We start from the raw sequence: 288358 nt of genomic DNA, 5'->3' as shown, positions 1-288358 counted from the left end.
AATTCCACACGTTTTTGCAACATCTAAAGGGATCATGGCAAAGTAGTTAGAAGTTGTGCAAATGGGGGTTGATGCAGATTACAAAAGATTAAAAGGGGATGGCAGCACCCCCAGCATGTGTGGCATCTATTTTCCTGGAAGGCAGTTGTCTTCTTTTTAGGAGCTTGCAAGCGCCATTTTCTGTGCATGCCAATAGAAGCTTGGCAGTGGGGTTTCAAAATGGCCGCCCCCAGAGGCAGAAAAATACAAAATGGCTGCCCGCAGAAGAAAGCATGAGGCTAGTTTGCATCCCACGGAACACTGTGCGTGTCACAGTGGTTTCCCTTGGAAACTGGGTTCATGACATCATAAAGGGCCCTGTTCTGCTGGCAGCTGTGGCTGTCTCACTGCTCATTCCAGCTCTGCAGCTCTTCAAGGAGGCAGCGGGAGATGCTGTGCACTGGGGCAGTCATCTCTGGGTTCATGGAAACCCCAGGAGGGGTAATGGCCCGTGCCAAGCAAGTTGGGCTTAGGGAAGATTTAAAGCGCATAGCAGACCATAATGCTAAAAGCACAAAAATCATGCATCATGTTCTTTTGCATGGGATTAGATGGCTGTCTTCTTTAGTCCTGCATACAGATATGTTTTTGGAGCATAATAGCGGCAGGGCAAGTCTTAATCTAGACGTCCCCACCCCCAGCTTTATCAAAGCAAAGTAGAATCAGCCTGGGCCGCTTGCCTCTGTCTGCTAAACACCAGTCTTTATTAATCCAGTTAAAAGTCAAACTTTTGCTTTGGAATGAAAGGTCTACATCTAGGGGAAGTGTCTGCCTGGGTGTACGACTTGCTTCATGGAGAACATTTAAGTTCCCTACATCCAACCTATTGTGCCAGTGCCCCCCTCCACTAGCCTTCTAAGTGGAACCTGTCAAAGTAGGTTATGCCAGCTTGATTTTTACAGCATTTTGCTCCAATTCCACACGTTTTTGCAACATCTAAAGGGATCATGGCAAAGTAGTTAGAAGTTGTGCAAATGGGGGTTGATGCAGATTACAAAAGATTAAAAGGGGATGGCAGCACCCCCAGCATGTGTGGCATCTATTTTCCTGGAAGGCAGTTGTCTTCTTTTTAGGAGCTTGCAAGCGCCATTTTCTGTGCATGCCAATAGAAGCTTGGCAGTGGGGTTTCAAAATGGCCGCCCCCAGAGGCAGAAAAATACAAAATGGCTGCCCGCAGAAGAAAGCATGAGGCTAGTTTGCATCCCACGGAACACTGTGCTTGTCACAGTGGTTTCCCTTGGAAACTGGGACCATGACATCATAAAGGGCCCTGTTCTGCTGGCAGCTGTGGCTGTCTCACTGCTCATTCCAGCTCTGCAGCTCTTCAAGGAGGCAGCGGGAGATGCTGTGCACTGGGGCAGTCATCTCTGGGTTCATGGAAACCCCAGGAGGGGTAATGGCCCGTGCCAAGCAAGTTGGGCTTAGGGAAGATTTAAAGCGCATAGCAGACCATAATGCTAAAAGCACAAAAATCATGCATCATGTTCTTTTGCATGGGATTAGATGGCTGTCTTCTTTAGTCCTGCATACAGATATGTTTTTGGAGCAAAATAGCGGCAGGGCAAGTCTTAATTTAGACGTCCCCACCCCCAGCTTTATCAAAGCAAAGTAGAATCAGCCTGGGCCGCTTGCCTCTGTCTGCTAAACACCAGTCTTTATTAATCCAGTTAAAAGTCAAACTTTTGCTTTGGAATGAAAGGTCTACATCTAGGGGAAGTGTCTGCCTGGGTGTACGACTTGCTTCATGAAGAACATTTAAGTTCCCTACATCCAACCTATTGTGCCAGTGCCCCCCTCCACTAGCCTTCTAAGTGGAACCTGTCAAAGTAGGTTATGCCAGCTTGATTTTTACAGCATTTTGCTCCAATTCCACACGTTTTTGCAACATCTAAAGGGATCATGGCAAAGTAGTTAGAAGTTGTGCAAATGGGGGTTGATGCAGATTACAAAAGATTAAAAGGGGATGGCAGCACCCCCAGCATGTGTGGCATCTATTTTCCTGGAAGGCAGTTGTCTTCTTTTTAGGAGCTTGCAAGCGCCATTTTCTGTGCATGGCAATAGAAGCTTGACAGTGGGGTTTCAAAATGGCCGCCCCCAGAGGCAGAAAAATACAAAATGGCTGCCCGCAGAAGAAAGCATGAGGCTAGTTTGCATCCCACGGAACACTGTGCGTGTCACAGTGGTTTCCCTTGGAAACTGGGACCATGACATCATAAAGGGCCCTGTTCTGCTGGCAGCTGTGGCTGTCTCACTGCTCATTCCAGCTCTGCAGCTCTTCAAGGAGGCAGCAGGAGATGCTGTGCACTGGGGCAGTCATCTCTGGGTTCATGGAAACCCCAGGAGGGGTAATGGCCCGTGCCAAGCAAGTTGGGCTTAGGGAAGATTTAAAGCGCATAGCAGACCATAATGCTAAAAGCACAAAAATCATGCATCATGTTCTTTTGCATGGGATTAGATGGCTGTCTTCTTTAGTCCTGCATACAGATATGTTTTTGGAGCATAATAGCGGCAGGGCAAGTCTTAATCTAGACGTCCCCACCCCCAGCTTTATCAAAGCAAAGTAGAATCAGCCTGGGCCGCTTGCCTCTGTCTGCTAAACACCAGTCTTTATTAATCCAGTTAAAAGTCAAACTTTTGCTTTGGAATGAAAGGTCTACATCTAGGGGAAGTGTCTGCCTGGGTGTACGACTTGCTTCATGGAGAACATTTAAGTTCCCTACATCCAACCTATTGTGCCAGTGCCCCCCTCCACTAGCCTTCTAAGTGGAACCTGTCAAAGTAGGTTATGCCAGCTTGATTTTTACAGCATTTTGCTCCAATTCCACACGTTTTTGCAACATCTAAAGGGATCATGGCAAAGTAGTTAGAAGTTGTGCAAATGGGGGTTGATGCAGATTACAAAAGATTAAAAGGGGATGGCAGCACCCCCAGCATGTGTGGCATCTATTTTCCTGGAAGGCAGTTGTCTTCTTTTTCGGAGCTTGCAAGCGCCATTTTCTGTGCATGGCAATAGAAGCTTGGCAGTGGGGTTTCAAAATGGCCGCCCCCAGAGGCAGAAAAATACAAAATGGCTGCCCGCAGAAGAAAGCATGAGGCTAGTTTGCATCCCACGGAACACTGTGCGTGTCACAGTGGTTTCCCTTGGAAACTGGGACCATGACATCATAAAGGGCCCTGTTCTGCTGGCAGCTGTGGCTGTCTCACTGCTCATTCCAGCTCTGCAGCTCTTCAAGGAGGCAGCAGGAGATGCTGTGCACTGGGGCAGTCATCTCTGGGTTCATGGAAACCCCAGGAGGGGTAATGGCCCGTGCCAAGCAAGTTGGGCTTAGGGAAGATTTAAAGCGCATAGCAGACCATAATGCTAAAAGCACAAAAATCATGCATCATGTTCTTTTGCATGGGATTAGATGGCTGTCTTCTTTAGTCCTGCATACAGATATGTTTTTGGAGCATAATAGCGGCAGGGCAAGTCTTAATCTAGACGTCCCCACCCCCAGCTTTATCAAAGCAAAGTAGAATCAGCCTGGGCCGCTTGCCTCTGTCTGCTAAACACCAGTCTTTATTAATCCAGTTAAAAGTCAAACTTTTGCTTTGGAATGAAAGGTCTACATCTAGGGGAAGTGTCTGCCTGGGTGTACGACTTGCTTCATGGAGAACATTTAAGTTCCCTACATCCAACCTATTGTGCCAGTGCCCCCCTCCACTAGCCTTCTAAGTGGAACCTGTCAAAGTAGGTTATGCCAGCTTGATTTTTACAGCATTTTGCTCCAATTCCACACGTTTTTGCAACATCTAAAGGGATCATGGCAAAGTAGTTAGAAGTTGTGCAAATGGGGGTTGATGCAGATTACAAAAGATTAAAAGGGGATGGCAGCACCCCCAGCATGTGTGGCATCTATTTTCCTGGAAGGCAGTTGTCTTCTTTTTAGGAGCTTGCAAGCGCCATTTTCTGTGCATGCCAATAGAAGCTTGGCAGTGGGGTTTCAAAATGGCCGCCCCCAGAGGCAGAAAAATACAAAATGGCTGCCCGCAGAAGAAAGCATGAGGCTAGTTTGCATCCCACGGAACACTGTGCTTGTCACAGTGGTTTCCCTTGGAAACTGGGACCATGACATCATAAAGGGCCCTGTTCTGCTGGCAGCTGTGGCTGTCTCACTGCTCATTCCAGCTCTGCAGCTCTTCAAGGAGGCAGCGGGAGATGCTGTGCACTGGGGCAGTCATCTCTGGGTTCATGGAAACCCCAGGAGGGGTAATGGCCCGTGCCAAGCAAGTTGGGCTTAGGGAAGATTTAAAGCGCATAGCAGACCATAATGCTAAAAGCACAAAAATCATGCATCATGTTCTTTTGCATGGGATTAGATGGCTGTCTTCTTTAGTCCTGCATACAGATATGTTTTTGGAGCATAATAGCGGCAGGGCAAGTCTTAATCTAGACGTCCCCACCCCCAGCTTTATCAAAGCAAAGTAGAATCAGCCTGGGCCGCTTGCCTCTGTCTGCTAAACACCAGTCTTTATTAATCCAGTTAAAAGTCAAACTTTTGCTTTGGAATGAAAGGTCTACATCTAGGGGAAGTGTCTGCCTGGGTGTACGACTTGCTTCATGGAGAACATTTAAGTTCCCTACATCCAACCTATTGTGCCAGTGCCCCCCTCCACTAGCCTTCTAAGTGGAACCTGTCAAAGTAGGTTATGCCAGCTTGATTTTTACAGCATTTTGCTCCAATTCCACACGTTTTTGCAACATCTAAAGGGATCATGGCAAAGTAGTTAGAAGTTGTGCAAATGGGGGTTGATGCAGATTACAAAAGATTAAAAGGGGATGGCAGCACCCCCAGCATGTGTGGCATCTATTTTCCTGGAAGGCAGTTGTCTTCTTTTTAGGAGCTTGCAAGCGCCATTTTCTGTGCATGGCAATAGAAGCTTGGCAGTGGGGTTTCAAAATGGCCGCCCCCAGAGGCAGAAAAATACAAAATGGCTGCCCGCAGAAGAAAGCATGAGGCTAGTTTGCATCCCACGGAACACTGTGCTTGTCACAGTGGTTTCCCTTGGAAACTGGGACCATGACATCATAAAGGGTCCTGTTCTGCTGGCAGCTGTGGCTGTCTCACTGCTCATTCCAGCTCTGCAGCTCTTCAAGGAGGCAGCAGGAGATGCTGTGCACTGGGGCAGTCATCTCTGGGTTCATGGAAACCCCAGGAGGGGTAATGGCCCGTGCCAAGCAAGTTGGGCTTAGGGAAGATTTAAAGCGCATAGCAGACCATAATGCTAAAAGCACAAAAATCATGCATCATGTTCTTTTGCATGGGATTAGATGGCTGTCTTCTTTAGTCCTGCATACAGATATGTTTTTGGAGCAAAATAGCGGCAGGGCAAGTCTTAATTTAGACGTCCCCACCCCCAGCTTTATCAAAGCAAAGTAGAATCAGCCTGGGCCGCTTGCCTCTGTCTGCTAAACACCAGTATTTATTAATCCAGTTAAAAGTCAAACTTTTGCTTTGGAATGAAAGGTCTACATCTAGGGGAAGTGTCTGCCTGGGTGTACGACTTGCTTCATGAAGAACATTTAAGTTCCCTACATCCAACCTATTGTGCCAGTGCCCCCCTCCACTAGCCTTCTAAGTGGAACCTGTCAAAGTAGGTTATGCCAGCTTGATTTTTACAGCATTTTGCTCCAATTCCACACGTTTTTGCAACATCTAAAGGGATCATGTCAAAGTAGTTAGAAGTTGTGCAAATGGGGGTTGATGCAGATTACAAAAGATTAAAAGGGGATGGCAGCACCCCCAGCATGTGTGGCATCTATTTTCCTGGAAGGCAGTTGTCTTCTTTTTAGGAGCTTGCAAGCGCCATTTTCTGTGCATGGCAATAGAAGCTTGGCAGTGGGGTTTCAAAATGGCCGCCCCCAGAGGCAGAAAAATACAAAATGGCTGCCCGCAGAAGAAAGCATGAGGCTAGTTTGCATCCCACGGAACACTGTGCGTGTCACAGTGGTTTCCCTTGGAAACTGGGACCATGACATCATAAAGGGCCCTGTTCTGCTGGCAGCTGTGGCTGTCTCACTGCTCATTCCAGCTCTGCAGCTCTTCAAGGAGGCAGCAGGAGATGCTGTGCACTGGGGCAGTCATCTCTGGGTTCATGGAAACCCCAGGAGGGGTAATGGCCCGTGCCAAGCAAGTTGGGCTTAGGGAAGATTTAAAGCGCATAGCAGACCATAATGCTAAAAGCACAAAAATCATGCATCATGTTCTTTTGCATGGGATTAGATGGCTGTCTTCTTTAGTCCTGCATACAGATATGTTTTTGGAGCATAATAGCGGCAGGGCAAGTCTTAATCTAGACGTCCCCACCCCCAGCTTTATCAAAGCAAAGTAGAATCAGCCTGGGCCGCTTGCCTCTGTCTGCTAAACACCAGTCTTTATTAATCCAGTTAAAAGTCAAACTTTTGCTTTGGAATGAAAGGTCTACATCTAGGGGAAGTGTCTGCCTGGGTGTACGACTTGCTTCATGGAGAACATTTAAGTTCCCTACATCCAACCTATTGTGCCAGTGCCCCCCTCCACTAGCCTTCTAAGTGGAACCTGTCAAAGTAGGTTATGCCAGCTTGATTTTTACAGCATTTTGCTCCAATTCCACACGTTTTTGCAACATCTAAAGGGATCATGGCAAAGTAGTTAGAAGTTGTGCAAATGGGGGTTGATGCAGATTACAAAAGATTAAAAGGGGATGGCAGCACCCCCAGCATGTGTGGCATCTATTTTCCTGGAAGGCAGTTGTCTTCTTTTTAGGAGCTTGCAAGCGCCATTTTCTGTGCATGTCAATAGAAGCTTGGCAGTGGGGTTTCAAAATGGCCGCCCCCAGAGGCAGAAAAATACAAAATGGCTGCCCGCAGAAGAAAGCATGAGGCTAGTTTGCATCCCAAGGAACACTGTGCTTGTCACAGTGGTTTCCCTTGGAAACTGGGACCATGACATCATAAAGGGCCCTGTTCTGCTGGCAGCTGTGGCTGTCTCACTGCTCATTCCAGCTCTGCAGCTCTTCAAGGAGGCAGCGGGAGATGCTGTGCACTGGGGCAGTCATCTCTGGGTTCATGGAAACCCCAGGAGGGGTAATGGCCCGTGCCAAGCAAGTTGGGCTTAGGGAAGATTTAAAGCGCATAGCAGACCATAATGCTAAAAGCACAAAAATCATGCATCATGTTCTTTTGCATGGGATTAGATGGCTGTCTTCTTTAGTCCTGCATACAGATATGTTTTTAGAGCATAATAGCGGCAGGGCAAGTCTTAATCTAGACGTCCCCACCCCCAGCTTTATCAAAGCAAAGTAGAATCAGCCTGGGCCGCTTGCCTCTGTCTGCTAAACACCAGTCTTTATTAATCCAGTTAAAAGTCAAACTTTTGCTTTGGAATGAAAGGTCTACATCTAGGGGAAGTGTCTGCCTGGGTGTACGACTTGCTTCATGGAGAACATTTAAGTTCCCTACATCCAACCTATTGTGCCAGTGCCCCCCTCCACTAGCCTTCTAAGTGGAACCTGTCAAAGTAGGTTATGCCAGCTTGATTTTTACAGCATTTTGCTCCAATTCCACACGTTTTTGCAACATCTAAAGGGATCATGGCAAAGTAGTTAGAAGTTGTGCAAATGGGGGTTGATGCAGATTACAAAAGATTAAAAGGGGATGGCAGCACCCCCAGCATGTGTGGCATCTATTTTCCTGGAAGGCAGTTGTCTTCTTTTTAGGAGCTTGCAAGCGCCATTTTCTGTGCATGGCAATAGAAGCTTGGCAGTGGGGTTTCAAAATGGCCGCCCCCAGAGGCAGAAAAATACAAAATGGCTGCCCGCAGAAGAAAGCATGAGGCTAGTTTGCATCCCACGGAACACTGTGCGTGTCACTGTGGTTTCCCTTGGAAACTGGGACCATGACATCATAAAGGGCCCTGTTCTGCTGGTAGCTGTGGCTGTCTCACTGCTCATTCCAGCTCTGCAGCTCTTCAAGGAGGCAGCGGGAGATGCTGTGCACTGGGGCATTCATCTCTGGGTTCATGGAAACCCCAGGAGGGGTAATGGCCCGTGCCAAGCAAGTTGGGCTTAGGGAAGATTTAAAGCGCATAGCAGACCATAATGCTAAAAGCACAAAAATCATTCATCATGTTCTTTTGCATGGGATTAGATGGCTGTCTGCTTTAGTCCTGCATACAGATATGTTTTTGGAGCATAATAGCGGCAGGGCAAGTCTTAATCTAGACGTCCCCACCCCCAGCTTTATCAAAGCAAAGTAGAATCAGCCTGGGCCGCTTGCCTCTGTCTGCTAAACACCAGTCTTTATTAATCCAGTTAAAAGTCAAACTTTTGCTTTGGAATGAAAGGTCTACATCTAGGGGAAGTGTCTGCCTGGGTGTACGACTTGCTTCATGGAGAACATTTAAGTTCCCTACATCCAACCTATTGTGCCAGTGCCCCCCTCCACTAGCCTTCTAAGTGGAACCTGTCAAAGTAGGTTATGCCAGCTTGATTTTTACAGCATTTTGCTCCAATTCCACACGTTTTTGCAACATCTAAAGGGATCATGGCAAAGTAGTTAGAAGTTGTGCAAATGGGGATTGATGCTGATTACAAAAAATTAAAAGGGGATGGCAGCACCCCCAGCATGTGTGGCATCTATTTTCCTGGAAGGCAGTTGTCTTCTTTTTCGGAGCTTGCAAGCGCCATTTTCTGTGCATGGCAATAGAAGCTTGGCAGTGGGGTTTCAAAATGGCCGCCCCCAGAGGCAGAAAAATACAAAATGGCTGCCCGCAGAAGAAAGCATGAGGCTAGTTTGCATCCCACGGAACACTGTGCGTGTCACAGTGGTTTCCCTTGGAAACTGGGACCATGACATCATAAAGGGCCCTGTTCTGCTGGCAGCTGTGGCTGTCTCACTGCTCATTCCAGCTCTGCAGCTCTTCAAGGAGGCAGCAGGAGATGCTGTGCACTGGGGCAGTCATCTCTGGGTTCATGGAAACCCCAGGAGGGGTAATGGCCCGTGCCAAGCAAGTTGGGCTTAGGGAAGATTTAAAGCGCATAGCAGACCATAATGCTAAAAGCACAAAAATCATGCATCATGTTCTTTTGCATGGGATTAGATGGCTGTCTGCTTTAGTCCTGCATACAGATATGTTTTTGGAGCAAAATAGCGGCAGGGCAAGTCTTAATTTAGACGTCCCCACCCCTAGCTTTATCAAAGCAAAGTAGAATCAGCCTGGGCCGCTTGCCTCTGTCTGCTAAACACCAGTCTTTATTAATCCAGTTAAAAGTCAAACTTTTGCTTTGGAATAAAAGGTCTACATCTAGGGGAAGTGTCTGCCTGGGTGTACGACTTGCTTCATGGAGAACATTTAAGTTCCCTACATCCAACCTATTGTGCCAGTGCCCCCCTCCACTAGCCTTCTAAGTGGAACCTGTCAAAGTAGGTTATGCCAGCTTGATTTTTACAGCATTTTGCTCCAATTCCACACGTTTTTGCAACATCTAAAGGGATCATGGCAAAGTAGTTAGAAGTTGTGCAAATGGGGGTTGATGCAGATTACAAAAGATTAAAAGGGGATGGCAGCACCCCCAGCATGTGTGGCATCTATTTTCCTGGAAGGCAGTTGTCTTCTTTTTAGGAGCTTGCAAGCGCCATTTTCTGTGCATGGCAATAGAAGCTTGGCAGTGGGGTTTCAAAATGGCCGCCCCCAGAGGCAGAAAAATACAAAATGGCTGCCCGCAGAAGAAAGCATGAGGCTAGTTTGCATCCCACGGAACACTGTGCGTGTCACAGTGGTTTCCCTTGGAAACTGGGACCATGACATCATAAAGGGTCCTGTTCTGCTGGCAGCTGTGGCTGTCTCACTGCTCATTCCAGCTCTGCAGCTCTTCAAGGAGGCAGCGGGAGATGCTGTGCACTGGGGCAGTCATCTCTGGGTTCATGGAAACCCCAGGAGGGGTAATGGCCCGTGCCAAGCAAGTTGGGCTTAGGGAAGATTTAAAGCGCATAGCAGACCATAATGCTAAAAGCACAAAAATCATGCATCATGTTCTTTTGCATGGGATTAGATGGCTGTCTTCTTTAGTCCTGCATACAGATATGTTTTTGGAGCATAATAGCGGCAGGGCAAGTCTTAATCTAGACGTCCCCACCCCCAGCTTTATCAAAGCAAAGTAGAATCAGCCTGGGCCGCTTGCCTCTGTCTGCTAAACACCAGTCTTTATTAATCCAGTTAAAAGTCAAACTTTTGCTTTGGAATGAAAGGTCTACATCTAGGGGAAGTGTCTACCTGGGTGTACGACTTGCTTCATGGAGAACATTTAAGTTCCCTACATCCAACCTATTGTGCCAGTGCCCCCCTCCACTAGCCTTCTAAGTGGAACCTGTCAAAGTAGGTTATGCCAGCTTGATTTTTACAGCATTTTGCTCCAATTCCACACGTTTTTGCAACATCTAAAGGGATCATGGCAAAGTAGTTAGAAGTTGTGCAAATGGGGGTTGATGCAGATTACAAAAGATTAAAAGGGGATGGCAGCACCCCCAGCATGTGTGGCATCTATTTTCCTGGAAGGCAGTTGTCTTCTTTTTAGGAGCTTGCAAGCGCCATTTTCTGTGCATGGCAATAGAAGCTTGGCAGTGGGGTTTCAAAATGGCCGCCCCCAGAGGCAGAAAAATACAAAATGGCTGCCCGCAGAAGAAAGCATGAGGCTAGTTTGCATCCCACGGAACACTGTGCGTGTCACAGTGGTTTCCCTTGGAAACTGGGACCATGACATCATAAAGGGTCCTGTTCTGCTGGCAGCTGTGGCTGTCTCACTGCTCATTCCAGCTCTGCAGCTCTTCAAGGAGGCAGCGGGAGATGCTGTGCACTGGGGCAGTCATCTCTGGGTTCATGGAAACCCCAGGAGGGGTAATGGCCCGTGCCAAGCAAGTTGGGCTTAGGGAAGATTTAAAGCGCATAGCAGACCATAATGCTAAAAGCACAAAAATCATGCATCATGTTCTTTTGCATGGGATTAGATGGCTGTCTTCTTTAGTCCTGCATACAGATATGTTTTTGGAGCATAATAGCGGCAGGGCAAGTCTTAATCTAGACGTCCCCACCCCCAGCTTTATCAAAGCAAAGTAGAATCAGCCTGGGCCGCTTGCCTCTGTCTGCTAAACACCAGTCTTTATTAATCCAGTTAAAAGTCAAACTTTTGCTTTGGAATGAAAGGTCTACATCTAGGGGAAGTGTCTGCCTGGGTGTACGACTTGCTTCATGGAGAACATTTAAGTTCCCTACATCCAACCTATTGTGCCAGTGCCCCCCTCCACTAGCCTTCTAAGTGGAACCTGTCAAAGTAGGTTATGCCAGCTTGATTTTTACAGCATTTTGCTCCAATTCCACACGTTTTTGCAACATCTAAAGGGATCATGGCAAAGTAGTTAGAAGTTGTGCAAATGGGGGTTGATGCAGATTACAAAAGATTAAAAGGGGATGGCAGCACCCCCAGCATGTGTGGCATCTATTTTCCTGGAAGGCAGTTGTCTTCTTTTTAGGAGCTTGCAAGCGCCATTTTCTGTGCATGTCAATAGAAGCTTGGCAGTGGGGTTTCAAAATGGCCGCACCCAGAGGCAGAAAAATACAAAATGGCTGCCCGCAGAAGAAAGCATGAGGCTAGTTTGCATCCCAAGGAACACTGTGCTTGTCACAGTGGTTTCCCTTGGAAACTGGGACCATGACATCATAAAGGGCCCTGTTCTGCTGGCAGCTGTGGCTGTCTCACTGCTCATTCCAGCTCTGCAGCTCTTCAAGGAGGCAGCGGGAGATGCTGTGCACTGGGGCAGTCATCTCTGGGTTCATGGAAACCCCAGGAGGGGTAATGGCCCGTGCCAAGCAAGTTGGGCTTAGGGAAGATTTAAAGCGCATAGCAGACCATAATGCTAAAAGCACAAAAATCATGCATCATGTTCTTTTGCATGGGATTAGATGGCTGTCTTCTTTAGTCCTGCATACAGATATGTTTTTGGAGCATAATAGCGGCAGGGCAAGTCTTAATCTAGACGTCCCCACCCCCAGCTTTATCAAAGCAAAGTAGAATCAGCCTGGGCCGCTTGCCTCTGTCTGCTAAACACCAGTCTTTATTAATCCAGTTAAAAGTCAAACTTTTGCTTTGGAATGAAAGGTCTACATCTAGGGGAAGTGTCTGCCTGGGTGTACGACTTGCTTCATGGAGAACATTTAAGTTCCCTACATCCAACCTATTGTGCCAGTGCCCCCCTCCACTAGCCTTCTAAGTGGAACCTGTCAAAGTAGGTTATGCCAGCTTGATTTTTACAGCATTTTGCTCCAATTCCACACGTTTTTGCAACATCTAAAGGGATCATGGCAAAGTAGTTAGAAGTTGTGCAAATGGGGGTTGATGCAGATTACAAAAGATTAAAAGGGGATGGCAGCACCCCCAGCATGTGTGGCATCTATTTTCCTGGAAGGCAGTTGTCTTCTTTTTAGGAGCTTGCAAGCGCCATTTTCTGTGCATGGCAATAGAAGCTTGGCAGTGGGGTTTCAAAATGGCCGCCCCCAGAGGCAGAAAAATACAAAATGGCTGCCCGCAGAAGAAAGCATGAGGCTAGTTTGCATCCCACGGAACACTGTGCTTGTCACAGTGGTTTCCCTTGGAAACTGGGACCATGACATCATAAAGGGTCCTGTTCTGCTGGCAGCTGTGGCTGTCTCACTGCTCATTCCAGCTCTGCAGCTCTTCAAGGAGGCAGCAGGAGATGCTGTGCACTGGGGCAGTCATCTCTGGGTTCATGGAAACCCCAGGAGGGGTAATGGCCCGTGCCAAGCAAGTTGGGCTTAGGGAAGATTTAAAGCGCATAGCAGACCATAATGCTAAAAGCACAAAAATCATGCATCATGTTCTTTTGCATGGGATTAGATGGCTGTCTTCTTTAGTCCTGCATACAGATATGTTTTTGGAGCAAAATAGCGGCAGGGCAAGTCTTAATTTAGACGTCCCCACCCCCAGCTTTATCAAAGCAAAGTAGAATCAGCCTGGGCCGCTTGCCTCTGTCTGCTAAACACCAGTATTTATTAATCCAGTTAAAAGTCAAACTTTTGCTTTGGAATGAAAGGTCTACATCTAGGGGAAGTGTCTGCCTGGGTGTACGACTTGCTTCATGAAGAACATTTAAGTTCCCTACATCCAACCTATTGTGCCAGTGCCCCCCTCCACTAGCCTTCTAAGTGGAACCTGTCAAAGTAGGTTATGCCAGCTTGATTTTTACAGCATTTTGCTCCAATTCCACATGTTTTTGCAACATCTAAAGGGATCATGGCAAAGTAGTTAGAAGTTGTGCAAATGGGGGTTGATGCAGATTACAAAAGATTAAAAGGGGATGGCAGCACCCCCAGCATGTGTGGCATCTATTTTCCTGGAAGGCAGTTGTCTTCTTTTTCTAAGCTTGCAAGCGCCATTTTCTGTGCATGGCAATAGAAGCTTGGCAGTGGGGTTTCAAAATGGCCGCCCCCAGAGGCAGAAAAATACAAAATGGCTGCCCGCAGAAGAAAGCATGAGGCTAGTTTGCATCCCACGGAACACTGTGCGTGTCACTGTGGTTTCCCTTGGAAACTGGGACCATGACATCATAAAGGGCCCTGTTCTGCTGGTAGCTGTGGCTGTCTCACTGCTCATTCCAGCTCTGCAGCTCTTCAAGGAGGCAGCGGGAGATGCTGTGCACTGGGGCATTCATCTCTGGGTTCATGGAAACCCCAGGAGGGGTAATGGCCCGTGCCAAGCAAGTTGGGCTTAGGGAAGATTTAAAGCGCATAGCAGACCATAATGCTAAAAGCACAAAAATCATTCATCATGTTCTTTTGCATGGGATTAGATGGCTGTCTGCTTTAGTCCTGCATACAGATATGTTTTTGGAGCATAATAGCGGCAGGGCAAGTCTTAATCTAGACGTCCCCACCCCCAGCTTTATCAAAGCAAAGTAGAATCAGCCTGGGCCGCTTGCCTCTGTCTGCTAAACACCAGTCTTTATTAATCCAGTTAAAAGTCAAACTTTTGCTTTGGAATGAAAGGTCTACATCTAGGGGAAGTGTCTGCCTGGGTGTACGACTTGCTTCATGGAGAACATTTAAGTTCCCTACATCCAACCTATTGTGCCAGTGCCCCCCTCCACTAGCCTTCTAAGTGGAACCTGTCAAAGTAGGTTATGCCAGCTTGATTTTTACAGCATTTTGCTCCAATTCCACATGTTTTTGCAACATCTAAAGGGATCATGGCAAAGTAGTTAGAAGTTGTGCAAATGGGGGTTGATGCAGATTACAAAAGATTAAAAGGGGATGGCAGCACCCCCAGCATGTGTGGCATCTATTTTCCTGGAAGGCAGTTGTCTTCTTTTTCTAAGCTTGCAAGCGCCATTTTCTGTGCATGGCAATAGAAGCTTGGCAGTGGGGTTTCAAAATGGCCGCCCCCAGAGGCAGAAAAATACAAAATGGCTGCCCGCAGAAGAAAGCATGAGGCTAGTTTGCATCCCACGGAACACTGTGCGTGTCACTGTGGTTTCCCTTGGAAACTGGGACCATGACATCATAAAGGGCCCTGTTCTGCTGGTAGCTGTGGCTGTCTCACTGCTCATTCCAGCTCTGCAGCTCTTCAAGGAGGCAGCGGGAGATGCTGTGCACTGGGGCATTCATCTCTGGGTTCATGGAAACCCCAGGAGGGGTAATGGCCCGTGCCAAGCAAGTTGGGCTTAGGGAAGATTTAAAGCGCATAGCAGACCATAATGCTAAAAGCACAAAAATCATTCATCATGTTCTTTTGCATGGGATTAGATGGCTGTCTGCTTTAGTCCTGCATACAGATATGTTTTTGGAGCATAATAGCGGCAGGGCAAGTCTTAATCTAGACGTCCCCACCCCCAGCTTTATCAAAGCAAAGTAGAATCAGCCTGGGCCGCTTGCCTCTGTCTGCTAAACACCAGTCTTTATTAATCCAGTTAAAAGTCAAACTTTTGCTTTGGAATGAAAGGTCTACATCTAGGGGAAGTGTCTGCCTGGGTGTACGACTTGCTTCATGGAGAACATTTAAGTTCCCTACATCCAACCTATTGTGCCAGTGCCCCCCTCCACTAGCCTTCTAAGTGGAACCTGTCAAAGTAGGTTATGCCAGCTTGATTTTTACAGCATTTTGCTCCAATTCCACACGTTTTTGCAACATCTAAAGGGATCATGGCAAAGTAGTTAGAAGTTGTGCAAATGGGGATTGATGCTGATTACAAAAAATTAAAAGGGGATGGCAGCACCCCCAGCATGTGTGGCATCTATTTTCCTGGAAGGCAGTTGTCTTCTTTTTCGGAGCTTGCAAGCGCCATTTTCTGTGCATGGCAATAGAAGCTTGGCAGTGGGGTTTCAAAATGGCCGCCCCCAGAGGCAGAAAAATACAAAATGGCTGCCCGCAGAAGAAAGCATGAGGCTAGTTTGCATCCCACGGAACACTGTGCGTGTCACAGTGGTTTCCCTTGGAAACTGGGACCATGACATCATAAAGGGCCCTGTTCTGCTGGCAGCTGTGGCTGTCTCACTGCTCATTCCAGCTCTGCAGCTCTTCAAGGAGGCAGCAGGAGATGCTGTGCACTGGGGCAGTCATCTCTGGGTTCATGGAAACCCCAGGAGGGGTAATGGCCCGTGCCAAGCAAGTTGGGCTTAGGGAAGATTTAAAGCGCATAGCAGACCATAATGCTAAAAGCACAAAAATCATGCATCATGTTCTTTTGCATGGGATTAGATGGCTGTCTGCTTTAGTCCTGCATACAGATATGTTTTTGGAGCAAAATAGCGGCAGGGCAAGTCTTAATCTAGACGTCCCCACCCCCAGCTTTATCAAAGCAAAGTAGAATCAGCCTGGGCCGCTTGCCTCTGTCTGCTAAACACCAGTCTTTATTAATCCAGTTAAAAGTCAAACTTTTGCTTTGGAATGAAAGGTCTACATCTAGGGGAAGTGTCTACCTGGGTGTACGACTTGCTTCATGGAGAACATTTAAGTTCCCTACATCCAACCTATTGTGCCAGTGCCCCCCTCCACTAGCCTTCTAAGTGGAACCTGTCAAAGTAGGTTATGCCAGCTTGATTTTTACAGCATTTTGCTCCAATTCCACACGTTTTTGCAACATCTAAAGGGATCATGGCAAAGTAGTTAGAAGTTGTGCAAATGGGGGTTGATGCAGATTACAAAAGATTAAAAGGGGATGGCAGCACCCCCAGCATGTGTGGCATCTATTTTCCTGGAAGGCAGTTGTCTTCTTTTTAGGAGCTTGCAAGCGCCATTTTCTGTGCATGGCAATAGAAGCTTGGCAGTGGGGTTTCAAAATGGCCGCCCCCAGAGGCAGAAAAATACAAAATGGCTGCCCGCAGAAGAAAGCATGAGGCTAGTTTGCATCCCACGGAACACTGTGCGTGTCACAGTGGTTTCCCTTGGAAACTGGGACCATGACATCATAAAGGGTCCTGTTCTGCTGGCAGCTGTGGCTGTCTCACTGCTCATTCCAGCTCTGCAGCTCTTCAAGGAGGCAGCGGGAGATGCTGTGCACTGGGGCAGTCATCTCTGGGTTCATGGAAACCCCAGGAGGGGTAATGGCCCGTGCCAAGCAAGTTGGGCTTAGGGAAGATTTAAAGCGCATAGCAGACCATAATGCTAAAAGCACAAAAATCATGCATCATGTTCTTTTGCATGGGATTAGATGGCTGTCTTCTTTAGTCCTGCATACAGATATGTTTTTGGAGCATAATAGCGGCAGGGCAAGTCTTAATCTAGACGTCCCCACCCCCAGCTTTATCAAAGCAAAGTAGAATCAGCCTGGGCCGCTTGCCTCTGTCTGCTAAACACCAGTCTTTATTAATCCAGTTAAAAGTCAAACTTTTGCTTTGGAATGAAAGGTCTACATCTAGGGGAAGTGTCTGCCTGGGTGTACGACTTGCTTCATGGAGAACATTTAAGTTCCCTACATCCAACCTATTGTGCCAGTGCCCCCCTCCACTAGCCTTCTAAGTGGAACCTGTCAAAGTAGGTTATGCCAGCTTGATTTTTACAGCATTTTGCTCCAATTCCACACGTTTTTGCAACATCTAAAGGGATCATGGCAAAGTAGTTAGAAGTTGTGCAAATGGGGGTTGATGCAGATTACAAAAGATTAAAAGGGGATGGCAGCACCCCCAGCATGTGTGGCATCTATTTTCCTGGAAGGCAGTTGTCTTCTTTTTCGGAGCTTGCAAGCGCCATTTTCTGTGCATGGCAATAGAAGCTTGGCAGTGGGGTTTCAAAATGGCCGCCCCCAGAGGCAGAAAAATACAAAATGGCTGCCCGCAGAAGAAAGCATGAGGCTAGTTTGCATCCCACGGAACACTGTGCGTGTCACAGTGGTTTCCCTTGGAAACTGGGACCATGACATCATAAAGGGCCCTGTTCTGCTGGCAGCTGTGGCTGTCTCACTGCTCATTCCAGCTCTGCAGCTCTTCCAGGAGGCAGCAGGAGATGCTGTGCACTGGGGCAGTCATCTCTGGGTTCATGGAAACCCCAGGAGGGGTAATGGCCCGTGCCAAGCAAGTTGGGCTTAGGGAAGATTTAAAGCGCATAGCAGACCATAATGCTAAAAGCACAAAAATCATGCATCATGTTCTTTTGCATGGGATTAGATGGCTGTCTTCTTTAGTCCTGCATACAGATATGTTTTTGGAGCAAAATAGCGGCAGGGCAAGTCTTAATTTAGACGTCCCCACCCCCAGCTTTATCAAAGCAAAGTAGAATCAGCCTGGGCCGCTTTGCCTCTGTCTGCTAAACACCAGTCTTTATTAATCCAGTTAAAAGTCAAACTTTTGCTTTGGAATGAAAGGTCTACATCTAGGGGAAGTGTCTGCCTGGGTGTACGACTTGCTTCATGGAGAACATTTAAGTTCCCTACATCCAACCTATTGTGCCAGTGCCCCCCTCCACTAGCCTTCTAAGTGGAACCTGTCAAAGTAGGTTATGCCAGCTTGATTTTTACAGCATTTTGCTCCAATTCCACACGTTTTTGCAACATCTAAAGGGATCATGGCAAAGTAGTTAGAAGTTGTGCAAATGGGGGTTGATGCAGATTACAAAAGATTAAAAGGGGATGGCAGCACCCCCAGCATGTGTGGCATCTATTTTCCTGGAAGGCAGTTGTCTTCTTTTTCGGAGCTTGCAAGCGCCATTTTCTGTGCATGGCAATAGAAGCTTGGCAGTGGGGTTTCAAAATGGCCGCCCCCAGAGGCAGAAAAATACAAAATGGCTGCCCGCAGAAGAAAGCATGAGGCTAGTTTGCATCCCACGGAACACTGTGCTTGTCACAGTGGTTTCCCTTGGAAACTGGGACCATGACATCATAAAGGGCCCTGTTCTGCTGGCAGCTGTGGCTGTCTCACTGCTCATTCCAGCTCTGCAGCTCTTCAAGGAGGCAGCGGGAGATGCTGTGCACTGGGGCAGTCATCTCTGGGTTCATGGAAACCCCAGGAGGGGTAATGGCCCGTGCCAAGCAAGTTGGGCTTAGGGAAGATTTAAAGCGCATAGCAGACCTTAATGCTAAAAGCACAAAAATCATTCATCATGTTCTTTTGCATGGGATTAGATGGCTGTCTTCTTTAGTCCTGCATACAGATATGTTTTTGGAGCATAATAGCGGCAGGGCAAGTCTTAATCTAGACGTCCCCACCCCCAGCTTTATCAAAGCAAAGTAGAATCAGCCTGGGCCGCTTGCCTCTGTCTGCTAAACACCAGTCTTTATTAATCCAGTTAAAAGTCAAACTTTTGCTTTGGAATGAAAGGTCTACATCTAGGGGAAGTGTCTGCCTGGATGTACGACTTGCTTCATGGAGAACATTTAAGTTCCCTACATCCAACCTATTGTGCCAGTGCCCCCCTCCACTAGCCTTCTAAGTGGAACCTGTCAAAGTAGGTTATGCCAGCTTGATTTTTACAGCATTTTGCTCCAATTCCACACGTTTTTGCAACATCTAAAGGGATCATGGCAAAGTAGTTAGAAGTTGTGCAAATGGGGGTTGATGCAGATTACAAAAGATTAAAAGGGGATGGCAGCACCCCCAGCATGTGTGGCATCTATTTTCCTGGAAGGCAGTTGTCTTCTTTTTAGGAGCTTGCAAGCGCCATTTTCTGTGCATGGCAATAGAAGCTTGGCAGTGGGGTTTCAAAATGGCCGCCCCCAGAGGCAGAAAAATACAAAATGGCTGCCCGCAGAAGAAAGCATGAGGCTAGTTTGCATCCCACTGAACACTGTGCTTGTCACAGTGGTTTCCCTTGGAAACTGGGACCATGACATCATAAAGGGCCCTGTTCTGCTGGCAGCTGTGGCTGTCTCACTGCTCATTCCAGCTCTGCAGCTCTTCAAGGAGGCAGCGGGAGATGCTGTGCACTGGGGCAGTCATCTCTGGGTTCATGGAAACCCCAGGAGGGGTAATGGCCCGTGCCAAGCAAGTTGGGCTTAGGGAAGATTTAAAGCGCATAGCAGACCATAATGCTAAAAGCACAAAAATCATGCATCATGTTCTTTTGCATGGGATTAGATGGCTGTCTTCTTTAGTCCTGCATACAGATATGTTTTTGGAGCATAATAGCGGCAGGGCAAGTCTTAATCTAGACGTCCCCACCCCCAGCTTTATCAAAGCAAAGTAGAATCAGCCTGGGCCGCTTGCCTCTGTCTGCTAAACACCAGTCTTTATTAATCCAGTTAAAAGTCAAACTTTTGCTTTGGAATGAAAGGTCTACATCTAGGGGAAGTGTCTGCCTGGGTGTACGACTTGCTTCATGGAGAACATTTAAGTTCCCTACATCCAACCTATTGTGCCAGTGCCCCCCTCCACTAGCCTTCTAAGTGGAACCTGTCAAAGTAGGTTATGCCAGCTTGATTTTTACAGCATTTTGCTCCAATTCCACACGTTTTTGCAACATCTAAAGGGATCATGGCAAAGTAGTTAGAAGTTGTGCAAATGGGGGTTGATGCAGATTACAAAAGATTAAAAGGGGATGGCAGCACCCCCAGCATGTGTGGCATCTATTTTCCTGGAAGGCAGTTGTCTTCTTTTTAGGAGCTTGCAAGCGCCATTTTCTGTGCATGGCAATAGAAGCTTGGCAGTGGGGTTTCAAAATGGCCGCCCCCAGAGGCAGAAAAATACAAAATGGCTGCCCGCAGAAGAAAGCATGAGGCTAGTTTGCATCCCACGGAACACTGTGCGTGTCACTGTGGTTTCCCTTGGAAACTGGGACCATGACATCATAAAGGGCCCTGTTCTGCTGGTAGCTGTGGCTGTCTCACTGCTCATTCCAGCTCTGCAGCTCTTCAAGGAGGCAGCGGGAGATGCTGTGCACTGGGGCAGTCATCTCTGGGTTCATGGAAACCCCAGGAGGGGTAATGGCCCGTGCCAAGCAAGTTGGGCTTAGGGAAGATTTAAAGCGCATAGCAGACCATAATGCTAAAAGCACAAAAATCATTCATCATGTTCTTTTGCATGGGATTAGATGGCTGTCTTCTTTAGTCCTGCATACAGATATGTTTTTGGAGCATAATAGCGGCAGGGCAAGTCTTAATCTAGACGTCCCCACCCCCAGCTTTATCAAAGCAAAGTAGAATCAGCCTGGGCCGCTTGCCTCTGTCTGCTAAACACCAGTCTTTATTAATCCAGTTAAAAGTCAAACTTTTGCTTTGGAATGAAAGGTCTACATCTAGGGGAAGTGTCTGCCTGGGTGTACGACTTGCTTCATGGAGAACATTTAAGTTCCCTACATCCAACCTATTGTGCCAGTGCCCCCCTCCACTAGCCTTCTATGTGGAACCTGTCAAAGTAGGTTATGCCAGCTTGATTTTTACAGCATTTTGCTCCAATTCCACACGTTTTTGCAACATCTAAAGGGATCATGTCAAAGTAGTTAGAAGTTGTGCAAATGGGGGTTGATGCAGATTACAAAAGATTAAAAGGGGATGGCAGCACCCCCAGCATGTGTGGCATCTATTTTCCTGGAAGGCAGTTGTCTTCTTTTTAGGAGCTTGCAAGCGCCATTTTCTGTGCATGGCAATAGAAGCTTGGCAGTGGGGTTTCAAAATGGCCGCCCCCAGAGGCAGAAAAATACAAAATGGCTGCCCGCAGAAGAAAGCATGAGGCTAGTTTGCATCCCACGGAACACTGTGCGTGTCACTGTGGTTTCCCTTGGAAACTGGGACCATGACATCATAAAGGGCCCTGTTCTGCTGGTAGCTGTGGCTGTCTCACTGCTCATTCCAGCTCTGCAGCTCTTCAAGGAGGCAGCGGGAGATGCTGTGCACTGGGGCAGTCATCTCTGGGTTCATGGAAACCCCAGGAGGGGTAATGGCCCGTGCCAAGCAAGTTGGGCTTAGGGAAGATTTAAAGCGCATAGCAGACCATAATGCTAAAAGCACAAAAATCATGCATCATGTTCTTTTGCATGGGATTAGATGGCTGTCTTCTTTAGTCCTGCATACAGATATGTTTTTGGAGCATAATAGCGGCAGGGCAAGTCTTAATCTAGACGTCCCCACCCCCAGCTTTATCAAAGCAAAGTAGAATCAGCCTGGGCCGCTTGCCTCTGTCTGCTAAACACCAGTCTTTATTAATCCAGTTAAAAGTCAAACTTTTGCTTTGGAATGAAAGGTCTACATCTAGGGGAAGTGTCTGCCTGGGTGTACGACTTGCTTCATGGAGAACATTTAAGTTCCCTACATCCAACCTATTGTGCCAGTGCCCCCCTCCACTAGCCTTCTAAGTGGAACCTGTCAAAGTAGGTTATGCCAGCTTGATTTTTACAGCATTTTGCTCCAATTCCACACGTTTTTGCAACATCTAAAGGGATCATGTCAAAGTAGTTAGAAGTTGTGCAAATGGGGGTTGATGCAGATTACAAAAGATTAAAAGGGGATGGCAGCACCCCCAGCATGTGTGGCATCTATTTTCCTGGAAGGCAGTTGTCTTCTTTTTAGGAGCTTGCAAGCGCCATTTTCTGTGCATGGCAATAGAAGCTTGGCAGTGGGGTTTCAAAATGGCCGCCCCCAGAGGCAGAAAAATACAAAATGGCTGCCCGCAGAAGAAAGCATGAGGCTAGTTTGCATCCCACGGAACACTGTGCTTGTCACAGTGGTTTCCCTTGGAAACTGGGACCATGACATCATAAAGGGCCCTGTTCTGCTGGCAGCTGTGGCTGTCTCACTGCTCATTCCAGCTCTGCAGCTCTTCAAGGAGGCAGCGGGAGATACTGTGCACTGGGGCAGTCATCTCTGGGTTCATGGAAACCCCAGGAGGGGTAATGGCCCGTGCCAAGCAAGTTGGGCTTAGGGAAGATTTAAAGCGCATAGCAGACCATAATGCTAAAAGCACAAAAATCATGCATCATGTTCTTTTGCATGGGATTAGATGGCTGTCTTCTTTAGTCCTGCATACAGATATGTTTTTGGAGCATAATAGCGGCAGGGCAAGTCTTAATCTAGACGTCCCCACCCCCAGCTTTATCAAAGCAAAGTAGAATCAGCCTGGGCCGCTTGCCTCTGTCTGCTAAACACCAGTCTTTATTAATCCAGTTAAAAGTCAAACTTTTGCTTTGGAATGAAAGGTCTACATCTAGGGGAAGTGTCTGCCTGGGTGTACGACTTGCTTCATGGAGAACATTTAAGTTCCCTACATCCAACCTATTGTGCCAGTGCCCCCCTCCACTAGCCTTCTAAGTGGAACCTGTCAAAGTAGGTTATGCCAGCTTGATTTTTACAGCATTTTGCTCCAATTCCACACGTTTTTGCAACCTCTAAAGGGATCATGTCAAAGTAGTTAGAAGTTGTGCAAATGGGGGTTGATGCAGATTACAAAAGATTAAAAGGGGATGGCAGCACCCCCAGCATGTGTGGCATCTATTTTCCTGGAAGGCAGTTGTCTTCTTTTTAGGAGCTTGCAAGCGCCATTTTCTGTGCATGGCAATAGAAGCTTGGCAGTGGGGTTTCCAAATGGCCGCCCCCAGAGGCAGAAAAATACAAAATGGCTGCCCGCAGAAGAAAGCATGAGGCTAGTTTGCATCCCACGGAACACTGTGCTTGTCACAGTGGTTTCCCTTGGAAACTGGGACCATGACATCATAAAGGGCCCTGTTCTGCTGGCAGCTGTGGCTGTCTCACTGCTCATTCCAGCTCTGCAGCTCTTCAAGGAGGAAGCGGGAGATGCTGTGCACTGGGGCAGTCATCTCTGGGTTCATGGAAACCCCAGGAGGGGTAATGGCCCGTGCCAAGCAAGTTGGGCTTAGGGAAGATTTAAAGCGCATAGCAGACCATAATGCTAAAAGCACAAAAATCATTCATCATGTTCTTTTGCATGGGATTAGATGGCTGTCTTCTTTAGTCCTGCATACAGATATGTTTTTGGAGCATAATAGCGGCAGGGCAAGTCTTAATCTAGACGTCCCCACCCCCAGCTTTATCAAAGCAAAGTAGAATCAGCCTAGGCCGCTTGCCTCTGTCTGCTAAACACCAGTCTTTATTAATCCAGTTAAAAGTCAAACTTTTGCTTTGGAATGAAAGGTCTACATCTAGGGGAAGTGTCTGCCTGGGTGTACGACTTGCTTCATGGAGAACATTTAAGTTCCCTACATCCAACCTATTGTGCCAGTGCCCCCCTCCACTAGTCTTCTAAGTGGAACCTGTCAAAGTAGGTTATGCCAGCTTGATTTTTACAGCATTTTGCTCCAATTCCACATGTTTTTGCAACATCTAAAGGGATCATGGCAAAGTAGTTAGAAGTTGTGCAAATGGGGGTTGATGCAGATTACAAAAGATTAAAAGGGGATGGCAGCACCCCCAGCATGTGTGGCATCTATTTTCCTGGAAGGCAGTTGTCTTCTTTTTAGGAGCTTGCAAGCGCCATTTTCTGTGCATGGCAATAGAAGCTTGGCAGTGGGGTTTCAAAATGGCCGCCCCCAGAGGCAGAAAAATACAAAATGGCTGCCCGCAGAAGAAAGCATGAGGCTAGTTTGCATCCCACGGAACACTGTGCTTGTCACAGTGGTTTCCCTTGGAAACTGGGACCATGACATCATAAAGGGCCCTGTTCTGCTGGCAGCTGTGGCTGTCTCACTGCTCATTCCAGCTCTGCAGCTCTTCAAGGAGGCAGCGGGAGATGCTGTGCACTGGGGCAGTCATCTCTGGGTTCATGGAAACCCCAGGAGGGGTAATGGCCCGTGCCAAGCAAGTTGGGCTTAGGGAAGATTTAAAGCGCATAGCAGACCAAAATGCTAAAAGCACAAAAATCATTCATCATGTTCTTTTGCATGGGATTAGATGGCTGTCTTCTTTAGTCCTGCATACAGATATGTTTTTGGAGCATAATAGCGGCAGGGCAAGTCTTAATCTAGACGTCCCCACCCCCAGCTTTATCAAAGCAAAGTAGAATCAGCCTGGGCCGCTTGCCTCTGTCTGCTAAACACCAGTCTTTATTAATCCAGTTAAAAGTCAAACTTTTGCTTTGGAATGAAAGGTCTACATCTAGGGGAAGTGTCTGCCTGGGTGTACGACTTGCTTCATGGAGAACATTTAAGTTCCCTACATCCAACCTATTGTGCCAGTGCCCCCCTCCACTAGCCTTCTAAGTGGAACCTTTCAAAGTAGGTTATGCCAGCTTGATTTTTACAGCATTTTGCTCCAATTCCACACGTTTTTGCAACATCTAAAGGGATCATGGCAAAGTAGTTAGAAGTTGTGCAAATGGGGGTTGATGCAGATTACAAAAGATTAAAAGGGGATGGCAGCACCCCCAGCATGTGTGGCATCTATTTTCCTGGAAGGCAGTTGTCTTCTTTTTAGGAGCTTGCAAGAACCATTTTCTGTGCATGGCAATAGAAGCTTGGCAGTGGGGTTTCAAAATGGCCGCCCCCAGAGGCAGAAAAATACAAAATGGCTGCCCGCAGAAGAAAGCATGAGGCTAGTTTGCATCCCACGGAACACTGTGCTTGTCACAGTGGTTTCCCTTGGAAACTGGGACCATGACATCATAAAGGGCCCTGTTCTGCTGGCAGCTGTGGCTGTCTCACTGCTCATTCCAGCTCTGCAGCTCTTCAAGGAGGCAGCGGGAGATGCTGTGCACTGGGGCAGTCATCTCTGGGTTCATGGAAACCCCAGGAGGGGTAATGGCCCGTACCAAGCAAGTTGGGCTTAGGGAAGATTTAAAGCGCATAGCAGACCATAATGCTAAAAGCACAAAAATCATGCATCATGTTCTTTTGCATGGGATTAGATGGCTGTCTTCTTTAGTCCTGCATACAGATATGTTTTTGGAGCAAAATAGCGGCAGGGCAAGTCTTAATTTAGACGTCCCCACCCCTAGCTTTATCAAAGCAAAGTAGAATCAGCCTGGGCCGCTTTGCCTCTGTCTGCTAAACACCAGTCTTTATTAATCCAGTTAAAAGTCAAACTTTTGCTTTGGAATGAAAGGTCTACATCTAGGGGAAGTGTCTGCCTGGGTGTACGACTTGCTTCATGAAGAACATTTAAGTTCCCTACATCCAACCTATTGTGCCAGTGCCCCCCTCCACTAGCCTTCTAAGTGGAACCTGTCAAAGTAGGTTATGCCAGCTTGATTTTTACAGCATTTTGCTCCAATTCCACATGTTTTTGCAAATCTAAAGGGATCATGGCAAAGTAGTTAGAAGTTGTGCAAATGGGGGTTGATGCAGATTACAAAAGATTAAAAGGGGATGGCAGCACCCCCAGCATGTGTGGCATCTATTTTCCTGGAAGGCAGTTGTCTTCTTTTTAGGAGCTTGCAAGCGCCATTTTCTGTGCATGGCAATAGAAGCTTGGCAGTGGGGTTTCAAAATGGCCACCCCCAGAGGCAGAAAAATACAAAATGGCTGCCCGCAGAAGAAAGCATGAGGCTAGTTTGCATCCCACGGAACACTGTGCGTGTCACAGTGGTTTCCCTTGGAAACTGGGACCATGACATCATAAAGGTCCCTGTTCTGCTGGTAGCTGTGGCTGTCTTACTGCTCATTCCAGCTCTGCAGCTCTTCAATGAGGCAGCGGGAGATGCTGTGCACTGGGGCAGTCATCTCTGGGTTCATGGAAACCCCAGGAGGGGCAATGGCCCGTGCCAAGCAAGTTGGGCTTAGGGAAGATTTAAAGCGCATAGCAGACCATAATGCTAAAAGCACAAAAATCATGCATCATGTTCTTTTGCATGGGATTAGATGGCTGTCTTCTTTAGTCCTGCATACAGATATGTTTTTGGAGCATAATAGCGGCAGGGCAAGTCTTAATCTAGACATCCCCACCCCCAGCTTTATCAAAGCAAAGTAGAATCAGCCTGGGCCGCTTGCCTCTGTCTGCTAAACACCAGTCTTTATTAATCCAGTTAAAAGTCAAACTTTTGCTTTGGAATAAAAGGTCTACATCTAGGGGAAGTGTCTGCCTGGGTGTACGACTTGCTTCATGGAGAACATTTAAGTTCCCTACATCCAACCTATTGTGCCAGTGCCCCCCTCCACTAGCCTTCTAAGTGGAACCTGTCAAAGTAGGTTATGCCAGCTTGATTTTTACAGCATTTTGCTCCAATTCCACATGTTTTTGCAACATCTAAAGGGATCATGGCAAAGTAGTTAGAAGTTGTGCAAATGGGGGTTGATGCAGATTACAAAAGATTAAAAGGGGATGGCAGCACCCCCAGCATGTGTGGCATCTATTTTCCTGGAAGGCAGTTGTCTTCTTTTTAGGAGCTTGCAAGCGCCATTTTCTGTGCATGGCAATAGAAGCTTGGCAGTGGGGTTTCAAAATGGCCGCCCCCAGAGGCAGAAAAATACAAAATGGCTGCCCGCAGAAGAAAGCATGAGGCTAGTTTGCATCCCACGGAACACTCTGCTTGTCACAGTGGTTTCCCTTGGAAACTGGGACCATGACATCATAAAGGGCCCTGTTCTGCTGGCAGCTGTGGCTGTCTCACTGCTCATTCCAGCTCTGCAGCTCTTCAAGGAGGCAGCGGGAGATGCTGTGCACTGGGGCAGTCATCTCTGGGTTCATGGAAACCCCAGGAGGGGTAATGGCCCGTGCCAAGCAAGTTGGGCTTAGGGAAGATTTAAAGCGCATAGCAGACCTTAATGCTAAAAGCACAAAAATCATTCATCATGTTCTTTTGCATGGGATTAGATGGCTGTCTTCTTTAGTCCTGCATACAGATATGTTTTTGGAGCATAATAGCGGCAGGGCAAGTCTTAATCTAGACGTCCCCACCCCCAGCTTTATCAAAGCAAAGTAGAATCAGCCTGGGCCGCTTGCCTCTGTCTGCTAAACACCAGTCTTTATTAATCCAGTTAAAAGTCAAACTTTTGCTTTGGAATGAAAGGTCTACATCTAGGGGAAGTGTCTGCCTGGGTGTACGACTTGCTTCATGGAGAACATTTAAGTTCCCTACATCCAACCTATTGTGCCAGTGCCCCCCTCCACTAGCCTTCTAAGTGGAACCTGTCAAAGTAGGTTATGCCAGCTTGATTTTTACAGCATTTTGCTCCAATTCCACACGTTTTTGCAACATCTAAAGGGATCATGGCAAAGTAGTTAGAAGTTGTGCAAATGGGGGTTGATGCAGATTACAAAAGATTAAAAGGGGATGGCAGCACCCCCAGCATGTGTGGCATCTATTTTCCTGGAAGGCAGTTGTCTTCTTTTTAGGAGCTTGCAAGCGCCATTTTCTGTGCATGGCAATAGAAGCTTGGCAGTGGGGTTTCAAAATGGCCGCCCCCAGAGGCAGAAAAATACAAAATGGCTGCCCGCAGAAGAAAGCATGAGGCTAGTTTGCATCCCACTGAACACTGTGCTTGTCACAGTGGTTTCCCTTGGAAACTGGGACCATGACATCATAAAGGGCCCTGTTCTGCTGGCAGCTGTGGCTGTCTCACTGCTCATTCCAGCTCTGCAGCTCTTCAAGGAGGCAGCGGGAGATGCTGTGCACTGGGGCAGTCATCTCTGGGTTCATGGAAACCCCAGGAGGGGTAATGGCCCGTGCCAAGCAAGTTGGGCTTAGGGAAGATTTAAAGCGCATAGCAGACCATAATGCTAAAAGCACAAAAATCATGCATCATGTTCTTTTGCATGGGATTAGATGGCTGTCTTCTTTAGTCCTGCATACAGATATGTTTTTGGAGCATAATAGCGGCAGGGCAAGTCTTAATCTAGACGTCCCCACCCCCAGCTTTATCAAAGCAAAGTAGAATCAGCCTGGGCCGCTTGCCTCTGTCTGCTAAACACCAGTCTTTATTAATCCAGTTAAAAGTCAAACTTTTGCTTTGGAATGAAAGGTCTACATCTAGGGGAAGTGTCTGCCTGGGTGTACAACTTGCTTCATGGAGAACATTTAAGTTCCCTACATCCAACCTATTGTGCCAGTGCCCCCCCTCCACTAGCCTTCTAAGTGGAACCTGTCAAAGTAGGTTATGCCAGCTTGATTTTTACAGCATTTTGCTCCAATTCCACACGTTTTTGCAACATCTAAAGGGATCATGGCAAAGTAGTTAGAAGTTGTGCAAATGGGGGTTGATGCAGATTACAAAAGATTAAAAGGGGATGGCAGCACCCCCAGCATGTGTGGCATCTATTTTCCTGGAAGGCAGTTGTCTTCTTTTTAGGAGCTTGCAAGCGCCATTTTCTGTGCATGGCAATAGAAGCTTGGCAGTGGGGTTTCAAAATGGCCGCCCCCAGAGGCAGAAAAATACAAAATGGCTGCCCGCAGAAGAAAGCATGAGGCTAGTTTGCATCCCACGGAACACTGTGCGTGTCACAGTGGTTTCCCTTGGAAACTGGGACCATGACATCATAAAGGGTCCTGTTTTGCTGGCAGCTGTGGCTGTCTCACTGCTCATTCCAGCTCTGCAGCTCTTCAAGGAGGCAGCGGGAAATGCTGTGCACTGGGGCAGTCATCTCTGGGTTCATGGAAACCCCAGGAGGGGTAATGGCCCGTGCCAAGCAAGTTGGGCTTAGGGAAGATTTAAAGCGCATAGCAGACCATAATGCTAAAAGCACAAAAATCATGCATCATGTTCTTTTGCATGGGATTAGATGGCTGTCTTCTTTAGTCCTGCATACAGATATGTTTTTGGAGCATAATAGCGGCAGGGCAAGTCTTAATCTAGACGTCCCCACCCCCAGCTTTATCAAAGCAAAGTAGAATCAGCCTGGGCCGCTTGCCTCTGTCTGCTAAACACCAGTCTTTATTAATCCAGTTAAAAGTCAAACTTTTGCTTTGGAATGAAAGGTCTACATCTAGGGGAAGTGTCTGCCTGGGTGTACGACTTGCTTCATGGAGAACATTTAAGTTCCCTACATCCAACCTATTGTGCCAGTGCCCCCCTCCACTAGCCTTCTAAGTGGAACCTGTCAAAGTAGGTTATGCCAGCTTGATTTTTACAGCATTTTGCTCCAATTCCACACGTTTTTGCAACATCTAAAGGGATCATGGCAAAGTAGTTAGAAGTTGTGCAAATGGGGGTTGATGCAGATTACAAAAGATTAAAAGGGGATGGCAGCACCCCCAGCATGTGTGGCATCTATTTTCCTGGAAGGCAGTTGTCTTCTTTTTAGGAGCTTGCAAGCGCCATTTTCTGTGCATGCCAATAGAAGCTTGGCAGTGGGGTTTCAAAATGGCCGCCCCCAGAGGCAGAAAAATACAAAATGGCTGCCCGCAGAAGAAAGCATGAGGCTAGTTTGCATCCCACGGAACACTGTGCTTGTCACAGTGGTTTCCCTTGGAAACTGGGACCATGACATCATAAAGGGCCCTGTTCTGCTGGCAGCTGTGGCTGTCTCACTGCTCATTCCAGCTCTGCAGCTCTTCAAGGAGGCAGCGGGAGATGCTGTGCACTGGGGCAGTCATCTCTGGGTTCATGGAAACCCCAGGAGGGGTAATGGCCCGTGCCAAGCAAGTTGGGCTTAGGGAAGATTTAAAGCGCATAGCAGACCATAATGCTAAAAGCACAAAAATCATGCATCATGTTCTTTTGCATGGGATTAGATGGCTGTCTTCTTTAGTCCTGCATACAGATATGTTTTTGGAGCATAATAGCGGCAGGGCAAGTCTTAATCTAGACGTCCCCACCCCCAGCTTTATCAAAGCAAAGTAGAATCAGCCTGGGCTGCTTGCCTCTGTCTGCTAAACACCAGTCTTTATTAATCCAGTTAAAAGTCAAACTTTTGCTTTGGAATGAAAGGTCTACATCTAGGGGAAGTGTCTGCCTGGGTGTACGACTTGCTTCATGGAGAACATTTAAGTTCCCTACATCCAACCTATTGTGCCAATGCCCCCCTCCACTAGCCTTCTAAGTGGAACCTGTCAAAGTAGGTTATGCCAGCTTGATTTTTACAGCATTTTGCTCCAATTCCACACGTTTTTGCAACATCTAAAGGGATCATGGCAAAGTAGTTAGAAGTTGTGCAAATGGGGGTTGATGCAGATTACAAAAGATTAAAAGGGGATGGCAGCACCCCCAGCATGTGTGGCATCTATTTTCCTGGAAGGCAGTTGTCTTCTTTTTAGGAGCTTGCAAGCGCCATTTTCTGTGCATGGCAATAGAAGCTTGGCAGTGGGGTTTCAAAATGGCCGCCCCCAGAGGCAGAAAAATACAAAATGGCTGCCCGCAGAAGAAAGCATGAGGCTAGTTTGCATCCCACGGAACACTCTGCTTGTCACAGTGGTTTCCCTTGGAAACTGGGACCATGACATCATAAAGGGCCCTGTTCTGCTGGCAGCTGTGGCTGTCTCACTGCTCATTCCTGCTCTGCAGCTCTTCAAGGAGGCAGCGGGAGATGCTGTGCACTGGGGCAGTCATCTCTGGGTTCATGGAAACCCCAGGAGGGGTAATGGCCCGTGCCAAGCAAGTTGGGCTTAGGGAAGATTTAAAGCGCATAGCAGACCATAATGCTAAAAGCACAAAAATCATTCATCATGTTCTTTTGCATGGGATTAGATGGCTGTCTTCTTTAGTCCTGCATACAGATATGTTTTTGGAGCATAATAGCGGCAGGGCAAGTCTTAATCTAGACGTCCCCACCCCCAGCTTTATCAAAGCAAAGTAGAATCAGCCTGGGCTGCTTGCCTCTGTCTGCTAAACACCAGTCTTTATTAATCCAGTTAAAAGTCAAACTTTTGCTTTGGAATGAAAGGTCTACATCTAGGGGAAGTGTCTGCCTGGGTGTACGACTTGCTTCATGGAGAACATTTAAGTTCCCTACATCCAACCTATTGTGCCAATGCCCCCCTCCACTAGCCTTCTAAGTGGAACCTGTCAAAGTAGGTTATGCCAGCTTGATTTTTACAGCATTTTGCTCCAATTCCACACGTTTTTGCAACATCTAAAGGGATCATGGCAAAGTAGTTAGAAGTTGTGCAAATGGGGGTTGATGCAGATTACAAAAGATTAAAAGGGGATTGCAGCACCCCCAGCATGTGTGGCATCTATTTTCCTGGAAGGCAGTTGTCTTCTTTTTAGGAGCTTGCAAGCGCCATTTTCTGTGCATGGCAATAGAAGCTTGGCAGTGGGGTTTCAAAATGGCCGCCCCCAGAGGCAGAAAAATACAAAATGGCTGCCCGCAGAAGAAAGCATGAGGCTAGTTTGCATCCCACGGAACACTCTGCTTGTCACAGTGGTTTCCCTTGGAAACTGGGACCATGACATCATAAAGGGCCCTGTTCTGCTGGCAGCTGTGGCTGTCTCACTGCTCATTCCAGCTCTGCAGCTCTTCAAGGAGGCAGCGGGAGATGCTGTGCACTGGGGCAGTCATCTCTGGGTTCATGGAAACCCCAGGAGGGGTAATGGCCCGTGCCAAGCAAGTTGGGCTTAGGGAAGATTTAAAGCGCATAGCAGACCATAATGCTAAAAGCACAAAAACACCATTTCTTTGTCATGGTTTTCTGCTGTTGTAAAACTTCTCAATAAAAATCGTTTAATGGTAAAAAATCATGCATCATGTTCTTTTGCATGGGATTAGATGGCTGTCTTCTTTAGTCCTGCATACAGATATGTTTTTGGAGCATAATAGCGGCAGGGCAAGTCTTAATCTAGACGTCCCCACCCCCAGCTTTATCAAAGCAAAGTAGAATCAGCCTGGGCCGCTTGCCTCTGTCTGCTAAACACCAGTCTTTATTAATCCAGTTAAAAGTCAAACTTTTGCTTTGGAATGAAAGGTCTACATCTAGGGGAAGTGTCTGCCTGGGTGTACGACTTGCTTCATGAAGAACATTTAAGTTCCCTACATCCAACCTATTGTGCCAGTGCCCCCCTCCACTAGCCTTCTAAGTGGAACCTGTCAAAGTAGGTTATGCCAGCTTGATTTTTACAGCATTTTGCTCCAATTCCACACGTTTTTGCAACATCTAAAGGGATCATGGCAAAGTAGTTAGAAGTTGTGCAAATGGGGGTTGATGCAGATTACAAAAGATTAAAAGGGGATGGCAGCACCCCCAGCATGTGTGGCATCTATTTTCCTGGAAGGCAGTTGTCTTCTTTTTAGGAGCTTGCAAGCGCCATTTTCTGTGCATGCCAATAGAAGCTTGACAGTGGGGTTTCAAAATGGCCGCCCCCAGAGGCAGAAAAATACAAAATGGCTGCCCGCAGAAGAAAGCATGAGGCTAGTTTGCATCCCACGGAACACTGTGCTTGTCACAGTGGTTTCCCTTGGAAACTGGGACCATGACATCATAAAAGAGTCCTGTTCTGCTGGCAGCTGTGGCTGTCTCACTGCTCATTCCAGCTCTGCAGCTCTTCAAGGAGGCAGCGGGAGATGCTGTGCACTGGGGCAGTCATCTCTGGGTTCATGGAAACCCCAGGAGGGGTAATGGCCCATACCAAGCAAGTTGGGCTTAGGGAAGATTTAAAGCGCATAGCAGACCATAATGCTAAAAGCACAAAAATCATGCATCATGTTCTTTTGCATGGGATTAGATGGCTGTCTTCTTTAGTCCTGCATACAGATATGTTTTTGGAGCAAAATAGCGGCAGGGCAAGTCTTAATTTAGACGTCCCCACCCCGAGCTTTATCAAAGCAAAGTAGAATCAGCCTGGGCCGCTTTGCCTCTGTCTGCTAAACACCAGTCTTTATTAATCCAGTTAAAAGTCAAACTTTTGCTTTGGAATGAAAGGTCTACATCTAGGGGAAGTGTCTGCCTGGGTGTACGACTTGCTTCATGAAGAACATTTAAGTTCCCTACATCCAACCTATTGTGCCAGTGCCCCCCTCCACTAGCCTTCTAAGTGGAACATGTCAAAGTAGGTTATGCCAGCTAGATTTTTACAGCATTTTGCTCCAATTCCACATGTTTTTGCAACATCTAAAGGGATCATGGCAAAGTAGTTAGAAGTTGTGCAAATGGGGGTTGATGCAGATTACAAAAGATTAAAAGGGGATGGCAGCACCCCCAGCATGTGTGGCATCTATTTTCCTGGAAGGCTTTTGTCTTCTTTTTAGGAGCTTGCAAGCGCCATTTTCTGTGCATGGCAATAGAAGCTTGGCAGTGGGGTTTCAAAATGGCCGCCCCCAGAGGCAGAAAAATACAAAATGGCTGCCCGCAGAAGAAAGCATGAGGCTAGTTTGCATCCCACGGAACACTGTGCGTGTCACAGTGGTTTCCCTTGGAAACTGGGACCATGACATCATAAAGGTCCCTGTTCTGCTGGTAGCTGTGGCTGTCTCACTGCTCATTCCAGCTCTACAGCTCTTCAATGAGGCAGCGGGAGATGCTGTGCACTGGGGCAGTCATCTCTGGGTTCATGGAAACCCCAGGAGGGGTAATGGCCCGTGCCAAGCAAGTTGGGCTTAGGGAAGATTTAAAGCGCATAGCAGACCATAATGCTAAAAGCACAAAAATCATGCATCATGTTCTTTTGCATGGGATTAGATGGCTGTCTTCTTTAGTCCTGCATACAGATATGTTTTTGGAGCATAATAGCGGCAGGGCAAGTCTTAATCTAGACGTCCCCACCCCCAGCTTTATCAAAGCAAAGTAGAATCAGCCTGGGCCGCTTGCCTCTGTCTGCTAAACACCAGTCTTTATTAATCCATTTAAAAGTCAAACTTTTGCTTTGGAATGAAAGGTCTACATCTAGGGGAAGTGTCTGCCTGGGTGTACGACTTGCTTCATGGAGAACATTTAAGTTCCCTACATCCAACCTATTGTGCCAGTGCCCCCGTCCACTAGCCTTCTAAGTGGAACCTGTCAAAGTAGGTTATGCCAGCTTGATTTTTACAGCATTTTGCTCCAATTCCACACGTTTTTGCAACATCTAAAGGGATCATGGCAAAGTAGTTAGAAGTTGTGCAAATGGGGGTTGATGCAGATTACAAAAGATTAAAAGGGGATGGCAGCACCCCCAGCATGTGTGGCATCTATTTTCCTGGAAGGCAGTTGTCTTCTTTTTCGGAGCTTGCAAGCGCCATTTTCTGTGCATGGCAATAGAAGCTTGGCAGTGGGGTTTCAAAATGGCCGCCCCCAGAGGCAGAAAAATACAAAATGGCTGCCCGCAGAAGAAAGCATGAGGCTAGTTTGCATCCCACGGAACACTGTGCGTGTCACAGTGGTTTCCCTTGGAAACTGGGACCATGACATCATAAAGGTCCCTGTTCTGCTGGTAGCTGTGGCTGTCTCACTGCTCATTCCAGCTCTGCAGCTCTTCAAGGAGGCAGCAGGAGATGCTGTGCACTGGGGCAGTCATCTCTGGGTTCATGGAAACCCCAGGAGGGGTAATGGCCCGTGCCAAGCAAGTTGGGCTTAGGGAAGATTTAAAGCGCATAGCAGACCATAATGCTAAAAGCACAAAAATCATGCATCATGTTCTTTTGCATGGGATTAGATGGCTGTCTTCTTTAGTCCTGCATACAGATATGTTTTTGGAGCATAATAGCGGCAGGGCAAGTCTTAATCTAGACGTCCCCACCCCCAGCTTTATCAAAGCAAAGTAGAATCAGCCTGGGCCGCTTGCCTCTGTCTGCTAAACACCAGTCTTTATTAATCCAGTTAAAAGTCAAACTTTTGCTTTGGAATGAAAGGTCTACATCTAGGGGAAGTGTCTGCCTGGGTGTACGACTTGCTTCATGGAGAACATTTAAGTTCCCTACATCCAACCTATTGTGCCAGTGCCCCCCTCCACTAGCCTTCTAAGTGGAACCTGTCAAAGTAGGTTATGCCAGCTTGATTTTTACAGCATTTTGCTCCAATTCCACACGTTTTTGCAACATCTAAAGGGATCATGGCAAAGTAGTTAGAAGTTGTGCAAATGGGGGTTGATGCAGATTACAAAAGATTAAAAGGGGATGGCAGCACCCCCAGCATGTGTGGCATCTATTTTCCTGGAAGGCAGTTGTCTTCTTTTTAGGAGCTTGCAAGCGCCATTTTCTGTGCATGGCAATAGAAGCTTGGCAGTGGGGTTTCAAAATGGCCGCCCCCAGAGGCAGAAAAATACAAAATGGCTGCCCGCAGAAGAAAGCATGAGGCTAGTTTGCATCCCACGGAACACTGTGCGTGTCACAGTGGTTTCCCTTGGAAACTGGGACCATGACATCATAAAGGGCCCTGTTCTGCTGGTAGCTGTGGCTGTCTCACTGCTCATTCCAGCTCTGCAGCTCTTCAAGGAGGCAGCGGGAGATGCTGTGCACTGGGGCAGTCATCTCTGGGTTCATGGAAACCCCAGGAGGGGTAATGGCCCGTGCCAAGCAAGTTGGGCTTAGGGAAGATTTAAAGCGCATAGCAGACCATAATGCTAAAAGCACAAAAATCATTCATCATGTTCTTTTGCATGGGATTAGATGGCTGTCTTCTTTAGTCCTGCATACAGATATGTTTTTGGAGCATAATAGCGGCAGGGCAAGTCTTAATCTAGACGTCCCCACCCCCAGCTTTATCAAAGCAAAGTAGAATCAGCCTGGGCCGCTTTGCCTCTGTCTGCTAAACACCAGTCTTTATTAATCCAGTTAAAAGTCAAACTTTTGCTTTGGAATGAAAGGTCTACATCTAGGGGAAGTGTCTGCCTGGGTGTACGACTTGCTTCATGGAGAACATTTAAGTTCCCTACATCCAACCTATTGTGCCAGTGCCCCCCTCCACTAGCCTTCTAAGTGGAACCTGTCAAAGTAGGTTATGCCAGCTTGATTTTTACAGCATTTTGCTCCAATTCCACACGTTTTTGCAACATCTAAAGGGATCATGGCAAAGTAGTTAGAAGTTGTGCAAATGGGGGTTGATGCAGATTACAAAAGATTAAAAGGGGATGGCAGCACCCCCAGCATGTGTGGCATCTATTTTCCTGGAAGGCAGTTGTCTTCTCTTTCTAAGCTTGCAAGCGCCATTTTCTGTGCATGGCAATAGAAGCTTGGCAGTGGGGTTTCAAAATGGCCGCCCCCAGAGGCAGAAAAATACAAAATGGCTGCCCGCAGAAGAAAGCATGAGGCTAGTTTGCATCCCACGGAACACTGTGCGTGTCACAGTGGTTTCCCTTGGAAACTGGGACCATGACATCATAAAGGGCCCTGTTCTGCTGGTAGCTGTGGCTGTCTCACTGCTCATTCCAGCTCTGCAGCTCTTCAAGGAGGCAGCGGGAGATGCTGTGCACTGGGGCAGTCATCTCTGGGTTCATGGAAACCCCAGGAGGGGTAATGGCCCGTGCCAAGCAAGTTGGGCTTAGGGAAGATTTAAAGCGCATAGCAGACCATAATGCTAAAAGCACAAAAATCATTCATCATGTTCTTTTGCATGGGATTAGATGGCTGTCTTCTTTAGTCCTGCATACAGATATGTTTTTGGAGCATAATAGCGGCAGGGCAAGTCTTAATCTAGACGTCCCACCCCCAGCTTTATCAAAGCAAAGTAGAATCAGCCTGGGCCGCTTGCCTCTGTCTGCTAAACACCAGTCTTTATTAATCCAGTTAAAAGTCAAACTTTTGCTTTGGAATGAAAGGTCTACATCTAGGGGAAGTGTCTGCCTGGGTGTACGACTTGCTTCATGAAGAACATTTAAGTTCCCTACATCCAACCTATTGTGCCAGTGCCCCCCTCCACTAGCCTTCTAAGTGGAACCTGTCAAAGTAGGTTATGCCAGCTTGATTTTTACAGCATTTTGCTCCAATTCCACACGTTTTTGCAACATCTAAAGGGATCATGGCAAAGTAGTTAGAAGTTGTGCAAATGGGGGTTGATGCAGATTACAAAAGATTAAAAGGGGATGGCAGCACCCCCAGCATGTGTGGCATCTATTTTCCTGGAAGGCAGTTGTCTTCTTTTTAGGAGCTTGCAAGCGCCATTTTCTGTGCATGCCAATAGAAGCTTGGCAGTGGGGTTTCAAAATGGCCGCCCCCAGAGGCAGAAAAATACAAAATGGCTGCCCGCAGAAGAAAGCATGAGGCTAGTTTGCATCCCACAGAACACTGTGCTTGTTACAGTGGTTTCCCTTGGAAACTGGGACCATGACATCATAAAGGGCCCTGTTCTGCTGGCAGCTGTGGCTGTCTCACTGCTCATTCCAGCTCTGCAGCTCTTCAAGGAGGCAGCGGGAGATGCTGTGCACTGGGGCAGTCATCTCTGGGTTCATGGAAACCCCAGGAGGGGTAATGGCCCGTGCCAAGCAAGTTGGGCTTAGGGAAGATTTAAAGCGCATAGCAGACCATAATGCTAAAAGCACAAAAATCATGCATCATGTTCTTTTGCATGGGATTAGATGGCTGTCTTCTTTAGTCCTGCATACAGATATGTTTTTGGAGCATAATAGCGGCAGGGCAAGTCTTAATCTAGACGTCCCCACCCCCAGCTTTATCAAAGCAAAGTAGAATCAGCCTGGGCCGCTTGCCTCTGTCTGCTAAACACCAGTCTTTATTAATCCAGTTAAAAGTCAAACTTTTGCTTTGGAATGAAAGGTCTACATCTAGGGGAAGTGTCTGCCTGGGTGTACGACTTGCTTCATGGAGAACATTTAAGTTCCCTACATCCAACCTATTGTGCCAGTGCCCCCCTCCACTAGCCTTCTAAGTGGAACCTGTCAAAGTAGGTTATGCCAGCTTGATTTTTACAGCATTTTGCTCCAATTCCACACGTTTTTGCAACATCTAAAGGGATCATGGCAAAGTAGTTAGAAGTTGTGCAAATGGGGGTTGATGCAGATTACAAAAGATTAAAAGGGGATGGCAGCACCCCCAGCATGTGTGGCATCTATTTTCCTGGAAGGCAGTTGTCTTCTTTTTCGGAGCTTGCAAGCGCCATTTTCTGTGCATGGCAATAGAAGCTTGGCAGTGGGGTTTCAAAATGGCCGCCCCCAGAGGCAGAAAAATACAAAATGGCTGCCCGCAGAAGAAAGCATGAGGCTAGTTTGCATCCCACGGAACACTGTGCGTGTCACAGTGGTTTCCCTTGGAAACTGGGACCATGACATCATAAAGGGCCCTGTTCTGCTGGCAGCTTTGGCTGTCTCACTGCTCATTCCAGCTCTGCAGCTCTTCAAGGAGGCAGCAGGAGATGCTGTGCACTGGGGCAGTCATCTCTGGGTTCATGGAAACCCCAGGAGGGGTAATGGCCCGTGCCAAGCAAGTTGGGCTTAGGGAAGATTTAAAGCGCATAGCAGACCATAATGCTAAAAGCACAAAAATCATGCATCATGTTCTTTTGCATGGGATTAGATGGCTGTCTTCTTTAGTCCTGCATACAGATATGTTTTTGGAGCAAAATAGCGGCAGGGCAAGTCTTAATTTAGACGTCCCCACCCCCAGCTTTATCAAAGCAAAGTAGAATCAGCGTGGGCCGCTTTGCCTCTGTCTGCTAAACACCAGTCTTTATTAATCCAGTTAAAAGTCAAACTTTTGCTTTGGAATGAAAGGTCTACATCTAGGGGAAGTGTCTGCCTGGGTGTACGACTTGCTTCATGAAGAACATTTAAGTTCCCTACATCCAACCTATTGTGCCAGTGCCCCCCTCCACTAGCCTTCTAAGTGGAACCTGTCAAAGTAGGTTATGCCAGCTTGATTTTTACAGCATTTTGCTCCAATTCCACATGTTTTTGCAACATCTAAAGGGATCATGGCAAAGTAGTTAGAAGTTGTGCAAATGGGGGTTGATGCAGATTACAAAAGATTAAAAGGGGATGGCAGCACCCCCAGCATGTGTGGCATCTATTTTCCTGGAAGGCAGTTGTCTTCTTTTTCTAAGCTTGCAAGCGCCATTTTCTGTGCATGGCAATAGAAGCTTGGCAGTGGGGTTTCAAAATGGCCGCCCCCAGAGGCAGAAAAATACAAAATGGCTGCCCGCAGAAGAAAGCATGAGGCTAGTTTGCATCCCACGGAACACTGTGCGTGTCACTGTGGTTTCCCTTGGAAACTGGGACCATGACATCATAAAGAGCCCTGTTCTGCTGGCAGCTGTGGCTGTCTCACTGCTCATTCCAGCTCTGCAGCTCTTCAAGGAGGCAGCGGGAGATGCTGTGCACTGGGGCAGTCATCTCTGGGTCCATGGAAACCCCAGGAGGGGTAATGGCCCGTGCCAAGCAAGTTGGGCATAGGGAAGATTTAAAGCGCATAGCAGACCATAATGCTAAAAGCACAAAAATCATGCATCATGTTCTTTTGCATGGGATTAGATGGCTGTCTTCTTTAGTCCTGCATACAGATATGTTTTTGGAGCAATAAAGCGGCAGGGCAAGTCTTAATTTAGACGTCCCCACCCCCAGCTTTATCAAAGCAAAGTAGAATCAGCCTGGGCCGCTTGCCTCTGTCTGCTAAACACCAGTCTTTATTAATCCAGTTAAAAGTCAAACTTTTGCTTTGGAATGAAAGGTCTACATCTAGGGGAAGTGTCTGCCTGGGTGTACGACTTGCTTCATGGAGAACATTTAAGTTCCCTACATCCAACCTATTGTGCCAGTGCCCCCCTCCACTAGCCTTCTAAGTGGAACCTGTCAAAGTAGGTTATGCCAGCTTGATTTTTACAGCATTTTGCTCCAATTCCACACGTTTTTGCAACATCTAAAGGGATCATGGCAAAGTAGTTAGAAGTTGTGCAAATGGGGGTTGATGCAGATTACAAAAGATTAAAAGGGGATGGCAGCACCCCCAGCATGTGTGGCATCTATTTTCCTGGAAGGCAGTTGTCTTCTTTTTAGGAGCTTGCAAGCGCCATTTTCTGTGCATGGCAATAGAAGCTTGGCAGTGGGGTTTCAAAATGGCCGCCCCCAGAGGCAGAAAAATACAAAATGGCTGCCCGCAGAAGAAAGCATGAGGCTAGTTTGCATCCCACGGAACACTCTGCTTGTCACAGTGGTTTCCCTTGGAAACTGGGACCATGACATCATAAAGGGCCCTGTTCTGCTGGCAGCTGTGGCTGTCTCACTGCTCATTCCAGCTCTGCAGCTCTTCAAGGAGGCAGCGGGAGATGCTGTGCACTGGGGCAGTCATCTCTGGGTTCATGGAAACCCCAGGAGGGGTAATGGCCCGTGCCAAGCAAGTTGGGCTTAGGGAAGATTTAAAGCGCATAGCAGACCATAATGCTAAAAGCACAAAAATCATTCATCATGTTCTTTTGCATGGGATTAGATGGCTGTCTTCTTTAGTCCTGCATACAGATATGTTTTTGGAGCATAATAGCGGCAGGGCAAGTCTTAATCTAGACGTCCCCACCCCCAGCTTTATCAAAGCAAAGTAGAATCAGCCTGGGCCGCTTGCCTCTGTCTGCTAAACACCAGTCTTTATTAATCCAGTTAAAAGTCAAACTTTTGCTTTGGAATGAAAGGTCTACATCTAGGGGAAGTGTCTGCCTGGGTGTACGACTTGCTTCATGGAGAACATTTAAGTTCCCTACATCCAACCTATTGTGCCAGTGCCCCCCTCCACTAGCCTTCTAAGTGGAACCTGTCAAAGTAGGTTATGCCAGCTTGATTTTTACAGCATTTTGCTCCAATTCCACACGTTTTTGCAACATCTAAAGGGATCATGGCAAAGTAGTTAGAAGTTGTGCAAATGGGGGTTGATGCAGATTACAAAAGATTAAAAGGGGATGGCAGCACCCCCAGCATGTGTGGCATCTATTTTCCTGGAAGGCAGTTGTCTTCTTTTTAGGAGCTTGCAAGCACCATTTTCTGTGCATGGCAATAGAAGCTTGGCAGTGGGGTTTCAAAATGGCCGCCCCCAGAGGCAGAAAAATACAAAATGGCTGCCCGCAGAAGAAAGCATGAGGCTAGTTTGCATCCCACGGAACACTGTGCTTGTCACAGTGGTATCCCTTGGAAACTGGGACCATGACATCATAAAGGGCCCTGTTCTGCTGGCAGCTGTGGCTGTCTCACTGCTCATTCCAGCTCTGCAGCTCTTCAAGGAGGCAGCGGGAGATGCTGTGCACTGGGGCAGTCATCTCTGGGTTCATGGAAACCCCAGGAGGGGTAATGGCCCGTGCCAAGCAAGTTGGGCTTAGGGAAGATTTAAAGCGCATAGCAGACCATAATGCTAAAAGCACAAAAATCATGCATCATGTTCTTTTGCATGGGATTAGATGGCTGTCTTCTTTAGTCCTGCATACAGATATGTTTTTGGAGCAAAATAGCGGCAGGGCAAGTCTTAATTTAGATGTCCCCACCCCCAGCTTTATGAAAGCAAAGTAGAATCAGCCTGGGCCGCTTTGCCTCTGTCTGCTAAACACCAGTCTTTATTAATCCAGTTAAAAGTCAAACTTTTGCTTTGGAATGAAAGGTCTACATCTAGGGGAAGTGTCTGCCTGGGTGTACGACTTGCTTCATGAAGAACATTTAAGTTCCCTACATCCAACCTATTGTGCCCGTGCCCCCCTCCACTAGCCTTCTAAGTGGAACCTGTCAAAGTAGGTTATGCCAGCTTGATTTTTACAGCATTTTGCTCCAATTCCACATGTTTTTGCAACATCTAAAGGGATCATGGCAAAGTAGTTAGAAGTTGTGCAAATGGGGGTTGATGCAGATTACAAAAGATTAAAAGGTGATGGCAGCACCCCCAGCATGTGTGGCATCTATTTTACTGGAAGGCAGTTGTCTTCTTTTTCTAAGCTTGCAAGCGCCATTTTCTGTGCATGGCAATAGAAGCTTGGCAGTGGGGTTTCAAAATGGCCGCCCCCAGAGGCAGAAAAATACAAAATGGCTGCCCGCAGAAGAAAGCATGAGGCTAGTTTGCATCCCACGGAACACTGTGCGTGTCACAGTGGTTTCCCTTGGAAACTGGGACCATGACATCATAAAGGGCCCTGTTCTGCTGGTAGCTGTGGCTGTCTCACTGCTCATTCCAGCTCTGCAGCTCTTCAAGGAGGCAGCGGGAGATGCTGTGCACTGGGGCAGTCATCTCTGGGTTCATGGAAACCCCAGGAGGGGTAATGGCCCGTGCCAAGCAAGTTGGGCTTAGGGAAGATTTAAAGCGCATAGCAGACCATAATGCTAAAAGCACAAAAATCATGCATCATGTTCTTTTGCATGGGATTAGATGGCTGTCTTCTTTAGTCCTGCATACAGATATGTTTTTGGAGCATAATAGCGGCAGGGCAAGTCTTAATCTAGACGTCCCCACCCCCAGCTTTATCAAAGCAAAGTAGAATCAGCCCGGGCCGCTTGCCTCTGTCTGCTAAACAACAGTCTTTATTAATCCAGTTAAAAGTCAAACTTTTGCTTTGGAATGAAAGGTCTACATCTAGGGGAAGTGTCTGCCTGGGTGTACGACTTGCTTCATGGAGAACATTTAAGTTCCCTACATCCAACCTATTGTGCCAGTGCCCCCCTCCACTAGCCTTCTAAGTGGAACCTGTCAAAGTAGGTTATGCCAGCTTGATTTTTACAGCATTTTGCTCCAATTCCACACGTTTTTGCAACATCTAAAGGGATCATGGCAAAGTAGTTAGAAGTTGTGCAAATGGGGGTTGATGCAGATTACAAAAGATTAAAAGGGGATGGCAGCACCCCCAGCATGTGTGGCATCTATTTTCCTGGAAGGCAGTTGTCTTCTTTTTAGGAGCTTGCAAGCGCCATTTTCTGTGCATGGCAATAGAAGCTTGGCAGTGGGGTTTCAAAATGGCCGCCCCCAGAGGCAGAAAAATACAAAATGGCTGCCCGCAGAAGAAAGCATGAGGCTAGTTTGCATCCCACGGAACACTCTGCTTGTCACAGTGGTTTCCCTTGGAAACTGGGACCATGACATCATAAAGGGCCCTGTTCTGCTGGCAGCTGTGGCTGTCTCACTGCTCATTCCAGCTCTGCAGCTCTTCAAGGAGGCAGCGGGAGATGCTGTGCACTGGGGCAGTCATCTCTGGGTTCATGGAAACCCCAGGAGGGGTAATGGCCCGTGCCAAGCAAGTTGGGCTTAGGGAAGATTTAAAGCGCATAGCAGACCATAATGCTAAAAGCACAAAAATCATGCATCATGTTCTTTTGCATGGGATTAGATGGCTGTCTTCTTTAGTCCTGCATACAGATATGTTTTTGGAGCATAATAGCGGCAGGGCAAGTCTTAATCTAGACGTCCCCACCCCCAGCTTTATCAAAGCAAAGTAGAATCAGCCTGGGCCGCTTGCCTCTGTCTGCTAAACACCAGTCTTTATTAATCCAGTTAAAAGTCAAACTTTTGCTTTGGAATGAAAGGTCTACATCTAGGGGAAGTGTCTGCCTGGGTGTACGACTTGCTTCATGAAGAACATTTAAGTTCCCTACATCCAACCTATTGTGCCAGTGCCCCCCTCCACTAGCCTTCTAAGTGGAACCTGTCAAAGTAGGTTATGCCAGCTTGATTTTTACAGCATTTTGCTCCAATTCCACATGTTTTTGCAACATCTAAAGGGATCATGGCAAAGTAGTTAGAAGTTGTGCAAATGGGGGTTGATGCAGATTACAAAAGATTAAAAGGGGATGGCAGCACCCCCAGCATGTTTGGCATCTATTTTACTGGAAGGCAGTTGTCTTCTTTTTCTAAGCTTGCAAGCGCCATTTTCTGTGCATGGCAATAGAAGCTTGGCAGTGGGGTTTCAAAATGGCCGCCCCCAGAGGCAGAAAAATACAAAATGGCTGCCCGCAGAAGAAAGCATGAGGCTAGTTTGCATCCCACGGAACACTGTGCTTGTCACAGTGGTTTCCCTTGGAAACTGGGACCATGACATCATAAAGGGCCCTGTTCTGCTGGCAGCTGTGGCTGTCTCACTGCTCATTCCAGCTCTGCAGCTCTTCCTGGAGGCAGCGGGAGATGCTGTGCACTGGGGCAGTCATCTCTGGGTTCATGGAAACCCCAGGAGGGGTAATGGCCCGTGCCAAGCAAGTTGGGCTTAGGGAAGATTTAAAGCGCATAGCAGACCATAATGCTAAAAGCACAAAAATCATTCATCATGTTCTTTTGCATGGGATTAGATGGCTGTCTTCTTTAGTCCTGCATACAGATATGTTTTTGGAGCATAATAGCGGCAGGGCAAGTCTTAATCTAGACGTCCCCACCCCCAGCTTTGTCAAAGCAAAGTAGAATCAGCCTGGGCCTCTTGCCTCTGTCTGCTAAACACCAGTCTTTATTAATCCAGTTAAAAGTCAAACTTTTGTTTTGGAATGAAAGGTCTACATCTAGGGGAAGTGTCTGCCTGGGTGTACGACTTGCTTCATGGAGAACATTTAAGTTCCCTACATCCAACCTATTGTGCCAGTGCCCCCCTCCACTAGCCTTCTAAGTGGAACCTGTCAAAGTAGGTTATGCCAGCTTGATTTTTACAGCATTTTGCTCCAATTCCACATGTTTTTGCAACATCTAAAGGGATCATGGCAAAGTAGTTAGAAGTTGTGCAAATGGGGGTTGATGCAGATTACAAAAGATTAAAAGGGGATGGCAGCACCCCCAGCATGTGTGGCATCTATTTTCCTGGAAGGCAGTTGTCTTCTTTTTAGGAGCTTGCAAGCGCCATTTTCTGTGCATGGCAATAGAAGCTTGGCAGTGGGGTTTCAAAATGGCCGCCCCCAGAGGCAGAAAAATACAAAATGGCTGCCCGCAGAAGAAAGCATGAGGCTAGTTTGCATCCCACGGAACACTGTGCTTGTCACAGTGGTTTCCCTTGGAAACTGGGACCATGACATAATAAAGGGTCCTGTTCTGCTGGCAGCTGTGGCTGTCTCACTGCTCATTCCAGCTCTGCAGCTCTTCAAGGAGGCAGCAGGAGATGCTGTGCACTGGGGCAGTCATCTCTGGGTTCATGGAAACCCCAGGAGGGGTAATGGCCCGTGCCAAGCAAGTTGGGCATAGGGAAGATTTAAAGCGCATAGCAGACCATAATGCTAAAAGCACAAAAATCATGCATCATGTTCTTTTGCATGGGATTAGATGGCTGTCTTCTTTAGTCCTGCATACAGATATGTTTTTGGAGCAAAAAAGCGGCAGGGCAAGTCTTAATTTAGACGTCCCCACCCCCAGCTTTATCAAAGCAAAGTAGAATCAGCCTGGGCCGCTTGCCTCTGTCTGCTAAACACCAGTCTTTATTAATCCAGTTAAAAGTCAAACTTTTGCTTTGGAATGAAAGGTCTACATCTAGGGGAAGTGTCTGCCTGGGTGTACGACTTGCTTCATGGAGAACATTTAAGTTCCCTACATCCAACCTATTGTGCCAGTGCCCCCCTCCACTAGCCTTCTAAGTGGAACCTGTCAAAGTAGGTTATGCCAGCTTGATTTTTACAGCATTTTGCTCCAATTCCACACATTTTTGCAACATCTAAAGGGATCATGTCAAAGTAGTTAGAAGTTGTGCAAATGGGGGTTGATGCAGATTACAAAAGATTAAAAGGGGATGGCAGCACCCCCAGCATGTGTGGCATCTATTTTCCTGGAAGGCAGTTGTCTTCTTTTTAGGAGCTTGCAAGCGCCATTTTCTGTGCATGGCAATAGAAGCTTGGCAGTGGGGTTTCAAAATGGCCGCCCCCAGAGGCAGAAAAATACAAAATGGCTGCCCGCAGAAGAAAGCATGAGGCTAGTTTGCATCCCACGGAACACTGTGCTTGTCACAGTGGTTTCCCTTGGAAACTGGGACCATGACATCATAAAGGGCCCTGTTCTGCTGGCAGCTGTGGCTGTCTCACTGCTCATTCCAGCTCTGCAGCTCTTCAAGGAGGCAGCGGGAGATGCTGTGCACTGGGGCAGTCATCTCTGGGTTCATGGAAACCCCAGGAGGGGTAATGGCCCGTGCCAAGCAAGTTGGGCTTAGGGAAGATTTAAAGCGCATAGCAGACCATAATGCTAAAAGCACAAAAATCATGCATCATGTTCTTTTGCATGGGATTAGATGGCTGTCTTCTTTAGTCCTGCATACAGATATGTTTTTGGAGCATAATAGCGGCAGGGCAAGTCTTAATCTAGACGTCCCCACCCCCAGCTTTATCAAAGCAAAGTAGAATCAGCCTGGGCCGCTTGCCTCTGTCTGCTAAACACCAGTCTTTATTAATCCAGTTAAAAGTCAAACTTTTGCTTTAGAATGAAAGGTCTACATCTAGGGGAAGTGTCTGCCTGGGTGTAAGACTTGCTTCATGGAGAACATTTAAGTTCCCTACATCCAACCTATTGTGCCAGTGCCCCCCTCCACTAGCCTTCTAAGTGGAACCTGTCAAAGTAGGTTATGCCAGCTTGATTTTTACAGCATTTTGCTCCAATTCCACACGTTTTTGCAACATCTAAAGGGATCATGGCAAAGTAGTTAGAAGTTGTGCAAATGGGGGTTGATGCAGATTACAAAAGATTAAAAGGGGATGGCAGCACCCCCAGCATGTGTGGCATCTATTTTCCTGGAAGGCAGTTGTCTTCTTTTTAGGAGCTTGCAAGCGCCATTTTCTGTGCATGGCAATAGAAGCTTGGCAGTGGGGTTTCAAAATGGCCGCCCCCAGAGGCAGAAAAATACAAAATGGCTGCCCGCAGAAGAAAGCATGAGGCTAGTTTGCATCCCACGGAACACTGTGCTTGTCACAGTGGTTTCCCTTGGAAACTGGGACCATGACATCATAAAGGGCCCTGTTCTGCTGGCAGCTGTGGCTGTCTCACTGCTCATTCCAGCTCTGCAGCTCTTCAAGGAGGCAGCGGGAGATGCTGTGCACTGGGGCAGTCATCTCTGGGTTCATGGAAACCCCAGGAGGGGTAATGGCCCGTGCCAAGCAAGTTGGGCTTAGGGAAGATTTAAAGCGCATAGCAGACCATAATGCTAAAAGCACAAAAATCATTCATCATGTTCTTTTGCATGGGATTAGATGGCTGCCTTCTTTAGTCCTGCATACAGATATGTTTTTGGAGCATAATAGCGGCAGGGCAAGTCTTAATCTAGACGTCCCCACCCCCAGCTTTATCAAAGCAAAGTAGAATCAGCCTGGGCCGCTTGCCTCTGTCTGCTAAACACCAGTCTTTATTAATCCAGTTAAAAGTCAAACTTTTGCTTTGGAATGAAAGGTCTACATCTAGGGGAAGTGTCTGCCTGGGTGTACGACTTGCTTCATGGAGAACATTTAAGTTCCCTACATCCAACCTATTGTGCCAGTGCCCCCCTCCACTAGCCTTCTAAGTGGAACCTGTCAAAGTAGGTTATGCCAGCTTGATTTTTACAGCATTTTGCTCCAATTCCACACGTTTTTGCAACATCTAAAGGGATCATGGCAAAGTAGTTAGAAGTTGTGCAAATGGGGGTTGATGCAGATTACAAAAGATTAAAAGGGGATGGCAGCACCCCCAGCATGTGTGGCATCTATTTTCCTGGAAGGCAGTTGTCTTCTTTTTAGGAGCTTGCAAGCACCATTTTCTGTGCATGGCAATAGAAGCTTGGCAGTGGGGTTTCAAAATGGCCGCCCCAAGAGGCAGAAAAATACAAAATGGCTGCCCGCAGAAGAAAGCATGAGGCTAGTTTGCATCCCACGGAACACTGTGCTTGTCACAGTGGTTTCCCTTGGAAACTGGGACCATGACATCATAAAGGGCCCTGTTCTGCTGGCAGCTGTGGCTGTCTCACTGCTCATTCCAGCTCTGCAGCTCTTCAAGGAGGCAGCGGGAGATGCTGTGCACTGGGGCAGTCATCTCTGGGTTCATGGAAACCCCAGGAGGGGTAATGGCCCGTGCCAAGCAAGTTGGGCTTAGGGAAGATTTAAAGCGCATAGCAGACCATAATGCTAAAAGCACAAAAATCATGCATCATGTTCTTTTGCATGGGATTAGATGGCTGTCTTCTTTAGTCCTGCATACAGATATGTTTTTGGAGCATAATAGCGGCAGGGCAAGTCTTAATCTAGACGTCCCCACCCCCAGCTTTATCAAAGCAAAGTAGAATCAGCCTGGGCCGCTTGCCTCTGTCTGCTAAACACCAGTCTTTATTAATCCAGTTAAAAGTCAAACTTTTGCTTTGGAATGAAAGGTCTACATCTAGGGGAAGTGTCTGCCTGGGTGTACGACTTGCTTCATGAAGAACATTTAAGTTCCCTACATCCAACCTATTGTGCCAGTGCCCCCCTCCACTAGCCTTCTAAGTGGAACCTGTCAAAGTAGGTTATGCCAGCTTGATTTTTACAGCATTTTGCTCCAATTCCACATGTTTTTGCAACATCTAAAGGGATCATGGCAAAGTAGTTAGAAGTTGTGCAAATGGGGGTTGATGCAGATTACAAAAGATTAAAAGGGGATGGCAGCACCCCCAGCATGTTTGGCATCTATTTTACTGGAAGGCAGTTGTCTTCTTTTTCTAAGCTTGCAAGCGCCATTTTCTGTGCATGGCAATAGAAGCTTGGCAGTGGGGTTTCAAAATGGCCGCCCCCAGAGGCAGAAAAATACAAAATGGCTGCCCGCAGAAGAAAGCATGAGGCTAGTTTGCATCCCACGGAACACTGTGCTTGTCACAGTGGTTTCCCTTGGAAACTGGGACCATGACATCATAAAGGGCCCTGTTCTGCTGGCAGCTGTGGCTGTCTCACTGCTCATTCCAGCTCTGCAGCTCTTCCAGGAGGCAGCGGGAGATGCTGTGCACTGGGGCAGTCATCTCTGGGTTCATGGAAACCCCAGGAGGGGTAATGGCCCGTGCCAAGCAAGTTGGGCTTAGGGAAGATTTAAAGCGCATAGCAGACCATAATGCTAAAAGCACAAAAATCATGCATCATGTTCTTTTGCATGGGATTAGATGGCTGTCTTCTTTAGTCCTGCATACAGATATGTTTTTGGAGCATAATAGCGGCAGGGCAAGTCTTAATCTAGACGTCCCCACCCCCAGCTTTATCAAAGCAAAGTAGAATCAGCCTGGGCCGCTTGCCTCTGTCTGCTAAACACCAGTCTTTATTAATCCAGTTAAAAGTCAAACTTTTGCTTTGGAATGAAAGGTCTACATCTAGGGGAAGTGTCTGCCTGGGTGTACGACTTGCTTCATGGAGAACATTTAAGTTCCCTACATCCAACCTATTGTGCCAGTGCCCCCCTCCACTAGCCTTCTAAGTGGAACCTGTCAAAGTAGGTTATGCCAGCTTGATTTTTACAGCATTTTGCTCCAATTCCACATGTTTTTGCAACATCTAATGGGATCATGGCAAAGTAGTTAGAAGTTGTGCAAATGGGGGTTGATGCAGATTACAAAAGATTAAAAGGGGATGGCAGCACCCCCAGCATGTGTGGCATCTATTTTCCTGGAAGGCAGTTGTCTTCTTTTTCTAAGCTTGCAAGCGCCATTTTCTGTGCATGGCAATAGAAGCTTGGCAGTGGGGTTTCAAAATGGCCGCCCCCAGAGGCAGAAAAATACAAAATGGCTGCCCGCAGAAGAAAGCATGAGGCTAGTTTGCATCCCACGGAACACTGTGCGTGTCACAGTGGTTTTCCTTGGAAACTGGGACCATGACATCATAAAGGGCCCTGTTCTGCTGGTAGCTGTGGCTGTCTCACTGCTCATTCCAGCTCTGCAGCTCTTCAAGGAGGCAGCGGGAGATGCTGTGCACTGGGGCAGTCATCTCTGGGTTCATGGAAACCCCAGGAGGGGTAATGGCCCGTGCCAAGCAAGTTGGGCTTAGGGAAGATTTAAAGCGCATAGCAGACCATAATGCTAAAAGCACAAAAATCATTCATCATGTTCTTTTGCATGGGATTAGATGGCTGTCTTCTTTAGTCCTGCATACAGATATGTTTTTGGAGCATAATAGCGGCAGGGCAAGTCTTAATCTAGACGTCCCCACCCCCAGCTTTGTCAAAGCAAAGTAGAATCAGCCTGGGCCTCTTGCCTCTGTCTGCTAAACACCAGTCTTTATTAATCCAGTTAAAAGTCAAACTTTTGTTTTGGAATGAAAGGTCTACATCTAGGGGAAGTGTCTGCCTGGGTGTACGACTTGCTTCATGGAGAACATTTAAGTTCCCTACATCCAACCTATTGTGCCAGTGCCCCCCTCCACTAGCCTTCTAAGTGGAACCTGTCAAAGTAGGTTATGCCAGCTTGATTTTTACAGCATTTTGCTCCAATTCCACATGTTTTTGCAACATCTAAAGGGATCATGGCAAAGTAGTTAGAAGTTGTGCAAATGGGGGTTGATGCAGATTACAAAAGATTAAAAGGGGATGGCAGCACCCCCAGCATGTGTGGCATCTATTTTCCTGGAAGGCAGTTGTCTTCTTTCTAGGAGCTTGCAAGCGCCATTTTCTGTGCATGGCAATAGAAGCTTGGCAGTGGGGTTTCAAAATGGCCGCCCCCAGAGGCAGAAAAATACAAAATGGCTGCCCGCAGAAGAAAGCATGAGGCTAGTTTGCATCCCACGGAACACTGTGCTTGTCACAGTGGTTTCCCTTGGAAACTGGGACCATGACATAATAAAGGGTCCTGTTCTGCTGGCAGCTGTGGCTGTCTCACTGCTCATTCCAGCTCTGCAGCTCTTCAAGGAGGCAGCAGGAGATGCTGTGCACTGGGGCAGTCATCTCTGGGTTCATGGAAACCCCAGGAGGGGTAATGGCCCGTGCCAAGCAAGTTGGGCATAGGGAAGATTTAAAGCGCATAGCAGACCATAATGCTAAAAGCACAAAAATCATGCATCATGTTCTTTTGCATGGGATTAGATGGCTGTCTTCTTTAGTCCTGCATACAGATATGTTTTTGGAGCAAAAAAGCGGCAGGGCAAGTCTTAATTTAGACGTCCCCACCCCCAGCTTTATCAAAGCAAAGTAGAATCAGCCTGGGCCGCTTGCCTCTGTCTGCTAAACACCAGTCTTTATTAATCCAGTTAAAAGTCAAACTTTTGCTTTGGAATGAAAGGTCTACATCTAGGGGAAGTGTCTGCCTGGGTGTACGACTTGCTTCATGGAGAACATTTAAGTTCCCTACATCCAACCTATTGTGCCAGTGCCCCCCTCCACTAGCCTTCTAAGTGGAACCTGTCAAAGTAGGTTATGCCAGCTTGATTTTTACAGCATTTTGCTCCAATTCCACACATTTTTGCAACATCTAAAGGGATCATGTCAAAGTAGTTAGAAGTTGTGCAAATGGGGGTTGATGCAGATTACAAAAGATTAAAAGGGGATGGCAGCACCCCCAGCATGTGTGGCATCTATTTTCCTGGAAGGCAGTTGTCTTCTTTTTAGGAGCTTGCAAGCGCCATTTTCTGTGCATGGCAATAGAAGCTTGGCAGTGGGGTTTCAAAATGGCCACCCCCAGAGGCAGAAAAATACAAAATGGCTGCCTGCAGAAGAAAGCATGAGGCTAGTTTGCATCCCACGGAACACTGTGCTTGTCACAGTGGTTTCCCTTGGAAACTGGGACCATGACATCATAAAGGGCCCTGTTCTGCTGGCAGCTGTGGCTGTCTCACTGCTCATTCCAGCTCTGCAGCTCTTCAAGGAGGCAGCGGGAGATGCTGTGCACTGGGGCAGTCATCTCTGGGTTCATGGAAACCCCAGGAGGGGTAATGGCCCGTGCCAAGCAAGTTGGGCTTAGGGAAGATTTAAAGCGCATAGCAGACCATAATGCTAAAAGCACAAAAATCATGCATCATGTTCTTTTGCATGGGATTAGATGGCTGTCTTCTTTAGTCCTGCATACAGATATGTTTTTGGAGCATAATAGCGGCAGGGCAAGTCTTAATCTAGACGTCCCCACCCCCAGCTTTATCAAAGCAAAGTAGAATCAGCCTGGGCCGCTTGCCTCTGTCTGCTAAACACCAGTCTTTATTAATCCAGTTAAAAGTCAAACTTTTGCTTTAGAATGAAAGGTCTACATCTAGGGGAAGTGTCTGCCTGGGTGTAAGACTTGCTTCATGGAGAACATTTAAGTTCCCTACATCCAACCTATTGTGCCAGTGCCCCCCTCCACTAGCCTTCTAAGTGGAACCTGTCAAAGTAGGTTATGCCAGCTTGATTTTTACAGCATTTTGCTCCAATTCCACACGTTTTTGCAACATCTAAAGGGATCATGGCAAAGTAGTTAGAAGTTGTGCAAATGGGGGTTGATGCAGATTACAAAAGATTAAAAGGGGATGGCAGCACCCCCAGCATGTGTGGCATCTATTTTCCTGGAAGGCAGTTGTCTTCTTTTTAGGAGCTTGCAAGCGCCATTTTCTGTGCATGGCAATAGAAGCTTGGCAGTGGGGTTTCAAAATGGCCGCCCCCAGAGGCAGAAAAATACAAAATGGCTGCCCGCAGAAGAAAGCATGAGGCTAGTTTGCATCCCACGGAACACTGTGCTTGTCACAGTGGTTTCCCTTGGAAACTGGGACCATGACATCATAAAGGGCCCTGTTCTGCTGGCAGCTGTGGCTGTCTCACTGCTCATTCCAGCTCTGCAGCTCTTCAAGGAGGCAGCGGGAGATGCTGTGCACTGGGGCAGTCATCTCTGGGTTCATGGAAACCCCAGGAGGGGTAATGGCCCGTGCCAAGCAAGTTGGGCTTAGGGAAGATTTAAAGCGCATAGCAGACCATAATGCTAAAAGCACAAAAATCATTCATCATGTTCTTTTGCATGGGATTAGATGGCTGTCTTCTTTAGTCCTGCATACAGATATGTTTTTGGAGCATAATAGCGGCAGGGCAAGTCTTAATCTAGACGTCCCCACCCCCAGCTTTATCAAAGCAAAGTAGAATCAGCCTGGGCCGCTTGCCTCTGTCTGCTAAACACCAGTCTTTATTAATCCAGTTAAAAGTCAAACTTTTGCTTTGGAATGAAAGGTCTACATCTAGGGGAAGTGTCTGCCTGGGTGTACGACTTGCTTCATGGAGAACATTTAAGTTCCCTACATCCAACCTATTGTGCCAGTGCCCCCCTCCACTAGCCTTCTAAGTGGAACCTGTCAAAGTAGGTTATGCCAGCTTGATTTTTACAGCATTTTGCTCCAATTCCACACGTTTTTGCAACATCTAAAGGGATCATGGCAAAGTAGTTAGAAGTTGTGCAAATGGGGGTTGATGCAGATTACAAAAGATTAAAAGGGGATGGCAGCACCCCCAGCATGTGTGGCATCTATTTTCCTGGAAGGCAGTTGTCTTCTTTTTAGGAGCTTGCAAGCACCATTTTCTGTGCATGGCAATAGAAGCTTGGCAGTGGGGTTTCAAAATGGCCGCCCCCAGAGGCAGAAAAATACAAAATGGCTGCCCGCAGAAGAAAGCATGAGGCTAGTTTGCATCCCACGGAACACTGTGCTTGTCACAGTGGTTTCCCTTGGAAACTGGGACCATGACATCATAAAGGGCCCTGTTCTGCTGGCAGCTGTGGCTGTCTCACTGCTCATTCCAGCTCTGCAGCTCTTCAAGGAGGCAGCGGGAGATGCTGTGCACTGGGGCAGTCATCTCTGGGTTCATGGAAACCCCAGGAGGGGTAATGGCCCGTGCCAAGCAAGTTGGGCTTAGGGAAGATTTAAAGCGCATAGCAGACCATAATGCTAAAAGCACAAAAATCATGCATCATGTTCTTTTGCATGGGATTAGATGGCTGTCTTCTTTAGTCCTGCATACAGATATGTTTTTGGAGCAAAATAGCGGCAGGGCAAGTCTTAATTTAGATGTCCCCACCCCCAGCTTTATGAAAGCAAAGTAGAATCAGCCTGGGCCGCTTTGCCTCTGTCTGCTAAACACCAGTCTTTATTAATCCAGTTAAAAGTCAAACTTTTGCTTTGGAATGAAAGGTCTACATCTAGGGGAAGTGTCTGCCTGGGTGTACGACTTGCTTCATGAAGAACATTTAAGTTCCCTACATCCAACCTATTGTGCCCGTGCCCCCCTCCACTAGCCTTCTAAGTGGAACCTGTCAAAGTAGGTTATGCCAGCTTGATTTTTACAGCATTTTGCTCCAATTCCACATGTTTTTGCAACATCTAAAGGGATCATGGCAAAGTAGTTAGAAGTTGTGCAAATGGGGGTTGATGCAGATTACAAAAGATTAAAAGGTGATGGCAGCACCCCCAGCATGTGTGGCATCTATTTTACTGGAAGGCAGTTGTCTTCTTTTTCTAAGCTTGCAAGCGCCATTTTCTGTGCATGGCAATAGAAGCTTGGCAGTGGGGTTTCAAAATGGCCGCCCCCAGAGGCAGAAAAATACAAAATGGCTGCCCGCAGAAGAAAGCATGAGGCTAGTTTGCATCCCACGGAACACTGTGCGTGTCACAGTGGTTTCCCTTGGAAACTGGGACCATGACATCATAAAGGGCCCTGTTCTGCTGGTAGCTGTGGCTGTCTCACTGCTCATTCCAGCTCTGCAGCTCTTCAAGGAGGCAGCGGGAGATGCTGTGCACTGGGGCAGTCATCTCTGGGTTCATGGAAACCCCAGGAGGGGTAATGGCCCGTGCCAAGCAAGTTGGGCTTAGGGAAGATTTAAAGCGCATAGCAGACCATAATGCTAAAAGCACAAAAATCATGCATCATGTTCTTTTGCATGGGATTAGATGGCTGTCTTCTTTAGTCCTGCATACAGATATGTTTTTGGAGCATAATAGCGGCAGGGCAAGTCTTAATCTAGACGTCCCCACCCCCAGCTTTATCAAAGCAAAGTAGAATCAGCCCGGGCCGCTTGCCTCTGTCTGCTAAACAACAGTCTTTATTAATCCAGTTAAAAGTCAAACTTTTGCTTTGGAATGAAAGGTCTACATCTAGGGGAAGTGTCTGCCTGGGTGTACGACTTGCTTCATGGAGAACATTTAAGTTCCCTACATCCAACCTATTGTGCCAGTGCCCCCCTCCACTAGCCTTCTAAGTGGAACCTGTCAAAGTAGGTTATGCCAGCTTGATTTTTACAGCATTTTGCTCCAATTCCACACGTTTTTGCAACATCTAAAGGGATCATGGCAAAGTAGTTAGAAGTTGTGCAAATGGGGGTTGATGCAGATTACAAAAGATTAAAAGGGGATGGCAGCACCCCCAGCATGTGTGGCATCTATTTTCCTGGAAGGCAGTTGTCTTCTTTTTAGGAGCTTGCAAGCGCCATTTTCTGTGCATGGCAATAGAAGCTTGGCAGTGGGGTTTCAAAATGGCCGCCCCCAGAGGCAGAAAAATACAAAATGGCTGCCCGCAGAAGAAAGCATGAGGCTAGTTTGCATCCCACGGAACACTCTGCTTGTCACAGTGGTTTCCCTTGGAAACTGGGACCATGACATCATAAAGGGCCCTGTTCTGCTGGCAGCTGTGGCTGTCTCACTGCTCATTCCAGCTCTGCAGCTCTTCAAGGAGGCAGCGGGAGATGCTGTGCACTGGGGCAGTCATCTCTGGGTTCATGGAAACCCCAGGAGGGGTAATGGCCCGTGCCAAGCAAGTTGGGCTTAGGGAAGATTTAAAGCGCATAGCAGACCATAATGCTAAAAGCACAAAAATCATGCATCATGTTCTTTTGCATGGGATTAGATGGCTGTCTTCTTTAGTCCTGCATACAGATATGTTTTTGGAGCATAATAGCGGCAGGGCAAGTCTTAATCTAGACGTCCCCACCCCCAGCTTTATCAAAGCAAAGTAGAATCAGCCTGGGCGGCTTGCCTCTGTCTGCTAAACACCAGTCTTTATTAATCCAGTTAAAAGTCAAACTTTTGCTTTGGAATGAAAGGTCTACATCTAGGGGAAGTGTCTGCCTGGGTGTACGACTTGCTTCATGAAGAACATTTAAGTTCCCTACATCCAACCTATTGTGCCAGTGCCCCCCTCCACTAGCCTTCTAAGTGGAACCTGTCAAAGTAGGTTATGCCAGCTTGATTTTTACAGCATTTTGCTCCAATTCCACATGTTTTTGCAACATCTAAAGGGATCATGGCAAAGTAGTTAGAAGTTGTGCAAATGGGGGTTGATGCAGATTACAAAAGATTAAAAGGGGATGGCAGCACCCCCAGCATGTTTGGCATCTATTTTACTGGAAGGCAGTTGTCTTCTTTTTCTAAGCTTGCAAGCGCCATTTTCTGTGCATGGCAATAGAAGCTTGGCAGTGGGGTTTCAAAATGGCCGCCCCCAGAGGCAGAAAAATACAAAATGGCTGCCCGCAGAAGAAAGCATGAGGCTAGTTTGCATCCCACGGAACACTGTGCGTGTCACTGTGGTTTCCCTTGGAAACTGGGACCATGACATCATAAAGGGCCCTGTTCTGCTGGTAGCTGTGGCTGTCTCACTGCTCATTCCAGCTCTGCAGCTCTTCAAGGAGGCAGCGGGAGATGCTGTGCACTGGGGCAGTCATCTCTGAGTTCATGGAAACCCCAGGAGGGGTAATGGCCCGTGCCAAGCAAGTTGGGCTTAGGGAAGATTTAAAGCGCATAGCAGACCATAATGCTAAAAGCACAAAAATCATGCATCATGTTCTTTTGCATGGGATTAGATGGCTGTCTTCTTTAGTCCTGCATACAGATATGTTTTTGGAGCATAATAGCGGCAGGGCAAGTCTTAATCTAGACGTCCCCACCCCCAGCTTTATCAAAGCAAAGTAGAATCAGCCTGGGCCGCTTGCCTCTGTCTGCTAAACACCAGTCTTTATTAACCTCTTAACGCATCAATACATCAGTATTGCAGAATATTATCATGAAGAAGCAATCAGATGATTGCTTCTTCATGTCCCATGGTGGAAAAAGTGAAAAAGTAAAAAAAAAAGTTATTCAATAAAAAAATAAAGTCATAAATCACTAAAAATGCCCCAAACCCCCAAAACATATAAAGAGACATATAACTCAAAAAAAAAGTCTAAATCATAAGACAAACCCCACATATATAGTATCACCGCGTCCGTAACAACCCGTAGAATAAAAGTAAATCATTATTGAACCCGCACGATAAACGCCGTAAAAAAAAACTGTTATAAACCCTCCAAAAATTATGATTTTTACCTTTTCAATCCCACAAAAAATGCTATAAAATGTGATCAAAAAACCATATGTACTGCGACATGATACTGGTGCAAAGTACAACATGTCCCGCAAAAAACAAGCCATCAACCAGCTCCGTAGCCAAAAAAGTAACAATGTTATGCCACTTGGAAGACGGCAATACAAAAATGATAGATTTTTTCCCACATTAGGGTTTTGTTTGACAAATTTAGTAAAACGTAAGAAAATATATTCATGTCTGGTATCCCCGTAATCGTATCAACCCATAGAATAAAGATAACAGGATTATTAGTCTACACGGTGAACACCAAAAAAAAAAGAAGTAAAAAATCCAGTACAGAATTGATGCTTTTCTACTCCTGTCCTCAAAAAAAGTTCCTAAATTTTCAACAATAGGTGATACAAACCCCAAAATGGTAACATTGGAAAAAGCATCTCATCCCGCAAAAAAAATGGCATCACATGGCCCCAATAACGAAAAAGCGAAAATTTTATAGCCTTCAAAAGGGGCCAATGAGGAAACTAAAATCCTGGCAGCTGCAGCGCCCTCCTTCCCTTCTGCACCTCGCTGTGCCCCCATAACACAAGTCACAGCCACATGTGGGGGGTCTTTGTACTCAGGAGAAATTGCAGAACAAATTGTATGGTGGGTTTTCTCTTTTTATCTTTTGGAAATGTGTAAATTTTAGGGCTAAATGAACGTATAAGGGAACAATATGACCATTCTAAATTTCACCTCCATTTTGATTCAATTACTATGAAGATCTCAAGGGGTTAACAATCTTCGTAAAAGCTGTTTCTGATAGCTTGAGGGGTGCAGATTTGAAAATGGGTTGGTTATATAGGGGGTTTTGATGCTAAATATGTAAAATTTCATTCAAAACTGTATTTATCCCCAAAATAGTCAATTCTGAAAATCCGGAAAAGCGATATTCTATTTGCAAGCCGCGTGACATCAAAATAAATTATCCAAACATTTCAGAAATTATGAAAATGTAAAGTAGACAAATGGGAAATGTTATTCAGCAAGTTATTTAGGTGGTAAATCGATCTGCCTGAAAACGCAATGATTTTGAATTTCGAAAATGGCAAATTTTTCCAAAAATTTATCATATTTTCTTTTTTTTGTAAATAAACGCAAAACTTATCTGCCAAAATTTACCACTAAAATGAAGTACAACATGTGGGGAAAAAACAGTCTCAGAATCGCTTTGATAAGTAACAGTGTTCAAAAGTTATAACCGTATAAAGAGACGCAGGTCAGAATCCAAAAAATCGGGCTGAGCCTTAAGCTACAAAATGGCTGCGTCCTTAAGGGGTTAATCCAGTTAAAAGTCAAACTTTTGCTTTGGAATGAAAGGTCTACATCTAGGGGAAGTGTCTGCCTGGGTGTACGACTTGCTTCATGAAGAACATTTAAGTTCCCTACATCCAACCTATTGTGCCAGTGCCCCCCTCCACTAGCCTTCTAAGTGGAACCTGTCAAAGTAGGTTATGCCAGCTTGATTTTTACAGCATTTTGCTCCAATTCCACATGTTTTTGCAACATCTAAAGGGATCATGGCAAAGTAGTTAGAAGTTGTGCAAATGGGGGTTGATGCAGATTACAAAAGATTAAAAGGGGATGGCAGCACCCCCAGCATGTGTGGCATCTATTTTCCTGGAAGGCAGTTGTCTTCTTTTTAGGAGCTTGCAAGCGCCATTTTCTGTGCATGGCAATAGAAGCTTGGCAGTGGGGTTTCAAAATGGCCGCCCCCAGAGGCAGAAAAATACAAAATGGCTGCCCGCAGAAGAAAGCATGAGGCTAGTTTGCATCCCACGGAACACTGTGCGTGTCACTGTGGTTTCCCTTGGAAACTGGGACCATGACATCATAAAGGGCCCTGTTCTGCTGGTAGCTGTGGCTGTCTCACTGCTCATTCCAGCTCTGCAGCTCTTCAAGGAGGCAGCGGGAGATGCTGTGCACTGGGGCAGTCATCTCTGGGTTCATGGAAACCCCAGGAGGGGTAATGGCCTGTGCCAAGCAAGTTGGGCTTAGGGAAGATTTAAAGCGCATAGCAGACCATAATGCTAAAAGCACAAAAATCATGCATCATGTTCTTTTGCATGGGATTAGATGGCTGTCTTCTTTAGTCCTGCATACAGATATGTTTTTGGAGCATAATAGCGGCAGGGCAAGTCTTAATCTAGACGTTCCCACCCCCAGCTTTATCAAAGCAAAGTAGAATCAGCCCGGGCCGCTTGCCTCTGTCTGCTAAACACCAGTCTTTTTTAATCCAGTTAAAAGTCAAACTTTTGCTTTGGAATGAAAGGTCTACATCTAGGGGAAGTGTCTGCCTGGGTGTACGACTTGCTTCATGGAGAACATTTAAGTTCCCTACATCCAACCTATTGTGCCAGTGCCCCCCTCCACTAGCCTTCTAAGTGGAACCTGTCAAAGTAGGTTATGCCAGCTTGATTTTTACAGCATTTTGCTCCAATTCCACATGTTTTTGCAACATCTAAAGGGATCATGGCAAAGTAGTTAGAAGTTGTGCAAATGGGGGTTGATGCAGATTACAAAAGATTAAAAGGGGATGGCAGCACCCCCAGCATGTGTGGCATCTATTTTCCTGGAAGGCAGTTGTCTTCTTTTTAGGAGCTTGCAAGCGCCATTTTCTGTGCATGGCAATAGAAGCTTGGCAGTGGGGTTTCAAAATGGCCGCCCCCAGAGGCAGAAAAATACAAAATGGCTGCCCGCAGAAGAAAGCATGAGGCTAGTTTGCATCCCACGGAACACTGTGCTTGTCACAGTGGTTTCCCTTGGAAACTGGGACCATGACATCATAAAGGGCCCTGTTCTGCTGGCAGCTGTGGCTGTCTCACTGCTCATTCCAGCTCTGCAGCTCTTCCAGGAGGCAGCGGGAGATGCTGTGCACTGGGGCAGTCATCTCTGGGTTCATGGAAACCCCAGGAGGGGTAATGGCCCGTGCCAAGCAAGTTGGGCTTAGGGAAGATTTAAAGCGCATAGCAGACCATAATGCTAAAAGCACAAAAATCATGCATCATGTTCTTTTGCATGGGATTAGATGGCTGTCTTCTTTAGTCCTGCATACAGATATGTTTTTGGAGCATAATAGCGGCAGGGCAAGTCTTAATCTAGACGTCCCCACCCCCAGCTTTATCAAAGCAAAGTAGAATCAGCCTGGGCCGCTTGCCTCTGTCTGCTAAACACCAGTCTTTATTAATCCAGTTAAAAGTCAAACTTTTGCTTTGGAATGAAAGGTCTACATCTAGGGGAAGTGTCTGCCTGGGTGTACGACTTGCTTCATGAAGAACATTTAAGTTCCCTACATCCAACCTATTGTGCCAGTGCCCCCCTCCACTAGCCTTCTAAGTGGAACCTGTCAAAGTAGGTTATGCCAGCTTGATTTTTACAGCATTTTGCTCCAATTCCACATGTTTTTGCAACATCTAATGGGATCATGGCAAAGTAGTTAGAAGTTGTGCAAATGGGGGTTGATGCAGATTACAAAAGATTAAAAGGGGATGGCAGCACCCCCAGCATGTGTGGCATCTATTTTCCTGGAAGGCAGTTGTCTTCTTTTTCTAAGCTTGCAAGCGCCATTTTCTGTGCATGGCAATAGAAGCTTGGCAGTGGGGTTTCAAAATGGCCGCCCCCAGAGGCAGAAAAATACAAAATGGCTGCCCGCAGAAGAAAGCATGAGGCTAGTTTGCATCCCACGGAACACTGTGCGTGTCACAGTGGTTTCCCTTGGAAACTGGGACCATGACATCATAAAGGGCCCTGTTCTGCTGGTAGCTGTGGCTGTCTCACTGCTCATTCCAGCTCTGCAGCTCTTCAAGGAGGCAGCGGGAGATGCTGTGCACTGGGGCAGTCATCTCTGGGTTCATGGAAACCCCAGGAGGGGTAATGGCCCGTGCCAAGCAAGTTGGGCTTAGGGAAGATTTAAAGCGCATAGCAGACCATAATGCTAAAAGCACAAAAATCATTCATCATGTTCTTTTGCATGGGATTAGATGGCTGTCTTCTTTAGTCCTGCATACAGATATGTTTTTGGAGCATAATAGCGGCAGGGCAAGTCTTAATCTAGACGTCCCCACCCCCAGCTTTGTCAAAGCAAAGTAGAATCAGCCTGGGCCTCTTGCCTCTGTCTGCTAAACACCAGTCTTTATTAATCCAGTTAAAAGTCAAACTTTTGCTTTGGAATGAAAGGTCTACATCTAGGGGAAGTGTCTGCCTGGGTGTACGACTTGCTTCATGGAGAACATTTAAGTTCCCTACATCCAACCTATTGTGCCAGTGCCCCCCTCCACTAGCCTTCTAAGTGGAACCTGTCAAAGTAGGTTATGCCAGCTTGATTTTTACAGCATTTTGCTCCAATTCCACACGTTTTTGCAACATCTAAAGGGATCATGGCAAAGTAGTTAGAAGTTGTGCAAATGGGGGTTGATGCAGATTACAAAAGATTAAAAGGGGATGGCAGCACCCCCAGCATGTGTGGCATCTATTTTCCTGGAAGGCAGTTGTCTTCTTTTTAGGAGCTTGCAAGCGCCATTTTCTGTGCATGGCAATAGAAGCTTGGCAGTGGGGTTTCAAAATGGCCGCCCCCAGAGGCAGAAAAATACAAAATGGCTGCCCGCAGAAGAAAGCATGAGGCTAGTTTGCATCCCACGGAACACTGTGCTTGTCACAGTGGTTTCCCTTGGAAACTGGGACCATGACATCATAAAGGGCCCTGTTCTGCTGGTAGCTGTGGCTGTCTCACTGCTCATTCCAGCTCTGCAGCTCTTCAAGGAGGCAGCGGGAGATGCTGTGCACTGGGGCAGTCATCTCTGGGTTCATGGAAACCCCAGGAGGGGTAATGGCCCGTACCAAGCAAGTTGGGCTTAGGGAAGATTTAAAGCGCATAGCAGACCATAATGCTAAAAGCACAAAAATCATGCATCATGTTCTTTTGCATGGGATTAGATGGCTGTCTTCTTTAGTCCTGCATACAGATATGTTTTTGGAGCAAAATAGCGGCAGGGCAAGTCTTAATTTAGACGTCCCCACCCCGAGCTTTATCAAAGCAAAGTAGAATCAGCCTGGGCCGCTTTGCCTCTGTCTGCTAAACACCAGTCTTTATTAACCTCTTAACGCTCAGCGTCCGATATATCGGACGCTGAGCGCAGTGACTTAGCGCTCAGCGTCCGATATATCGGACGCTGAGCTGATGCCGGTTCAGCTCAAGATCTGAGCCGAACCGGCATCGGGAAAGACGGGGTGCCGGCTGTGACTGATAGCCGGCACCCCAGTGTAACACCCGCGATCGGAGTTGTCTCCGATCGCGGGTGCTTAACCCGTTAAATGCCGCGGTCAGCGCGACCGCGGCATCTAACATGTATCTGGGGGGTCTTTCCCCCACGATCGGCCCCCCCGAACCGTTTTCGGGGTGCGCCGATCGTTGCTATAGTAACTCTGGGGTCCGATCTGGACCCCAGAGTTACCTGCAAGAATTGCCAGTAAGATGGCGTCTGTGACGTCATCTTACTGGCACAGTGCCAGCCTATGCAAGTGTATAGGCTGACACTGATAATACTCTGCAATACATCAGTATTGCAGAATATTATCATGAAGAAGCAATCAGATGATTGCTTCTTCATGTCCCATGGTGGAAAAAGTGAAAAAGTAAAAAAAAAAGTTATTCAATAAAAAAATAAAGTCATAAATCACTAAAAATGCCCCAAACCCCCAAAACATATAAAGAGACATATAACTCAAAAAAAAAGTCTAAATCATAAGACAAACCCCACATATATAGTATCACCGCGTCCGTAACAACCCGTAGAATAAAAGTAAATCATTATTGAACCCGCACGATAAACGCCGTAAAAAAAAACTGTTATAAACCCTCCAAAAATTATGATTTTTACCTTTTCAATCCCACAAAAAATGCTATAAAATGTGATCAAAAAACCATATGTACTGCGACATGATACTGGTGCAAAGTACAACATGTCCCGCAAAAAACAAGCCATCAACCAGCTCCGTAGCCAAAAAAGTAACAATGTTATGCCACTTGGAAGACGGCAATACAAAAATGATAGATTTTTTCCCACATTAGGGTTTTGTTTGACAAATTTAGTAAAACGTAAGAAAATATATTCATGTCTGGTATCCCCGTAATCGTATCAACCCATAGAATAAAGATAACAGGATTATTAGTCTACACGGTGAACACCAAAAAAAAAAGAAGTAAAAAATCCAGTACAGAATTGATGCTTTTCTACTCCTGTCCTCAAAAAAAGTTCCTAAATTTTCAACAATAGGTGATACAAACCCCAAAATGGTAACATTGGAAAAAGCATCTCATCCCGCAAAAAAAATGGCATCACATGGCCCCAATAACGAAAAAGCGAAAATTTTATAGCCTTCAAAAGGGGCCAATGAGGAAACTAAAATCCTGGCAGCTGCAGCGCCCTCCTTCCCTTCTGCACCTCGCTGTGCCCCCATAACACAAGTCACAGCCACATGTGGGGGGTCTTTGTACTCAGGAGAAATTGCAGAACAAATTGTATGGTGGGTTTTCTCTTTTTATCTTTTGGAAATGTGTAAATTTTAGGGCTAAATGAACGTATAAGGGAACAATATGACCATTCTAAATTTCACCTCCATTTTGATTCAATTACTATGAAGATCTCAAGGGGTTAACAATCTTCGTAAAAGCTGTTTCTGATAGCTTGAGGGGTGCAGATTTGAAAATGGGTTGGTTATATAGGGGGTTTTGATGCTAAATATGTAAAATTTCATTCAAAACTGTATTTATCCCCAAAATAGTCAATTCTGAAAATCCGGAAAAGCGATATTCTATTTGCAAGCCGCGTGACATCAAAATAAATTATCCAAACATTTCAGAAATTATGAAAATGTAAAGTAGACAAATGGGAAATGTTATTCAGCAAGTTATTTAGGTGGTAAATCGATCTGCCTGAAAACGCAATGATTTTGAATTTCGAAAATAGCAAATTTTTCCAAAAATTTATCATATTTTCTTTTTTTTGTAAATAAACGCAAAACTTATCTGCCAAAATTTACCACTAAAATGAAGTACAACATGTGGGGAAAAAACAGTCTCAGAATCGCTTTGATAAGTAACAGTGTTCAAAAGTTATAACCGTATAAAGAGACGCAGGTCAGAATCCAAAAAATCGGGCTGAGCCTTAAGCTACAAAATGGCTGCGTCCTTAAGGGGTTAATCCAGTTAAAAGTCAAACTTTTGCTTTGGAATGAAAGGTCTACATCTAGGGGAAGTGTCTGCCTGGGTGTACGACTTGCTTCATGGAGAACATTTAAGTTCCCTACATCCAACCTATTGTGCCAGTGCCCCCCTCCACTAGCCTTCTAAGTGGAACCTGTCAAAGTAGGTTATGCCAGCTTGATTTTTACAGCATTTTGCTCCAATTCCACATGTTTTTGCAACATCTAAAGGGATCATGGCAAAGTAGTTAGAAGTTGTGCAAATGGGGGTTGATGCAGATTACAAAAGATTAAAAGGGGATGGCAGCACCCCCAGCATGTGTGGCATCTATTTTCCTGGAAGGCAGTTGTCTTCTTTTTAGGAGCTTGCAAGCGCCATTTTCTGTGCATGGCAATAGAAGCTTGGCAGTGGGGTTTCAAAATGGCCGCCCCCAGAGGCAGAAAAATACAAAATGGCTGCCCGCAGAAGAAAGCATGAGGCTAGTTTGCATCCCACGGAACACTGTGCGTGTCACAGTGGTTTCCCTTGGAAACTGGGACCATGACATCATAAAGGGCCCTGTTCTGCTGGCAGCTGTGGCTGTCTCACTGCTCATTCCAGCTCTGCAGCTCTTCAAGGAGGCAGCGGGAGATGCTGTGCACTGGGGCAGTCATCTCTGGGTTCATGGAAACCCCAGGAGGGGTAATGGCCCGTACCAAGCAAGTTGGGCTTAGGGAAGATTTAAAGCGCATAGCAGACCATAATGCTAAAAGCACAAAAATCATGCATCATGTTCTTTTGCATGGGATTAGATGGCTGTCTTCTTTAGTCCTGCATACAGATATGTTTTTGGAGCAAAATAGCGGCAGGGCAAGTCTTAATTTAGACGTCCCCACCCCGAGCTTTATCAAAGCAAAGTAGAATCAGCCTGGGCCGCTTTGCCTCTGTCTGCTAAACACCAGTCTTTATTAATCCAGTTAAAAGTCAAACTTTTGCTTTGGAATGAAAGGTCTACATCTAGGGGAAGTGTCTGCCTGGGTGTACGACTTGCTTCATGAAGAACATTTAAGTTCCCTACATCCAACCTATTGTGCCAGTGCCCCCCTCCACTAGCCTTCTAAGTGGAACCTGTCAAAGTAGGTTATGCCAGCTTGATTTTTACAGCATTTTGCTCCAATTCCACATGTTTTTGCAACATCTAAAGGGATCATGGCAAAGTAGTTAGAAGTTGTGCAAATGGGGGTTGATGCAGATTACAAAAGATTAAAAGGGGATGGCAGCACCCCCAGCATGTGTGGCATCTATTTTCCTGGAAGGCAGTTGTCTTCTTTTTAGGAGCTTGCAAGCGCCATTTTCTGTGCATGGCAATAGAAGCTTGGCAGTGGGGTTTCAAAATGGCCGCCCCCAGAGGCAGAAAAATACAAAATGGCTGCCCGCAGAAGAAAGCATGAGGCTAGTTTGCATCCCACGGAACACTGTGCGTGTCACAGTGGTTTCCCTTGGAAACTGTGACCATGACATCATAAAGGGCCCTGTTCTGCTGGCAGCTGTGGCTGTCTCACTGCTCATTCCAGCTCTGCAGCTCTTCAAGGAGGCAGCGGGAGATGCTGTGCACTGGGGCAGTCATCTCTGGGTTCATGGAAACCCCAGGAGGGGTAATGGCCCGTACCAAGCAAGTTGGGCTTAGGGAAGATTTAAAGCGCATAGCAGACCATAATGCTAAAAGCACAAAAATCATGCATCATGTTCTTTTGCATGGGATTAGATGGCTGTCTTCTTTAGTCCTGCATACAGATATGTTTTTGGAGCAAAATAGCGGCAGGGCAAGTCTTAATTTAGACGTCCCCACCCCGAGCTTTATCAAAGCAAAGTAGAATCAGCCTGGGCCGCTTTGCCTCTGTCTGCTAAACACCAGTCTTTATTAATCCAGTTAAAAGTCAAACTTTTGCTTTGGAATGAAAGGTCTACATCTAGGGGAAGTGTCTGCCTGGGTGTACGACTTGCTTCATGAAGAACATTTAAGTTCCCTACATCCAACCTATTGTGCCAGTGCCCCCCTCCACTAGCCTTCTAAGTGGAACCTGTCAAAGTAGGTTATGCCAGCTTGATTTTTACAGCATTTTGCTCCAATTCCACATGTTTTTGCAACATCTAAAGGGATCATGGCAAAGTAGTTAGAAGTTGTGCAAATGGGGGTTGATGCAGATTACAAAAGATTAAAAGGGGATGGCAGCACCCCCAGCATGTGTGGCATCTATTTTCCTGGAAGGCAGTTGTCTTCTTTTTAGGAGCTTGCAAGTGCCATTTTCTGTGCATGGCAATAGAAGCTTGGCAGTGGGGTTTCAAAATGGCCGCCCCCAAAGGCAGAAAAATACAAAATGGCTGCCCGCAGAAGAAAGCATGAGGCTAGTTTGCATCCCACGGAACACTCTGCTTGTCACAGTGGTTTCCCTTGGAAACTGGGACCATGACATCATAAAGGGCCCTGTTCTGCTGGCAGCTGTGGCTGTCTCACTGCTCATTCCAGCTCTGCAGCTCTTCAAGGAGGCAGCGGGAGATGCTGTGCACTGGGGCAGTCATCTCTGGGTTCATGGAAACCCCAGGAGGGGTAATGGCCCGTGCCAAGCAAGTTGGGCTTAGGGAAGATTTAAAGCGCATAGCAGACCATAATGCTAAAAGCACAAAAATCATGCATCATGTTCTTTTGCATGGGATTAGATGGCTGTCTTCTTTAGTCCTGCATACAGATATGTTTTTGGAGCATAATAGCGGCAGGGCAAGTCTTAATCTAGACGTCCCCACCCCCAGCTTTGTCAAAGCAAAGTAGAATCAGCCTGGGCCTCTTGCCTCTGTCTGCTAAACACCAGTCTTTATTAATCCAGTTAAAAGTCAAACTTTTGCTTTGGAATGAAAGGTCTACATCTAGGGGAAGTGTCTGCCTGGGTGTACGACTTGCTTCATGGAGAACATTTAAGTTCCCTACATCCAACCTATTGTGCCAGTGCCCCCCTCCACTAGCCTTCTAAGTGGAACCTGTCAAAGTAGGTTATGCCAGCTTGATTTTTACAGCATTTTGCTCCAATTCCACATGTTTTTGCAACATCTAAAGGGATCATGGCAAAGTAGTTAGAAGTTGTGCAAATGGGGGTTGATGCAGATTACAAAAGATTAAAAGGGGATGGCAGCACCCCCAGCATGTGTGGCATCTATTTTCCTGGAAGGCAGTTGTCTTCTTTTTAGGAGCTTGCAAGCGCCATTTTCTGTGCATGGCAATAGAAGCTTGGCAGTGGGGTTTCAAAATGGCCGCCCCCAGAGGCAGAAAAATACAAAATGGCTGCCCGCAGAAGAAAGCATGAGGCTAGTTTGCATCCCACGGAACACTGTGCGTGTCACAGTGGTTTCCCTTGGAAACTGGGACCATGACATCATAAAGGGCCCTGTTCTGCTGGCAGCTGTGGCTGTCTCACTGCTCATTCCAGCTCTGCAGCTCTTCAAGGAGGCAGCGGGAGATGCTGTGCACTGGGGCAGTCATCTCTGGGTTCATGGAAACCCCAGGAGGGGTAATGGCCCGTACCAAGCAAGTTGGGCTTAGGGAAGATTTAAAGCGCATAGCAGACCATAATGCTAAAAGCACAAAAATCATGCATCATGTTCTTTTGCATGGGATTAGATGGCTGTCTTCTTTAGTCCTGCATACAGATATGTTTTTGGAGCAAAATAGCGGCAGGGCAAGTCTTAATTTAGACGTCCCCACCCCGAGCTTTATTAAAGCAAAGTAGAATCAGCCTGGGCCGCTTTGCCTCTGTCTGCTAAACACCAGTCTTAATTAATCCAGTTAAAAGTCAAACTTTTGCTTTGGAATGAAAGGTCTACATCTAGGGGAAGTGTCTGCCTGGGTGTACGACTTGCTTCATGAAGAACATTTAAGTTCCCTACATCCAACCTATTGTGCCAGTGCCCCCCTCCACTAGCCTTCTAAGTGGAACCTGTCAAAGTAGGTTATGCCAGCTTGATTTTTACAGCATTTTGCTCCAATTCCACATGTTTTTGCAACATCTAAAGGGATCATGGCAAAGTAGTTAGAAGTTGTGCAAATGGGGGTTGATGCAGATTACAAAAGATTAAAAGGGGATGGCAGCACCCCCAGCATGTGTGGCATCTATTTTCCTGGAAGGCAGTTGTCTTCTTTTTAGGAGCTTGCAAGCGCCATTTTCTGTGCATGGCAATAGAAGCTTGGCAGTGGGGTTTCAAAATGGCCGCCCCCAGAGGCAGAAAAATACAAAATGGCTGCCCGCAGAAGAAAGCATGAGGCTAGTTTGCATCCCACGGAACACTGTGCGTGTCACAGTGGTTTCCCTTGGAAACTGGGACCATGACATCATAAAGGGCCCTGTTCTGCTGGCAGCTGTGGCTGTCTCACTGCTCATTCCAGCTCTGCAGCTCTTCAAGGAGGCAGCGGGAGATGCTGTGCACTGGGGCAGTCATCTCTGGGTTCATGGAAACCCCAGGAGGGGTAATGGCCCGTACCAAGCAAGTTGGGCTTAGGGAAGATTTAAAGCGCATAGCAGACCATAATGCTAAAAGCACAAAAATCATGCATCATGTTCTTTTGCATGGGATTAGATGGCTGTCTTCTTTAGTCCTGCATACAGATATGTTTTTGGAGCAAAATAGCGGCAGGGCAAGTCTTAATTTAGACGTCCCCACCCCGAGCTTTATCAAAGCAAAGTAGAATCAGCCTGGGCCGCTTTGCCTCTGTCTGCTAAACACCAGTCTTTATTAATCCAGTTAAAAATCAAACTTTTGCTTTGGAATGAAAGGTCTACATCTAGGGGAAGTGTCTGCCTGGGTGTACGACTTGCTTCATGAAGAACATTTAAGTTCCCTACATCCAACCTATTGTGCCAGTGCCCCCCTCCACTAGCCTTCTAAGTGGAACCTGTCAAAGTAGGTTATGCCAGCTTGATTTTTACAGCATTTTGCTCCAATTCCACATGTTTTTGCAACATCTAAAGGGATCATCGCAAAGTAGTTAGAAGTTGTGCAAATGGGGGTTGATGCAGATTACAAAAGATTAAAAGGGGATGGCAGCACCCCCAGCATGTGTGGCATCTATTTTCCTGGAAGGCAGTTGTCTTCTTTTTAGGAGCTTGCAAGCGCCATTTTCTGTGCATGGCAATAGAAGCTTGGCAGTGGGGTTTCAAAATGGCCGCCCCCAGAGGCAGAAAAATACAAAATGGCTGCCCGCAGAAGAAAGCATGAGGCTAGTTTGCATCCCACGGAACACTCTGCTTGTCACAGTGGTTTCCCTTGGAAACTGGGACCATGACATCATAAAGGGCCCTGTTCTGCTGGCAGCTGTGGCTGTCTCACTGCTCATTCCAGCTCTGCAGCTCTTCAAGGAGGCAGCGGGAGATGCTGTGCACTGGGGCAGTCATCTCTGGGTTCATGGAAACCCCAGGAGGGGTAATGGCCCGTGCCAAGCAAGTTGGGCTTAGGGAAGATTTAAAGCGCATAGCAGACCATAATGCTAAAAGCACAAAAATCATGCATCATGTTCTTTTGCATGGGATTAGATGGCTGTCTTCTTTAGTCCTGCATACAGATATGTTTTTGGAGCATAATAGCGGCAGGGCAAGTCTTAATCTAGACGTCCCCACCCCCAGCTTTATCAAAGCAAAGTAGAATCAGCCTGGGCCGCTTGCCTCTGTCTGCTAAACACCAGTCTTTATTAATCCAGTTAAAAGTCAAACTTTTGCTTTGGAATGAAAGGTCTACATCTAGGGGAAGTGTCTGCCTGGGTGTACGACTTGCTTCATGGAGAACATTTAAGTTCCCTACATCCAACCTATTGTGCCAGTGCCCCCCTCCACTAGCCTTCTAAGTGGAACCTGTCAAAGTAGGTTATGCCAGCTTGATTTTTACAGCATTTTGCTCCAATTCCACACGTTTTTGCAACATCTAAAGGGATCATGGCAAAGTAGTTAGAAGTTGTGCAAATGGGGGTTGATGCAGATTACAAAAGATTAAAAGGGGATGGCAGCACCCCCAGCATGTGTGGCATCTATTTTCCTGGAAGGCAGTTGTCTTCTTTTTAGGAGCTTGCAAGCGCCATTTTCTGTGCATGCCAATAGAAGCTTGGCAGTGGGGTTTCAAAATGGCCGCCCCCAGAGGCAGAAAAATACAAAATGGCTGCCCGCAGAAGAAAGCATGAGGCTAGTTTGCATCCCACGGAACACTGTGCGTGTCACAGTGGTTTCCCTTGGAAACTGGGACCATGACATCATAAAGGGCCCTGTTCTGCTGGCAGCTGTGGCTGTCTCACTGCTCATTCCAGCTCTGCAGCTCTTCAAGGAGGCAGCGGGAGATGCTGTGCACTGGGGCAGTCATCTCTGGGTTCATGGAAACCCCAGGAGGGGTAATGGCCCGTGCCAAGCAAGTTGGGCTTAGGGAAGATTTAAAGCGCATAGCAGACCATAATGCTAAAAGCACAAAAATCATGCATCATGTTCTTTTGCATGGGATTAGATGGCTGTCTTCTTTAGTCCTGCATACAGATATGTTTTTGGAGCATAATAGCGGCAGGGCAAGTCTTAATCTAGACGTCCCCACCCCCAGCTTTGTCAAAGCAAAGTAGAATCAGCCTGGGCCTCTTGCCTCTGTCTGCTAAACACCAGTCTTTATTAATCCAGTTAAAAGTCAAACTTTTGCTTTGGAATGAAAGGTCTACATCTAGGGGAAGTGTCTGCCTGGGTGTACGACTTGCTTCATGGAGAACATTTAAGTTCCCTACATCCAACCTATTGTGCCAGTGCCCCCCTCCACTAGCCTTCTAAGTGGAACCTGTCAAAGTAGGTTATGCCAGCTTGATTTTTACAGCATTTTGCTCCAATTCCACACGTTTTTGCAACATCTAAAGGGATCATGGCAAAGTAGTTAGAAGTTGTGCAAATGGGGGTTGATGCAGATTACAAAAGATTAAAAGGGGATGGCAGCACCCCCAGCATGTGTGGCATCTATTTTCCTGGAAGGCAGTTGTCTTCTTTTTAGGAGCTTGCAAGCGCCATTTTCTGTGCATGCCAATAGAAGCTTGGCAGTGGGGGTTTCAAAATGGCGCCCCCAGAGGCAGAAAAATACAAAATGGCTGCCCGCAGAAGAAAGCATGAGGCTAGTTTGCATCCCATGGAACACTGTGCGTGTCACAGTGGTTTCCCTTGGAAACTGGGACCATGACATCATAAAGGGCCCTGTTCTGCTGGCAGCTGTGGCTGTCTCACTGCTCATTCCAGCTCTGCAGCTCTTCCAGGAGGCAGCGGGAGATGTTGTGCACTGGGGCAGTCATCTCTGGGTTCATGGAAACCCCGGGAGGGGTAATGGCCCGTGCCAAGCAAGTTGGGCTTAGGGAACATTTAAAGCGCATAGCAGACCATAATGCTAAAAGCACAAAAATCATGCATCATGTTCTTTTGCATGGGTTTAGATGGCGGTCTTCTTTAGTCCTGCATACCGATATGTTTTTGGAGCATAATAGCGGCAGGGCAAGTCTTAATCTAGACGTCCCCACCCCCAGCTTTATCAATGCAAAGTAGTATCAGCCTGGGCCGCTTGCCCCTGTCTGCTAAACACCAGTCTTTATTAATCCTGTTAAAAGTCAAACTTTTGCTTTGGAATGAAAGGTCTACATCTAGGGGAAGTGTCTACCTGGGTGTAAGACTTGCTTCATGGAGAACATTTAAGTTCCCTACATCCAACCTATTGTGCCAGTGCCCCCCTCCACTAGCCTTCTAAGTGGAACCTGTCAAAGTAGGTTATGCCAGCTTGATTTTTACAGCATTTTGCTCCAATTCCACACGTTTTTGCAACATCTAAAGGGATCATGGCAAAGTAGTTAGAAGTTGTGCAAATGGGGGTTGATGCAGATTACAAAAGATTAAAAGGTGATGGCAGCACCCCCAGCATGTGTGGCATCTATTTTCCTGGAAGGCAGGTGTCTTGATTTTAGGAGCTTGCAAGCGCCATTTTCTGTGCATGGCAATAGAAGCTTGGCAGTGGGGTTTCAAAATGGCCGCCCCCAGAGGCAGAAAAATACAAAATGGCTGCCCGCAGAAGAAAGCATGAGGCTAGTTTGCATCCCACGGAACACTGTGCATGTCACAGTGGGATCCCTTGGAAACTGGCACCATGACATCATAAAGGGCCCTGTTCTGCTGGCAGCTGTGGCTGTCTCACTGCTCATTCCAGCTCTGCAGCTCTTCCAGGAGGCAGCGGGAGATGTTGTGCACTGGGGCAGTCATCTCTGGGTTCATGGAAACCCCGGGAGGGGTAATGGCCCGTGCCAAGCAAGTTGGGCTTAGGGAACATTTAAAGCGCATAGCAGACCATAATGCTAAAAGCACAAAAATCATGCATCATGTTCTTTTGCATGGGATTAGATGGCTGTCTTCTTTAGTCCTGCATACAGATATGTTTTTGGAGCATAATAGCGGCAGGGCAAGTCTTAATCTAGACGTCCCCACCCCCAGCTTTATCAATGCAAAGTAGTGTCAGCCTGGGCCGCTTGCCCCTGTCTGCTAAACACCAGTCTTTATTAATCCTGTTAAAAGTCAAACTTTTGCTTTGGAATGAAAGGTCTACATCTAGGGGAAGTGTCTACCTGGGTGTAAGACTTGCTTCATGGAGAACATTTAAGTTCCCTACATCCAACCTATTGTGCCAGTGCCCCCCTCCACTAGCCTTCTAAGTGGAACCTGTCAAAGTAGGTTATGCCAGCTTGATTTTTACAGCATTTTGCTCCAATTCCACACGTTTTTGCAACATCTAAAGGGATCATGGCAAAGTAGTTAGAAGTTGTGCAAATGGGGGTTGATGCAGATTACAAAAGATTAAAAGGTGATGGCAGCACCCCCAGCATGTGTGGCATCTATTTTCCTGGAAGGCAGGTGTCTTGATTTTAGGAGCTTGCAAGCGCCATTTTCTGTGCATGGCAATAGAAGCTTGGCAGTGGGGTTTCAAAATGGCCGCCCCCAGAGGCAGGAAAATACAAAATGGCTGCCCGCAGAAGAAAGCATGAGGCTAGTTTGCATCCCACGGAACACTGTGCATGTCACAGTGGGATCCCTTGGAAACTGGCACCATGACATCATAAAGGGCCCTGTTCTGCTGGCAGCTGTGGCTGTCTCACTGCTCATTCCAGCTCTGCAGCTCTTCCAGGAGGCAGCGGGAGATGTTGTGCACTGGGGCAGTCATCTCTGGGTTCATGGAAACCCCGGGAGGGGTAATGGCCCGTGCCAAGCAAGTTGGGCTTAGGGAACATTTAAAGCGCATAGCAGACCATAATGCTAAAAGCACAAAAATCATGCATCATGTTCTTTTGCATGGGATTAGATGGCTGTCTTCTTTAGTCCTGCATACAGATATGTTTTTGGAGCATAATAGCGGCAGGGCAAGTCTTAATCTAGACGTCCCCACCCCCAGCTTTATCAATGCAAAGTAGTGTCAGCCTGGGCCGCTTGCCCCTGTCTGCTAAACACCAGTCTTTATTAATCCTGTTAAAAGTCAAACTTTTGCTTTGGAATGAAAGGTCTACATCTAGGGGAAGTGTCTACCTGGGTGTAAGACTTGCTTCATGGAGAACATTTAAGTTCCCTACATCCAACCTATTGTGCCAGTGCCCCCCTCCACTAGCCTTCTAAGTGGAACCTGTCAAAGTAGGTTATGCCAGCTTGATTTTTACAGCATTTTGCTCCAATTCCACACGTTTTTGCAACATCTAAAGGGATCATGGCAAAGTAGTTAGAAGTTGTGCAAATGGGGGTTGATGCAGATTACAAAAGATTAAAAGGTGATGGCAGCACCCCCAGCATGTGTGGCATCTATTTTCCTGGAAGGCAGGTGTCTTGATTTTAGGAGCTTGCAAGCGCCATTTTCTGTGCATGGCAATAGAAGCTTGGCAGTGGGGTTTCAAAATGGCCGCCCCCAGAGGCAGGAAAATACAAAATGGCTGCCCGCAGAAGAAAGCATGAGGCTAGTTTGCATCCCACGGAACACTGTGCATGTCACAGTGGGATCCCTTGGAAACTGGCACCATGACATCATAAAGGGCCCTGTTCTGCTGGCAGCTGTGGCTGTCTCACTGCTCATTCCAGCTCTGCAGCTCTTCCAGGAGGCAGCGGGAGATGTTGTGCACTGGGGCAGTCATCTCTGGGTTCATGGAAACCCCGGGAGGGGTAATGGCCCGTGCCAAGCAAGTTGGGCTTAGGGAACATTTAAAGCGCATAGCAGACCATAATGCTAAAAGCACAAAAATCATGCATCATGTTCTTTTGCATGGGATTAGATGGCTGTCTTCTTTAGTCCTGCATACAGATATGTTTTTGGAGCATAATAGCGGCAGGGCAAGTCTTAATCTAGACGTCCCCACCCCCAGCTTTATCAATGCAAAGTAGTGTCAGCCTGGGCCGCTTGCCTCTGTCTGCTAAACACCAGTCTTTATTAATCCTGTTAAAAGTCAAACTTTTGCTTTGGAATGAAAGGTCTACATCTAGGGGAAGTGTCTACCTGGGTGTAAGACTTGCTTCATGGAGAACATTTAAGTTCCCTACATCCAACCTATTGTGCCAGTGCCCCCCTCCACTAGCCTTCTAAGTGGAACCTGTCAATGTAGGTTATGCCAGCTTGATTTTTACAGCATTTTGCTCCAATTCCACACGTTTTTGCAACATCTAAAGGGATCATGGCAAAGTAGTTAGAAGTTGTGCAAATGGGGGTTGATGCAGATTACAAAAGATTAAAAGGTGATGGCAGCACCCCCAGCATGTGTGGCATCTATTTTCCTGGAAGGCAGGTGTCTTGATTTTAGGAGCTTGCAAGCGCCATTTTCTGTGCATGGCAATAGAAGCTTGGCAGTGGGGTTTCAAAATGGCCGCCCCCAGAGGCAGAAAAATACAAAATGGCTGCCCGCAGAAGAAAGCATGAGGCTAGTTTGCATCCCACGGAACACTGTGCATGTCACAGTGGGATCCCTTGGAAACTGGCACCATGACATCATAAAGGGCCCTGTTCTGCTGGCAGCTGTGGCTGTCTCACTGCTCATTCCAGCTCTGCAGCTCTTCCAGGAGGCAGCGGGAGATGTTGTGCACTGGGGCAGTCATCTCTGGGTTCATGGAAACCCCGGGAGGGGTAATGGCCCGTGCCAAGCAAGTTGGGCTTAGGGAACATTTAAAGCGCATAGCAGACCATAATGCTAAAAGCACAAAAATCATGCATCATGTTCTTTTGCATGGGATTAGATGGCTGTCTTCTTTAGTCCTGCATACAGATATGTTTTTGGAGCATAATAGCGGCAGGGCAAGTCTTAATCTAGACGTCCCCACCCCCAGCTTTATCAATGCAAAGTAGTGTCAGCCTGGGCCGCTTGCCTCTGTCTGCTAAACACCAGTCTTTATTAATCCTGTTAAAAGTCAAACTTTTGCTTTGGAATGAAAGGTCTACATCTAGGGGAAGTGTCTACCTGGGTGTAAGACTTGCTTCATGGAGAACATTTAAGTTCCCTACATCCAACCTATTGTGCCAGTGCCCCCCTCCACTAGCCTTCTAAGTGGAACCTGTCAATGTAGGTTATGCCAGCTTGATTTTTACAGCATTTTGCTCCAATTCCACACGTTTTTGCAACATCTAAAGGGATCATGGCAAAGTAGTTAGAAGTTGTGCAAATGGGGGTTGATGCAGATTACAAAAGATTAAAAGGTGATGGCAGCACCCCCAGCATGTGTGGCATCTATTTTCCTGGAAGGCAGGTGTCTTGATTTTAGGAGCTTGCAAGCGCCATTTTCTGTGCATGGCAATAGAAGCTTGGCAGTGGGGTTTCAAAATGGCCGCCCCCAGAGGCAGAAAAATACAAAATGGCTGCCCGCAGAAGAAAGCATGAGGCTAGTTTGCATCCCACGGAACACTGTGCATGTCACAGTGGGATCCCTTGGAAACTGGCACCATGACATCATAAAGGGCCCTGTTCTGCTGGCAGCTGTGGCTGTCTCACTGCTCATTCCAGCTCTGCAGCTCTTCCAGGAGGCAGCGGGAGATGTTGTGCACTGGGGCAGTCATCTCTGGGTTCATGGAAACCCCGGGAGGGGTAATGGCCCGTGCCAAGCAAGTTGGGCTTAGGGAACATTTAAAGCGCATAGCAGACCATAATGCTAAAAGCACAAAAATCATGCATCATGTTCTTTTGCATGGGTTTAGATGGCGGTCTTCTTTAGTCCTGCATACAGATATGTTTTTGGAGCATAATAGCGGCAGGGCAAGTCTTAATCTAGACGTCCCCACCCCCAGCTTTATCAATGCAAAGTAGTGTCAGCCTGGGCCGCTTGCCCCTGTCTGCTAAACACCAGTCTTTATTAATCCTGTTAAAAGTCAAACTTTTGCTTTGGAATGAAAGGTCTACATCTAGGGGAAGTGTCTGCCTGGGTGTAAGACTTGCTTCATGGAGAACATTTAAGTTCCCTACATCCAACCTATTGTGCCAGTGCCCCCCTCCACTAGCCTTCTAAGTGGAACCTGTCAAAGTAGGTTATGCCAGCTTGATTTTTACAGCATTTTGCTCCAATTCCACACGTTTTTGCAACATCTAAAGGGATCATGGCAAAGTAGTTAGAAGTTGTGCAAATGGGGGTTGATGCAGATTACAAAAGATTAAAAGGTGATGGCAGCACCCCCAGCATGTGTGGCATCTATTTTCCTGGAAGGCAGGTGTCTTGATTTTAGGAGCTTGCAAGCGCCATTTTCTGTGCATGGCAATAGAAGCTTGGCAGTGGGGTTTCAAAATGGCCGCCCCCAGAGGCAGAAAAATACAAAATGGCTGCCCGCAGAAGAAAGCATGAGGCTAGTTTGCATCCCACGGAACACTGTGCATGTCACAGTGGGATCCCTTGGAAACTGGCACCATTACATCATAAAGGGCCCTGTTCTGCTGGCAGCTGTGGCTGTCTCACTGCTCATTCCAGCTCTGCAGCTCTTCCAGGAGGCAGCGGGAGATGTTGTGCATTGGGGCAGTCATCTCTGGGTTCATGGAAACCCCGGGAGGGGTAATGGCCCGTGCCAAGCAAGTTGGGCTTAGGGAACATTTAAAGCGCATAGCAGACCATAATGCTAAAAGCACAAAAATCATTCATCATGTTCTTTTGCATGGGATTAGATGACTGTCTTCTTTAGTCCTGCATACAGATATGTTTTTGGAGCATAATAGCGGCAGGGCAAGTCTTAATCTAGACGTCCCCACCCCCAGCTTTATCAATGCAAAGTAGTGTCAGCCTGGGCCGCTTGCCCCTGTCTGCTAAACACCAGTCTTTATTAATCCTGTTAAAAGTCAAACTTTTGCTTTGGAATGAAAGGTCTACATCTAGGGGAAGTGTCTACCTGGGTGTAAGACTTGCTTCATGGAGAACATTTAAGTTCCCTACATCCAACCTATTGTGCCAGTGCCCCCCTCCACTAGCCTTCTAAGTGGAACCTGTCAAAGTAGGTTATGCCAGCTTGATTTTTACAGCATTTTGCTCCAATTCCACCCGTTTTTGCAACATCTAAAGGGATCATGGCAAAGTAGTTAGAAGTTGTGCAAATGGGGGTTGATGCAGATTACAAAAGATTAAAAGGTGATGGCAGCACCCCCAGCATGTGTGGCATCTATTTTCCTGGAAGGCAGGTGTCTTGATTTTAGGAGCTTGCAAGCGCCATTTTCTGTGCATGGCAATAGAAGCTTGGCAGTGGGGTTTCAAAATGGCCGCCCCCAGAGGCAGAAAAATACAAAATGGCTGCCCGCAGAAGAAAGCATGAGGCTAGTTTGCATCCCACGGAACACTGTGCATGTCACAGTGGGATCCCTTGGAAACTGGCACCATGACATCATAAAGGGCCCTGTTCTGCTGGCAGCTGTGGCTGTCTCACTGCTCATTCCAGCTCTGCAGCTCTTCCAGGAGGCAGCGGGAGATGCTGTGCACTGGGGCAGTCATCTCTGGGTTCATGGAAACCCCGGGAGGGGTAATGGCCCGTGCCAAGCAAGTTGGGCTTAGGGAACATTTAAAGCGCATAGCAGACCATAATGCTAAAAGCACAAAAATCATGCATCATGTTCTTTTGCATGGGTTTAGATGGCGGTCTTCTTTAGTCCTGCATACAGATATGTTTTTGGAGCATAATAGCGGCAGGGCAAGTCTTAATCTAGACGTCCCCACCCCCAGCTTTATCAATGCAAAGTAGTATCAGCCTGGGCCGCTTGCCCCTGTCTGCTAAACACCAGTCTTTATTAATCCTGTTAAAAGTCAAACTTTTGCTTTGGAATGAAAGGTCTACATCTAGGGGAAGTGTCTACCTGGGTGTAAGACTTGCTTCATGGAGAACATTTAAGTTCCCTACATCCAACCTATTGTGCCAGTGCCCCCCTCCACTAGCCTTCTAAGTGGAACCTGTCAAAGTAGGTTATGCCAGCTTGATTTTTACAGCATTTTGCTCCAATTCCACACGTTTTTGCAACATCTAAAGGGATCATGGCAAAGTAGTTAGAAGTTGTGCAAATGGGGGTTGATGCAGATTACAAAAGATTAAAAGGTGATGGCAGCACCCCCAGCATGTGTGGCATCTATTTTCCTGGAAGGCAGGTGTCTTGATTTTAGGAGCTTGCAAGCGCCATTTTCTGTGCATGGCAATAGAAGCTTGGCAGTGGGGTTTCAAAATGGCCGCCCCCAGAGGCAGAAAAATACAAAATGGCTGCCCGCAGAAGAAAGCATGAGGCTAGTTTGCATCCCACGGAACACTGTGCATGTCACAGTGGGATCCCTTGGAAACTGGCACCATGACATCATAAAGGGCCCTGTTCTGCTGGCAGCTGTGGCTGTCTCACTGCTCATTCCAGCTCTGCAGCTCTTCCAGGAGGCAGCGGGAGATGCTGTGCACTGGGGCAGTCATCTCTGGGTTCATGGAAACCCCGGGAGGGGTAATGGCCCGTGCCAAGCAAGTTGGGCTTAGGGAACATTTAAAGCGCATAGCAGACCATAATGCTAAAAGCACAAAAATCATGCATCATGTTCTTTTGCATGGGTTTAGATGGCGGTCTTCTTTAGTCCTGCATACAGATATGTTTTTGGAGCATAATAGCGGCAGGGCAAGTCTTAATCTAGACGTCCCCACCCCCAGCTTTATCAATGCAAAGTAGTATCAGCCTGGGCCGCTTGCCCCTGTCTGCTAAACACCAGTCTTTATTAATCCTGTTAAAAGTCAAACTTTTGCTTTGGAATGAAAGTGTAAGACTTGCTTCATGGAGAACATTTAAGTTCCCTACATCCAACCTATTGTGCCAGTGCCCCCCTCCACTAGCCTTCTAAGTGGAACCTGTCAAAGTAGGTTATGCCAGCTTGATTTTTACAGCATTTTGCTCCAATGCCACACGTTTTTGCAACATCTAAAGGGATCATGGCAAAGTAGTTAGAAGTTGTGCAAATGGGGGTTGATGCAGATTACAAAAGATTAAAAGGTGATGGCAGCACCCCCAGCATGTGTGGCATCTATTTTCCTGGAAGGCAGTTGTCTTCTTTTTAGGAGCTTGCAAGCGCCATTTTCTGTGCATGGCAATAGAAGCTTGGCAGTGGGGTTTCAAAATGGCCGCCCCCAGAGGCAGAAAAATACAAAATGGCTGCCCGCAGAAGAAAGCATGAGGCTAGTTTGCATCCCACGGAACACTGTGCATGTCACAGTGGGATCCCTTGGAAACTGGCACCATGACATCATAAAGGGCCCTGTTCTGCTGGCAGCTGTGGCTGTCTCACTGCTCATTCCAGCTCTGCAGCTCTTCCAGGAGGCAGCGGGAGATGTTGTGCACTGGGGCAGTCATCTCTGGGTTCATGGAAACCCCGGGAGGGGTAGTGGCCCGTGCCAAGCAAGTTGGGCTTAGGGAACATTTAAAGCGCATAGCAGACCATAATGCTAAAAGCACAAAAATCATGCATCATGTTCTTTTGCATGGGATTAGATGACTGTCTTCTTTAGTCCTGCATACAGATATGTTTTTGGAGCATAATAGCGGTAGGGCAAGTCTTAATCTAGAAGTCCCCACCCCCAGCTTTATCAATGCAAATTAGTGTCAGCCTGGGCCGCTTGCCCCTGTCTGCTAAACACCAGTCTTTATTAATCCTGTTAAAAGTCAAACTTTTGCTTTGGAATGAAAGGTCTACATCTAGGGGAAGTGTCTACCTGGGTGTAAGACTTGCTTCATGGAGAACATTTAAGTTCCCTACATCCAACCTATTGTGCCAGTGCCCCCCTCCACTAGCCTTCTAAGTGGAACCTGTCAAAGTAGGTTATGCCAGCTTGATTTTTACAGCATTTTGCTCCAATTCCACACGTTTTTGCAACATCTAAAGGGATCATGGCAAAGTAGTTAGAAGTTGTGCAAATGGGGGTTGATGCAGATTACAAAAGATTAAAAGGTGATGGCAGCACCCCCAGCATGTGTGGCATCTATTTTCCTGGAAGGCAGGTGTCTTGATTTTAGGAGCTTGCAAGCGCCATTTTCTGTGCATGGCAATAGAAGCTTGGCAGTGGGGTTTCAAAATGGCCGCCCCCAGAGGCAGAAAAATACAAAATGGCTGCCCGCAGAAGAAAGCATGAGGCTAGTTTGCATCCCACGGAACACTGTGCATGTCACAATGGGATCCCTTGGAAACTGGCACCATGACATCATAAAGGGCCCTGTTCTGCTGGCAGCTGTGGCTGTCTCACTGCTCATTCCAGCTCTGCAGCTCTTCCAGGAGGCAGCGGGAGATGTTGTGCACTGGGGCAGTCATCTCTGGGTTCATGGAAACCCCGGGAGGGGTAATGGCCCGTGCCAAGCAAGTTGGGCTTAGGGAACATTTAAAGCGCATAGCAGACCATAATGCTAAAAGCACAAAAATCATGCATCATGTTCTTTTGCATGGGATTAGATGGCTGTCTTATTTAGTGCTGCATACAGATATGTTTTTGGAGCATAATAGCGGCAGGGCAAGTCTTAATCTAGACGTCCCCACCCCCAGCTTTATCAATGCAAAGTAGTGTCAGCCTGGGCCGCTTGCCCCTGTCTGCTAAACACCAGTCTTTATTAATCCTGTTAAAAGTCAAACTTTTGCTTTGGAATGAAAGGTCTACATCTAGGGGAAGTGTCTACCTGGGTGTAAGACTTGCTTCATGGAGAACATTTAAGGCCGGCGCCACACAGGGCGCTTTGTCGGCGCTTGCAAACGCAAACGCAGACAAAGTCGCGCCCACCGGGGCGGGCCTCGGCCCGATCGCATCGGCGTTTCTATGGAAACGCCTTCGATCGGGAACGAGCCGCCGGTGTTTTGCGTTAATTTAACGCGAAACACCGGCGGCTCGTTCCCGATCGCAGGCGTTTCCATAGAAACGCCGATGCGATCGGGCCGAGGCCCGCCCCGGTGGGCGCGACTTTGTCTGCGTTTGCGTTTGCAAGCGCAGACAAAGCGCCCTGTGTGGCGCCGGCCTTAGTTCCCTACATCCAACCTATTGTGCCAGTGCCCCCCTCCACTAGCCTTCTAAGTGGAACCTGTCAAAGTAGGTTATGCCAGCTTGATTTTTACAGCATTTTGCTCCAATTCCACACGTTTTTGCAACATCTAAAGGGATCATGGCAAAGTAGTTAGAAGTTGTGCAAATGGGGGTTGATGCAGATTACAAAAGATTAAAAGGGGATGGCAGCACCCCCAGCATGTGTGGCATCTATTTTCCTGGAAGGCAGTTGTCTTCTTTTTAGGAGCTTGCAAGCGCCATTTTCTGTGCATGGCAATAGAAGCTTGGCAGTGGGGTTTCAAAATGGCCGCCCCCAGAGGCAGAAAAATACAAAATGGCTGCCCTCAGAAGAAAGCATGAGGCTAGTTTGCATCCCACGGAACACTGTGCGTGTCACAGTGGTTTCCCTTGGAAACTGGGACCATGACATCATAAAGGTCCCTGTTCTGCTGGTAGCTGTGGCTGTCTCACTGCTCATTCCAGCTCTGCAGCTCTTCAAGGAGGCAGCGGGAGATGCTGTGCACTGGGGCAGTCATCTCTGGGTTCATGGAAACCCCAGGAGGGGTAATGGCCCGTGCCAAGCAAGTTGGGCTTAGGGAAGATTTAAAGCGCATAGCAGACCATAATGCTAAAAGCACAAAAATCATGCATCATGTTCTTTTGCATGGGATTAGATGGCTGTCTTCTTTAGTCCTGCATACAGATATGTTTTTGGAGCATAATAGCGGCAGGGCAAGTCTTAATCTAGACGTCCCCACCCCCAGCTTTATCAAAGCAAAGTAGAATCAGCCTGGGCCGCTTGCCTCTGTCTGCTAAACACCAGTCTTTATTAATCCAGTTAAAAGTCAAACTTTTGCTTTGGAATAAAAGGTCTACATCTAGGGGAAGTGTCTGCCTGGGTGTACGACTTGCTTCATGGAGAACATTTAAGTTCCCTACATCCAACCTATTGTGCCAGTGCCCCCCTCCACTAGCCTTCTAAGTGGAACCTGTCAAAGTAGGTTATGCCAGCTTGATTTTTACAGCATTTTGCTCCAATTCCACATGTTTTTGCAACATCTAAAGGGATCATGGCAAAGTAGTTAGAAGTTGTGCAAATGGGGGTTGATGCAGATTACAAAAGATTAAAAGAGGATGGCAGCACCCCCAGCATGTGTGGCATCTATTTTCCTGGAAGGCAGTTGTCTTCTTTTTAGGAGCTTGCAAGCGCCATTTTCTGTGCATGCCAATAGAAGCTTGGCAGTGGGGGTTTCAAAATGGCGCCCCCAGAGGCAGAAAAATACAAAATGGCTGCCCGCAGAAGAAAGCATGAGGCTAGTTTGCATCCCATGGAACACTGTGCGTGTCACAGTGGTTTCCCTTGGAAACTGGGGCCATGACATCATAAAGGGCCCTGTTCTGCTGGCAGCTGTGGCTGTCTCACTGCTCATTCCAGCTCTGCAGCTCTTCAAGGAGGCAGCGGGAGATGCTGTGCACTGGGGCAGTCATCTCTGGGTTCATGGAAACCCCAGGAGGGCTAATGGCCCGTGCCAAGCAAGTTGGGCTTAGGGAAGATTTAAAGCGCATAGCAGACCATAATGCTAAAAGCACAAAAATCATGCATCATGTTCTTTTGCATGGGATTAGATGGCTGTCTTCTTTAGTCCTGCATACAGATATGTTTTTGGAGCAAAATAGCGGCAGGGCAAGTCTTAATTTAGACGTCCACAACCCCAGCTTTATCAAAGCAAAGTAGAATCAGCCTGGGCCGCTTTGCCTCTGTCTGCTAAACACCAGTCTTTATTAATCCAGTTAAAAGTCAAACTTTTGCTTTGGAATGAAAGGTCTACATCTAGGGGAAGTGTCTGCCTGGGTGTACGACTTGCTTCATGGAGAACATTTAAGTTCCCTACATCCAACCTATTGTGCCAGTGCCCCCCTCCACTAGCCTTCTAAGTGGAACCTGTCAAAGTAGGTTATGCCAGCTTGATTTTTACAGCATTTTGCTCCAATTCCACACGTTTTTGCAACATCTAAAGGGATCATGGCAAAGTAGTTAGAAGTTGTGCAAATGGGGGTTGATGCAGATTACAAAAGATTAAAAGGGGATGGCAGCACCCCCAGCATGTGTGGCATCTATTTTCCTGGAAGGCAGTTGTCTTCTTTTTAGGAGCTTGCAAGCGCCATTTTCTGTGCATGGCAATAGAAGCTTGGCAGTGGGGTTTCAAAATGGCCGCCCCCAGAGGCAGAAAAATACAAAATGGCTGCCCGCAGAAGAAAGCATGAGGCTAGTTTGCATCCCACGGAACACTGTGCGTGTCACAGTGGTTTCCCTTGGAAACTGGGACCATGACATCATAAAGGTCCCTGTTCTGCTGGTAGCTGTGGCTGTCTCACTGCTCATTCCAGCTCTGCAGCTCTTCAAGGAGGCAGCGGGAGATGCTGTGCACTGGGGCAGTCATCTCTGGGTTCATGGAAACCCCAGGAGGGGTAATGGCCCGTGCCAAGCAAGTTGGGCTTAGGGAAGATTTAAAGCGCATAGCAGACCATAATGCTAAAAGCACAAAAATCATGCATCATGTTCTTTTGCATGGGATTAGATGGCTGTCTTCTTTAGTCCTGCATACAGATATGTTTTTGGAGCATAATAGCGACAGGGCAAGTCTTAATCTAGACGTCCCCACCCCCAGCTTTATCAATGCAAAGTAGTGTCAGCCTGGGCCGCTTGCCCCTGTCTGCTAAACACCAGTCTTTATTAATCCTGTTAAAAGTCAAACTTTTGCTTTGGAATGAAAGGTCTACATCTAGGGGAAGTGTCTACCTGGGTGTAAGACTTGCTTCATGGAGAACATTTAAGTTCCCTACATCCAACCTATTGTGCCAGTGCCCCCCTCCACTAGCCTTCTAAGTGGAACCTGTCAAAGTAGGTTATGCCAGCTTGATTTTTACAGCATTTTGCTCCAATTCCACACGTTTTTGCAACATCTAAAGGGATCATGGCAAAGTAGTTAGAAGTTGTGCAAATGGGGGTTGATGCAGATTACAAAAGATTAAAAGGTGATGGCAGCACCCCCAGCATGTGTGGCATCTATTTTCCTGGAAGGCAGGTGTCTTGATTTTAGGAGCTTGCAAGCGCCATTTTCTGTGCATGGCAATAGAAGCTTGGCAGTGGGGTTTCAAAATGGCCGCCCCCAGAGGCAGAAAAATACAAAATGGCTGCCCGCAGAAGAAAGCATGAGGCTAGTTTGCATCCCACGGAACACTGTGCCAACACAGTGGTTTCCCTTGGAAACTGGGACCATGACATCATAAAGGGCCCTGTTCTGCTGGCAGCTGTGGCTGTCTCACTGCTCATTCCAGCTCTGCAGCTCTTCAAGGAGGCAGCGGGAGATGCTGTGCACTGGGGCAGTCATCTCTGGGTTCATGGAAACCCCAGGAGGGGTAATGGCCCGTGCCAAGCAAGTTGGGCTTAGGGAAGATTTAAAGCGCATAGCAGACCATAATGCTAAAAGCACAAAAATCATGCATCATGTTCTTTTGCATGGGATTAGATGGCTGTCTTCTTTAGTCCTGCATACAGATATGTTTTTGGAGCATAATAGCGGCAGGGCAAGTCTTAATCTAGACGTCCCCACCCCCAGCTTTATCAAAGCAAAGTAGAATCAGCCTGGGCCGCTTGCCTCTGTCTGCTAAACACCAGTCTTTATTAATCCAGTTAAAAGTCAAACTTTTGCTTTGGAATGAAAGGTCTACATCTAGGGGAAGTGTCTGCCTGGGTGTACGAATTGCTTCATGGAGAACATTTAAGTTCCCTACATCCAACCTATTGTGCCAGTGCCCCCCTCCACTAGCCTTCTAAGTGGAACCTGTCAAAGTAGGTTATGCCAGCTTGATTTTTACAGCATTTTGCTCCAATTCCACACGTTTTTGCAACATCTAAAGGGATCATGGCAAAGTAGTTAGAAGTTGTGCAAATGGGGGTTGATGCAGATTACAAAAGATTAAAAGGGGATGGCAGCACCCCCAGCATGTGTGGCATCTATTTTCCTGGAAGGCAGTTGTCTTCTTTTTAGGAGCTTGCAAGCGCCATTTTCTGTGCATGGCAATAGAAGCTTGGCAGTGGGGTTTCAAAATGGCCGCCCCCAGAGGCAGAAAAATACAAAATGGCTGCCCGCAGAAGAAAGCATGAGGCTAGTTTGCATCCCACGGAACACTGTGCCAACACAGTGGTTTCCCTTGGAAACTGGGACCATGACATCATAAAGGGCCCTGTTCTGCTGGCAGCTGTGGCTGTCTCACTGCTCATTCCAGCTCTGCAGCTCTTCAAGGAGGCAGCGGGAGATGCTGTGCACTGGGGCAGTCATCTCTGGGTTCATGGAAACCCCAGGAGGGGTAATGGCCCGTGCCAAGCAAGTTGGGCTTAGGGAAGATTTAAAGCGCATAGCAGACCATAATGCTAAAAGCACAAAAATCATGCATCATGTTCTTTTGCATGGGATTAGATGGCTGTCTTCTTTAGTCCTGCATACAGATATGTTTTTGGAGCATAATAGCGGCAGGGCAAGTCTTAATCTAGACGTCCCCACCCCCAGCTTTATCAAAGCAAAGTAGAATCAGCCTGGGCCGCTTGCCTCTGTCTGCTAAACACCAGTCTTTATTAATCCAGTTAAAAGTCAAACTTTTGCTTTGGAATGAAAGGTCTACATCTAGGGGAAGTGTCTGCCTGGGTGTACGAATTGCTTCATGGAGAACATTTAAGTTCCCTACATCCAACCTATTGTGCCAGTGCCCCCCTCCACTAGCCTTCTAAGTGGAACCTGTCAAAGTAGGTTATGCCAGCTTGATTTTTACAGCATTTTGCTCCAATTCCACACGTTTTTGCAACATCTAAAGGGATCATGGCAAAGTAGTTAGAAGTTGTGCAAATGGGGGTTGATGCAGATTACAAAAGATTAAAAGGGGATGGCAGCACCCCCAGCATGTGTGGCATCTATTTTCCTGGAAGGCAGTTGTCTTCTTTTTAGGAGCTTGCAAGCGCCATTTTCTGTGCATGGCAATAGAAGCTTGGCAGTGGGGTTTCAAAATGGCCGCCCCCAGAGGCAGAAAAATACAAAATGGCTGCCCGCAGAAGAAAGCATGAGGCTAGTTTGCATCCCACGGAACACTGTGCGTGTCACAGTGGTTTCCCTTGGAAACTGGGACCATGACATCATAAAGGTCCCTGTTCTGCTGGTAGCTGTGGCTGTCTCACTGCTCATTCCAGCTCTGCAGCTCTTCAATGAGGCAGCGGGAGATGCTGTGCACTGGGGCAGTCATCTCTGGGTTCATGGAAACCCCAGGAGGGGCAATGGCCCGTGCCAAGCAAGTTGGGCTTAGGGAAGATTTAAAGCGCATAGCAGACCATAATGCTAAAAGCACAAAAATCATGCATCATGTTCTTTTGCATGGGATTAGATGGCTGTCTTCTTTAGTCCTGCATACAGATATGTTTTTGGAGCATAATAGCGGCAGGGCAAGTCTTAATCTAGACGTCCCCACCCCCAGCTTTATCAAAGCAAAGTAGAATCAGCCTGGGCCGCTTGCCTCTGTCTGCTAAACACCAGTCTTTATTAATCCAGTTAAAAGTCAAACTTTTGCTTTGGAATGAAAGGTCTACATCTAGGGGAAGTGTCTGCCTGGGTGTACGACTTGCTTCATGGAGAACATTTAAGTTCCCTACATCCAACCTATTGTGCCAGTGCCCCCCTCCACTAGCCTTCTAAGTGGAACCTGTCAAAGTAGGTTATGCCAGCTTGATTTTTACAGCATTTTGCTCCAATTCCACACGTTTTTGCAACATCTAAAGGGATCATGGCAAAGTAGTTAGAAGTTGTGCAAATGGGGGTTGATGCAGATTACAAAAGATTAAAAGGGGATGGCAGCACCCCCAGCATGTGTGGCATCTATTTTCCTGGAAGGCAGTTGTCTTCTTTTTAGGAGCTTGCAAGCGCCATTTTCTGTGCATGGCAATAGAAGCTTGGCAGTGGGGTTTCAAAATGGCCGCCCCCAGAGGCAGAAAAATACAAAATGGCTGCCCGCAGAAGAAAGCATGAGGCTAGTTTGCATCCCACGGAACACTCTGCTTGTCACAGTGGTTTCCCTTGGAAACTGGGACCATGACATCATAAAGGGCCCTGTTCTGCTGGCAGCTGTGGCTGTCTCACTGCTCATTCCAGCTCTGCAGCTCTTCAAGGAGGCAGCGGGAGATGCTGTGCACTGGGGCAGTCATCTCTGGGTTCATGGAAACCCCAGGAGGGGTAATGGCCCGTGCCAAGCAAGTTGGGCTTAGGGAAGATTTAAAGCGCATAGCAGACCATAATGCTAAAAGCACAAAAATCCTGCATCATGTTCTTTTGCATGGGATTAGATGGCTGTCTTCTTTAGTCCTGCATACAGATATGTTTTTGGAGCATAATAGCGGCAGGGCAAGTCTTAATCTAGACGTCCCCACCCCCAGCTTTATCAAAGCAAAGTAGAATCAGCCTGGGCCGCTTGCCTCTGTCTGCTAAACACCAGTCTTTATTAATCCAGTTAAAAGTCAAACTTTTGCTTTGGAATGAAAGGTCTACATCTAGGGGAAGTGTCTGCCTGGGTGTACGACTTGCTTCATGGAGAACATTTAAGTTCCCTACATCCAACCTATTATGCCAGTGCCCACCTCCACTAGCCTTCTAAGTGGAACCTGTCAAAGTAGGTTATGCCAGCTTGATTTTTACAGCATTTTGCTCCAATTCCACACGTTTTTGCAACATCTAAAGGGATCATGGCAAAGTAGTTAAAAGTTGTGCAAATGGGGGTTGATGCAGATTACAAAAGATTAAAAGGGGATGGCAGCACCCCCAGCATGTGTGGCATCTATTTTCCTGGAAGGCAGTTGTCTTCTTTTTAGGAGCTTGCAAGCGCCATTTTCTGTGCATGGCAATAGAAGCTTGGCAGTGGGGTTTCAAAATGGCCGCCCCCAGAGGCAGAAAAATACAAAATGGCTGCCCGCAGAAGAAAGCATGAGGCTAGTTTGCATCCCACGGAACACTCTGCTTGTCACAGTGGTTTCCCTTGGAAACTGGGACCATGACATCATAAAGGGCCCTGTTCTGCTGGCAGCTGTGGCTGTCTCACTGCTCATTCCAGCTCTGCAGCTCTTCAAGGAGGCAGCGGGAGATGCTGTGCACTGGGGCAGTCATCTCTGGGTTCATGGAAACCCCAGGAGGGGTAATGGCCCGTGCCAAGCAAGTTGGGCTTAGGGAAGATTTAAAGCGCATAGCAGACCATAATGCTAAAAGCACAAAAATCATGCATCATGTTCTTTTGCATGGGATTAGATGGCTGTCTTCTTTAGTCCTGCATACAGATATGTTTTTGGAGCATAATAGCGGCAGGGCAAGTCTTAATCTAGACGTCCCCACCCCCAGCTTTATCAAAGCAAAGTAGAATCAGCCTGGGCCGCTTGCCTCTGTCTGCTAAACACCAGTCTTTATTAATCCAGTTAAAAGTCAAACTTTTGCTTTGGAATGAAAGGTCTACATCTAGGGGAAGTGTCTGCCTGGGTGTATGACTTGCTTCATGGAGAACATTTAAGTTCCCTACATCCAACCTATTGTGCCAGTGCCCCCCTCCACTAGCCTTCTAAGTGGAACCTGTCAAAGTAGGTTATGCCAGCTTGATTTTTACAGCATTTTGCTCCAATTCCACACGTTTTTGCAACATCTAAAGGGATCATGGCAAAGTAGTTAGAAGTTGTGCAAATGGGGGTTGATGCAGATTACAAAAAATTAAAAGGGGATGGCAGCACCCCCAGCATGTGTGGCATCTATTTTCCTGGAAGGCAGTTGTCTTCTTTTTAGGAGCTTGCAAGCGCCATTTTCTGTGCATGGCAATAGAAGCTTGGCAGTGGGGTTTCAAAATGGCCGCCCCCAGAGGCAGAAAAATACAAAATGGCTGCCCGCAGAAGAAAGCATGAGGCTAGTTTGCATCCCACGGAACACTGTGCTTGTCACAGTGGTTTCCCTTGGAAACTGGGACCATGACATCATAAAGGGCCCTGTTCTGCTGGCAGCTGTGGCTGTCTCACTGCTCATTCCAGCTCTGCAGCTCTTCAAGGAGGCAGCGGGAGATGCTGTGCACTGGGGCAGTCATCTCTGGGTTCATGGAAACCCCAGGAGGGGTAATGGCCCGTGCCAAGCAAGTTGGGCTTAGGGAAGATTTAAAGCGCATAGCAGACCATAATGCTAAAAGCACAAAAATCATGCATCATGTTCTTTTGCATGGGATTAGATGGCTGTCTTCTTTAGTCCTGCATACAGATATGTTTTTGGAGCATAATAGCGGCAGGGCAAGTCTTAATCTAGACGTCCCCACCCCCAGCTTTATCAAAGCAAAGTAGAATCAGCCTGGGCCGCTTGCCTCTGTCTGCTAAACACCAGTCTTTATTAATCCAGTTAAAAGTCAAACTTTTGCTTTGGAATGAAAGGTCTACATCTAGGGGAAGTGTCTGCCTGGGTGTACGACTTGCTTCATGGAGAACATTTAAGTTCCCTACATCCAACCTATTGTGCCAGTGCCCCCCTCCACTAGCCTTCTAAGTGGAACCTGTCAAAGTAGGTTATGCCAGCTTGATTTTTACAGCATTTTGCTCCAATTCCACACGTTTTTGCAACATCTAAAGGGATCATGGCAAAGTAGTTAGAAGTTGTGCAAATGGGGGTTGATGCAGATTACAAAAGATTAAAAGGGGATGGCAGCACCCCCAGCATGTGTGGCATCTATTTTCCTGGAAGGCAGTTGTCTTCTTTTTAGGAGCTTGCAAGCGCCATTTTCTGTGCATGCCAATAGAAGCTTGGCAGTGGGGTTTCAAAATGGCCGCCCCCAGAGGCAGAAAAATACAAAATGGCTGCCCGCAGAAGAAAGCATGAGGCTAGTTTGCATCCCACGGAACACTGTGCTTGTCACAGTGGTTTCCCTTGGAAACTGGGACCATGACATCATAAAGGGCCCTGTTCTGCTGGCAGCTGTGGCTGTCTCACTGCTCATTCCAGCTCTGCAGCTCTTCAAGGAGGCAGCGGGAGATGCTGTGCACTGGGGCAGTCATCTCTGGGTTCATGGAAACCCCAGGAGGGGTAATGGCCCGTGCCAAGCAAGTTGGGCTTAGGGAAGATTTAAAGCGCATAGCAGACCATAATGCTAAAAGCACAAAAATCATGCATCATGTTCTTTTGCATGGGATTAGATGGCTGTCTTCTTTAGTCCTGCATACAGATATGTTTTTGGAGCATAATAGCGGCAGGGCAAGTCTTAATCTAGACGTCCCCACCCCCAGCTTTATCAAAGCAAAGTAGAATCAGCCTGGGCCGCTTGCCTCTGTCTGCTAAACACCAGTCTTTATTAATCCAGTTAAAAGTCAAACTTTTGCTTTGGAATGAAAGGTCTACATCTAGGGGAAGTGTCTGCCTGGGTTTACGACTTGCTTCATGGAGAACATTTAAGTTCCCTACATCCAACCTATTGTGCCAGTGCCCCCCTCCACTAGCCTTCTAAGTGGAACCTGTCAAAGTAGGTTATGCCAGCTTGATTTTTACAGCATTTTGCTCCAATTCCACACGTTTTTGCAACATCTAAAGGGATCATGGCAAAGTAGTTAGAAGTTGTGCAAATGGGGGTTGATGCAGATTACAAAAGATTAAAAGGGGATGGCAGCACCCCCAGCATGTGTGGCATCTATTTTCCTGGAAGGCAGTTGTCTTCTTTTTAGGAGCTTGCAAGCGCCATTTTCTGTGCATGGCAATAGAAGCTTGGCAGTGGGGTTTCAAAATGGCCGCCCCCAGAGGCAGAAAAATACAAAATGGCTGCCCGCAGAAGAAAGCATGAGGCTAGTTTGCATCCCACGGAACACTCTGCTTGTCACAGTGGTTTCCCTTGGAAACTGGGACCATGACATCATAAAGGGCCCTGTTCTGCTGGCAGCTGTGGCTGTCTCACTGCTCATTCCAGCTCTGCAGCTCTTCAAGGAGGCAGCGGGAGATGCTGTGCACTGGGGCAGTCATCTCTGGGTTCATGGAAACCCCAGGAGGGGTAATGGCCCGTGCCAAGCAAGTTGGGCTTAGGGAAGATTTAAAGCGCATAGCAGACCATAATGCTAAAAGCACAAAAATCATGCATCATGTTCTTTTGCATGGGATTAGATGGCTGTCTTCTTTAGTCCTGCATACAGATATGTTTTTGGAGCATAATAGCGGCAGGGCAAGTCTTAATCTAGACGTCCCCACCCCCAGCTTTATCAAAGCAAAGTAGAATCAGCCTGGGCCGCTTGCCTCTGTCTGCTAAACACCAGTCTTTATTAATCCAGTTAAAAGTCAAACTTTTGCTTTGGAATGAAAGGTCTACATCTAGGGGAAGTGTCTGCCTGGGTGTACGACTTGCTTCATGGAGAACATTTAAGTTCCCTACATCCAACCTATTGTGCCAGTGCCCCCCTCCACTAGCCTTCTAAGTGGAACCTGTCAAAGTAGGTTATGCCAGCTTGATTTTTACAGCATTTTGCTCCAATTCCACATGTTTTTGCAGCATCTAAAGGGATCATGGCAAAGTAGTTAGAAGTTGTGCAAATGGGGGTTGATGCAGATTACAAAAGATTAAAAGGGGATGGCAGCACCCCCAGCATGTGTGGCATCTATTTTCCTGGAAGGCAGTTGTCTTCTTTTTAGGAGCTTGCAAGCGCCATTTTCTGTGCATGGCAATAGAAGCTTGGCAGTGGGGTTTCAAAATGGCCGCCCCCAGAGGCAGAAAAATACAAAATGGCTGCCCGCAGAAGAAAGCATGAGGCTAGTTTGCATCCCACGGAACACTGTGCTTGTCACAGTGGTTTCCCTTGGAAACTGGGACCATGACATCATAAAGGGCCCTGTTCTGCTGGTAGCTGTGGCTGTCTCACTGCTCATTCCAGCTCTGCAGCTCTTCAATGAGGCAGCGGGAGATGCTGTGCACTGGGGCAGTCATCTCTGGGTTCATGGAAACCCCAGGAGGGGCAATGGCCCGTGCCAAGCAAGTTGGGCTTAGGGAAGATTTAAAGCGCATAGCAGACCATAATGCTAAAAGCACAAAAATCATGCATCATGTTCTTTTGCATGGGATTAGATGGCTGTCTTCTTTAGTCCTGCATACAGATATGTTTTTGGAGCATAATAGCGGCAGGGCAAGTCTTAATCTAGACGTCCCCACCCCCAGCTTTATCAAAGCAAAGTAGAATCAGCCTGGGCCGCTTGCCTCTGTCTGCTAAACACCAGTCTTTATTAATCCAGTTAAAAGTCAAACTTTTGCTTTGGAATGAAAGGTCTACATCTAGGGGAAGTGTCTGCCTGGGTGTACGACTTGCTTCATGGAGAACATTTAAGTTCCCTACATCCAACCTATTGTGCCAGTGCCCCCCTCCACTAGCCTTCTAAGTGGAACCTGTCAAAGTAGGTTATGCCAGCTTGATTTTTACAGCATTTTGCTCCAATTCCACACGTTTTTGCAACATCTAAAGGGATCATGGCAAAGTAGTTAGAAGTTGTGCAAATGGGGGTTGATGCAGATTACAAAAGATTAAAAGGGGATGGCAGCACCCCCAGCATGTGTGGCATCTATTTTCCTGGAAGGCAGTTGTCTTCTTTTTAGGAGCTTGCAAGCGCCATTTTCTGTGCATGGCAATAGAAGCTTGGCAGTGGGGTTTCAAAATGGCCGCCCCCAGAGGCAGAAAAATACAAAATGGCTGCCCGCAGAAGAAAGCATGAGGCTAGTTTGCATCCCACGGAACACTGTGCCAACACAGTGGTTTCCCTTGGAAACTGGGACCATGACATCATAAAGGGCCCTGTTCTGCTGGCAGCTGTGGCTGTCTCACTGCTCATTCCAGCTCTGCAGCTCTTCAAGGAGGCAGCGGGAGATGCTGTGCACTGGGGCAGTCATCTCTGGGTTCATGGAAACCCCAGGAGGGGTAATGGCCCGTGCCAAGCAAGTTGGGCTTAGGGAAGATTTAAAGCGCATAGCAGACCATAATGCTAAAAGCACAAAAATCATGCATCATGTTCTTTTGCATGGGATTAGATGGCTGTCTTCTTTAGTCCTGCATACAGATATGTTTTTGGAGCATAATAGCGGCAGGGCAAGTCTTAATTTAGACGTCCCCACCCCCAGCTTTATCAAAGCAAAGTAGAATCAGCCTGGGCCGCTTGCCTCTGTCTGCTAAACACCAGTCTTTATTAATCCAGTTAAAAGTCAAACTTTTGCTTTGGAATGAAAGGTCTACATCTAGGGGAAGTGTCTGCCTGGGTGTACGAATTGCTTCATGGAGAACATTTAAGTTCCCTACATCCAACCTATTGTGCCAGTGCCCCCCTCCACTAGCCTTCTAAGTGGAACCTGTCAAAGTAGGTTATGCCAGCTTGATTTTTACAGCATTTTGCTCCAATTCCACACGTTTTTGCAACATCTAAAGGGATCATGGCAAAGTAGTTAGAAGTTGTGCAAATGGGGGTTGATGCAGATTACAAAAGATTAAAAGGGGATGGCAGCACCCCCAGCATGTGTGGCATCTATTTTCCTGGAAGGCAGTTGTCTTCTTTTTAGGAGCTTGCAAGCGCCATTTTCTGTGCATGGCAATAGAAGCTTGGCAGTGGGGTTTCAAAATGGCCGCCCCCAGAGGCAGAAAAATACAAAATGGCTGCCCGCAGAAGAAAGCATGAGGCTAGTTTGCATCCCACGGAACACTGTGCGTGTCACAGTGGTTTCCCTTGGAAACTGGGACCATGACATCATAAAGGTCCCTGTTCTGCTGGTAGCTGTGGCTGTCTCACTGCTCATTCCAGCTCTGCAGCTCTTCAAGGAGGCAGCGGGAGATGCTGTGCACTGGGGCAGTCATCTCTGGGTTCATGGAAACCCCAGGAGGGGTAATGGCCCGTGCCAAGCAAGTTGGGCTTAGGGAAGATTTAAAGCGCATAGCAGACCATAATGCTAAAAGCACAAAAATCATTCATCATGTTCTTTTGCATGGGATTAGATGGCTGTCTTCTTTAGTCCTGCATACAGATATGTTTTTGGAGCATAATAGCGGCAGGGCAAGTCTTAATCTAGACGTCCCCACCCCCAGCTTTATCAAAGCAAAGTAGAATCAGCCTGGGCCGCTTGCCTCTGTCTGATAAACACCAGTCTTTATTAATCCAGTTAAAAGTCAAACTTTTGCTTTGGAATGAAAGGTCTACATCTAGGGGAAGTGTCTGCCTGGGTGTACGACTTGCTTCATGGAGAACATTTAAGTTCCCTACATCCAACCTATTGTGCCAGTGCCCCCCTCCACTAGCCTTCTAAGTGGAACCTGTCAAAGTAGGTTATGCCAGCTTGATTTTTACAGCATTTTGCTCCAATTCCACACATTTTTGCAACATCTAAAGGGATCATGGCAAAGTAGTTAGAAGTTGTGCAAATGGGGGTTGATGCAGATTACAAAAGATTAAAAGGGGATGGCAGCACCCCCAGCATGTGTGGCATCTATTTTCCTGGAAGGCAGTTGTCTTATTTTTAGGAGCTTGCAAGCGCCATTTTCTGTGCATGGCAATAGAAGCTTGGCAGTGGGGTTTCAAAATGGCCGCCCCCAGAGGCAGAAAAATACAAAATGGCTGCCCGCAGAAGAAAGCATGAGGCTAGTTTGCATCCCACGGAACACTGTGCGTGTCACAGTGGTTTCCCTTGGAAACTGGGACCATGACATCATAAAGGTCCCTGTTCTGCTGGTAGCTGTGGCTGTCTCACTGCTCATTCCAGCTCTGCAGCTCTTCAATGAGGCAGCGGGAGATGCTGTGCACTGGGGCAGTCATCTCTGGGTTCATGGAAACCCCAGGAGGGGTAATGGCCCGTGCCAAGCAAGTTGGGCTTAGGGAAGATTTAAAGCGCATAGCAGACCATAATGCTAAAAGCACAAAAATCCTGCATCATGTTCTTTTGCATGGGATTAGATGGCTGTCTTCTTTAGTCCTGCATACAGATATGTTTTTGGAGCATAATAGCGGCAGGGCAAGTCTTAATCTAGACGTCCCCACCCCCAGCTTTATCAAAGCAAAGTAGAATCAGCCTGGGCCGCTTGCCTCTGTCTGCTAAACACCAGTCTTTATTAATCCAGTTAAAAGTCAAACTTTTGCTTTGGAATGAAAGGTCTACATCTAGGGGAAGTGTCTGCCTGGGTGTACGACTTGCTTCATGGAGAACATTTAAGTTCCCTACATCCAACCTATTATGCCAGTGCCCACCTCCACTAGCCTTCTAAGTGGAACCTGTCAAAGTAGGTTATGCCAGCTTGATTTTTACAGCATTTTGCTCCAATTCCACACGTTTTTGCAACATCTAAAGGGATCATGGCAAAGTAGTTAAAAGTTGTGCAAATGGGGGTTGATGCAGATTACAAAAGATTAAAAGGGGATGGCAGCACCCCCAGCATGTGTGGCATCTATTTTCCTGGAAGGCAGTTGTCTTCTTTTTAGGAGCTTGCAAGCGCCATTTTCTGTGCATGGCAATAGAAGCTTGGCAGTGGGGTTTCAAAATGGCCGCCCCCAGAGGCAGAAAAATACAAAATGGCTGCCCGCAGAAGAAAGCATGAGGCTAGTTTGCATCCCACGGAACACTCTGCTTGTCACAGTGGTTTCCCTTGGAAACTGGGACCATGACATCATAAAGGGCCCTGTTCTGCTGGCAGCTGTGGCTGTCTCACTGCTCATTCCAGCTCTGCAGCTCTTCAAGGAGGCAGCGGGAGATGCTGTGCACTGGGGCAGTCATCTCTGGGTTCATGGAAACCCCAGGAGGGGTAATGGCCCGTGCCAAGCAAGTTGGGCTTAGGGAAGATTTAAAGCGCATAGCAGACCATAATGCTAAAAGCACAAAAATCATTCATCATGTTCTTTTGCATGGGATTAGATGGCTGTCTTCTTTAGTCCTGCATACAGATATGTTTTTGGAGCATAATAGCGGCAGGGCAAGTCTTAATCTAGACGTCCCCACCCCCAGCTTTATCAAAGCAAAGTAGAATCAGCCTGGGCCGCTTGCCTCTGTCTGCTAAACACCAGTCTTTATTAATCCAGTTAAAAGTCAAACTTTTGCTTTGGAATGAAAGGTCTACATCTAGGGGAAGTGTCTGCCTGGGTGTACGACTTGCTTCATGGAGAACATTTAAGTTCCCTACATCCAACCTATTGTGCCAGTGCCCCCCTCCACTAGCCTTCTAAGTGGAACCTGTCAAAGTAGGTTATGCCAGCTTGATTTTTAAAGCATTTTGCTCCAATTCCACACGTTTTTGCAACGTCTAAAGGGATCATGGCAAAGTAGTTAGAAGTTGTGCAAATGGGGGTTGATGCAGATTACAAAAGATTAAAAGGGGATGGCAGCACCCCCAGCATGTGTGGCATCTATTTTCCTGGAAGGCAGTTGCCTTCTTTTTAGGAGCTTGCAAGCGTCATTTTCTGTGCATGGCAATAGAAGCTTGGCAGTGGGGTTTCAAAATGGCCGCCCCCAGAGGCAGAAAAATACAAAATGGCTGCCCGCAGAAGAAAGCATGAGGCTAGTTTGCATCCCACGGAACACTGTGCTTGTCACAGTGGTTTCCCTTGGAAACTGGGACCATGACATCATAAAGGGCCCTGTTCTGCTGGCAGCTGTGGCTGTCTCACTGCTCATTCCAGCTCTGCAGCTCTTCAAGGAGGCAGTGGGAGATGCTGTGCACTGGGGCATTCATCTCTGGGTTCATGGAAACCCCAGGAGGGGTAATGGCCCGTGCCAAGCAAGTTGGGCTTAGGGAAGATTTAAAGCGCATAGCAGACCATAATGCTAAAAGCACAAAAATCATGCATCATGTTCTTTTGCATGGGATTAGATGGCTGTCTTCTTTAGTCCTGCATACAGATATGTTTTTGGAGCATAATAGCGGCAGGGCAAGTCTTAATCTAGACGTCCCCACCCCCAGCTTTATCAAAGCAAAGTAGAATCAGCCTGGGCCGCTTGCCTCTGTCTGCTAAACACCAGTCTTTATTAATCCAGTTAAAAGTCAAACTTTTGCTTTGGAATGAAAGGTCTACATCTAGGGGAAGTGTCTGCCTGGGTGTATGACTTGCTTCATGGAGAACATTTAAGTTCCCTACATCCAACCTATTGTGCCAGTGCCCCCCTCCACTAGCCTTCTAAGTGGAACCTGTCAAAGTAGGTTATGCCAGCTTGATTTTTACAGCATTTTGCTCCAATTCCACACGTTTTTGCAACATCTAAAGGGATCATGGCAAAGTAGTTAGAAGTTGTGCAAATGGGGGTTGATGCAGATTACAAAAAATTAAAAGGGGATGGCAGCACCCCCAGCATGTGTGGCATCTATTTTCCTGGAAGGCAGTTGTCTTCTTTTTAGGAGCTTGCAAGCGCCATTTTCTGTGCATGGCAATAGAAGCTTGGCAGTGGGGTTTCAAAATGGCCGCCCCCAGAGGCAGAAAAATACAAAATGGCTGCCCGCAGAAGAAAGCATGAGGCTAGTTTGCATCCCACGGAACACTGTGCTTGTCACAGTGGTTTCCCTTGGAAACTGGGACCATGACATCATAAAGGGCCCTGTTCTGCTGGCAGCTGTGGCTGTCTCACTGCTCATTCCAGCTCTGCAGCTCTTCAAGGAGGCAGCGGGAGATGCTGTGCACTGGGGCAGTCATCTCTGGGTTCATGGAAACCCCAGGAGGGGTAATGGCCCGTGCCAAGCAAGTTGGGCTTAGGGAAGATTTAAAGCGCATAGCAGACCATAATGCTAAAAGCACAAAAATCATGCATCATGTTCTTTTGCATGGGATTAGATGGCTGTCTTCTTTAGTCCTGCATACAGATATGTTTTTGGAGCATAATAGCGGCAGGGCAAGTCTTAATCTAGACGTCCCCACCCCCAGCTTTATCAAAGCAAAGTAGAATCAGCCTGGGCCGCTTGCCTCTGTCTGCTAAACACCAGTCTTTATTAATCCAGTTAAAAGTCAAACTTTTGCTTTGGAATGAAAGGTCTACATCTAGGGGAAGTGTCTGCCTGGGTGTACGACTTGCTTCATGGAGAACATTTAAGTTCCCTACATCCAACCTATTGTGCCAGTGCCCCCCTCCACTAGCCTTCTAAGTGGAACCTGTCAAAGTAGGTTATGCCAGCTTGATTTTTACAGCATTTTGCTCCAATTCCACACGTTTTTGCAACATCTAAAGGGATCATGGCAAAGTAGTTAGAAGTTGTGCAAATGGGGGTTGATGCAGATTACAAAAGATTAAAAGGGGATGGCAGCACCCCCAGCATGTGTGGCATCTATTTTCCTGGAAGGCAGTTGTCTTCTTTTTAGGAGCTTGCAAGCGCCATTTTCTGTGCATGCCAATAGAAGCTTGGCAGTGGGGTTTCAAAATGGCCGCCCCCAGAGGCAGAAAAATACAAAATGGCTGCCCGCAGAAGAAAGCATGAGGCTAGTTTGCATCCCACGGAACACTGTGCTTGTCACAGTGGTTTCCCTTGGAAACTGGGACCATGACATCATAAAGGGCCCTGTTCTGCTGGCAGCTGTGGCTGTCTCACTGCTCATTCCAGCTCTGCAGCTCTTCAAGGAGGCAGCGGGAGATGCTGTGCACTGGGGCAGTCATCTCTGGGTTCATGGAAACCCCAGGAGGGGTAATGGCCCGTGCCAAGCAAGTTGGGCTTAGGGAAGATTTAAAGCGCATAGCAGACCATAATGCTAAAAGCACAAAAATCATGCATCATGTTCTTTTGCATGGGATTAGATGGCTGTCTTCTTTAGTCCTGCATACAGATATGTTTTTGGAGCATAATAGCGGCAGGGCAAGTCTTAATCTAGACGTCCCCACCCCCAGCTTTATCAAAGCAAAGTAGAATCAGCCTGGGCCGCTTGCCTCTGTCTGCTAAACACCAGTCTTTATTAATCCAGTTAAAAGTCAAACTTTTGCTTTGGAATGAAAGGTCTACATCTAGGGGAAGTGTCTGCCTGGGTTTACGACTTGCTTCATGGAGAACATTTAAGTTCCCTACATCCAACCTATTGTGCCAGTGCCCCCCTCCACTAGCCTTCTAAGTGGAACCTGTCAAAGTAGGTTATGCCAGCTTGATTTTTACAGCATTTTGCTCCAATTCCACACGTTTTTGCAACATCTAAAGGGATCATGGCAAAGTAGTTAGAAGTTGTGCAAATGGGGGTTGATGCAGATTACAAAAGATTAAAAGGGGATGGCAGCACCCCCAGCATGTGTGGCATCTATTTTCCTGGAAGGCAGTTGTCTTCTTTTTAGGAGCTTGCAAGCGCCATTTTCTGTGCATGGCAATAGAAGCTTGGCAGTGGGGTTTCAAAATGGCCGCCCCCAGAGGCAGAAAAATACAAAATGGCTGCCCGCAGAAGAAAGCATGAGGCTAGTTTGCATCCCACGGAACACTCTGCTTGTCACAGTGGTTTCCCTTGGAAACTGGGACCATGACATCATAAAGGGCCCTGTTCTGCTGGCAGCTGTGGCTGTCTCACTGCTCATTCCAGCTCTGCAGCTCTTCAAGGAGGCAGCGGGAGATGCTGTGCACTGGGGCAGTCATCTCTGGGTTCATGGAAACCCCAGGAGGGGTAATGGCCCGTGCCAAGCAAGTTGGGCTTAGGGAAGATTTAAAGCGCATAGCAGACCATAATGCTAAAAGCACAAAAATCATGCATCATGTTCTTTTGCATGGGATTAGATGGCTGTCTTCTTTAGTCCTGCATACAGATATGTTTTTGGAGCATAATAGCGGCAGGGCAAGTCTTAATCTAGACGTCCCCACCCCCAGCTTTATCAAAGCAAAGTAGAATCAGCCTGGGCCGCTTGCCTCTGTCTGCTAAACACCAGTCTTTATTAATCCAGTTAAAAGTCAAACTTTTGCTTTGGAATGAAAGGTCTACATCTAGGGGAAGTGTCTGCCTGGGTGTACGACTTGCTTCATGGAGAACATTTAAGTTCCCTACATCCAACCTATTGTGCCAGTGCCCCCCTCCACTAGCCTTCTAAGTGGAACCTGTCAAAGTAGGTTATGCCAGCTTGATTTTTACAGCATTTTGCTCCAATTCCACACGTTTTTGCAACATCTAAAGGGATCATGGCAAAGTAGTTAGAAGTTGTGCAAATGGGGGTTGATGCAGATTACAAAAGATTAAAAGGGGATGGCAGCACCCCCAGCATGTGTGGCATCTATTTTCCTGGAAGGCAGTTGACTTCTTTTTCGGAGCTTGCAAGCGCCATTTTCTGTGCATGGCAATAGAAGCTTGGCAGTGGGGTTTCAAAATGGCCGCCCCCAGAGGCAGAAAAATACAAAATGGCTGCCCGCAGAAGAAAGCATGAGGCTAGTTTGCATCCCACGGAACACTGTGCGTGTCACAGTGGTTTCCCTTGGAAACTGGGACCATGACATCATAAAGGGCCCTGTTCTGCTGGCAGCTGTGGCTGTCTCACTGCTCATTCCAGCTCTGCAGCTCTTCAAGGAGGCAGCAGGAGATGCTGTGCACTGGGGCAGTCATCTCTGGGTTCATGGAAACCCCAGGAGGGGTAATGGCCCGTGCCAAGCAAGTTGGGCTTAGGGAAGATTTAAAGCGCATAGCAGACCATAATGCTAAAAGCACAAAAATCATGCATCATGTTCTTTTGCATGGGATTAGATGGCTGTCTTCTTTAGTCCTGCATACAGATATGTTTTTGGAGCATAATAGCGGCAGGGCAAGTCTTAATCTAGACGTCCCCACCCCCAGCTTTATCAAAGCAAAGTAGAATCAGCCTGGGCCGCTTGCCTCTGTCTGCTAAACACCAGTCTTTATTAATCCAGTTAAAAGTCAAACTTTTGCTTTGGAATGAAAGGTCTACATCTAGGGGAAGTGTCTGCCTGGGTGTACGACTTGCTTCATGGAGAACATTTAAGTTCCCTACATCCAACCTATTGTGCCAGTGCCCCCCTCCACTAGCCTTCTAAGTGGAACCTGTCAAAGTAGGTTATGCCAGCTTGATTTTTACAGCATTTTGCTCCAATTCCACACGTTTTTGCAACATCTAAAGGGATCATGGCAAAGTAGTTAGAAGTTGTGCAAATGGGGGTTGATGCAGATTACAAAAGATTAAAAGGGGATGGCAGCACCCCCAGCATGTGTGGCATCTATTTTCCTGGAAGGCAGTTGTCTTCTTTTTCGGAGCTTGCAAGCGCCATTTTCTGTGCATGGCAATAGAAGCTTGGCAGTGGGGTTTCAAAATGGCCGCCCCCAGAGGCAGAAAAATACAAAATGGCTTCCCGCAGAAGAAAGCATGAGGCTAGTTTGCATCCCACGGAACACTGTGCGTGTCACAGTGGTTTCCCTTGGAAACTGGGACCATGACATCATAAAGGGCCCTGTTCTGCTGGCAGCTGTGGCTGTCTCACTGCTCATTCCAGCTCTGCAGCTCTTCAAGGAGGCAGCAGGAGATGCTGTGCACTGGGGCAGTCATCTCTGGGTTCATGGAAACCCCAGGAGGGGTAATGGCCCGTGCCAAGCAAGTTGGGCTTAGGGAAGATTTAAAGCGCATAGCAGACCATAATGCTAAAAGCACAAAAATCATGCATCATGTTCTTTTGCATGGGATTAGATGGCTGTCTGCTTTAGTCCTGCATACAGATATGTTTTTGGAGCAAAATAGCGGCAGGGCAAGTCTTAATTTAGACGTCCCCACCCCCAGCTTTATCAAAGCAAAGTAGAATCAGCCTGGGCCGCTTGCCTCTGTCTGCGAAACACCAGTCTTTATTAATCCAGTTAAAAGTCAAACTTTTGCTTTGGAATGAAAGGTCTACATCTAGGGGAAGTGTCTGCCTGGGTGTACGACTTGCTTCATGGAGAACATTTAAGTTCCCTACATCCAACCTATTGTGCCAGTGCCCCCCTCCACTAGCCTTCTAAGTGGAACCTGTCAAAGTAGGATATGCCAGCTTGATTTTTACAGCATTTTGCTCCAATTCCACACGTTTTTGCAACATCTAAAGGGATCATGGCAAAGTAGTTAGAAGTTGTGCAAATGGGGGTTGATGCAGATTACAAAAGATTAAAAGGGGATGGCAGCACCCCCAGCATGTGTGGCATCTATTTTCCTGGAAGGCAGTTGTCTTCTTTTTAGGAGCTTGCAAGCGCCATTTTCTGTGCATGGCAATAGAAGCTTGGCAGTGGGGTTTCAAAATGGCCGCCCCCAGAGGCAGAAAAATACAAAATGGCTGCCCGCAGAAGAAAGCATGAGGCTAGTTTGCATCCCACGGAACACTGTGCCAACACAGTGGTTTCCCTTGGAAACTGGGACCATGACATCATAAAGGGCCCTGTTCTGCTGGCAGCTGTGGCTGTCTCACTGCTCATTCCAGCTCTGCAGCTCTTCAAGGAGGCAGCGGGAGATGCTGTGCACTGGGGCAGTCATCTCTGGGTTCATGGAAACCCCAGGAGGGGTAATGGCCCGTGCCAAGCAAGTTGGGCTTAGGGAAGATTTAAAGCGCATAGCAGACCATAATGCTAAAAGCACAAAAATCATGCATCATGTTCTTTTGCATGGGATTAGATGGCTGTCTTCTTTAGTCCTGCATACAGATATGTTTTTGGAGCATAATAGCGGCAGGGCAAGTCTTAATCTAGACGTCCCCACCCCCAGCTTTATCAAAGCAAAGTAGAATCAGCCTGGGCCGCTTGCCTCTGTCTGCTAAACACCAGTCTTTATTAATCCAGTTAAAAGTCAAACTTTTGCTTTGGAATGAAAGGTCTACATCTAGGGGAAGTGTCTGCCTGGGTGTACGACTTGCTTCATGGAGAACATTTAAGTTCCCTACATCCAACCTATTGTGCCAGTGCCCCCCTCCACTAGCCTTCTAAGTGGAACCTGTCAAAGTAGGTTATGCCAGCTTGATTTTTACAGCATTTTGCTCCAATTCCACACGTTTTTGCAACATCTAAAGGGATCATGGCAAAGTAGTTAGAAGTTGTGCAAATGGGGGTTGATGCAGATTACAAAAAATTAAAAGGGGATGGCAGCACCCCCAGCATGTGTGGCATCTATTTTCCTGGAAGGCAGTTGTCTTCTTTTTAGGAGCTTGCAAGCGCCATTTTCTGTGCATGGCAATAGAAGCTTGGCAGTGGGGTTTCAAAATGGCCGCCCCCAGAGGCAGAAAAATACAAAATGGCTGCCCGCAGAAGAAAGCATGAGGCTAGTTTGCATCCCACGGAACACTGTGCTTGTCACAGTGGTTTCCCTTGGAAACTGGGACCATGACATCATAAAGGGCCCTGTTCTGCTGGCAGCTGTGGCTGTCTCACTGCTCATTCCAGCTCTGCAGCTCTTCAAGGAGGCAGCGGGAGATGCTGTGCACTGGGGCAGTCATCTCTGGGTTCATGGAAACCCCAGGAGGGGTAATGGCCCGTGCCAAGCAAGTTGGGCTTAGGGAAGATTTAAAGCGCATAGCAGACCATAATGCTAAAAGCACAAAAATCATGCATCATGTTCTTTTGCATGGGATTAGATGGCTGTCTTCTTTAGTCCTGCATACAGATATGTTTTTGGAGCATAATAGCGGCAGGGCAAGTCTTAATCTAGACGTCCCCACCCCCAGCTTTATCAAAGCAAAGTAGAATCAGCCTGGGCCGCTTGCCTCTGTCTGCTAAACACCAGTCTTTATTAATCCAGTTAAAAGTCAAACTTTTGCTTTGGAATGAAAGGTCTACATCTAGGGGAAGTGTCTGCCTGGGTTTACGACTTGCTTCATGGAGAACATTTAAGTTCCCTACATCCAACCTATTGTGCCAGTGCCCCCCTCCACTAGCCTTCTAAGTGGAACCTGTCAAAGTAGGTTATGCCAGCTTGATTTTTACAGCATTTTGCTCCAATTCCACACGTTTTTGCAACATCTAAAGGGATCATGGCAAAGTAGTTAGAAGTTGTGCAAATGGGGGTTGATGCAGATTACAAAAGATTAAAAGGGGATGGCAGCACCCCCAGCATGTGTGGCATCTATTTTCCTGGAAGGCAGTTGTCTTCTTTTTAGGAGCTTGCAAGCGCCATTTTCTGTGCATGGCAATAGAAGCTTGGCAGTGGGGTTTCAAAATGGCCGCCCCCAGAGGCAGAAAAATACAAAATGGCTGCCCGCAGAAGAAAGCATGAGGCTAGTTTGCATCCCACGGAACACTCTGCTTGTCACAGTGGTTTCCCTTGGAAACTGGGACCATGACATCATAAAGGGCCCTGTTCTGCTGGCAGCTGTGGCTGTCTCACTGCTCATTCCAGCTCTGCAGCTCTTCCAGGAGGCAGCGGGAGATGCTGTGCACTGGGGCAGTCATCTCTGGGTTCATGGAAACCCCAGGAGGGGTAATGGCCCGTGCCAAGCAAGTTGGGCTTAGGGAAGATTTAAAGCGCATAGCAGACCATAATGCTAAAAGCACAAAAATCATTCATCATGTTCTTTTGCATGGGATTAGATGGCTGTCTTCTTTAGTCCTGCATACAGATATGTTTTTGGAGCATAATAGCGGCAGGGCAAGTCTTAATCTAGACGTCCCCACCCCCAGCTTTATCAAAGCAAAGTAGAATCAGCCTGGGCCGCTTGCCTCTGTCTGCTAAACACCAGTCTTTATTAATCCAGTTAAAAGTCAAACTTTTGCTTTGGAATGAAAGGTCTACATCTAGGGGAAGTGTCTGCCTGGGTGTACGACTTGCTTCATGGAGAACATTTAAGTTCCCTACATCCAACCTATTGTGCCAGTGCCCCCCTCCACTAGCCTTCTAAGTGGAACCTGTCAAAGTAGGTTATGCCAGCTTGATTTTTACAGCATTTTGCTCCAATTCCACACGTTTTTGCAACATCTAAAGGGATCATGGCAAAGTAGTTAGAAGTTGTGCAAATGGGGGTTGATGCAGATTACAAAAGATTAAAAGGGGATGGCAGCACCCCCAGCATGTGTGGCATCTATTTTCCTGGAAGGCAGTTGTCTTCTTTTTAGGAGCTTGCAAGCGCCATTTTCTGTGCATGGCAATAGAAGCTTGGCAGTGGGGTTTCAAAATGGCCGCCCCCAGAGGCAGAAAAATACAAAATGGCTGCCCGCAGAAGAAAGCATGAGGCTAGTTTGCATCCCACGGAACACTCTGCTTGTCACAGTGGTTTCCCTTGGAAACTGGGACCATGACATCATAAAGGGCCCTGTCCTGCTGGCAGCTGTGGCTGTCTCACTGCTCATTCCAGCTCTGCAGCTCTTCAAGGAGGCAGCGGGAGATGCTGTGCACTGGGGCAGTCATCTCTGGGTTCATGGAAACCCCAGGAGGGGTAATGGCCCGTGCCAAGCAAGTTGGGCTTAGGGAAGATTTAAAGCGCATAGCAGACCATAATGCTAAAAGCACAAAAATCATTCATCATGTTCTTTTGCATGGGATAAGATGGCTGTCTTCTTTAGTCCTGCATACAGATATGTTTTTGGAGCATAATAGCGGCAGGGCAAGTCTTAATCTAGACGTCCCCACCCCCAGCTTTATCAAAGCAAAGTAGAATCAGCCCGGGCCGCTTGCCTCTGTCTGCTAAACACCAGTCTTTATTAATCCAGTTAAAAGTCAAACTTTTGCTTTGGAATGAAAGGTCTACATCTAGGGGAAGTGTCTGCCTGGGTGTACGACTTGCTTCATGGAGAACATTTAAGTTCCCTACATCCAACCTATTGTGCCAGTGCCCCCCTCCACTAGCCTTCTAAGTGGAACCTGTCAAAGTAGGTTATGCCAGCTTGATTTTTACAGCATTTTGCTCCAATTCCACACGTTTTTGCAACATCTAAAGGGATCATGGCAAAGTAGTTAGAAGTTGTGCAAATGGGGGTTGATGCAGATTACAAAAGATTAAAAGGGGATGGCAGCACCCCCAGCATGTGTGGCATCTATTTTCCTGGAAGGCAGTTGTCTTCTTTTTAGGAGCTTGCAAGCGCCATTTTCTGTGCATGGCAATAGAAGCTTGGCAGTGGGGTTTCAAAATGGCCGCCCCCAGAGGCAGAAAAATACAAAATGGCTGCCCGCAGAAGAAAGCATGAGGCTAGTTTGCATCCCACGGAACACTGTGCTTGTCACAGTGGTTTCCCTTGGAAACTGGGACCATAACATCATAAAGGGCCCTGTTCTGCTGGCAGCTGTGGCTGTCTCACTGCTCATTCCAGCTCTGCAGCTCTTCAAGGAGGCAGCGGGAGATGCTGTGCACTGGGGCAGTCATCTCTGGGTTCATGGAAACCCCAGGAGGGGTAATGGCCCGTACCAAGCAAGTTGGGCTTAGGGAAGATTTAAAGCGCATAGCAGACCATAATGCTAAAAGCACAAAAATCATGCATCATGTTCTTTTGCATGGGATTAGATGGCTGTCTTCTTTAGTCCTGCATACAGATATGTTTTTGGAGCATAATAGCGGAAGTGTCTGCCTGGGTGTACGACTTGCTTCATGGAGAACATTTAAGTTCCCTACATCCAACCTATTGTGCCAGTGCCCCCCTCCACTAGCCTTCTAAGTGGAACCTGTCAAAGTAGGTTATGCCAGCTTGATTTTTACAGCATTTTGCTCCAATTCCACACGTTTTTGCAACATCTAAAGGGATCATGGCAAAGTAGTTAGAAGTTGTGCAAATGGGGGTTGATGCAGATTACAAAAGATTAAAAGGGGATGGCAGCACCCCCAGCATGTGTGGCATCTATTTTCCTGGAAGGCAGTTGTCTTCTTTTTAGGAGCTTGCAAGCGCCATTTTCTGTGCATGGCAATAGAAGCTTGGCAGTGGGGTTTCAAAATGGCCGCCCCCAGAGGCAGAAAAATACAAAATGGCTGCCCGCAGAAGAAAGCATGAGGCTAGTTTGCATCCCACGGAACACTCTGCTTGTCACAGTGGTTTCCCTTGGAAACTGGGACCATGACATCATAAAGGGCCCTGTTCTGCTGGCAGCTGTGGCTGTCTCACTGCTCATTCCAGCTCTGCAGCTCTTCCAGGAGGCAGCGGGAGATGCTGTGCACTGGGGCAGTCATCTCTGGGTTCATGGAAACCCCAGGAGGGGTAATGGCCCGTGCCAAGCAAGTTGGGCTTAGGGAAGATTTAAAGCGCATAGCAGACCATAATGCTAAAAGCACAAAAATCATTCATCATGTTCTTTTGCATGGGATTAGATGGCTGTCTTCTTTAGTCCTGCATACAGATATGTTTTTGGAGCATAATAGCGGCAGGGCAAGTCTTAATCTAGACGTCCCCACCCCCAGCTTTATCAAAGCAAAGTAGAATCAGCCTGGGCCGCTTGCCTCTGTCTGCTAAACACCAGTCTTTATTAATCCAGTTAAAAGTCAAACTTTTGCTTTGGAATGAAAGGTCTACATCTAGGGGAAGTGTCTGCCTGGGTGTACGACTTGCTTCATGGAGAACATTTAAGTTCCCTACATCCAACCTATTGTGCCAGTGCCCCCCTCCACTAGCCTTCTAAGTGGAACCTGTCAAAGTAGGTTATGCCAGCTTGATTTTTACAGCATTTTGCTCCAATTCCACACGTTTTTGCAACATCTAAAGGGATCATGGCAAAGTAGTTAGAAGTTGTGCAAATGGGGGTTGATGCAGATTACAAAAGATTAAAAGGGGATGGCAGCACCCCCAGCATGTGTGGCATCTATTTTCCTGGAAGGCAGTTGTCTTCTTTTTAGGAGCTTGCAAGCGCCATTTTCTGTCCATGGCAATAGAAGCTTGGCAGTGGGGTTTCAAAATGGCCGCCCCCAGAGGCAGAAAAATACAAAATGGCTGCCCGCAGAAGAAAGCATGAGGCTAGTTTGCATCCCACGGAACACTCTGCTTGTCACAGTGGTTTCCCTTGGAAACTGGGACCATGACATCATAAAGGGCCCTGTCCTGCTGGCAGCTGTGGCTGTCTCACTGCTCATTCCAGCTCTGCAGCTCTTCAAGGAGGCAGCGGGAGATGCTGTGCACTGGGGCAGTCATCTCTGGGTTCATGGAAACCCCAGGAGGGGTAATGGCCCGTACCAAGCAAGTTGGGCTTAGGGAAGATTTAAAGCGCATAGCAGACCATAATGCTAAAAGCACAAAAATCATGCATCATGTTCTTTTGCATGGGATTAGATGGCTGTCTTCTTTAGTCCTGCATACAGATATGTTTTTGGAGCATAATAGCGGCAGGGCAAGTCTTAATCTAGACGTCCCCACCCCCAGCTTTATCAATGCAAAGTAGAATCAGCCTGGGCCGCTTGCCTCTGTCTGCTAAACACCAGTCTTTATTAATCCAGTTAAAAGTCAAACTTTTGCTTTGGAATGAAAGGTCTACATCTAGGGGAAGTGTCTGCCTGGGTGTACGACTTGCTGCATGGAGAACATTTAAGTTCCCTACATCCAACCTATTGTGCCAGTGCCCCCCTCCACTAGCCTTCTAAGTGGAACCTGTCAAAGTAGGTTATGCCAGCTTGATTTTTACAGCATTTTGCTCCAATTCCACACGTTTTTGCAACATCTAAAGGGATCATGGCAAAGTAGTTAGAAGTTGTGCAAATGGGGGTTGATGCAGATTACAAAAGATTAAAAGGGGATGGCAGCACCCCCAGCATGTGTGGCATCTATTTTCCTGGAAGGCAGTTGTCTTCTTTTTAGGAGCTTGCAAGCGCCATTTTCTGTGCATGGCAATAGAAGCTTGGCAGTGGGGTTTCAAAATGGCCGCCCCCAGAGGCAGAAAAATACAAAATGGCTGCCCGCAGAAGAAAGCATGAGGCTAGTTTGCATCCCACGGAACACTCTGCTTGTCACAGTGGTTTCCCTTGGAAACTGGGACCATGACATCATAAAGGGCCCTGTTCTGCTGGCAGCTGTGGCTGTCTCACTGCTCATTCCAGCTCTGCAGCTCTTCAAGGAGGCAGCGGGAGATGCTGTGCACTGGGGCAGTCATCTCTGGGTTCATGGAAACCCCAGGAGGGGTAATGGCCCGTGCCAAGCAAGTTGGGCTTAGGGAAGATTTAAAGCGCATAGCAGACCATAATGCTAAAAGCACAAAAATCATTCATCATGTTCTTTTGCATGGGATTAGATGGCTGTCTTCTTTAGTCCTGCATACAGATATGTTTTTGGAGCATAATAGCGGCAGGGCAAGTCTTAATCTAGACGTCCCCACCCCCAGCTTTATCAAAGCAAAGTAGAATCAGCCTGGGCCGCTTGCCTCTGTCTGCTAAACACCAGTCTTTATTAATCCAGTTAAAAGTCAAACTTTTGCTTTGGAATGAAAGGTCTACATCTAGGGGAAGTGTCTGCCTGGGTGTACGACTTGCTTCATGGAGAACATTTAAGTTCCCTACATCCAACCTATTGTGCCAGTGCCCCCCTCCACTAGCCTTCTAAGTGGAACCTGTCAAAGTAGGTTATGCCAGCTTGATTTTTACAGCATTTTGCTCCAATTCCACACGTTTTTGCAACATCTAAAGGAATCATGGCAAAGTAGTTAGAAGTTGTGCAAATGGGGGTTGATGCAGATTACAAAAGATTAAAAGGGGATGGCAGCACCCCCAGCATGTTTGGCATCTATTTTCCTGGAAGGCAGTTGTCTTCTTTTTCTAAGCTTGCAAGCGCCATTTTCTGTGCATGGCAATAGAAGCTTGGCAGTGGGGTTTCAAAATGGCCGCCCCCAGAGGCAGAAAAATACAAAATGGCTGCCCGCAGAAGAAAGCATGAGGCTAGTTTGCATCCCACGGAACACTGTGCGTGTCACTGTGGTTTCCCTTGGAAACTGGGACCATGACATCATAAAGGGCCCTGTTCTGCTGGTAGCTGTGGCTGTCTCACTGCTCATTCCAGCTCTGCAGCTCTTCAAGGAGGCAGTGGGAGATGCTGTGCACTGGGGCAGTCATCTCTGGGTTCATGGAAACCCCAGGAGGGGTAATGGCCCGTGCCAAGCAAGTTGGGCTTAGGGAAGATTTAAAGCGCATAGCAGACCATAATGCTAAAAGCACAAAAATCATGCATCATGTTCTTTTGCATGGGATTAGATGGCTGTCTTCTTTAGTCCTGCATACAGATATGTTTTTGGAGCATAATAGCGGCAGGGAAAGTCTTAATCTAGACGTCCCCACCCCCAGCTTTATCAAAGCAAAGTAGAATCAGCCTGGGCCGCTTTGCCTCTGTCTGCTAAACACCAGTCTTTATTAATCCAGTTAAAAGTCAAACTTTTGCTTTGGAATGAAAGGTCTACATCTAAGGGAAGTGTCTGCCTGGGTGTACGACTTGCTTCATGGAGAACATTTAAGTTCCCTACATCCAACCTATTGTGCCAGTGCCCCCCTCCACTAGCCTTCTAAGTGGAACCTGTCAAAGTAGGTTATGCCAGCTTGATTTTTACAGCATTTTGCTCCAATTCCACACGTTTTTGCAACATCTAAAGGGATCATGGCAAAGTAGTTAGAAGCTGTGCAAATGGGGGTTGATGCAGATTACAAAAGATTAAAAGGGGATGGCAGCACCCCCAGCATGTGTGGCATCTATTTTCCTGGAAGGCAGTTGTCTTCTTTTTAGGAGCTTGCAAGCGCCATTTTCTGTGCATGGCAATAGAAGCTTGGCAGTGGGGTTTCAAAATGGCCGCCCCCAGAGGCAGAAAAATACAAAATGGCTGCCCGCAGAAGAAAGCATGAGGCTAGTTTGCATCCCACGGAACACTGTGCGTGTCACAGTGGTTTCCCTTGGAAACTGGGACCATGACATCATAAAGGGCCCTGTTCTGCTGGCAGCTGTGGCTGTCTCACTGCTCATTCCAGCTCTGCAGCTCTTCAAGGAGGCAGCGGGAGATGCTGTGCACTGGGGCAGTCATCTCTTGGTTCATGGAAACCCCAGGAGGGGTAATGGCCCGTGCCAAGCAAGTTGGGCTTAGGGAAGATTTAAAGCGCATAGCAGACCATAATGCTAAAAGCACAAAAATCATGCATCATGTTCTTTTGCATGGGATTAGATGGCTGTCTTCTTTAGTCCTGCATACAGATATGTTTTTGGAGCATAATAGCGGCAGGGCAAGTCTTAATCTAGACGTCCCCACCCCCAGCTTTATCAAAGCAAAGTAGAATCAGCCTGGGCCGCTTGCCTCTGTCTGCTAAACACCAGTCTTTATTAATCCAGTTAAAAGTCAAACTTTTGCTTTGGAATGAAAGGTCTACATCTAGGGGAAGTGTCTGCCTGGGTGTACGACTTGCTTCATGGAGAACATTTAAGTTCCCTACATCCAACCTATTGTGCCAGTGCCCCCCTCCACTAGCCTTCTAAGTGGAACCTGTCAAAGTAGGTTATGCCAGCTTGATTTTTACAGCATTTTGCTCCAATTCCACACGTTTTTGCAACATCTAAAGGGATCATGGCAAAGTAGTTAGAAGTTGTGCAAATGGGGGTTGATGCAGATTACAAAAGATTAAAAGGTGATGGCAGCACCCCCAGCATGTGTGGCATCTATTTTCCTGGAAGGCAGGTGTCTTGATTTTAGGAGCTTGCAAGCGCCATGACGTGTGGATATGGGATGGACCCCCACTTTATTTTAAACAGTGTATGGAACACGGTGTATGGAAAAAATACACAACCACATAACGTAATGGGTGAAATGGCCACAGCTTTATTTGAATCACAGGAATAAAACAATCAGAGGAGGAGTCAGGTGACATGCTAGGGGTGGGATTCCCCAATACCCCAATCTAAAGTTGCCTGACATACAGCCCCCGGCCAGACATCAACAAAGGGGGGCGGCACGCTCTGGCTTGCCATTCTAGCAGAGCCAGTACACTTTAAGGGCACCAATGACCCTGGTGAAGATTATCCATTGTGTGCTTCAACACCGTGCCCGCCCCTGGCTGCTTTTACCATTACCAGAGCCTTGAGGCTGGCCACTTCCAAAGCTCAGGCTGTTGACCACCATGAGCTTTTACATCCTCTATAAGTTAAATTAGTCCACCAATAACTTGCCTGCACCTTCCACCTGACTCCTCCACCGCCACAAAGAGGCCATTTGACACCTTAAATGGACTCGACCGCCACCAAACAACAAAAATCCCATCAATGGGAATGCAATAGGTTAACGAATAAAGTGTTGAGAAAATTACAAATACAATCCACATGCACAAAGTGGTAAAAACATTGCTAAACTCTAAACTTCTACAGATATACCAAACCGTGTCCAACAATATAGTGAAGCAGGATACCGTACAACAATGATGTGGAATAACTGCCCTCGGAACTAAATATATTCTGAAAAGACTAAGTACTAGACACCAAAAGCGTAGATTTATCTCCCCACCGAGTGGGAATATTGCTTACTGTATCTCCAGTATCTAGAGAACCACTAGTCATACTTCAATATATGTATCATGCACCAATACTATTGACAGAACAGACATGAAGAGGATAGGTAAAGAAGAAGAACGTTTACTTCTGTGCTCAGCTAATGCATAGGTGGGGGGGGGGGGCAACCCCACTATGTGTCATAGCGTATGCACTGCCACGGCATAGCCCCTGACAAAATGTTCAAAATGCTGTGCGATGTCTTCGCTCTCTTTTTTTTTTTTTTTTTATATATATATAGTATTACAATAACATAGTGAGCTGAGCCGAGATATACTCATCTCAAGCTTTATAGCAAACCAATTTAAAATTTATTTTGTAGTTGGCCTAGCACCAGCTCCATCTTGCTCCAATACAGAATACAGCGCAATAGCGGGCAAGTACTTGACAACAGAACAGCAAAGGCTTGTCCATTTTGACAACTAACTTCGCCCGGTATAATACTAAATAAATGTAACTTTGCTCAAAAAACACGCTCAGCGTGCACAGAAACCACAACTACCATATCCACAAGCCGCAACCTCCTGGCAAGTGGCGAGAGCAGAATGTGGCCATATCAAGCCAAATCCATAAATATAATTTTTTGCTCAAAAAACACGCTCAGCGTGTAGAGAAACCACACCTGCCATATCCACAAGCCGCAACCTCCTGGCAAGTGGCGAGAGCAGAATGTGGCCATATCAAGCCAAATCCATAAATATAATTTTTTGCTCAAAAAACACGCTCAGCGTGTAGAGAAACCACACCTGCCATATCCACAAGCCGCAACCTCCTGGCAAGTGGCGAGAACAGAATGTGGCCATATCAAGCCAAATCCATAAATATAATTTTTTGCTCAAAAACACGCTCAGCGTGTAGAGAAACCATAACTACCATATCCACAAGCCGCAACCTCCTGGCAAGTGGCGAGAGCAGAATGTGGCCATATCAAACCAAATTCATAAATATAATTTTTTTTTTTTTGCTCAAAAAACACGCTCAGCATGTAGAGAAACCACACCTGCCATATCCACAAGCCGCAACCTCCTGGCAAGTGGCGAGAGCAGAATGTGGCCATATCAAGCCAAATCCATAAATATAATTATTTGCTCAAAAAACATGCTCAGCGTGTAGCGAAACCATAACTACCATATCCACAAGCCGCAACCTCCTGGCAAGTGGTGATATCCAATGCACGCACAGCGTACAAAACCAACACTCTAGTGATCCACCAGCCGCTATCCTCTTAGCTAGTGGCGTAACTAGGTGTGGATAACCGAACCAGAACCATCTTCTCAGGGACCGCCCCTTAGAGAAGTGCATATATGTCTCCACATATAATCCACTAGCCACCAACCTCCAAGCTAGTGGTGTAACCAGGTGTGGAGAACTTGTCTCCCATAATCCATAATTACGCGCACAGCGCGCGAGAGCCACATCCCCAGCTCCACATAGCCGCCAACCTCCTACCTAAGTGGCGAAAGAAGATGTGGCCCTAGACCAACCATTTGAGACAGTAACATCAACCACATATAAGACATTATATAAATGTACCAAGGGCCTGGATATATAGGATCCATTTATTTTACAGAATTAGGTGCAGCAGTAACACTGACCATGTGTCTGGCTAATTCTCCAGCCATTTCATGGGGCTAAATGTAATGTAACATTACAATGCTAATTCACCATTATAGTCTGAGGTGGCATGTAACCCCCTCAGTATTGTACCATGTACCACTCATGTAATCTAGAATGTATATATATATATATATATATATGAGTGCACATAAGGTATACATGGACAGTCCATAATATAGAAGCCACAACTAAAGGCTAGTTATATATATATGTAAGATACAGCCTGATCCATAACTACAATAAAGCAGTGAGATGGAAGCCATGTACACTGCACCAGGCACATAAGCATCTGAATGCAGCATGTGGTGACTATATAGCAATGACCTGGGATGGGCTACTATAGAATCCGTATGTATATCAGTGACATGGAGGTTTTATTCAGATAGCTAAGCTCCCCATATCCAGAAACTACAAATACTCAGGTCAATGCTGGGCCATATAGACCAGGAATGTGGGGGACCTGCACCTATCATGGTCAGTAAATCACAGTAAGGTGTAGGCCACCAAGACTATAGAGAACCAAGATTATAAAAGACTAGTAATAATGCAGCCTCCATCTGTGATCCTGTACATGTGCTCTCTCTGGGCAGCTCCTCTCTCCCTAGTGTCTAATACATGTAACCTCCCCATAACAAGCAGAGTAATGGTGGACATCTGCCCTCAGTCTCTATCCAAAAGGACTGGACTCCTGAAGAAGCTCCAGTATGGAGCTCGCGATTGCTTTGCCATATCTGTGCCACAAGGATTCATACTAAAATAGCCATGTGTACCTGTGTCATGAAGGTATAAATGTAACCTTAAACCGTATACAAGAGGTCATTACCCTCATGTAAATTAGTGATATATGCAGTGAGTGAGGTAAGTACACACTCATCACTCAACCTCATATAAATCAGTGATATGTACAGTGTGTGACGTAAGTACACCTTCATATAAATTAGCGATATGTACAGTGTGCGAGGTAAGTACACCCTCATATAAATCAGCGATATGTACAGTATGTGAGGTAAGTACACCCTCATATATATCAGTGATATGTACAGTATGTGAGGTAAGTACACCCTCAAGTAATTCAGTGACCTCATATAAATCAGAGATAAGTACTGAGTGTGAGGTAGGTACATTCTCATATAAATCAGTGATATGTACAGTATGTGCGGTAAGTACACCCTCATATAGATCAGTGATATGTACAGTGTATGAGGTAACTACATCCTCATATATATCAGTGATATGTACAGTGTATGAGGTAACTACATCCTCATATATATCAGTGATATGTATAGTGTATGAGGTAACTACACCCTCATATATATCAGTGATATGTACAGTGTATGAGGTAACTACATCCTCATATATACCAGTGATATGTACAGTGTATGAGGTAACTACACCCTCATATATATCAGTGATATGTACAGTGTATGAGGTAACTACATCCTCATATATATCAGTGATATGTACAGTGTATGAGGTAAGTACACCCTCATATATAATCAGTGATATGTACAGTGTATGAGGTAACTACATCCTCATATATATCAGTGATATGTACAGTGTATGAGGTAAGTACACCCTCATATAAATCAGTGATATGTACAGTGTGTGAGGTAACTACCCCTCATATACATTAGGGCATTATGCAGTATGTTAAGCAATAAGATGACATATCAGCCATGTATGTAGTATGTGAGGTGACCTGGGGCAGATACATGGTTAGTTATCTCCCCATATACAGCGCTGTATACACTGAGGTCACCTGCTCCCCTATACATAAGTGTCTGTACTCCATCACATGTGAGGAGCAGGACCATGAGACTGCCCAAATAAAATAAAACCACGAACCACCGGGAGCTCAGGCCCCTTTAACCTTAACCCCTTATCACCGACACTAGTTTTCAGCTCAATGACCAGACTCGATTTTTCAAATCTGACATGTCTCACGATAATTGGTTATAACTTTGGAACGCTTTAACATATCCTGGTGATTTTGAGAATGTTTTCTCGTGACACATTGTACTTCATGTTAGTTATAAAATTTAAGTGATACGTTTTGCGTTTCGTTCTGAAAAAAAGTGAAAATTTGGTAAAAGTTTGTAAAAATTCTTCATTTTCCAAGTTTGAAATGTTCTGGTTTCCAGACAGGAAGTAAAACTACCCAAAAAGTTTGATAATTAACATTTACAGAATGTCTGCTTTATGTTGGGATGATATTTTATGCTTCCGGTCATTTTTCTAGGATGTTATGAGGTGCAGAACTTTAGGTGCGATTTTTCTTATTTTCATGAAAATTGCCATAACTCACATTTTGAGGGACAACTCGGCTTCCAAGTGACTTTGAAAGGCCTAAATAATAGTAAAACCTCATAAATTACCCCACTATAGAAACTTCACCCCTCAACGTATGTAAAACAACTTCTATTAAGTCCATTAACCCTTTAAGTGTTTCACATGGGTTAAAAAATATGGACCTGCGATTTAGAAACTATGGAATTTTTTTGGAAATACATTCATTTAGGCCAAAACTGACATTTTCAGAATAAATTAAATGATGAAACGCACTGCAACGCTTGATGCCCAATTCCTCCCGAGTGTACTGATACCACATATGTGGTGGTAAACTGCTGTACGGGCGCACGGCCGAGCATAGAATGAATGGAGGCGCCATTCACTGCAGATTTGTATTGTCACATTGTACGACCTATAAATTTTTATTTTTTTTGGTAATGCGATCATATGAGGGCTTATTTTTTATGGGATGAGATACAATGTATAAATAATTTATTTTGGGAGTCTAAAGCTTATTCATGAGATTTTATTAACTATTTCAAGGGGGACACAAACAAAATCATCAATTTTTATTTTGGATTGTGAGCATTTCCCCCCCCCCCCCCCCGCTCACCGTAACGTAAAAGTAATATTTTATCTTTATTCTCTGGTTCACTACGATTGCGGTGATACCTCATTTATATAGTTTTTCTTATTTTGCTCAATTTTCCTGAGCAAAACCAATATTGGAGAAAATCGCATTGTTTTTACTATTGACAACTTTTCAAGGCCATAACTTCTGTATTTTTCTGTTGTCAGATCTGGTTGAGGGCTTATTTTTTGCAAAAACAGTTGTTCTTTTCAGTCGTATCATATTAGGTACCGTAACTTTTTTTGATCACTTTTTAGAACATTTTTTGTGATGGTGTTTGATGAAAAATTGTATATTATGGGAAGTTTTTCGAGTTTTTGTTTTACGTAGTTCACCGAGCGGGTTCAATATTGATTTAGATTTATTGTACAGATTAATACGGACGCGGTGATACCAAATATGTACGTGTTTTGTGTTTTATATACTTTATTTGCATTTTATGTGTTACTGGGGAGATTATGGGACTTTTATTTTATTTATTTATTTAATTATATTATAAAAAGATTTAATTTTTTTTTTTTTACTTTTTTACATTTTCTACTTCTTGGCTTGAATAAGCGATCATCCGATCGCTTATTCAAGCCTTTACACTGCAATACACTTGTATTGCAGTGTATAGTGAAAGTAACTGAGCATGCTGCGCATGCTCAGTTACTTACAGCCGGGTCCTGCCCGGTGAGAAGAGGAGCCGACAGCCCCGGGTCACTCGTCGGAACCCGGGGCAGCGGCAGGAGGGATCGGATCCCCCGGTAAGCACACCGGGGGGGTCCGATCCACGGGGGACACACTTGCACGCCGCGGTCATGCTTGACCGCGGCGTGCAAGGGGTTAAACACCCGGGATCGGAGTTTTTCCGATCCCGGGTCTTAGTGCCGGGTCTGGGCTGTGATATCACAGCCCGACACCGGCACCAGCGAGACCCGGTGTCCCGAAAACTTCTTCTGATGCGCCGCCGTAGAAAGGCGTCGCATCAGAAGAAGTACCCTTAATGACCGCCGTAAAAACCCGATAGGGCGGTCATTAAGGGGTTAAACCAATATTCGCCGATAAATAAACACACAGAGACTTGTATTAACGTTAAACATATGTGGGTTGACATGAGGGTCGGCCACAGCTTTATATATTATTATTATAATAAACATCTTGTATTTTTTTTATATTATTTTTTTTGTATTATTTAAAACATAACTTGACAGGTAACAAATGTAAACAAACCAAGAGCAACCAAACCCCTCCCACCTGTATGCCTGCCAGCCAATGGGCATGTAGGCCAAATAACCCAACTAACCGCCAGCTGTGACAAAAGCAAAGCCGAAAATACCGTAAACAAAGGGAGGGTGGGTGGGAAACGCAATCCAGAAAGAGGGTGAGTGACGTCTGCAGCCCCTATTTAAGCTATGCTCACTTCCTGTACCACCCACGACACAAGCCCGCCCCTAGTCACGTAGCCCCCACCTCCCTGGAATACGCAGGGAGACAGAAAGGAAAGGGAAAAACCACCTTAGTTAAAGAAGGGCCTATTCCTGTACATAGAACCCCACTAACTAAGAGCCCTTTGTGCAGTCATTAGCCCAACGGCTATACGCCTCCGGGCTTGCAAGGACACATGGACTCCCATCCTGCCACAGCTGCCATGTGTAAGACAGCTGGGAACAGATACACGAGGAGACCTGAACTATCATGTCCACATTACACTAGTAAATAAATAAAGCTCCCATGTAGCATAAAGCAGCCATATCTATAGTGTGAGGTATAATCTGACAGATATCACAGCCATAGCTGCAGGGTATAAGATGGCAGGGAGCAGACTCCTGAGGAGACATGGCAGCTTCTTACACCCATGTGCACATTACATGAGGTAATGCTGCTCCCCTGTAACATTACCAGTCATATCTACAGTGTGTGAGTATAATCATACACATATCACAGACATCACTGCAGGGTATACTATAGCTAGGAGCAGACTCCAGAGGACACATGGCTGAGGAAACATGGCGGCTTCTTACATACCTTCAGCCATGTGCACATTACATGAGGTAATGCTGCTCCCCTTTAACATTAACCAGTCATATCCCAGTGTGGGGTTATAAGCTCACATATATATCATAGCCAAAGCTGCCATGCGTGAGATAGCTGGGAGCAAGTACATGAGGAGACATGGAGACATGATCTCCTGTGGTAATTATTAATTCCTGAGGTAAAAATCCTCTCATATATGATGTGTAAGCTGAGTCTACCCTGGTACATGATGTGTGAGGTGTATGTGGTGACAGCAGAGTGATATAAAGTGGTAACCCCAGTGTTATACCTTCTGAGTCTGTCAGACATGTTTCTTTCTGTGCTTCTAGAGAGAGAAAGAGAAAGAGAGATACAGGACAGGGAGTGACATCTACTCCTGAGCCCCTCCCCTCTTACATCACTACACTATCCCACCCACTCTGTACTTTTAACAAGGACCAACATCTTACATCAATACTATCATCTAAATTCAGTCGTTATAGGTCCCCCCTTACCACCATCATGTTCCTGCTTCGCCTATGGCTCCGCTGTTGTCATTTTCTGTGCATGGCAATAGAAGCTTGGCAGTGGGGTTTCAAAATGGCCGCCCCCAGAGGCAGAAAAATACAAAATGGCTGCCCGCAGAAGAAAGCATGAGGCTAGTTTGCATCCCACGGAACACTGTGCATGTCACAGTGGGATCCCTTGGAAACTGGCACCATGACATCATAAAGGGCCCTGTTCTGCTGGCAGCTGTGGCTGTCTCACTGCTCATTCCAGCTCTGCAGCTCTTCCAGGAGGCAGCGGGAGATGTTGTGCACTGGGGCAGTCATCTCTGGGTTCATGGAAACCCCGGGAGGGGTAATGGCCCGTGCCAAGCAAGTTGGGCTTAGGGAACATTTAAAGCGCATAGCAGACCATAATGCTAAAAGCACAAAAATCATACATCATGTTCTTTTGCATGGGATTAGATGGCGGTCTTCTTTAGTCCTGCATACAGATATGTTTTTGGAGCATAATAGCGGCAGGGCAAGTCTTAATCTAGACGTCCCCACCCCCAGCTTTATCAATGCAAAGTAGTGTCAGCCTAGGCCGCTTGCCCCTGTCTGCTAAACACCAGTCTTTATTAATCCTGTTAAAAGTCAAACCTTTGCTTTGGAATGAAAGGTCTACATCTAGGGGAAGTGTCTACCTGGGTGTAAGACTTGCTTCATGGAGAACATTTAAGTTCCCTACATCCAACCTATTGTGCCAGTGCCCCCCTCCACTAGCCTTCTAAGTGGAACCTGTCAAAGTAGGTTATGCCAGCTTGATTTTTACAGCATTTTGCTCCAATTCCACACGTTTTTGCAACATCTAAAGGGATCATGGCAAAGTAGTTAGAAGTTGTGCAAATGGGGGTTGATGCAGATTACAAAAGATTAAAAGGTGATGGCAGCACCCCCAGCATGTGTGGCATCTATTTTCCTGGAAGGCAGGTGTCTTGATTTTAGGAGCTTGCAAGCGCCATTTTCTGTGCATGGCAATAGAAGCTTGGCAGTGGGGTTTCAAAATGGCCGCCCCCAGAGGCAGAAAAATACAAAATGGCTGCCCGCAGAAGAAAGCATGAGGCTAGTTTGCATCCCACGGAACACTGTGCATGTCACAGTGGGATCCCTTGGAAACTGGCACCATGACATCATAAAGGGCCCTGTTCTGCTGGCAGCTGTGGCTGTCTCACTGCTCATTCCAGCTCTGCAGCTCTTCCAGGAGGCAGCGGGAGATGTTGTGCACTGGGGCAGTCATCTCTGGGTTCATGGAAACCCCGGGAGGGGTAATGGCCCGTGCCAAGCAAGTTGGGCTTAGGGAACATTTAAAGCGCATAGCAGACCATAATGCTAAAAGCACAAAAATCATGCATCATGTTCTTTTGCATGGGATTAGATGGCTGTCTTCTTTAGTCCTGCATACAGATATGTTTTTGGAGCATAATAGCGGCAGGGCAAGTCTTAATCTAGACGTCCCCACCCCCAGCTTTATCAATGCAAAGTAGTGTCAGCCTGGGCCGCTTGCCCCTGTCTGCTAAACACCAGTCTTTATTAATCCTGTTAAAAGTCAAACTTTTGCTTTGGAATGAAAGGTCTACATCTAGGGGAAGTGTCTACCTGGGTGTAAGACTTGCTTCATGGAGAACATTTAAGTTCCCTACATCCAACCTATTGTGCCAGTGCCCCCCTCCACTAGCCTTCTAAGTGGAACCTGTCAAAGTAGGTTATGCCAGCTTGATTTTTACAGCATTTTGCTCCAATTCCACACGTTTTTGCAACATCTAAAGGGATCATGGCAAAGTAGTTAGAAGTTGTGCAAATGGGGGTTGATGTAGATTACAAAAGATTAAAAGGTGATGGCAGCACCCCCAGCATGTGTGGCATCTATTTTCCTGGAAGGCAGGTGTCTTGATTTTAGGAGCTTGCAAGCGCCATTTTCTGTGCATGGCAATAGAAGCTTGGCAGTGGGGTTTCAAAATGGCCGCCCCCAGAGGCAGAAAAATACAAAATGGCTGCCCGCAGAAGAAAGCATGAGGCTAGTTTGCATCCCACGGAACACTGTGCATTTCACAGTGGGATCCCTTGGAAACTGGCACCATGACATCATAAAGGGCCCTGTTCTGCTGGCAGCTGTGGCTGTCTCACTGCTCATTCCAGCTCTGCAGCTCTTCCAGGAGGCAGCGGGAGATGTTGTGCACTGGGGCAGTCATCTCTGGGTTCATGGAAACCCCGGGAGGGGTAATGGCCCGTGCCAAGCAAGTTGGGCTTAGGGAACATTTAAAGCGCATAGCAGACCATAATGCTAAAAGCACAAAAATCATGCATCATGTTCTTTTGCATGGGTTTAGATGGCAGTCTTCTTTAGTCCTGCATACAGATATGTTTTTGGAGCATAATAGCGGCAGGGCAAGTCTTAATCTAGACGTCCCCACCCCCAGCTTTATCAATGCAAAGTAGTATCAGCCTGGGCCGCTTGCCCCTGTCTGCTAAACACCAGTCTTTATTAATCCTGTTAAAAGTCAAACTTTTGCTTTGGAATGAAAGGTCTACATCTAGGGGAAGTGTCTACCTGGGTGTAAGACTTGCTTCATGGAGAACATTTAAGTTCCCTACATCCAACCTATTGTGCCAGTGCCCCCCTCCACTAGCCTTCTAAGTGGAACCTGTCAAAGTAGGTTATGCCAGCTTGATTTTTACAGCATTTTGCTCCAATTCCACACGTTTTTGCAACATCTAAAGGGATCATGGCAAAGTAGTTAGAAGTTGTGCAAATGGGGGTTGATGCAGATTACAAAAGATTAAAAGGTGATGGCAGCACCCCCAGCATGTGTGGCATCTATTTTCCTGGAAGGCAGGTGTCTTGATTTTAGGAGCTTGCAAGCGCCATTTTCTGTGCATGGCAATAGAAGCTTGGCAGTGGGGTTTCAAAATGGCCGCCCCCAGAGGCAGAAAAATACAAAATGGCTGCCCGCAGAAGAAAGCATGAGGCTAGTTTGCATCCCACGGAACACTGTGCATGTCACAGTGGGATCCCTTGGAAACTGGCACCATGACATCATAAAGGGCCCTGTTCTGCTGGCAGCTGTGGCTGTCTCACTGCTCATTCCAGCTCTGCAGCTCTTCCAGGAGGCAGCGGGAGATGTTGTGCACTGGGGCAGTCATCTCTGGGTTCATGGAAACCCCGGGAGGGGTAATGGCCCGTGCCAAGCAAGTTGGGCTTAGGGAACATTTAAAGCGCATAGCAGACCATAATGCTAAAAGCACAAAAATCATGCATCATGTTCTTTTGCATGGGATTAGATGGCTGTCTTCTTTAGTCCTGCATACAGATATGTTTTTGGAGCATAATAGCGGCAGGGCAAGTCTTAATCTAGACGTCCCCACCCCCAGCTTTATCAATGCAAAGTAGTGTCAGCCTGGGCCGCTTGCCCCTGTCTGCTAAACACCAGTCTTTATTAATCCTGTTAAAAGTCAAACTTTTGCTTTGGAATGAAAGGTCTACATCTAGGGGAAGTGTCTACCTGGGTGTAAGACTTGCTTCATGGAGAACATTTAAGTTCCCTACATCCAACCTATTGTGCCAGTGCCCCCCTCCACTAGCCTTCTAAGTGGAACCTGTCAAAGTAGGTTATGCCAGCTTGATTTTTACAGCATTTTGCTCCAATTCCACACGTTTTTGCAACATCTAAAGGGATCATGGCAAAGTAGTTAGAAGTTGTGCAAATGGGGGTTGATGCAGATTACAAAAGATTAAAAGGGGATGGCAGCACCCCCAGCATGTGTGGCATCTATTTTCCTGGAAGGCAGTTGTCTTCTTTTTAGGAGCTTGCAAGCGCCATTTTCTGTGCATGGCAATAGAAGCTTGGCCGTGGGGTTTCAAAATGGCCGCCCCCAGAGGCAGAAAAATACAAAATGGCTGCCCGCAGAAGAAAGCATGAGGCTAGTTTGCATCCCACGGAACACTGTGCTTGTCACAGTGGTTTCCCTTGGAAACTGGGACCATGACATCATAAAGGGCCCTGTTCTGCTGGCAGCTGTGGCTGTCTCACTGCTCATTCCAGCTCTGCAGCTCTTCAAGGAGGCAGCGGGAGATGCTGTGCACTGGGGCAGTCATCTCTGGGTTCATGGAAACCCCAGGAGGGGTAATGGCCCGTGCCAAGCAAGTTGGGCTTAGGGAAGATTTAAAGTGCATAGCAGACCATAATGCTAAAAGCACAAAAATCATGCATCATGTTCTTTTGCATGGGATTAGATGGCTGTCTTCTTTAGTCCTGCATACAGATATGTTTTTGGAGCATAATAGTGGCAGGGCAAGTCTTAATCTAGACGTCCCCACCCCCAGCTTTATCAAAGCAAAGTAGAATCAGCCTGGGCCGCTTGCCTCTGTCTGCCAAGCACCAGTCTTTATTAATCCAGTTAAAAGTCAAACTTTTGCTTTGGAATGAAAGGTCTACATCTAGGGGAAGTGTCTGCCTGGGTGTACGACTTGCTTCATGGAGAACATTTAAGTTCCCTACATCCAACCTATTGTGCCAGTGCCCCCCTCCACTAGCCTTCTAAGTGGAACCTGTCAAAGTAGGTTATGCCAGCTTGATTTTTACAGCATTTTGCTCCAATTCCACACGTTTTTGCAACATCTAAAGGGATCATGGCAAAGTAGTTAGAAGTTGTGCAAATGGGGGTTGATGCAGATTACAAAAGATTAAAAGGGGATGGCAGCACCCCCAGCATGTGTGGCATCTATTTTCCTGGAAGGCAGTTGTCTTCTTTTAAGGAGCTTGCAAGCGCCATTTTCTCTGCATGCCAATAGAAGCTTGGCAGTGGGGTTTCAAAATGGCCGCCCCCAGAGGCAGAAAAATACAAAATGGCTGCCCGCAGAAGAAAGCATGAGGCTAGTTTGCATCCCACGGAACACTGTGCTTGTCACAGTGGTTTCCCTTGGAAACTGGGACCATGACATCATAAAGGGCCCTGTTCTGCTGGCAGCTGTGGCTGTCTCACTGCTCATTCCAGCTCTGCAGCTCTTCAAGGAGGCAGCAGGAGATGCTGTGCACTGGGGCAGTCATCTCTGGGTTCATGGAAACCCCAGGAGGGGTAATGGCCCGTGCCAAGCAAGTTGGGCTTAGGGAAGATTTAAAGCGCATAGCAGACCATAATGCTAAAAGCACAAAAATCATGCATCATGTTCTTTTGCATGGGATTAGATGGCTGTCTTCTTTAGTCCTGCATACAGATATGTTTTTGGAGCAAAATAGCGGCAGGGCAAGTCTTAATTTAGACGTCCCCACCCCCAGCTTTATCAAAGCAAAGTAGAATCAGCCTGGGCCGCTTGCCTCTGTCTGCTAAACACCAGTCTTTATTAATCCAGTTAAAAGTCAAACTTTTGCTTTGGAATGAAAGGTCTACATCTAGGGGAAGTGTCTGCCTGGGTGTACGACTTGCTTCATGAAGAACATTTAAGTTCCCTACATCCAACCTATTGTGCCAGTGCCCCCTCCACTAGCCTTCTAAGTGGAACCTGTCAAAGTAGGTTATGCCAGCTTGATTTTTACAGCATTTTGCTCCAATTCCACATGTTTTTGCAACATCTAAAGGGATCATGGCAAAGTAGTTAGAAGTTGTGCAAATGGGGGTTGATGCAGATTACAAAAGATTAAAAGGGGATGGCAGCACCCCCAGCATGTGTGGCATCTATTTTCCTGGAAGGCAGTTGTCTTCTTTTTCTAAGCTTGTAAGCGCCATTTTCTGTGCATGGCAATAGAAGCTTGGCAGTGGGGTTTCAAAATGGCCACCCCCAGAGGCAGAAAAATACAAAATGGCTGCCCGCAGAAGAAAGCATGAGGCTAGTTTGCATCCCACGGAACACTGTGCGTGTCACTGTGGTTTCCCTTGGAAACTGGGACCATGACATCATAAAGGGCCCTGTTCTGCTGGTAGCTGTGGCTGTCTCACTGCTCATTCCAGCTCTGCAGCTCTTCAAGGAGGCAGCGGGAGATGCTGTGCACTGGGGCAGTCATCTCTGGGTTCATGGAAACCCCAGGAGGGATAATGGCCCGTGCCAAGCAAGTTGGGCTTAGGGAAGATTTAAAGCGCATAGCAGACCATAATGCTAAAAGCACAAAAATCATTCATCATGTTCTTTTGCATGGGATTAGATGGCTGTCTTCTTTAGTCCTGCATACAGATATGTTTTTGGAGCATAATAGCGGCAGGGCAAGTCTTAATCTAGACGTCCCCACCCCCAGCTTTATCAAAGCAAAGTAGAATCAGCCTGGGCCGCTTGCCTCTGTCTGCTAAACACCAGTCTTTAGTAATCCAGTTAAAAGTCAAACTTTTGCTTTGGAATGAAAGGTCTACATCTAGGGGAAATGTCTGCCTGGGTGTACAACTTGCTTCATGGAGAACATTTAAGTTCCCTACATCCAACCTATTGTGCCAGTGCCCCCCTCCACTAGCCTTCTAAGTGGAACCTGTCAAAGTAGGTTATGCCAGCTTGATTTTTACAGCATTTTGCTCCAATTCCACACGTTTTTGCAACATCTAAAGGGATCATGTCAAAGTAGTTAGAAGTTGTGCAAATGGGGGTTGATGCAGATTACAAAAGATTAAAAGGGGATGGCAGCACCCCCAGCATGTGTGGCATCTATTTTCCTGGAAGGCAGTTGTCTTCTTTTTAGGAGCTTGCAAGCGCCATTTTCTGTGCATGGCAATAGAAGCTTGGCAGTGGGGTTTCAAAATGGCCGCCCCCAGAGGCAGAAAAATATAAAATGGCTGCCTGCAGAAGAAAGCATGAGGCTAGTTTGCATGCCACGGAACACTGTGCTTGTCACAGTGGTTTCCCTTGGAAACTGGGACCATGACATCATAAAGGGCCCTGTTCTGCTGGCAGCTGTGGCTGTCTCACTGCTCATTCCAGCTCTGCAGCTCTTCAAGGAGGCAGCGGGAGATGCTGTGCACTGGGGCAGTCATCTCTGGGTTCATGGAAACCCCAGGAGGGGTAATGGCCCGTGCCAAGCAAGTTGGGCTTAGGGAAGATTTAAAGCGCATAGCAGACCATAATGCTAAAAGCACAAAAATCATGCATCATGTTCTTTTGCATGGGATTAGATGGCTGTCTTCTTTAGTCCTGCATACAGATATGTTTTTGGAGCATAATAGTGGCAGGGCAAGTCTTAATCTAGACGTCCCCACCCCCAGCTTTATCAAAGCAAAGTAGAATCAGCCTGGGCCGCTTGCCTCTGTCTGCTAAACACCAGTCTTTATTAATCCAGTTAAAAGTCAAACTTTTGCTTTGGAATGAAAGGTCTACATCTAGGGGAAGTGTCTGCCTGGGTGTACGACTTGCTTCATGAAGAACATTTAAGTTCCCTACATCCAACCTATTGTGCCAGTGCCCCCCTCCACTAGCCTTCTAAGTGGAACCTGTCAAAGTAGGTTATGCCAGCTTGATTTTTACAGCATTTTGCTCCAATTCCACATGTTTTTGCAACATCTAAAGGGATCATGGCAAAGTAGTTAGAAGTTGTGCAAATGGGGGTTGATGCAGATTACAAAAGATTAAAAGGGGATGGCAGCACCCCCAGCATGTGTGGCATCTATTTTCCTGGAAGGCAGTTGTCTTCTTTTTCTAAGCTTGCAAGCGCCATTTTCTGTGCATGGCAATAGAAGCTTGGCAGTAGGGTTTCAAAATGGCCGCCCCCAGAGGCAGAAAAATACAAAATGGCTGCCCGCAGAAGAAAGCATGAGGCTAGTTTGCATCCCACGGAACACTGTGCGTGTCACAGTGGTTTCCCTTGGAAACTGGGACCATGACATCATAAAGGGCCCTGTTCTGCTGGTAGCTGTGGCTGTTCACTGCTCATTCCAGCTCTGCAGCTCTTCAAGGAGGCAGCGGGAGATGCTGTGCACTGGGGCAGTCATCTCTGGGTTCATGGAAACCCCAGGAGGGGTAATGGCCCGTGCCAAGCAAGTTGGGCTTAGGGAAGATTTAAAGCGCATAGCAGACCATAATGCTAAAAGCACAAAAATCATGCATCATGTTCTTTTGCATGGGATTAGATGGCTGTCTTCTTTAGTCCTGCATACAGATATGTTTTTGGAGCATAATAGCGGCAGGGCAAGTCTTAATCTAGACGTCCCCACCCCCAGCTTTATCAAAGCAAAGTAGAATCAGCCTGGGCCGCTTGCCTCTGTCTGCTAAACACCAGTCTTTATTAATCCAGTTAAAAGTCAAACTTTTGCTTTGGAATGAAAGGTCTACATCTAGGGGAAGTGTCTGCCTGGGTGTACGACTTGCTTCATGGAGAACATTTAAGTTCCCTACATCCAACCTATTGTGCCAGTGCCCCCCTCCACTAGCCTTCTAAGTGGAACCTGTCAAAGTAGGTTATGCCAGCTTGATTTTTACAGCATTTTGCTCCAATTCCACACGTTTTTGCAACATCTAAAGGGATCATGGCAAAGTAGTTAGAAGTTGTGCAAATGGGGGTTGATGCAGATTACAAAAGATTAAAAGGGGATGGCAGCACCCCCAGCATGTGTGGCATCTATTTTCCTGGAAGGCAGTTGTCTTCTTTTTAGGAGCTTGCAAGCGCCATTTTCTGTGCATGGCAATAGAAGCTTGGCAGTGGGGTTTCAAAATGGCCGCCCCCAGAGGCAGAAAAATACAAAATGGCTGCCCGCAGAAGAAAGCATGAGGCTAGTTTGCATCCCACGGAACACTGTGCTTGTCACAGTGGTTTCCCTTGGAAACTGGGACCATGACATCATAAAGGGCCCTGTTCTGCTGGCAGCTGTGGCTGTCTCACTGCTCATTCCAGCTCTGCAGCTCTTCAAGGAGGCAGCGGGAGATGCTGTGCACTGGGGCAGTCATCTCTGGGTTCATGGAAACCCCAGGAGGGGTAATGGCCCGTGCCAAGCAAGTTGGGCTTAGGGAAGATTTAAAGCGCATAGCAGACCATAATGCTAAAAGCACAAAAATCATGCATCATGTTCTTTTGCATGGGATTAGATGGCTGTCTTCTTTAGTCCTGCATACAGATATGTTTTTGGAGCATAATAGCAGCAGGGCAAGTCTTAATCTAGACGTCCCCACCCCCAGCTTTATCAAAGCAAAGTAGAATCAGCCTGGGCCGCTTGCCTCTGTCTGCTAAACACCAGTCTTTATTAATCCAGTTAAAAGTCAAACTTTTGCTTTGGAATGAAAGATCTACATCTAGGGGAAGTGTCTGCCTGGGTGTACGACTAGCTTCATGAAGAACATTTAAGTTCCCTACATCCAACCTATTGTGCCAGTGCCCCCCTCCACTAGCCTTCTAAGTGGAACCTGTCAAAGTAGGTTATGCCAGCTTGATTTTTACAGCATTTTGCTCCAATTCCACATGTTTTTGCAACATCTAAAGGGATCATGGCAAAGTAGTTAGAAGTTGTGCAAATGGGGGTTGATGCAGATTACAAAAGATTAAAAGGGGATGGCAGCACCCCCAGCATGTGTGGCATCTATTTTCCTGGAAGGCAGTTGTCTTCTTTTTAGGAGCTTGCAAGCGCCATTTTCTGTGCATGGCAATAGAAGCTTGGCAGTGGGGTTTCAAAATGGCCGCCCCCAGAGGCAGAAAAATACAAAATGGCTGCCCGCAGAAGAAAGCATGAGGCTAGTTTGCATCCCACGGAACACTGTGCGTGTCACAGTGGTTTCCCTTGGAAACTGGGACCATGACATCATAAAGGTCCCTGTTCTGCTGGTAGCTGTGGCTGTCTCACTGCTCATTCCAGCTCTGCAGCTCTTCAATGAGGCAGCGGGAGATGCTGTGCACTGGGGCAGTCATCTCTGGGTTCATGGAAACCCCAGGAGGGGTAATGGCCCGTGCCAAGCAAGTTGGGCTTAGGGAAGATTTAAAGCGCATAGCAGACCATAATGCTAAAAGCACAAAAATCATGCATCATGTTCTTTTGCATAGGATTAGATGGCTGTCTTCTTTAGTCCTGCATACAGATATGTTTTTGGAGCATAATAGCGGCAGGGCAAGTCTTAATCTAGACGTCCCCACCCCCAGCTTTATCAAAGCAAAGTAGAATCAGCCTGGGCCGCTTGCCTCTGTCTGCTAAACACCAGTCTTTATTAATCCAGTTAAAAGTCAAACTTTTGCTTTGGAATGAAAGGTCTACATCTAGGGGAAGTGTCTGCCTGGGTGTACGACTTGCTTCATGGAGAACATTTAAGTTCCCTACATCCAACCTATTATGCCAGTGCCCCCCTCCACTAGCCTTCTAAGTGGAACCTGTCAAAGTAGGTTATGCCAGCTTGATTTTTACAGCATTTTGCTCCAATTCCACACGTTTTTGCAACATCTAAAGGGATCATGGCAAAGTAGTTAGAAGTTGTGCAAATGGGGGTTGATGCAGATTACAAAAGATTAAAAGGGGATGGCAGCACCCCCAGCATGTGTGGCATCTATTTTCCTGGAAGGCAGTTGTCTTCTTTTTAGGAGCTTGCAAGCGCCATTTTCTGTGCATGGCAATAGAAGCTTGGCAGTGGGGTTTCAAAATGGCCGCCCCCAGAGGCAGAAAAATACAAAATGGCTGCCCGCAGAAGAAAGCATGAGGCTAGTTTGCATCCCACGGAACACTCTGCTTGTCACAGTGGTTTCCCTTGGAAACTGGGACCATGACATCATAAAGGGCCCTGTTCTGCTGGCAGCTGTGGCTGTCTCACTGCTCATTCCAGCTCTGCAGCTCTTCAAGGAGGCAGCGGGAGATGCTGTGCACTGGGGCAGTCATCTCTGGGTTCATGGAAACCCCAGGAGGGGTAATGGCCCGTGCCAAGCAAGTTGGGCTTAGGGAAGATTTAAAGCGCATAGCAGACCATAATGCTAAAAGCACAAAAATCATTCATCATGTTCTTTTGCATGGGATTAGATGGCTGTCTTCTTTAGTCCTGCATACAGATATGTTTTTGGAGCATAATAGCGGCAGGGCAAGTCTTAATCTAGACGTCCCCACCCCCAGCTTTATCAAAGCAAAGTAGAATCAGCCTGGGCCGCTTGCCTCTGTCTGCTAAACACCAGTCTTTATTAATCCAGTTAAAAGTCAAACTTTTGCTTTGGAATGAAAGGTCTACATCTAGGGGAAGTGTCTGCCTGGGTGTACGACTTGCTTCATGGAGAACATTTAAGTTCCCTACATCCAACCTATTGTGCCAGTGCCCCCCTCCACTAGCCTTCTAAGTGGAACCTGTCAAAGTAGGTTATGCCAGCTTGATTTTTACAGCATTTTGCTCCAATTCCACACGTTTTTGCAACATCTAAAGGGATCATGGCAAAGTAGTTAGAAGTTGTGCAAATGGGGGTTGATGCAGATTACAAAAAATTAAAAGGGGATGGCAGCACCCCCAGCATGTGTGGCATCTATTTTCCTGGAAGGCAGTTGTCTTCTTTTTAGGAGCTTGCAAGCGCCATTTTCTGTGCATGGCAATAGAAGCTTGGCAGTGGGGTTTCAAAATGGCCGCCCCCAGAGGCAGAAAAATACAAAATGGCTGCCCGCAGAAGAAAGCATGAGGCTAGTTTGCATCCCACGGAACACTGTGCTTGTCACAGTGGTTTCCCTTGGAAACTGGGACCATGACATCATAAAGGGCCCTGTTCTGCTGGCAGCTGTGGCTGTCTCACTGCTCATTCCAGCTCTGCAGCTCTTCAAGGAGGCAGCGGGAGATGCTGTGCACTGGGGCAGTCATCTCTGGGTTCATGGAAACCCCAGGAGGGGTAATGGCCCGTGCCAAGCAAGTTGGGCTTAGGGAAGATTTAAAGCGCATAGCAGACCATAATGCTAAAAGCACAAAAATCATTCATCATGTTCTTTTGCATGGGATTAGATGGCTGTCTTCTTTAGTCCTGCATACAGATATGTTTTTGGAGCATAATAGCGGCAGGGCAAGTCTTAATCTAGACGTCCCCACCCCCAGCTTTATCAAAGCAAAGTAGAATCAGCCTGGGCCGCTTGCCTCTGTCTGCTAAACACCAGTCTTTATTAATCCAGTTAAAAGTCAAACTTTTGCTTTGGAATGAAAGGTCTACATCTAGGGGAAGTGTCTGCCTGGGTGTACGACTTGCTTCATGGAGAACATTTAAGTTCCCTACATCCAACCTATTGTGCCAGTGCCCCCCTCCACTAGCCTTCTAAGTGGAACCTGTCAAAGTAGGTTATGCCAGCTTGATTTTTACAGCATTTTGCTCCAATTCCACACGTTTTTGCAACATCTAAAGGGATCATGGCAAAGTAGTTAGAAGTTGTGCAAATGGGGGTTGATGCAGATTACAAAAAATTAAAAGGGGATGGCAGCACCCCCAGCATGTGTGGCATCTATTTTCCTGGAAGGCAGTTGTCTTCTTTTTAGGAGCTTGCAAGCGCCATTTTCTGTGCATGGCAATAGAAGCTTGGCAGTGGGGTTTCAAAATGGCCGCCCCCAGAGGCAGAAAAATACAAAATGGCTGCCCGCAGAAGAAAGCATGAGGCTAGTTTTTTTTTTTTTTTTTTTTGAAAAACTTTTCTTTATTCAATTCTCATAAACATGTACAATACCATTCCTCAAATAATACATATGTACCAATAAATAAATACCATATATAATATACAATATTGCACATAATACTAAAGTGCGATCTGAACTATGAAACCCGTACCACCACCCCCTACCCTCCCATCCCCACCCCCTCCCACCCTACCAGGAGGATGATGGAGAGACTCGAAGCTGACCATCCAAACCAAAACTAAGCATGAAAAAGAGAGAAAAAAGAGAGAAAGAAAAAGAAGAGAAAAAAAAAAAAAAAAAAAAGAAAAAACAAGATAAAATGTTGCCAGTAATAGAAATACTGTCTTACATACCCACGCCCCAGATCTTCCTCCACTTATCCATAGATCCACCTCTCTCTGCAGTAAGTTTCTCATAGCTCTTACATTTTTGTACCTCTGCCATAAATTCTCCGCAGGACGGGGATTCTGCACTACCCCACTTCCTGGCAATGATCAATCTAGCCAGGAACAGAAGTTTATGAACTATCAGCCTTTTCCTAGATTCATCTCTCCCTAAGTCTATAAGGCCCAGGAGCAGAACTTGGGCTGAGAAAGTAAGTCTCAAATTGTAGGTACTATTTATAAAGTCCAGTATCTCACTCCAGTAGTCCCTCAACTTCTGGCAACCGAAAGCTACATGAAAAAAGTCCGCATTCTCCAGGGGACACCTCCGACATCTAGAATCGGCCCTAAGTTTCATTTTAAATAAGCCCCTGGGGGTATAATATAACTGGTGAATAAAATTAAATTGGACCATCTTATGGTTCCAAGACCGAGAGGACAATCCGATACCTTTATAACACCATTTCCAGTGCTCTTCCGATATCTCCCCAACTTGCATATGCCATTTATTTCTCGAGGGATGAACCACCCCTTTCGCAAACCCGTGCATAATATATTTATACATCTGTGAAGTCACCTTCTTCCTAAGACTAGTGCTGATCAAAAATTCTATTCCTACATCTGTGCATAAGGTAAATCTATCTTTACCCCTCACTGCATTAAATGCGTGCTGCAACTGCATGAATCGAAAAAAACTCGAATCCAACCCTGTGAAGCGATTCCCAAACACCCTATAATCGCATAATTGAGACCCATCTAAAATCTGTGAGAAAAATCGAACCCCCTTCTTAAACCAGTGCTCACTATCTGGAATAGATTAAAATTCATCAAAGTGAAAGTTCTCCCATATTGGGGTAAACCAAAAAATACCCCTTATACCTTTTAGCTTTTTATATGTTCCCCAACATCTATCTAATAACTTCGCCATGTGAATATTCTTATAATTATTAAATCTAAATTCCCCACTTTCTAGCAGAGAAAAAATGGAATCCCTACTTCCCACACTAAACTCTATTAACCTACCATATGCGCTGCAGTTCTTTCTTATAACCAGAAAAGCAAGTTGGGAGGCCAGAAAGTAGCCAAAAAAATAGGGAACCCCCAACCCCCCATCCTCCAGAGGACAATAGAGAGAGGGCAACCCAATCCGGGCCCGCCTCTTCCCCCAAATCAAATCTCTGACCAAACCTTCAAGAGTTCTGAACAGCTTCCCGGAGAGCCAAATTGGGGACACCGCTAGAGGGTAAAGGAGCTGTGGGAGAAGGATCATTTTGACAATAGCTACCCTATCAGCTCTAGAAAAGGGCATTTTTATCCACCCCGAAATATTCCTTCTTAACTTATTAATGAGCGGGGTTATATTTAATTCCACAAACCTCCCAAAATCCCCGGAAACCCATATACCTAAGTATTTAAAGGAAGCACCCCTTTCTAACCGGGAAATAGGGAGGTCTTCCTCTCTTCCCCCCCCCGTCCAACGGTAAAAGGACTGATTTGCCCCAATTGATCTTTAATCCTGAGAAGAAACCGAATCCATCCACCAATTTTATGGCCTCCTGAACCGAATCATCTGAGGTCTGGATAGTCAACAGAATATCATCCGCGTAGAGCGAAATCTTGTCCCTCTCTCCCCCACTCCCCCAGCCCTTGATATGGTTGGAATCCCGGATCAGAATAGCCAACGGCTCAATAAATAGGGCAAAGAGGAGGGGGGAGAGCGGGCATCCCTGCCTTGTCCCCCTATACAATTGGAAAGGTTCGGAAAGCAAACCATTAACACACATCCTCGCCATGGGGGAATGATACATGATCTTAACCCACCTAGTGAAGTCCCCACCTAGCCCGAATCTATCCATCACCTTCCATAAGTAAGGCCACTCCACCCTGTCAAACGCTTTAACAGCGTCTAATGACAGGATGGAGCGGTCCCCCTTGCTTCCCAACTGCATATCTGAGAACAGCCTATGGAGATTGTGTCCCGTGCTCCTTGACGGGATAAACCCGTTTTGATCCGGGTGAACAATGACGGAGATTACCTTTTTTAATCTGGAGGAGAGGATTTTTGCTAAGATTTTTATGTCGGAATTCAATAAAGAAATTGGTCTATAAGAACTAGAGATGAGCGAGCACTAAAATGCTCGGGTACTCGTTATTCGAGATGAACTTTTCCCGATGCTCGAGTGCTCGTTTCGAGTAACGAGCCCCATTGAAGTCAATGGGAGACTCGAGCATTTTTCAAGGGGACCAAGGCTCTGCACAGGGAAGCTTGGCCAAACACCTGGGAACCTCAGAAAAGGATGGAAACACCACGGAAATGGACAGGAAACAGCAGGGGCAGCATGCATGGATGCCTCTGAGGCTGCCTAATCGCACCATTATGCCAAAATTATGGGCAACAGCATGGCCATGACAGAGTGACAGAATGAAGCTAGATAGCATCTAAAACATGCAATAATTGACCCTGACACTATAGGGGACGGCATGCAGAGGCAGCGGCAGCAGGCTAGAGAGTGGCATGGCGACATACCCTAAATGGACTCAGGCTTCAAACCAATGGGTAGCAGAGAGGAACCAAAGAAGGTGAGCAAGAAGCGCTCAAATAATATTGGTACATGATAAAAGTTTGCCAGTATATTTTGTGGATTACACAGCAGGGTGGCGACAAAGTTAACATGGAAGCCATGAAAACAATCCAAAATTCTGCCTGACACAGCTCGTTTGATAAGGGGACGATGTATGGAGGCAGTGAACTAGTAGTAGATTAAAGGTACTGCAGTTAAAACTATGTTAGTTGGTTCTTGGCATGGAGCTGGCGCTCCGCTGCCAGGCGAGCTTTCGCCAATCCAAGCCCCTGTCTCTAGGCTACTCCCCAAACAGCACTTCTAAGAACCTTTCGGATAAGATCAAGTGTAGTAGCGTTCTTATAAGTTTGGGATATGGCGGGTGAGGGGAATGTAAACATCTGCGCAAGAAGCGCTGAAATAATATCCGTAAATGAAAAAAGTTTTCCAGTATATTTTGTGGCTTACACAGCAGGGTGGCGACAAAGTTAACAAGTTTGATGTGGAATGCCCTGCAATAGCTCTTGGGCGGTGTGCCTTTTATCACCTAGGCTCAGCAGTTTGAGCACCGCCTGCTGTCGCTTAGCAACGGCACTGCTGCTGTGCCTAGAGCTACCGACTGATGGCGCCATGCCCACGGATGGTAATTCGGAGGAGGAGGAGGTGGAGGAGGGGTGGGAGGATTTGGAGGTATAGTAGGCCTTTGAGACCTGGACCGAGGTAGGCCCCGCAATCCTCTGCGTCGGCAGTATATGACCAGCCCCAGGGTCAGACTCGGTCCCAGCCTGCACCAAGTTAAGTGTAGTAGCGTTCTTATAAGTTTGGAATATGGCGGGTGAGGGGAATGTAAACAGATGCGCAAGAAGCGCATGATGCGCATGGAGCTGGCGCTCCGCTGCTAGGCGAGCTTTCGCCAATCCAAGCCCCTGTCTCTAGGCTACTCCCCAAACAGCACTTCTAAGAACCTTTTGTATAAGATCAAGTGTAGTAGCGTTCTTATAAGTTTAGGATATGGCGGGTGAGGGGAATGTAAACAGATGCGCAAGAAGCGCATGATGCGCATGGAGCTGGCGCTCCGCTGCTAGGCGAGCTTTCGCCAATCCAAGCCCCTGTCTCTAGGCTACTCCCCAAACAGCACTTCTAAGAACCTTTTGTATAAGATCAAGTGTAGTAGCGTTCTTATAAGTTTAGGATATGGCGGGTGAGGGGAATGTAAACAGATGCGCAAGAAGCGCTGAAATAATATCCGTAAATGGTAAAAGTTTGCCAGTGTATTTTGTGGATAACACAGCAGGGTGGCGACAAAGTTAACAACTTTGATGTGGAATCCATGAAAACAACCCAAATTTCGGCCTGACAAACCTCGTTTGATAAAGGGACGATGTATGGAGGCAGCTATATGGACGACTTTTGGAGGTAGCAATGGAGACAATGTGTGGAGGCTGCTATGGAGACAATTCAATTTGGATAGTGCCTGTATGTGGCAGTCCAAAAAATTTTTCAAACCAGAGGAGCAGGTAGGTGGCCCTCCAGAAAAATGGAATAGATTGAGTGCCTGTATGTGGCAGTCCAAAAAATTTTTCAAACCAGAGGAGCAGGTAGGTGGCCCTCCAGAAAAATGGAATAGATTGAGTGCCTGTATGTGGCAGTCCAAAAAAGTTTTCAAACCAGCGGAGCAGGTAGGTGGCCCTCCAGAAAAATGGAATAGATTGAGTGCCTGTATGTGGCAGTCCAAAAAAGTTTTCAAACCAGAGGAGCAGGTAGGTGGCCCTCCAGAAAAATGGAATAGATTGAGTGCCTGTATGTGGCAGTCCAAAAAATTTTTCAAACCAGAGGAGCAGGTAGGTGGCCCTCCAGAAAAATGGAATAGATTGAGTGCCTGTATGTGGCAGTCCAAAAAAGTTTTTAAACCAGAGGAGCAGGTAGGTGGCCCTCCAGAAAAATGGAATAGATTGAGTGCCTGTATGTGGCAGTCCCAAAAAATTGTTTAAAACAGAGGACCGGAAAGGTGGCCCTCCAGAAAAATTGAATAGATTGAGTGCCTGTATGTGGCACTCCCAAAAATTGTTTAAAACAGAGGACCGTGTCGGTGGCCCTCCAGAAAAATTAAATGCATAAAGTACTATACCTAGAGCCAGTGGGCCCTGTCAAAAAACAGCCAGTTTCCTCTGCTTTACTGTAGAAAGAGGAGGAGAAGGAGGAAAATGAGGAGGAGGAGGAGTGGATAAATTATTCAGGTTGAGCTTCCTTCACCTGCTGGAGATTTGAAATTAGGAGAAATCCATGCTTTATTCATCTTGATAAGCGTCAGCCTGTCAGCGCTGTCAGTCGACAGGCGTGTACGCTTATCGGTGATGATGCCACCAGCTGCACTGAAAACCCGCTCTGACAAGACGCTAGCGGCAGGGCAGGCAAGAACCTCCAAGGCGTAGAGCGCCAGTTCGTGCCACATGTCCAGCTTTGAAACCCAGTAGTTGTAGGGAGCTGTGTGATCATTTAGGACGATGGTATGGTCAGCTACGTACTCCCTCACCATCTTTCTGTAAAGATCAGCCCTACTCTGCCGAGACTGGGGACAGGTGACAGTGTCTTGCTGGGGTGACATAAAGCTGGCAAAAGCCTTGTAAAGCGTACCCTTGCCAGTGCTGGACAAGCTGCCTGCTCGCCTACTCTCCCTCGCTACTTGTCCCGCAGAACTACGCACTCTGCCGCTAGCGCTGTCAGAAGGGAAATACTGTTTCAGCTTGTGCACCAGGGCCTGCTGGTATTCATGCATTCTCACACTCCTTTCCTCTCCAGGGATGAGAGTGGAAAGATTTTGCTTGTACCGTGGGTCCAGGAGAGTGAACACCCAGTAATCGGTGCTGGAATAAATTCTTTGAACGCGAGGGTCACGGGATAGGCAGCCTAGCATGAAATCTGCCATATGCGCCAGAGTACCAACGCGTAAGAATTCACTCCCCTCACTGGCCTGACTGTCCATTTCCTCCTCCTCCAACTCCTCCAACTCCTCTTCTTCTGCCCATACACGCTCAACAGTGTAGGACTCAACAATGGTCCCCTCTTGTGTCTCGCCAACATTCTCCTCCTCTTCCTCCTCATCCTCCTCCACCTCCACCTCCTCCGATATGCGCTGAGAAACAGACCTAAGGGTGCTTTGGCTATCAACAAGGGAATCTTCTTCCCCTGTCTCTTGTGAGGAGCGCAAAGCTTCCGACTTCATGCTGACCAGAGAGTTTTTCAACAGGCCAAGCAGCGGGATGGTGAGGCTGATGATGGCGGCATCGCCACTGACCATCTGTGTTGACTCCTCAAAGTTACTCAGCACCTGACAGATATCAGACATCCACGTCCACTCCTCATTGTAGACTTGAGGAAGCTGACTGACCTGACTACCAGTTCTGGTGGAAGTTGACATCTGGCAGTCTACAATCGCTGATAACATGGTCAGTGTTGAATTCCACCTCGTGGGCACGTCGCACAACAGTCGGTGAGCGGGCAGTTGGAGGCGGCGCTGCGCTGCCCTGAGAGTGGCAGCATCTGTGCTGGACTTCCTGAAATGCGCACAGATGCGGCGCACCTTCGTGAGCAAATCAGACAGATTGGGGTATGTCTTGAGGAAACGCTGAACTATCAGATTTAACACATGGGCCAGGCATGGCACATGTGTCAGTCTGCCGAGTTGCAGAGCCGCCACCAGGTTACGGCCGTTGTCACACACAACCATGCCTGGCTTCAGGTTCAGCGGTGCCAGCCACAGATCAGTCTGCGCCGTGATGCCCTGTAATAGTTCTTGGGCGGTGTGCCTTTTATCGCCTAGGCTCAGCAGTTTGAGCACCGCCTGCTGTCGCTTAGCGACGGCACTGCTGCTGTGCCTAGAGCTACCGACTGATGGCGCCATGCCCACGGATGGTCGTTCGGAGGAGGAGGTGGAGGAGGGGTGGGAGGAGGAGGAGGCATAGTAGGCCTCAAACACCTGGACCGAGGTAGGCCCCGCAATCCTCGGCGTCGGCAGTATATGACCAGCCGCAGGGTCACACTCGGTCCCAGCCTCCACCAAGTTAACCCAATGTGCCGTCAGGGATATATAGTGGCCCTGCCCGGCAGCACTCGTCCACGTGTCCGTGGTCAGGTGGACCTTGTCAGAAACGGCGTTGGTCAGGGCACGGATTATGTTGTCTGACACGTGCTGGTGCAGGGCTGGGACGGCACATCGGGAAAAGTAGTGGCGGCTGGGGACCGAATACCGAGGGGCGGCCGCCGCCATGAGGCTGCGAAAGGCCTCGGTCTCTACTAGCCTATAGGGCAGCATCTCCAGGCTTAGCAATCTGGAAATGTGCACATTAAGGGCTTGGGCGTGCTGGTGGGTTGCACTATATTTGCGTTTCCGCTCCAGCGTCTGGGGTATGGAGAGCTGAACGCTGGTGGATGCTGTGGAGGATCGTGGAGGTGACGATGGGGTTTTTGTGGCAGGGTCCTGGGCAGGGGGCTGACTATCAGCTGACACAGGGGAAGGAGCAGTGGTGTGCACGGCCGGAGGGGAACGCGCTTGTTGCCACTGAGTGGGGTGTTTAGCATTCATATGCCTGCGCATACTGGTGGTAGTTAAGCTAGTAGTGGTGGAACCCCTGCTGATCCTGGTTTGGCAAATGTGGCACACGACAGTCCGTCGGTCATCCGGTGTTTCCTTAAAGAACCTCCAGACTTCTGAAAATCTAGCCCTCGCCGCAGGAGCCCTCGCCACGGGAGCTTCACTAGTTGACACATTTGGCGCTGATGCACCAGCTCTGGCCCTGCCTCTCCGTCTGGCCCCACCACTGCCTCTTCCAACCTGTTCTGGTCGAGGACTCTCCTCCGTCTCAGAAGCACTGTGTTCACCCGGCCTCTCAACCCAGCTTGGGTCTGTCACCTCATCATCCTCCGATCCCTCAGTCTGCTCCCCCCTCGGACTTCCTGCCCTGACAACAACTTCCCCACTGTCTGACAACCGTGTCTCCTCATCGTCGGACACCTCTTTACACACTTCTTCCACTACGTCAACAAGGTCATCATCACCCACAGACTGCGACTGGTGGAAAACCTGGGCATCAGAAAATTGCTCATCAGCAACCGGACAAGTGGTTTGTGACTGTGGGAAGGGTCCAGAAAACAGTTCCTCAGAGTATGCCGGTTCAAATGGCAAATTTTGCTGGGAGGGGGCAGACTGGGGGGGAGGAGGCTGAGGTGCAGGAGCTGGAGGAGTGCCGATTTCGGTGACATGGGTGGACTGCGTGGAAGACTGACTGGTGGACAAATTGCTCGAAGCATTGTCGGCAATCCACGACATCACCTGTTCGCACTGTTCTGGCCTCAACAGTGCTCTACCACGAGTCCCAGTAACTTCAGACATGAACCTAGGGAGTGTAGCTCTGCGGCGTTCCCCTGCTCCCTCATAAGCAGGTGGTGTCTCACCCCGCCCAGGACCACGGCCTCTGACCCCTGCAGTAGTTGGACGCCCACGTCCCCGCCCTCGTCCTCTACCCCTAGCCCTCGGGTTAAACATTTTGAAAATGAGAGTTATAACTTGTATTTTTTTTTTTAACTTTTTTTTTTTTTTTTTTTTTGTGTTTTTTAGTTTTTAAAACCAAACGATGCTATCCTATTGCTATGGCTATTTTCTAGCCAAGTATTACAGCACACTACTATGACAAATGAGATGACGCTGAGTTATGAAAAAAATAAACGTAAAATAAAAAAGGAAATGGCAGACTGTGCCTAGTTGAAATACAACCCCGGGCCCTAATAAATTTTCCCACTTCGGTCTTTGCGATGGATATGTGCGTCACTAAAACACAGTGGTCGCAAGTCTGACTCCAAATTGCTCCCAATTTGATAGTAGATGCACTGCAGCAAGTACAGCCACCAGCAGATCAACCAGAAATCAAATATATATAACGCTACTGTAGGCGTAATTAAGACGTTTGTATTCTCCTATGGCTATTTTCTAGCCAAGTATTACAGCACACTACTATGCCAGATGAGATGACGCTGAGTTATGAAAAAAATAAACGTAAAATAAAAAGAAACTGGCAGACTGTGCCTAATTGAAATACAACCCCGGGCCCTAATAAATTTTCCCACTTCGGTCTTTGCGATGGATATGTGCGTCACTAAAACACAGTGGTCGCAAGTCTGACTCCAAATTGCTCCCAATTTGATAGTAGATGCACTGCAGCAAGTACAGCCACCAGCAGATCAACCAGAAATCAAATATATATAACGCTACTGTAGGCGTAATTAAGACGTTTGTATTCTCCTATGGCTATTTTCTAGCCAAGTATAACAGCACACTACTATGCCAGATGAGATGACGCTGAGTTATGAAAAAAATAAACGTAAAATAAAAAAGGAAATGGCAGACTGTGCCTAGTTGAAATACAACCCCAGGCCCTAATAAATTTTCCCACTTCGGTCTTTGCGATGGATATGTGCGTCACTAAAACACAGTGGTCGCAAGTCTGACTCCAAATTGCTCCCAATTTGATAGTAGATGCACTGCAGCAAGTACAGCCACCAGCAGATCAACCAGAAATCAAATATATATAACGCTACTGTAGGCGTAATTAAGACGTTTGTATTCTCCTATGGCTATTTTCTAGCCAAGTATTACAGCACACTACTATGCCAGATGAGATGACGCTGAGTTATGAAAAAAATAAACGTAAAATAAAAAGAAACTGGCAGACTGTGCCTAATTGAAATACAACCCCGGGCCCTAATAAATTTTCCCACTTCGGTCTTTGCGATGGATATGTGCGTCACTAAAACACAGTGGTCGCAAGTCTGACTCCAAATTGCTCCCAATTTGATAGTAGATGCACTGCAGCAAGTACAGCCACCAGCAGATCAACCAGAAATCAAATATATATAACGCTACTGCAGGCGTAATTAAGACGTTTGTATTCTCCTATGGCTATTTTCTAGCCAAGTATTACAGCACACTACTATGCCAGATGAGATGACGCTGAGTTATGAAAAAAATAAACGTAAAATAAAAAGAAACTGGCAGACTGTGCCTAATTCTACTCAAACCCCTAATAAATTTTCCCACTTTGGTGTTTGAGGTGGATATGTGTGTCACTAACAGCTAAACACAACGGTAGCAAGTCCCCCTGCTAATTCCTCACAAAATGGTACTAGATGCAAATAAAGAAAAAAAAAGTAGAACGTTATTGTAGCCCTAAGAAGGGCTGTTGGGTTCTTTAAGAATCACTCCTGCCTAACAGTAAGCTAATAGAACACCCTAACGCTTTCCCTGAGCAGCAGCAGCTCTCTCCCTAGCGGCATCCAGACAGAGAATGATCCGAGCAGCGCGGGCAGCGGCTAGTCTATCCCAGGGTCACCTGATCTGGCCAGCCAACCACTGCTATCTACGTGTAAGGGTACCACGTCATGCTGGGTGGAGTGCAGAGTCTCCTGGCTTGTGATTGGCTCTGTTTCTGGCCGCCAAAAAGCAAAACGGCGGGAGCTGCCATTTTCTCGAGCGGGCGAAATACTCGTCCGAGCAACGAGCAGTTACGAGTACGCTAATGCTCGATCGAGCATCAAGCTCGGACGAGTATGTTCGCTCATCTCTAATAAGAACCCATCTCAGTTCCATCTTTATCCTTCTTAAGGATCAATACTATGGCGGCCTCCGTCATTGATCCCCGTATCGCCCCCTCTGCAAATGCTGCTGTAAACACCGATTCTAATATTGGAGACAAAACCTTTTGATAGTTTCTATAGAAGGCAGAGGGCAGACCATCTAATCCGGGTGCTGAGTCTGATGTAGAAGTCCTAATGGCCTCCAGAATCTCTTCCACCCCTATAGGGTCATTCAAAGGGAGCCTCTCTTCTTCTGACAGACTAGGGGTAGGAATCGATTCCAGAAAGCCATTTAACTGACCATCCATGTACCTTACTTCGGATGCATAAAGCGCCTCATAAAAGAGCCTAAAGCTCTCCAGTATTGCTCCTTGATCTTGGACCAGTTTCCCAGTGTGGTCCAAAATAGCATGAACCCCTTGGTTGCTCTCTTTTTTTTTGAGAAAATTAGCCAAAAGTTTACCCGGTTTACCCCCCTCCGCATAGTTTCTATATCCCCTAAAAAATGCTCTATGTTGGGATTTCTCTGTCATGAAGGTGGTAAAAGCCAGTTGGGACTCCAGAAACTTATCTCTATCTGCTTCTGTAGAGGTAGCAGCCCAGGTTTTCTGGTTAAGGTCTAATTCTTTTTTAAGTTTAAGCTCCCTCTGCCTGAATTCCTTTTTCTTCCAGTTAATCTCTGAAAAAAAGATACCACGCAGATAAGCTTTCAATGAGTCCCACACCCTCCATGGTTCCCCACTCCCCAAGTTACGAGACCAGAACTCTTGAATCAGTCTATTGATCTTCTCCTCATTATTCAGGATTGCGAGCCAGTGAGGGTTAAGTCTAAAAAAGCTTCCTCTTTCCAAACATGTTCCCTTCTGCAACCTCAATAAGAGGAATATCCCACCATGGCCAGAGACCGCTATAGGCTCATACTTCATTCTTGATATAAAGCCGAGGAAGGGGTCGTTAGCCAAACATAAGTCAATCCTAGAGAGAGATGAGTGGGTCCGACTAAAACAAGAGAACGCAGGTTTATCCAAATATTTAGTACGCCAGACATCCCTAAGTAACCAACTCTCGCAAAAAGTTCTTAAGCCCGAGGACCCCCTATCCCTATGCCTGGTAAAGCTACTCAGGCTACGTCTGTCCAAATCTCCATCGAAAACTGCGTTAAAATCCCCTAGGACCAGAACCGGAATGTCCTCTCTGTCTCTAGTAAACTGGGTTAATTCATTTAACACTTCCATTGAGAAGGGAGGCGGAATATATACGAAGGCCAAGACACAAAGGATTTTATATAATGCACAAAATAGGAAGATAAACCTCCCCCTTTTATCTGTCTTAACCGCTAAAATTTTAATATCCACCCTATTATGAATAAGAACGGATACTTCCCTGGAAAATGCGGACCCGCAAGAATGGAAAACAGAAGATGCCCATCTTCTATCTAACCAGGCCGTAGTGTCGGGAGTAAGGTGTGTCTCTATCAAACAAACAATACCGGGCAAATGTCGGGCCACTATATCATTTACAATACATCGCTTACGTCGGTCATTCAGGCCCCTGACATTCCACGCATATACCTGAGTAGACATAGATTAAAGAAAAAAAAAAAAAAAAAAAATTTATCTCCTCTTCTCTCTTCCCCAGCTGACTCGGTATGTCTCTCCATCCCCCCATCCCTCCCGTCCCACCCGCTCCCAACCCACCCCTCCCCCCCTACCTTCTGACCTGCCACTAAGAGCAGGACTCAAAAACCTCCTAACTTCCATTCCGACCCCCCCCCCTCCTCTCCACCCAAACCGCCCAAAATGATACATGATACAGCTTTATTACAAAATATCCACCAAGGTAAATCAACATTCTTAGAAGCCCTTTGACTCCAGCCAATTAGAGGCTTCAACAGAACTATCAAAGAAAACAGTGTGATCATTATACACCACCCTCAGCTTGGCTGGATATAGTAATGAAAACTTCATCCCTGCCTCCTTCATGCGCATTTTAACATCTTTAAACTTCACTCTCTTCTGCTGTGTTGCCAATGAAAAATCAGGAAAAATTGAAACCCTGCCCCCGTTATAAGTCAAGTCTTGTTTGGAACGTGAGAACCTTATAATCCTATCCCGGTCCTGAGAACACAAAATTTTAGCTAGAATGACCCTAGGGGGGGCACCTGGTATCGGGGGTTTGCCGAGGACCCGGTGGGCCCTCTCAATCATAAATAGAGTAGAGAGCTCATCGGGGCCCATTATTTCTTTGATCCACGCTTGAACCCATTCCGTTAGGGAATTTCCACCAACCTCCTCAGGGAGGCCAATTATGCGGATGTTGGAACGCCTAGAGCGGTCCTCTAAATCCGTCAATTTCTCCCTCAGGAGAGTCTGTATTTTCCCCAGACCCCCGACTTCCTTCTTTAGACTTTTGGTTTCCCCCTCCAGTGACCTTACTTGACTCGCTACATTAGAGACCTTGTCCCGGATCTTAACCACATCCTCCTTCACTAGACCTATTTCGGTTGATAGGGCCGAAACCTGTTTGTCCAACCCCTCCACCGTTATCCCTGTCTTCTGTACAGTTGTCAAAATTTCCACCCAGATTGGGTTAGTAGCATCTTCTATAGTCTCTATTATTCCCTCCGAGGTAGATTTAACAGGGCCTTCGCCCTGGAGGGGGGGAGAGGGGGTGTTACCACTTTTTGCATTTTGGCGGGTTTTTGTGATTGGAGAATTCCATATTTTTTCCAATTTTCCAGACGAGTCTGATTTCCCACCACTCCGATCCTTACCCTCCTTTGGGGACCCTCCACTCCCCCCCCCAGATTTTCTCCCTGTAGATTTTGGGGGCATTTTTCTTTTTCCTTTTATTCCCCTTTCCCTTTCCCCCTTTTCCCCTTAATCCCCTTTCTTACTCTCTGTTCCCGGCCCTCAAGATTAAGCCAAGTTGTATGTACACACTTATCAACACAATTAATTTACAACACTTCAGTTCAAATACAAAAAAAAAACAGAGAGAACAATTTTATAAACTACCATAGGGGGGGGACAATACCCAAAACCGCCTGAAGGAGCCCTACGGATGGAATAGACGGGGATGGAATGGGTGGAATAGGCGGGAAAGGCAGCCAGCGAGATGTTATCAGAATCCACTCCAACAAAAGAAAAAAAAAAAAAAAAAAAAAAAAACAGTCCAAAGAGGGGACAGAGTCCAACAGCACCCAGGGCTAAGCCCCTTTTCTTTGCCCCTTCCTCCCTTCTCCTTCTTCGCCACTAAGAGGGCAGAGTTAGTTAATAAGTGTAATTAGTAGGGAGAAGGCACTGACCAGGGATTTTCGGGCAGAAAACATTAATTAACCGTACAGTCAGAATAGTAGAGTTTTAGTAAACATCCAGCAAAAAGGAGAAGCAGTTATCTATCGTTAAAGAGGGCGCAAGCCAGCGACCAGGGTTTTTCGGGCAAATAGCGTTAATTAGCAGCACAGTCAGATTAGTAGAGTTTTAGTAAACAGCAAGCAAAAGAAGATCACGGTTATCTATAGTTAGAAAGGGCGCAAGCCAGCATAGGGAACCTCCACACAATAGGCCCCAAAGGGACCACAACTCCTGCGACACGAAGGTATCTCACCACCAGCTGTTCAGGCGACCCTTGAATCTCCGTTGGCCTCCGAATCCATACCGCGAGTCCGAGCGGGCGACGTCGTGTAGACCTCCAGGATAACAGCAGCGGGCCCTCCAGCCAGGCAGCCGCCTCTGGTCTGCCAAAAAGATCAATATTTCGGACCACACCAGCTCTCACCTGGTGTATCCGGCTTGGGATAAGGCCCTCAGCTCCTGCTCCACTTGGGACACCCAGCTCTCACCTGGAGTATCCGACCTGCAATAGCGCACACGGCTCCTGCCCCACCTGGAACGCCCGATCTCCACTCGCTGTCGGCCGGCTTCAGCTCCAGCTCTCACCTGGAGCTGAGTCTATTTTCTCTCTGAGCACCAGAGAAGCCGACTCGGTGCAGCGCCACCCCGAACAACCAGGGCTCATTCGGAGCCGGCACCTGGATGAAGCAGCGGTTTGGCGGTGGGAACGAGGGAAGCTACCTCCGTAACGGCATCAGCTTGGCGGCATCAGCTTGGCGGCATCAGCGGGGCGGCTCGCGGTCAGAGCCGAGGAGAGGGGGCGGATCCGGACGTGCGTGCTCGCGTCACGTCATGCCGATCCGGAAGTCGTACCAAAATGCATGAGGCTAGTTTGCATCCCACGGAACACTGTGCTTGTCACAGTGGTTTCCCTTGGAAACTGGGACCATGACATCATAAAGGGCCCTGTTCTGCTGGCAGCTGTGGCTGTCTCACTGCTCATTCCAGCTCTGCAGCTCTTCAAGGAGGCAGCGGGAGATGCTGTGCACTGGGGCAGTCATCTCTGGGTTCATGGAAACCCCAGGAGGGGTAATGGCCCGTGCCAAGCAAGTTGGGCTTAGGGAAGATTTAAAGCGCATAGCAGACCATAATGCTAAAAGCACAAAAATCATGCATCATGTTCTTTTGCATGGGATTAGATGGCTGTCTTCTTTAGTCCTGCATACAGATATGTTTTTGGAGCATAATAGCGGCAGGGCAAGTCTTAATCTAGACGTCCCCACCCCCAGCTTTATCAAAGCAAAGTAGAATCAGCCTGGGCCGCTTGCCTCTGTCTGCTAAACACCAGTCTTTATTAATCCAGTTAAAAGTCAAACTTTTGCTTTGGAATGAAAGGTCTACATCTAGGGGAAGTGTCTGCCTGGGTGTACGACTTGCTTCATGGAGAACATTTAAGTTCCCTACATCCAACCTATTGTGCCAGTGCCCCCCTCCACTAGCCTTCTAAGTGGAACCTGTCAAAGTAGGTTATGCCAGCTTGATTTTTACAGCATTTTGCTCCAATTCCACACGTTTTTGCAACATCTAAAGGGATCATGGCAAAGTAGTTAGAAGTTGTGCAAATGGGGGTTGATGCAGATTACAAAAGATTAAAAGGGGATGGCAGCACCCCCAGCATGTGTGGCATCTATTTTCCTGGAAGGCAGTTGTCTTCTTTTTAGGAGCTTGCAAGCGCCATTTTCTGTGCATGCCAATAGAAGCTTGGCAGTGGGGTTTCAAAATGGCCGCCCCCAGAGGCAGAAAAATACAAAATGGCTGCCCGCAGAAGAAAGCATGAGGCTAGTTTGCATCCCACGGAACACTGTGCTTGTCACAGTGGTTTCCCTTGGAAACTGGGACCATGACATCATAAAGGGCCCTGTTCTGCTGGCAGCTGTGGCTGTCTCACTGCTCATTCCAGCTCTGCAGCTCTTCAAGGAGGCAGCGGGAGATGCTGTGCACTGGGGCAGTCATCTCTGGGTTCATGGAAACCCCAGGAGGGGTAATGGCCCGTGCCAAGCAAGTTGGGCTTAGGGAAGATTTAAAGCGCATAGCAGACCATAATGCTAAAAGCACAAAAATCATGCATCATGTTCTTTTGCATGGGATTAGATGGCTGTCTTCTTTAGTCCTGCATACAGATATGTTTTTGGAGCATAATAGCGGCAGGGCAAGTCTTAATCTAGACGTCCCCACCCCCAGCTTTATCAAAGCAAAGTAGAATCAGCCTGGGCCGCTTGCCTCTGTCTGCTAAACACCAGTCTTTATTAATCCAGTTAAAAGTCAAACTTTTGCTTTGGAATGAAAGGTCTACATCTAGTAGAAGTGTCTGCCTGGGTTTACGACTTGCTTCATGGAGAACATTTAAGTTCCCTACATCCAACCTATTGTGCCAGTGCCCCCCTCCACTAGCCTTCTAAGTGGAACCTGTCAAAGTAGGTTATGCCAGCTTGATTTTTACAGCATTTTGCTCCAATTCCACACGTTTTTGCAACATCTAAAGGGATCATGGCAAAGTAGTTAGAAGTTGTGCAAATGGGGGTTGATGCAGATTACAAAAGATTAAAAGGGGATGGCAGCACCCCCAGCATGTGTGGCATCTATTTTCCTGGAAGGCAGTTGTCTTCTTTTTAGGAGCTTGCAAGCGCCATTTTCTGTGCATGGCAATAGAAGCTTGGCAGTGGGGTTTCAAAATGGCCGCCCCCAGAGGCAGAAAAATACAAAATGGCTGCCCGCAGAAGAAAGCATGAGGCTAGTTTGCATCCCACGGAACACTCTGCTTGTCACAGTGGTTTCCCTTGGAAACTGGGACCATGACATCATAAAGGGCCCTGTTCTGCTGGCAGCTGTGGCTGTCTCACTGCTCATTCCAGCTCTGCAGCTCTTCAAGGAGGCAGCGGGAGATGCTGTGCACTGGGGCAGTCATCTCTGGGTTCATGGAAACCCCAGGAGGGGTAATGGCCCGTGCCAAGCAAGTTGGGCTTAGGGAAGATTTAAAGCGCATAGCAGACCATAATGCTAAAAGCACAAAAATCATGCATCATGTTCTTTTGCATGGGATTAGATGGCTGTCTTCTTTAGTCCTGCATACAGATATGTTTTTGGAGCATAATAGCGGCAGGGCAAGTCTTAATCTAGACGTCCCCACCCCCAGCTTTATCAAAGCAAAGTAGAATCAGCCTGGGCCGCTTGCCTCTGTCTGCTAAACACCAGTCTTTATTAATCCAGTTAAAAGTCAAACTTTTGCTTTGGAATGAAAGGTCTACATCTAGGGGAAGTGTCTGCCTGGGTGTACGACTTGCTTCATGGAGAACATTTAAGTTCCCTACATCCAACCTATTGTGCCAGTGCCCCCCTCCACTAGCCTTCTAAGTGGAACCTGTCAAAGTAGGTTATGCCAGCTTGATTTTTACAGCATTTTGCTCCAATTCCACACGTTTTTGCAACATCTAAAGGGATCATGGCAAAGTAGTTAGAAGTTGTGCAAATGGGGGTTGATGCAGATTACAAAAGATTAAAAGGGGATGGCAGCACCCCCAGCATGTGTGGCATCTATTTTCCTGGAAGGCAGTTGACTTCTTTTTCGGAGCTTGCAAGCGCCATTTTCTGTGCATGGCAATAGAAGCTTGGCAGTGGGGTTTCAAAATGGCCGCCCCAAGAGGCAGAAAAATACAAAATGGCTGCCCGCAGAAGAAAGCATGAGGCTAGTTTGCATCCCACGGAACACTGTGCGTGTCACAGTGGTTTCCCTTGGAAACTGGGACCATGACATCATAAAGGGCCCTGTTCTGCTGGCAGCTGTGGCTGTCTCACTGCTCATTCCAGCTCTGCAGCTCTTCAAGGAGGCAGCAGGAGATGCTGTGCACTGGGGCAGTCATCTCTGGGTTCATGGAAACCCCAGGAGGGGTAATGGCCCGTGCCAAGCAAGTTGGGCTTAGGGAAGATTTAAAGCGCATAGCAGACCATAATGCTAAAAGCACAAAAATCATGCATCATGTTCTTTTGCATGGGATTAGATGGCTGTCTTCTTTAGTCCTGCATACAGATATGTTTTTGGAGCATAATAGCGGCAGGGCAAGTCTTAATCTAGACGTCCCCACCCCCAGCTTTATCAAAGCAAAGTAGAATCAGCCTGGGCCGCTTGCCTCTGTCTGCTAAACACCAGTCTTTATTAATCCAGTTAAAAGTCAAACTTTTGCTTTGGAATGAAATGTCTACATCTAGGGGAAGTGTCTGCCTGGGTATACGACTTGCTTCATGGAGAACATTTAAGTTCCCTACATCCAACCTATTGTGCCAGTGCCCCCCTCCACTAGCCTTCTAAGTGGAACCTGTCAAAGTAGGTTATGCCAGCTTGATTTTTACAGCATTTTGCTCCAATTCCACACGTTTTTGCAACATCTAAAGGGATCATGGCAAAGTAGTTAGAAGTTGTGCAAATGGGGGTTGATGCAGATTACAAAAGATTAAAAGGGGATGGCAGCACCCCCAGCATGTGTGGCATCTATTTTCCTGGAAGGCAGTTGTCTTCTTTTTAGGAGCTTGCAAGCGCCATTTTCTGTGCATGGCAATAGAAGCTTGGCAGTGGGGTTTCAAAATGGCCGCCCCCAGAGGCAGAAAAATACAAAATGGCTGCCCGCAGAAGAAAGCATGAGGCTAGTTTGCATCCCACGGAACACTGTGCCAACACAGTGGTTTCCCTTGGAAACTGGGACCATGACATCATAAAGGGCCCTGTTCTGCTGGCAGCTGTGGCTGTCTCACTGCTCATTCCAGCTCTGCAGCTCTTCAAGGAGGCAGCGGGAGATGCTGTGCACTGGGGCAGTCATCTCTGGGTTCATGGAAACCCCAGGAGGGGTAATGGCCCGTGCCAAGCAAGTTGGGCTTAGGGAAGATTTAAAGCGCATAGCAGACCATAATGCTAAAAGCACAAAAATCATGCATCATGTTCTTTTGCATGGGATTAGATGGCTGTCTTCTTTAGTCCTGCATACAGATATGTTTTTGGAGCATAATAGCGGCAGGGCAAGTCTTAATCTAGACGTCCCCACCCCCAGCTTTATCAAAGCAAAGTAGAATCAGCCTGGGCCGCTTGCCTCTGTCTGCTAAACACCAGTCTTTATTAATCCAGTTAAAAGTCAAACTTTTGCTTTGGAATGAAAGGTCTACATCTAGGGGAAGTGTCTGCCTGGGTGTACGACTTGCTTCATGGAGAACATTTAAGTTCCCTACATCCAACCTATTGTGCCAGTGCCCCCCTCCACTAGCCTTCTAAGTGGAACCTGTCAAAGTAGGTTATGCCAGCTTGATTTTTACAGCATTTTGCTCCAATTCCACACGTTTTTGCAACATCTAAAGGGATCATGGCAAAGTAGTTAGAAGTTGTGCAAATGGGGGTTGATGCAGATTACAAAAAATTAAAAGGGGATGGCAGCACCCCCAGCATGTGTGGCATCTATTTTCCTGGAAGGCAGTTGTCTTCTTTTTAGGAGCTTGCAAGCACCATTTTCTGTGCATGGCAATAGAAGCTTGGCAGTGGGGTTTCAAAATGGCCGCCCCCAGAGGCAGAAAAATACAAAATGGCTGCCCGCAGAAGAAAGCATGAGGCTAGTTTGCATCCCACGGAACACTGTGCTTGTCACAGTGGTTTCCCTTGGAAACTGGGACCATGACATCATAAAGGGCCCTGTTCTGCTGGCAGCTGTGGCTGTCTCACTGCTCATTCCAGCTCTGCAGCTCTTCAAGGAGGCAGCGGGAGATGCTGTGCACTGGGGCAGTCATCTCTGGGTTCATGGAAACCCCAGGAGGGGTAATGGCCCGTGCCAAGCAAGTTGGGCTTAGGGAAGATTTAAAGCGCATAGCAGACCATAATGCTAAAAGCACAAAAATCATGCATCATGTTCTTTTGCATGGGATTAGATGGCTGTCTTCTTTAGTCCTGCATACAGATATGTTTTTGGAGCATAATAGCGGCAGGGCAAGTCTTAATCTAGACGTCCCCACCCCCAGCTTTATCAAAGCAAAGTAGAATCAGCCTGGGCCGCTTGCCTCTGTCTGCTAAACACCAGTCTTTATTAATCCAGTTAAAAGTCAAACTTTTGCTTTGGAATGAAAGGTCTACATCTAGGGGAAGTGTCTGCCTGGGTTTACGACTTGCTTCATGGAGAACATTTAAGTTCCCTACATCCAACCTATTGTGCCAGTGCCCCCCTCCACTAGCCTTCTAAGTGGAACCTGTCAAAGTAGGTTATGCCAGCTTGATTTTTACAGCATTTTGCTCCAATTCCACACGTTTTTGCAACATCTAAAGGGATCATGGCAAAGTAGTTAGAAGTTGTGCAAATGGGGGTTGATGCAGATTACAAAAGATTAAAAGGGGATGGCAGCACCCCCAGCATGTGTGGCATCTATTTTCCTGGAAGGCAGTTGTCTTCTTTTTAGGAGCTTGCAAGCGCCATTTTCTGTGCATGGCAATAGAAGCTTGGCAGTGGGGTTTCAAAATGGCCGCCCCCAGAGGCAGAAAAATACAAAATGGCTGCCCGCAGAAGAAAGCATGAGGCTAGTTTGCATCCCACGGAACACTCTGCTTGTCACAGTGGTTTCCCTTGGAAACTGGGACCATGACATCATAAAGGGCCCTGTTCTGCTGGCAGCTGTGGCTGTCTCACTGCTCATTCCAGCTCTGCAGCTCTTCAAGGAGGCAGCGGGAGATGCTGTGCACTGGGGCAGTCATCTCTGGGTTCATGGAAACCCCAGGAGGGGTAATGGCCCGTGCCAAGCAAGTTGGGCTTAGGGAAGATTTAAAGCGCATAGCAGACCATAATGCTAAAAGCACAAAAATCATGCATCATGTTCTTTTGCATGGGATTAGATGGCTGTCTTCTTTAGTCCTGCATACAGATATGTTTTTGGAGCATAACGGCAGGGCAAGTCTTAATCTAGACGTCCCCACCCCCAGCTTTATCAAAGCAAAGTAGAATCAGCCTGGGCCGCTTGCCTCTGTCTGCTAAACACCAGTCTTTATTAATCCAGTTAAAAGTCAAACTTTTGCTTTGGAATGAAAGGTCTACATCTAGGGGAAGTGTCTGCCTGGGTGTACGACTTGCTTCATGGAGAACATTTAAGTTCCCTACATCCAACCTATTGTGCCAGTGCCCCCCTCCACTAGCCTTCTAAGTGGAACCTGTCAAAGTAGGTTATGCCAGCTTGATTTTTACAGCATTTTGCTCCAATTCCACACGTTTTTGCAACATCTAAAGGGATCATGGCAAAGTAGTTAGAAGTTGTGCAAATGGGGGTTGATGCAGATTACAAAAGATTAAAAGGGGATGGCAGCACCCCCAGCATGTGTGGCATCTATTTTCCTGGAAGGCAGTTGTCTTCTTTTTCGGAGCTTGCAAGTGCCATTTTCTGTGCATGGCAATAGAAGCTTGGCAGTGGGGTTTCAAAATGGCCGCCCCCAGAGGCAGAAAAATACAAAATGGCTTCCCGCAGAAGAAAGCATGAGGCTAGTTTGCATCCCACGGAACACTGTGCGTGTCACAGTGGTTTCCCTTGGAAACTGGGACCATGACATCATAAAGGGCCCTGTTCTGCTGGCAGCTGTGGCTGTCTCACTGCTCATTCCAGCTCTGCAGCTCTTCAAGGAGGCAGCAGGAGATGCTGTGCACTGGGGCAGTCATCTCTGGGTTCATGGAAACCCCAGGAGGGGTAATGGCCCGTGCCAAGCAAGTTGGGCTTAGGGAAGATTTAAAGCGCATAGCAGACCATAATGCTAAAAGCACAAAAATCATGCATCATGTTCTTTTGCATGGGATTAGATGGCTGTCTGCTTTAGTCCTGCATACAGATATGTTTTTGGAGCAAAATAGCGGCAGGGCAAGTCTTAATTTAGACGTCCCCACCCCCAGCTTTATCAAAGCAAAGTAGAATCAGCCTGGGCCGCTTGCCTCTGTCTGCTAAACACCAGTCTTTATTAATCCAGTTAAAAGTCAAACTTTTGCTTTGGAATGAAAGGTCTACATCTAGGGGAAGTGTCTGCCTGGGTGTACGACTTGCTTCATGGAGAACATTTAAGTTCCCTACATCCAACCTATTGTGCCAGTGCCCCCCTCCACTAGCCTTCTAAGTGGAACCTGTCAAAGTAGGTTATGCCAGCTTGATTTTTACAGCATTTTGCTCCAATTCCACACGTTTTTGCAACATCTAAAGGGATCATGGCAAAGTAGTTAGAAGTTGTGCAAATGGGGGTTGATGCAGATTACAAAAGATTAAAAGGGGATGGCAGCACCCCCAGCATGTGTGGCATCTATTTTCCTGGAAGGCAGTTGTCTTCTTTTTAGGAGCTTGCAAGCGCCATTTTCTGTGCATGGCAATAGAAGCTTGGCAGTGGGGTTTCAAAATGGCCGCCCCCAGAGGCAGAAAAATACAAAATGGCTGCCCGCAGAAGAAAGCATGAGGCTAGTTTGCATCCCACGGAACACTGTGCCAACACAGTGGTTTCCCTTGGAAACTGGGACCATGACATCATAAAGGGCCCTGTTCTGCTGGCAGCTGTGGCTGTCTCACTGCTCATTCCAGCTCTGCAGCTCTTCAAGGAGGCAGCAGGAGATGCTGTGCACTGGGGCAGTCATCTCTAGGTTCATGGAAACCCCAGGAGGGGTAATGGCCCGTGCCAAGCAAGTTGGGCTTAGGGAAGATTTAAAGCGCATAGCAGACCATAATGCTAAAAGCACAAAAATCATGCATCATGTTCTTTTGCATGGGATTAGATGGCTGTCTGCTTTAGTCCTGCATACAGATATGTTTTTGGAGCAAAATAGCGTCAGGGCAAGTCTTAATTTAGACGTCCCCACCCCCAGCTTTATCAAAGCAAAGTAGAATCAGCCTGGGCCGCTTGCCTCTGTCTGCTAAACACCAGTCTTTATTAATCCAGTTAAAAGTCAAACTTTTGCTTTGGAATGAAAGGTCTACATCTAGGGGAAGTGTCTGCCTGGGTGTACGACTTGCTTCATGGAGAACATTTAAGTTCCCTACATCCAACCTATTGTGCCAGTGCCCCCCTCCACTAGCCTTCTAAGTGGAACCTGTCAAAGTAGGTTATGCCAGCTTGATTTTTACAGCATTTTGCTCCAATTCCACACGTTTTTGCAACATCTAAAGGGATCATGGCAAAGTAGTTAGAAGTTGTGCAAATGGGGGTTGATGCAGATTACAAAAGATTAAAAGGGGATGGCAGCACCCCCAGCATGTGTGGCATCTATTTTCCTGGAAGGCAGTTGTCTTCTTTTTAGGAGCTTGCAAGCGCCATTTTCTGTGCATGGCAATAGAAGCTTGGCAGTGGGGTTTCAAAATGGCCGCCCCCAGAGGCAGAAAAATACAAAATGGCTGCCCGCAGAAGAAAGCATGAGGCTAGTTTGCATCCCACGGAACACTGTGCCAACACAGTGGTTTCCCTTGGAAACTGGGACCATGACATCATAAAGGGCCCTGTTCTGCTGGCAGCTGTGGCTGTCTCACTGCTCATTCCAGCTCTGCAGCTCTTCAAGGAGGCAGCGGGAGATGCTGTGCACTGGGGCAGTCATCTCTGGGTTCATGGAAACCCCAGGAGGGGTAATGGCCCGTGCCAAGCAAGTTGGGCTTAGGGAAGATTTAAAGCGCATAGCAGACCATAATGCTAAAAGCACAAAAATCATGCATCATGTTCTTTTGCATGGGATTAGATGGCTGTCTTCTTTAGTCCTGCATACAGATATGTTTTTGGAGCATAATAGCGGCAGGGCAAGTCTTAATCTAGACGTCCCCACCCCCAGCTTTATCAAAGCAAAGTAGAATCAGCCTGGGCCGCTTGCCTCTGTCTGCTAAACACCAGTCTTTATTAATCCAGTTAAAAGTCAAACTTTTGCTTTGGAATGAAAGGTCTACATCTAGGGGAAGTGTCTGCCTGGGTGTACGACTTGCTTCATGGAGAACATTTAAGTTCCCTACATCCAACCTATTGTGCCAGTGCCCCCCTCCACTAGCCTTCTAAGTGGAACCTGTCAAAGTAGGTTATGCCAGCTTGATTTTTACAGCATTTTGCTCCAATTCCACACGTTTTTGCAACATCTAAAGGGATCATGGCAAAGTAGTTAGAAGTTGTGCAAATGGGGGTTGATGCAGATTACAAAAGATTAAAAGGGGATGGCAGCACCCCCAGCATGTTTGGCATCTATTTTCCTGGAAGGCAGTTGTCTTCTTTTTAGGAGCTTGCAAGCACCATTTTCTGTGCATGGCAATAGAAGCTTGGCAGTGTGGTTTCAAAATGGCCGCCCCCAGAGGCAGAAAAATACAAAATGGCTGCCCGCAGAAGAAAGCATGAGGCTAGTTTGCATCCCACGGAACACTGTGCTTGTCACAGTGGTTTCCCTTGGAAACTGGGACCATGACATCATAAAGGGTCCTGTTCTGCTGGCAGCTGTGGCTGTCTCACTGCTCATTCCAGCTCTGCAGCTCTTCAAGGAGGCAGCAGGAGATGCTGTGCACTGGGGCAGTCATCTCTGGGTTCATGGAAACCCCAGGAGGGGTAATGGCCCGTGCCAAGCAAGTTGGGCTTAGGGAAGATTTAAAGCGCATAGCAGACCATAATGCTAAAAGCACAAAAATCATGCATCATGTTCTTTTGCATGGGATTAGATGGCTGTCTTCTTTAGTCCTGCATACAGATATGTTTTTGGAGCAAAATAGCGGCAGGGCAAGTCTTAATTTAGACGTTCCCACCCCCAGCTTTATCAAAGCAAAGTAGAATCAGCCTGGGCCGCTTGCCTCTGTCTGCTAAACACCAGTCTTTATTAATCCAGTTAAAAGTCAAACTTTTGCTTTGGAATGAAAGGTCTACATCTAGGGGAAGTGTCTGCCTGGGTGTACGACTTGCTTCATGAAGAACATTTAAGTTCCCTACATCCAACCTATTGTGCCAGTGCCCCCCTCCACTAGCCTTCTAAGTGGAACCTGTCAAAGTAGGTTATGCCAGCTTGATTTTTACAGCATTTTGCTCCATTTCCACATGTTTTTGCAACATCTAAAGGGATCATGTCAAAGTAGTTAGAAGTTGTGCAAATGGGGGTTGCTGCAGATTACAAAAGATTAAAAGTTGATGGCAGCACCCCCAGCATGTGTGGCATCTATTTTCCTGGAAGGCAGTTGTCTTCTTTTTAGGAGCTTGCAAGCGCCATTTTCTGTGCATGGCAATAGAAGCTTGGCAGTGGGGTTTCAAAATGGCCGCCCCCAGAGGCAGAAAAATACAAAATGGCTGCCCGCAGAAGAAAGCATGAGGCTAGTTTGCATCCCACGGAACACTCTGCTTGTCACAGTGGTTTCCCTTGGAAACTGGGACCATGACATCATAAAGGGCCCTGTTCTGCTGGCAGCTGTGGCTGTCTCACTGCTCATTCCAGCTCTGCAGCTCTTCAAGGAGGCAGCGGGAGATGCTGTGCACTGGGGCAGTCATCTCTGGGTTCATGGAAACCCCAGGAGGGGTAATGGCCCGTGCCAAGCAAGTTGGGCTTAGGGAAGATTTAAAGCGCATAGCAGACCATAATGCTAAAAGCACAAAAATCATGCATCATGTTCTTTTGCATGGGATTAGATGGCTGTCTTCTTTAGTCCTGCATACAGATATGTTTTTGGAGCATAATAGCGGCAGGGCAAGTCTTAATCTAGACGTCCCCACCCCCAGCTTTATCAAAGCAAAGTAGAATCAGCCTGGGCCGCTTGCCTCTGTCTGCTAAACACCAGTCTTTATTAATCCAGTTAAAAGTCAAACTTTTGCTTTGGAATGAAAGGTCTACATCTAGGGGAAGTGTCTGCCTGGGTGTACGACTTGCTTCATGGAGAACATTTAAGTTCCCTACATCCAACCTATTGTGCCAGTGCCCCCCTCCACTAGCCTTCTAAGTGGAACCTGTCAAAGTAGGTTATGCCAGCTTGATTTTTACAGCATTTTGCTCCAATTCCACACGTTTTTGCAACATCTAAAGGGATCATGGCAAAGTAGTTAGAAGTTGTGCAAATGGGGGTTGATGCAGATTACAAAAGATTAAAAGGGGATGGCAGCACCCCCAGCATGTGTGGCATCTATTTTCCTGGAAGGCAGTTGACTTCTTTTTCGGAGCTTGCAAGCGCCATTTTCTGTGCATGGCAATAGAAGCTTGGCAGTGGGGTTTCAAAATGGCCGCCCCCAGAGGCAGAAAAATACAAAATGGCTGCCCGCAGAAGAAAGCATGAGGCTAGTTTGCATCCCACGGAACACTGTGCGTGTCACAGTGGTTTCCCTTGGAAACTGGGACCATGACATCATAAAGGGCCCTGTTCTGCTGGCAGCTGTGGCTGTCTCACTGCTCATTCCAGCTCTGCAGCTCTTCAAGGAGGCAGCAGGAGATGCTGTGCACTGGGGCAGTCATCTCTGGGTTCATGGAAACCCCAGGAGGGGTAATGGCCCGTGCCAAGCAAGTTGGGCTTAGGGAAGATTTAAAGCGCATAGCAGACCATAATGCTAAAAGCACAAAAATCATGCATCATGTTCTTTTGCATGGGATTAGATGGCTGTCTTCTTTAGTCCTGCATACAGATATGTTTTTGGAGCATAATAGCGGCAGGGCAAGTCTTAATCTAGACGTCCCCACCCCCAGCTTTATCAAAGCAAAGTAGAATCAGCCTGGGCCGCTTGCCTCTGTCTGCTAAACACCAGTCTTTATTAATCCAGTTAAAAGTCAAACTTTTGCTTTGGAATGAAAGGTCTACATCTAGGGGAAGTGTCTGCCTGGGTATACGACTTGCTTCATGGAGAACATTTAAGTTCCCTACATCCAACCTATTGTGCCAGTGCCCCCCTCCACTAGCCTTCTAAGTGGAACCTGTCAAAGTAGGTTATGCCAGCTTGATTTTTACAGCATTTTGCTCCAATTCCACACGTTTTTGCAACATCTAAAGGGATCATGGCAAAGTAGTTAGAAGTTGTGCAAATGGGGGTTGATGCAGATTACAAAAGATTAAAAGGGGATGGCAGCACCCCCAGCATGTGTGGCATCTATTTTCCTGGAAGGCAGTTGTCTTCTTTTTCGGAGCTTGCAAGCGCCATTTTCTGTGCATGGCAATAGAAGCTTGGCAGTGGGGTTTCAAAATGGCCGCCCCCAGAGGCAGAAAAATACAAAATGGCTTCCCGCAGAAGAAACATGAGGCTAGTTTGCATCCCACGGAACACTGTGCGTGTCACAGTGGTTTCCCTTGGAAACTGGGACCATGACATCATAAAGGGCCCTGTTCTGCTGGCAGCTGTGGCTGTCTCACTGCTCATTCCAGCTCTGCAGCTCTTCAAGGAGGCAGCAGGAGATGCTGTGCACTGGGGCAGTCATCTCTGGGTTCATGGAAACCCCAGGAGGGGTAATGGCCCGTGCCAAGCAAGTTGGGCTTAGGGAAGATTTAAAGCGCATAGCAGACCATAATGCTAAAAGCACAAAAATCATGCATCATGTTCTTTTGCATGGGATTAGATGGCTGTCTGCTTTAGTCCTGCATACAGATATGTTTTTGGAGCAAAATAGCGGCAGGGCAAGTCTTAATTTAGACGTCCCCACCCCCAGCTTTATCAAAGCAAAGTAGAATCAGCCTGGGCCGCTTGCCTCTGTCTGCTAAACACCAGTCTTTATTAATCCAGTTAAAAGTCAAACTTTTGCTTTGGAATGAAAGGTCTACATCTAGGGGAAGTGTCTGCCTGGGTGTACGACTTGCTTCATGGAGAACATTTAAGTTCCCTACATCCAACCTATTGTGCCAGTGCCCCCCTCCACTAGCCTTCTAAGTGGAACCTGTCAAAGTAGGTTATGCCAGCTTGATTTTTACAGCATTTTGCTCCAATTCCACACGTTTTTGCAACATCTAAAGGGATCATGGCAAAGTAGTTAGAAGTTGTGCAAATGGGGGTTGATGCAGATTACAAAAGATTAAAAGGGGATGGCAGCACCCCCAGCATGTGTGGCATCTATTTTCCTGGAAGGCAGTTGTCTTCTTTTTAGGAGCTTGCAAGCGCCATTTTCTGTGCATGGCAATAGAAGCTTGGCAGTGGGGTTTCAAAATGGCCGCCCCCAGAGGCAGAAAAATACAAAATGGCTGCCCGCAGAAGAAAGCATGAGGCTAGTTTGCATCCCACGGAACACTGTGCCAACACAGTGGTTTCCCTTGGAAACTGGGACCATGACATCATAAAGGGCCCTGTTCTGCTGGCAGCTGTGGCTGTCTCACTGCTCATTCCAGCTCTGCAGCTCTTCAAGGAGGCAGCGGGAGATGCTGTGCACTGGGGCAGTCATCTCTGGGTTCATGGAAACCCCAGGAGGGGTAATGGCCCGTGCCAAGCAAGTTGGGCTTAGGGAAGATTTAAAGCGCATAGCAGACCATAATGCTAAAAGCACAAAAATCATGCATCATGTTCTTTTGCATGGGATTAGATGGCTGTCTTCTTTAGTCCTGCATACAGATATGTTTTTGGAGCATAATAGCGGCAGGGCAAGTCTTAATCTAGACGTCCCCACCCCCAGCTTTATCAAAGCAAAGTAGAATCAGCCTGGGCCGCTTGCCTCTGTCTGCTAAACACCAGTCTTTATTAATCCAGTTAAAAGTCAAACTTTTGCTTTGGAATGAAAGGTCTACATCTAGGGGAAGTGTCTGCCTGGGTTTACGACTTGCTTCATGGAGAACATTTAAGTTCCCTACATCCAACCTATTGTGCCAGTGCCCCCCTCCACTAGCCTTCTAAGTGGAACCTGTCAAAGTAGGTTATGCCAGCTTGATTTTTACAGCATTTTGCTCCAATTCCACACGTTTTTGCAACATCTAAAGGGATCATGGCAAAGTAGTTAGAAGTTGTGCAAATGGGGGTTGATGCAGATTACAAAAGATTAAAAGGGGATGGCAGCACCCCCAGCATGTGTGGCATCTATTTTCCTGGAAGGCAGTTGTCTTCTTTTTAGGAGCTTGCAAGCGCCATTTTCTGTGCATGGCAATAGAAGCTTGGCAGTGGGGTTTCAAAATGGCCGCCCCCAGAGGCAGAAAAATACAAAATGGCTGCCCGCAGAAGAAAGCATGAGGCTAGTTTGCATCCCACGGAACACTCTGCTTGTCACAGTGGTTTCCCTTGGAAACTGGGACCATGACATCATAAAGGGCCCTGTTCTGCTGGCAGCTGTGGCTGTCTCACTGCTCATTCCAGCTCTGCAGCTCTTCAAGGAGGCAGCGGGAGATGCTGTGCACTGGGGCAGTCATCTCTGGGTTCATGGAAACCCCAGGAGGGGTAATGGCCCGTGCCAAGCAAGTTGGGCTTAGGGAAGATTTAAAGCGCATAGCAGACCATAATGCTAAAAGCACAAAAATCATGCATCATGTTCTTTTGCATGGGATTAGATGGCTGTCTTCTTTAGTCCTGCATACAGATATGTTTTTGGAGCATAACGGCAGGGCAAGTCTTAATCTAGACGTCCCCACCCCCAGCTTTATCAAAGCAAAGTAGAATCAGCCTGGGCCGCTTGCCTCTGTCTGCTAAACACCAGTCTTTATTAATCCAGTTAAAAGTCAAACTTTTGCTTTGGAATGAAAGGTCTACATCTAGGGGAAGTGTCTGCCTGGGTGTACGACTTGCTTCATGGAGAACATTTAAGTTCCCTACATCCAACCTATTGTGCCAGTGCCCCCCTCCACTAGCCTTCTAAGTGGAACCTGTCAAAGTAGGTTATGCCAGCTTGATTTTTACAGCATTTTGCTCCAATTCCACACGTTTTTGCAACATCTAAAGGGATCATGGCAAAGTAGTTAGAAGTTGTGCAAATGGGGGTTGATGCAGATTACAAAAGATTAAAAGGGGATGGCAGCACCCCCAGCATGTGTGGCATCTATTTTCCTGGAAGGCAGTTGACTTCTTTTTCGGAGCTTGCAAGCGCCATTTTCTGTGCATGGCAATAGAAGCTTGGCAGTGGGGTTTCAAAATGGCCGCCCCCAGAGGCAGAAAAATACAAAATGGCTGCCCGCAGAAGAAAGCATGAGGCTAGTTTGCATCCCACGGAACACTGTGCGTGTCACAGTGGTTTCCCTTGGAAACTGGGACCATGACATCATAAAGGGCCCTGTTCTGCTGGCAGCTGTGGCTGTCTCACTGCTCATTCCAGCTCTGCAGCTCTTCAAGGAGGCAGCAGGAGATGCTGTGCACTGGGGCAGTCATCTCTGGGTTCATGGAAACCCCAGGAGGGGTAATGGCCCGTGCCAAGCAAGTTGGGCTTAGGGAAGATTTAAAGCGCATAGCAGACCATAATGCTAAAAGCACAAAAATCATGCATCATGTTCTTTTGCATGGGATTAGATGGCTGTCTTCTTTAGTCCTGCATACAGATATGTTTTTGGAGCATAATAGCGGCAGGGCAAGTCTTAATCTAGACGTCCCCACCCCCAGCTTTATCAAAGCAAAGTAGAATCAGCCTGGGCCGCTTGCCTCTGTCTGCTAAACACCAGTCTTTATTAATCCAGTTAAAAGTCAAACTTTTGCTTTGGAATGAAAGGTCTACATCTAGGGGAAGTGTCTGCCTGGGTGTACGACTTGCTTCATGGAGAACATTTAAGTTCCCTACATCCAACCTATTGTGCCAGTGCCCCCCTCCACTAGCCTTCTAAGTGGAACCTGTCAAAGTAGGTTATGCCAGCTTGATTTTTACAGCATTTTGCTCCAATTCCACACGTTTTTGCAACATCTAAAGGGATCATGGCAAAGTAGTTAGAAGTTGTGCAAATGGGGGTTGATGCAGATTACAAAAGATTAAAAGGGGATGGCAGCACCCCCAGCATGTGTGGCATCTATTTTCCTGGAAGGCAGTTGTCTTCTTTTTCGGAGCTTGCAAGTGCCATTTTCTGTGCATGGCAATAGAAGCTTGGCAGTGGGGTTTCAAAATGGCCGCCCCCAGAGGCAGAAAAATACAAAATGGCTTCCCGCAGAAGAAAGCATGAGGCTAGTTTGCATCCCACGGAACACTGTGCGTGTCACAGTGGTTTCCCTTGGAAACTGGGACCATGACATCATAAAGGGCCCTGTTCTGCTGGCAGCTGTGGCTGTCTCACTGCTCATTCCAGCTCTGCAGCTCTTCAAGGAGGCAGCAGGAGATGCTGTGCACTGGGGCAGTCATCTCTGGGTTCATGGAAACCCCAGGAGGGGTAATGGCCCGTGCCAAGCAAGTTGGGCTTAGGGAAGATTTAAAGCGCATAGCAGACCATAATGCTAAAAGCACAAAAATCATGCATCATGTTCTTTTGCATGGGATTAGATGGCTGTCTGCTTTAGTCCTGCATACAGATATGTTTTTGGAGCAAAATAGCGGCAGGGCAAGTCTTAATTTAGACGTCCCCACCCCCAGCTTTATCAAAGCAAAGTAGAATCAGCCTGGGCCGCTTGCCTCTGTCTGCTAAACACCAGTCTTTATTAATCCAGTTAAAAGTCAAACTTTTGCTTTGGAATGAAAGGTCTACATCTAGGGGAAGTGTCTGCCTGGGTGTACGACTTGCTTCATGGAGAACATTTAAGTTCCCTACATCCAACCTATTGTGCCAGTGCCCCCCTCCACTAGCCTTCTAAGTGGAACCTGTCAAAGTAGGTTATGCCAGCTTGATTTTTACAGCATTTTGCTCCAATTCCACACGTTTTTGCAACATCTAAAGGGATCATGGCAAAGTAGTTAGAAGTTGTGCAAATGGGGGTTGATGCAGATTACAAAAGATTAAAAGGGGATGGCAGCACCCCCAGCATGTGTGGCATCTATTTTCCTGGAAGGCAGTTGTCTTCTTTTTAGGAGCTTGCAAGCGCCATTTTCTGTGCATGGCAATAGAAGCTTGGCAGTGGGGTTTCAAAATGGCCGCCCCCAGAGGCAGAAAAATACAAAATGGCTGCCCGCAGAAGAAAGCATGAGGCTAGTTTGCATCCCACGGAACACTGTGCCAACACAGTGGTTTCCCTTGGAAACTGGGACCATGACATCATAAAGGGCCCTGTTCTGCTGGCAGCTGTGGCTGTCTCACTGCTCATTCCAGCTCTGCAGCTCTTCAAGGAGGCAGCGGGAGATGCTGTGCACTGGGGCAGTCATCTCTGGGTTCATGGAAACCCCAGGAGGGGTAATGGCCCGTGCCAAGCAAGTTGGGCTTAGGGAAGATTTAAAGCGCATAGCAGACCATAATGCTAAAAGCACAAAAATCATGCATCATGTTCTTTTGCATGGGATTAGATGGCTGTCTTCTTTAGTCCTGCATACAGATATGTTTTTGGAGCATAATAGCGGCAGGGCAAGTCTTAATCTAGACGTCCCCACCCCCAGCTTTATCAAAGCAAAGTAGAATCAGCCTGGGCCGCTTGCCTCTGTCTGCTAAACACCAGTCTTTATTAATCCAGTTAAAAGTCAAACTTTTGCTTTGGAATGAAAGGTCTACATCTAGGGGAAGTGTCTGCCTGGGTTTACGACTTGCTTCATGGAGAACATTTAAGTTCCCTACATCCAACCTATTGTGCCAGTGCCCCCCTCCACTAGCCTTCTAAGTGGAACCTGTCAAAGTAGGTTATGCCAGCTTGATTTTTACAGCATTTTGCTCCAATTCCACACGTTTTTGCAACATCTAAAGGGATCATGGCAAAGTAGTTAGAAGTTGTGCAAATGGGGGTTGATGCAGATTACAAAAGATTAAAAGGGGATGGCAGCACCCCCAGCATGTGTGGCATCTATTTTCCTGGAAGGCAGTTGTCTTCTTTTTAGGAGCTTGCAAGCGCCATTTTCTGTGCATGGCAATAGAAGCTTGGCAGTGGGGTTTCAAAATGGCCGCCCCCAGAGGCAGAAAAATACAAAATGGCTGCCCGCAGAAGAAAGCATGAGGCTAGTTTGCATCCCACGGAACACTCTGCTTGTCACAGTGGTTTCCCTTGGAAACTGGGACCATGACATCATAAAGGGCCCTGTTCTGCTGGCAGCTGTGGCTGTCTCACTGCTCATTCCAGCTCTGCAGCTCTTCAAGGAGGCAGCGGGAGATGCTGTGCACTGGGGCAGTCATCTCTGGGTTCATGGAAACCCCAGGAGGGGTAATGGCCCGTGCCAAGCAAGTTGGGCTTAGGGAAGATTTAAAGCGCATAGCAGACCATAATGCTAAAAGCACAAAAATCATGCATCATGTTCTTTTGCATGGGATTAGATGGCTGTCTTCTTTAGTCCTGCATACAGATATGTTTTTGGAGCATAACGGCAGGGCAAGTCTTAATCTAGACGTCCCCACCCCCAGCTTTATCAAAGCAAAGTAGAATCAGCCTGGGCCGCTTGCCTCTGTCTGCTAAACACCAGTCTTTATTAATCCAGTTAAAAGTCAAACTTTTGCTTTGGAATGAAAGGTCTACATCTAGGGGAAGTGTCTGCCTGGGTGTACGACTTGCTTCATGGAGAACATTTAAGTTCCCTACATCCAACCTATTGTGCCAGTGCCCCCCTCCACTAGCCTTCTAAGTGGAACCTGTCAAAGTAGGTTATGCCAGCTTGATTTTTACAGCATTTTGCTCCAATTCCACACGTTTTTGCAACATCTAAAGGGATCATGGCAAAGTAGTTAGAAGTTGTGCAAATGGGGGTTGATGCAGATTACAAAAGATTAAAAGGGGATGGCAGCACCCCCAGCATGTGTGGCATCTATTTTCCTGGAAGGCAGTTGACTTCTTTTTCGGAGCTTGCAAGCGCCATTTTCTGTGCATGGCAATAGAAGCTTGGCAGTGGGGTTTCAAAATGGCCGCCCCCAGAGGCAGAAAAATACAAAATGGCTGCCCGCAGAAGAAAGCATGAGGCTAGTTTGCATCCCACGGAACACTGTGCGTGTCACAGTGGTTTCCCTTGGAAACTGGGACCATGACATCATAAAGGGCCCTGTTCTGCTGGCAGCTGTGGCTGTCTCACTGCTCATTCCAGCTCTGCAGCTCTTCAAGGAGGCAGCAGGAGATGCTGTGCACTGGGGCAGTCATCTCTGGGTTCATGGAAACCCCAGGAGGGGTAATGGCCCGTGCCAAGCAAGTTGGGCTTAGGGAAGATTTAAAGCGCATAGCAGACCATAATGCTAAAAGCACAAAAATCATGCATCATGTTCTTTTGCATGGGATTAGATGGCTGTCTTCTTTAGTCCTGCATACAGATATGTTTTTGGAGCATAATAGCGGCAGGGCAAGTCTTAATCTAGACGTCCCCACCCCCAGCTTTATCAAAGCAAAGTAGAATCAGCCTGGGCCGCTTGCCTCTGTCTGCTAAACACCAGTCTTTATTAATCCAGTTAAAAGTCAAACTTTTGCTTTGGAATGAAAGGTCTACATCTAGGGGAAGTGTCTGCCTGGGTGTACGACTTGCTTCATGGAGAACATTTAAGTTCCCTACATCCAACCTATTGTGCCAGTGCCCCCCTCCACTAGCCTTCTAAGTGGAACCTGTCAAAGTAGGTTATGCCAGCTTGATTTTTACAGCATTTTGCTCCAATTCCACACGTTTTTGCAACATCTAAAGGGATCATGGCAAAGTAGTTAGAAGTTGTGCAAATGGGGGTTGATGCAGATTACAAAAGATTAAAAGGGGATGGCAGCACCCCCAGCATGTGTGGCATCTATTTTCCTGGAAGGCAGTTGTCTTCTTTTTCGGAGCTTGCAAGTGCCATTTTCTGTGCATGGCAATAGAAGCTTGGCAGTGGGGTTTCAAAATGGCCGCCCCCAGAGGCAGAAAAATACAAAATGGCTTCCCGCAGAAGAAAGCATGAGGCTAGTTTGCATCCCACGGAACACTGTGCGTGTCACAGTGGTTTCCCTTGGAAACTGGGACCATGACATCATAAAGGGCCCTGTTCTGCTGGCAGCTGTGGCTGTCTCACTGCTCATTCCAGCTCTGCAGCTCTTCAAGGAGGCAGCAGGAGATGCTGTGCACTGGGGCAGTCATCTCTGGGTTCATGGAAACCCCAGGAGGGGTAATGGCCCGTGCCAAGCAAGTTGGGCTTAGGGAAGATTTAAAGCGCATAGCAGACCATAATGCTAAAAGCACAAAAATCATGCATCATGTTCTTTTGCATGGGATTAGATGGCTGTCTGCTTTAGTCCTGCATACAGATATGTTTTTGGAGCAAAATAGCGGCAGGGCAAGTCTTAATTTAGACGTCCCCACCCCCAGCTTTATCAAAGCAAAGTAGAATCAGCCTGGGCCGCTTGCCTCTGTCTGCTAAACACCAGTCTTTATTAATCCAGTTAAAAGTCAAACTTTTGCTTTGGAATGAAAGGTCTACATCTAGGGGAAGTGTCTGCCTGGGTGTACGACTTGCTTCATGGAGAACATTTAAGTTCCCTACATCCAACCTATTGTGCCAGTGCCCCCCTCCACTAGCCTTCTAAGTGGAACCTGTCAAAGTAGGTTATGCCAGCTTGATTTTTACAGCATTTTGCTCCAATTCCACACGTTTTTGCAACATCTAAAGGGATCATGGCAAAGTAGTTAGAAGTTGTGCAAATGGGGGTTGATGCAGATTACAAAAGATTAAAAGGGGATGGCAGCACCCCCAGCATGTGTGGCATCTATTTTCCTGGAAGGCAGTTGTCTTCTTTTTAGGAGCTTGCAAGCGCCATTTTCTGTGCATGGCAATAGAAGCTTGGCAGTGGGGTTTCAAAATGGCCGCCCCCAGAGGCAGAAAAATACAAAATGGCTGCCCGCAGAAGAAAGCATGAGGCTAGTTTGCATCCCACGGAACACTGTGCCAACACAGTGGTTTCCCTTGGAAACTGGGACCATGACATCATAAAGGGCCCTGTTCTGCTGGCAGCTGTGGCTGTCTCACTGCTCATTCCAGCTCTGCAGCTCTTCAAGGAGGCAGCAGGAGATGCTGTGCACTGGGGCAGTCATCTCTAGGTTCATGGAAACCCCAGGAGGGGTAATGGCCCGTGCCAAGCAAGTTGGGCTTAGGGAAGATTTAAAGCGCATAGCAGACCATAATGCTAAAAGCACAAAAATCATGCATCATGTTCTTTTGCATGGGATTAGATGGCTGTCTGCTTTAGTCCTGCATACAGATATGTTTTTGGAGCAAAATAGCGGCAGGGCAAGTCTTAATTTAGACGTCCCCACCCCCAGCTTTATCAAAGCAAAGTAGAATCAGCCTGGGCCGCTTGCCTCTGTCTGCTAAACACCAGTCTTTATTAATCCAGTTAAAAGTCAAACTTTTGCTTTGGAATGAAAGATCTACATCTAGGGGAAGTGTCTGCCTGGGTGTACGACTTGCTTCATGGAGAACATTTAAGTTCCCTACATCCAACCTATTGTGCCAGTGCCCCCCTCCACTAGCCTTCTAAGTGGAACCTATCAAAGTAGGTTATGCCAGCTTGATTTTTACAGCATTTTGCTCCAATTCCACACGTTTTTGCAACATCTAAAGGGATCATGGCAAAGTAGTTAGAAGTTGTGCAAATGGGGGTTGATGCAGATTACAAAAGATTAAAAGGGGATGGCAGCACCCCCAGCATGTGTGGCATCTATTTTCCTGGAAGGCAGTTGTCTTCTTTTTAGGAGCTTGCAAGCGCCATTTTCTGTGCATGGCAATAGAAGCTTGGCAGTGGGGTTTCAAAATGGCCGCCCCCAGAGGCAGAAAAATACAAAATGGCTGCCCGCAGAAGAAAGCATGAGGCTAGTTTGCATCCCACGGAACACTGTGCCAACACAGTGGTTTCCCTTGGAAACTGGGACCATGACATCATAAAGGGCCCTGTTCTGCTGGCAGCTGTGGCTGTCTCACTGCTCATTCCAGCTCTGCAGCTCTTCAAGGAGGCAGCGGGAGATGCTGTGCACTGGGGCAGTCATCTCTGGGTTCATGGAAACCCCAGGAGGGGTAATGGCCCGTGCCAAGCAAGTTGGGCTTAGGGAAGATTTAAAGCGCATAGCAGACCATAATGCTAAAAGCACAAAAATCATGCATCATGTTCTTTTGCATGGGATTAGATGGCTGTCTTCTTTAGTCCTGCATACAGATATGTTTTTGGAGCATAATAGCGGCAGGGCAAGTCTTAATCTAGACGTCCCCACCCCCAGCTTTATCAAAGCAAAGTAGAATCAGCCTGGGCCGCTTGCCTCTGTCTGCTAAACACCAGTCTTTATTAATCCAGTTAAAAGTCAAACTTTTGCTTTGGAATGAAAGGTCTACATCTAGGGGAAGTGTCTGCCTGGGTGTACGACTTGCTTCATGGAGAACATTTAAGTTCCCTACATCCAACCTATTGTGCCAGTGCCCCCCTCCACTAGCCTTCTAAGTGGAACCTGTCAAAGTAGGTTATGCCAGCTTGATTTTTACAGCATTTTGCTCCAATTCCACACGTTTTTGCAACATCTAAAGGGATCATGGCAAAGTAGTTAGAAGTTGTGCAAATGGGGGTTGATGCAGATTACAAAAGATTAAAAGGGGATGGCAGCACCCCCAGCATGTTTGGCATCTATTTTCCTGGAAGGCAGTTGTCTTCTTTTTAGGAGCTTGCAAGCGCCATTTTCTGTGCATGGCAATAGAAGCTTGGCAGTGTGGTTTCAAAATGGCCGCCCCCAGAGGCAGAAAAATACAAAATGGCTGCCCGCAGAAGAAAGCATGAGGCTAGTTTGCATCCCACGGAACACTGTGCTTGTCACAGTGGTTTCCCTTGGAAACTGGGACCATGACATCATAAAGGGCCCTGTTCTGCTGGCAGCTGTGGCTGTCTCACTGCTCATTCCAGCTCTGCAGCTCTTCAAGGAGGCAGCAGGAGATGCTGTGCACTGGGGCAGTCATCTCTGGGTTCATGGAAACCCCAGGAGGGGTAATGGCCCGTGCCAAGCAAGTTGGGCTTAGGGAAGATTTAAAGCGCATAGCAGACCATAATGCTAAAAGCACAAAAATCATGCATCATGTTCTTTTGCATGGGATTAGATGGCTGTCTTCTTTAGTCCTGCATACAGATATGTTTTTGGAGCAAAATAGCGGCAGGGCAAGTCTTAATTTAGACGTTCCCACCCCCAGCTTTATCAAAGCAAAGTAGAATCAGCCTGGGCCGCTTGCCTCTGTCTGCTAAACACCAGTCTTTATTAATCCAGTTAAAAGTCAAACTTTTGCTTTGGAATGAAAGGTCTACATCTAGGGGAAGTGTCTGCCTGGGTGTACGACTTGCTTCATGAAGAACATTTAAGTTCCCTACATCCAACCTATTGTGCCAGTGCCCCCCTCCACTAGCCTTCTAAGTGGAACCTGTCAAAGTAGGTTATGCCAGCTTGATTTTTACAGCATTTTGCTCCATTTCCACATGTTTTTGCAACATCTAAAGGGATCATGTCAAAGTAGTTAGAAGTTGTGCAAATGGGGGTTGCTGCAGATTACAAAAGATTAAAAGTTGATGGCAGCACCCCCAGCATGTGTGGCATCTATTTTCCTGGAAGGCAGTTGTCTTCTTTTTAGGAGCTTGCAAGCGCCATTTTCTGTGCATGGCAATAGAAGCTTGGCAGTGGGGTTTCAAAATGGCCGCCCCCAGAGGCAGAAAAATACAAAATGGCTGCCCGCAGAAGAAAGCATGAGGCTAGTTTGCATCCCACGGAACACTGTGCGTGTCACTGTGGTTTCCCTTGGAAACTGGGACCATGACATCATAAAGGGCCCTGTTCTGCTGGTAGCTGTGGCTGTCTCACTGCTCATTCCAGCTCTGCAGCTCTTCAAGGAGGCAGCGGGAGATGCTGTGCACTGGGGCAGTCATCTCTGGGTTCATGGAAACCCCAGGAGGGGTAATGGCCCGTGCCAAGCAAGTTGGGCTTAGGGAAGATTTAAAGCGCATAGCAGACCATAATGCTAAAAGCACAAAAATCATGCATCATGTTCTTTTGCATGGGATTAGATGGCTGTCTTCTTTAGTCCTGCATACAGATATGTTTTTGGAGCATAATAGCGGCAGGGCAAGTCTTAATCTAGACGTCCCCACCCCCAGCTTTATCAAAGCAAAGTAGAATCAGCCTGGGCCGCTTGCCTCTGTCTGCTAAACACCAGTCTTTATTAATCCAGTTAAAAGTCAAACTTTTGCTTTGGAATGAAAGGTCTACATCTAGGGGAAGTGTCTGCCTGGGTGTACGACTTGCTTCATGGAGAACATTTAAGTTCCCTACATCCAACCTATTGTGCCAGTGCCCCCCTCCACTAGCCTTCTAAGTGGAACCTGTCAAAGTAGGTTATGCCAGCTTGATTTTTACAGCATTTTGCTCCAATTCCACACGTTTTTGCAACATCTAAAGGGATCATGGCAAAGTAGTTAGAAGTTGTGCAAATGGGGGTTGATGCAGATTACAAAAGATTAAAAGGGGATGGCAGCACCCCCAGCATGTGTGGCATCTATTTTCCTGGAAGGCAGTTGTCTTCTTTTTAGGAGCTTGCAAGCGCCATTTTCTGTGCATGGCAATAGAAGCTTGGCAGTGGGGTTTCAAAATGGCCGCCCCCAGAGGCAGAAAAATACAAAATGGCTGCCCGCAGAAGAAAGCATGAGGCTAGTTTGCATCCCACGGAACACTGTGCTTGTCACAGTGGTTTCCCTTGGAAACTGGGACCATGACATCATAAAGGGCCCTGTTCTGCTGGCAGCTGTGGCTGTCTCACTGCTCATTCCAGCTCTGCAGCTCTTCAAGGAGGCAGCGGGAGATGCTGTGCACTGGGGCAGTCATCTCTGGGTTCATGGAAACCCCAGGAGGGGTAATGGCCCGTACCAAGCAAGTTGGGCTTAGGGAAGATTTAAAGCGCATAGCAGACCATAATGCTAAAAGCACAAAAATCATGCATCATGTTCTTTTGCATGGGATTAGATGGCTGTCTTCTTTAGTCCTGCATACAGATATGTTTTTGGAGCAAAATAGCGGCAGGGCAAGTCTTAATTTAGACGTCCCCACCCCGAGCTTTATCAAAGCAAAGTAGAATCAGCCTGGGCCGCTTTGCCTCTGTCTGCTAAACACCAGTCTTTATTAATCCAGTTAAAAGTCAAACTTTTGCTTTGGAATGAAAGGTCTACATCTAGGGGAAGTGTCTGCCTGGGTGTACGACTTGCTTCATGAAGAACATTTAAGTTCCCTACATCCAACCTATTGTGCCAGTGCCCCCCTCCACTAGCCTTCTAAGTGGAACCTGTCAAAGTAGGTTATGCCAGCTTGATTTTTACAGCATTTTGCTCCAATTCCACATGTTTTTGCAACATCTAAAGGGATCATGGCAAAGTAGTTAGAAGTTGTGCAAATGGGGGTTGATGCAGATTACAAAAGATTAAAAGGGGATGGCAGCACCCCCAGCATGTGTGGCATCTATTTTCCTGGAAGGCAGTTGTCTTCTTTTTAGGAGCTTGCAAGCGCCATTTTCTGTGCATGGCAATAGAAGCTTGGCAGTGGGGTTTCAAAATGGCCGCCCCCAGAGGCAGAAAAATACAAAATGGCTGCCCGCAGAAGAAAGCATGAGGCTAGTTTGCATCCCACGGAACACTGTGCGTGTCACAGTGGTTTCCCTTGGAAACTGGGACCATGACATCATAAAGGTCCCTGTTCTGCTGGTAGCTGTGGCTGTCTCACTGCTCATTCCAGCTCTGCAGCTCTTCAATGAGGCAGCGGGAGATGCTGTGCACTGGGGCAGTCATCTCTGGGTTCATGGAAACCCCAGGAGGGGTAATGGCCCGTGCCAAGCAAGTTGGGCTTAGGGAAGATTTAAAGCGCATAGCAGACCATAATGCTAAAAGCACAAAAGTCATGCATCATGTTCTTTTGCATGGGATTAGATGGCTGTCTTCTTTAGTCCTGCATACAGATATGTTTTTGGAGCATAATAGCGGCAGGGCAAGTCTTAATCTAGACGTCCCCACCCCCAGCTTTATCAAAGCAAAGTAGAATCAGCCTGGGCCGCTTGCCTCTGTCTGCTAAACACCAGTCTTTATTAATCCAGTTAAAAGTCAAACTTTTGCTTTGGAATGAAAGGTCTACATCTAGGGGAAGTGTCTGCCTGGGTGTACGACTTGCTTCATGGAGAACATTTAAGTTCCCTACATCCAACCTATTGTGCCAGTGCCCCCCTCCACTAGCCTTCTAAGTGGAACCTGTCAAAGTAGGTTATGCCAGCTTGATTTTTACAGCATTTTGCTCCAATTCCACACGTTTTTGCAACATCTAAAGGGATCATGGCAAAGTAGTTAGAAGTTGTGCAAATGGGGGTTGATGCAGATTACAAAAGATTAAAAGGTGATGGCAGCACCCCCAGCATGTGTGGCATCTATTTTCCTGGAAGGCAGGTGTCTTGATTTTAGGAGCTTGCAAGCGCCATTTTCTGTGCATGGCAATAGAAGCTTGGCAGTGGGGTTTCAAAATGGCCGCCCCCAGAGGCAGAAAAATACAAAATGGCTGCCCGCAGAAGAAAGCATGAGGCTAGTTTGCATCCCACGGAACACTGTGCATGTCACAGTGGGATCCCTTGGAAACTGGCACCATGACATCATAAAGGGCCCTGTTCTGCTGGCAGCTGTGGCTGTCTCACTGCTCATTCCAGCTCTGCAGCTCTTCCAGGAGGCAGCGGGAGATGTTGTGCACTGGGGCAGTCATCTCTGGGTTCATGGAAACCCCGGGAGGGGTAATGGCCCGTGCCAAGCAAGTTGGGCTTAGGGAACATTTAAAGCGCATAGCAGACCATAATGCTAAAAGCACAAAAATCATGCATCATGTTCTTTTGCATGGGATTAGATGGCTGTCTTCTTTAGTCCTGCATACAGATATGTTTTTGGAGCATAATAGAGGCAGGGCAAGTCTTAATCTAGACGTCCCCACCCCCAGCTTTATCAATGCAAAGTAGTGTCAGCCTGGGCCGCTTGCCCCTGTCTGCTAAACACCAGTCTTTATTAATCCTGTTAAAAGTCAAACTTTTGCTTTGGAATGAAAGGTCTACATCTAGGGGAAGTGTCTACCTGGGTGTAAGACTTGCTTCATGGAGAACATTTAAGTTCCCTACATCCAACCTATTGTGCCAGTGCCCCCCTCCACTAGCCTTCTAAGTGGAACCTGTCAAAGTAGGTTATGCCAGCTTGATTTTTACAGCATTTTGCTCCAATTCCACACGTTTTTGCAACATCTAAAGGGATCATGGCAAAGTAGTTAGAAGTTGTGCAAATGGGGGTTGATGCAGATTACAAAAGATTAAAAGGTGATGGCAGCACCCCCAGCATGTGTGGCATCTATTTTCCTGGAAGGCAGGTGTCTTGATTTTAGGAGCTTGCAAGCGCCATTTTCTGTGCATGGCAATAGAAGCTTGGCAGTGGGGTTTCAAAATGGCCGCCCCCAGAGGCAGGAAAATACAAAATGGCTGCCCGCAGAAGAAAGCATGAGGCTAGTTTGCATCCCACGGAACACTGTGCATGTCACAGTGGGATCCCTTGGAAACTGGCACCATGACATCATAAAGGGCCCTGTTCTGCTGGCAGCTGTGGCTGTCTCACTGCTCATTCCAGCTCTGCAGCTCTTCCAGGAGGCAGCGGGAGATGTTGTGCACTGGGGCAGTCATCTCTGGGTTCATGGAAACCCCGGGAGGGGTAATGGCCCGTGCCAAGCAAGTTGGGCTTAGGGAACATTTAAAGCGCATAGCAGACCATAATGCTAAAAGCACAAAAATCATGCATCATGTTCTTTTGCATGGGATTAGATGGCTGTCTTCTTTAGTCCTGCATACAGATATGTTTTTGGAGCATAATAGCGGCAGGGCAAGTCTTAATCTAGACGTCCCCACCCCCAGCTTTATCAATGCAAAGTAGTGTCAGCCTGGGCCGCTTGCCCCTGTCTGCTAAACACCAGTCTTTATTAATCCTGTTAAAAGTCAAACTTTTGCTTTGGAATGAAAGGTCTACATCTAGGGGAAGTGTCTACCTGGGTGTAAGACTTGCTTCATGGAGAACATTTAAGTTCCCTACATCCAACCTATTGTGCCAGTGCCCCCCTCCACTAGCCTTCTAAGTGGAACCTGTCAAAGTAGGTTATGCCAGCTTGATTTTTACAGCATTTTGCTCCAATTCCACACGTTTTTGCAACATCTAAAGGGATCATGGCAAAGTAGTTAGAAGTTGTGCAAATGGGGGTTGATGCAGATTACAAAAGATTAAAAGGTGATGGCAGCACCCCCAGCATGTGTGGCATCTATTTTCCTGGAAGGCAGGTGTCTTGATTTTAGGAGCTTGCAAGCGCCATTTTCTGTGCATGGCAATAGAAGCTTGGCAGTGGGGTTTCAAAATGGCCGCCCCCAGAGGCAGAAAAATACAAAATGGCTGCCCGCAGAAGAAAGCATGAGGCTAGTTTGCATCCCACGGAACACTGTGCATGTCACAGTGGGATCCCTTGGAAACTGGCACCATGACATCATAAAGGGCCCTGTTCTGCTGTCAACTGTGGCTGTCTCACTGCTCATTCCAGCTCTGCAGCTCTTCCAGGAGGCAGCGGGAGATGTTGTGCACTGGGGCAGTCATCTCTGGGTTCATGGAAACCCCGGGAGGGGTAATGGCCCGTGCCAAGCAAGTTGGGCTTAGGGAACATTTAAAGCGCATAGCAGATCATAATGCTAAAAGCACAAAAATCATGCATCATGTTCTTTTGCATGGGTTTAGATGGCGGTCTTCTTTAGTCCTGCATACAGATATGTTTTTGGAGCATAATAGCGGCAGGGCAAGTCTTAATCTAGACGTCCCCACCCCCAGCTTTATCAATGCAAAGTAGTATCAGCCTGGGCCGCTTGCCCCTGTCTGCTAAACACCAGTCTTTATTAATCCTGTTAAAAGTCAAACTTTTGCTTTGGAATGAAAGGTCTACATCTAGGGGAAGTGTCTACCTGGGTGTAAGACTTGCTTCATGGAGAACATTTAAGTTCCCTACATCCAACCTATTGTGCCAGTGCCCCCCTCCACTAGCCTTCTAAGTGGAACCTGTCAAAGTAGGTTATGCCAGCTTGATTTTTACAGCATTTTGCTCCAATTCCACACGTTTTTGCAACATCTAAAGGGATCATGGCAAAGTAGTTAGAAGTTGTGCAAATGGGGGTTGATGCAGATTACAAAAGATTAAAAGGTGATGGCAGCACCCCCAGCATGTGTGGCATCTATTTTCCTGGAAGGCAGGTGTCTTGATTTTAGGAGCTTGCAAGCGCCATTTTCTGTGCATGGCAATAGAAGCTTGGCAGTGGGGTTTCAAAATGGCCGCCCCCAGAGGCAGGAAAATACAAAATGGCTGCCCGCAGAAGAAAGCATGAGGCTAGTTTGCATCCCACGGAACACTGTGCATGTCACAGTGGGATCCCTTGGAAACTGGCACCATGACATCATAAAGGGCCCTGTTCTGCTGGCAGCTGTGGCTGTCTCACTGCTCATTCCAGCTCTGCAGCTCTTCCAGGAGGCAGCGGGAGATGTTGTGCACTGGGGCAGTCATCTCTGGGTTCATGGAAACCCCGGGAGGGGTAATGGCCCGTGCCAAGCAAGTTGGGCTTAGGGAACATTTAAAGCGCATAGCAGACCATAATGCTAAAAGCACAAAAATCATGCATCATGTTCTTTTGCATGGGATTAGATGGCTGTCTTCTTTAGTCCTGCATACAGATATGTTTTTGGAGCATAATAGCGGCAGGGCAAGTCTTAATCTAGACGTCCCCACCCCCAGCTTTATCAATGCAAAGTAGTGTCAGCCTGGGCCGCTTGCCTCTGTCTGCTAAACACCAGTCTTTATTAATCCTGTTAAAAGTCAAACTTTTGCTTTGGAATGAAAGGTCTACATCTAGGGGAAGTGTCTACCTGGGTGTAAGACTTGCTTCATGGAGAACATTTAAGTTCCCTACATCCAACCTATTGTGCCAGTGCCCCCCTCCACTAGCCTTCTAAGTGGAACCTGTCAATGTAGGTTATGCCAGCTTGATTTTTACAGCATTTTGCTCCAATTCCACACGTTTTTGCAACATCTAAAGGGATCATGGCAAAGTAGTTAGAAGTTGTGCAAATGGGGGTTGATGCAGATTACAAAAGATTAAAAGGTGATGGCAGCACCCCCAGCATGTGTGGCATCTATTTTCCTGGAAGGCAGGTGTCTTGATTTTAGGAGCTTGCAAGCGCCATTTTCTGTGCATGGCAATAGAAGCTTGGCAGTGGGGTTTCAAAATGGCCGCCCCCAGAGGCAGAAAAATACAAAATGGCTGCCCGCAGAAGAAAGCATGAGGCTAGTTTGCATCCCACGGAACACTGTGCATGTCACAGTGGGATCCCTTGGAAACTGGCACCATGACATCATAAAGGGCCCTGTTCTGCTGGCAGCTGTGGCTGTCTCACTGCTCATTCCAGCTCTGCAGCTCTTCCAGGAGGCAGCGGGAGATGTTGTGCACTGGGGCAGTCATCTCTGGGTTCATGGAAACCCCGGGAGGGGTAATGGCCCGTGCCAAGCAAGTTGGGCTTAGGGAACATTTAAAGCGCATAGCAGACCATAATGCTAAAAGCACAAAAATCATGCATCATGTTCTTTTGCATGGGTTTAGATGGCGGTCTTCTTTAGTCCTGCATACAGATATGTTTTTGGAGCATAATAGCGGCAGGGCAAGTCTTAATCTAGACGTCCCCACCCCCAGCTTTATCAATGCAAAGTAGTGTCAGCCTGGGCCGCTTGCCCCTGTCTGCTAAACACCAGTCTTTATTAATCCTGTTAAAAGTCAAACTTTTGCTTTGGAATGAAAGGTCTACATCTAGGGGAAGTGTCTGCCTGGGTGTAAGACTTGCTTCATGGAGAACATTTAAGTTCCCTACATCCAACCTATTGTGCCAGTGCCCCCCTCCACTAGCCTTCTAAGTGGAACCTGTCAAAGTAGGTTATGCCAGCTTGATTTTTACAGCATTTTGCTCCAATTCCACACGTTTTTGCAACATCTAAAGGGATCATGGCAAAGTAGTTAGAAGTTGTGCAAATGGGGGTTGATGCAGATTACAAAAGATTAAAAGGTGATGGCAGCACCCCCAGCATGTGTGGCATCTATTTTCCTGGAAGGCAGGTGTCTTGATTTTAGGAGCTTGCAAGCGCCATTTTCTGTGCATGGCAATAGAAGCTTGGCAGTGGGGTTTCAAAATGGCCGCCCCCAGAGGCAGAAAAATACAAAATGGCTGCCCGCAGAAGAAAGCATGAGGCTAGTTTGCATCCCACGGAACACTGTGCATGTCACAGTGGGATCCCTTGGAAACTGGCACCATTACATCATAAAGGGCCCTGTTCTGCTGGCAGCTGTGGCTGTCTCACTGCTCATTCCAGCTCTGCAGCTCTTCCAGGAGGCAGCGGGAGATGTTGTGCATTGGGGCAGTCATCTCTGGGTTCATGGAAACCCCGGGAGGGGTAATGGCCCGTGCCAAGCAAGTTGGGCTTAGGGAACATTTAAAGCGCATAGCAGACCATAATGCTAAAAGCTCAAAAATCATGCATCATGTTCTTTTGCATGGGATTAGATGACTGTCTTCTTTAGTCCTGCATACAGATATGTTTTTGGAGCATAATAGCGGCAGGGCAAGTCTTAATCTAGACGTCCCCACCCCCAGCTTTATCAATGCAAAGTAGTGTCAGCCTGGGCCGCTTGCCCCTGTCTGCTAAACACCAGTCTTTATTAATCCTGTTAAAAGTCAAACTTTTGCTTTGGAATGAAAGGTCTACATCTAGGGGAAGTGTCTACCTGGGTGTAAGACTTGCTTCATGGAGAACATTTAAGTTCCCTACATCCAACCTATTGTGCCAGTGCCCCCCTCCACTAGCCTTCTAAGTGGAACCTGTCAAAGTAGGTTATGCCAGCTTGATTTTTACAGCATTTTGCTCCAATTCCACCCGTTTTTGCAACATCTAAAGGGATCATGGCAAAGTAGTTAGAAGTTGTGCAAATGGGGGTTGATGCAGATTACAAAAGATTAAAAGGTGATGGCAGCACCCCCAGCATGTGTGGCATCTATTTTCCTGGAAGGCAGGTGTCTTGATTTTAGGAGCTTGCAAGCGCCATTTTCTGTGCATGGCAATAGAAGCTTGGCAGTGGGGTTTCAAAATGGCCGCCCCCAGAGGCAGAAAAATACAAAATGGCTGCCCGCAGAAGAAAGCATGAGGCTAGTTTGCATCCCACGGAACACTGTGCATGTCACAGTGGGATCCCTTGGAAACTGGCACCATGACATCATAAAGGGCCCTGTTCTGCTGGCAGCTGTGGCTGTCTCACTGCTCATTCCAGCTCTGCAGCTCTTCCAGGAGGCAGCGGGAGATGCTGTGCACTGGGGCAGTCATCTCTGGGTTCATGGAAACCCCGGGAGGGGTAATGGCCCGTGCCAAGCAAGTTGGGCTTAGGGAACATTTAAAGCGCATAGCAGACCATAATGCTAAAAGCACAAAAATCATGCATCATGTTCTTTTGCATGGGTTTAGATGGCGGTCTTCTTTAGTCCTGCATACAGATATGTTTTTGGAGCATAATAGCGGCAGGGCAAGTCTTAATCTAGACGTCCCCACCCCCAGCTTTATCAATGCAAAGTAGTATCAGCCTGGGCCGCTTGCCCCTGTCTGCTAAACACCAGTCTTTATTAATCCTGTTAAAAGTCAAACTTTTGCTTTGGAATGAAAGGTCTACATCTAGGGGAAGTGTCTACCTGGGTGTAAGACTTGCTTCATGGAGAACATTTAAGTTCCCTACATCCAGCCTATTGTGCCAGTGCCCCCCTCCACTAGCCTTCTAAGTGGAACCTGTCAAAGTAGGTTATGCCAGCTTGATTTTTACAGCATTTTGCTCCAATTCCACACGTTTTTGCAACATCTAAAGGGATCATGGCAAAGTAGTTAGAAGTTGTGCAAATGGGGGTTGATGCAGATTACAAAAGATTAAAAGGTGATGGCAGCACCCCCAGCATGTGTGGCATCTATTTTCCTGGAAGGCAGGTGTCTTGATTTTAGGAGCTTGCAAGCGCCATGACGTGTGGATATGGGATGGACCCCCACTTTATTTTAAACAGTGTATGGAACACGGTGTATGGAAAAAATACACAACCACATAACGTAATGGGTGAAATGGCCACAGCTTTATTTGAATCACAGGAATAAAACAATCAGAGGAGGAGTCAGGTGACATGCTAGGGGTGGGATTCCCCAATACCCCAATCTAAAGTTGCCTGACATACAGCCCCCGGCCAGACATCAACAAAGGGGGGCGGCACGCTCTGGCTTGCCATTCTAGCAGAGCCAGTACACTTTAAGGGCACCAATGACCCTGGTGAAGATTATCCATTGTGTGCTTCAACACCGTGCCCGCCCCTGGCTGCTTTTACCATTACCAGAGCCTTGAGGCTGGCCACTTCCAAAGCTCAGGCTGTTGACCACCATGAGCTTTTACATCCTCTATAAGTTAAATTAGTCCACCAATAACTTGCCTGCACCTTCCACCTGACTCCTCCACCGCCACAAAGAGGCCATTTGACACCTTAAATGGACTCGACCGCCACCAAACAACAAAAATCCCATCAATGGGAATGCAATAGGTTAACGAATAAAGTGTTGAGAAAATTACAAATACAATCCACATGCACAAAGTGGTAAAAACATTGCTAAACTCTAAACTTCTACAGATATACCAAACCGTGTCCAACAATATAGTGAAGCAGGATACCGTACAACAATGATGTGGAATAACTGCCCTCGGAACTAAATATATTCTGAAAAGACTAAGTACTAGACACCAAAAGCGTAGATTTATCTCCCCACCGAGTGGGAATATTGCTTACTGTATCTCCAGTATCTAGAGAACCACTAGTCATACTTCAATATATGTATCATGCACCAATACTATTGACAGAACAGACATGAAGAGGATAGGTAAAGAAGAAGAACGTTTACTTCTGTGCTCAGCTAATGCATAGGTGTGGGGGGGGGGGCAACCCCACTATGTGTCATAGCGTATGCACTGCCACGGCATAGCCCCTGACAAAATGTTCAAAATGCTGTGCGATGTCTTCGCTCTCTTTTTTTTTTTTTTTTATATATATATAGTATTACAATAACATAGTGAGCTGAGCCGAGATATACTCATCTCAAGCTTTATAGCAAACCAATTTAAAATTTATTTTGTAGTTGGCCTAGCACCAGCTCCATCTTGCTCCAATACAGAATACAGCGCAATAGCGGGCAAGTACTTGACAACAGAACAGCAAAGGCTTGTCCATTTTGACAACTAACTTCGCCCGGTATAATACTAAATAAATGTAACTTTGCTCAAAAAACACGCTCAGCGTGCACAGAAACCACAACTACCATATTCACAAGCCGCAACCTCCTGGCAAGTGGCGAGAGCAGAATGTGGCCATATCAAGCCAAATCCATAAATATAATTTTTTGCTCAAAAAACACGCTCAGCGTGTAGAGAAACCACACCTGCCATATCCACAAGCCGCAACCTCCTGGCAAGTGGCGAGAGCAGAATGTGGCCATATCAAGCCAAATCCATAAATATAATTTTTTGCTCAAAAAACACGCTCAGCGTGTAGAGAAACCACACCTGCCATATCCACAAGCCGCAACCTCCTGGCAAGTGGCGAGAACAGAATGTGGCCATATCAAGCCAAATCCATAAATATAATTTTTTGCTCAAAAACACGCTCAGCGTGTAGAGAAACCATAACTACCATATCCACAAGCCGCAACCTCCTGGCAAGTGGCGAGAGCAGAATGTGGCCATATCAAACCAAATTCATAAATATAATTTTTTTTTTTTTTTTTGCTCAAAAAACACGCTCAGCGTGTAGAGAAACCACACCTGCCATATCCACAAGCCGCAACCTCCTGGCAAGTGGCGAGAGCAGAATGTGGCCATATCAAGCCAAATCCATAAATATAATTATTTGCTCAAAAAACACGCTCAGCGTGTAGTGAAACCATAACTACCATATCCACAAGCCGCAACCTCCTGGCAAGTGGTGATATCCAATGCACGCACAGCGTACAAAACCAACACTCTAGTGATCCACCAGCCGCTATCCTCTTAGCTAGTGGCGTAACTAGGTGTGGATAACCGAACCAGAACCATCTTCTCAAGGACCGCCCCTTAGAGAAGTGCATATATGTCTCCACATATAATCCACTAGCCACCAACCTCCAAGCTAGTGGTGTAACCAGGTGTGGAGAACTTGTCTCCCATAATCCATAATTACGCGCACAGCGCGCGAGAGCCACATCCCCAGCTCCACATAGCCGCCAACCTCCTAGCTAAGTGGCGAAAGAAGATGTGGCCCTAGACCAACCATTTGAGACAGTAACATCAACCACATATAAGACATTATATAAATGTACCAAGGGCCTGGATATATAGGATCCATTTATTTTACAGAATTAGGTGCAGCAGTAACACTGACCATGTGTCTGGCTAATTCTCCAGCCATTTCATGGGGCTAAATGTAATGTAACATTACAATGCTAATTCACCATTATAGTCTGAGGTGGCATGTAACCCCCTCAGTATTGTACCATGTACCACTCATGTAATCTAGAATGTATATATATATATATATATATATGAGTGCACATAAGGTATACATGGACAGTCCATAATATAGAAGCCACAACTAAAGGCTAGTTATATATATATGTAAGATACAGCCTGATCCATAACTACAATAAAGCAGTGAGATGGAAGCCATGTACACTGCACCAGGCACATAAGCATCTGAATGCAGCATGTGGTGACTATATAGCAATGACCTGGGATGGGCTACTATAGAATCCGTATGTATATCAGTGACATGGAGGTTTTATTCAGATAGCTAAGCTCCCCATATCCAGAAACTACAAATACTCAGGTCAATGCTGGGCCATATAGACCAGGAATGTGGGGGACCTGCACCTATCATGGTCAGTAAATCACAGTAAGGTGTAGGCCACCAAGACTATAGAGAACCAAGATTATAAAAGACTAGTAATAATGCAGCCTCCATCTGTGATCCTGTACATGTGCTCTCTCTGGGCAGTTCCTCTCTCCCTAGTGTCTAATACATGTAATCTCCCCATAACAAGCAGAGTAATGGTGGACATCTGCCCTCAGTCTCTATCCAAAAGGACTGGACTCCTGAAGAAGCTCCAGTATGGAGCTCGCGATTGCTTTGCCATATCTGTGCCACAAGGATTCATACTAAAATAGCCATGTGTACCTGTGTCATGAAGGTATAAATGTAACCTTAAACCGTATACAAGAGGTCATTACCCTCATGTAAATTAGTGATATATGCAGTGAGTGAGGTAAGTACACACTCATCACTCAACCTCATATAAATCAGTGATATGTACAGTGTGTGAGGTAAGTACACCTTCATATAAATTAGCGATATGTACAGTGTGCGAGGTAAGTACACCCTCATATAAATCAGCGATATGTACAGTATGTGAGGTAAGTACACCCTCATATATATCAGTGATATGTACAGTATGTGAGGTAAGTACACCCTCAAGTAATTCAGTGACCTCATATAAATCAGAGATAAGTACTGAGTGTGAGGTAGGTACATTCTCATATAAATCAGTGATATGTACAGTATGTGCGGTAAGTACACCCTCATATAGATCAGTGATATGTACAGTGTATGAGGTAACTACATCCTCATATATACCAGTGATATGTACAGTTTATGAGGTAACTATATCCTCATATATATCAGTGATATGTACAGTGTATGAGGTAACTACATCCTCATATATATCAGTGATATGTACAGTGTATGAGGTAACTACATCCTCATATATATCAGGGATATGTATAGTGTATGAGGTAACTACACCCTCATATATATCAGTGATATGTACAGTGTATGAGGTAAGTACACCCTCATATATATCAGTGATATGTACAGTGTATGAGGTAAGTACACCCTCATATATATCAGTGATATGTACAGTGTATGAGGTAACTACATCCTCATATAAATCAGTGATATGTAAAGTGTGTGAGGTACCTACCCCTCATATACATTAGGGCATTAAGCAGTATGTTAAGCAATAAGATGACATATCAGCCATGTATGTAGTATGTGAGGTGACCTGGGGCAGATACATGGTTAGTTATCTCCCCATATACAGCGCTGTATACACTGAGGTCACCTGCTCCCCTATACATAAGTGTCTGTACTCCATCACATGTGAGGAGCAGGACCATGAGGACACATGGACTCCCATCCTGCCACAGCTGCCATGTGTAAGACAGCTGGGAACAGATACACGAGGAGACCTGAACTATCATGTCCACATTACACTAGTAAATAAATAAAGCTCCCATGTAGCATAAAGCAGCCATATCTATAGTGTGAGGTATAATCTGACAGATATCACAGCCATAGCTGCAGGGTATAAGATGGCAGGGAGCAGACTCCTGAGGAGACATGGCAGCTTCTTACACCCATGTGCACATTACATGAGGTAATGCTGCTCCCCTGTAACATTACCAGTCATATCTACAGTGTGTGAGTATAATCATACACATATCACAGACATCACTGCAGGGTATACTATAGCTAGGAGCAGACTCCAGAGGACACATGGCTGAGGAGACATGGCAGCTTCTTACATACCTTCAGCCATGTGCACATTACATGAGGTAATGGTGCTCCCCTGTAACATTAACCAGTCATATCCCAGTGTGGGGTTATAAGCTCACACATATATCATAGCCAAAGCTGCCATGCGTGAGATAGCTGGGAGCAAGTACATGAGGAGACATGGAGACATGATCTCCTGTGGTAATTATTAATTCCTGAGGTAAAAATCCTCTCATATATGATGTGTAAGCTGAGTCTACCCTGGTACATGATGTGTGAGGTGTATGTGGTGACAGCAGAGTGATATAAAGTGGTAACCCCAGTGTTATACCTTCTGAGTCTGTCAGACATGTTTCTTTCTGTGCTTCTAGAGAGAGAAAGAGAAAGAGAGATACAGGACAGGGAGTGACATCTACTCCTGAGCCCCTCCCCTCTTACATCACTACACTATCCCACCCACTCTGTACTTTTAACAAGGACCAACATCTTACATCAATACTATCATCTAAATTCAGTCGTTATAGGTCCCCCCTTACCACCATCATGTTCCTGCTTCGCCTATGGCTCCGCTGTTCTCATTTTCTGTGCATAGCAATAGAAGCTTGGCAGTGGGGTTTCAAAATGGCCGCCCCCAGAGGCAGAAAAATACAAAATGGCTGCCCGCAGAAGAAAGCATGAGGCTAGTTTGCATCCCACGGAACACTGTGCATGTCACAGTGGGATCCCTTGGAAACTGGCACCATGACATCATAAAGGGCCCTGTTCTGCTGGCAGCTGTGGCTGTCTCACTGCTCATTCCAGCTCTGCAGCTCTTCCAGGAGGCAGCGGGAGATGTTGTGCACTGGGGCAGTCATCTCTGGGTTCATGGAAACCCCGGGAGGGGTAATGGCCCGTGCCAAGCAAGTTGGGCTTAGGGAAGATTTAAAGCGCATAGCAGACCATAATGCTAAAAGCACAAAAATCATGCATCATGTTCTTTTGCATGGGATTAGATGGCTGTCTTCTTTAGTCCTGCATACAGATATGTTTTTGGAGCATAATAGCGGCAGGGCAAGTCTTAATCTAGACGTCCCCACCCCCAGCTTTATCAATGCAAAGTAGTGTCAGCCTGGGCCGCTTGCCCCTGTCTGCTAAACACCAGTCTTTATTAATCCTGTTAAAAGTCAAACTTTTGCTTTGGAATGAAAGGTCTACATCTAGGGGAAGTGTCTACCTGGGTGTAAGACTTGCTTCATGGAGAACATTTAAGTTCCCTACATCCAACCTATTGTGCCAGTGCCCCCCTCCACTAGCCTTCTAAGTGGAACCTGTCAAAGTAGGTTATGCCAGCTTGATTTTTACAGCATTTTGCTCCAATTCCACACGTTTTTGCAACATCTAAAGGGATCATGGCAAAGTAGTTAGAAGTTGTGCAAATGGGGGTTGATGCAGATTACAAAAGATTAAAAGGTGATGGCAGCACCCCCAGCATGTGTGGCATCTATTTTCCTGGAAGGCAGGTGTCTTGATTTTAGGAGCTTGCAAGCGCCATTTTCTGTGCATGGCAATAGAAGCTTGGCAGTGGGGTTTCAAAATGGCCGCCCCCAGAGGCAGAAAAATACAAAATGGCTACCCGCAGAAGAAAGCATGAGGCTAGTTTGCATCCCACGGAACACTGTGCATGTCACAGTGGGATCCCTTGGAAACTGGCACCATGACATCATAAAGGGCCCTGTTCTGCTGGCAGCTGTGGCTGTCTCACTGCTCATTCCAGCTCTGCAGCTCTTCCAGGAGGCAGCAGGAGATGTTGTGCACTGGGGCAGTCATCTCTGGGTTCATGGAAACCCCGGGAGGGGTAATGGCCCGTGCCAAGCAAGTTGGGCTTAGGGAACATTTAAAGCGCATAGCAGACCATAATGCTAAAAGCACAATAATCATGCATCATGTTCTTTTGCATGGGATTAGATGACTGTCTTCTTTAGTCCTGCATACAGATATGTTTTTGGAGCATAATAGCGGCAGGGCAAGTCTTAATCTAGACGTCCCCACCCCCAGCTTTATCAATGCAAAGTAGTGTCAGCCTGGGCCGCTTGCCCCTGTCTGCTAAACACCAGTCTTTATTAATCCTGTTAAAAGTCAAACTTTTGCTTTGGAATGAAAGGTCTACATCTAGGGGAAGTGTCTACCTGGGTGTAAGACTTGCTTCATGGAGAACATTTAAGTTCCCTACATCCAACCTATTGTGCCAGTGCCCCCCTCCACTAGCCTTCTAAGTGGAACCTGTCAAAGTAGGTTATGCCAGCTTGATTTTTACAGCATTTTGCTCCAATTCCACACGTTTTTGCAACATCTAAAGGGATCATGGCAAAGTAGTTAGAAGTTGTGCAAATGGGGGTTGATGCAGATTACAAAAGATTAAAAGGGGATGGCAGCACCCCCAGCATGTGTGGCATCTATTTTCCTGGAAGGCAGGTGTCTTGATTTTAGGAGCTTGCAAGCGCCATTTTCTGTGCATGGCAATAGAAGCTTGGCAGTGGGGTTTCAAAATGGCCGCCCCCAGAGGCAGAAAAATACAAAATGGCTGCCCGCAGAAGAAAGCATGAGGCTAGTTTGCATCCCACGGAACACTGTGCATGTCACAGTGGGATCCCTTGGAAACTGGCACCATGACATCATAAAGGGCCCTGTTCTGCTGGCAGCTGTGGCTGTCTCACTGCTCATTCCAGCTCTGCAGCTCTTCCAGGAGGCAGCGGGAGATGTTGTGCACTGGGGCAGTCATCTCTGGGTTCATGGAAACCCCGGGAGGGGTAATGGCCCGTGCCAAGCAAGTTGGGCTTAGGGAACATTTAAAGCGCATAGCAGACCATAATGCTAAAAGCACAAAAATCATGCATCATGTTCTTTTGCATGGGATTAGATGGCGGTCTTCTTTAGTCCTGCATACAGATATGTTTTTGGAGCATAATAGCGGCAGGGCAAGTCTTAATCTAGACGTCCCCACCCCCAGCTTTATCAATGCAAAGTAGTGTCAGCCTGGGCCGCTTGCCCCTGTCTGCTAAACACCAGTCTTTATTAATCCTGTTAAAAGTCAAACTTTTGCTTTGGAATGAAAGGTCTACATCTAGGGGAAGTGTCTACCTGGGTGTAAGACTTGCTTCATGGAGAACATTTAAGTTCCCTACATCCAACCTATTGTGCCAGTGCCCCCCTCCACTAGCCTTCTAAGTGGAACCTGTCAAAGTAGGTTATGCCAGCTTGATTTTTACAGCATTTTGCTCCAATTCCACACGTTTTTGCAACATCTAAAGGGATCATGGCAAAGTAGTTAGAAGTTGTGCAAATGGGGGTTCATGCAGATTACAAAAGATTAAAAGGTGATGGCAGCACCCCCAGCATGTGTGGCATCTATTTTCCTGGAAGGCAGGTGTCTTGATTTTAGGAGCTTGCAAGCGCCATTTTCTGTGCATGGCAATAGAAGCTTGGCAGTGGGGTTTCAAAATGGCCGCCCCCAGAGGCAGAAAAATACAAAATGGCTGCCCGCAGAAGAAAGCATGAGGCTAGTTTGCATCCCACGGAACACTGTGCATGTCACAGTGGGATCCCTTGGAAACTGGCACCATGACATCATAAAGGGCCCTGTTCTGCTGGCAGCTGTGGCTGTCTCACTGCTCATTCCAGCTCTGCAGCTCTTCCAGGAGGCAGCGGGAGATGTTGTGCACTGGGGCAGTCATCTCTGGGTTCATGGAAACCCCGGGAGGGGTAATGGCCCGTGCCAAGCAAGTTGGGCTTAGGGAACATTTAAAGCGCATAGCAGACCATAATGCTAAAAGCACAAAAATCATGCATCATGTTCTTTTGCATGGGATTAGATGGCTGTCTTCTTTAGTCCTGCATACAGATATGTTTTTGGAGCATAATAGCGGCAGGGCAAGTCTTAATCTAGACGTCCCCACCCCCAGCTTTATCAATGCAAAGTAGTGTCAGCCTGGGCCGCTTGCCCCTGTCTGCTAAACACCAGTCTTTATTAATCCTGTTAAAAGTCAAACTTTTGCTTTGGAATGAAAGGTCTACATCTAGGGGAAGTGTCTGCCTGGGTGTATGACTTGCTTCATGGAGAACATTTAAGTTCCCTACATCCAGCCTATTGTGCCAGTGCCCCCCTCCACTAGCCTTCTAAGTGGAACCTGTCAAAGTAGGTTATGCCAGCTTGATTTTTACAGCATTTTGCTCCAATTCCACACGTTTTTGCAACATCTAAAGGGATCATGGCAAAGTAGTTAGAAGTTGTGCAAATGGGGGTTGATGCAGATTACAAAAGATTAAAAGGTGATGGCAGCACCCCCAGCATGTGTGGCATCTATTTTCCTGGAAGGCAGGTGTCTTGATTTTAGGAGCTTGCAAGCGCCATTTTCTGTGCATGGCAATAGAAGCTTGGCAGTGGGGTTTCAAAATGGCCGCCCCCAGAGGCAGAAAAATACAAAATGGCTGCCCGCAGAAGAAAGCATGAGGCTAGTTTGCATCCCATGGAACACTGTGCGTGTCACAGTGGTTTCCCTTGGAAACTGGGGCCATGACATCATAAAGGGCCCTGTTCTGCTGGCAGCTGTGGCTGTCTCACTGCTCATTCCAGCTCTGCAGCTCTTCAAGGAGGCAGCGGGAGATGCTGTGCACTGGGGCAGTCATCTCTGGGTTCATGGAAACCCCAGGAGGGCTAATGGCCCCAGCCAAGCAAGTTGGGCTTAGGGAAGATTTAAAGCGCATAGCAGACCATAATGCTAAAAGCACAAAAATCATGCATCATGTTCTTTTGCATGGGATTAGATGGCTGTCTTCTTTAGTCCTGCATACAGACATGTTTTTGGAGCAAAATAGCGGCAGGGCAAGTCTTAATTTAGACGTCCACAACCCCAGCTTTATCAAAGCAAAGTAGAATCAGCCTGGGCCGCTTTGCCTCTGTCTGCTAAACACCAGTCTTTATTAATCCAGTTAAAAGTCAAACTTTTGCTTTGGAATGAAAGGTCTACATCTAGGGGAAGTGTCTGCCTGGGTGTACGACTTGCTTCATGGAGAACATTTAAGTTCCCTACATCCAACCTATTGTGCCAGTGCCCCCCTCCACTAGCCTTCTAAGTGGAACCTGTCAAAGTAGGTTATGCCAGCTTGATTTTTACAGCATTTTGCTCCAATTCCACACGTTTTTGCAACATCTAAAGGGATCATGGCAAAGTAGTTAGAAGTTGTGCAAATGGGGGTTGATGCAGATTACAAAAGATTAAAAGGGGATGGCAGCACCCCCAGCATGTGTGGCATCTATTTTCCTGGAAGGCAGTTGTCTTCTTTTTAGGAGCTTGCAAGCGCCATTTTCTGTGCATGGCAATAGAAGCTTGGCAGTGGGGTTTCAAAATGGCCGCCCCCAGAGGCAGAAAAATACAAAATGGCTGCCCGCAGAAGAAAGCATGAGGCTAGTTTGCATCCCACGGAACACTGTGCGTGTCACAGTGGTTTCCCTTGGAAACTGGGACCATGACATCATAAAGGTCCCTGTTCTGCTGGTAGCTGTGGCTGTCTCACTGCTCATTCCAGCTCTGCAGCTCTTCAAGGAGGCAGCGGGAGATGCTGTGCACTGGGGCAGTCATCTCTGGGTTCATGGAAACCCCAGGAGGGGTAATGGCCCGTGCCAAGCAAGTTGGGCTTAGGGAAGATTTAAAGCGCATAGCAGACCATAATGCTAAAAGCACAAAAATCATGCATCATGTTCTTTTGCATGGGATTAGATGGCTGTCTTCTTTAGTCCTGCATACAGATATGTTTTTGGAGCATAATAGCGGCAGGGCAAGTCTTAATCTAGACGTCCCCACCCCCAGCTTTATCAAAGCAAAGTAGAATCAGCCTGGGCCGCTTGCCTCTGTCTGCTAAACACCAGTCTTTATTAATCCAGTTAAAAGTCAAACTTTTGCTTTGGAATGAAAGGTCTACATCTAGGGGAAGTGTCTGCCTGGGTGTATGACTTGCTTCATGGAGAACATTTAAGTTCCCTACATCCAACCTATTGTGCCAGTGCCCCCCTCCACTAGCCTTCTAAGTGGAACCTGTCAAAGTAGGTTATGCCAGCTTGATTTTTACAGCATTTTGCTCCAATTCCACATGTTTTTGCAACATCTAAAGGGATCATGGCAAAGTAGTTAGAAGTTGTGCAAATCGGGGTTGATGCAGATTACAAAAGATTAAAAGGGGATGGCAGCACCCCCAGCATGTTTGGCATCTATTTTCCTGGAAGGCAGTTGTCTTCTTTTTAGGAGCTTGCAAGCGCCATTTTCTGTGCATGGCAATAGAAGCTTGGCAGTGGGGTTTCAAAATGGCCGCCCCAGAGGCAGAAAAATACAAAATGGCTGCCCGCAGAAGAAAGCATGAGGCTAGTTTGCATCCCACGGAACACTGTGCGTGTCACAGTGGTTTCCCTTGGAAACTGGGACCATGACATCATAAAGGGCCCTGTTCTGCTGGTAGCTGTGGCTGTCTCACTGCTCATTCCAGCTCTGCAGCTCTTCAAGGAGGCAGCGGGAGATGCTGTGCACTGGGGCAGTCATCTCTGGGTTCATGGAAACCCCAGGAGGGGTAATGGCCCGTGCCAAGCAAGTTGGGCTTAGGGAAGATTTAAAGCGCATAGCAGACCATAATGCTAAAAGCACAAAAATCATGCATCATGTTCTTTTGCATGGGATTAGATGGCTGTCTTCTTTAGTCCTGCATACAGATATGTTTTTGGAGCATAATAGCGGCAGGGCAAGTCTTAATCTAGACGTCCCCACCCCCAGCTTTATCAATGCAAAGTAGTGTCAGCCTGGGCCGCTTGCCCCTGTCTGCTAAACACCAGTCTTTATTAATCCTGTTAAAAGTCAAACTTTTGCTTTGGAATGAAAGGTCTACATCTAGGGGAAGTGTCTACCTGGGTGTAAGACTTGCTTCATGGAGAACATTTAAGTTCCCTACATCCAACCTATTGTGCCAGTGCCCCCCTCCACTAGCCTTCTAAGTGGAACCTGTCAAAGTAGGTTATGCCAGCTTGATTTTTACAGCATTTTGCTCCAATTCCACACGTTTTTGCAACATCTAAAGGGATCATGGCAAAGTAGTTAGAAGTTGTGCAAATGGGGGTTCATGCAGATTACAAAAGATTAAAAGGTGATGGCAGCACCCCCAGCATGTGTGGCATCTATTTTCCTGGAAGGCAGGTGTCTTGATTTTAGGAGCTTGCAAGCGCCATTTTCTGTGCATGGCAATAGAAGCTTGGCAGTGGGGTTTCAAAATGGCCGCCCCCAGAGGCAGAAAAATACAAAATGGCTGCCCGCAGAAGAAAGCATGAGGCTAGTTTGCATCCCACGGAACACTGTGCTTGTCACAGTGGTTTCCCTTGGAAACTGGGACCATGACATCATAAAGGGCCCTGTTCTGCTGGCAGCTGTGGCTGTCTCACTGCTCATTCCAGCTCTGCAGCTCTTCAAGGAGGCAGCGGGAGATGCTGTGCACTGGGGCAGTCATCTCTGGGTTCATGGAAACCCCAGGAGGGGTAATGGCCCGTGCCAAGCAAGTTGGGCTTAGGGAAGATTTAAAGCGCATAGCAGACCATAATGCTAAAAGCACAAAAATCATGCATCATGTTCTTTTGCATGGGATTAGATGGCTGTCTTCTTTAGTCCTGCATACAGATATGTTTTTGGAGCATAATAGCGGCAGGGCAAGTCTTAATCTAGACGTCCCCACCCCCAGCTTTATCAAAGCAAAGTAGAATCAGCCTGGGCCGCTTGCCTCTGTCTGCTAAACACCAGTCTTTATTAATCCAGTTAAAAGTCAAACTTTTGCTTTGGAATGAAAGGTCTACATCTAGGGGAAGTGTCTGCCTGGGTGTACGACTTGCTTCATGGAGAACATTTAAGTTCCCTACATCCAACCTATTGTGCCAGTGCCCCCCTCCACTAGCCTTCTAAGTGGAACCTGTCAAAGTAGGTTATGCCAGCTTGATTTTTACAGCATTTTGCTCCAATTCCACACGTTTTTGCAACATCTAAAGGGATCATGGCAAAGTAGTTAGAAGTTGTGCAAATGGGGGTTGATGCAGATTACAAAAGATTAAAAGGGGATGGCAGCACCCCCAGCATGTGTGGCATCTATTTTCCTGGAAGGCAGTTGTCTTCTTTTTAGGAGCTTGCAAGCGCCATTTTCTGTGCATGGCAATAGAAGCTTGGCAGTGGGGTTTCAAAATGGCCGCCCCCAGAGGCAGAAAAATACAAAATGGCTGCCCGCAGAAGAAAGCATGAGGCTAGTTTGCATCCCACGGAACACTGTGCCAACACAGTGGTTTCCCTTGGAAACTGGGACCATGACATCATAAAGGGCCCTGTTCTGCTGGCAGCTGTGGCTGTCTCACTGCTCATTCCAGCTCTGCAGCTCTTCAAGGAGGCAGCGGGAGATGCTGTGCACTGGGGCAGTCATCTCTGGGTTCATGGAAACCCCAGGAGGGGTAATGGCCCGTGCCAAGCAAGTTGGGCTTAGGGAAGATTTAAAGCGCATAGCAGACCATAATGCTAAAAGCACAAAAATCATGCATCATGTTCTTTTGCATGGGATTAGATGGCTGTCTTCTTTAGTCCTGCATACAGATATGTTTTTGGAGCATAATAGCGGCAGGGCAAGTCTTAATCTAGACGTCCCCACCCCCAGCTTTATCAAAGCAAAGTAGAATCAGCCTGGGCCGCTTGCCTCTGTCTGCTAAACACCAGTCTTTATTAATCCAGTTAAAAGTCAAACTTTTGCTTTGGAATGAAAGGTCTACATCTAGGGGAAGTGTCTGCCTGGGTGTACGAATTGCTTCATGGAGAACATTAAAGTTCCCTACATCCAACCTATTGTGCCAGTGCCCCCCTCCACTAGCCTTCTAAGTGGAACCTGTCAAAGTAGGTTATGCCAGCTTGATTTTTACAGCATTTTGCTCCAATTCCACACGTTTTTGCAACATCTAAAGGGATCATGGCAAAGTAGTTAGAAGTTGTGCAAATGGGGGTTGATGCAGATTACAAAAGATTAAAAGGGGATGGCAGCACCCCCAGCATGTGTGGCATCTATTTTCCTGGAAGGCAGTTGTCTTCTTTTTAGGAGCTTGCAAGCGCCATTTTCTGTGCATGGCAATAGAAGCTTGGCAGTGGGGTTTCAAAATGGCCGCCCCCAGAGGCAGAAAAATACAAAATGGCTGCCCGCAGAAGAAAGCATGAGGCTAGTTTGCATCCCACGGAACACTGTGCGTGTCACAGTGGTTTCCCTTGGAAACTGGGACCATGACATCATAAAGGTCCCTGTTCTGCTGGTAGCTGTGGCTGTCTCACTGCTCATTCCAGCTCTGCAGCTCTTCAATGAGGCAGCGGGAGATGCTGTGCACTGGGGCAGTCATCTCTGGGTTCATGGAAACCCCAGGAGGGGCAATGGCCCGTGCCAAGCAAGTTGGGCTTAGGGAAGATTTAAAGCGCATAGCAGACCATAATGCTAAAAGCACAAAAATCATGCATCATGTTCTTTTGCATGGGATTAGATGGCTGTCTTCTTTAGTCCTGCATACAGATATGTTTTTGGAGCATAATAGCGGCAGGGCAAGTCTTAATCTAGACGTCCCCACCCCCAGCTTTATCAAAGCAAAGTAGAATCAGCCTGGGCCGCTTGCCTCTGTCTGCTAAACACCAGTCTTTATTAATCCAGTTAAAAGTCAAACTTTTGCTTTGGAATGAAAGGTCTACATCTAGGGGAAGTGTCTGCCTGGGTGTACGACTTGCTTCATGGAGAACATTTAAGTTCCCTACATCCAACCTATTGTGCCAGTGCCCCCCTCCACTAGCCTTCTAAGTGGAACCTGTCAAAGTAGGTTATGCCAGCTTGATTTTTACAGCATTTTGCTCCAATTCCACACGTTTTTGCAACATCTAAAGGGATCATGGCAAAGTAGTTAGAAGTTGTGCAAATGGGGGTTGATGCAGATTACAAAAGATTAAAAGGGGATGGCAGCACCCCCAGCATGTGTGGCATCTATTTTCCTGGAAGGCAGTTGTCTTCTTTTTAGGAGCTTGCAAGCGCCATTTTCTGTGCATGGCAATAGAAGCTTGGCAGTGGGGTTTCAAAATGGCCGCCCCCAGAGGCAGAAAAATACAAAATGGCTGCCCGCAGAAGAAAGCATGAGGCTAGTTTGCATCCCACGGAACACTCTGCTTGTCACAGTGGTTTCCCTTGGAAACTGGGACCATGACATCATAAAGGGCCCTGTTCTGCTGGCAGCTGTGGCTGTCTCACTGCTCATTCCAGCTCTGCAGCTCTTCAAGGAGGCAGCGGGAGATGCTGTGCACTGGGGCAGTCATCTCTGGGTTCATGGAAACCCCAGGAGGGGTAATGGCCCGTGCCAAGCAAGTTGGGCTTAGGGAAGATTTAAAGCGCATAGCAGACCATAATGCTAAAAGCACAAAAATCATTCATCATGTTCTTTTGCATGGGATTAGATGGCTGTCTTCTTTAGTCCTGCATACAGATATGTTTTTGGAGCATAATAGCGGCAGGGCAAGTCTTAATCTAGACGTCCCCACCCCCAGCTTTATCAAAGCAAAGTAGAATCAGCCTGGGCCGCTTGCCTCTGTCTGATAAACACCAGTCTTTATTAATCCAGTTAAAAGTCAAACTTTTGCTTTGGAATGAAAGGTCTACATCTAGGGGAAGTGTCTGCCTGGGTGTACGACTTGCTTCATGGAGAACATTTAAGTTCCCTACATCCAACCTATTGTGCCAGTGCCCCCCTCCACTAGCCTTCTAAGTGGAACCTGTCAAAGTAGGTTATGCCAGCTTGATTTTTACAGCATTTTGCTCCAATTCCACACATTTTTGCAACATCTAAAGGGATCATGGCAAAGTAGTTAGAAGTTGTGCAAATGGGGGTTGATGCAGATTACAAAAGATTAAAAGGGGATGGCAGCACCCCCAGCATGTGTGGCATCTATTTTCCTGGAAGGCAGTTGTCTTATTTTTAGGAGCTTGCAAGCGCCATTTTCTGTGCATGGCAATAGAAGCTTGGCAGTGGGGTTTCAAAATGGCCGCCCCCAGAGGCAGAAAAATACAAAATGGCTGCCCGCAGAAGAAAGCATGAGGCTAGTTTGCATCCCACGGAACACTGTGCGTGTCACAGTGGTTTCCCTTGGAAACTGGGACCATGACATCATAAAGGTCCCTGTTCTGCTGGTAGCTGTGGCTGTCTCACTGCTCATTCCAGCTCTGCAGCTCTTCAATGAGGCAGCGGGAGATGCTGTGCACTGGGGCAGTCATCTCTGGGTTCATGGAAACCCCAGGAGGGGTAATGGCCCGTGCCAAGCAAGTTGGGCTTAGGGAAGATTTAAAGCGCATAGCAGACCATAATGCTAAAAGCACAAAAATCCTGCATCATGTTCTTTTGCATAGGATTAGATGGCTGTCTTCTTTAGTCCTGCATACAGATATGTTTTTGGAGCATAATAGCGGCAGGGCAAGTCTTAATCTAGACGTCCCCACCCCCAGCTTTATCAAAGCAAAGTAGAATCAGCCTGGGCCGCTTGCCTCTGTCTGCTAAACACCAGTCTTTATTAATCCAGTTAAAAGTCAAACTTTTGCTTTGGAATGAAAGGTCTACATCTAGGGGAAGTGTCTGCCTGGGTGTACGACTTGCTTCATGGAGAACATTTAAGTTCCCTACATCCAACCTATTATGCCAGTGCCCACCTCCACTAGCCTTCTAAGTGGAACCTGTCAAAGTAGGTTATGCCAGCTTGATTTTTACAGCATTTTGCTCCAATTCCACACGTTTTTGCAACATCTAAAGGGATCATGGCAAAGTAGTTAAAAGTTGTGCAAATGGGGGTTGATGCAGATTACAAAAGATTAAAAGGGGATGGCAGCACCCCCAGCATGTGTGGCATCTATTTTCCTGGAAGGCAGTTGTCTTCTTTTTCGGAGCTTGCAAGCGCCATTTTCTGTGCATGGCAATAGAAGCTTGGCAGTGGGGTTTCAAAATGGCCGCCCCCAGAGGCAGAAAAATACAAAATGGCTGCCCGCAGAAGAAAGCATGAGGCTAGTTTGCATCCCACGGAACACTCTGCTTGTCACAGTGGTTTCCCTTGGAAACTGGGACCATGACATCATAAAGGGCCCTGTTCTGCTGGCAGCTGTGGCTGTCTCACTGCTCATTCCAGCTCTGCAGCTCTTCAAGGAGGCAGCGGGAGATGCTGTGCACTGGGGCAGTCATCTCTGGGTTCATGGAAACCCCAGGAGGGGTAATGGCCCGTGCCAAGCAAGTTGGGCTTAGGGAAGATTTAAAGCGCATAGCAGACCATAATGCTAAAAGCACAAAAATCATTCATCATGTTCTTTTGCATGGGATTAGATGGCTGTCTTCTTTAGTCCTGCATACAGATATGTTTTTGGAGCATAATAGCGGCAGGGCAAGTCTTAATCTAGACGTCCCCACCCCCAGCTTTATCAAAGCAAAGTAGAATCAGCCTGGGCCGCTTGCCTCTGTCTGCTAAACACCAGTCTTTATTAATCCAGTTAAAAGTCAAACTTTTGCTTTGGAATGAAAGGTCTACATCTAGGGGAAGTGTCTGCCTGGGTGTACGACTTGCTTCATGGAGAACATTTAAGTTCCCTACATCCAACCTATTGTGCCAGTGCCCCCCTCCACTAGCCTTCTAAGTGGAACCTGTCAAAGTAGGTTATGCCAGCTTGATTTTTACAGCATTTTGCTCCAATTCCACACGTTTTTGCAACGTCTAAAGGGATCATGGCAAAGTAGTTAGAAGTTGTGCAAATGGGGGTTGATGCAGATTACAAAAGATTAAAAGGGGATGGCAGCACCCCCAGCATGTGTGGCATCTATTTTCTTGGAAGGCAGTTGCCTTCTTTTTAGGAGCTTGCAAGCGTCATTTTCTGTGCATGGCAATAGAAGCTTGGCAGTGGGGTTTCAAAATGGCCGCCCCCAGAGGCAGAAAAATACAAAATGGCTGCCCGCAGAAGAAAGCATGAGGCTAGTTTGCATCCCACGGAACACTGTGCTTGTCACAGTGGTTTCCCTTGGAAACTGGGACCATGACATCATAAAGGGCCCTGTTCTGCTGGCAGCTGTGGCTGTCTCACTGCTCATTCCAGCTCTGCAGCTCTTCAAGGAGGCAGTGGGAGATGCTGTGCACTGGGGCATTCATCTCTGGGTTCATGGAAACCCCAGGAGGGGTAATGGCCCGTGCCAAGCAAGTTGGGCTTAGGGAAGATTTAAAGCGCATAGCAGACCATAATGCTAAAAGCACAAAAATCATGCATCATGTTCTTTTGCATGGGATTAGATGGCTGTCTTCTTTAGTCCTGCATACAGATATGTTTTTGGAGCATAATAGCGGCAGGGCAAGTCTTAATCTAGACGTCCCCACCCCCAGCTTTATCAAAGCAAAGTAGAATCAGCCTGGGCCGCTTGCCTCTGTCTGCTAAACACCAGTCTTTATTAATCCAGTTAAAAGTCAAACTTTTGCTTTGGAATGAAAGGTCTACATCTAGGGGAAGTGTCTGCCTGGGTGTATGACTTGCTTCATGGAGAACATTTAAGTTCCCTACATCCAACCTATTGTGCCAGTGCCCCCCTCCACTAGCCTTCTAAGTGGAACCTGTCAAAGTAGGTTATGCCAGCTTGATTTTTACAGCATTTTGCTCCAATTCCACACGTTTTTGCAACATCTAAAGGGATCATGGCAAAGTAGTTAGAAGTTGTGCAAATGGGGGTTGATGCAGATTACAAAAGATTAAAAGGGGATGGCAGCACCCCCAGCATGTGTGGCATCTATTTTCCTGGAAGGCAGTTGTCTTCTTTTTAGGAGCTTGCAAGCGCCATTTTCTGTGCATGGCAATAGAAGCTTGGCAGTGGGGTTTCAAAATGGCCGCCCCCAGAGGCAGAAAAATACAAAATGGCTGCCCGCAGAAGAAAGCATGAGGCTAGTTTGCATCCCACGGAACACTCTGCTTGTCACAGTGGTTTCCCTTGGAAACTGGGACCATGACATCATAAAGGGCCCTGTTCTGCTGGCAGCTGTGGCTGTCTCACTGCTCATTCCAGCTCTGCAGCTCTTCAAGGAGGCAGCGGGAGATGCTGTGCACTGGGGCAGTCATCTCTGGGTTCATGGAAACCCCAGGAGGGGTAATGGCCCGTGCCAAGCAAGTTGGGCTTAGGGAAGATTTAAAGCGCATAGCAGACCATAATGCTAAAAGCACAAAAATCATGCATCATGTTCTTTTGCATGGGATTAGATGGCTGTCTTCTTTAGTCCTGCATACAGATATGTTTTTGGAGCATAATAGCGGCAGGGCAAGTCTTAATCTAGACGTCCCCACCCCCAGCTTTATCAAAGCAAAGTAGAATCAGCCTGGGCCGCTTGCCTCTGTCTGCTAAACACCAGTCTTTATTAATCCAGTTAAAAGTCAAACTTTTGCTTTGGAATGAAAGGTCTACATCTAGGGGAAGTGTCTGCCTGGGTGTACGACTTGCTTCATGGAGAACATTTAAGTTCCCTACATCCAACCTATTGTGCCAGTGCCCCCCTCCACTAGCCTTCTAAGTGGAACCTGTCAAAGTAGGTTATGCCAGCTTGATTTTTACAGCATTTTGCTCCAATTCCACACGTTTTTGCAACATCTAAAGGGATCATGGCAAAGTAGTTAGAAGTTGTGCAAATGGGGGTTGATGCAGATTACAAAAGATTAAAAGGGGATGGCAGCACCCCCAGCATGTGTGGCATCTATTTTCCTGGAAGGCAGTTGACTTCTTTTTCGGAGCTTGCAAGCGCCATTTTCTGTGCATGGCAATAGAAGCTTGGCAGTGGGGTTTCAAAATGGCCGCCCCCAGAGGCAGAAAAATACAAAATGGCTGCCCGCAGAAGAAAGCATGAGGCTAGTTTGCATCCCACGGAACACTGTGCGTGTCACAGTGGTTTCCCTTGGAAACTGGGACCATGACATCATAAAGGGCCCTGTTCTGCTGGCAGCTGTGGCTGTCTCACTGCTCATTCCAGCTCTGCAGCTCTTCAAGGAGGCAGCAGGAGATGCTGTGCACTGGGGCAGTCATCTCTGGGTTCATGGAAACCCCAGGAGGGGTAATGGCCCGTGCCAAGCAAGTTGGGCTTAGGGAAGATTTAAAGCGCATAGCAGACCATAATGCTAAAAGCACAAAAATCATGCATCATGTTCTTTTGCATGGGATTAGATGGCTGTCTTCTTTAGTCCTGCATACAGATATGTTTTTGGAGCATAATAGCGGCAGGGCAAGTCTTAATCTAGACGTCCCCACCCCCAGCTTTATCAAAGCAAAGTAGAATCAGCCTGGGCCGCTTGCCTCTGTCTGCTAAACACCAGTCTTTATTAATCCAGTTAAAAGTCAAACTTTTGCTTTGGAATGAAAGGTCTACATCTAGGGGAAGTGTCTGCCTGGGTGTACGACTTGCTTCATGGAGAACATTTAAGTTCCCTACATCCAACCTATTGTGCCAGTGCCCCCCTCCACTAGCCTTCTAAGTGGAACCTGTCAAAGTAGGTTATGCCAGCTTGATTTTTACAGCATTTTGCTCCAATTCCACACGTTTTTGCAACATCTAAAGGGATCATGGCAAAGTAGTTAGAAGTTGTGCAAATGGGGGTTGATGCAGATTACAAAAGATTAAAAGGGGATGGCAGCACCCCCAGCATGTGTGGCATCTATTTTCCTGGAAGGCAGTTGTCTTCTTTTTCGGAGCTTGCAAGCGCCATTTTCTGTGCATGGCAATAGAAGCTTGGCAGTGGGGTTTCAAAATGGCCGCCCCCAGAGGCAGAAAAATACAAAATGGCTTCCCGCAGAAGAAAGCATGAGGCTAGTTTGCATCCCACGGAACACTGTGCGTGTCACAGTGGTTTCCCTTGGAAACTGGGACCATGACATCATAAAGGGCCCTGTTCTGCTGGCAGCTGTGGCTGTCTCACTGCTCATTCCAGCTCTGCAGCTCTTCAAGGAGGCAGCAGGAGATGCTGTGCACTGGGGCAGTCATCTCTGGGTTCATGGAAACCCCAGGAGGGGTAATGGCCCGTGCCAAGCAAGTTGGGCTTAGGGAAGATTTAAAGCGCATAGCAGACCATAATGCTAAAAGCACAAAAATCATGCATCATGTTCTTTTGCATGGGATTAGATGGCTGTCTGCTTTAGTCCTGCATACAGATATGTTTTTGGAGCAAAATAGCGGCAGGGCAAGTCTTAATTTAGACGTCCCCACCCCCAGCTTTATCAAAGCAAAGTAGAATCAGCCTGGGCCGCTTGCCTCTGTCTGCTAAACACCAGTCTTTATTAATCCAGTTAAAAGTCAAACTTTTGCTTTGGAATGAAAGGTCTACATCTAGGGGAAGTGTCTGCCTGGGTGTACGACTTGCTTCATGGAGAACATTTAAGTTCCCTACATCCAACCTATTGTGCCAGTGCCCCCCTCCACTAGCCTTCTAAGTGGAACCTGTCAAAGTAGGTTATGCCAGCTTGATTTTTACAGCATTTTGCTCCAATTCCACACGTTTTTGCAACATCTAAAGGGATCATGGCAAAGTAGTTAGAAGTTGTGCAAATGGGGGTTGATGCAGATTACAAAAGATTAAAAGGGGATGGCAGCACCCCCAGCATGTGTGGCATCTATTTTCCTGGAAGGCAGTTGTCTTCTTTTTAGGAGCTTGCAAGCGCCATTTTCTGTGCATGGCAATAGAAGCTTGGCAGTGGGGTTTCAAAATGGCCGCCCCCAGAGGCAGAAAAATACAAAATGGCTGCCCGCAGAAGAAAGCATGAGGCTAGTTTGCATCCCACGGAACACTGTGCCAACACAGTGGTTTCCCTTGGAAACTGGGACCATGACATCATAAAGGGCCCTGTTCTGCTGGCAGCTGTGGCTGTCTCACTGCTCATTCCAGCTCTGCAGCTCTTCAAGGAGGCAGCGGGAGATGCTGTGCACTGGGGCAGTCATCTCTGGGTTCATGGAAACCCCAGGAGGGGTAATGGCCCGTGCCAAGCAAGTTGGGCTTAGGGAAGATTTAAAGCGCATAGCAGACCATAATGCTAAAAGCACAAAAATCATGCATCATGTTCTTTTGCATGGGATTAGATGGCTGTCTTCTTTAGTCCTGCATACAGATATGTTTTTGGAGCATAATAGCGGCAGGGCAAGTCTTAATCTAGACGTCCCCACCCCCAGCTTTATCAAAGCAAAGTAGAATCAGCCTGGGCCGCTTGCCTCTGTCTGCTAAACACCAGTCTTTATTAATCCAGTTAAAAGTCAAACTTTTGCTTTGGAATGAAAGGTCTACATCTAGGGGAAGTGTCTGCCTGGGTTTACGACTTGCTTCATGGAGAACATTTAAGTTCCCTACATCCAACCTATTGTGCCAGTGCCCCCCTCCACTAGCCTTCTAAGTGGAACCTGTCAAAGTAGGTTATGCCAGCTTGATTTTTACAGCATTTTGCTCCAATTCCACACGTTTTTGCAACATCTAAAGGGATCATGGCAAAGTAGTTAGAAGTTGTGCAAATGGGGGTTGATGCAGATTACAAAAGATTAAAAGGGGATGGCAGCACCCCCAGCATGTGTGGCATCTATTTTCCTGGAAGGCAGTTGTCTTCTTTTTAGGAGCTTGCAAGCGCCATTTTCTGTGCATGGCAATAGAAGCTTGGCAGTGGGGTTTCAAAATGGCCGCCCCCAGAGGCAGAAAAATACAAAATGGCTGCCCGCAGAAGAAAGCATGAGGCTAGTTTGCATCCCACGGAACACTCTGCTTGTCACAGTGGTTTCCCTTGGAAACTGGGACCATGACATCATAAAGGGCCCTGTTCTGCTGGCAGCTGTGGCTGTCTCACTGCTCATTCCAGCTCTGCAGCTCTTCAAGGAGGCAGCGGGAGATGCTGTGCACTGGGGCAGTCATCTCTGGGTTCATGGAAACCCCAGGAGGGGTAATGGCCCGTGCCAAGCAAGTTGGGCTTAGGGAAGATTTAAAGCGCATAGCAGACCATAATGCTAAAAGCACAAAAATCATGCATCATGTTCTTTTGCATGGGATTAGATGGCTGTCTTCTTTAGTCCTGCATACAGATATGTTTTTGGAGCATAATAGCGGCAGGGCAAGTCTTAATCTAGACGTCCCCACCCCCAGCTTTATCAAAGCAAAGTAGAATCAGCCTGGGCCGCTTGCCTCTGTCTGCTAAACACCAGTCTTTATTAATCCAGTTAAAAGTCAAACTTTTGCTTTGGAATGAAAGGTCTACATCTAGGGGAAGTGTCTGCCTGGGTGTACGACTTGCTTCATGGAGAACATTTAAGTTCCCTACATCCAACCTATTGTGCCAGTGCCCCCCTCCACTAGCCTTCTAAGTGGAACCTGTCAAAGTAGGTTATGCCAGCTTGATTTTTACAGCATTTTGCTCCAATTCCACACGTTTTTGCAACATCTAAAGGGATCATGGCAAAGTAGTTAGAAGTTGTGCAAATGGGGGTTGATGCAGATTACAAAAGATTAAAAGGGGATGGCAGCACCCCCAGCATGTGTGGCATCTATTTTCCTGGAAGGCAGTTGACTTCTTTTTCGGAGCTTGCAAGCGCCATTTTCTGTGCATGGCAATAGAAGCTTGGCAGTGGGGTTTCAAAATGGCCGCCCCCAGAGGCAGAAAAATACAAAATGGCTGCCCGCAGAAGAAAGCATGAGGCTAGTTTGCATCCCACGGAACACTGTGCGTGTCACAGTGGTTTCCCTTGGAAACTGGGACCATGACATCATAAAGGGCCCTGTTCTGCTGGCAGCTGTGGCTGTCTCACTGCTCATTCCAGCTCTGCAGCTCTTCAAGGAGGCAGCAGGAGATGCTGTGCACTGGGGCAGTCATCTCTGGGTTCATGGAAACCCCAGGAGGGGTAATGGCCCGTGCCAAGCAAGTTGGGCTTAGGGAAGATTTAAAGCGCATAGCAGACCATAATGCTAAAAGCACAAAAATCATGCATCATGTTCTTTTGCATGGGATTAGATGGCTGTCTTCTTTAGTCCTGCATACAGATATGTTTTTGGAGCATAATAGCGGCAGGGCAAGTCTTAATCTAGACGTCCCCACCCCCAGCTTTATCAAAGCAAAGTAGAATCAGCCTGGGCCGCTTGCCTCTGTCTGCTAAACACCAGTCTTTATTAATCCAGTTAAAAGTCAAACTTTTGCTTTGGAATGAAAGGTCTACATCTAGGGGAAGTGTCTGCCTGGGTGTACGACTTGCTTCATGGAGAACATTTAAGTTCCCTACATCCAACCTATTGTGCCAGTGCCCCCCTCCACTAGCCTTCTAAGTGGAACCTGTCAAAGTAGGTTATGCCAGCTTGATTTTTACAGCATTTTGCTCCAATTCCACACGTTTTTGCAACATCTAAAGGGATCATGGCAAAGTAGTTAGAAGTTGTGCAAATGGGGGTTGATGCAGATTACAAAAGATTAAAAGGGGATGGCAGCACCCCCAGCATGTGTGGCATCTATTTTCCTGGAAGGCAGTTGTCTTCTTTTTCGGAGCTTGCAAGTGCCATTTTCTGTGCATGGCAATAGAAGCTTGGCAGTGGGGTTTCAAAATGGCCGCCCCCAGAGGCAGAAAAATACAAAATGGCTTCCCGCAGAAGAAAGCATGAGGCTAGTTTGCATCCCACGGAACACTGTGCGTGTCACAGTGGTTTCCCTTGGAAACTGGGACCATGACATCATAAAGGGCCCTGTTCTGCTGGCAGCTGTGGCTGTCTCACTGCTCATTCCAGCTCTGCAGCTCTTCAAGGAGGCAGCAGGAGATGCTGTGCACTGGGGCAGTCATCTCTGGGTTCATGGAAACCCCAGGAGGGGTAATGGCCCGTGCCAAGCAAGTTGGGCTTAGGGAAGATTTAAAGCGCATAGCAGACCATAATGCTAAAAGCACAAAAATCATGCATCATGTTCTTTTGCATGGGATTAGATGGCTGTCTGCTTTAGTCCTGCATACAGATATGTTTTTGGAGCAAAATAGCGGCAGGGCAAGTCTTAATTTAGACGTCCCCACCCCCAGCTTTATCAAAGCAAAGTAGAATCAGCCTGGGCCGCTTGCCTCTGTCTGCTAAACACCAGTCTTTATTAATCCAGTTAAAAGTCAAACTTTTGCTTTGGAATGAAAGGTCTACATCTAGGGGAAGTGTCTGCCTGGGTGTACGACTTGCTTCATGGAGAACATTTAAGTTCCCTACATCCAACCTATTGTGCCAGTGCCCCCCTCCACTAGCCTTCTAAGTGGAACCTGTCAAAGTAGGTTATGCCAGCTTGATTTTTACAGCATTTTGCTCCAATTCCACACGTTTTTGCAACATCTAAAGGGATCATGGCAAAGTAGTTAGAAGTTGTGCAAATGGGGGTTGATGCAGATTACAAAAGATTAAAAGGGGATGGCAGCACCCCCAGCATGTGTGGCATCTATTTTCCTGGAAGGCAGTTGTCTTCTTTTTAGGAGCTTGCAAGCGCCATTTTCTGTGCATGGCAATAGAAGCTTGGCAGTGGGGTTTCAAAATGGCCGCCCCCAGAGGCAGAAAAATACAAAATGGCTGCCCGCAGAAGAAAGCATGAGGCTAGTTTGCATCCCACGGAACACTGTGCCAACACAGTGGTTTCCCTTGGAAACTGGGACCATGACATCATAAAGGGCCCTGTTCTGCTGGCAGCTGTGGCTGTCTCACTGCTCATTCCAGCTCTGCAGCTCTTCAAGGAGGCAGCGGGAGATGCTGTGCACTGGGGCAGTCATCTCTGGGTTCATGGAAACCCCAGGAGGGGTAATGGCCCGTGCCAAGCAAGTTGGGCTTAGGGAAGATTTAAAGCGCATAGCAGACCATAATGCTAAAAGCACAAAAATCATGCATCATGTTCTTTTGCATGGGATTAGATGGCTGTCTTCTTTAGTCCTGCATACAGATATGTTTTTGGAGCATAATAGCGGCAGGGCAAGTCTTAATCTAGACGTCCCCACCCCCAGCTTTATCAAAGCAAAGTAGAATCAGCCTGGGCCGCTTGCCTCTGTCTGCTAAACACCAGTCTTTATTAATCCAGTTAAAAGTCAAACTTTTGCTTTGGAATGAAAGGTCTACATCTAGGGGAAGTGTCTGCCTGGGTGTACGACTTGCTTCATGGAGAACATTTAAGTTCCCTACATCCAACCTATTGTGCCAGTGCCCCCCTCCACTAGCCTTCTAAGTGGAACCTGTCAAAGTAGGTTATGCCAGCTTGATTTTTACAGCATTTTGCTCCAATTCCACACGTTTTTGCAACATCTAAAGGGATCATGGCAAAGTAGTTAGAAGTTGTGCAAATGGGGGTTGATGCAGATTACAAAAGATTAAAAGGGGATGGCAGCACCCCCAGCATGTTTGGCATCTATTTTCCTGGAAGGCAGTTGTCTTCTTTTTAGGAGCTTGCAAGCGCCATTTTCTGTGCATGGCAATAGAAGCTTGGCAGTGTGGTTTCAAAATGGCCGCCCCCAGAGGCAGAAAAATACAAAATGGCTGCCCGCAGAAGAAAGCATGAGGCTAGTTTGCATCCCACGGAACACTGTGCTTGTCACAGTGGTTTCCCTTGGAAACTGGGACCATGACATCATAAAGGGTCCTGTTCTGCTGGCAGCTGTGGCTGTCTCACTGCTCATTCCAGCTCTGCAGCTCTTCAAGGAGGCAGCAGGAGATGCTGTGCACTGGGGCAGTCATCTCTGGGTTCATGGAAACCCCAGGAGGGGTAATGGCCCGTGCCAAGCAAGTTGGGCTTAGGGAAGATTTAAAGCGCATAGCAGACCATAATGCTAAAAGCACAAAAATCATGCATCATGTTCTTTTGCATGGGATTAGATGGCTGTCTGCTTTAGTCCTGCATACAGATATGTTTTTGGAGCAAAATAGCGGCAGGGCAAGTCTTAATTTAGACGTCCCCACCCCCAGCTTTATCAAAGCAAAGTAGAATCAGCCTGGGCCGCTTGCCTCTGTCTGCTAAACACCAGTCTTTATTAATCCAGTTAAAAGTCAAACTTTTGCTTTGGAATGAAAGGTCTACATCTAGGGGAAGTGTCTGCCTGGGTGTACGACTTGCTTCATGGAGAACATTTAAGTTCCCTACATCCAACCTATTGTGCCAGTGCCCCCCTCCACTAGCCTTCTAAGTGGAACCTGTCAAAGTAGGTTATGCCAGCTTGATTTTTACAGCATTTTGCTCCAATTCCACACGTTTTTGCAACATCTAAAGGGATCATGGCAAAGTAGTTAGAAGTTGTGCAAATGGGGGTTGATGCAGATTACAAAAGATTAAAAGGGGATGGCAGCACCCCCAGCATGTGTGGCATCTATTTTCCTGGAAGGCAGTTGTCTTCTTTTTAGGAGCTTGCAAGCGCCATTTTCTGTGCATGGCAATAGAAGCTTGGCAGTGGGGTTTCAAAATGGCCGCCCCCAGAGGCAGAAAAATACAAAATGGCTGCCCGCAGAAGAAAGCATGAGGCTAGTTTGCATCCCACGGAACACTGTGCCAACACAGTGGTTTCCCTTGGAAACTGGGACCATGACATCATAAAGGGCCCTGTTCTGCTGGCAGCTGTGGCTGTCTCACTGCTCATTCCAGCTCTGCAGCTCTTCAAGGAGGCAGCGGGAGATGCTGTGCACTGGGGCAGTCATCTCTGGGTTCATGGAAACCCCAGGAGGGGTAATGGCCCGTGCCAAGCAAGTTGGGCTTAGGGAAGATTTAAAGCGCATAGCAGACCATAATGCTAAAAGCACAAAAATCATGCATCATGTTCTTTTGCATGGGATTAGATGGCTGTCTTCTTTAGTCCTGCATACAGATATGTTTTTGGAGCATAATAGCGGCAGGGCAAGTCTTAATCTAGACGTCCCCACCCCCAGCTTTATCAAAGCAAAGTAGAATCAGCCTGGGCCGCTTGCCTCTGTCTGCTAAACACCAGTCTTTATTAATCCAGTTAAAAGTCAAACTTTTGCTTTGGAATGAAAGGTCTACATCTAGGGGAAGTGTCTGCCTGGGTGTACGACTTGCTTCATGGAGAACATTTAAGTTCCCTACATCCAACCTATTGTGCCAGTGCCCCCCTCCACTAGCCTTCTAAGTGGAACCTGTCAAAGTAGGTTATGCCAGCTTGATTTTTACAGCATTTTGCTCCAATTCCACACGTTTTTGCAACATCTAAAGGGATCATGGCAAAGTAGTTAGAAGTTGTGCAAATGGGGGTTGATGCAGATTACAAAAGATTAAAAGGGGATGGCAGCACCCCCAGCATGTTTGGCATCTATTTTCCTGGAAGGCAGTTGTCTTCTTTTTAGGAGCTTGCAAGCGCCATTTTCTGTGCATGGCAATAGAAGCTTGGCAGTGTGGTTTCAAAATGGCCGCCCCCAGAGGCAGAAAAATACAAAATGGCTGCCCGCAGAAGAAAGCATGAGGCTAGTTTGCATCCCACGGAACACTGTGCTTGTCACAGTGGTTTCCCTTGGAAACTGGGACCATGACATCATAAAGGGTCCTGTTCTGCTGGCAGCTGTGGCTGTCTCACTGCTCATTCCAGCTCTGCAGCTCTTCAAGGAGGCAGCAGGAGATGCTGTGCACTGGGGCAGTCATCTCTGGGTTCATGGAAACCCCAGGAGGGGTAATGGCCCGTGCCAAGCAAGTTGGGCTTAGGGAAGATTTAAAGCGCATAGCAGACCATAATGCTAAAAGCACAAAAATCATGCATCATGTTCTTTTGCATGGGATTAGATGGCTGTCTTCTTTAGTCCTGCATACAGATATGTTTTTGGAGCAAAATAGCGGCAGGGCAAGTCTTAATTTAGACGTTCCCACCCCCAGCTTTATCAAAGCAAAGTAGAATCAGCCTGGGCCGCTTGCCTCTGTCTGCTAAACACCAGTCTTTATTAATCCAGTTAAAAGTCAAACTTTTGCTTTGGAATGAAAGGTCTACATCTAGGGGAAGTGTCTGCCTGGGTGTACGACTTGCTTCATGAAGAACATTTAAGTTCCCTACATCCAACCTATTGTGCCAGTGCCCCCCTCCACTAGCCTTCTAAGTGGAACCTGTCAAAGTAGGTTATGCCAGCTTGATTTTTACAGCATTTTGCTCCATTTCCACATGTTTTTGCAACATCTAAAGGGATCATGTCAAAGTAGTTAGAAGTTGTGCAAATGGGGGTTGCTGCAGATTACAAAAGATTAAAAGTTGATGGCAGCACCCCCAGCATGTGTGGCATCTATTTTCCTGGAAGGCAGTTGTCTTCTTTTTAGGAGCTTGCAAGCGCCATTTTCTGTGCATGGCAATAGAAGCTTGGCAGTGGGGTTTCAAAATGGCCGCCCCCAGAGGCAGAAAAATACAAAATGGCTGCCCGCAGAAGAAAGCATGAGGCTAGTTTGCATCCCACGGAACACTGTGCGTGTCACTGTGGTTTCCCTTGGAAACTGGGACCATGACATCATAAAGGGCCCTGTTCTGCTGGTAGCTGTGGCTGTCTCACTGCTCATTCCAGCTCTGCAGCTCTTCAAGGAGGCAGCGGGAGATGCTGTGCACTGGGGCAGTCATCTCTGGGTTCATGGAAACCCCAGGAGGGGTAATGGCCCGTGCCAAGCAAGTTGGGCTTAGGGAAGATTTAAAGCGCATAGCAGACCATAATGCTAAAAGCACAAAAATCATGCATCATGTTCTTTTGCATGGGATTAGATGGCTGTCTTCTTTAGTCCTGCATACAGATATGTTTTTGGAGCATAATAGCGGCAGGGCAAGTCTTAATCTAGACGTCCCCACCCCCAGCTTTATCAAAGCAAAGTAGAATCAGCCTGGGCCGCTTGCCTCTGTCTGCTAAACACCAGTCTTTATTAATCCAGTTAAAAGTCAAACTTTTGCTTTGGAATGAAAGGTCTACATCTAGGGGAAGTGTCTGCCTGGGTGTACGACTTGCTTCATGGAGAACATTTAAGTTCCCTACATCCAACCTATTGTGCCAGTGCCCCCCTCCACTAGCCTTCTAAGTGGAACCTGTCAAAGTAGGTTATGCCAGCTTGATTTTTACAGCATTTTGCTCCAATTCCACACGTTTTTGCAACATCTAAAGGGATCATGGCAAAGTAGTTAGAAGTTGTGCAAATGGGGGTTGATGCAGATTACAAAAGATTAAAAGGGGATGGCAGCACCCCCAGCATGTGTGGCATCTATTTTCCTGGAAGGCAGTTGTCTTCTTTTTAGGAGCTTGCAAGCGCCATTTTCTGTGCATGGCAATAGAAGCTTGGCAGTGGGGTTTCAAAATGGCCGCCCCCAGAGGCAGAAAAATACAAAATGGCTGCCCGCAGAAGAAAGCATGAGGCTAGTTTGCATCCCACGGAACACTGTGCTTGTCACAGTGGTTTCCCTTGGAAACTGGGACCATGACATCATAAAGGGCCCTGTTCTGCTGGCAGCTGTGGCTGTCTCACTGCTCATTCCAGCTCTGCAGCTCTTCAAGGAGGCAGCGGGAGATGCTGTGCACTGGGGCAGTCATCTCTGGGTTCATGGAAACCCCAGGAGGGGTAATGGCCCGTACCAAGCAAGTTGGGCTTAGGGAAGATTTAAAGCGCATAGCAGACCATAATGCTAAAAGCACAAAAATCATGCATCATGTTCTTTTGCATGGGATTAGATGGCTGTCTTCTTTAGTCCTGCATACAGATATGTTTTTGGAGCAAAATAGCGGCAGGGCAAGTCTTAATTTAGACGTCCCCACCCCGAGCTTTATCAAAGCAAAGTAGAATCAGCCTGGGCCGCTTTGCCTCTGTCTGCTAAACACCAGTCTTTATTAATCCAGTTAAAAGTCAAACTTTTGCTTTGGAATGAAAGGTCTACATCTAGGGGAAGTGTCTGCCTGGGTGTACGACTTGCTTCATGAAGAACATTTAAGTTCCCTACATCCAACCTATTGTGCCAGTGCCCCCCTCCACTAGCCTTCTAAGTGGAACCTGTCAAAGTAGGTTATGCCAGCTTGATTTTTACAGCATTTTGCTCCAATTCCACATGTTTTTGCAACATCTAAAGGGATCATGGCAAAGTAGTTAGAAGTTGTGCAAATGGGGGTTGATGCAGATTACAAAAGATTAAAAGGGGATGGCAGCACCCCCAGCATGTGTGGCATCTATTTTCCTGGAAGGCAGTTGTCTTCTTTTTAGGAGCTTGCAAGCGCCATTTTCTGTGCATGGCAATAGAAGCTTGGCAGTGGGGTTTCAAAATGGCCGCCCCCAGAGGCAGAAAAATACAAAATGGCTGCCCGCAGAAGAAAGCATGAGGCTAGTTTGCATCCCACGGAACACTGTGCGTGTCACAGTGGTTTCCCTTGGAAACTGGGACCATGACATCATAAAGGTCCCTGTTCTGCTGGTAGCTGTGGCTGTCTCACTGCTCATTCCAGCTCTGCAGCTCTTCAATGAGGCAGCGGGAGATGCTGTGCACTGGGGCAGTCATCTCTGGGTTCATGGAAACCCCAGGAGGGGTAATGGCCCGTGCCAAGCAAGTTGGGCTTAGGGAAGATTTAAAGCGCATAGCAGACCATAATGCTAAAAGCACAAAAGTCATGCATCATGTTCTTTTGCATGGGATTAGATGGCTGTCTTCTTTAGTCCTGCATACAGATATGTTTTTGGAGCATAAAAGCGGCAGGGCAAGTCTTAATCTAGACGTCCCCACCCCCAGCTTTATCAAAGCAAAGTAGAATCAGCCTGGGCCGCTTGCCTCTGTCTGCTAAACACCAGTCTTTATTAATCCAGTTAAAAGTCAAACTTTTGCTTTGGAATGAAAGGTCTACATCTAGGGGAAGTGTCTGCCTGGGTGTACGACTTGCTTCATGGAGAACATTTAAGTTCCCTACATCCAACCTATTGTGCCAGTGCCCCCCTCCACTAGCCTTCTAAGTGGAACCTGTCAAAGTAGGTTATGCCAGCTTGATTTTTACAGCATTTTGCTCCAATTCCACACGTTTTTGCAACATCTAAAGGGATCATGGCAAAGTAGTTAGAAGTTGTGCAAATGGGGGTTGATGCAGATTACAAAAGATTAAAAGGGGATGGCAGCACCCCCAGCATGTTTGGCATCTATTTTCCTGGAAGGCAGTTGTCTTCTTTTTAGGAGCTTGCAAGCGCCATTTTCTGTGCATGGCAATAGAAGCTTGGCAGTGTGGTTTCAAAATGGCCGCCCCCAGAGGCAGAAAAATACAAAATGGCTGCCCGCAGAAGAAAGCATGAGGCTAGTTTGCATCCCACGGAACACTGTGCTTGTCACAGTGGTTTCCCTTGGAAACTGGGACCATGACATCATAAAGGGTCCTGTTCTGCTGGCAGCTGTGGCTGTCTCACTGCTCATTCCAGCTCTGCAGCTCTTCAAGGAGGCAGCAGGAGATGCTGTGCACTGGGGCAGTCATCTCTGGGTTCATGGAAACCCCAGGAGGGGTAATGGCCCGTGCCAAGCAAGTTGGGCTTAGGGAAGATTTAAAGCGCATAGCAGACCATAATGCTAAAAGCACAAAAATCATGCATCATGTTCTTTTGCATGGGATTAGATGGCTGTCTTCTTTAGTCCTGCATACAGATATGTTTTTGGAGCAAAATAGCGGCAGGGCAAGTCTTAATTTAGACGTTCCCACCCCCAGCTTTATCAAAGCAAAGTAGAATCAGCCTGGGCCGCTTGCCTCTGTCTGCTAAACACCAGTCTTTATTAATCCAGTTAAAAGTCAAACTTTTGCTTTGGAATGAAAGGTCTACATCTAGGGGAAGTGTCTGCCTGGGTGTACGACTTGCTTCATGAAGAACATTTAAGTTCCCTACATCCAACCTATTGTGCCAGTGCCCCCCTCCACTAGCCTTCTAAGTGGAACCTGTCAAAGTAGGTTATGCCAGCTTGATTTTTACAGCATTTTGCTCCATTTCCACATGTTTTTGCAACATCTAAAGGGATCATGTCAAAGTAGTTAGAAGTTGTGCAAATGGGGGTTGCTGCAGATTACAAAAGATTAAAAGTTGATGGCAGCACCCCCAGCATGTGTGGCATCTATTTTCCTGGAAGGCAGTTGTCTTCTTTTTAGGAGCTTGCAAGCGCCATTTTCTGTGCATGGCAATAGAAGCTTGGCAGTGGGGTTTCAAAATGGCCGCCCCCAGAGGCAGAAAAATACAAAATGGCTGCCCGCAGAAGAAAGCATGAGGCTAGTTTGCATCCCACGGAACACTGTGCGTGTCACTGTGGTTTCCCTTGGAAACTGGGACCATGACATCATAAAGGGCCCTGTTCTGCTGGTAGCTGTGGCTGTCTCACTGCTCATTCCAGCTCTGCAGCTCTTCAAGGAGGCAGCGGGAGATGCTGTGCACTGGGGCAGTCATCTCTGGGTTCATGGAAACCCCAGGAGGGGTAATGGCCCGTGCCAAGCAAGTTGGGCTTAGGGAAGATTTAAAGCGCATAGCAGACCATAATGCTAAAAGCACAAAAATCATGCATCATGTTCTTTTGCATGGGATTAGATGGCTGTCTTCTTTAGTCCTGCATACAGATATGTTTTTGGAGCATAATAGCGGCAGGGCAAGTCTTAATCTAGACGTCCCCACCCCCAGCTTTATCAAAGCAAAGTAGAATCAGCCTGGGCCGCTTGCCTCTGTCTGCTAAACACCAGTCTTTATTAATCCAGTTAAAAGTCAAACTTTTGCTTTGGAATGAAAGGTCTACATCTAGGGGAAGTGTCTGCCTGGGTGTACGACTTGCTTCATGGAGAACATTTAAGTTCCCTACATCCAACCTATTGTGCCAGTGCCCCCCTCCACTAGCCTTCTAAGTGGAACCTGTCAAAGTAGGTTATGCCAGCTTGATTTTTACAGCATTTTGCTCCAATTCCACACGTTTTTGCAACATCTAAAGGGATCATGGCAAAGTAGTTAGAAGTTGTGCAAATGGGGGTTGATGCAGATTACAAAAGATTAAAAGGGGATGGCAGCACCCCCAGCATGTGTGGCATCTATTTTCCTGGAAGGCAGTTGTCTTCTTTTTAGGAGCTTGCAAGCGCCATTTTCTGTGCATGGCAATAGAAGCTTGGCAGTGGGGTTTCAAAATGGCCGCCCCCAGAGGCAGAAAAATACAAAATGGCTGCCCGCAGAAGAAAGCATGAGGCTAGTTTGCATCCCACGGAACACTGTGCTTGTCACAGTGGTTTCCCTTGGAAACTGGGACCATGACATCATAAAGGGCCCTGTTCTGCTGGCAGCTGTGGCTGTCTCACTGCTCATTCCAGCTCTGCAGCTCTTCAAGGAGGCAGCGGGAGATGCTGTGCACTGGGGCAGTCATCTCTGGGTTCATGGAAACCCCAGGAGGGGTAATGGCCCGTACCAAGCAAGTTGGGCTTAGGGAAGATTTAAAGCGCATAGCAGACCATAATGCTAAAAGCACAAAAATCATGCATCATGTTCTTTTGCATGGGATTAGATGGCTGTCTTCTTTAGTCCTGCATACAGATATGTTTTTGGAGCAAAATAGCGGCAGGGCAAGTCTTAATTTAGACGTCCCCACCCCGAGCTTTATCAAAGCAAAGTAGAATCAGCCTGGGCCGCTTTGCCTCTGTCTGCTAAACACCAGTCTTTATTAATCCAGTTAAAAGTCAAACTTTTGCTTTGGAATGAAAGGTCTACATCTAGGGGAAGTGTCTGCCTGGGTGTACGACTTGCTTCATGAAGAACATTTAAGTTCCCTACATCCAACCTATTGTGCCAGTGCCCCCCTCCACTAGCCTTCTAAGTGGAACCTGTCAAAGTAGGTTATGCCAGCTTGATTTTTACAGCATTTTGCTCCAATTCCACATGTTTTTGCAACATCTAAAGGGATCATGGCAAAGTAGTTAGAAGTTGTGCAAATGGGGGTTGATGCAGATTACAAAAGATTAAAAGGGGATGGCAGCACCCCCAGCATGTGTGGCATCTATTTTCCTGGAAGGCAGTTGTCTTCTTTTTAGGAGCTTGCAAGCGCCATTTTCTGTGCATGGCAATAGAAGCTTGGCAGTGGGGTTTCAAAATGGCCGCCCCCAGAGGCAGAAAAATACAAAATGGCTGCCCGCAGAAGAAAGCATGAGGCTAGTTTGCATCCCACGGAACACTGTGCGTGTCACAGTGGTTTCCCTTGGAAACTGGGACCATGACATCATAAAGGTCCCTGTTCTGCTGGTAGCTGTGGCTGTCTCACTGCTCATTCCAGCTCTGCAGCTCTTCAATGAGGCAGCGGGAGATGCTGTGCACTGGGGCAGTCATCTCTGGGTTCATGGAAACCCCAGGAGGGGTAATGGCCCGTGCCAAGCAAGTTGGGCTTAGGGAAGATTTAAAGCGCATAGCAGACCATAATGCTAAAAGCACAAAAGTCATGCATCATGTTCTTTTGCATGGGATTAGATGGCTGTCTTCTTTAGTCCTGCATACAGATATGTTTTTGGAGCATAATAGCGGCAGGGCAAGTCTTAATCTAGACGTCCCCACCCCCAGCTTTATCAAAGCAAAGTAGAATCAGCCTGGGCCGCTTGCCTCTGTCTGCTAAACACCAGTCTTTATTAATCCAGTTAAAAGTCAAACTTTTGCTTTGGAATGAAAGGTCTACATCTAGGGGAAGTGTCTGCCTGGGTGTACGACTTGCTTCATGGAGAACATTTAAGTTCCCTACATCCAACCTATTGTGCCAGTGCCCCCCTCCACTAGCCTTCTAAGTGGAACCTGTCAAAGTAGGTTATGCCAGCTTGATTTTTACAGCATTTTGCTCCAATTCCACACGTTTTTGCAACATCTAAAGGGATCATGGCAAAGTAGTTAGAAGTTGTGCAAATGGGGGTTGATGCAGATTACAAAAGATTAAAAGGGGATGGCAGCACCCCCAGCATGTGTGGCATCTATTTTCCTGGAAGGCAGTTGTCTTCTTTTTAGGAGCTTGCAAGCGCCATTTTCTGTGCATGGCAATAGAAGCTTGGCAGTGGGGTTTCAAAATGGCCGCCCCCAGAGGCAGAAAAATACAAAATGGCTGCCCGCAGAAGAAAGCATGAGGCTAGTTTGCATCCCACGGAACACTCTGCTTGTCACAGTGGTTTCCCTTGGAAACTGGGACCATGACATCATAAAGGGCCCTGTTCTGCTGGCAGCTGTGGCTGTCTCACTGCTCATTCCAGCTCTGCAGCTCTTCAAGGAGGCAGCGGGAGATGCTGTGCACTGGGGCAGTCATCTCTGGGTTCATGGAAACCCCAGGAGGGGTAATGGCCCGTGCCAAGCAAGTTGGGCTTAGGGAAGATTTAAAGCACATAGCAGACCATAATGCTAAAAGCACAAAAATCATTCATCATGTTCTTTTGCATGGGATTAGATGGCTGTCTTCTTTAGTCCTGCATACAGATATGTTTTTGGAGCATAATAGCGGCAGGGCAAGTCTTAATCTAGACGTCCCCACCCCCAGCTTTATCAAAGCAAAGTAGAATCAGCCTGGGCCGCTTGCCTCTGTCTGCTAAACACCAGTCTTTATTAATCCAGTTAAAAGTCAAACTTTTGCTTTGGAATGAAAGGTCTACATCTAGGGGAAGTGTCTGCCTGGGTGTACGACTTGCTTCATGGAGAACATTTAAGTTCCCTACATCCAACCTATTGTGCCAGTGCCCCCCTCCACTAGCCTTCTAAGTGGAACCTGTCAAAGTAGGTTATGCCAGCTTGATTTTTACAGCATTTTGCTCCAATTCCACACGTTTTTGCAACATCTAAAGGGATCATGGCAAAGTAGTTAGAAGTTGTGCAAATGGGGGTTGATGCAGATTACAAAAGATTAAAAGGGGATGGCAGCACCCCCAGCATGTGTGGCATCTATTTTCCTGGAAGGCAGTTGTCTTCTTTTTAGGAGCTTGCAAGCGCCATTTTCTGTGCATGGCAATAGAAGCTTGGCAGTGGGGTTTCAAAATGGCCGCCCCCAGAGGCAGAAAAATACAAAATGGCTGCCCGCAGAAGAAAGCATGAGGCTAGTTTGCATCCCACGGAACACTCTGCTTGTCACAGTGGTTTCCCTTGGAAACTGGGACCATGACATCATAAAGGGCCCTGTTCTGCTGGCAGCTGTGGCTGTCTCACTGCTCATTCCAGCTCTGCAGCTCTTCAAGGAGGCAGCGGGAGATGCTGTGCACTGGGGCAGTCATCTCTGGGTTCATGGAAACCCCAGGAGGGGTAATGGCCCGTGCCAAGCAAGTTGGGCTTAGGGAAGATTTAAAGCGCATAGCAGACCATAATGCTAAAAGCACAAAAATCATGTATCATGTTCTTTTGCATGGGATTAGATGGCTGTCTTCTTTAGTCCTGCATACAGATATGTTTTTGGAGCATAATAGCGGCAGGGCAAGTCTTAATCTAGACGTCCCCACCCCCAGCTTTATCAAAGCAAAGTAGAATCAGCCTGGGCCGCTTGCCTCTGTCTGCTAAACACCAGTCTTTATTAATCCAGTTAAAAGTCAAACTTTTGCTTTGGAATGAAAGGTCTACATCTAGGGGAAGTGTCTGCCTGGGTGTACGACTTGCTTCATGGAGAACATTTAAGTTCCCTACATCCAACCTATTGTGCCAGTGCCCCCCTCCACTAGCCTTCTAAGTGGAACCTGTCAAAGTAGGTTATGCCAGCTTGATTTTTACAGCATTTTGCTCCAATTCCACACGTTTTTGCAACATCTAAAGGGATCATGGCAAAGTAGTTAGAAGTTGTGCAAATGGGGGTTGATGCAGATTACAAAAGATTAAAAGGGGATGGCAGCACCCCCAGCATGTGTGGCATCTATTTTCCTGGAAGGCAGTTGTCTTCTTTTTAGGAGCTTGCAAGCGCCATTTTCTGTGCATGGCAATAGAAGCTTGGCAGTGGGGTTTCAAAATGGCCGCCCCCAGAGGCAGAAAAATACAAAATGGCTGCCCGCAGAAGAAAGCATGAGGCTAGTTTGCATCCCACGGAACACTCTGCTTGTCACAGTGGTTTCCCTTGGAAACTGGGACCATGACATCATAAAGGGCCCTGTCCTGCTGGCAGCTGTGGCTGTCTCACTGCTCATTCCAGCTCTGCAGCTCTTCAAGGAGGCAGCGGGAGATGCTGTGCACTGGGGCAGTCATCTCTGGGTTCATGGAAACCCCAGGAGGGGTAATGGCCCGTACCAAGCAAGTTGGGCTTAGGGAAGATTTAAAGCGCATAGCAGACCATAATGCTAAAAGCACAAAAATCATGCATCATGTTCTTTTGCATGGGATTAGATGGCTGTCTTCTTTAGTCCTGCATACAGATATGTTTTTGGAGCATAATAGCGGCAGGGCAAGTCTTAATCTAGACGTCCCCACCCCCAGCTTTATCAATGCAAAGTAGAATCAGCCTGGGCCGCTTGCCTCTGTCTGCTAAACACCAGTCTTTATTAATCCAGTTAAAAGTCAAACTTTTGCTTTGGAATGAAAGGTCTACATCTAGGGGAAGTGTCTGCCTGGGTGTACGACTTGCTTCATGGAGAACATTTAAGTTCCCTACATCCAACCTATTGTGCCAGTGCCCCCCTCCACTAGCCTTCTAAGTGGAACCTGTCAAAGTAGGTTATGCCAGCTTGATTTTTACAGCATTTTGCTCCAATTCCACACGTTTTTGCAACATCTAAAGGGATCATGGCAAAGTAGTTAGAAGTTGTGCAAATGGGGGTTGATGCAGATTACAAAAGATTAAAAGGGGATGGCAGCACCCCCAGCATGTGTGGCATCTATTTTCCTGGAAGGCAGTTGTCTTCTTTTTAGGAGCTTGCAAGCGCCATTTTCTGTGCATGGCAATAGAAGCTTGGCAGTGGGGTTTCAAAATGGCCGCCCCCAGAGGCAGAAAAATACAAAATGGCTGCCCGCAGAAGAAAGCATGAGGCTAGTTTGCATCCCACGGAACACTCTGCTTGTCACAGTGGTTTCCCTTGGAAACTGGGACCATGACATCATAAAGGGCCCTGTTCTGCTGGCAGCTGTGGCTGTCTCACTGCTCATTCCAGCTCTGCAGCTCTTCAAGGAGGCAGCGGGAGATGCTGTGCACTGGGGCAGTCATCTCTGGGTTCATGGAAACCCCAGGAGGGGTAATGGCCCGTGCCAAGCAAGTTGGGCTTAGGGAAGATTTAAAGCGCATAGCAGACCATAATGCTAAAAGCACAAAAATCATTCATCATGTTCTTTTGCATGGGATTAGATGGCTGTCTTCTTTAGTCCTGCATACAGATATGTTTTTGGAGCATAATAGCGGCAGGGCAAGTCTTAATCTAGACGTCCCCACCCCCAGCTTTATCAAAGCAAAGTAGAATCAGCCTGGGCCGCTTGCCTCTGTCTGCTAAACACCAGTCTTTATTAATCCAGTTAAAAGTCAAACTTTTGCTTTGGAATGAAAGGTCTACATCTAGGGGAAGTGTCTGCCTGGGTGTACGACTTGCTTCATGGAGAACATTTAAGTTCCCTACATCCAACCTATTGTGCCAGTGCCCCCCTCCACTAGCCTTCTAAGTGGAACCTGTCAAAGTAGGTTATGCCAGCTTGATTTTTACAGCATTTTGCTCCAATTCCACACGTTTTTGCAACATCTAAAGGAATCATGGCAAAGTAGTTAGAAGTTGTGCAAATGGGGGTTGATGCAGATTACAAAAGATTAAAAGGGGATGGCAGCACCCCCAGCATGTTTGGCATCTATTTTCCTGGAAGGCAGTTGTCTTCTTTTTCTAAGCTTGCAAGCGCCATTTTCTGTGCATGGCAATAGAAGCTTGGCAGTGGGGTTTCAAAATGGCCGCCCCCAGAGGCAGAAAAATACAAAATGGCTGCCCGCAGAAGAAAGCATGAGGCTAGTTTGCATCCCACGGAACACTGTGCGTGTCACTGTGGTTTCCCTTGGAAACTGGGACCATGACATCATAAAGGGCCCTGTTCTGCTGGTAGCTGTGGCTGTCTCACTGCTCATTCCAGCTCTGCAGCTCTTCAAGGAGGCAGTGGGAGATGCTGTGCACTGGGGCAGTCATCTCTGGGTTCATGGAAACCCCAGGAGGGGTAATGGCCCGTGCCAAGCAAGTTGGGCTTAGGGAAGATTTAAAGCGCATAGCAGACCATAATGCTAAAAGCACAAAAATCATGCATCATGTTCTTTTGCATGGGATTAGATGGCTGTCTTCTTTAGTCCTGCATACAGATATGTTTTTGGAGCATAATAGCGGCAGGGAAAGTCTTAATCTAGACGTCCCCACCCCCAGCTTTATCAAAGCAAAGTAGAATCAGCCTGGGCCGCTTTGCCTCTGTCTGCTAAACACCAGTCTTTATTAATCCAGTTAAAAGTCAAACTTTTGCTTTGGAATGAAAGGTCTACATCTAAGGGAAGTGTCTGCCTGGGTGTACGACTTGCTTCATGGAGAACATTTAAGTTCCCTACATCCAACCTATTGTGCCAGTGCCCCCCTCCACTAGCCTTCTAAGTGGAACCTGTCAAAGTAGGTTATGCCAGCTTGATTTTTACAGCATTTTGCTCCAATTCCACACGTTTTTGCAACATCTAAAGGGATCATGGCAAAGTAGTTAGAAGCTGTGCAAATGGGGGTTGATGCAGATTACAAAAGATTAAAAGGGGATGGCAGCACCCCCAGCATGTGTGGCATCTATTTTCCTGGAAGGCAGTTGTCTTCTTTTTAGGAGCTTGCAAGCGCCATTTTCTGTGCATGGCAATAGAAGCTTGGCAGTGGGGTTTCAAAATGGCCGCCCCCAGAGGCAGAAAAATACAAAATGGCTGCCCGCAGAAGAAAGCATGAGGCTAGTTTGCATCCCACGGAACACTGTGCGTGTCACAGTGGTTTCCCTTGGAAACTGGGACCATGACATCATAAAGGGCCCTGTTCTGCTGGCAGCTGTGGCTGTCTCACTGCTCATTCCAGCTCTGCAGCTCTTCAAGGAGGCAGCGGGAGATGCTGTGCACTGGGGCAGTCATCTCTGGGTTCATGGAAACCCCAGGAGGGGTAATGGCCCGTGCCAAGCAAGTTGGGCTTAGGGAAGATTTAAAGCGCATAGCAGACCATAATGCTAAAAGCACAAAAATCATGCATCATGTTCTTTTGCATGGGATTAGATGGCTGTCTTCTTTAGTCCTGCATACAGATATGTTTTTGGAGCATAATAGCGGCAGGGCAAGTCTTAATCTAGACGTCCCCACCCCCAGCTTTATCAAAGCAAAGTAGAATCAGCCTGGGCCGCTTGCCTCTGTCTGCTAAACACCAGTCTTTATTAATCCAGTTAAAAGTCAAACTTTTGCTTTGGAATGAAAGGTCTACATCTAGGGGAAGTGTCTGCCTGGGTGTACGACTTGCTTCATGGAGAACATTTAAGTTCCCTACATCCAACCTATTGTGCCAGTGCCCCCCTCCACTAGCCTTCTAAGTGGAACCTGTCAAAGTAGGTTATGCCAGCTTGATTTTTACAGCATTTTGCTCCAATTCCACACGTTTTTGCAACATCTAAAGGGATCATGGCAAAGTAGTTAGAAGTTGTGCAAATGGGGGTTGATGCAGATTACAAAAGATTAAAAGGTGATGGCAGCACCCCCAGCATGTGTGGCATCTATTTTCCTGGAAGGCAGGTGTCTTGATTTTAGGAGCTTGCAAGCGCCATGACGTGTGGATATGGGATGGACCCCCACTTTATTTTAAACAGTGTATGGAACACGGTGTATGGAAAAAATACACAACCACATAACGTAATGGGTGAAATGGCCACAGCTTTATTTGAATCACAGGAATAAAACAATCAGAGGAGGAGTCAGGTGACATGCTAGGGGTGGGATTCCCCAATACCCCAATCTAAAGTTGCCTGACATACAGCCCCCGGCCAGACATCAACAAAGGGGGGCGGCACGCTCTGGCTTGCCATTCTAGCAGAGCCAGTACACTTTAAGGGCACCAATGACCCTGGTGAAGATTATCCATTGTGTGCTTCAACACCGTGCCCGCCCCTGGCTGCTTTTACCATTACCAGAGCCTTGAGGCTGGCCACTTCCAAAGCTCAGGCTGTTGACCACCATGAGCTTTTACATCCTCTATAAGTTAAATTAGTCCACCAATAACTTGCCTGCACCTTCCACCTGACTCCTCCACCGCCACAAAGAGGCCATTTGACACCTTAAATGGACTCGACCGCCACCAAACAACAAAAATCCCATCAATGGGAATGCAATAGGTTAACGAATAAAGTGTTGAGAAAATTACAAATACAATCCACATGCACAAAGTGGTAAAAACATTGCTAAACTCTAAACTTCTACAGATATACCAAACCGTGTCCAACAATATAGTGAAGCAGGATACCGTACAACAATGATGTGGAATAACTGCCCTCGGAACTAAATATATTCTGAAAAGACTAAGTACTAGACACCAAAAGCGTAGATATATCTCCCCACCGAGTGGGAATATTGCTTACTGTATCTCCAGTATCTAGAGAACCACTAGTCATACTTCAATATATGTATCATGCACCAATACTATTGACAGAACAGACATGAAGAGGATAGGTAAAGAAGAAGAACGTTTACTTCTGTGCTCAGCTAATGCATAGGTGGGGGGGGGGGGGGGGCAACCCCACTATGTGTCATAGCGTATGCACTGCCACGGCATAGCCCCTGACAAAATGTTCAAAATGCTGTGCGATGTCTTCGCTCTCTTTTTTTTTTTTTTTTATATATATATAGTATTACAATAACATAGTGAGCTGAGCCGAGATATACTCATCTCAAGCTTTATAGCAAACCAATTTAAAATTTATTTTGTAGTTGGCCTAGCACCAGCTCCATCTTGCTCCAATACAGAATACAGCGCAATAGCGGGCAAGTACTTGACAACAGAACAGCAAAGGCTTGTCCATTTTGACAACTAACTTCGCCCGGTATAATACTAAATAAATGTAACTTTGCTCAAAAAACACGCTCAGCGTGCACAGAAACCACAACTACCATATCCACAAGCCGCAACCTCCTGGCAAGTGGCGAGAGCAGAATGTGGCCATATCAAGCCAAATCCATAAATATAATTTTTTGCTCAAAAAACACGCTCAGCGTGTAGAGAAACCATACCTGCCATATCCACAAGCCGCAACCTCCTGGCAAGTGGCGAGAGCAGAATGTGGCCATATCAAGCCAAATCCATAAATATAATTTTTTGCTCAAAAAACACGCTCAGCGTGTAGAGAAACCACACCTGCCATATCCACAAGCCGCAACCTCCTGGCAAGTGGCGAGAGCAGAATGTGGCCATATCAAGCCAAATCCATAAATATAATTTTTTGCTCAAAAAACACGCTCAGCGTGTAGAGAAACCACACCTGCCATATCCACAAGCCGCAACCTCCTGGCAAGTGGCGAGAACAGAATGTGGCCATATCAAGCCAAATCCATAAATATAATTTTTTGCTCAAAAACACGCTCAGCGTGTAGAGAAACCATAACTACCATATCCACAAGCCGCAACCTCCTGGCAAGTGGCGAGAGCAGAATGTGGCCATATCAAACCAAATTCATAAATATAATTTTTTTTTTTTTTTTTTTGCTCAAAAAACACGCTCAGCATGTAGAGAAACCACACCTGCCATATCCACAAGCCGCAACCTCCTGGCAAGTGGCGAGAGCAGAATGTGGCCATATCAAGCCAAATCCATAAATATAATTATTTGCTCAAAAAACACGCTCAGCGTGTAGCGAAACCATAACTACCATATCCACAAGCCGCAACCTCCTGGCAAGTGGTGATATCCAATGCACGCACAGCGTACAAAACCAACACTCTAGTGATCCACCAGCCGCTATCCTCTTAGCTAGTGGCGTAACTAGGTGTGGATAACCGAACCAGAACCATCTTCTCAGGGACCGCCCCTTAGAGAAGTGCATATATGTCTCCACATATAATCCACTAGCCACCAACCTCCAAGCTAGTGGTGTAACCAGGTGTGGAGAACTTGTCTCCCATAATCCATAATTACGCGCACAGCGCGCGAGAGCCACATCCCCAGCTCCACATAGCCGCCAACCTCCTACCTAAGTGGCGAAAGAAGATGTGGCCCTAGACCAACCATTTGAGACAGTAACATCAACCACATATAAGACATTATATAAATGTACCAAGGGCCTGGATATATAGGATCCATTTATTTTACAGAATTAGGTGCAGCAGTAACACTGACCATGTGTCTGGCTAATTCTCCAGCCATTTCATGGGGCTAAATGTAATGTAACATTACAATGCTAATTCACCATTATAGTCTGAGGTGGCATGTAACCCCCTCAGTATTGTACCATGTACCACTCATGTAATCTAGAATGTATATATATATATATATATATATGAGTGCACATAAGGTATACATGGACAGTCCATAATATAGAAGCCACAACTAAAGGCTAGTTATATATATATGTAAGATACAGCCTGATCCATAACTACAATAAAGCAGTGAGATGGAAGCCATGTACACTGCACCAGGCACATAAGCATCTGAATGCAGCATGTGGTGACTATATAGCAATGACCTGGGATGGGCTACTATAGAATCCGTATGTATATCAGTGACATGGAGGTTTTATTCAGATAGCTAAGCTCCCCATATCCAGAAACTACAAATACTCAGGTCAATGCTGGGCCATATAGACCAGGAATGTGGGGGACCTGCACCTATCATGGTCAGTAAATCACAGTAAGGTGTAGGCCACCAAGACTATAGAGAACCAAGATTATAAAAGACTAGTAATAATGCAGCCTCCATCTGTGATCCTGTACATGTGCTCTCTCTGGGCAGCTCCTCTCTCCCTAGTGTCTAATACATGTAACCTCCCCATAACAAGCAGAGTAATGGTGGACATCTGCCCTCAGTCTCTATCCAAAAGGACTGGACTCCTGAAGAAGCTCCAGTATGGAGCTCGCAATTGCTTTGCCATATCTGTGCCACAAGGATTCATACTAAAATAGCCATGTGTACCTGTGTCATGAAGGTATAAATGTAACCTTAAACCGTATACAAGAGGTCATTACCCTCATGTAAATTAGTGATATATGCAGTGAGTGAGGTAAGTACACACTCATCACTCAACCTCATATAAATCAGTGATATGTACAGTGTGTGAGGTAAGTACACCTTCATATAAATTAGCGATATGTACAGTGTGCGAGGTAAGTACACCCTCATATAAATCAGCGATATGTACAGTATGTGAGGTAAGTACACCCTCATATATATCAGTGATATGTACAGTATGTGAGGTAAGTACACCCTCAAGTAATTCAGTGACCTCATATAAATCAGAGATAAGTACTGAGTGTGAGGTAGGTACATTCTCATATAAATCAGTGATATGTACAGTATGTGCGGTAAGTACACCCTCATATAGATCAGTGATATGTACAGTGTATGAGGTAACTACATCCTCATATATACCAGTGATATGTACAGTTTATGAGGTAACTATATCCTCATATATATCAGTGATATGTACAGTGTATGAGGTAACTACATCCTCATATATATCAGTGATATGTACAGTGTATGAGGTAACTACATCCTCATATATATCAGTGATATGTATAGTGTATGAGGTAACTACACCCTCATATATATCAGTGATATGTACAGTGTATGAGGTAACTACATCCTCATATATACCAGTGATATGTACAGTGTATGAGGTAACTACACCCTCATATATATCAGTGATATGTACAGTGTATGAGGTAACTACATCCTCATATATATCAGTGATATGTACAGTGTATGAGGTAAGTACACCCTCATATATAATCAGTGATATGTACAGTGTATGAGGTAACTACATCCTCATATATATCAGTGATATGTACAGTGTATGAGGTAAGTACACCCTCATATAAATCAGTGATATGTACAGTGTGTGAGGTAACTACCCCTCATATACATTAGGGCATTATGCAGTATGTTAAGCAATAAGATGACATATCAGCCATGTATGTAGTATGTGAGGTGACCTGGGGCAGATACATGGTTAGTTATCTCCCCATATACAGCGCTGTATACACTGAGGTCACCTGCTCCCCTATACATAAGTGTCTGTACTCCATCACATGTGAGGAGCAGGACCATGAGACTGCCCAAATAAAATAAAACCACGAACCACCGGGAGCTCAGGCCCCTTTAACCTTAACCCCTTATCACCGACACTAGTTTTCAGCTCAATGACCAGACTCGATTTTTCAAATCTGACATGTCTCACGATAATTGGTTATAACTTTGGAACGCTTTAACATATCCTGGTGATTTTGAGAATGTTTTCTCGTGACACATTGTACTTCATGTTAGTTATAAAATTTAAGTGATACGTTTTGCGTTTCGTTCTGAAAAAAAGTGAAAATTTGGTAAAAGTTTGTAAAAATTCTTCATTTTCCAAGTTTGAAATGTTCTGGTTTCCAGACAGGAAGTAAAACTACCCAAAAAGTTTGATAATTAACATTTACAGAATGTCTGCTTTATGTTGGGATGATATTTTATGCTTCCGGTCATTTTTCTAGGATGTTATGAGGTGCAGAACTTTAGGTGCGATTTTTCTTATTTTCATGAAAATTGCCATAACTCACATTTTGAGGGACAACTCGGCTTCCAAGTGACTTTGAAAGGCCTAAATAATAGTAAAACCTCATAAATTACCCCACTATAGAAACTTCACCCCTCAACGTATGTAAAACAACTTCTATTAAGTCCATTAACCCTTTAAGTGTTACACATGGGTTAAAAAATATGGACCTGCGATTTAGAAACTATGGAATTTTTTTGGAAATACATTCATTTAGGCCAAAACTGACATTTTCAGAATAAATTAAATGATGAAACGCACTGCAACGCTTGATGCCCAATTCCTCCCGAGTGTACTGATACCACATATGTGGTGGTAAACTGCTGTACGGGCGCACGGCCGAGCATAGAATGAATGGAGGCGCCATTCACTGCAGATTTGTATTGTCACATTGTACGACCTATAAATTTTAATTTTTTTTGTAATGCGATCATATGAGGGCTTATTTTTTATGGGATGAGATACAATGTATAAATAATTTATTTTGGGAGTCTAAAGCTTATTCATGAGATTTTATTAACTATTTCAAGGGGGACACAAACAAAATCATCAATTTTTATTTTGGATTGTGAGCATTTCCCCCCCCCCCCCCCCCCGCTCACCGTAACGTAAAAGTAATATTTTATCTTTATTCTCTGGTTCACTACGATTGCGGTGATACCTCATTTATATAGTTTTTCTTATTTTGCTCAATTTTCCTGAGCAAAACCAATATTGGAGAAAATCGCATTGTTTTTACTATTGACAACTTTTCAAGGCCATAACTTCTGTATTTTTCTGTTGTCAGATCTGGTTGAGGGCTTATTTTTTGCAAAAACAGTTGTTCTTTTCAGTCGTATCATATTAGGTACCGTAACTTTTTTTGATCACTTTTTAGAACATTTTTTGTGATGGTGTTTGATGAAAAATTGTATATTATGGGAAGTTTTTCGAGTTTTTGTTTTACGTAGTTCACCGAGCGGGTTCAATATTGATTTAGATTTATTGTACAGATTAATACGGACGCGGTGATACCAAATATGTACGTGTTTTGTGTTTTATATACTTTATTTGCATTTTATGTGTTACTGGGGAGATTATGGGACTTTTATTTTATTTATTTATTTAATTATATTATAAAAAGATTTAATTTTTTTTTTTTACTTTTTTACATTTTCTACTTCTTGGCTTGAATAAGCGATCATCCGATCGCTTATTCAAGCCTTTACACTGCAATACACTTGTATTGCAGTGTATAGTGAAAGTAACTGAGCATGCTGCGCATGCTCAGTTACTTACAGCCGGGTCCTGCCCGGTGAGAAGAGGAGCCGACAGCCCCGGGTCACTCGTCGGAACCCGGGGCAGCGGCAGGAGGGATCGGATCCCCCGGTAAGCACACCGGGGGGGTCCGATCCACGGGGGACACACTTGCACGCCGCGGTCATGCTTGACCGCGGCGTGCAAGGGGTTAAACACCCGGGATCGGAGTTTTTCCGATCCCGGGTGTTAGTGCCGGGTCTGGGCTGTGATATCACAGCCCGACACCGGCACCAGCGAGACCCGGTGTCCCGAAAACTTCTTCTGATGCGCCGCCGTAGAAAGGCGTCGCATCAGAAGAAGTACCCTTAATGACCGCCGTAAAAACCCGATAGGGCGGTCATTAAGGGGTTAAACCAATATTCGCCGATAAATAAACACACAGAGACTTGTATTAACGTTAAACATATGTGGGTTGACATGAGGGTCGGCCACAGCTTTATATATTATTATTATAATAAACATCTTGTATTTTTTTTATATTATTTTTTTTGTATTATTTAAAACATAACTTGACAGGTAACAAATGTAAACAAACCAAGAGCAACCAAACCCCTCCCACCTGTATGCCTGCCAGCCAATGGGCATGTAGGCCAAATAACCCAACTAACCGCCAGCTGTGACAAAAGCAAAGCCGAAAATACCGTAAACAAAGGGAGGGTGGGTGGGAAACGCAATCCAGAAAGAGGGTGAGTGACGTCTGCAGCCCCTATTTAAGCTATGCTCACTTCCTGTACCACCCACGACACAAGCCCGCCCCTAGTCACGTAGCCCCCACCTCCCTGGAATACGCAGGGAGACAGAAAGGAAAGGGAAAAACCACCTTAGTTAAAGAAGGGCCTATTCCTGTACATAGAACCCCACTAACTAAGAGCCCTTTGTGCAGTCATTAGCCCAACGGCTATACGCCTCCGGGCTTGCAAGGACACATGGACTCCCATCCTGCCACAGCTGCCATGTGTAAGACAGCTGGGAACAGATACACGAGGAGACCTGAACTATCATGTCCACATTACACTAGTAAATAAATAAAGCTCCCATGTAGCATAAAGCAGCCATATCTATAGTGTGAGGTATAATCTGACAGATATCACAGCCATAGCTGCAGGGTATAAGATGGCAGGGAGCAGACTCCTGAGGAGACATGGCAGCTTCTTACACCCATGTGCACATTACATGAGGTAATGCTGCTCCCCTGTAACATTACCAGTCATATCTACAGTGTGTGAGTATAATCATACACATATCACAGACATCACTGCAGGGTATACTATAGCTAGGAGCAGACTCCAGAGGACACATGGCTGAGGAAACATGGCGGCTTCTTACATACCTTCAGCCATGTGCACATTACATGAGGTAATGCTGCTCCCCTTTAACATTAACCAGTCATATCCCAGTGTGGGGTTATAAGCTCACATATATATCATAGCCAAAGCTGCCATGCGTGAGATAGCTGGGAGCAAGTACATGAGGAGACATGGAGACATGATCTCCTGTGGTAATTATTAATTCCTGAGGTAAAAATCCTCTCATATATGATGTGTAAGCTGAGTCTACCCTGGTACATGATGTGTGAGGTGTATGTGGTGACAGCAGAGTGATATAAAGTGGTAACCCCAGTGTTATACCTTCTGAGTCTGTCAGACATGTTTCTTTCTGTGCTTCTAGAGAGAGAAAGAGAAAGAGAGATACAGGACAGGGAGTGACATCTACTCCTGAGCCCCTCCCCTCTTACATCACTACACTATCCCACCCACTCTGTACTTTTAACAAGGACCAACATCTTACATCAATACTATCATCTAAATTCAGTCGTTATAGGTCCCCCCTTACCACCATCATGTTCCTGCTTCGCCTATGGCTCCGCTGTTGTCATTTTCTGTGCATGGCAATAGAAGCTTGGCAGTGGGGTTTCAAAATGGCCGCCCCCAGAGGCAGAAAAATACAAAATGGCTGCCCGCAGAAGAAAGCATGAGGCTAGTTTGCATCCCACGGAACACTGTGCATGTCACAGTGGGATCCCTTGGAAACTGGCACCATGACATCATAAAGGGCCCTGTTCTGCTGGCAGCTGTGGCTGTCTCACTGCTCATTCCAGCTCTGCAGCTCTTCCAGGAGGCAGCGGGAGATGTTGTGCACTGGGGCAGTCATCTCTGGGTTCATGGAAACCCCGGGAGGGGTAATGGCCCGTGCCAAGCAAGTTGGGCTTAGGGAACATTTAAAGCGCATAGCAGACCATAATGCTAAAAGCACAAAAATCATACATCATGTTCTTTTGCATGGGATTAGATGGCGGTCTTCTTTAGTCCTGCATACAGATATGTTTTTGGAGCATAATAGCGGCAGGGCAAGTCTTAATCTAGACGTCCCCACCCCCAGCTTTATCAATGCAAAGTAGTGTCAGCCTAGGCCGCTTGCCCCTGTCTGCTAAACACCAGTCTTTATTAATCCTGTTAAAAGTCAAACTTTTGCTTTGGAATGAAAGGTCTACATCTAGGGGAAGTGTCTACCTGGGTGTAAGACTTGCTTCATGGAGAACATTTAAGTTCCCTACATCCAACCTATTGTGCCAGTGCCCCCCTCCACTAGCCTTCTAAGTGGAACCTGTCAAAGTAGGTTATGCCAGCTTGATTTTTACAGCATTTTGCTCCAATTCCACACGTTTTTGCAACATCTAAAGGGATCATGGCAAAGTAGTTAGAAGTTGTGCAAATGGGGGTTGATGCAGATTACAAAAGATTAAAAGGTGATGGCAGCACCCCCAGCATGTGTGGCATCTATTTTCCTGGAAGGCAGGTGTCTTGATTTTAGGAGCTTGCAAGCGCCATTTTCTGTGCATGGCAATAGAAGCTTGGCAGTGGGGTTTCAAAATGGCCGCCCCCAGAGGCAGAAAAATACAAAATGGCTGCCCGCAGAAGAAAGCATGAGGCTAGTTTGCATCCCACGGAACACTGTGCATGTCACAGTGGGATCCCTTGGAAACTGGCACCATGACATCATAAAGGGCCCTGTTCTGCTGGCAGCTGTGGCTGTCTCACTGCTCATTCCAGCTCTGCAGCTCTTCCAGGAGGCAGCGGGAGATGTTGTGCACTGGGGCAGTCATCTCTGGGTTCATGGAAACCCCGGGAGGGGTAATGGCCCGTGCCAAGCAAGTTGGGCTTAGGGAACATTTAAAGCGCATAGCAGACCATAATGCTAAAAGCACAAAAATCATGCATCATGTTCTTTTGCATGGGATTAGATGGCTGTCTTCTTTAGTCCTGCATACAGATATGTTTTTGGAGCATAATAGCGGCAGGGCAAGTCTTAATCTAGACGTCCCCACCCCCAGCTTTATCAATGCAAAGTAGTGTCAGCCTGGGCCGCTTGCCCCTGTCTGCTAAACACCAGTCTTTATTAATCCTGTTAAAAGTCAAACTTTTGCTTTGGAATGAAAGGTCTACATCTAGGGGAAGTGTCTACCTGGGTGTAAGACTTGCTTCATGGAGAACATTTAAGTTCCCTACATCCAACCTATTGTGCCAGTGCCCCCCTCCACTAGCCTTCTAAGTGGAACCTGTCAAAGTAGGTTATGCCAGCTTGATTTTTACAGCATTTTGCTCCAATTCCACACGTTTTTGCAACATCTAAAGGGATCATGGCAAAGTAGTTAGAAGTTGTGCAAATGGGGGTTGATGTAGATTACAAAAGATTAAAAGGTGATGGCAGCACCCCCAGCATGTGTGGCATCTATTTTCCTGGAAGGCAGGTGTCTTGATTTTAGGAGCTTGCAAGCGCCATTTTCTGTGCATGGCAATAGAAGCTTGGCAGTGGGGTTTCAAAATGGCCGCCCCCAGAGGCAGAAAAATACAAAATGGCTGCCCGCAGAAGAAAGCATGAGGCTAGTTTGCATCCCACGGAACACTGTGCATTTCACAGTGGGATCCCTTGGAAACTGGCACCATGACATCATAAAGGGCCCTGTTCTGCTGGCAGCTGTGGCTGTCTCACTGCTCATTCCAGCTCTGCAGCTCTTCCAGGAGGCAGCGGGAGATGTTGTGCACTGGGGCAGTCATCTCTGGGTTCATGGAAACCCCGGGAGGGGTAATGGCCCGTGCCAAGCAAGTTGGGCTTAGGGAACATTTAAAGCGCATAGCAGACCATAATGCTAAAAGCACAAAAATCATGCATCATGTTCTTTTGCATGGGTTTAGATGGCAGTCTTCTTTAGTCCTGCATACAGATATGTTTTTGGAGCATAATAGCGGCAGGGCAAGTCTTAATCTAGACGTCCCCACCCCCAGCTTTATCAATGCAAAGTAGTATCAGCCTGGGCCGCTTGCCCCTGTCTGCTAAACACCAGTCTTTATTAATCCTGTTAAAAGTCAAACTTTTGCTTTGGAATGAAAGGTCTACATCTAGGGGAAGTGTCTACCTGGGTGTAAGACTTGCTTCATGGAGAACATTTAAGTTCCCTACATCCAACCTATTGTGCCAGTGCCCCCCTCCACTAGCCTTCTAAGTGGAACCTGTCAAAGTAGGTTATGCCAGCTTGATTTTTACAGCATTTTGCTCCAATTCCACACGTTTTTGCAACATCTAAAGGGATCATGGCAAAGTAGTTAGAAGTTGTGCAAATGGGGGTTGATGCAGATTACAAAAGATTAAAAGGTGATGGCAGCACCCCCAGCATGTGTGGCATCTATTTTCCTGGAAGGCAGGTGTCTTGATTTTAGGAGCTTGCAAGCGCCATTTTCTGTGCATGGCAATAGAAGCTTGGCAGTGGGGTTTCAAAATGGCCGCCCCCAGAGGCAGAAAAATACAAAATGGCTGCCCGCAGAAGAAAGCATGAGGCTAGTTTGCATCCCACGGAACACTGTGCATGTCACAGTGGGATCCCTTGGAAACTGGCACCATGACATCATAAAGGGCCCTGTTCTGCTGGCAGCTGTGGCTGTCTCACTGCTCATTCCAGCTCTGCAGCTCTTCCAGGAGGCAGCGGGAGATGTTGTGCACTGGGGCAGTCATCTCTGGGTTCATGGAAACCCCGGGAGGGGTAATGGCCCGTGCCAAGCAAGTTGGGCTTAGGGAACATTTAAAGCGCATAGCAGACCATAATGCTAAAAGCACAAAAATCATGCATCATGTTCTTTTGCATGGGATTAGATGGCTGTCTTCTTTAGTCCTGCATACAGATATGTTTTTGGAGCATAATAGCGGCAGGGCAAGTCTTAATCTAGACGTCCCCACCCCCAGCTTTATCAATGCAAAGTAGTGTCAGCCTGGGCCGCTTGCCCCTGTCTGCTAAACACCAGTCTTTATTAATCCTGTTAAAAGTCAAACTTTTGCTTTGGAATGAAAGGTCTACATCTAGGGGAAGTGTCTACCTGGGTGTAAGACTTGCTTCATGGAGAACATTTAAGTTCCCTACATCCAACCTATTGTGCCAGTGCCCCCCTCCACTAGCCTTCTAAGTGGAACCTGTCAAAGTAGGTTATGCCAGCTTGATTTTTACAGCATTTTGCTCCAATTCCACACGTTTTTGCAACATCTAAAGGGATCATGGCAAAGTAGTTAGAAGTTGTGCAAATGGGGGTTGATGCAGATTACAAAAGATTAAAAGGTGATGGCAGCACCCCCAGCATGTGTGGCATCTATTTTCCTGGAAGGCAGGTGTCTTAATTTTAGGAGCTTGCAAGCGCCATTTTCTGTGCATGGCAATAGAAGCTTGGCAGTGGGGTTTCAAAATGGCCGCCCCCAGAGGCAGAAAAATACAAAATGGCTGCCCGCAGAAGAAAGCATGAGGCTAGTTTGCATCCCACGGAACACTGTGCATGTCACAGTGGGATCCCTTGGAAACTGGCACCATGACATCATAAAGGGCCCTGTTCTGCTGGCAGCTGTGGCTGTCTCACTGCTCATTCCAGCTCTGCAGCTCTTCCAGGAGGCAGCGGGAGATGTTGTGCACTGGGGCAGTCATCTCTGGGTTCATGGAAACCCCGGGAGGGGTAATGGCCCGTGCCAAGCAAGTTGGGCTTAGGGAACATTTAAAGCGCATAGCAGACCATAATGCTAAAAGCACAAAAATCATGCATCATATTCTTTTGCATGGGTTTAGATGGCGGTCTTCTTTAGTCCTGCATACAGATATGTTTTTGGAGCATAATAGCGGCAGGGCAAGTCTTAATCTAGACGTCCCCACCCCCAGCTTTATCAATGCAAAGTAGTGTCAGCCTGGGCCGCTTGCCCCTGTCTGCTAAACACCAGTCTTTATTAATCCTGTTAAAAGTCAAACTTTTGCTTTGGAATGAAAGGTCTACATCTAGGGGAAGTGTCTACCTGGGTGTAAGACTTGCTTCATGGAGAACATTTAAGTTCCCTACATCCAACCTATTGTGCCAGTGCCCCCCTCCACTAGCCTTCTAAGTGGAACCTGTCAAAGTAGGTTATGCCAGCTTGATTTTTACAGCATTTTGCTCCAATTCCACACGTTTTTGCAACATCTAAAGGGATCATGGCAAAGTAGTTAGAAGTTGTGCAAATGGGGGTTGATGCAGATTACAAAAGATTAAAAGGGGATGGCAGCACCCCCAGCATGTGTGGCATCTATTTTCCTGGAAGGCAGTTGTCTTCTTTTTAGGAGCTTGCAAGCGCCATTTTCTGTGCATGGCAATAGAAGCTTGGCCGTGGGGTTTCAAAATGGCCGCCCCCAGAGGCAGAAAAATACAAAATGGCTGCCCGCAGAAGAAAGCATGAGGCTAGTTTGCATCCCACGGAACACTGTGCTTGTCACAGTGGTTTCCCTTGGAAACTGGGACCATGACATCATAAAGGGCCCTGTTCTGCTGGCAGCTGTGGCTGTCTCACTGCTCATTCCAGCTCTGCAGCTCTTCAAGGAGGCAGCGGGAGATGCTGTGCACTGGGGCAGTCATCTCTGGGTTCATGGAAACCCCAGGAGGGGTAATGGCCCGTGCCAAGCAAGTTGGGCTTAGGGAAGATTTAAAGTGCATAGCAGACCATAATGCTAAAAGCACAAAAATCATGCATCATGTTCTTTTGCATGGGATTAGATGGCTGTCTTCTTTAGTCCTGCATACAGATATGTTTTTGGAGCATAATAGTGGCAGGGCAAGTCTTAATCTAGACGTCCCCACCCCCAGCTTTATCAAAGCAAAGTAGAATCAGCCTGGGCCGCTTGCCTCTGTCTGCCAAGCACCAGTCTTTATTAATCCAGTTAAAAGTCAAACTTTTGCTTTGGAATGAAAGGTCTACATCTAGGGGAAGTGTCTGCCTGGGTGTACGACTTGCTTCATGGAGAACATTTAAGTTCCCTACATCCAACCTATTGTGCCAGTGCCCCCCTCCACTAGCCTTCTAAGTGGAACCTGTCAAAGTAGGTTATGCCAGCTTGATTTTTACAGCATTTTGCTCCAATTCCACACGTTTTTGCAACATCTAAAGGGATCATGGCAAAGTAGTTAGAAGTTGTGCAAATGGGGGTTGATGCAGATTACAAAAGATTAAAAGGGGATGGCAGCACCCCCAGCATGTGTGGCATCTATTTTCCTGGAAGGCAGTTGTCTTCTTTTAAGGAGCTTGCAAGCGCCATTTTCTCTGCATGCCAATAGAAGCTTGGCAGTGGGGTTTCAAAATGGCCGCCCCCAGAGGCAGAAAAATACAAAATGGCTGCCCGCAGAAGAAAGCATGAGGCTAGTTTGCATCCCACGGAACACTGTGCTTGTCACAGTGGTTTCCCTTGGAAACTGGGACCATGACATCATAAAGGGCCCTGTTCTGCTGGCAGCTGTGGCTGTCTCACTGCTCATTCCAGCTCTGCAGCTCTTCAAGGAGGCAGCAGGAGATGCTGTGCACTGGGGCAGTCATCTCTGGGTTCATGGAAACCCCAGGAGGGGTAATGGCCCGTGCCAAGCAAGTTGGGCTTAGGGAAGATTTAAAGCGCATAGCAGACCATAATGCTAAAAGCACAAAAATCATGCATCATGTTCTTTTGCATGGGATTAGATGGCTGTCTTCTTTAGTCCTGCATACAGATATGTTTTTGGAGCAAAATAGCGGCAGGGCAAGTCTTAATTTAGACGTCCCCACCCCCAGCTTTATCAAAGCAAAGTAGAATCAGCCTGGGCCGCTTGCCTCTGTCTGCTAAACACCAGTCTTTATTAATCCAGTTAAAAGTCAAACTTTTGCTTTGGAATGAAAGGTCTACATCTAGGGGAAGTGTCTGCCTGGGTGTACGACTTGCTTCATGAAGAACATTTAAGTTCCCTACATCCAACCTATTGTGCCAGTGCCCCCTCCACTAGCCTTCTAAGTGGAACCTGTCAAAGTAGGTTATGCCAGCTTGATTTTTACAGCATTTTGCTCCAATTCCACATGTTTTTGCAACATCTAAAGGGATCATGGCAAAGTAGTTAGAAGTTGTGCAAATGGGGGTTGATGCAGATTACAAAAGATTAAAAGGGGATGGCAGCACCCCCAGCATGTGTGGCATCTATTTTCCTGGAAGGCAGTTGTCTTCTTTTTCTAAGCTTGTAAGCGCCATTTTCTGTGCATGGCAATAGAAGCTTGGCAGTGGGGTTTCAAAATGGCCGCCCCCAGAGGCAGAAAAATACAAAATGGCTGCCCGCAGAAGAAAGCATGAGGCTAGTTTGCATCCCACGGAACACTGTGCGTGTCACTGTGGTTTCCCTTGGAAACTGGGACCATGACATCATAAAGGGCCCTGTTCTGCTGGTAGCTGTGGCTGTCTCACTGCTCATTCCAGCTCTGCAGCTCTTCAAGGAGGCAGCGGGAGATGCTGTGCACTGGGGCAGTCATCTCTGGGTTCATGGAAACCCCAGGAGGGATAATGGCCCGTGCCAAGCAAGTTGGGCTTAGGGAAGATTTAAAGCGCATAGCAGACCATAATGCTAAAAGCACAAAAATCATTCATCATGTTCTTTTGCATGGGATTAGATGGCTGTCTTCTTTAGTCCTGCATACAGATATGTTTTTGGAGCATAATAGCGGCAGGGCAAGTCTTAATCTAGACGTCCCCACCCCCAGCTTTATCAAAGCAAAGTAGAATCAGCCTGGGCCGCTTGCCTCTGTCTGCTAAACACCAGTCTTTAGTAATCCAGTTAAAAGTCAAACTTTTGCTTTGGAATGAAAGGTCTACATCTAGGGGAAATGTCTGCCTGGGTGTACGACTTGCTTCATGGAGAACATTTAAGTTCCCTACATCCAACCTATTGTGCCAGTGCCCCCCTCCACTAGCCTTCTAAGTGGAACCTGTCAAAGTAGGTTATGCCAGCTTGATTTTTACAGCATTTTGCTCCAATTCCACACGTTTTTGCAACATCTAAAGGGATCATGTCAAAGTAGTTAGAAGTTGTGCAAATGGGGGTTGATGCAGATTACAAAAGATTAAAAGGGGATGGCAGCACCCCCAGCATGTGTGGCATCTATTTTCCTGGAAGGCAGTTGTCTTCTTTTTAGGAGCTTGCAAGCGCCATTTTCTGTGCATGGCAATAGAAGCTTGGCAGTGGGGTTTCAAAATGGCCGCCCCCAGAGGCAGAAAAATATAAAATGGCTGCCTGCAGAAGAAAGCATGAGGCTAGTTTGCATCCCACGGAACACTGTGCTTGTCACAGTGGTTTCCCTTGGAAACTGGGACCATGACATCATAAAGGGCCCTGTTCTGCTGGCAGCTGTGGCTGTCTCACTGCTCATTCCAGCTCTGCAGCTCTTCAAGGAGGCAGCGGGAGATGCTGTGCACTGGGGCAGTCATCTCTGGGTTCATGGAAACCCCAGGAGGGGTAATGGCCCGTGCCAAGCAAGTTGGGCTTAGGGAAGATTTAAAGCGCATAGCAGACCATAATGCTAAAAGCACAAAAATCATGCATCATGTTCTTTTGCATGGGATTAGATGGCTGTCTTCTTTAGTCCTGCATACAGATATGTTTTTGGAGCATAATAGTGGCAGGGCAAGTCTTAATCTAGACGTCCCCACCCCCAGCTTTATCAAAGCAAAGTAGAATCAGCCTGGGCCGCTTGCCTCTGTCTGCTAAACACCAGTCTTTATTAATCCAGTTAAAAGTCAAACTTTTGCTTTGGAATGAAAGGTCTACATCTAGGGGAAGTGTCTGCCTGGGTGTATGACTTGCTTCATGGAGAACATTTAAGTTCCCTACATCCAACCTATTGTGCCAGTGCCCCCCTCCACTAGCCTTCTAAGTGGAACCTGTCAAAGTAGGTTATGCCAGCTTGATTTTTACAGCATTTTGCTCCAATTCCACACGTTTTTGCAACATCTAAAGGGATCATGGCAAAGTAGTTAGAAGTTGTGCAAATGGGGGTTGATGCAGATTACAAAAGATTAAAAGGGGATGGCAGCACCCCCAGCATGTGTGGCATCTATTTTCCTGGAAGGCAGTTGTCTTCTTTTTAGGAGCTTGCAAGCGCCATTTTCTGTGCATGGCAATAGAAGCTTGGCAGTGGGGTTTCAAAATGGCCGCCCCCAGAGGCAGAAAAATACAAAATGGCTGCCCGCAGAAGAAAGCATGAGGCTAGTTTGCATCCCACGGAACACTGTGCTTGTCACAGTGGTTTCCCTTGGAAACTGGGACCATGACATCATAAAGGGCCCTGTTCTGCTGGCAGCTGTGGCTGTCTCACTGCTCATTCCAGCTCTGCAGCTCTTCAAGGAGGCAGCGGGAGATGCTGTGCACTGGGGCAGTCATCTCTGGGTTCATGGAAACCCCAGGAGGGGTAATGGCCCGTACCAAGCAAGTTGGGCTTAGGGAAGATTTAAAGCGCATAGCAGACCATAATGCTAAAAGCACAAAAATCATGCATCATGTTCTTTTGCATGGGATTAGATGGCTGTCTTCTTTAGTCCTGCATACAGATATGTTTTTGGAGCAAAATAGCGGCAGGGCAAGTCTTAATTTAGACGTCCCCACCCCAAGCTTTATCAAAGCAAAGTAGAATCAGCCTGGGCCGCTTGCCTCTGTCTGCTAAACACCAGTCTTTATTAATCCAGTTAAAAGTCAAACTTTTGCTTTGGAATGAAAGGTCTACATCTAGGGGAAGTGTCTGCCTGGGTGTACGACTTGCTTCATGGAGAACATTTAAGTTCCCTACATCCAACCTATTGTGCCAGTGCCCCCCTCCACTAGCCTTCTAAGTGGAACCTGTCAAAGTAGGTTATGCCAGCTTGATTTTTACAGCATTTTGCTCCAATTCCACACGTTTTTGCAACATCTAAAGGGATCATGGCAAAGTAGTTAGAAGTTGTGCAAATGGGGGTTGATGCAGATTACAAAAGATTAAAAGGGGATGGCAGCACCCCCAGCATGTGTGGCATCTATTTTCCTAGAAGGCAGTTGTCTTCTTTTTAGGAGCTTGCAAGCGCCATTTTCTGTGCATGGCAATAGAAGCTTGGCAGTGGGGTTTCAAAATGGCCGCCCCCAGAGGCAGAAAAATACAAAATGGCTGCCCGCAGAAGAAAGCATGAGGCTAGTTTGCATCCCACGGAACACTGTGCTTGTCACAGTGGTTTCCCTTGGAAACTGGGACCATGACATCATAAAGGGCCCTGTTCTGCTGGCAGCTGTGGCTGTCTCACTGCTCATTCCAGCTCTGCAGCTCTTCAAGGAGGCAGCGGGAGATGCTGTGCACTGGGGCAGTCATCTCTGGGTTCATGGAAACCCCAGGAGGGGTAATGGCCCGTGCCAAGCAAGTTGGGCTTAGGGAAGATTTAAAGCGCATAGCAGACCATAATGCTAAAAGCACAAAAATCATGCATCATGTTCTTTTGCATAGGATTAGATGGCTGTCTTCTTTAGTCCTGCATACAGATATGTTTTTGGAGCATAATAGCGGCAGGGCAAGTCTTAATCTAGACGTCCCCACCCCCAGCTTTATCAAAGCAAAGTAGAATCAGCCTGGGCCGCTTGCCTCTGTCTGCTAAACACCAGTCTTTATTAATCCAGTTAAAAGTCAAACTTTTGCTTTGGAATGAAAGGTCTACATCTAGGGGAAGTGTCTGCCTGGGTGTACGACTTGCTTCATGGAGAACATTTAAGTTCCCTACATCCAACCTATTATGCCAGTGCCCCCCTCCACTAGCCTTCTAAGTGGAACCTGTCAAAGTAGGTTATGCCAGCTTGATTTTTACAGCATTTTGCTCCAATTCCACACGTTTTTGCAACATCTAAAGGGATCATGGCAAAGTAGTTAGAAGTTGTGCAAATGGGGGTTGATGCAGATTACAAAAGATTAAAAGGGGATGGCAGCACCCCCAGCATGTGTGGCATCTATTTTCCTGGAAGGCAGTTGTCTTCTTTTTAGGAGCTTGCAAGCGCCATTTTCTGTGCATGGCAATAGAAGCTTGGCAGTGGGGTTTCAAAATGGCCGCCCCCAGAGGCAGAAAAATACAAAATGGCTGCCCGCAGAAGAAAGCATGAGGCTAGTTTGCATCCCACGGAACACTCTGTTTGTCACAGTGGTTTCCCTTGGAAACTGGGACCATGACATCATAAAGGGCCCTGTTCTGCTGGCAGCTGTGGCTGTCTCACTGCTCATTCCAGCTCTGCAGCTCTTCAAGGAGGCAGCGGGAGATGCTGTGCACTGGGGCAGTCATCTCTGGGTTCATGGAAACCCCAGGAGGGGTAATGGCCCGTGCCAAGCAAGTTGGGCTTAGGGAAGATTTAAAGCGCATAGCAGACCATAATGCTAAAAGCACAAAAATCATTCATCATGTTCTTTTGCATGGGATTAGATGGCTGTCTTCTTTAGTCCTGCATACAGATATGTTTTTGGAGCATAATAGCGGCAGGGCAAGTCTTAATCTAGACGTCCCCACCCCCAGCTTTATCAAAGCAAAGTAGAATCAGCCTGGGCCGCTTGCCTCTGTCTGCTAAACACCAGTCTTTATTAATCCAGTTAAAAGTCAAACTTTTGCTTTGGAATGAAAGGTCTACATCTAGGGGAAGTGTCTGCCTGGGTGTACGACTTGCTTCATGGAGAACATTTAAGTTCCCTACATCCAACCTATTGTGCCAGTGCCCCCCTCCACTAGCCTTCTAAGTGGAACCTGTCAAAGTAGGTTATGCCAGCTTGATTTTTACAGCATTTTGCTCCAATTCCACACGTTTTTGCAACATCTAAAGGGATCATGGCAAAGTAGTTAGAAGTTGTGCAAATGGGGGTTGATGCAGATTACAAAAGATTAAAAGGGGATGGCAGCACCCCCAGCATGTGTGGCATCTATTTTCCTGGAAGGCAGTTGTCTTCTTTTTAGGAGCTTGCAAGCGCCATTTTCTGTGCATGGCAATAGAAGCTTGGCAGTGGGGTTTCAAAATGGCCGCCCCCAGAGGCAGAAAAATACAAAATGGCTGCCCGCAGAAGAAAGCATGAGGCTAGTTTGCATCCCACGGAACACTCTGCTTGTCACAGTGGTTTCCCTTGGAAACTGGGACCATGACATCATAAAGGGCCCTGTTCTGCTGGCAGCTGTGGCTGTCTCACTGCTCATTCCAGCTCTGCAGCTCTTCAAGGAGGCAGCGGGAGATGCTGTGCACTGGGGCAGTCATCTCTGGGTTCATGGAAACCCCAGGAGGGGTAATGGCCCGTGCCAAGCAAGTTGGGCTTAGGGAAGATTTAAAGCGCATAGCAGACCATAATGCTAAAAGCACAAAAATCATTCATCATGTTCTTTTGCATGGGATTAGATGGCTGTCTTCTTTAGTCCTGCATACAGATATGTTTTTGGAGCATAATAGCGGCAGGGCAAGTCTTAATCTAGACGTCCCCACCCCCAGCTTTATCAAAGCAAAGTAGAATCAGCCTGGGCCGCTTTGCCTCTGTCTGCTAAACACCAGTCTTTATTAATCCAGTTAAAAGTCAAACTTTTGCTTTGGAATGAAAGGTCTACATCTAGGGGAAGTGTCTGCCTGGGTGTACGACTTGCTTCATGAAGAACATTTAAGTTCCCTACATCCAACCTATTGTGCCAGTGCCCCCCTCCACTAGCCTTCTAAGTGGAACCTGTCAAAGTAGGTTATGCCAGCTTGATTTTTACAGCATTTTGCTCCAATTCCACACGTTTTTGCAACATCTAAAGGGATCATGGCAAAGTAGTTAGAAGTTGTGCAAATGGGGGTTGATGCAGATTACAAAAGATTAAAAGGGGATGGCAGCACCCCCAGCATGTGTGGCATCTATTTTCCTGGAAGGCAGTTGTCTTCTTTTTAGGAGCTTGCAAGCGCCATTTTCTGTGCATGGCAATAGAAGCTTGGCAGTGGGGTTTCAAAATGGCCGCCCCCAGAGGCAGAAAAATACAAAATGGCTGCCCGCAGAAGAAAGCATGAGGCTAGTTTTTTTTTTTTTTTTTTTTTTTTTGAAAAACTTTTCTTTATTCAATTCTCATAAACATGTACAATACCATTCCTCAAATAATACATATGTACCAATAAATAAATACCATATATAATATACAATATTGCACATAATACTAAAGTGCGATCTGAACTATGAAACCCGTACCACCACCCCCTACCCTCCCATCCCCACCCCCTCCCACCCTACCAGGAGGATGATGGAGAGACTCGAAGCTGACCATCCAAACCAAAACTAAGCATGAAAAAGAGAGAAAAAAGAGAGAAAGAAAAAGAAGAGAAAAAAAAAAAAAAGAAAAAACAAGATAAAATGTTGCCAGTAATAGAAATACTGTCTTACATACCCACGCCCCAGATCTTCCTCCACTTATCCATAGATCCACCTCTCTCTGCAGTAAGTTTCTCATAGCTCTTACATTTTTGTACCTCTGCCATAAATTCTCCGCAGGACGGGGATTCTGCACTACCCCACTTCCTGGCAATGATCAATCTAGCCAGGAACAGAAGTTTATGAACTATCAGCCTTTTCCTAGATTCATCTCTCCCTAAGTCTATAAGGCCCAGGAGCAGAACTTGGGCTGAGAAAGTAAGTCTCAAATTGTAGGTACTATTTATAAAGTCCAGTATCTCACTCCAGTAGTCCCTCAACTTCTGGCAACCGAAAGCTACATGAAAAAAGTCCGCATTCTCCAGGGGACACCTCCGACATCTAGAATCGGCCCTAAGTTTCATTTTAAATAAGCCCCTGGGGGTATAATATAACTGGTGAATAAAATTAAATTGGACCATCTTATGGTTCCAAGACCGAGAGGACAATCCGATACCTTTATAACACCATTTCCAGTGCTCTTCCGATATCTCCCCAACTTGCATATGCCATTTATTTCTCGAGGGATGAACCACCCCTTTCGCAAACCCGTGCATAATATATTTATACATCTGTGAAGTCACCTTCTTCCTAAGACTAGTGCTGATCAAAAATTCTATTCCTACATCTGTGCATAAGGTAAATCTATCTTTACCCCTCACTGCATTAAATGCGTGCTGCAACTGCATGAATCGAAAAAAACTCGAATCCAACCCTGTGAAGCGATTCCCAAACACCCTATAATCGCATAATTGAGACCCATCTAAAATCTGTGAGAAAAATCGAACCCCCTTCTTAAACCAGTGCTCACTATCTGGAATAGATTAAAATTCATCAAAGTGAAAGTTCTCCCATATTGGGGTAAACCAAAAAATACCCCTTATACCTTTTAGCTTTTTATATGTTCCCCAACATCTATCTAATAACTTCGCCATGTGAATATTCTTATAATTATTAAATCTAAATTCCCCACTTTCTAGCAGAGAAAAAATGGAATCCCTACTTCCCACACTAAACTCTATTAACCTACCATATGCGCTGCAGTTCTTTCTTATAACCAGAAAAGCAAGTTGGGAGGCCAGAAAGTAGCCAAAAAAATAGGGAACCCCCAACCCCCCATCCTCCAGAGGACAATAGAGAGAGGGCAACCCAATCCGGGCCCGCCTCTTCCCCCAAATCAAATCTCTGACCAAACCTTCAAGAGTTCTGAACAGCTTCCCGGAGAGCCAAATTGGGGACACCGCTAGAGGGTAAAGGAGCTGTGGGAGAAGGATCATTTTGACAATAGCTACCCTATCAGCTCTAGAAAAGGGCATTTTTATCCACCCCGAAATATTCCTTCTTAACTTATTAATGAGCGGGGTTATATTTAATTCCACAAACCTCCCAAAATCCCCGGAAACCCATATACCTAAGTATTTAAAGGAAGCACCCCTTTCTAACCGGGAAATAGGGAGGTCTTCCTCTCTTCCCCCCCCGTCCAACGGTAAAAGGACTGATTTGCCCCAATTGATCTTTAATCCTGAGAAGAAACCGAATCCATCCACCAATTTTATGGCCTCCTGAACCGAATCATCTGAGGTCTGGATAGTCAACAGAATATCATCCGCGTAGAGCGAAATCTTGTCCCTCTCTCCCCCACTCCCCCAGCCCTTGATATGGTTGGAATCCCGGATCAGAATAGCCAACGGCTCAATAAATAGGGCAAAGAGGAGGGGGGAGAGCGGGCATCCCTGCCTTGTCCCCCTATACAATTGGAAAGGTTCGGAAAGCAAACCATTAACACACATCCTCGCCATGGGGGAATGATACATGATCTTAACCCACCTAGTGAAGTCCCCACCTAGCCCGAATCTATCCATCACCTTCCATAAGTAAGGCCACTCCACCCTGTCAAACGCTTTAACAGCGTCTAATGACAGGATGGAGCGGTCCCCCTTGCTTCCCAACTGCATATCTGAGAACAGCCTATGGAGATTGTGTCCCGTGCTCCTTGACGGGATAAACCCGTTTTGATCCGGGTGAACAATGACGGAGATTACCTTTTTTAATCTGGAGGAGAGGATTTTTGCTAAGATTTTTATGTCGGAATTCAATAAAGAAATTGGTCTATAAGAACTAGAGATGAGCGAGCACTAAAATGCTCGGGTACTCGTTATTCGAGATGAACTTTTCCCGATGCTCGAGTGCTCGTTTCGAGTAACGAGCCCCATTGAAGTCAATGGGAGACTCGAGCATTTTTCAAGGGGACCAAGGCTCTGCACAGGGAAGCTTGGCCAAACACCTGGGAACCTCAGAAAAGGATGGAAACACCACGGAAATGGACAGGAAACAGCAGGGGCAGCATGCATGGATGCCTCTGAGGCTGCCTAATCGCACCATTATGCCAAAATTATGGGCAACAGCATGGCCATGACAGAGTGACAGAATGAAGCTAGATAGCATCTAAAACATGCAATAATTGACCCTGACACTATAGGGGACGGCATGCAGAGGCAGCGGCAGCAGGCTAGAGAGTGGCATGGCGACATACCCTAAATGGACTCAGGCTTCAAACCAATGGGTAGCAGAGAGGAACCAAAGAAGGTGAGCAAGAAGCGCTCAAATAATATTGGTACATGATAAAAGTTTGCCAGTATATTTTGTGGATTACACAGCAGGGTGGCGACAAAGTTAACATGGAAGCCATGAAAACAATCCAAAATTCTGCCTGACACAGCTCGTTTGATAAGGGGACGATGTATGGAGGCAGTGAACTAGTAGTAGATTAAAGGTACTGCAGTTAAAACTATGTTAGTTGGTTCTTGGCATGGAGCTGGCGCTCCGCTGCCAGGCGAGCTTTCGCCAATCCAAGCCCCTGTCTCTAGGCTACTCCCCAAACAGCACTTCTAAGAACCTTTCGGATAAGATCAAGTGTAGTAGCGTTCTTATAAGTTTGGGATATGGCGGGTGAGGGGAATGTAAACATCTGCGCAAGAAGCGCTGAAATAATATCCGTAAATGAAAAAAGTTTTCCAGTATATTTTGTGGCTTACACAGCAGGGTGGCGACAAAGTTAACAAGTTTGATGTGGAATGCCCTGCAATAGCTCTTGGGCGGTGTGCCTTTTATCACCTAGGCTCAGCAGTTTGAGCACCGCCTGCTGTCGCTTAGCAACGGCACTGCTGCTGTGCCTAGAGCTACCGACTGATGGCGCCATGCCCACGGATGGTAATTCGGAGGAGGAGGAGGTGGAGGAGGGGTGGGAGGATTTGGAGGTATAGTAGGCCTTTGAGACCTGGACCGAGGTAGGCCCCGCAATCCTCTGCGTCGGCAGTATATGACCAGCCCCAGGGTCAGACTCGGTCCCAGCCTGCACCAAGTTAAGTGTAGTAGCGTTCTTATAAGTTTGGAATATGGCGGGTGAGGGGAATGTAAACAGATGCGCAAGAAGCGCATGATGCGCATGGAGCTGGCGCTCCGCTGCTAGGCGAGCTTTCGCCAATCCAAGCCCCTGTCTCTAGGCTACTCCCCAAACAGCACTTCTAAGAACCTTTTGTATAAGATCAAGTGTAGTAGCGTTCTTATAAGTTTAGGATATGGCGGGTGAGGGGAATGTAAACAGATGCGCAAGAAGCGCATGATGCGCATGGAGCTGGCGCTCCGCTGCTAGGCGAGCTTTCGCCAATCCAAGCCCCTGTCTCTAGGCTACTCCCCAAACAGCACTTCTAAGAACCTTTTGTATAAGATCAAGTGTAGTAGCGTTCTTATAAGTTTAGGATATGGCGGGTGAGGGGAATGTAAACAGATGCGCAAGAAGCGCTGAAATAATATCCGTAAATGGTAAAAGTTTGCCAGTGTATTTTGTGGATAACACAGCAGGGTGGCGACAAAGTTAACAACTTTGATGTGGAATCCATGAAAACAACCCAAATTTCGGCCTGACAAACCTCGTTTGATAAAGGGACGATGTATGGAGGCAGCTATATGGACGACTTTTGGAGGTAGCAATGGAGACAACGTGTGGAGGCTGCTATGGAGACAATTCAATTTGGATAGTGCCTGTATGTGGCAGTCCAAAAAATTTTTCAAACCAGAGGAGCAGGTAGGTGGCCCTCCAGAAAAATGGAATAGATTGAGTGCCTGTATGTGGCAGTCCAAAAAATTTTTCAAACCAGAGGAGCAGGTAGGTGGCCCTCCAGAAAAATGGAATAGATTGAGTGCCTGTATGTGGCAGTCCAAAAAAGTTTTCAAACCAGCGGAGCAGGTAGGTGGCCCTCCAGAAAAATGGAATAGATTGAGTGCCTGTATGTGGCAGTCCAAAAAAGTTTTCAAACCAGAGGAGCAGGTAGGTGGCCCTCCAGAAAAATGGAATAGATTGAGTGCCTGTATGTGGCAGTCCAAAAAATTTTTCAAACCAGAGGAGCAGGTAGGTGGCCCTCCAGAAAAATGGAATAGATTGAGTGCCTGTATGTGGCAGTCCAAAAAAGTTTTTAAACCAGAGGAGCAGGTAGGTGGCCCTCCAGAAAAATGGAATAGATTGAGTGCCTGTATGTGGCAGTCCCAAAAAATTGTTTAAAACAGAGGACCGGAAAGGTGGCCCTCCAGAAAAATTGAATAGATTGAGTGCCTGTATGTGGCACTCCCAAAAATTGTTTAAAACAGAGGACCGTGTCGGTGGCCCTCCAGAAAAATTAAATGCATAAAGTACTATACCTAGAGCCAGTGGGCCCTGTCAAAAAACAGCCAGTTTCCTCTGCTTTACTGTAGAAAGAGGAGGAGAAGGAGGAAAATGAGGAGGAGGAGGAGTGGATAAATTATTCAGGTTGAGCTTCCTTCACCTGCTGGAGATTTGAAATTAGGAGAAATCCATGCTTTATTCATCTTGATAAGCGTCAGCCTGTCAGCGCTGTCAGTCGACAGGCGTGTACGCTTATCGGTGATGATGCCACCAGCTGCACTGAAAACCCGCTCTGACAAGACGCTAGCGGCAGGGCAGGCAAGAACCTCCAAGGCGTAGAGCGCCAGTTCGTGCCACATGTCCAGCTTTGAAACCCAGTAGTTGTAGGGAGCTGTGTGATCATTTAGGACGATGGTATGGTCAGCTACGTACTCCCTCACCATCTTTCTGTAAAGATCAGCCCTACTCTGCCGAGACTGGGGACAGGTGACAGTGTCTTGCTGGGGTGACATAAAGCTGGCAAAAGCCTTGTAAAGCGTACCCTTGCCAGTGCTGGACAAGCTGCCTGCTCGCCTACTCTCCCTCGCTACTTGTCCCGCAGAACTACGCACTCTGCCGCTAGCGCTGTCAGAAGGGAAATACTGTTTCAGCTTGTGCACCAGGGCCTGCTGGTATTCATGCATTCTCACACTCCTTTCCTCTCCAGGGATGAGAGTGGAAAGATTTTGCTTGTACCGTGGGTCCAGGAGAGTGAACACCCAGTAATCGGTGCTGGAATAAATTCTTTGAACGCGAGGGTCACGGGATAGGCAGCCTAGCATGAAATCTGCCATATGCGCCAGAGTACCAACGCGTAAGAATTCACTCCCCTCACTGGCCTGACTGTCCATTTCCTCCTCCTCCAACTCCTCCAACTCCTCTTCTTCTGCCCATACACGCTCAACAGTGTAGGACTCAACAATGGTCCCCTCTTGTGTCTCGCCAACATTCTCCTCCTCTTCCTCCTCATCCTCCTCCACCTCCACCTCCTCCGATATGCGCTGAGAAACAGACCTAAGGGTGCTTTGGCTATCAACAAGGGAATCTTCTTCCCCTGTCTCTTGTGAGGAGCGCAAAGCTTCCGACTTCATGCTGACCAGAGAGTTTTTCAACAGGCCAAGCAGCGGGATGGTGAGGCTGATGATGGCGGCATCGCCACTGACCATCTGTGTTGACTCCTCAAAGTTACTCAGCACCTGACAGATATCAGACATCCACGTCCACTCCTCATTGTAGACTTGAGGAAGCTGACTGACCTGACTACCAGTTCTGGTGGAAGTTGACATCTGGCAGTCTACAATCGCTGATAACATGGTCAGTGTTGAATTCCACCTCGTGGGCACGTCGCACAACAGTCGGTGAGCGGGCAGTTGGAGGCGGCGCTGCGCTGCCCTGAGAGTGGCAGCATCTGTGCTGGACTTCCTGAAATGCGCACAGATGCGGCGCACCTTCGTGAGCAAATCAGACAGATTGGGGTATGTCTTGAGGAAACGCTGAACTATCAGATTTAACACATGGGCCAGGCATGGCACATGTGTCAGTCTGCCGAGTTGCAGAGCCGCCACCAGGTTACGGCCGTTGTCACACACAACCATGCCTGGCTTCAGGTTCAGCGGTGCCAGCCACAGATCAGTCTGCGCCGTGATGCCCTGTAATAGTTCTTGGGCGGTGTGCCTTTTATCGCCTAGGCTCAGCAGTTTGAGCACCGCCTGCTGTCGCTTAGCGACGGCACTGCTGCTGTGCCTAGAGCTACCGACTGATGGCGCCATGCCCACGGATGGTCGTTCGGAGGAGGAGGTGGAGGAGGGGTGGGAGGAGGAGGAGGCATAGTAGGCCTCAAACACCTGGACCGAGGTAGGCCCCGCAATCCTCGGCGTCGGCAGTATATGACCAGCCGCAGGGTCACACTCGGTCCCAGCCTCCACCAAGTTAACCCAATGTGCCGTCAGGGATATATAGTGGCCCTGCCCGGCAGCACTCGTCCACGTGTCCGTGGTCAGGTGGACCTTGTCAGAAACGGCGTTGGTCAGGGCACGGATTATGTTGTCTGACACGTGCTGGTGCAGGGCTGGGACGGCACATCGGGAAAAGTAGTGGCGGCTGGGGACCGAATACCGAGGGGCGGCCGCCGCCATGAGGCTGCGAAAGGCCTCGGTCTCTACTAGCCTATAGGGCAGCATCTCCAGGCTTAGCAATCTGGAAATGTGCACATTAAGGGCTTGGGCGTGCGGGTGGGTTGCACTATATTTGCGTTTCCGCTCCAGCGTCTGGGGTATGGAGAGCTGAACGCTGGTGGATGCTGTGGAGGATCGTGGAGGTGACGATGGGGTTTTTGTGGCAGGGTCCTGGGCAGGGGGCTGACTATCAGCTGACACAGGGGAAGGAGCAGTGGTGTGCACGGCCGGAGGTGAACGCGCTTGTTGCCACTGAGTGGGGTGTTTAGCATTCATATGCCTGCGCATACTGGTGGTAGTTAAGCTAGTAGTGGTGGAACCCCTGCTGATCCTGGTTTGGCAAATGTGGCACACCACAGTCCGTCGGTCATCCGGTGTTTCCTTAAAGAACCTCCAGACTTCTGAAAATCTAGCCCTCGCCGCAGGAGCCCTCGCCACGGGAGCTTCACTAGTTGACACATTTGGCGCTGATGCACCAGCTCTGGCCCTGCCTCTCCGTCTGGCCCCACCACTGCCTCTTCCAACCTGTTCTGGTCGAGGACTCTCCTCCGTCTCAGAAGCACTGTGTTCACCCGGCCTCTCAACCCAGCTTGGGTCTGTCACCTCATCATCCTCCGATCCCTCAGTCTGCTCCCCCCTCGGACTTCCTGCCCTGACAACAACTTCCCCACTGTCTGACAACCGTGTCTCCTCATCGTCGGACACCTCTTTACACACTTCTTCCACTACGTCAACAAGGTCATCATCACCCACAGACTGCGACTGGTGGAAAACCTGGGCATCAGAAAATTGCTCATCAGCAACCGGACAAGTGGTTTGTGACTGTGGGAAGGGTCCAGAAAACAGTTCCTCAGAGTATGCCGGTTCAAATGGCAAATTTTGCTGGGAGGGGGCAGACTGGGGGGGAGGAGGCTGAGGTGCAGGAGCTGGAGGAGTGCCGATTTCGGTGACATGGGTGGACTGCGTGGAAGACTGACTGGTGGACAAATTGCTCGAAGCATTGTCGGCAATCCACGACATCACCTGTTCGCACTGTTCTGGCCTCAACAGTGCTCTACCACGAGTCCCAGTAACTTCAGACATGAACCTAGGGAGTGTAGCTCTGCGGCGTTCCCCTGCTCCCTCATAAGCAGGTGGTGTCTCACCCCGCCCAGGACCACGGCCTCTGACCCCTGCAGTAGTTGGACGCCCACGTCCCCGCCCTCGTCCTCTACCCCTAGCCCTCGGGTTAAACATTTTGAAAATGAGAGTTATAACTTGTATTTTTTTTTTTAACTTTTTTTTTTTTTTTTTTTTTGTGTTTTTTAGTTTTTAAAACCAAACGATGCTATCCTATTGCTATGGCTATTTTCTAGCCAAGTATTACAGCACACTACTATGACAAATGAGATGACGCTGAGTTATGAAAAAAATAAACGTAAAATAAAAAAGGAAATGGCAGACTGTGCCTAGTTGAAATACAACCCCGGGCCCTAATAAATTTTCCCACTTCGGTCTTTGCGATGGATATGTGCGTCACTAAAACACAGTGGTCGCAAGTCTGACTCCAAATTGCTCCCAATTTGATAGTAGATGCACTGCAGCAAGTACAGCCACCAGCAGATCAACCAGAAATCAAATATATATAACGCTACTGTAGGCGTAATTAAGACGTTTGTATTCTCCTATGGCTATTTTCTAGCCAAGTATTACAGCACACTACTATGCCAGATGAGATGACGCTGAGTTATGAAAAAAATAAACGTAAAATAAAAAGAAACTGGCAGACTGTGCCTAATTGAAATACAACCCCGGGCCCTAATAAATTTTCCCACTTCGGTCTTTGCGATGGATATGTGCGTCACTAAAACACAGTGGTCGCAAGTCTGACTCCAAATTGCTCCCAATTTGATAGTAGATGCACTGCAGCAAGTACAGCCACCAGCAGATCAACCAGAAATCAAATATATATAACGCTACTGTAGGCGTAATTAAGACGTTTGTATTCTCCTATGGCTATTTTCTAGCCAAGTATTACAGCACACTACTATGCCAGATGAGATGACGCTGAGTTATGAAAAAAATAAACGTAAAATAAAAAGAAACTGGCAGACTGTGCCTAATTGAAATACAACCCCGGGCCCTAATAAATTTTCCCACTTCGGTCTTTGCGATGGATATGTGCGTCACTAAAACACAGTGGTCGCAAGTCTGACTCCAAATTGCTCCCAATTTGATAGTAGATGCACTGCAGCAAGTACAGCCACCAGCAGATCAACCAGAAATCAAATATATATAACGCTACTGTAGGCGTAATTAAGACGTTTGTATTCTCCTATGGCTATTTTCTAGCCAAGTATAACAGCACACTACTATGCCAGATGAGATGACGCTGAGTTATGAAAAAAATAAACGTAAAATAAAAAAGGAAATGGCAGACTGTGCCTAGTTGAAATACAACCCCGGGCCCTAATAAATTTTCCCACTTCGGTCTTTGCGATGGATATGTGCGTCACTAAAACACAGTGGTCGCAAGTCTGACTCCAAATTGCTCCCAATTTGATAGTAGATGCACTGCAGCAAGTACAGCCACCAGCAGATCAACCAGAAATCAAATATATATAACGCTACTGTAGGCGTAATTAAGACGTTTGTATTCTCCTATGGCTATTTTCTAGCCAAGTATTACAGCACACTACTATGCCAGATGAGATGACGCTGAGTTATGAAAAAAATAAACGTAAAATAAAAAGAAACTGGCAGACTGTGCCTAATTGAAATACAACCCCGGGCCCTAATAAATTTTCCCACTTCGGTCTTTGCGATGGATATGTGCGTCACTAAAACACAGTGGTCGCAAGTCTGACTCCAAATTGCTCCCAATTTGATAGTAGATGCACTGCAGCAAGTACAGCCACCAGCAGATCAACCAGAAATCAAATATATATAACGCTACTGCAGGCGTAATTAAGACGTTTGTATTCTCCTATGGCTATTTTCTAGCCAAGTATTACAGCACACTACTATGCCAGATGAGATGACGCTGAGTTATGAAAAAAATAAACGTAAAATAAAAAGAAACTGGCAGACTGTGCCTAATTCTACTCAAACCCCTAATAAATTTTCCCACTTTGGTGTTTGAGGTGGATATGTGTGTCACTAACAGCTAAACACAACGGTAGCAAGTCCCCCTGCTAATTCCTCACAAAATGGTACTAGATGCAAATAAAGAAAAAAAAAGTAGAACGTTATTGTAGCCCTAAGAAGGGCTGTTGGGTTCTTTAAGAATCACTACTGCCTAACAGTAAGCTAATAGAACACCCTAACGCTTTCCCTGAGCAGCAGCAGCTCTCTCCCTAGCGGCATCCAGACAGAGAATGATCCGAGCAGCGCGGGCAGCGGCTAGTCTATCCCAGGGTCACCTGATCTGGCCAGCCAACCACTGCTATCTACGTGTAAGGGTACCACGTCATGCTGGGTGGAGTGCAGAGTCTCCTGGCTTGTGATTGGCTCTGTTTCTGGCCGCCAAAAAGCAAAACGGCGGGAGCTGCCATTTTCTCGAGCGGGCGAAATACTCGTCCGAGCAACGAGCAGTTACGAGTACGCTAATGCTCGATCGAGCATCAAGCTCGGACGAGTATGTTCGCTCATCTCTAATAAGAACCCATCTCAGTTCCATCTTTATCCTTCTTAAGGATCAATACTATGGCGGCCTCCGTCATTGATCCCCGTATCGCCCCCTCTGCAAATGCTGCTGTAAACACCGATTCTAATATTGGAGACAAAACCTTTTGATAGTTTCTATAGAAGGCAGAGGGCAGACCATCTAATCCGGGTGCTGAGTCTGATGTAGAAGTCCTAATGGCCTCCAGAATCTCTTCCACCCCTATAGGGTCATTCAAAGGGAGCCTCTCTTCTTCTGACAGACTAGGGGTAGGAATCGATTCCAGAAAGCCATTTAACTGACCATCCATGTACCTTACTTCGGATGCATAAAGCGCCTCATAAAAGAGCCTAAAGCTCTCCAGTATTGCTCCTTGATCTTGGACCAGTTTCCCAGTGTGGTCCAAAATAGCATGAACCCCTTGGTTGCTCTCTTTTTTTTTGAGAAAATTAGCCAAAAGTTTACCCGGTTTACCCCCCTCCGCATAGTTTCTATATCCCCTAAAAAATGCTCTATGTTGGGATTTCTCTGTCATGAAGGTGGTAAAAGCCAGTTGGGACTCCAGAAACTTATCTCTATCTGCTTCTGTAGAGGTAGCAGCCCAGGTTTTCTGGTTAAGGTCTAATTCTTTTTTAAGTTTAAGCTCCCTCTGCCTGAATTCCTTTTTCTTCCAGTTAATCTCTGAAAAAAAGATACCACGCAGATAAGCTTTCAATGAGTCCCACACCCTCCATGGTTCCCCACTCCCCAAGTTACGAGACCAGAACTCTTGAATCAGTCTATTGATCTTCTCCTCATTATTCAGGATTGCGAGCCAGTGAGGGTTAAGTCTAAAAAAGCTTCCTCTTTCCAAACATGTTCCCTTCTGCAACCTCAATAAGAGGAATATCCCACCATGGCCAGAGACCGCTATAGGCTCATACTTCATTCTTGATATAAAGCCGAGGAAGGGGTCGTTAGCCAAACATAAGTCAATCCTAGAGAGAGATGAGTGGGTCCGACTAAAACAAGAGAACGCAGGTTTATCCAAATATTTAGTACGCCAGACATCCCTAAGTAACCAACTCTCGCAAAAAGTTCTTAAGCCCGAGGACCCCCTATCCCTATGCCTGGTAAAGCTACTCAGGCTACGTCTGTCCAAATCTCCATCGAAAACTGCGTTAAAATCCCCTAGGACCAGAACCGGAATGTCCTCTCTGTCTCTAGTAAACTGGGTTAATTCATTTAACACTTCCATTGAGAAGGGAGGCGGAATATATACGAAGGCCAAGACACAAAGGATTTTATATAATGCACAAAATAGGAAGATAAACCTCCCCCTTTTATCTGTCTTAACCGCTAAAATTTTAATATCCACCCTATTATGAATAAGAACGGATACTTCCCTGGAAAATGCGGACCCGCAAGAATGGAAAACAGAAGATGCCCATCTTCTATCTAACCAGGCCGTAGTGTCGGGAGTAAGGTGTGTCTCTATCAAACAAACAATACCGGGCAAATGTCGGGCCACTATATCATTTACAATACATCGCTTACGTCGGTCATTCAGGCCCCTGACATTCCACGCATATACCTGAGTAGACATAGATTAAAGAAAAAAAAAAAAAAAAAAAAATTTATCTCCTCTTCTCTCTTCCCCAGCTGACTCGGTATGTCTCTCCATCCCCCCATCCCTCCCGTCCCACCCGCTCCCAACCCACCCCTCCCCCCCTACCTTCTGACCTGCCACTAAGAGCAGGACTCAAAAACCTCCTAACTTCCATTCCGACCCCCCCCCCTCCTCTCCACCCAAACCGCCCAAAATGATACATGATACAGCTTTATTACAAAATATCCACCAAGGTAAATCAACATTCTTAGAAGCCCTTTGACTCCAGCCAATTAGAGGCTTCAACAGAACTATCAAAGAAAACAGTGTGATCATTATACACCACCCTCAGCTTGGCTGGATATAGTAATGAAAACTTCATCCCTGCCTCCTTCATGCGCATTTTAACATCTTTAAACTTCACTCTCTTCTGCTGTGTTGCCAATGAAAAATCAGGAAAAATTGAAACCCTGCCCCCGTTATAAGTCAAGTCTTGTTTGGAACGTGAGAACCTTATAATCCTATCCCGGTCCTGAGAACACAAAATTTTAGCTAGAATGACCCTAGGGGGGGCACCTGGTATCGGGGGTTTGCCGAGGACCCGGTGGGCCCTCTCAATCATAAATAGAGTAGAGAGCTCATCGGGGCCCATTATTTCTTTGATCCACGCTTGAACCCATTCCGTTAGGGAATTTCCACCAACCTCCTCAGGGAGGCCAATTATGCGGATGTTGGAACGCCTAGAGCGGTCCTCTAAATCCGTCAATTTCTCCCTCAGGAGAGTCTGTATTTTCCCCAGACCCCCGACTTCCTTCTTTAGACTTTTGGTTTCCCCCTCCAGTGACCTTACTTGACTCGCTACATTAGAGACCTTGTCCCGGATCTTAACCACATCCTCCTTCACTAGACCTATTTCGGTTGATAGGGCCGAAACCTGTTTGTCCAACCCCTCCACCGTTATCCCTGTCTTCTGTACAGTTGTCAAAATTTCCACCCAGATTGGGTTAGTAGCATCTTCTATAGTCTCTATTATTCCCTCCGAGGTAGATTTAACAGGGCCTTCGCCCTGGAGGGGGGGAGAGGGGGTGTTACCACTTTTTGCATTTTGGCGGGTTTTTGTGATTGGAGAATTCCATATTTTTTCCAATTTTCCAGACGAGTCCGATTTCCCACCACTCCGATCCTTACCCTCCTTTGGGGACCCTCCACTCCCCCCCCCAGATTTTCTCCCTGTAGATTTTGGGGGCATTTTTCTTTTTCCTTTTATTCCCCTTTCCCTTTCCCCCTTTTCCCCTTAATCCCCTTTCTTACTCTCTGTTCCCGGCCCTCAAGATTAAGCCAAGTTGTATGTACACACTTATCAACACAATTAATTTACAACACTTCAGTTCAAATACAAAAAAAAAACAGAGAGAACAATTTTATAAACTACCATAGGGGGGGGACAATACCCAAAACCGCCTGAAGGAGCCCTACGGATGGAATAGACGGGGATGGAATGGGTGGAATAGGCGGGAAAGGCAGCCAGCGAGATGTTATCAGAATCCACTCCAACAAAAGAAAAAAAAAAAAAAAAAAAAAAAACAGTCCAAAGAGGGGACAGAGTCCAACAGCACCCAGGGCTAAGCCCCTTTTCTTTGCCCCTTCCTCCCTTCTCCTTCTTCGCCACTAAGAGGGCAGAGTTAGTTAATAAGTGTAATTAGTAGGGAGAAGGCACTGACCAGGGATTTTCGGGCAGAAAACATTAATTAACCGTACAGTCAGAATAGTAGAGTTTTAGTAAACATCCAGCAAAAAGGAGAAGCAGTTATCTATCGTTAAAGAGGGCGCAAGCCAGCGACCAGGGTTTTTCGGGCAAATAGCGTTAATTAGCAGCACAGTCAGATTAGTAGAGTTTTAGTAAACAGCAAGCAAAAGAAGATCACGGTTATCTATAGTTAGAAAGGGCGCAAGCCAGCATAGGGAACCTCCACACAATAGGCCCCAAAGGGACCACAACTCCTGCGACACGAAGGTATCTCACCACCAGCTGTTCAGGCGACCCTTGAATCTCCGTTGGCCTCCGAATCCATACCGCGAGTCCGAGCGGGCGACGTCGTGTAGACCTCCAGGATAACAGCAGCGGGCCCTCCAGCCAGGCAGCCGCCTCTGGTCTGCCAAAAAGATCAATATTTCGGACCACACCAGCTCTCACCTGGTGTATCCGGCTTGGGATAAGGCCCTCAGCTCCTGCTCCACTTGGGACACCCAGCTCTCACCTGGAGTATCCGACCTGCAATAGCGCACACGGCTCCTGCCCCACCTGGAACGCCCGATCTCCACTCGCTGTCGGCCGGCTTCAGCTCCAGCTCTCACCTGGAGCTGAGTCTATTTTCTCTCTGAGCACCAGAGAAGCCGACTCGGTGCAGCGCCACCCCGAACAACCAGGGCTCATTCGGAGCCGGCACCTGGATGAAGCAGCGGTTTGGCGGTGGGAACGAGGGAAGCTACCTCCGTAACGGCATCAGCTTGGCGGCATCAGCTTGGCGGCATCAGGGGGCGGCTCGCGGTCAGAGCCGAGGAGAGGGGGCGGATCCGGACGTGCGTGCTCGCGTCACGTCATGCCGATCCGGAAGTCGTACCAAAATGCATGAGGCTAGTTTGCATCCCACGGAACACTGTGCTTGTCACAGTGGTTTCGCTTAAAAACTGGGACCATGACATCATAAAGGGCCCTGTTCTGCTGGCAGCTGTGGCTGTCTCACTGCTCATTCCAGCTCTGCAGCTCTTCAAGGAGGCAGCGGGAGATGCTGTGCACTGGGGCAGTCATCTCTGGGTTCATGGAAACCCCAGGAGGGGTAATGGCCCGTGCCAAGCAAGTTGGGCTTAGGGAAGATTTAAAGCGCATAGCAGACCATAATGCTAAAAGCACAAAAATCATGCATCATGTTCTTTTGCATGGGATTAGATGGCTGTCTTCTTTAGTCCTGCATACAGATATGTTTTTGGAGCATAATAGCGGCAGGGCAAGTCTTAATCTAGACGTCCCCACCCCCAGCTTTATCAAAGCAAAGTAGAATCAGCCTGGGCCGCTTGCCTCTGTCTGCTAAACACCAGTCTTTATTAATCCAGTTAAAAGTCAAACTTTTGCTTTGGAATGAAAGGTCTACATCTAGGGGAAGTGTCTGCCTGGGTGTACGACTTGCTTCATGGAGAACATTTAAGTTCCCTACATCCAACCTATTGTGCCAGTGCCCCCCTCCACTAGCCTTCTAAGTGGAACCTGTCAAAGTAGGTTATGCCAGCTTGATTTTTACAGCATTTTGCTCCAATTCCACACGTTTTTGCAACATCTAAAGGGATCATGGCAAAGTAGTTAGAAGTTGTGCAAATGGGGGTTGATGCAGATTACAAAAGATTAAAAGGGGATGGCAGCACCCCCAGCATGTTTGGCATCTATTTTCCTGGAAGGCAGTTGTCTTCTTTTTAGGAGCTTGCAAGCGCCATTTTCTGTGCATGGCAATAGAAGCTTGGCAGTGTGGTTTCAAAATGGCCGCCCCCAGAGGCAGAAAAATACAAAATGGCTGCCCGCAGAAGAAAGCATGAGGCTAGTTTGCATCCCACGGAACACTGTGCTTGTCACAGTGGTTTCCCTTGGAAACTGGGACCATGACATCATAAAGGGTCCTGTTCTGCTGGCAGCTGTGGCTGTCTCACTGCTCATTCCAGCTCTGCAGCTCTTCAAGGAGGCAGCAGGAGATGCTGTGCACTGGGGCAGTCATCTCTGGGTTCATGGAAACCCCAGGAGGGGTAATGGCCCGTGCCAAGCAAGTTGGGCTTAGGGAAGATTTAAAGCGCATAGCAGACCATAATGCTAAAAGCACAAAAATCATGCATCATGTTCTTTTGCATGGGATTAGATGGCTGTCTTCTTTAGTCCTGCATACAGATATGTTTTTGGAGCAAAATAGCGGCAGGGCAAGTCTTAATTTAGACGTCCCCACCCCCAGCTTTATCAAAGCAAAGTAGAATCAGCCTGGGCCGCTTGCCTCTGTCTGCTAAACACCAGTCTTTATTAATCCAGTTAAAAGTCAAACTTTTGCTTTGGAATGAAAGGTCTACATCTAGGGGAAGTGTCTGCCTGGGTGTACGACTTGCTTCATGAAGAACATTTAAGTTCCCTACATCCAACCTATTGTGCCAGTGCCCCCCTCCACTAGCCTTCTAAGTGGAACCTGTCAAAGTAGTTTATGCCAGCTTGATTTTTACAGCATTTTGCTCCAATTCCACATGTTTTTGCAACATCTAAAGGGATCATGTCAAAGTAGTTAGAAGTTGTGCAAATGGGGGTTGATGCAGATTACAAAAGATTAAAAGTTGATGGCAGCACCCCCAGCATGTGTGGCATCTATTTTCCTGGAAGGCAGTTGTCTTCTTTTTAGGAGCTTGCAAGCGCCATTTTCTGTGCATGGCAATAGAAGCTTGGCAGTGGGGTTTCAAAATGGCCGCCCCCAGAGGCAGAAAAATACAAAATGGCTGCCCGTAGAAGAAAGCATGAGGCTAGTTTGCATCCCACGGAACACTGTGCTTGTCACAGTGGTTTCCCTTGGAAACTGGGACCATGACATCATAAAGGGCCCTGTTCTGCTGGCAGCTGTGGCTGTCTCACTGCTCATTCCAGCTCTGCAGCTCTTCAAGGAGGCAGCGGGAGATGCTGTGCACTGGGGCAGTCATCTCTGGGTTCATGGAAACCCCAGGAGGGGTAATGGCCCGTACCAAGCAAGTTGGGCTTAGGGAAGATTTAAAGCGCATAGCAGACCATAATGCTAAAAGCACAAAAATCATGCATCATGTTCTTTTGCATGGGATTAGATGGCTGTCTTCTTTAGTCCTGCATACAGATATGTTTTTGGAGCAAAATAGCGGCAGGGCAAGTCTTAATTTAGACGTCCCCACCCCGAGCTTTATCAAAGCAAAGTAGAATCAGCCTGGGCCGCTTTGCCTCTGTCTGCTAAACACCAGTCTTTATTAATCCAGTTAAAAGTCAAACTTTTGCTTTGGAATGAAAGGTCTACATCTAGGGGAAGTGTCTGCCTGGGTGTACGACTTGCTTCATGAATAACATTTAAGTTCTCTACATCCAACCTATTGTGCCAGTGCCCCCCTCCACTAGCCTTCTAAGTGGAACCTGTCAAAGTAGGTTATGCCAGCTTGATTTTTACAGCATTTTGCTCCAATTCCACATGTTTTTGCAACATCTAAAGGGATCATGGCAAAGTAGTTAGAAGTTGTGCAAATGGGGGTTGATGCAGATTACAAAAGATTAAAAGGGGATGGCAGCACCCCCAGCATGTGTGGCATCTATTTTCCTGGAAGGCAGTTGTCTTCTTTTTAGGAGCTTGCAAGCGCCATTTTCTGTGCATGGCAATAGAAGCTTGGCAGTGGGGTTTCAAAATGGCCGCCCCCAGAGGCAGAAAAATACAAAATGGCTGCCCGCAGAAGAAAGCATGAGGCTAGTTTGCATCCCACGGAACACTGTGCGTGTCACAGTGGTTTCCCTTGGAAACTGGGACCATGACATCATAAAGGTCCCTGTTCTGCTGGTAGCTGTGGCTGTCTCACTGCTCATTCCAGCTCTGCAGCTCTTCAATGAGGCAGCGGGAGATGCTGTGCACTGGGGCAGTCATCTCTGGGTTCATGGAAACCCCAGGAGGGGTAATGGCCCGTGCCAAGCAAGTTGGGCTTAGGGAAGATTTAAAGCGCATAGCAGACCATAATGGTAAAAGCACAAAAATCATGCATCATGTTCTTTTGCATGGGATTAGATGGCTGTCTTCTTTAGTCCTGCATACAGATATGTTTTTGGAGCATAATAGCGGCAGGGCAAGTCTTAATCTAGACGTCCCCACCCCCAGCTTTATCAAAGCAAAGTAGAATCAGCCTGGGCCGCTTGCCTCTGTCTGCTAAACACCAGTCTTTATTAATCCAGTTAAAAGTCAAACTTTTGCTTTGGAATGAAAGGTCTACATCTAGGGGAAGTGTCTGCCTGGGTGTACGACTTGCTTCATGGAGAACATTTAAGTTCCCTACATCCAACCTATTGTGCCAGTGCCCCCCTCCACTAGCCTTCTAAGTGGAACCTGTCAAAGTAGGTTATGCCAGCTTGATTTTTACAGCATTTTGCTCCAATTACACACGTTTTTGCAACATCTAAAGGGATCATGGCAAAGTAGTTAGAAGTTGTGCAAATGGGGGTTGATGCAGATTACAAAAGATTAAAAGGGGATGGCAGCACCCCCAGCATGTGTGGCATCTATTTTCCTGGAAGGCAGTTGTCTTCTTTTTAGGAGCTTGCAAGCGCCATTTTCTGTGCATGGCAATAGAAGCTTGGCAGTGGGGTTTCAAAATGGCCGCCCCCAGAGGCAGAAAAATACAAAATGGCTGCCCGCAGAAGAAAGCATGAGGCTAGTTTGCATCCCACGGAACACTCTGCTTGTCACAGTGGTTTCCCTTGGAAACTGGGACCATGACATCATAAAGGGCCCTGTTCTGCTGGCAGCTGTGGCTGTCTCACTGCTCATTCCAGCTCTGCAGCTCTTCAAGGAGGCAGCGGGAGATGCTGTGCACTGGGGCAGTCATCTCTGGGTTCATGGAAACCCCAGGAGGGGTAATGGCCCGTGCCAAGCAAGTTGGGCTTAGGGAAGATTTAAAGCGCATAGCAGACCATAATGCTAAAAGCACAAAAATCATTCATCATGTTCTTTTGCATGGGATTAGATGGCTGTCTTCTTTAGTCCTGCATACAGATATGTTTTTGGAGCATAATAGCGGCAGGGCAAGTCTTAATCTAGACGTCCCCACCCCCAGCTTTATCAAAGCAAAGTAGAATCAGCCTGGGCCGCTTGCCTCTGTCTGCTAAACACCAGTCTTTATTAATCCAGTTAAAAGTCAAACTTTTGCTTTGGAATGAAAGGTCTACATCTAGGGGAAGTGTCTGCCTGGGTGTACGACTTGCTTCATGGAGAACATTTAAGTTCCCTACATCCAACCTATTGTGCCAGTGCCCCCCTCCACTAGCCTTCTAAGTGGAACCTGTCAAAGTAGGTTATGCCAGCTTGATTTTTACAGCATTTTGCTCCAATTCCACACGTTTTTGCAACATCTAAAGGGATCATGGCAAAGTAGTTAGAAGTTGTGCAAATGGGGGTTGATGCAGATTACAAAAGATTAAAAGGGGATGGCAGCACCCCCAGCATGTGTGGCATCTATTTTCCTGGAAGGCAGTTGTCTTCTTTTTAGGAGCTTGCAAGCGCCATTTTCTGTGCATGGCAATAGAAGCTTGGCAGTGGGGTTTCAAAATGGCCGCCCCCAGAGGCAGAAAAATACAAAATGGCTGCCCGCAGAAGAAAGCATGAGGCTAGTTTGCATCCCACGGAACACTGTGCTTGTCACAGTGGTTTCCCTTGGAAACTGGGACCATGACATCATAAAGGGCCCTGTTCTGCTGGCAGCTGTGGCTGTCTCACTGCTCATTCCAGCTCTGCAGCTCTTCAAGGAGGCAGCGGGAGATGCTGTGCACTGGGGCAGTCATCTCTGGGTTCATGGAAACCCCAGGAGGGGTAATGGCCCGTACCAAGCAAGTTGGGCTTAGGGAAGATTTAAAGCGCATAGCAGACCATAATGCTAAAAGCACAAAAATCATGCATCATGTTCTTTTGCATGGGATTAGATGGCTGTCTTCTTTAGTCCTGCATACAGATATGTTTTTGGAGCATAATAGCGGCAGGGCAAGTCTTAATCTAGACGTCCCCACCCCCAGCTTTATCAAAGCAAAGTAGAATCAGCCTGGGCCGCTTGCCTCTGTCTGCTAAACACCAGTCTTTATTAATCCAGTTAAAAGTCAAACTTTTGCTTTGGAATGAAAGGTCTACATCTAGGGGAAGTGTCTGCCTGGGTGTACGACTTGCTTCATGGAGAACATTTAAGTTCCCTACATCCAACCTATTGTGCCAGTGCCCCCCTCCACTAGCCTTCTAAGTGGAACCTGTCAAAGTAGGTTATGCCAGTTTGATTTTTACAGCATTTTGCTTCAATTCCACACGTTTTTGCAACATCTAAAGGGATCATGTCAAAGTAGTTAGAAGTTGTGCAAATGGGGGTTGATGCAGATTACAAAAGATTAAAAGGGGATGGCAGCACCCCCAGCATGTGTGGCATCTATTTTCCTGGAAGGCAGTTGTCTTCTTTTTAGGAGCTTGCAAGCGCCATTTTCTGTGCATGGCAATAGAAGCTTGGCAGTGGGGTTTCAAAATGGCGCCCCCAGAGGCAGAAAAATACAAAATGGCTGCCCGCAGAAGAAAGCATGAGGCTAGTTTGCATCCCACGGAACACTGTGCGTGTCACAGTGGTTTCCCTTGGAAACTGGGACCATGACATCATAAAGGGTCCTGTTCTGCTGGCAGCTGTGGCTGTCTCACTGCTCATTCCAGCTCTGCAGCTCTTCAAGGAGGCAGCAGGAGATGCTGTGCACTGGGGCAGTCATCTCTGGGTTCATGGAAACCCCAGGAGGGGTAATGGCCCGTGCCAAGCAAGTTGGGCTTAGGGAAGATTTAAAGCGCATAGCAGACCATAATGCTAAAAGCACAAAAATGATGCATCATGTTCTTTTGCATGGGATTAGATGGCTGTCTTCTTTAGTCCTGCATACAGATATGTTTTTGGAGCATAATAGCGGCAGGGCAAGTCTAAATTTAGACGTCCCCACCCCCAGCTTTATCAAAGCAAAGTAGAATCAGCCTGGGCCGCTTGCCTCTGTCTGCTAAACACCAGTCTTTATTAATCCAGTTAAAAGTCAAACTTTTGCTTTGGAATGAAAGGTCTACATCTAGGGGAAGTGTCTGCCTGGGTGTACGACTTGCTTCATGGAGAACATTTAAGTTCCCTACATCCAACCTATTGTGCCAGTGCCCCCCTCCACTAGCCTTCTAAGTGGAACCTGTCAAAGTAGGTTATGCCAGCTTGATTTTTACAGGATTTTGCTCCAATTCCACACGTTTTTGCAACATCTAAAGGGATCATGGCAAAGTAGTTAGAAGTTGTGCAAATGGGGGTTGATGCAGATTACAAAAGACTAAAAGGGGATGGCAGCACCCCCAGCATGTGTGGCATCTATTTTCCTGGAAGGCAGTTGTCTTCTTTTTAGGAGCTTGCAAGCGCCATTTTCTGTGCATGCCAATAGAAGCTTGGCAGTGGGGTTTCAAAATGGCCGCCCCCAGAGGCAGAAAAATACAAAATGGCTGCCCGCAGAAGAAAGCATGAGGCTAGTTTGCATCCCACGGAACACTGTGCGTGTCACAGTGGTTTCCCTTGGAAACTGGGACCATGACATCATAAAGGGCCCTGTTCTGCTGGCAGCTGTGGCTGTCTCACTGCTCATTCCAGCTCTGCAGCTCTTCAAGGAGGCAGCGGGAGATGCTGTGCACTGGGGCAGTCATCTCTGGGTTCATGGAAACCCCAGGAGGGGTAATGGCCCGTGCCAAGCAAGTTGGGCTTAGGGAAGATTTAAAGCGCATAGCAGACCATAATGCTAAAAGCACAAAAATCATGTATCATGTTTTTTTGCATGGGATTAGATGGCTGTCTTCTTTAGTCCTGCGTACAGATATGTTTTTGGAGCATAATAGCGGCAGGGCAAGTCTTAATCTAGACGTCCCCACCCCCAGCCTTATCAATGCAAAGTAGAATCAGCCTGGGCCGCTTGCCTCTGTCTGCTAAACACCAGTCTTTATTAATCCAGTTAAAAGTCAAACTTTTGCTTTGGAATGAAAGGTCTACATCTAGGGGAAGTGTCTGCCTGGGTGTACGACTTGCTTCATGGAGAACATTTAAGTTCCCTACATCCAACCTATTGTGCCAGTGCCCCCCTCCACTAGCCTTCTAAGTGGAACCTGTCAAAGTAGGTTATGCCAGCTTGATTTTTACAGCATTTTGCTCCAATTCCACACGTTTTTGCAACATCTAAAGGGATCATGGCAAAGTAGTTAGAAGTTGTGCAAATGGGGGTTGATGCAGATTACAAAAGATTAAAAGGGGATGGCAGCACCCCCAGCATGTGTGGCATCTATATTTTCCTGGAAGGCAGTTGTCTTCTTTTTAGGAGCTTGCAAGCGCCATTTTCTGTGCATGCCAATAGAAGCTTGGCAGTGGGGGTTTCAAAATGGCGCCCCCAGAGGCAGAAAAATACAAAATGGCTGCCCGCAGAAGAAAGCATGAGGCTAGTTTGCATCCCATGGAACACTGTGCGTGTCACAGTGGTTTCCCTTGGAAACTGGGACCATGACATCATAAAGGGCCCTGTTCTGCTGGCAGCTGTGGCTGTCTCACTGCTCATTCCAGCTCTGCAGCTCTTCAAGGAGGCAGCGGGAGATGCTGTGCACTGGGGCAGTCATCTCTGGGTTCATGGAAACCCCAGGAGGGGTAATGGCCCGTGCCAAGCAAGTTGGGCTTAGGGAAGGTTTAAAGCGCATAGCAGACCATAATGCTAAAAGCACAAAAATCATGCATCATGTTCTTTTGCATGGGATTAGATGGCTGTCTTCTTTTGTCCTGCATACAGACATGTTTAAGGAGCAAAATAGCGGCAGGGCAAGTCTTAATTTAGACGTCCACAACCCCAGCTTTATCAAAGCAAAGTAGAATCAGCCTGGGCCGCTTTGCCTCTGTCTGCTAAACACCAGTCTTTATTAATCCAGTTAAAAGTCAAACTTTTGCTTTGGAATGAAAGGTCTACATCTAGGGGAAGTGTCTGCCTGGGTGTACGACTTGCTTCATGGAGAACATTTAAGTTCCCTACATCCAACCTATTGTGCCAGTGCCCCCCTCCACTAGCCTTCTAAGTGGAACCTGTCAAAGTAGGTTATGCCAGCTTGATTTTTACAGCATTTTGCTCCAATTCCACACGTTTTTGCAACATCTAAAGGGATCATGGCAAAGTAGTTAGAAGTTGTGCAAATGGGGGTTGATGCAGATTACAAAAGATTAAAAGGGGGTGGCAGCACCCCCAGCATGTGTGGCATCTATTTTCCTGGAAGGCAGTTGTCTTCTTTTTAGGAGCTTGCAAGCGCCATTTTCTGTGCATGGCAATAGAAGCTTGGCAGTGGGGTTTCAAAATGGCCGCCCCCAGAGGCAGAAAAATACAAAATGGCTGCCCGCAGAAGAAAGCATGAGGCTAGTTTGCATCCCACGGAACACTGTGCGTGTCACTGTGGTTTCCCTTGGAAACTGGGACCATGACATCATAAAGGGCCCTGTTCTGCTGGTAGCTGTGGCTGTCTCACTGCTCATTCCAGCTCTGCAGCTCTTCAAGGAGGCAGCGGCAGATGCTGTGCACTGGGGCAGTCATCTCTGGGTTCATGGAAACCCCAGGAGGGGTAATGGCCCGTGCCAAGCAAGTTGGGCTTAGGGAAGATTTAAAGCGCATAGCAGACCATAATGCTAAAAGCACAAAAATCATGCATCATGTTCTTTTGCATGGGATTAGATGGCTGTCTTCTTTAGTCCTGCATACAGATATGTTTTTGGAGCATAATAGCGGCAGGGCAAGTCTTAATCTAGACGTCCCCACCCCCAGCTTTATCAAAGCAAAGTAGAATCAGCCTGGGCCGCTTGCCTCTGTCTGCTAAACACCAGTCTTTATTAATCCAGTTAAAAGTCAAACTTTTGCTTTGGAATGAAAGGTCTACATCTAGGGGAAGTGTCTGCCTGGGTGTACGACTTGCTTCATGGAGAACATTTAAGTTCCCTACATCCAACCTATTGTGCCAGTGCCCCCCTCCACTAGCCTTCTAAGTGGAACCTGTCAAAGTAGGTTATGCCAGCTTGATTTTTACAGCATTTTGCTCCAATTCCACACGTTTTTGCAACATCTAAAGGGATCATGGCAAAGTAGTTAGAAGTTGTGCAAATGGGGGTTGATGCAGATTACAAAAGATTAAAAGGGGATGGCAGCACCCCCAGCATGTGTGGCATCTATTTTCCTGGAAGGCAGTTGTCTTCTTTTTAGGAGCTTGCAAGCGCCATTTTCTGTGCATGGCAATAGAAGCTTGGCAGTGGGGTTTCAAAATGGCCACCCCCAGAGGCAGAAAAATACAAAATGGCTGCCCGCAGAAGAAAGCATGAGGCTAGTTTGCATCCCACGGAACACTGTGCTTGTCACAGTGGTTTCCCTTGGAAACTGGGACCATGACATCATAAAGGGCCCTGTTCTGCTGGCAGCTGTGGCTGTCTCACTGCTCATTCCAGCTCTGCAGCTCTTCAAGGAGGCAGCGGGAGATGCTGTGCACTGGGGCAGTCATCTCTGGGTTCATGGAAACCCCAGGAGGGGTAATGGCCCGTGCCAAGCAAGTTGGGCTTAGGGAAGATTTAAAGCGCATAGCAGACCATAATGCTAAAAGCACAAAAATCATGCATCATGTTCTTTTGCATGGGATTAGATGGCTGTCTTCTTTAGTCCTGCATACAGATATGTTTTTGGAGCATAATAGCGGCAGGGCAAGTCTTAATCTAGACGTCCCCACCCCCAGCTTTATCAAAGCAAAGTAGAATCAGCCTGGGCCGCTTGCCTCTGTCTGCTAAACACCAGTCTTTATTAATCCAGTTAAAAGTCAAACTTTTGCTTTGGAATGAAAGGTCTACATCTAGGGGAAGTGTCTGCCTGGGTGTACGACTTGCTTCATGGAGAACATTTAAGTTCCCTACATCCAACCTATTGTGCCAGTGCCCCCCTCCACTAGCCTTCTAAGTGGAACCTGTCAAAGTAGGTTATGCCAGCTTGATTTTTACAGCATTTTGCTCCAATTCCACACGTTTTTGCAACATCTAAAGGGATCATGGCAAAGTAGTTAGAAGTTGTGCAAATCGGGGTTGATGCAGATTACAAAAGATTAAAAGGGGATGGCAGCACCCCCAGCATGTGTGGCATCTATTTTCCTGGAAGGCAGTTGTCTTCTTTTTCTAAGCTTGCAAGCGCCATTTTCTGTGCATGGCAATAGAAGCTTGGCAGTGGGGTTTCAAAATGGCCGCCCCCAGAGGCAGAAAAATACAAAATGGCTGCCCGCAGAAGAAAGCATGAGGCTAGTTTGCATCCCACGGAACACTGTGCTTGTCACAGTGGTTTCCCTTGGAAACTGGGACCATGACATCATAAAGGGCCCTGTTCTGCTGGCAGCTGTGGCTGTCTCACTGCTCATTCCAGCTCTGCAGCTCTTCAAGGAGGCAGCGGGAGATGCTGTGCACTGGGGCAGTCATCTCTGGGTTCATGGAAACCCCAGGAGGGGTAATGGCCCGTGCCAAGCAAGTTGGGCTTAGGGAAGATTTAAAGCGCATAGCAGACCATAATGCTAAAAGCACAAAAATCATTCATCATGTTCTTTTGCATGGGATTAGATGGCTGTCTTCTTTAGTCCTGCATACAGATATGTTTTTGGAGCATAATAGCGACAGGGCAAGTCTTAATCTAGACGTCCCCACCCCCAGCTTTATCAAAGCAAAGTAGAATCAGCCTGGGCCGCTTGCCTCTGTCTGCTAAACACCAGTCTTTATTAATCCAGTTAAAAGTCAAACTTTTGCTTTGGAATGAAAGGTCTACATCTAGGGGAAGTGTCTGCCTGGGTGTACGACTTGCTTCATGGAGAACATTTAAGTTCCCTACATCCAACCTATTGTGCCAGTGCCCCCCTCCACTAGCCTTCTAAGTGGAACCTGTCAAAGTAGGTTATGCCAGCTTGATTTTTACAGCATTTTGCTCCAATTCCACACGTTTTTGCAACATCTAAAGGGATCATGGCAAAGTAGTTAGAAGTTGTGCAAATGGGGGTTGATGCAGATTACAAAAGATTAAAAGGGGATGGCAGCACCCCCAGCATGTGTGGCATCTATTTTCCTGGAGGGCAGTTGTCTTCTTTTTAGGAGCTTGCAAGCGCCATTTTCTGTGCATGGCAATAGAAGCTTGGCAGTGGGGTTTCAAAATGGCCACCCCCAGAGGCAGAAAAATACAAAATGGCTGCCCGCAGAAGAAAGCATGAGGCTAGTTTGCATCCCACGGAACACTGTGCTTGTCACAGTGGTTTCCCTTGGAAACTGGGACCATGACATCATAAAGGGCCCTGTTCTGCTGGCAGCTGTGGCTGTCTCACTGCTCATTCCAGCTCTGCAGCTCTTCAAGGAGGCAGCGGGAGATGCTGTGCACTGGGGCAGTCATCTCTGGGTTCATGGAAACCCCAGGAGGGGTAATGGCCTGTGACAAGCAAGTTGGGCTTAGGGAAGATTTAAAGCGCATAGCAGACCATAATGCTAAAAGCACAAAAATCATGCATCATGTTCTTTTGCATGGGATTAGATGGCTGTCTTCTTTAGTCCTGCATACAGATATGTTTTTGGAGCATAATAGCGGCAGGGCAAGTCTTAATCTAGACGTCCCCATCCCCAGCTTTATCAAAGCAAAGTAGAATCAGCCTGGGCCGCTTGCCTCTGTCTGCTAAACACCAGTCTTTATTAATCCAGTTAAAAGTCAAACTTTTGCTTTGGAATGAAAGGTCTACATCTAGGGGAAGTGTCTGCCTGGGTGTACGACTTGCTTCATGGAGAACATTTAAGTTCCCTACATCCAACCTATTGTGCCAGTGCCCCCCTCCACTAGCCTTCTAAGTGGAACCTGTCAAAGTAGGTTATGCCAGCTTGATTTTTACAGCATTTTGCTCCAATTCCACACGTTTTTGCAACATCTAAAGGGATCATGGCAAAGTAGTTAGAAGTTGTGCAAATGGGGGTTGATGCAGATTACAAAAGATTAAAAGGGGATGGCAGCACCCCCAGCATGTGTGGCATCTATTTTCCTGGAAGGCAGTTGTCTTCTTTTTAGGAGCTTGCAAGCGCCATTTTCTGTGCATGGCAATAGAAGCTTGGCAGTGGGGTTTCAAAATGGCCGCCCCCAGAGGCAGAAAAATACAAAATGGCTGCCCGCAGAAGAAAGCATGAGGCTAGTTTGCATCCCACGGAACACTGTGCTTGTCACAGTGGTTTCCCTTGGAAACTGGGACCATGACATCATAAAGGGTCCTGTTCTGCTGGCAGCTGTGGCTGTCTCACTGCTCATTCCAGCTCTGCAGCTCTTCAAGGAGGCAGCGGGAGATGCTGTGCACTGGGGCAGTCATCTCTGGGTTCATGGAAACCCCAGGAGGGGTAATGGCCCGTGCCAAGCAAGTTGGGCTTAGGGAAGATTTAAAGCGCATAGCAGACCATAATGCTAAAAGCACAAAAACACCATTTCTTTGTCATGGTTTTCTGCTGTTGTAAAACTTCTCAATAAAAATCGTTTAATGGTAAAAAATCATGCATCATGTTCTTTTGCATGGGATTAGATGGCTGTCTTCTTTAGTCCTGCATACAGATATGTTTTTGGAGCATAATAGCGGCAGGGCAAGTCTTAATCTAGACGTCCCCATCCCCAGCTTTATCAAAGCAAAGTAGAATCAGCCTGGGCCGCTTGCCTCTGTCTGCTAAACACCAGTCTTTATTAATCCAGTTAAAAGTCAAACTTTTGCTTTGGAATGAAAGGTCTACATCTAGGGGAAGTGTCTGCCTGGGTGTAGGACTTGCTTCATGGAGAACATTTAAGTTCCCTACATCCAACCTATTGTGCCAGTGCCCCCCTCCACTAGCCTTCTAAGTGGAACCTGTCAAAGTAGGTTATGCCAGCTTGATTTTTACAGCATTTTGCTCCAATTCCACACGTTTTTGCAACATCTAAAGGGATCATGGCAAAGTAGTTAGAAGTTGTGCAAATGGGGGTTGATGCAGATTACAAAAGATTAAAAGGGGATGGCAGCACCCCCAGCATGTGTGGCATCTATTTTCCTGGAGGGCAGTTGTCTTCTTTTTAGGAGCTTGCAAGCGCCATTTTCTGTGCATGGCAATAGAAGCTTGGCAGTGGGGTTTCAAAATGGCCGCCCCCAGAGGCAGAAAAATACAAAATGGCTGCCCGCAGAAGAAAGCATGAGGCTAGTTTGCATCCCACGGAACACTGTGCTTGTCACAGTGGTTTCCCTTGGAAACTGGGACCATGACATCATAAAGGGCCCTGTTCTGCTGGCAGCTGTGGCTGTCTCACTGCTCATTCCAGCTCTGCAGCTCTTCAAGGAGGCAGCGGGAGATGCTGTGCACTGGGGCAGTCATCTCTGGGTTCATGGAAACCCCAGGAGGGGTAATGGCCCGTGCCAAGCAAGTTGGGCTTAGGGAAGATTTAAAGCGCATAGCAGACCATAATGCTAAAAGCACAAAAACACCATTTCTTTGTCATGGTTTTCTGCTGTTGTAAAACTTCTCAATAAAAATCGTTTAATGGTAAAAAATCATGCATCATGTTCTTTTGCATGGGATTAGATGGCTGTCTTCTTTAGTCCTGCATACAGATATGTTTTTGGAGCATAATAGCGGCAGGGCAAGTCTTAATCTAGACGTCCCCACCCCCAGCTTTATCAAAGCAAAGTAGAATCAGCCTGGGCCGCTTGCCTCTGTCTGCTAAACACCAGTCTTTATTAATCCAGTTAAAAGTCAAACTTTTGCTTTGGAATGAAAGGTCTACATCTAGGGGAAGTGTCTGCCTGGGTGTACGACTTGCTTCATGGAGAACATTTAAGTTCCCTACATCCAACCTATTGTGCCAGTGCCCCCCTCCACTAGCCTTCTAAGTGGAACCTGTCAAAGTAGGTTATGCCAGCTTGATTTTTACAGCATTTTGCTCCAATTCCACACGTTTTTGCAACATCTAAAGGGATCATGGCAAAGTAGTTAGAAGTTGTGCAAATGGGGGTTGATGCAGATTACAAAAGATTAAAAGGGGATGGCAGCACCCCCAGCATGTGTGGCATCTATTTTCCTGGAAGGCAGTTGTCTTCTTTTTAGGAGCTTGCAAGCGCCATTTTCTGTGCATGGCAATAGAAGCTTGGCAGTGGGGTTTCAAAATGGCCGCCCCCAGAGGCAGAAAAATACAAAATGGCTGCCCGCAGAAGAAAGCATGAGGCTAGTTTGCATCCCACGGAACACTGTGCGTGTCACAGTGGTTTCCCTTGGAAACTGGGACCATGACATCATAAAGGGTCCTGTTCTGCTGGCAGCTGTGGCTGTCTCACTGCTCATTCCAGCTCTGCAGCTCTTCAAGGAGGCAGCGGGAGATGCTGTGCACTGGGGCAGTCATCTCTGGGTTCATGGAAACCCCAGGAGGGGTAATGGCCCGTGCCAAGCAAGTTGGGCTTAGGGAAGATTTAAAGCGCATAGCAGACCATAATGCTAAAAGCACAAAAATCATGCATCATGTTCTTTTGCATGGGATTAGATGGCTGTCTTCTTTAGTCCTGCATACAGATATGTTTTTGGAGCATAATAGCGGCAGGGCAAGTCTTAATCTAGACGTCCCCACCCCCAGCTTTATCAAAGCAAAGTAGAATCAGCCTGGGCCGCTTGCCTCTGTCTGCTAAACACCAGTCTTTATTAATCCAGTTAAAAGTCAAACTTTTGCTTTGGAATGAAAGGTCTACATCTAGGGGAAGTGTCTGCCTGGGTGTACGACTTGCTTCATGGAGAACATTTAAGTTCCCTACATCCAACCTATTGTGCCAGTGCCCCCCTCCACTAGCCTTCTAAGTGGAACCTGTCAAAGTAGGTTATGCCAGCTTGATTTTTACAGCATTTTGCTCCAATTCCACACGTTTTTGCAACATCTAAAGGGATCATGGCAAAGTAGTTAGAAGTTGTGCAAATGGGGGTTGATGCAGATTACAAAAGATTAAAAGGGGATGGCAGCACCCCCAGCATGTGTGGCATCTATTTTCCTGGAAGGCAGTTGTCTTCTTTTTAGGAGCTTGCAAGCGCCATTTTCTGTGCATGGCAATAGAAGCTTGGCAGTGGGGTTTCAAAATGGCCGCCCCCAGAGGCAGAAAAATACAAAATGGCTGCCCGCAGAAGAAAGCATGAGGCTAGTTTGCATCCCACGGAACACTGTGCGTGTCACAGTGGTTTCCCTTGGAAACTGGGACCATGACATCATAAAGGGTCCTGTTCTGCTGGCAGCTGTGGCTGTCTCACTGCTCATTCCAGCTCTGCAGCTCTTCAAGGAGGCAGCGGGAGATGCTGTGCACTGGGGCAGTCATCTCTGGGTTCATGGAAACCCCAGGAGGGGTAATGGCCCGTGCCAAGCAAGTTGGGCTTAGGGAAGATTTAAAGCGCATAGCAGACCATAATGCTAAAAGCACAAAAATCATGCATCATGTTCTTTTGCATGGGATTAGATGGCTGTCTTCTTTAGTCCTGCATACAGATATGTTTTTGGAGCATAATAGCGGCAGGGCAAGTCTTAATCTAGACGTCCCCACCCCCAGCTTTATCAAAGCAAAGTAGAATCAGCCTGGGCCGCTTGCCTCTGTCTGCTAAACACCAGTCTTTATTAATCCAGTTAAAAGTCAAACTTTTGCTTTGGAATGAAAGGTCTACATCTAGGGGAAGTGTCTGCCTGGGTGTACGACTTGCTTCATGGAGAACATTTAAGTTCCCTACATCCAACCTATTGTGCCAGTGCCCCCCTCCACTAGCCTTCTAAGTGGAACCTGTCAAAGTAGGTTATGCCAGCTTGATTTTTACAGCATTTTGCTCCAATTCCACACGTTTTTGCAACATCTAAAGGGATCATGGCAAAGTAGTTAAAAGTTGTGCAAATGGGGGTTGATGCAGATTACAAAAGATTAAAAGGGGATGGCAGCACCCCCAGCATGTGTGGCATCTATTTTCCTGGAAGGCAGTTGTCTTCTTTTTAGGAGCTTGCAAGCGCCATTTTCTGTGCATGCAAATAGAAGCTTGGCAGTGGGGTTTCAAAATGGCCGCCCCCAGAGGCAGAAAAATACAAAATGGCTGCCCGCAGAAGAAAGCATGAGGCTAGTTTGCATCCCACGGAACACTGTGCCTGTCACAGTGGTTTCCCTTGGAAACTGGGACCATGACATCATAAAGGGCCCTGTTCTGCTGGCAGCTGTGGCTGTCTCACTGCTCATTCCAGCTCTGCAGCTCTTCAAGGAGTTAGCGGGAGATGCTGTGCACTGGGGCAGTCATCTTTGGCTTCATGGAAACCCCAGGAGGGGTAATGGCCCGTGCCAAGCAAGTTGGGCTTAGGGAAGATTTAAAGCGCATAGCAGACCATAATGCTAAAAGCACAAAAATCATGCATCATGTTCTTTTGCATGGGATTAGATGGCTGTCTTCTTTAGTTCTGCATACAGATATGTTTTTGGAGCTTAATAGCGGCAGGGCAAGTCTTAATCTAGACGTCCCCACCCCCAGCTTTATCAATGCAAAGTAGAATCAGCCCGGGCCGCTTGCCTCTGTCTGCTAAACACCAGTCTTTATTAATCCAGTTAAAAGTCAAACTTTTGCTTTGGAATGAAAGGTCTACATCTAGGGGAAGTGTCTGCCTGGGTGTACGACTTGCTTCATGGAGAACATTTAAGTTCCCTACATCCAACCTATTGTGCCAGTGCCCCCCTCCACTAGCCTTCTAAGTGGAACCTGTCAAAGTAGGTTATGCAAGCTTGATTTTTACAGCATTTTGCTCCAATTCCACACGTTTTTGCAACATCTAAAGGGATCATGGCAAAGTAGTTAGAAGTTGTGCAAATGGGGGTTGATGCAGATTACAAAAGATTAAAAGGGGATGGCAGCACCCCCAGCATGTGTGGCATCTATTTTCCTGGAAGGCAGTTGTCTTCTTTTTAGGAGCTTGCAAGCGCCATTTTCTGTGCATGGCAATAGAAGCTTGGCAGTGGGGTTTCAAAATGGCCGCCCCCAGAGGCAGAAAAATACAAAATGGCTGCCCGCAGAAGAAAGCATGAGGCTAGTTTGCATCCCACGGAACACTGTGCGTGTCACAGTGGTTTCCCTTGGAAACTGGGACCATGACATCATAAAGAGCCCTGTTCTGCTGGTAGCTGTGGCTGTCTCACTGCTCATTCCAGCTCTGCAGCTCTTCAAGGAGGCAGCGGGAGATGCTGTGCACTGGGGCAGTCATCTCTGGGTTCATGGAAACCCCAGGAGGGGTAATGGCCCGTGCCAAGCAAGTTGGGCTTAGGGAAGATTTAAAGCGCATAGCAGACCATAATGCTAAAAGCACAAAAATCATGCATCATGTTCTTTTGCATGGGATTAGATGGCTGTCTTCTTTATTCCTGCATACAGATATGTTTTTGGAGCATAATAGCGGCAGGGCAAGTCTTAATCTAGACGTCCCCACCCCCAGCTTTATCAAAGCAAAGTAGAATCAGCCTGGGCCGCTTGCCTCTGTCTGCTAAACACCAGTCTTTATTAATCCAGTTAAAAGTCAAACTTTTGCTTTGGAATGAAAGGTCTACATCTAGGGGAAGTGTCTGCCTGGGTGTACGACTTGCTTCATGGAGAACATTTAAGTTCCCTACATCCAACCTATTGTGCCAGTGCCCCCCTCCACTAGCCTTCTAAGTGGAACCTGTCAAAGTAGGTTATGCCAGCTTGATTTTTACAGCATTTTGCTCCAATTCCACACGTTTTTGCAACATCTAAAGGGATCATGTCAAAGTAGTTAGAAGTTGTGCAAATGGGGGTTGATGCAGATTACAAAAGATTAAAAGGGGATGGCAGCACCCCCAGCATGTGTGGCATCTATTTTCCTGGAAGACAGTTGTCTTCTTTTTAGGAGCTTGCAAGCGCCATTTTCTGTGCATGGCAATAGAAGCTTGGCAGGGGGGTTTCAAAATGGCCGCCCCCAGAGGCAGAAAAATACAAAATGGCTGCCTGCAGAAGAAAGCATGAGGCTAGTTTGCATCCCACGGAACACTGTGCTTGTCACAGTGGTTTCCCTTGGAAACTGGGACCATGACATCATAAAGGGCCCTGTTCTGCTGGTAGCTGTGGCTGTCTCACTGCTCATTCCAGCTCTGCAGCTCTTCAAGGAGGCAGCGGGAGATGCTGTGCACTGGGGCAGTCATCTCTGGGTTCATGGAAACCCCAGGAGGGGTAATGGCCCGTGCCAAGCAAGTTGGGCTTAGGGAAGATTTAAAGCGCATAGCAGACCATAATGCTAAAAGCACAAAAATCATGCATCATGTTCTTTTGCATGGGATTAGATGGCTGTCTTCTTTAGTCCTGCATACAGATATGTTTTTGGAGCATAATAGCTGCAGGGCAAGTCTTAATCTAGACGTCCCCACCCCCAGCTTTATCAAAGCAAAGTAGAATCAGCCTGGGCCGCTTGCCTCTGTCTGCTAAACACCAGTCTTTATTAATCCAGTTAAAAGTCAAACTTTTGCTTTGGAATGAAAGGTCTACATCTAGGGGAAGTGTCTGCCTGGGTGTACGACTTGCTTCATGGAGAACATTTAAGTTCCCTACATCCAACCTATTGTGCCAGTGCCCCCCTCCACTAGCCTTCTAAGTGGAACCTGTCAAAGTAGGTTATGCCAGCTTGATTTTTACAGCATTTTGCTCCAATTCCACACGTTTTTGCAACATCTAAAGGGATCATGGCAAAGTAGTTAGAAGTTGTGCAAATGGGGGTTGATGCAGATTACAAAAGATTAAAAGGGGATGGCAGCACCCCCAGCATGTGTGGCATCTATTTTCCTGGAAGGCAGTTGTCTTCTTTTTAGGAGCTTGCAAGCGCCATTTTCTGTGCATTGCAATAGAAGCTTGGCAGTGGGGTTTCAAAATGGACACCCCCAGAAGCAGAAAAATACAAAATGGCTGCCCGCAGAAGAAAGCATGAGGCTAGTTTGCATCCCACGGAACACTGTGCGTGTCACAGTGGTTTCCCTTGGAAACTGGGACCATGACATCATAAAGGGCCCTGTTCTGCTGGCAGCTGTGGCTGTCTCACTGCTCATTCCAGCTCTGCAGCTCTTCAAGGAGGCAGCGGGAGATGCTGTGCACTGGGGCAGTCATCTCTGGGTTCATGGAAATCCCAGGAGGGGTAATGGCCCGTGCCAAGCAAGTTGGGCTTAGGGAAGATTTAAAGCGCATAGCAGACCATAATGCTAAAAGCACAAAAATCATGCATCATGTTCTTTTGCATGGGATTAGATGGCTGTCTTCTTTAGTCCTGCATACAGATATGTTTTTGGAGCATAATAGCGGCAGGGCAAGTCTTAATCAAGACGTCCCCACCCCCAGCTTTATCAAAGCAAAGTAGAATCAGCCTGGGCCGCTTGCCTCTGTCTGCTAAACACCAGTCTTTATTAATCCAGTTAAAAGTCAAACTTTTGCTTTGGAATGAAAGGTCTACATCTAGGGGAAGTGTCTGCCTGGGTGTACGACTTGCTTCATGGAGAACATTTAAGTTCCCTACATCCAACCTATTGTGCCAGTGCCCCCCTCCACTAGCCTTCTAAGTGGAACCTGTCAAAGTAGGTTATGCCAGCTTGACTTTTACAGCATTTTGCTCCAATTCCACACGTTTTTGCAACATCTAAAGGGATCATGGCAAAGTAGTTAGAAGTTGTGCAAATGGGGGTTGATGCAGATTACAAAAGATTAAAAGGGAATGGCAGCACCCCCAGCATGTGTGGCATCTATTTTCCTGGAAGGCAGTTGTCTTCTTTTTAGGAGCTTGCAAGCGCCATTTTCTGTGCATGCCAATAGAAGCTTGGCAGTGGGGTTTCAAAATGGCCGCCCCCAGAGGCAGAAAAATACAAAATGGCTGCCCGCAGAAGAAAGCATGAGGCTAGTTTGCATCCCACGGAACACTGTGCGTGTCACAGTGGTTTCCCTTGGAAACTGGGACCATGACATCATAAAGGGCCCTGTTCTGCTGGCAGCTGTGGCTGTCTCACTGCTCATTCCAGCTCTGCAGCTCTTCAAGGAGTTAGCGGGAGATGCTGTGCACTGGGGCAGTCATCTTTGGGTTCATGGAAACCCCAGGAGGGGTAATGGCCCGTGCCAAGCAAGTTGGGCTTAGGGAAGATTTAAAGCGCATAGCAGACCATAATGCTAAAAGCACAAAAATCATGCATCATGTTCTTTTGCATGGGATTAGATGGCTGTCTTCTTTAGTTCTGCATACAGATATGTTTTTGGAGCATAATAGCGGCAGGGCAAGTCTTAATCTAGACGTCCCCTCCCCCAGCTTTATCAATGCAAAGTAGAATCAGCCTGGGCCGCTTGCCTCTGTCTGCTAAACACCAGTCTTTATTAATCCAGTTAAAAGTCAAACTTTTGCTTTGGAATGAAAGGTCTACATCTAGGGGAAGTGTCTGCCTGGGTGTACGACTTGCTTCATGGAGAACATTTAAGTTCCCTACATCCAACCTATTGTGCCAGTGCCCCCCTCCACTAGCCTTCTAAGTGGAACCTGTCAAAGTAGGTTATGCCAGCTTGATTTTTACAGCATTTTGCTCCAATTCCACACGTTTTTGCAACATCTAAAGGGATCATGTCAAAGTAGTTAGAAGTTGTGCAAATGGGGGTTGATGCAGATTACAAAAGATTAAAAGGGGATGGCAGCACCCCCAGCATGTGTGGCATCTATTTTCCTGGAAGACAGTTGTCTTCTTTTTAGGAGCTTGCAAGCGCCATTTTCTGTGCATGGCAATAGAAGCTTGGCAGGGGGGTTTCAAAATGGCCGCCCCCAGAGGCAGAAAAATACAAAATGGCTGCCTGCAGAAGAAAGCATGAGGCTAGTTTGCATCCCACGGAACACTGTGCTTGTCACAGTGGTTTCCCTTGGAAACTGGGACCATGACATCATAAAGGGCCCTGTTCTGCTGGTAGCTGTGGCTGTCTCACTGCTCATTCCAGCTCTGCAGCTCTTCAAGGAGGCAGCGGGAGATGCTGTGCACTGGGGCAGTCATCTCTGGGTTCATGGAAACCCCAGGAGGGGTAATGGCCCGTGCCAAGCAAGTTGGGCTTAGGGAAGATTTAAAGCGCATAGCAGACCATAATGCTAAAAGCACAAAAATCATGCATCATGTTCTTTTGCATGGGATTAGATGGCTGTCTTCTTTAGTCCTGCATACAGATATGTTTTTGGAGCATAATAGCTGCAGGGCAAGTCTTAATCTAGACGTCCCCACCCCCAGCTTTATCAAAGCAAAGTAGAATCAGCCTGGGCCGCTTGCCTCTGTCTGCTAAACACCAGTCTTTATTAATCCAGTTAAAAGTCAAACTTTTGCTTTGGAATGAAAGGTCTACATCTAGGGGAAGTGTCTGCCTGGGTGTACGACTTGCTTCATGGAGAACATTTAAGTTCCCTACATCCAACCTATTGTGCCAGTGCCCCCCTCCACTAGCCTTCTAAGTGGAACCTGTCAAAGTAGGTTATGCCAGCTTGATTTTTACAGCATTTTGCTCCAATTCCACACGTTTTTGCAACATCTAAAGGGATCATGGCAAAGTAGTTAGAAGTTGTGCAAATGGGGGTTGATGCAGATTACAAAAGATTAAAAGGGGATGGCAGCACCCCCAGCATGTGTGGCATCTATTTTCCTGGAAGGCAGTTGTCTTCTTTTTAGGAGCTTGCAAGCGCCATTTTCTGTGCATTGCAATAGAAGCTTGGCAGTGGGGTTTCAAAATGGACACCCCCAGAAGCAGAAAAATACAAAATGGCTGCCCGCAGAAGAAAGCATGAGGCTAGTTTGCATCCCACGGAACACTGTGCGTGTCACAGTGGTTTCCCTTGGAAACTGGGACCATGACATCATAAAGGGCCCTGTTCTGCTGGCAGCTGTGGCTGTCTCACTGCTCATTCCAGCTCTGCAGCTCTTCAAGGAGGCAGCGGGAGATGCTGTGCACTGGGGCAGTCATCTCTGGGTTCATGGAAATCCCAGGAGGGGTAATGGCCCGTGCCAAGCAAGTTGGGCTTAGGGAAGATTTAAAGCGCATAGCAGACCATAATGCTAAAAGCACAAAAATCATGCATCATGTTCTTTTGCATGGGATTAGATGGCTGTCTTCTTTAGTCCTGCATACAGATATGTTTTTGGAGCATAATAGCGGCAGGGCAAGTCTTAATCTAGACGTCCCCACCCCCAGCTTTATCAAAGCAAAGTAGAATCAGCCTGGGCCGCTTGCCTCTGTCTGCTAAACACCAGTCTTTATTAATCCAGTTAAAAGTCAAACTTTTGCTTTGGAATGAAAGGTCTACATCTAGGGGAAGTGTCTGCCTGGGTGTACGACTTGCTTCATGGAGAACATTTAAGTTCCCTACATCCAACCTATTGTGCCAGTGCCCCCCTCCACTAGCCTTCTAAGTGGAACCTGTCAAAGTAGGTTATGCCAGCTTGATTTTTACAGCATTTTGCTCCAATTCCACACGTTTTTGCAACATCTAAAGGGATCATGGCAAAGTAGTTAGAAGTTGTGCAAATGGGGGTTGATGCAGATTACAAAAGATTAAAAGGGAATGGCAGCACCCCCAGCATGTGTGGCATCTATTTTCCTGGAAGGCAGTTGTCTTCTTTTTAGGAGCTTGCAAGCGCCATTTTCTGTGCATGCCAATAGAAGCTTGGCAGTGGGGTTTCAAAATGGCCGCCCCCAGAGGCAGAAAAATACAAAATGGCTGCCCGCAGAAGAAAGCATGAGGCTAGTTTGCATCCCACGGAACACTGTGCGTGTCACAGTGGTTTCCCTTGGAAACTGGGACCATGACATCATAAAGGGCCCTGTTCTGCTGGCAGCTGTGGCTGTCTCACTGCTCATTCCAGCTCTGCAGCTCTTCAAGGAGTTAGCGGGAGATGCTGTGCACTGGGGCAGTCATCTTTGGGTTCATGGAAACCCCAGGAGGGGTAATGGCCCGTGCCAAGCAAGTTGGGCTTAGGGAAGATTTAAAGCGCATAGCAGACCATAATGCTAAAAGCACAAAAATCATGCATCATGTTCTTTTGCATGGGATTAGATGGCTGTCTTCTTTAGTTCTGCATACAGATATGTTTTTGGAGCATAATAGCGGCAGGGCAAGTCTTAATCTAGACGTCCCCTCCCCCAGCTTTATCAATGCAAAGTAGAATCAGCCTGGGCCGCTTGCCTCTGTCTGCTAAACACCAGTCTTTATTAATCCAGTTAAAAGTCAAACTTTTGCTTTGGAATGAAAGGTCTACATCTAGGGGAAGTGTCTGCCTGGGTGTACGACTTGCTTCATGGAGAACATTTAAGTTCCCTACATCCAACCTATTGTGCCAGTGCCCCCCTCCACTAGCCTTCTAAGTGGAACCTGTCAAAGTAGGTTATGCAAGCTTGATTTTTACAGCATTTTGCTCCAATTCCACACGTTTTTGCAACATCTAAAGGGATCATGGCAAAGTAGTTAGAAGTTGTGCAAATGGGGGTTGATGCAGATTACAAAAGATTAAAAGGGGATGGCAGCACCCCCAGCATGTGTGGCATCTATTTTCCTGGAAGGCAGTTGTCTTCTTTTTAGGAGCTTGCAAGCGCCATTTTCTGTGCATGGCAATAGAAGCTTGGCAGTGGGGTTTCAAAATGGCCGCCCCCAGAGGCAGAAAAATACAAAATGGCTGCCCGCAGAAGAAAGCATGAGGCTAGTTTGCATCCCACGGAACACTGTGCGTGTCACAGTGGTTTCCCTTGGAAACTGGGACCATGACATCATAAAGGGCCCTGTTCTGCTGGCAGCTGTGGCTGTCTCACTGCTCATTCCAGCTCTGCAGCTCTTCAAGGAGGCAGCGGGAGATGCTGTGCACTGGGGCAGTCATCTCTGGGTTCATGGAAACCCCAGGAGGGGTAATGGCCCGTGCCAAGCAAGTTGGGCTTAGGGAAGATTTAAAGCGCATAGCAGACCATAATGCTAAAAGCACAAAAATCATGCATCATGTTCTTTTGCATGGGATTAGATGGCTGTCTTCTTTAGTCCTGCATACAGATATGTTTTTGGAGCATAATAGCGGCAGGGCAAGTCTTAATCTAGACGTCCCCACCCCCAGCTTTATCAAAGCAAAGTAGAATCAGCCTGGGCCGCTTGCCTCTGTCTGCTAAACACCAGTCTTTATTAATCCAGTTAAAAGTCAAACTTTTGCTTTGGAATGAAAGGTCTACATCTAGGGGAAGTGTCTGCCTGGGTGTACGACTTGCTTCATGGAGAACATTTAAGTTCCCTACATCCAACCTATTGTGCCAGTGCCCCCCTCCACTAGCCTTCTAAGTGGAACCTGTCAAAGTAGGTTATGCCAGCTTGATTTTTACAGCATTTTGCTCCAATTCCACACGTTTTTGCAACATCTAAAGGGATCATGGCAAAGTAGTTAGAAGTTGTGCAAATGGGGGTTGATGCAGATTACAAAAGATTAAAAGGGGATGGCAGCACCCCCAGCATGTGTGGCATCTATTTTCCTGGAAGGCAGTTGTCTTCTTTTTAGGAGCTTGCAAGCGCCATTTTCTGTGCATGCCAATAGAAGCTTGGCAGTGGGGTTTCAAAATGGCCGCCCCCAGAGGCAGAAAAATACAAAATGGCTGCCCGCAGAAGAAAGCATGAGGCTAGTTTGCATCCCACGGAACACTGTGCGTGTCACTGTGGTTTCCCTTGGAAACTGGGACCATGACATCATAAAGGGCCCTGTTCTGCTGGTAGCTGTGGCTGTCTCACTGCTCATTCCAGCTCTGCAGCTCTTCAAGGAGGCAGCGGGAGATGCTGTGCACTGGGGCAGTCATCTCTGGGTTCATGGAAACCCCAGGAGGGGTAATGGCCCGTGCCAAGCAAGTTGGGCTTAGGGAAGATTTAAAGCGCATAGCAGACCATAAAGCTAAAAGCACAAAAACCATGCATCATGTTCTTTTGCATGGGATTAGATGGCTGTCTTCTTTAGTCCTGCATACAGATATGTTTTTGGAGCAAAATAGCGGCAGGGCAAGTCTTAATTTAGACGTCCCCACCCCCAGCTTTATCAAAGCAAAGTAGAATCAGCCTGGGCCGCTTGCCTCTGTCTGCTAAACACCAGTCTTTATTAATCCAGTTAAAAGTCAAACTTTTGCTTTGGAATGAAAGGTCTACATCTAGGGGAAGTGTCTGCCTGGGTGTACGACTTGCTTCATGGAGAACATTTAAGTTCCCTGCATCCAACCTATTGTGCCAGTGCCCCCCTCCACTAGCCTTCTAAGTGGAACCTGTCAAAGTAGGTTATGCCAGCTTGATTTTTACAGCATTTTGCTCCAATTCCACCAGTTTTTGCAACATCTAAAGGGATCATGGCAAAGTAGTTAGAAGTTGTGCAAATGGGGGTTGATGCATATTACAAAAGATTAAAAGGGAATGGCAGCACCCCCAGCATGTGTGGCATCTATTTTCCTGGAAGGCAGTTGTCTTCTTTTTAGGAGCTTGCAAGCGCCATTTTCTGTGCATGGCAATAGAAGCTTGGCAGTGGGGTTTCAAAATGGCCGCCCCCAGAGGCAGAAAAATACAAAATGGCTGCCCGCAGAAGAAAGCATGAGGCTAGTTTGCATCCCACGGAACACTGTGCGTGTCACAGTGGTTTCCCTTGGAAACTGGGACCATGACATCATAAAGGGCCCTGTTCTGCTGGCAGCTGTGGCTGTCTCACTGCTCATTCCAGCTCTGCAGCTCTTCAAGGAGGCAGCGGGAGATGCTGTGCACTGGGGCAGTCATCTCTGGGTTCATGGAAACCCCAGGAGGGGTAATGGCCCGTGCCAAGCAAGTTGGGCTTAGGGAAGATTTAAAGCGCATAGCAGACCATAATGCTAAAAGCACAAAAATCATGCATCATGTTCTTTTGCATGGGATTAGATGGCTGTCTTCTTTAGTCCTGCGTACAGATATGTTTTTGGAGCATAATAGCGGCAGGGCAAGTCTTAATCTAGACGTCCCCACCCCCAGCTTTATCAATGCAAAGTAGAATCAGCCTGGGACGCTTGCCTCTGTCTGCTAAACACCAGTCTTTATTAATCCAGTTAAAAGTCAAACTTTTGCTTTGGAATGAAAGGTCTACATCTAGGGGAAGTGTCTGCCTGGGTGTACGACTTGCTTCATGGAGAACATTTAAGTTCCCTACATCCAACCTATTGTGCCAGTGCCCCCCTCCACTAGCCTTCTAAGTGGAACCTGTCAAAGTAGGTTATGCCAGCTTGATTTTTACAGCATTTTGCTCCAATTCCACGCGTTTTTGCAACATCTAAAGGGATCATGGCAAAGTAGTTAGAAGTTGTGCAAATGGGGGTTGATGCAGATTACAAAAGATTAAAAGGGGATGGCAGCACCCCCAGCATGTGTGGCATCTATTTTCCTGGAAGGCAGTTGTCTTCTTTTTAGGAGCTTGCAAGCGCCATTTTCTGTGCATGGCAATAGAAGCTTGGCAGTGGGGTTTCAAAATGGCCGCCCCCAGAGGCAGAAAAATACAAAATGGCTGCCCGCAGAAGAAAGCATGAGGCTAGTTTGCATCCCACGGAACACTGTGCGTGTCACAGTGGTTTCCCTTGGAAACTGGGACCATGACATCATAAAGGGCCCTGTTCTGCTGGCAGCTGTGGCTGTCTCACTGCTCATTCCAGCTCTGCAGCTCTTCAAGGAGGCAGCGGGAGATGCTGTGCACTGGGGCAGTCATCTCTGGGTTCATGGAAACCCCAGGAGGGGTAATGGCCCGTGCCAAGCAAGTTGGGCTTAGGGAAGATTTAAAGCGCATAGCAGACCATAATGCTAAAAGCACAAAAATCATGCAGCATGTTCTTTTGCATGGGATTAGATGGCTGTCTTCTTTAGTCCTGCATACAGATATGTTTTTGGAGCATAATAGCGGCAGGGCAAGTCTTAATCTAGACGTCCCCACCCCCAGCTTTATCAAAGCAAAGTAGAATCAGCCTGGGCCGCTTGCCTCTGTCTGCTAAACACCAGTCTTTATTAATCCAGTTAAAAGTCAAACTTTTGCTTTGGAATGAAAGGTCTACATCTAGGGGAAGTGTCTGCCTGGGTGTACGACTTGCTTCATGGAGAACATTTAAGTTCCCTACATCCAACCTATTGTGCCAGTGCCCCCCTCCACTAGCCTTCTAAGTGGAACCTGTCAAAGTAGGTTATGCCAGCTTGATTTTTACAGCATTTTGCTCCAATTCCACACGTTTTTGCAACATCTAAAGGGATCATGGCAAAGTAGTTAGAAGTTGTGCAAATGGGGGTTGATGCAGATTACAAAAGATTAAAAGGGGATGGCAGCACCCCCAGCATGTGTGGCATCTATTTTCCTGGAAGGCAGTTGTCTTCTTTTTAGGAGCTTGCAAGCGCCATTTTCTGTGCATGGCAATAGAAGCTTGGCAGTGGGGTTTCAAAATGGCCGCCCCCAGAGGCAGAAAAATACAAAATGGCTGCCCGCAGAAGAAAGCATGAGGCTAGTTTGCATCCCACGGAACACTGTGCGTGTCACTGTGGTTTCCCTTGGAAACTGGGACCATGACATCATAAAGGGCCCTGTTCTGCTGGTAGCTGTGGCTGTCTCACTGCTCATTCCAGCTCTGCAGCTCTTCAAGGAGGCAGCGGGAGATGCTGTGCACTGGGGCAGTCATCTCTGGGTTCATGGAAACCCCAGGAGGGGTAATGGCCCGTGCCAAGCAAGTTGGGCTTAGGGAAGATTTAAAGCGCATAGCAGACCATAATGCTAAAAGCACAAAAACCATGCATCATGTTCTTTTGCATGGGATTAGATGGCTGTCTTCTTTAGTCCTGCATACAGATATGTTTTTGGAGCAAAATAGCGGCAGGGCAAGTCTTAATTTAGACGTCCCCACCCCCAGCTTTATCAAAGCAAAGTAGAATCAGCCTGGGCCGCTTGCCTCTGTCTGCTAAACACCAGTCTTTATTAATCCAGTTAAAAGTCAAACTTTTGCTTTGGAATGAAAGGTCTACATCTAGGGGAAGTGTCTGCCTGGGTGTACGACTTGCTTCATGGAGAACATTTAAGTTCCCTACATCCAACCTATTGTGCCAGTGCCCCCCTCCACTAGCCTTCTAAGTGGAACCTGTCAAAGTAGGTTATGCCAGCTTGATTTTTACAGCATTTTGCTCCAATTCCACCAGTTTTTGCAACATCTAAAGGGATCATGGCAAAGTAGTTAGAAGTTGTGCAAATGGGGGTTGATGCATATTACAAAAGATTAAAAGGGAATGGCAGCACCCCCAGCATGTGTGGCATCTATTTTCCTGGAAGGCAGTTGTCTTCTTTTTAGGAGCTTGCAAGCGCCATTTTCTGTGCATGGCAATAGAACCTTGGCAGTGGGGTTTCAAAATGGCCGCCCCCAGAGGCAGAAAAATACAAAATGGCTGCCCGCAGAAGAAAGCATGAGGCTAGTTTGCATCCCACGGAACACTGTGCGTGTCACAGTGGTTTCCCTTGGAAACTGGGACCATGACATCATAAAGGGCCCTGTTCTGCTGGCAGCTGTGGCTGTCTCACTGCTCATTCCAGCTCTGCAGCTCTTCAAGGAGGCAGCGGGAGATGCTGTGCACTGGGGCAGTCATCTCTGGGTTCATGGAAACCCCAGGAGGGGTAATGGCCCGTGCCAAGCAAGTTGGGCTTAGGGAAGATTTAAAGCGCATAGCAGACCATAATGCTAAAAGCACAAAAATCATGTATCATGTTCTTTTGCATGGGATTAGATGGCTGTCTTCTTTAGTCCTGCGTACAGATATGTTTTTGGAGCATAATAGCGGCAGGGCAAGTCTTAATCTAGACGTCCCCACCCCCAGCTTTATCAATGCAAAGTAGAATCAGCCTGGGCCGCTTGCCTCTGTCTGCTAAACACCAGTCTTTATTAATCCAGTTAAAAGTCAAACTTTTGCTTTGGAATGAAAGGTCTACATCTAGGGGAAGTGTCTGCCTGGGTGTACGACTTGCTTCATGGAGAACATTTAAGTTCCCTACATCCAACCTATTGTGCCAGTGCCCCCCTCCACTAGCCTTCTAAGTGGAACCTGTCAAAGTAGGTTATGCCAGCTTGATTTTTACAGCATTTTGCTCCAATTCCACACGTTTTTGCAACATCTAAAGGGATCATGGCAAAGTAGTTAGAAGTTGTGCAAATGGGGGTTGATGCAGATTACAAAAGATTAAAAGGGGATGGCAGCACCCCCAGCATGTGTGGCATCTATTTTCCTGGAAGGCAGTTGTCTTCTTTTTAGGAGCTTGCAAGCGGCATTTTCTGTGCATGGCAATAGAAGCTTGGCAGGGGGGTTTCAAAATGGCCGCCCCCAGAGGCAGAAAAATACAAAATGGCTGCCTGCAGAAGAAAGCATGAGGCTAGTTTGCATCCCACGGAACACTGTGCTTGTCACAGTGGTTTCCCTTGGAAACTGGGACCATGACATCATAAAGGGCCCTGTTCTGCTGGCAGCTGTGGCTGTCTCACTGCTCATTCCAGCTCTGCAGCTCTTCAAGGAGGCAGCGGGAGATGCTGTGCACTGGGGCAGTCATCTCTGGGTTCATGGAAACCCCAGGAGGGGTAATGGCCCGTGCCAAGCAAGTTGGGCTTAGGGAAGATTTAAAGCGCATAGCAGACCATAATGCTAAAAGCACAAAAATCATGCATCATGTTCTTTTGCATGGGATTAGATGGCTGTCTTCTTTAGTCCTGCATACAGATATGTTTTTGGAGCATAATAGCGGCAGGGCAAGTCTTAATCTAGACGTCCCCACCCCCAGCTTTATGAAAGCAAAGTAGAATCAGCCTGGGCCGCTTGCCTCTGTCTGCTAAACACCAGTCTTTATTAATCCAGTTAAAAGTCAAACTTTTGCTTTGGAATGAAAGGTCTAC

Source organism: Engystomops pustulosus, chromosome 11 (assembly GCF_040894005.1).
Source record: "Engystomops pustulosus chromosome 11, aEngPut4.maternal, whole genome shotgun sequence".
Lineage (NCBI taxonomy): Eukaryota > Metazoa > Chordata > Amphibia > Anura > Leptodactylidae > Engystomops > Engystomops pustulosus.
Note: the sequence above shows the minus strand (reverse complement) of the source record.